This window comes from Falco cherrug, chromosome 2, assembly GCF_023634085.1.
Source record: "Falco cherrug isolate bFalChe1 chromosome 2, bFalChe1.pri, whole genome shotgun sequence".
In the NCBI taxonomy this organism is placed as follows: Eukaryota; Metazoa; Chordata; class Aves; order Falconiformes; family Falconidae; genus Falco; species Falco cherrug.
This window is the reverse complement of record NC_073698.1, coordinates 24,723,072-24,961,562: the sequence shown is the minus strand read 5'-3', so window position 1 is coordinate 24,961,562 and position 238,491 is coordinate 24,723,072. Positions and strand designations below refer to the sequence as shown.

The window sequence follows — 238,491 nt, the reverse complement described above, 5'->3', positions numbered from 1 at the left end:
TCTGTTTCTCTAACTTTCTCTAACAAGGGGCCTGTTTATAAGTTATCTAGAGGGAGCGACTAAAAGAAACAGAAGAAACAGATGGTCGACAAGGACATAAATTAGCTCAGACCGATAAGAACACTGCAAACTTGCAAGACCATCGCATACCAGGCAAAAGGTGAAAAGTACCCCATGAGGAAGACCTACAGCCTTCCTTCCAAAGACCACTGCCCACGTCCCGGAGATCCCTGCCCACAATTCTTGGAAGAATTTGCACAAGCGCGAAGGATTGATAAGCTAATTAACATACGAAGCGAGAGTATGTTAGTGATTTTTGGGAAATACTATGTTTATGCATGAATACTTAATGAATATGTATGGATAAGTTCTATATGAAGTGTATGATTTTGAAGCCTGGTGTGCATTGATCGTGAGAGGACTCACTCATGCACCCGGCCGTCAATAAAGAAGTGTCTGCTTATCTACAACACATTGGTGGTGGGAAATTTTTCATTCCGAGATTTCGGTAACAATCATACAACAGTTTTTACATGTCCCTCCTCCTTCATACAGACTTCTAATCCTGCAGGCTCTGGGAAGCTGCAGTAACTGCTCCTTCCCAAAGCACTTTCGAGGAAAACAAACTGTTGTTTTAAATGATTGCATGTAGCTTCCAATTTAATCCCCATTCCCCTCCCAATGCACCCTAACAATTTACTCCTGCTGCTGCCACACTGCAGTCCTAAATTTTAACTGTCATCTCTATACCCTGTTTTGCTTTGGGCTGATGCTGACAGTGCTTTGAAAACCCAAACATAATGTGGAGCCTTGAGCCATCTTTCGTTTAGCTATGATGGATGGACGGATGTGTGTTTCCTGAACCTTAACCTCCTTCTGTTCCATAAAAATTTTCTTACTGATTTATTTCAGGCACCTGAAAGGATGTTTCTCAAATACACTGTGGATTTTTAGAGACATCATCCCTACCAGCTCTTCTCTAGCCCCTGTCTTGTTGGCCCACTGAATTTTATAATGCAGTGCTTTTATAAAGGTGGTGAGGAGTCAGGCAAAGAGATTATTTCACATCACAGCAGGTCTAGGGATTTGGGGATTCTGCAGTCTCTGAAGACCCCTTTATACAGTTTCAATGATTTGATTATATGATTTTTAACTATATTACCTTAGAATTGAACTAAAGTGATGTAATTATGGAAGAACAACTATTAGTCTAATATGTAAGTGCTTGTAAAATCGCTAAAATTTTATTACACAAGTATTAAGCCACTTTTCCTAGTTTAACTGTTTTCCCTCCAGAGTGTTGTACAAACTGAAGTATATTCCATCTTTTCCTAAACCAATCCAGTTGATAGGAAAACCTGCATGTGGACAATCCTCAAGTAACAGAAGCAATAGGGATGCTTAGACATTTTAATACGAATAAAGACTTCTTTTCAGAGACTTAATTGCCTGCGTTCTTTGCTCAGTTGTCTGTGGGGTATCCAGTTTATCTAGGCTTTGTTAGTTTCCCAACCCCCCATTTCCTTCTTTTAAGACCATGAACAGAAGGTGTTGTGGGCAAGCAGGCCTCTCCTCACTCTGAAAGCCACCGTTGTCCCAGCTATGGCTGAATTAGATCTATTCATCTTTACAGGGTCTTGCAGAGGCGTGCTGCTTTTTGAGCACCAATTACTTCTCAGGGCTTACACAGCTCTATCAAGACTGTCACTGATTTACAGCTACATGAACTGAGGCTTTATCCATCCCTGGATTTGTTATTGGAGCTTGTAGCCCTGTGGCTGCATTTCCTACCTGAAATGGCAGGCGAAGGCCTTGATGAGCAGCGACAGTCGGCGCTTTGCACAGCTGCAGGCCAGCTCGGTGCAGGCCCTGACCTTCTGCAAAGATCTTAATGAGGGAAGGAAGGGAAATCCTGTACGTGATGGCCAGAGCAGGGGCTTCTTGCTCTTCGTGTCAGGGCTTCCTACACCTCCTGCTTGGAAACACATTAACCCCCGCCTCAGCTCAGCCCCCAGGACAAGCTCTGGGAGCAGGGCTGGGGGCAGGCCTGCCTGCAGTCCTCCCTTTGCAATCAACCCTCCAGCTGCCCCAGCTAGCCCCACTAGGCTGGGGCCAATTTCCTCATCGATTAGCAACAATTAGCAGCAGCTCTCCAGATAAGAATAAAGCAGCCTGGGGAGGCAACTGGGGCTGACTTTTCTGTAGCTGTGATCATGGAGGGCTTTGTCTATCCCCGCTTTGGCATGTACCAGAGCTTCAGGGGTAACCTCACGCCAAGCCACAGCAGGGACCTAATGGGGAAACAGCCCAACTGGAAGCAGACCAAAAGCAGTGGCATTAGCCCCTTCCTCGGGGCACCCCTCAGCCCGCTCCCCTCTGACTGCCTGGGCAGCTACCGACAGGCCCAGCTCCAGGCCCTGCTGTCACAGGTGAGCCCCGAGCTGCACCGGGCCGACACCAAGGAGGTGGGTGTGCAGGTAAACCTGCAGGCTGATGCTGCCGTGCAGTGCTCGCTGGAGCTGCACACGCTGCCCGTCAGCTGCCCCCACGGCCCCGCTGCCCTCTGCGCCCCAGGGTGCCTTGCCCTCTACTCACCCTTGCGGGACCGCTGCCTCTTCACACTGCCTGAGGCTGCCAGGCCCCAGGAGAAGGGAGAGTCATCTGAAAAGACCCCTGAGGAGCAGAAGGTGAAGGATGGTGGCAGGGAGCAGCAGGTGGGCCAAGCAGAGGCTGCTGTGCCGAGGGAGAAGGCAGCGGAGGTGCCAGGGGAGGAGGCCGTGGCCCCCAGACGACAGACTGCCTTCCAGGTGCGTGACCCTGGGGCTGGGGCCCACCCAGGGCAGGAGGGGTGGGGGGTGAACCACAAAGCCAGCCCAGGGAATATCCTTCCTGGTGTAAGGAGGGAGCTGGGCCAGGTGCTCCTGTGGTGCTGGAGGCTGCTCAGTGAACTTTCTCTCAGCAGTTTCTGGAGCAGAAGTATGGCTATTTCCACTGTAAAGACTGCAAGACCAGATGGGAGAGTGCCTACGTGTGGTGCATTTCTGGAAGCAACAAGGTAGTTGGCAAGTAATTTATTGCTCCTGAGATTAAGAATGGCACCAAATCTGCCACAAATCAAGATGTTTTGGCACAAATTTAGGTACCTGTACTGAACACCCCAAGTAAGTCTCTGTAGTAACTGAGAACTTGCTTTTTTCAGGTATACTTCAAGCAGCTCTGTCGCAGATGCCAAAAGGGCTTCAATCCCTATCGAGTGGAAGCAATCCAGTGCCAGGTAAGTTGCTTTTCTATATCCTGGTAAGACCGCTGGAGTTTGTCATATACTCTAATAGTTTACAGTTGCTGAATTCAATACTGACTTTGTGGAAGAGAACTTGCTTTCATCAAAGTACTGGGAAGTGTTATTTGGGAAAGGTGCAACAAGCTAGGATTCTCCTGCTCATGGCTCTACATGAATGGTTCTCTGTTCATGCAGTGTTATGCCTAGCTACAAGTAGTAGGGTATGGTTTTGTGCTTCTAGGTGAGAAGGCTCTTTCAGCTTAACTCCACAGGGTTTTTACCACAAAAGCTCTTTCAAGTGCATCAGCCCAAATGTGTTGCTGTGATTAAGGAAAACTAAATGTCAGTTTAACATGAAGTGTGAGCACCTTTGATCGACTACTAATAAAATGTCTTTTTTCTAAAGACCTGTTCAAAGACTCGTTGTTCCTGCCCTTGGAAGAAAAGACATGTTGATATCAAGAAGCCTCATCGCCAAGAGCTCTGTGGCCGTTGCAAAGGCAAGAGGCTGTCCTGTGGCAACACTTACAGCTTCAAATACATTGTCTGATCACTGTGCCCTCTTCTGTTCGTGCGTTGCACTCTGTCAATCTCTTGCAATGTTTTGACTTTAGGCTTTTGACCTGGCATTGGATAATGGATAAAGACTTTTGTATTATTTATAGAATATATAATGGGTAAAGACTTTTGTATTATTTATGAAGTGTATAACTTAATTGAACTTTACTCACAGCATATGTACAATAAACATTTGCACTACTTTGCTACCCCTTAGTTTCATCTTGCTGGAATGAAAGAGGGAAAATTACATCTGGAAGGAAATGGAACCAGTTTGATTTCTTAACAAAAAGAGGTTTTGGTTTCAGCTGCCTTTAGGGAATGCTAAAATTAAAACTGTGAGAGCAGGTTGTTCCTGCAGTCACTCAAACTGAACTAGTGTGGATGATGCAAATGCTCTGGAGCATAAAGTCTGGGGTAAGTGCTTCTACAAGTGTCTTTTCATACTGCCTCTGTCAAATGTATTAAAAAATCACAGCAGTTTGATAATCAAAGACTACATGCCAGAAGACTATGTCTATAAGATATGAGGGGAGAAGCATAAGCTTCACACGTCTTCTAGCTGATGAGGGGAAAAAGCCTCTTGAGCTGGGGTATCTGTGATGGAATGTAACAAATTCTCTCTCTAGACTTAGTGTCCCGAAAGAGGTAGAACAAGTTCCTATGCCCCCAATTCGAATACAGGCTTGTGCATCAGAAGCTTTCCAGTCATGTAAGCCATCTCCAGGGCTGGTGGCTTAAATGTAACTGAATGTGCTTTCCCAGGGACAAAATGCAGTCAGGGTAATCCTAATTAAAGTACTGCTATTGCAGCAGCACAGTGGGGCATTACTGCAGTTCACGTTGCCTAGACTTCAGTGAGGCCTTGTTGGGAATAAATCATCTTCTTTCTATTGTACCTGAAGTTCTGGAATGATGCTAAGAAAGCTAGATGGTTACATCATGGGTTTTATCTGTGAAGAACCGTAGAATACTTTAGGGGTGGAAGGAACCTCTAGAGGCTCATACTCTGTGGAGGTCCAATTAAATCAAGTTGCTCAGGGTAGTGGTTAATGGATTGTAATCTACCTGCAAGACAGTAACAAGTGCTGTATAGCAAGCAGGTGGCCTGTCCTGTTCAATGTCTTTACCACCACCCTGAGAGAGGTAGCAGAGTGTACTTCTGAAGTTTGCAGGTGACAGCAAATGGGGGGGGGGGGGGGGCAAGCCAATGCAGGTGAGGGCAGTGCTGCCGTTTGGAGAGATCTCTGCTGACTGGAGGATGGGCCAACAAGAGCCCTGTGATATTCAGCAGGTGCAAGAGGGAATCCCAACCCTGGATGGGGAGTACCCTTTGTAGTGACACAAACAGGGGGACTGCCTGGCTGGGGAGCAGCTCGTTGGAAAATGCCCTTGGGGTTTGGTTGGCAGTGAGCTGGTGTGCAGCCAGCAGCAAAGGGCAGCAACCACATCCTTGGCTCTACAAACAGAAGGAGAGCCAGCAGAGCAGGGGAAGCAATTATTCCTCTTTACTCAGCACTCACTAGACCACATCTAGATTACTGTATCCAGTTTCGGGCTCTCTAATGAGAAAGTTTTTTTTTTCAATGTAATGAACAGTTTCACCATAAATGATGGGGGGGAAAAAAAAGCATGTCTTTTGAGGGTTGCTGATCACAGGTACTATCTGCAACAGTATAGATTCAGACAATGCAATCTTCGCAAGCACATACACTGTTGTGATTATATATGACTTTTATATTTTAGTTAACTGGATGTACTGATCCAAATATCAACCGAAGTTACTTCACAAAAATGGTAAGTGTATTTACAGAGTGAATAAGTTACATATTTGCCAGAATAAAAGTCTCAGATGTGCAACAGATTTACATGCATACATTTAACACTGGACAGCAGTTAAATGTAAGAAAAAAACCATACAGGTATGACTTTAATATATACATTACAAATACAATAAGACATCTCCTTGAAGAAACTTAACATGAGAACTTGCATTTCACGTTAATATTTTTACTTTTTATACTCAAAATTTATATTAAATAAAAATATGCATGCATACCAGGTCAAAGGATTTTACTCTGTGATGGGACTTTCTCCTACAAAATGGCAAGTTAAATTAGATCAACCATCCTTTAATAGTATAAATATCTTCATAAAAGCAACCCTCTAGTAGAAAGCAGCCAAAGTCCTTTTTTTTTTAAAAAAAAAAAAAGGAAGAAAATCTGCCAAGACCATTCATGATGCTTGGGGGGGGCCTAAGAACAGACCTCTGCAATATGATCCAGTACCTTCAGAGACAGTAGCCTAGTAACATTAGGAAATGTACTTCATAGCAGCTCGTTGTTTTAAGATACAGTAATCATATTCAAATTACAGTGTACATTAAACTGTAGTCCATTTACAACTTGTTTCATATACACAGGCGCTCAGCTTTTGACCAACAAGTTTGCGAGATTCTGTGGCCAGCTTCATTCTGCCCATCTTTCACTCAACCAAAAAAAGAAAAATGTACAAGGTGTTTTTTTTTTAACAAAAAATATTATTTTGTGAAGGAAACATTGCACTTTTGCCAACCTAAAATTAATTTGCTATAAAGGAAGTATTGTTCACTGTAGTAGGCTTTGGTATGCAATGGAAGTCACTTCTTCAGTAGTGAGTTGCAGTTGCTCAGTGAAATGCTAACTGATTTTTGTGCAACACAGAACAAAGGATGTTGTCCCAGATGCTCTATGCTACCTTTGTCCTTACAGTATTGCTACACATTTGAAGTTCAGCCCATATCTTTTTAGAAGAGATCCTAAATGTAGCAAGAGTGAGCACAGTTTGACCAAACCTTTGCAAGGCTGAGAAGACATTGAGCCACCTCACTCCAGCAGGGCAGCACTCCCAGCTTGAAAGAGGACACAAGAGTCCTGTCAGAGACTTGTGCCGGAAATGCTGGAGTCTGGAAGAAAAGTATTGATGACCCGGTAACTCTGAGCTCTGCGAATCATGTCGCGGATCTCTATATTCAGTTCCATTAATTTGGTACAGATTTCAGTCAGGCTCTGGTTGGAGCCCACCAGTGCATAGGTGCCCGTCTGACCCAAGGTTTGGTGCCGAAAGTAAATGTTCAGTAGTGTCTGGACTTCATCATCAGAGCTACTTCCAAAGATATCATTGGGCCACAAAATCCTGCAATCAAACAGGAAAAGAATGTGTGTATCATTATGGGTTTATTAGCACAGATGGAAACTAGGTGTTAGAGATCTCTAAAAGGAGAACTGACTCACACACGCTTATAAGCCAAAAGCAACTCGCTCTCTTATGCTACTCATTTGTTACTCAGACTCTGCTATCAGGCACTGAAATCACATAAAAGCGCAACTCCTGTTACTGGGAAAAAAAGGCTAAGAAAACTCATTCAAATCAGTGAAACTGGGCTGAATGTTAGCTGATGCCAGTGACATATACCTTAAGGAATTTGCTCTATAAGAAGATTCTCAAGAGCCTCACAGAAGTACTTTCAATCTATGCAATGTAATTATCTTAATTGTTGCAAGCGTACATGTTTGTATTACTGATTTGATATCGTTATTTGTGGTACACCCCCAAAAACGTTAAGAATATCAATGCCCCCATGTACCTTGTTGAAACATACTAACTTAATTATACTGACTTGGCACATTACATTTAGTATAAAGTCAGGAAGATAATAAATGCGTATTTTTCTAATAACATCAAAGTCTAATATGAGCCATGTAGCAAAACTTGCCTGCATTCTCTTATTTGTCGGACAGCTTTAACAAGTTCATTGTTTTTCAGACACTCCAGCATGGACTGAATAGCTGCTTCTGTAGAATTGAATGTGGGCTCAGATTCTGTCGCCAGAGGTTCAGCTGCGATTGCAGCAGTAGCATCCTTAAGATTTTTCTTCAACTCACTCAGCTCTCTTGACATATTTAACAGCTGTTCCAAGGAGAAAGATGAGAGATGGGTATTTTCATTCTCCATAGGCACCAAAGGGAATAGGTATTTCAGGTCTGTTCATACTACGTTGGATGTACACATTATGGAAAAGACTCTAGTTTTACACAAGGACATTTCTTGATCTCAGTGCTCTGTACAATATAGGGAAAACACAAACTACAGATTTTTAAGCTCTGTGCTTCCTTTAACCCTATGCAAGAGCACAACAATCTCTTATTTTTCATCCCTGCTACTTTTCATATATCTTAGTTGAAAAGTTTAAGAAAGCATATACTTCTAGCAATGATGATGTTACTCATTTACAAAACACATGCAGGATCTGATATGATTAACAGATGGACAGGAATTGTATAACCCTTTGCCAGGCTGAAAAGTTAATAGGGCACAAGACTCATAAATCGCTCATAAGTGAACAGTTCATTTCTAAAGATCTACCTTTTCATGCCCATACATGCGAAAAATAACCATTTTCACATGAACTAACAATGGAAATCCCTTTGAATAATTATGGCTCCAGCAAAACATGCAAATTTCATGGTGAAACAGCTATTCCTCGTATTACTGTTCCCCAGTTTCATAGGCTGCATCATGTATAACAGTGTAACTGTAAAATACAGTTCAGAGATCAATTATCTTATAAGGAACAAAAAATATTTCTAAAATTTAGATTACTGTAAGACTAGATGCCTACTGTCCTGTCTTCTCCTGAAAGTGAACAGCCCAATCACACTACAAGCCAGCCTTCAGAACAGTTCCTAAGTATTCAAATTCTTTGTACTACTACAGCACATCTGATAAATAAAGCCTTTCCATTTACAGAGAATCTTTAAACTACTAGAATCTGTCATAAATTACATTTTATAGCTTCCAATTTTGTTTTATAGCTACAAGCAAAGTACAATAATTTCTGCCCCTCAATAGTTTAAAATATGTACACCTTATGAGGAGAAAAATAAATATGGAATGGCAAGTTAAATCTTTCCTTAAATGACGATCATCCAACTTACAGTGATCACCTCAAAGATCTTTCAAGGTATTACGTATTTAATGCAATTGCTGAAAATAAATTACACTAACAGTATTGTTCTTGAGTTCTTTAAAGTAAGATACATAGATTTATCTAACCCCAAAAAGCTATCTGGGTCAAAAGTGATAGTGTGCTGTGTCAAAAATATTTAAAGTTTGTAAAAATCACAGAATTAAAGAGGCTTATGACATTAAGGTATTTTGTTAATTATATTTTTGAAATAGATTTAATACTGTTTGGAAACATTAAACTGAGTTTAATTTGTTTATCCAGCGAACAAGATCAGGCAGTACACTTGCAGTCAAAATACAAAGTAGTTCTACTTTACACATCTTTACTTGCTCAGGTAAGACAGGACACAAAACCATTTAATAGCTGTTTGTCAAAAACTGCTGCTGATGTTTCTAGTATAATGCACACACAATGGAGACAGTTTATATGGCTGGAAATTACAATACATTAGTCCAGCAAAACCCTTAATTTTGCATCCATATTAAGATTAATTTACCAAATTATGTGGTTATTGCCATGCTAACAAGTGCTCGTGGTCTAAGCATCTCCATAAAGTTCAGATAAAATCAGTCATGATCTAGGAAAAGGCTATTTTCTGCATGTGTGAAGAAGGCTCATTGTCCCTAAAATTAAAGCCTCAAATAAAATAAAATTAAATCACTTGCAGATTGTTCATACAGTGTGAGCCTTCCCTACGTGTACAGTGTATGAGTGAAGTTAAGATTTCATATATCATACTGGTTTGTTACGTACCTCTGGCATGGAACTGACTTCATGCACTTGTCCGATGAGTTTACAGTAGGACTGAAAAAGCAACAGCAGCTGGAAGTGCAGTTTATATAATCTCTGACACAGTTCCAATTGCTAAGGGAAGATTTCCAGCAGAAAAACAATTAATACAGATCAGCGAGTTGGGATAATTTTCAATAACTAATAAAATACATTGAGATAGTTCAGTTCTCGAAAACCATTATTTTACTGAAGTACGATCATGTGCTATTTCAGAAAACAAGTAATGTTCTTTTTTCTACAGGTAAGTCACACAAAACATTGAAAATCAAAATTATAATGGCTAGCTCTCACATAGCACACGTCAGCATCAATCTCAAAGCAGTTTATACAGGTTAGCTTCACTGTCTGCAGTTTGCAGCTGGAAAGCAGAGGCAGAATATGGGGGGAATTGCTGCACAGAACATAAAACTCTTTAAAACTTCAGAAATGGTCAAAGACCTCTTCTGAGAGGGTGAAAATCCAAGATAGAAGCAATGAAGTAGTTGTCCAAGAGGGTCAAAGCTCCGGCCTGCTTCTCTGAGGAAGAGAGGCAATAAATCCAGCCAGGAGTGGGAAGGGGGAAATGCCAGCTCTGCAACTTAAACCTCAGCTCATGGATTTTCCACCACCTTAAAGAAACCATACAACAGATGGATGGAGTTCAATGTGTAAGAGGGCATCTGGCTTCTACAATTTATTCTCCCAGATTAAGCAGATACTGTTCTATGAATATTAACTGGTTTCCTCCAGCATAACGTGCAGCACCACGCAAAAGGTGTCAGACACACTGAAATAACATGCAATGGGCACATCTGCCAGAGAAGTCAAGTTAATATGCTTATAGTTCTGGTTCTTATCAGATAGTTCTTATCAGGAAGGGGAATCTCCTGGTTCCACAGCTGGATCACAGTGGGGAAGGGAGGAATATTTAATCTTTGGCAAATTACAGAAGAAATGAAAATTCTGCAAGTAGAAGTCAGGAGGCCTCCTGAACCTTTGGCAGGAAAGCCTTACAGACTTCAAACCATATTTGATTTGTTTTCTCTTACAGATACAGTGACCAAGGCTGGGCTCCATGATCTTTCCATTTGCTTGAAGGAACCAGAGCAGAGTTCCATGCCAAACATGGCAGAAAAGAAGCAGCAGCTATTAATGTCTTTGCTTCCTTACAGCACTTCATACACGCTTAGCTACCAGCACGTACTTCAGCTGTTTGCTGAACAGGGCTCTGCAAATGCCAGCACAAATACTAATAAAAAGTACTTTAAAAATATTGTAAATGTTAACTTGACTGAAGTGTTTATTTACATATGGTTCAATATTTAAGCACCAGGGTTTTTATTAATAAGCCAAAATGAGAACCATATTCTTAGTGCTCCAGTTCCCCAGATTTCTGTACCAACGGGACAAGGCTGAGGGGCCAAGGTCAAAAGAGATGTTCGTTGGCAAATTTCATCTTTGTTCGTCAGGGAAGGGTGGACACCAACTACCCATCCACCAACAGCCAGCCAAGGGCACTGCCAAAATCAGGCAGAGCCAGCCTCTCCTCCTGGAGGAGGTTTCTGGCGGAGAGCGGGAGCAGGAGGAGCTTGCCAAGGCAGCGGGTGCCAGCCTGGCCAGGCTCACCCTGCTGAAGGCCACGCAGACAGGGCTGCTTGTTCCGCCGCGGCAGCAGAGTTCAGCACTGTAAATCTGCCCGGTCTGAGCTCTCTGCTTCTAGTATCTGAGGCGGGCTGCTCAATGTTTGTTACTGGTGAGCAGGGTCAGAGTGTTCCTGCCCCAAACGGAAGGGAGGAATCCCACCAGACCTATGCCGCAGTGAAGACCCAGAGGAGCTGAAGGAAGGCCCAGCAGATCCGTGGTGGGGAAAAAACGGAGGGAACAGGTGTACGACCTGCTAGGCCAGAACTGACTTGTGGCCAAGAGAATGAAAAGGCAGGGCATGAGGGACACTGCCTGTCCAATAAACCTGCCCAGAGGCCACTCTCTGTAACTGAGGTCATGCAGCACTGCCAGGCTTGCATCTGTGTGGCTAACCCCTCTTCTCCCAGAATAAAGGGTGGCTGTTTAGATACAACCTCTTGGAAATAGCTCTGTCTTCTGTGGTCAGGCATGTCACGGGCTGGCTGGCCCCCCAGCCAGCGGAGGTGCTAACCCACCAGCCGCAGCACCAGCCAGGGGGCACACGCTTGCTCCTGGTCCAGTTTGGGTCACTGGTAGGGACACAGCTTGAGGCTCTCCAGTTGGGATCAAGTTCACTCTATTCACATTTTGGAGAACTGGCAGCACTACAGAGCAGTTACATACATGTATACTTGAAGTTCAGGGAGTTAAAAATTAATTGAAAACAAGGGCAGGGCATAACAGTTAAAAAAAATGAAAATCTCACGATAGCTTGGCACATAACACATGATTATTTTTTTTAGTCTTTGGGGAATAGTAACTCAGTTTAATTCTTCTGGCTGCTAACCTGAATGAAGACAAACTAAGGTCAAATCGAAGACTCAAGTTTGCCTCACTCAGTATTTAGCTACCACATCAAGTAACGCAATTTTTATTCTTCCTGAGTAAGTGTTAGAAACCAATAGTGGTGAAGCTATTCATCACGATATAAACAAAATCTATTTGAAACAAAACTGTCAACTATATATTGTAGTTTTTCATTAGGACAATTCAAAAATTCTGAGTTTTAAAATAACAAAACCTTTTATCTTCCACTTCAGCATATCATATACATTCAAAGGCTTGACTTCTTAAAAAAATATGTAGAAGACCATTTAAAACAGCATATGAAGGTGTCAAAATTTTTGGACAGTATTTTTAGATTTCACAAAACACAGCTTAGTAAATTATTTTAATCACTGCATGTATTCTACAGGAAAATTATAACGAAAAAGGAAAACATGCTTAGAAGTAAAACAGTAAAATTGGGGTGTATTAGTCCATCTACAGATGGACAAAGAATATGAAAGAACTTCAACTTACTGCAAGAGATTCCATTTGCTACACAGCAAGCATGGCACAGGAGAAAAGGAAAGGAAAGAAAGTATAGTGTCAGTGTAATGCATGCAATAGGAAGCACAGCCCATCTTTAACAGCATAACTTGTCAGCAGTATTAGCAATGCTTGCCTCAACCTGATAACTGGTTGGAAATACCACATACAACATGCACAGCATTCTTATTAAAATCAAGCTTTAATTCTAATGGTAAATTCCAATCTAGATATCCTCAGTTAGATTTTCAGATTTATTAGTTTTGATTTATCCCACTCAGTAGCTCAGGAACTTACAGTGAAATTATGTTAGAAAACTCTTGAAATAATACTTTTATGTAAATTTGCTTTCTTTGTTATTAAAAAGAGCTCATATTGCAAAGTACTCAAAAAAATTAGGCACAGTGTTCAAATGAGGAACAGAACTGAACTCTGTTATTTATGAATACTTCTATTTTTAGATGTAATAGATGTAATGAAATTTCTGGGTAAGCTTTTTGACTGCTGGGTTTATCACTTGGCACATTACGATGGAAACATTTTGCATGTAACTTCTAAGTTATTACTATCATAAAAAAAATAAATCCATGGAAAATACTAGTTCGGTTTCACTACATGGCAGTGCCACAAGCTGAGACAGCTTTGTATTCCTTCCTCTCACCAGTAATAATTCACTGATTCATAATTCTGGAGTTATTACAATGTCAGCGTTAAGTCCTGTTGCAACAGTAATAAAAGTTCTAATTGATCTACATTAGCATTTCAAAGTTTAGGTGACTAACTTCTCAAAAAAAATTTACCTCTGTTCTTTGCTGAGGACTGACATTTTCACGCTGTGTACGTCTAATGCAGCTTTCCTTATTTTATATATATTACATTCTCATGGTATTTTAGATGAACAGAGTCATCATGTAAATGCCATAACTAACAAACACAATGACATCTGCCCAGTTACAGCCTGATGTCTGTGCATATATGCACATGGTGTTAATAAACATTTTGAATTTTTGTTAAAGTTATTTACCTTACCATCAATACAAAAGCAGCAAACACAGATATGTGAAATAATGCTAACTTTGTATAGCCTAATGAAATATTTCCATCTGTCTTCTTTCCATGGGCCTTACTATTAAAAAATATATGAAAAGTATTGTCCCAAATCCTGAACTACTCTTCTATAAAACCATGACAATCTAAGCTTTAAGCTCTTGTGATGATTAACTTTATGCCTTTACTATTGCTTGAATAGTTTTTTTCTTTTATTTAGTACCTTGAAAAAAAACCTTTGTATCTTAGCTTCCACACAGTTCATATAAATTAAGCTTTGTAAAGCTAAATTCAAACTAAGAAGAGGACAAGAGCAGACAGATCACTGTGCTCTAGTAAACTCACAGGTGTGCTGACTTGTGTTTTTTAAATCTTGTTTGCTGCCGTCTCAAGCACCTCTGAAGTTTAGTGTGCCACTGAGTCTCATTGTGACTTTCAAAAATATTGGAATCCACACATAATTTCTAATTTGCCATGGAATTTACTTTAAAGAAGTGGTGGGGGTGGGTGGGTGGGGAGCAGCAAATAAGTGAATTCCATGGTTTTTTTTTTTTTCCAGAAAACTGTCTTTGTACTGCTTCCAAAAAAATGGGGTGGGGCAGAGGTTTCACATTACATGAAAAAACCTTCTTCATGGACATAAAATACACTGGATATAAAATCTTCCTAAACTACTGATGCTCAACTCCATATTGCTCTACAATTTCATGACTGTAACTTACCTTCCTCTTTTTCAGCATAAAATTAAATATTCCTTGGAAGTTGAAAAGACACTAATTATGGGACTAGGTGACATTTCTTTTAGTCCCCAGCAGCAAGGGCTCAGGTGGAATGATCCTAGCCTTCACTCTTCTCAATTTCTAGTTTAATTCCTATAGTAAGGGAAGTGTTGTTTTAGGTTAGTCGATAGACGCTACGCAGTTAGTGGTTTCGGCAGCTGAAAATACCAGAAGTTTAGAGTATTTGGATCACTTGCACAGTCCTTTATGCAGCTAGTAAATGCTGCACGTAAGAAGGACACTCACCCTAGCAGCAAGCAACACTCTGATTTAGTTTTTTATTGAGACAGAGAATTACTGTTCTGTACTATCAGCAGACGAGGAAGACAGCAAAGCACTGATCTTTAGATCATGGGCCTTCTTACTTCTTTCAAGGAATCATTTTTACATACTGAAAAGAGATGAGAGTTACACAATTATTTCTCAAGACATTAACACTTCACTGGCAACACAGTCTTCAGTCATTTATTGGCACAGGAGAGTCCCACTGTAAGCAAGTAACTGCTGCATGTAAGGGGTTTTAATTCTAAGTGCATTTTTTCAGGTATTCTATTTGACTTGACATGCCAGCAGACAAAAGCTTTTCCCACAATCTAAGAAAGTGTGTATACATATAAAAATTTGTATATCAGAGTGGGAAAAAAAAGAGATACAGCATATCCTGTGCATTCTTAAATACCCACTGGACTTGAAGGATAGTAGAAACTGTTCTGTCTGGAGAGAGCTAAAACACAGCTGTGTTCCTCCTTTAGAAAAGCTGCCTACCCAGGCTAATTTTACCTCATTGTCAATCCATGGATGGATTTGTCAAACAGCAGTCAGATAACTGATTACTGATTATTAAGAATTTCTGTTTTAACAATGAGACTCACTGTGCCTTGAGCTTTACTGTAACTCAACTCCAGATGACTATGGTCCCAGGAGGTGCGCACCTCCAGCCTTGTTGGTGGCCTAGAGTAATTGAACCTTTAGCCACCGGGAAGGTCATAGCAACAAGTACATTCTGGATTTTGGGGGCAAATTTTTATGGGGTGCAGCATGTTTTAAACATCCATTAACAGTCTGAGTTTGCAAAGCCCACATCCATTAGCTTGTGGTGAGCTTTGGGATGAGCAAGTTTTAAGAAAGGTGTATAGTGACTTCAGACTTAGAGAGTAAACTGAATGTCTCATTAGGCTATAAAAACTTATTTGAATCAGCAGTGCTAATTGACAAGGAAAATAGGATCTTCCACTTATCACTTTTCCAGAAAAAAAATTCAAACAAAACCAGTCTTTGACTGGACTGAAAAAATCCCTGTGTAGTAAGGTTGAAGATAGTACCGATAGCTGTACTTATCTAAGACTGTTACACCTGGACAGACAATATAGTAGTAGGTGCAGTTATCTTTTGTCTATAAATTGACTCCTATGTGCTTGAGACTCTCTTGCTCAATGTAGCATCAAAGCTTACAAACCACAGACACATCCAAACCATGTAATCTGTTGCAAGAATAACAGAGGGGTGGGAGAAGACATTCTGGGACATTAAGCTTTTACCCGATTTCAGAAAAGTTGCTAGCACTAGCAGCTGACCTAGACAACTTTTATTTCAAGCTTCTTTAATGTCAGAATAAGCAATTTTTGCTTTTGCCCATTTTCAGTAACTGTAACAATGGTCAACAAATTATGTGCAATTATTTTGAAATAAGATCTGATTAAAGAAACCAGTGCCAAGTTAGTTACCAGCATCAGCAGGCATTTGTGATGCAACTGCTTGTGCTAATGTTGAATTTGGTCTGTCTCATCTGTAGAGGGGACTATAACAGCTTTTTACCAGGTGAGGAGCCCTGAGAATCTATGATTTCTGCCTTCTGTAGAGCAAGGTCTTGTTTTTAATTCCTTACAATTATTTCGGAAAGTTTTCCAGAAGTAGCCTGGGTTTGTGCTTAGCTAAGCATTTTTTTTTAGGTCAGAAGTTTTCAGCAGAATTTCAGGCCCTAGTCTAGACCTCAATGAGTTTAGTATTTTAGGCTGGCTCCCTTGTGACTACCACTGTAAGACAGATCTTTTTACCTACAATTATTAGATTCTTTAGCCTTTCAGGTTGAGAGAGAAGAGGAGAGGAAAGATAAGAAAACAAATACTTGCCAGTCTAGGAGTAATTTTTTCTTGTCCCTTCCTAATACATTTCCTTAGTTTCCCTGGACTCTTCCTCCCATTACACTTCTGTTGAATAAACAGATTGTTCCTTTGGGAAGAGCTGCTTCAATTGACAGGTAAATGAGAAGGGGAAGAAAAGAAATATGCCTGTTGATCAAAGACCCAGCATCCTGTCAACTTCCAAGGAATAATGCATTTCAGGCTGAAGGAACAATGCTGGGGAGAAACCAGGGATTTTTGAAGGAGTGAGAAACCCTTCTTTTCAGTCTGTTTGACTGGCAGTTAAAAATACTAATCCTGGCTTCACAAAACACACATTTAATTCTGAAAGAGAGAACACCTAGTTAAAAAAACGACACAAGTGGAACATGACATTTTCTAACTATTAGATGCATTTAAGGCCAGCTATATGAGCTCAGTTCACAGTTCATTCCTTCTCAGCATTCTTTCTCTACTTTTTCAAAAAAGAAACAATGTAGATGACCTGGAAGATGTATGATCCTCCATCCCATTCTACAGGTTTCCAAAAGAAGGATGAAGAGCATTAAGTTAAGCTGTATACAGCAAAATATGTAACACTGCAGCCACAAGCCACTGTGTTGTCCATCAGTGTGAAGAGAAAGCCCATGCACGTTCCAATAGCTGCACCTCCCTACGTATACTTTATCTCCCTTCACAAGAGGTAGTAGCATGTATTCTAGGTCTCTCTTTTTTAGATTTGAGAATCAGTCACTTGTAACTTCCCTGTACACCTTTACAATTACAAAGGAGACAGCATCTTATTTAAAAGCATTGGAAGGTATCTGTAGCTTTTGTTGGTGCCAGTGCCAGATGGGGGAAGATGTAACAGGTTTCACACTGCTTTTGATTGCAGCCAGAGGACTTACTAGCAAATTAGATTTGCTAATAAGGTCAAGGAAGCCAAAAATGCAGGAATGGCAAAGGACTTGCATTTCTTGGGAAATGGCATTAAAAAATAAAAATCAAGGGAGTTCAAAGACAGGAAGACAAATACATAGAGGTTGGGAAAGAGGTTAAGATAGAAGAAAATAAAGTGAATTGGGGCAGAAGACAGACAAACTGAAACCAACATAAGAATAAAACAAGGTATTTGAAAAAAAATGTTACAACAGGCAACTGTGTGTTCTGAAAAGATCGTCATTATCTTTTATAGGTTAAAAGTACATGGAAAGAGGAGATGCCACTTTTTTCTACATGCTGCTTCCCAATTTTGGCTAATTCTTTCCACTATCCTCTTTTTTCCTTCCCTCCATTCTTTTTCCTCCAAGAGGAAAAAATCCACAAAATAACATCTCTCAGTTCATTCTATACAACTCAGATACCAGCTTTTTCCTATATTTAGTATATCAAGTAACAGGAATGCCTGCTGATGGTGCTGATTTCTGATAAGATTGTTTCTTAACTGGAATCAACACACTGAAAATATATATATTTATGTGTATGTGTGTGTGTATATATGCACATGTAAGTGTATTTCAACCAGGCAAGTCTGGCTGTTGGACAGACCCAGTCTGTAACAGCTGTAGATAAAATGGGTGTAATGTGGAAACACAGTACACCAGGAATGATTTTCAGAGACACTGTGCTGTGGGAAACTGCTGCTGCAACATCTTTGCAAGAGGAAGACTATACACAACCCAGGCAGGGTTAGCTGTGCTTCCTCGTCTAGACTAGGAAGGCAGAAGTATTTCCTCTGAATACTTCCCATTTCCTGTGGACAGGACTGAGGCAACAACAATACCTTCAAGTCTTAAGAGTGAAAACTGGGTTATGCCCAAGTCTAGCAGAGAGACAAGAAGGAAGTACAGCAGGCTCTTGTGGGTCCAAGAACAAGATATATCACGCATGTCACTTCACAGGAAAGAAGTAATACTGCTCATTCATTACCTTCTCTTCTGAGTCCCCTGGCTGGCAGGTGATAACTCCATCTCGTGAGCCCCCAGCAAACGTTGCTTTGCAGTTTGCAAGCCACTGTTTTCAGAGAGAAATTAAAAGAAGATATGAATAAGACCTATAGTTTGATTTGAAGAAAGGTAAGCAGTATTTTAGTTTCATAGCACGTAAACAAATAAAAATTTGCAATTGCACTTTTTGTTCACACAGACTGTGACAAATTGCTTTGACTGTAATTTAAAAAGTGTATTCCTGATTTGAATCAAGGCAAAATACAGTTTATTACATTCTTTACTCAAGTACAAACTTCCTTCCTTTGTAAACAAGATCAAGTATTTGAAATGCATAAACCAAGAAAATTAATTGACTACTGAAAGTTAGAAAAGAGAAGACCAGAAATATTCAAGATGCCAATGTTTTTAAAATTAAGGGATAAAACACCTACTTTTTAGTTCTGGTTCATATGTTCAGGAAGTAACATTTAATGAATCTAGTATCTGAAACATGTTTTTCTACTGAGTATTAGTTTAAACAGATCTGAGTGTATCTGCAGTCCCTTGACACAGCATAAGTGTACACATATACAAAACCAAGAACATAACATAATCCAGCATACCGAGAGCGTTGCTTCTTTCCTGTTGTTGTATGTGTCCAGGTACTCCTGCAGTTCTAAAACACTGAACTTCAGCTTTTCAAGAAGGCCACAAGAGAGCAGCTGGAGAAATGAAATCAAAAGGTCTAGTAAATGTCACTACAAAAGAATAAAAATATTCACAGAGTAGAAAGTATAGTAAAGATCTTGCAAAAGAATACTTAGCTTTACAGACACTAATACTGAAAAATATTTCTATTTATGCAAAAATACACATAAATAGAATACTATACTGAAAAGTCGAGCAAAAGTTGCACCTACAGTAATGTGGAATTGAAACAGTGTTTGTGTTTAACAGGTTTGCAGAGGACTTCCCTTAAATAAAATACTGCACAAAGTTTAACTAGTTGATCTCCACAGCTCTCTGATGATGTAAGGCACAGCTCTCCCACAGTCACAGCAGTGGGCCCAAGATCACACTTTGCAAGTTGCTACCTCTACAGTTTTGTGTGAGGCCACACCGTCCTGATGCTGTTGGATGAACATGGGGCAGAATGAAAGCAATGGGAAGGGCCATCTCATTCATTCCCTAATATATATTTTTATCATCCAGCTCATATCACAGTTGACTCAAATGAAACCATTAAATCTATTATTATCTTTCATGCTGAACTATGTAAAAAAAAGCTTTTCCGTTTGTGGAGCCAACTGCGTCTGGTAGGCACCTGTTTTATATTGGGCTTTGGTGCACAGGCTGAAAACATCAGAACCTATGATTCTGTATCACCCATCTGCCAGTACTTATCTAATAATATAATTCAGAAAATTAGTGGAAATATGGTTAACAACAAGAGATAAAAACTAGAGGTAGGAGGTGAGTACCTTTTTGACATATCTGTTCAGGACCTGCTCAAAAGTGAAACTGCCAGTAAAATAACACACTGCAATGCAGCACATGCCTTTTGAAAGGAATATACTCACTGTTTCTGCATCTACAAAAAGGGTGGGGCATTCTGAACATGATGTTAACATCTGAGAAGACCTCACAAACTTGGAGCCTATTCCTCGTAGGTTGTCTCCCAAGTAACTAGCTGCATCACAGGTTAGGAAGCAGAATCTTTTCTGAATATTCTGCAACACAAAATACAGTTTATTACCTTCTTTACTCAATTACAAGCTTCTTTCCTCTGTAAACAAATGGCATGCTTTTTTTCCTTCAGATAATAACGTGCAAAAGAGAACATCTCCCTGTGGAGAACTGAATGACAAGGATACTGAGTAATAGTTACTATGCTGGAGACAGTGTACAGCTGGGCAGCTGTGAAACTAATTATAGAATTCATAAGAATCTACTGCTGAAATACATTCTTTCTTGTAAAGATGATTCAGTCTTTATAAAGCCTTTTACCCACAGGTAGCTTTTATTCTTGGCTGTACAGAGTTAACAGAGTTGATCAGCACATTACTTTTTCTGCCCATTCCGGGCATTGTTTTGTTAGTATTCCATGTCAAGTGGCTAATCAGATAATATAATGGACATGCTAATGCCAAACAGCAGCATGGAAAAATCAGAAAAAACCTTTTGTTTTCCTCTGTGGGAAAAAACTTCTTACTAAAACTTTTCTGCTGCTTGGTAGGACTCCAGAAATACTGCATTGCATCCGGGAATTATTATTCTCAGAAGACTTTTTTGATGTTTTGAGTCCTAAACCAGCCTAGTCTTCCAGAAACATTCTAGTGTTGAAACTTTCTTTTCAGTGGCTAATACGTAAAGTGAATAATAAATAAAAATAATATATTAGTCTTTCAGGAACTGAAATAATGATATCGATAAATACACAGCAGGTTTCACTGCCAAAATATACCTCACTAAGGCCAACTGCTCAGCAGGTGGGAGTAACATGAAAATATTTTTAAAAATAAAAGTATGCAACATTTTTACATGATTGTAATAGGCATTTCTCTGAGAAACATAAGTTAGGGTGTGTATCACCGTAAGCATGCCTCACTGGAGAGAAGTGCTTCCTAAATACCAATCTGGATGACAGACATATAAATAGCCTGTTACCACTCCTACACCAGAGCACTGAAGTTAAGTACCTAAAATCAGGTATGCTGAATTCAGACTTTATTGACAATGGAATCTGCTGGATTGAATGATTTTTTTATTTAAAAGCTACATAAGCCCTCATGTTGTAGGTAGGGTATACACTACCAATAATTGATAAACTGGTTAAAGAGAAACTGCCTTTACAGACTAATCTCATAACTGCTTATTAGTGAATCTCTCTCTAAAACATCTGAGCACAGTTAAGATTGGATAGATTCATACTTGTCTTACCATACGTTTCTACCATCTTACTTCAACACAGACACAAAGCACTATGCATGTCACTCAGCACATGGTTTAGATTCTCTGCTGCACCGAGTCTGTAGCAGAGGCAAGAGGCTCTTCTTACTAACTACCACCAAAATGATTATTTTTATGAGTAACTAGCAGAATCATCTGACTCATAGGCCTTGGCGACAGTTGGGAGATTTACTGCTACGATGTCTTCTGAAAAGAAAGATACAGTCTAAGTCTTAGTGAAATTGTTGCTATAGATCTCTAGAAAGAGATCTAGATTTGACCCTAACCAACAGAAAAGAGCTAGCTGAGACTGTAAAAGTGGAAGGACATTTAGAAAGACAGATTATGGAAGAGAATCCAAGAGATGCTGGTTGAAAGGGACCTCTGGAGAACATCTGATCCAGCCTTCAACTTGAAATGGGACTATTGCCAACACTAGATCAGGCCAGCCATGGCTTTGTCTACCTGAGTCTTGAAAGCTCCAAGGTCAGAGCTTCCTCAGGCTCTGTGGGCAACCTGTTTAGGTGCTGCAGTGCCCTCCCAGGGAAAAGTAATTGAGTTTATGAAACCAAGGCAGTGGAGAGACAGATTACAGAAATAATACAACCAACTTCAGTGCATTCAGAATTTGCAGGAAGGAGCCATTAAATAACTTCACAGGGAAAGGAGATAATGAGAGGTAGCCATTCCTTTAGGAAAAAAAATTAAAAAGAGGGCAGAAGCACATGCTGCACCAAAGATAGAAAATATATCAAGACATACATCTGTCTATAATCACAAATATTAACTCAGGCAAATACTCATGCAAAAAAGAACAGAAAGTGAAACCGTGTTAAATTACTAACTTGGGTACAAAAAATAGCATGGCAATGTAAGCACAAAAATCAGAGAGGGAGATGCCAAATAAACTAGTAAGAGAAAGAGAGAATGTCAGCAAGTAAACTAGAAATAATTAAGAGAAAGGCCAAGGAATCATAATGGAGAGAAACAGCTGCTAACAGATGCTGTTGAAAAGACTGATGTGTTTAATGCCTTCTTTTGCATTATTGCTCCCAGAAAAGGCATCTGTGTACAGGTAACAATGAGACAGGTGAGAACAGATTTTTCTAGTAATGGCTTGGATATTTCTACATCTTTGCAGGTAAGAGAAATTCATGCTATGATAGTTATAATACTGGGTAAAGAGTTCTAAAAGCCATAACAAATATCTTTGAGAACTCAAAGTACACAGGGTACTGCAAAAAACTTGAGGAAAGTAATTATCTCAAAAAACCAAGAGCAAAAGAGTTAAACACAAAGTTCAGGAAGTGGGGGAACATGCAAGAGATGAATAATAGGCAATACAGATTTGGTCAGAATGAATCATATCAAACTAATTAATTTTCATGAAAGGCTAAAATTTTCTGTTAGGAGGAGAAGCAGTTGGTATATTAAATGTTAATTCATTTACTACCTTAGAAACAAGGCAGAAAAAACCCAGTCTAGAGGTAACTAGGTGTGCAAAACCATATTCTGGAGTTAATTATCAGCAGCTCACACTCCAATTGGAAAGATAAATTGAGTAGGATTCCACTGGAGACTATCTGAGGCACTAACAAAGTCATTATGAAAATACTGAGTAATGGAATATGCAACATGCTTATTAAATGCATGGACAGTTGAGCTGCAGGGTCTGGCAACTCCTTGGAAGCCAGAATTAGAATTCAGACTGATCTTGATACACTGGAAAAGCAGTGAAGGGAAAAGAAAGAAGGACAAAGTTGTACACCTAGGACGAAACAATCCACAAAGCACATTCAGGATGGAGAATAACCAGGAAGGCAGAATTTTTTAAAACAAGATCTGCATACTAGACCAGGTTACAAGTGGGAAATAATTAACTGTATTCTACCGTACAGCAGATAGCAGACGGAAGTTTTTAAACAGGAATACCTTCTGCAAAATAGGCATCATCTTATAGTCATTGCTAGTAAGAACTTATTTAGGCTGAAACACAGAACCTGCTCTTGCTTCTCAAGTAATACACAGACTAACCGAAGACAGCCCATACCAACTAGTGAGAAGTTGAGAAAACACGACTTATGAGGAAGGCTGAAAGAACTGAAGTTAAGAAAAATTTGGGGTAGGTGAAATCGTGGTAGTGGTCTTCAAATATAAGCAGCAACTGCAAAGAAGAGAAGTACCACTGCGTATAGAGCAAGAAGCCATGGACATAAAACACAGAAAGAGAAGTTTTCAAGTGATAAGGGGTAGTCCATTTCAAGCATCCAACTACCTTGCCTGGGAATGCTGCGGAGTTCCATCTGCACCTAAAGGTTAAGCACAGTCTAGAGGAAATGGTTAAGAAACATTTGACCAGAATGGAAGTTATAGTTGATCCTGTCCTGGGCAAGACAAGGAACATGAACTCTTCAGGTCCCTTCCAGCACACGTCTACTCATGTATTTTAACAGTTCTGGTTTATTTTATGAAAATAACTTTCTCAAAGCATTTCAGTCACGGCTTCATCAAAAGCTGACCAGTGTACTGTCTAGATTCAAGAAAACATTTTCTTCCTTTACTGCTTTCATTTTCAGATATTCATAAAAGCATCAATCTACAACTAAGAAGATAACAGTCTTGAAGAGTGTTTTAAAATATTAAAATGTGAAAGAATGAGAGACTGTACTTTGGTATCTATGTATAGTACTTAATTGCATATATTTATTTTGCAATTATATGGACTAGCATTTCTATAATAAGTTACTATCTCAGCTATGTCATTCTGGGTGCAGACTACAGTGTCTGAAATCTTTCAAGCAAGATCTGAATGCAGTATCTACTTTATGACATGGGACTACTGTAAATAATGCCAACTGCCAGCATATTAGAAATACATATATGCCTGTATATAGTTGCTGTGCTTTATGTCACTGTAAATAACAACAAAATAGTCTCAGAATATTTTCTTCTTAACCTCACATTTCCTGTACTGGTAAGAGGACTTTTCATAACAAAAGGGCGCAATTGTGGAAACTACTTGCTAGCTCTCAAATCTACTTCTTTTGGAACTTGCTGGCCTGCTGGAAGACATTTGATTCCATGGAATACAAAGAGGAAGCCGTAAATATAATTCAGAGACCTCTGAGCTATGACTTGTTTATATCAAAAGCACTTAAATAATTTCAGGAATTTTAAACAAGTTTAGTGTGTTGTGGGCAAACAGCCAAGAAGATACCATTAACATGATGCAGGCTGAAATGTAGGTGCCCTGGAAACTGCACTTCTTTCACTTCACCAAGTATTTAGTTGACAAGCTCCTCCAAACAAGGATTTTGTTTCACAGTTAAATATTTTGGCAGCACTTTGCATTGCAAACCTAGCACACATTGGGCTTGTTTCTGAAACTTCCTGTTGGTGAGGGTCAAATGTCTTTTAAGCTAGCGGATGAATAGCAAAGTTTGATGGTGCAACCAAAACACAATTCCAGACAAGCTGGGATCTTACAAAAAAAATCTGGGAAAATAATACTACTATGTTTCAACCCTGAAGAGAACAAAGCTATTTTTATTAACTAAAAATATGGCTGTGACTCCAGCTAGAAAATTCTGGTTTGTTGATACTATTACCATCTTTGATTTATTTTTTTTTTTCACCACTGTTATTCAAGTTTTGCTGTTACTAACATTTTTTTTGAGACCAGTATCGTATCTTTCTCCTTCAGTATCAACTGAAGAAAATGAGTAGGCTATCTTCTGAATATAGGGCAAGAACATCAGCAGAGGTAGTGTCTGCATGCCATGTTTTAGAGTTAAAAAGGTACTTTACAGGTAATGTTTAGGTATTGCGTTACACAGCATCATTGATTTAGTTTTCAGAAGTGTGACACCAGTTCCTTTTCACCTCTTCAAAGAGAACAAATAGAACAAATAGCTCTCAGAACACTTAAACAGGGCTATTAACCTCTAGGACATAACAAAAGCTGAAATACACATCATGAAGAAAAACAGGACTAATTTTCAAAACTGAACTGTCATGCACTCAAGTCAGTACCGTTTTTTTCCTTCCAAACAGTTCTTTATCAGTGTTTAAAAGAAAGTAAGGCACCCACCTTTACAGTGGTGTAAGGTTTAAAGCAAGAAACTCTGTAGCTAGAGAAGATGTGCAATTAACTCCAGTGGGGCAAACAGGATGGAGAAGAGAATCTTATTGAGTGATGCTTCTTTCTTATAAGGATAATCTTAAAGATATGAAAAGATCTTAGGATTTTATATTTATTAGTGGGGTGCCCATTGCTAATAAAAAATTGTATACCCTGAGATCATGGGTACTTAAATTCTACATGAAGTTGCCTGGCTGCTGTGTACATCGCTGCAGCATGCTAAACATCCTGCAGCTGCCTCATATAAAGCAAGAGAAACAATTAAAAAAGGCTTTAAAACTAATTACAGGTAGAAACAGTCATTCCTTAGAGCAGCTTTTACATTTGACTCCTTTTTTTTTTCCCTATCTTTTTGCAAGAGTCTTATCTTTGTGAGCATACAGTGTTAGAAATGGGAAAAGTATTTCTAGTCTTCAGACTCAGGCTGTGGAATTTATATTACATGATGGCAGCTGGATATTTCTGTTCAGATGATTAGGTACACAATATTTAATACAGTTGACATTTACATGGGCATGGTCAGATTTCAACAGTTTGAGATGAAAGAACAGATTAACAATGGTTTGAGATGAAATGGCTCTTTCCTGTCTCTTGCCGTTATTTTTTCAGGCTGTTTGTAAAGTACTGAAGAAAATACTCTTTAAAGTGGATCCATATTTTATAACATTATCCCCAAACCTTCAAGTATGAGATACATACTGGTTTTATGACAAAACTGGTCCTAGAAGACAGTTCTGCAGGAAAACCTAGTACAGTAATTCTGCAGCATGCAAAATTACAATAGTTATATACCTAGCAGTTCATTACTGGTACTACCATAAAGAACCATCCTAACAGCCGCAATCTAAACATTTTGATTTTGCATCTTAAACTTATTTCCTCACCTTAAACAGGGAAGAGAACACATGAAATGTATAAACTGCACAGGAACCATCGGAGTCGCACATGAGCTGGTTGATATGACTACGCCAGGCTTCTTCTGCATCATCACATGCTGCTGGCTGAAATGCAGCAAGGATGGCAGAAAAAAACGGTGAGGGAGGAGGGGAAGCATTTCGATCAACATCTCCAAAACTAAAGGAGAGAAAAAAATATAACAAGCCTGTGATGACAGAAGAATACCAAGAAAGTGGCGGATAAATTACTCTGTAACAGAGATATAATCACAGGACAAATTACAGCACCTTTCTAAAAATATTAATGGACTTTCAGATTACTTTTGAAGGATGGCAAAATGTTGGCTACAATGCAAACCCCCTCCAAATCAGAATCCTTATCTTCAGGCCATTAGCATCTCAGAATACTTGAATCGTTTTATCCTACGATTGTTCAGAGGAAGAAGGCTGAAACTTCACAGGAGGATGAAGGCCATGAAGAAAACCTCTTTTAGCAAAACTTGGTTTTAGTAATGTAGAGCAGAAATACTGAGAACAATCTCACCGAGTACCGACATTATATATACTGACCTGTTTGGTTTCCCCCCAAGGGAATGGATTGGAGAAGACCCATCCCTTCTCCACACTGTTCTTAGGACAGAGCATTATTCTGGCACTCCACAGTCAGTGAAACAGGCTGACTACCATTTTTAAAGGGCGCTAAGCTACTTGATCTTGTGTGTTATCCTTTGGGATGGAGAAATAACTTTCTATGGCTCCCAAGAACAGGAACTGTGGTTCTGAAACATGTGGCACACAGACAGGGAGCGAGCGTCTTTATATATCCTAATTCTTTCCATAAATATGGGCTAATTGTAGTCTACTCAGCATCCAAAATCTGCAAGAGCTCCATAAGGCATGGAAAAATCTTGATGCCTTGTTGCAACATATACTGGGGTCCAGCCACACTCGCCAGCAGCCTCAAGAGTATACAGATGGGATTTTTGACAATATTGTGACTTCCTTATGACCCGTAAGAAATCAGAAAGATTAATGCATGGCTGATCTGCTGAACAGCTAACTAAGGAGTATTTCCAATACTGTGAATCTTTAAAAATCCTTTTTTTTCTTTTTGATTAGATATATTACATCTATAATGACTAACTGCACAGATGTATATAAAAAAACATATCTTGTTCTTCCTAGAAGATCTTGGGTTTTTTTTTGAGTTGTATGATAAATATGCAGGTAATTAGGTAATTGTCTTCTCACTGCTCTAAACTTAGAAAAATTTTGTAACTCCTGTGGGCAAAACAGCCATTCCATTAACTTGTTACCACTTTGCCGTACAGTGTAAAACAATAAAAGAACTTGCATGAATAATAGCAAGTACCTAGCAAGAGCAAATTGTTCCAGCCTGTCAACTTTCTCTTCAGTCTCTGTCATATCCAGACTAAGGCTATCACTGCATTCGAACACTCCAGGGAGTTCATTTGTAGACCCCGAAAGATCATCCTCATGGACTGCTGGATCTTGTTCTTCATGTACAGTTTCAACCTAGGGGAGTGAATGATGATGTCTTAGAAAAACAGCAAATTAGTAAGTTAATTCCACTAATAAATAGAAAGCATTTAATGAAAAAATCCACCTGACAATGTTAAATTGCACAGATAAAAAGCCACAGATCATAAATTACATGCATCAAGTTATACTTCTTCAAAAATACTGTATTTGCTTAACTTATTTTCTTGGATCAGTATTATTTTTAAGGCATTTTTTCAACTTGATTTGTCTAGAGAAGAATTTCAGATTTCAATGCATTTGGCAACATAGCAAGGAGTATTTTTTCAGGAAAAACAATAGCATTCTTGTTACTGTCAGGCTGTCCTTGTCACTTATCACTTTGTAGTGTCCAAGAGTGTATTAAAGCCTCTTAAAATTGAAAACTATCACTGTCTGAAAGACTCTGTACATGTTTTGAATTGATAATTATTTTTAGCATGTAATTTACATAATAACTTCCATTCAAGAGGAATCCAAAGGATTCTACAGGCCATTAAAAGGATTATGTTTCAATTATTTCCTTCCTTTTTCATCCACTAGCACCTAAAGGTTTTGATTTCTTTTTGAAACTTTCCAGTTTCTCTTGCATTTTTAGTCTGAACAAATTTTGTTTCAGTTTTAATCTTTTAGCTTTTGTCTGTATGATCCACAGCATCCTGCAAAGCAGTTCTTGTAGGGATGACTGCAGTGGGTAGCTCAAACTCTATCTTTTTGGGGGGGGCGTATCTTGTAAGGTGTGAGTTTATGCACACAGGTACATGTGCATGTACATGTGTTGGGAGCTGCTAGGGAGGGAAATCTGTGGCAAGTGGAATTAAAAGAGAAAAGTGTCCCTCTGCAGCTCACAGACCTGCTTGGATCCTACCGATAAATTCTGTCGATTTGTACTTCTAAAACTTAAACAAGACTCATATCACAAAGGACAGCATCAGAAATTAAGTAGGAGAAAGGTTTTTTTATTTGTTGTTTCCTAGGTGAAAGGGACAGGAATATTCCTGAGTTCAGGGTGGATGAAATGAATCAGGGTAGAAACTATGTTGAAAAGAGAAAGCTATATGGTTAAATCACCAGAATAGGAATCAGAGCAGCTGACAAGAAGCATAAATGTTTCATGCTTCTTCAAGAAGTAGTTAGTATCAACTACTTTCAAATATGAACCATTATCTTGAAAGAACCATCGGTTTGTTCACTGCAATGATGGTATTTGTATAAATAAAACACATTTTGATGTGATAGGGTAAGCGAGGAAAAAGGAGGAAGCAAACACCTCCCAGTCACTGGACTACAATATGATGCCCAAAAAGAAAAAAAAAAAAGTTACCTCCAAATATTCATGCAGGATTGGAGTACACTTCCAGAAACTGTTCATTTTAGATAACTTGAAAAATATATAAAATAGCATCACCTGAATCTTAGTATCCCTCATAGCATTATCCATCACTGCCTTCGAATCCCTTATAAATACTACCTTAATTATTGTGATGACTATCTTTACCAGCCATTAACAATAATACCTGGATTTTGGCACTGAAACATTTGAGAAGAGGCTTAATCAGTCTGTTGCTCTCATTCACTGCATCTACTTAAAAGTTGAAGTGGTGTTTAGTTTGCTTATAATGTGACAACTGAACATTTTTGAACAGCCCTGAAGTAGTAACAAGAATTTTCCTCTGCATTGCTGACATATCATCAGCTGTCTGAAAATAAGAACTCAGAGGAAAAGAGAAACAGGAAAGAGTTCAGTTTTTCTATTATAAATTAAGTAAAAACCATTTAGGTATAAGTTTCAAGTTTTCTGTCTAAAAATTTGATTACTTCTTCCTTTAAGTAAATATAAACCCAGGCATTTTAACTTTGTTTCTACTGACTCAAATTTGTTTTCAGTAAAAATACAGAAGCATAAATACCAGAAGAAAATATCTTTGATGCAAAGAACACTAAGAAGGCATTCTGTATAAAGCTTATAAATTCAAACATGTCTGTAACACTTGTAAATCCCTGTCAACTTGGGTTATGTATTTCACCAATATCAATCCTGTACCAGGACTAGCTGAATTTGCCTGTCAGTCCCAAAAGAGACTGCTGTGATTTTACATTTTTTACTTATTTATTTTTTCCAAAGCTTTTATTTTTTGATGAACACTGGCACATGGGTATTGTGACATGAAAGGAATTTTCACACTAAAGATTCTAAGACCCCAGGCAAATATGAAACTTATGTACTATCATTTGCAAGTCTTCATATACATACAGACCAACAGCTGCTGCAGCTTGATGCATGAAACTAGCCACCACCTGCAAACACATCTGTTCTGACTGCAGCTTCCTGAACTGAAATTCAGCCAACTTCTGCTGCTTATGCTTGTTACGTGGTAACCTGTCTACCGACAGTTGTTTTGACAAAACATCATGAGTTTACCTTTTCCACAGCCATTATTTTGAGAGGTTCCCCTCCTTTCCTATCCTTACCAACGTTTCTGTCCTCTGGTCCCGTATTCCTCCTGGGGAAGTTTCTGACACAAAAAAGCTGTTCAATATTCAGGACAATTCCAACCTCCTTTTCTATGTCCTCTTCACTAGAAGTTTCCATTACTTCTGTTATATGCAGTGCTAGCAGTACTGTATCAATTTTTTGTATGACTGCATTCAGAGGGGACCAAGGGTAAGAACTGGCCAATGATTACACAAGACATGCTCTTCCCCTACTCCATTCTCTTACACTGCCTTTTCTGCAGAAGCTACCCGATCTAGACATGACAGAGAAAGCTTTACTGGTAAGGCAACAGGGTCATAAAACCACTAACCTCTCTCCCACACCCCAGCCCAGTTTATATTTCTGGAGAGACATTGAGAAAAGTAGGTTCATCTGATCTCCCACGAAAAAGTATTATCAAAGAGAAAATAAAGAAGCCATCCCAAAGTTGATAATAATTTACCAACCTTACTCTATGTGCATCTTCTGATACAACTGTGTGAAATCAACTGTGCTGAACATGGTTGTTGTAGCCTTGCAAATCCTGCCCCCTCCGCCACCCCAAGATGGCTTAGTATTGTGGTAATGAATTTAAAATTTCTGAGTGTCTGCCAAAATGCAAGAACTGAATCCAGTGCACACAACTGCACAATAGGTTCCCACATACAAAATATCTCAGAGAATACATGCGTACACCCACCACATGAGCTGGCATATCATTCTTTTAAATCAGCATGAAGAGCAAAAGAATATTCCCGTAGGGTTGTAACTTGTAACCAGTTCATGAATTTGTCTTCCAATCAGCTTGTAGTATCTTGGTGTATATGTAGTGCAATATACTTCAGAAACGATAAATAAAATCTTTCAATGGAGGAAGTGTAAGTAGAAAGGAAAGGGTATGAACGTGCAGGAACATATGAATATATTGTACTATGCCACTACATACAGGAAATCAGAATGTACTTTCACAGACCAAATGCTTAGTGAAAATGTAAGTAAACTAAACTTGTTGTAAAAGTGTTATGTAAAATACAGTCCAGTTGGAACAGAAAGTAAAAATGTATTCACCTTGGATCCTTCAGACACTTGGAGATTATTCACATCAGGCAAAGACACATCAAAGCTGGACGTTCCTATATTAAAATGATGAGGGTCTGCTGAGGTTGCATCACATGATGTAGAAAGCGAGTCAATATGATTTGTATCCTCAGATGGGGAAAGATTTATAATCTGTTTAAAAGACAACAAAAGCATAGAACTGAGTATATAGCTACCCTACCACACACATTTTATGAACATGCAAAGCAGACATTTTCCTAAAGGGTAGTGATGGTGGCTTTCTTAGTTTGCACATGAACATTTTTTCAATCATAATTGATTTTTCTATCATAAAAATTGCATGCAAGCATCCCAGAAGAGAACAATGAAAACCTGACTCAGTTTACCAAACTGAACTGGAGTCTTGCCCTTAAGTATTAGATACATCAGAAAGATTTACTACTGGCCAATTGTGCAAAACTGTCACCTAGTTTTTGTGTGCCACCCCCCAATTTCAGCTGGTTAGATTGCACCTGGATGAGAAGAAACTTAAAGCCCAGGTTATTTAAAAACACAATCCTATCTTTTCTTAAATAGCAAGTTTGCAACTTACTAGGTCTGAGTTCTCCAAGATTTGGCTGGTGGTCAGGTCCTCCTCCTCTGATGACTCATCGGAGTCCTCGTGGTTCATTTTGTTCAGGCTGGGTGTGCTTCCTGAGAGCTGGCTCTCTTCCAGCAGCTGCATGTCACACTTGTCCAGGCTATCCAGGGACCGTCTGCGTACTCCCCAGTTGAAGTTGTCCATGCTCTCACCCTGAAATCAGATACAGGGTCAGCTTCCTTGATTTGAAACTCATCATATACAAATAATTAGATCAAAGTTAGCTCAAAAAATGTTTTGATGTAAAAATATAATACAAACTTCATATAAGCATTATTTTGTTTGTTCACCTGGAGAAAAGAGCAGAAGCATGGAAATGACAGTTAAATGAAGATTCAGTCTTTTCAGTATTAGGTGTTTTTCATGCATTTGCTGATTTAAGAATTTGTTTTTGTAAGTCCATACAGACACACACCTAAATACTGGTAGAGCAATGACAGGCAAAAAAAAAGTTTGGAAGCAATTTTAAGGGATTCTTCCATGATGTTTAGAAGTATTAGGAGCACAGTTCATAACAATGGTTCAATTGCAAAACATATGTTAAGGATTTTAGGATCTTCGCATTATGTACATAACCATAATGATGAGTAGATTTGAATGAACCCTTCATTACACACAAAATGTAATAGCCAAAGAAGCACACTTCTTTAAACTTTTATTCTAGGCCCATATTGCTTATTTTTGTTACTTGAATTTATTTGATTTATTTTAAACTATACTTTGAGAATAACCCGATTAGCATTGCCTGAGATTTCACATTTAAAACAGAACAAAGTCAAATGGACCAAACATTTTATATTGACTTTCAGTTCTGATCCCACATGCAGTTTCATAAAGCCAAGTGCATTAAGCAAATTGTGTAACTATTTGTTAGGCTTGTGAACCGATACAAAGAGCATTTGATTTCCTCCATGTATAAAAATGACAATTAGTTTTCCACTGTTTTTCCATTTGTTTACTTTACGTATTTTCCAGTGGACTGTTTTCTCTAATTGCATTAATTCTCTTGCTCCCTTCTTCAAGTCTAGTCAGGTTCCTCTCCTGCAAATGCAGGAGTGTGTCCACAGCTGCTCCTGTAATGGAACCACAGAGGCCAAAGGGGCCTTACACAGCATCAAGGGTCTACCCAGAAGCATCCAGTTGCAGTTTTGGGTACTTTATCTAGGTGAAAGCCCTCAACCTTACATCAACAGGGGAAGGAGGTTTATAAAGAAAATGTTTCTTTTTAAGGCTCAGGGCTGACTGTTTAAAACAAGATTCTACAAGATGGCACACTTAAACAAGCAAACCAACTGCTGAAAATGCAAGTTAACAGTAATCCTTTAAATACAAATTTGACAAAAATATAGTTCTGCCTAAAAAAATCAGAATTATTATTATTATCAAATCAGTGACTGTATCTCCTGGGCTTATGCAGATTAAAATTATGTGCAATCATAGAGAAAGAATTCAGTAAGGTCCCTTAAGCAGATTTGTAATTTTAAACACTTGAGTACTCTCCATTCAAGATTACTCAGTCATTTACTGAACAGGGACCAAACTGCATAAAGTGCAATTAATTCAATGGCAATCTTACCTCCTTAACAATAAAAAAGAATTGCACAAATAGATCTTATTTTGCATTATTGCCCTTTAATGCAATGGACTGTGGAATATGATTAGAAAGAGGAAAAGTTCAGTTTTATGACACTAAGCTCAACGTTCATGAACAAATATGAGGAAAAAAGAAAAAAAATATTTTTTTAGGAAAAAGACAAGGCAAGAATTGTAATCCACAAGAACATTTAGAACTAAGCAATGCACTATATTCAACAGCAAATGAACATGACATTGCTATGAAGGTTGAGACATTATTGGAAGAACCCTGAGTTTTCATTCTGGGACTGGGATCATATGGTAGTTTTGTGCAGGAAGAGAACAGAACACATTTAAGATTTAAAAAACCAGGTCTCTCTAAATCATAACAATGACTGTTCAGTTCCCAGCTATTTATTTTAACAAATCCTTTGGCTGTCCATCTTCCCCCACAAAGGCTGGAGGACACATGCAGCAATGAGACATCCTCCACAAACACATCAGTTACTGAAGTAACAAATAACAAAATGACATAAATAAGCAAGCAAGCAAAGATGACTGTCATCACACCCTGATCCTCATGATGCCTAGTACAGCCACCAGCAAACTTTGCAGCCAGTGTCTATGGGAATATTTCTTGTTGCAGTTTCATTCTGGGATGTCTTAAAGAAAGAAGCCAGCAAGAAGAAGGAAAAAGGGACACTTCCAGGGCATGCAGGTAAAAGTGGGAGTGAATTAAAAGTGAGGGGGTAAGAGATATGAAATACTGTATAACCCAAATACCCATAGCGTTTGGGTTAACTTAAGCTTGCTACAGGGGCACCCAGAATCATACTGAATTTAAACAAGAGGTCAACACATGTCTATGAGGATGGGGTTGTTTCTATAGTCTCTTAAGCAATCTTTCTTTCACAGTTAACAAGGAGGGAAGGTGTATTCAAGAACTTGTTCATTTTTATCTACAGTGGGAGCAAAGCTATCTCCTATCTGAAAAGCCACCAGTAACAAACATCAATTCAAAAGAAAACAGTCACATATTACAAATGTGTCTGGCCAGCAGTGAGCAGGTATGGCTTCCCACAATCCCCACCCTCTGGCAAAGGAGCCAACGTGTGCTTGCAGCCACTTTAAACATTAGGACAACCCAGAGGAAGGAGAGACACAGAAAGGGCAGTAAAAAGGGAAGTAACCTTGTGTGTGGGAGAGCAGTGTAGCTCCTCCACAGAAGTGGTAAGAATCATGCAAAGCTTCTTTCACACAAGTTTTTATCCTGACTGTATTGACAAGGTATGCCAAGTTAATGGAGTCGCACAGGTATGGTAGGTATAGGCAAAGGTACTGTTGAACTGCATAGTAAGGCACTGTTTCCATGTGGTTGTATCTTTTAGACCACACACATTTTGAGACAAAGATTTTTTTGAGGCTGTGTTTGCATAATAACTGATGTACAAACTGTCAGAAACAAATATGCAAAATACTGTTGTTGCTGATTTTTGTATCACTTGTACAACTCACTATGACTCTCTATCATTTCAGTTCTCTCTATCCATCAATTATCTGCAAGTTTAGGTCCCAAACTGGCAATGACTGATGCACCTTTTCAGTTTCTTTACATAGTAAATGAGTACAGCAAATTTAGGAGTTTACAGCTGAATTACATTAAGCTGTGTGAATTAATTAATTTATTCCATTTAATTCAGGCTGGTAGGCAATGATCTAAACTTTCTGAAGAGGTGTCAGGTATCAGCTTTAGCAAGGTGCTAACAGAAGCCAATATACCACATCTGAAAGCTGGAAATTATATATAATTTTCCCATGGAAACAAATGGACCAAATTTACCATATTATAAATAATAAAGTTTTCTTTCGTTTCTATGTATTATTCATGCACAAAGATACTAAAAGCAGAAATGGCTCAATCTGAAAAAAGTTGATGCTAGAATTAAGATATTTTACAATTTGTGAAGACTGTTGCACATGTCAGAGACAAACTTAAAATGAAGCAGAATTTTTGAAAAAGACCTTAAAAATATTTCTAATACAAGACAAAAAATGAAGCACCTGTCAGAAGTGCAAGCACACACATACCCACCCACCTATGCACACACTGAAGAGGGGGAGGGCAACAAAGAAACTACAATGTTATTCTAGAATACAAATTTGCAAGAAGACATAAATGCTGGCACATCTGAGTTCAAGTAGCATTCTTACCTGAAGTTCCTGGGTAGCAGATATAACAGACAGAAAAACAAATAGAAAGAATCTATGTAAAATTACTGCATTAATAAATAATGACATCACAGACAAACATTTGCCTACAATTGTAACTAAAATTATCACAGAAACTTCAACTCTTCAGCCTATCTTTTAAGTCTAAAAATAACCATTACTTGCTTTCACATCTTCATGAAATTTCAAACAAGTACATCTTGTGGTCTGGGGATGATACAAGCATTGCTGGCCTGTTTAAACCATAAGGTTGTTTTTGAAAGACTGTGCCCTTGCGGGCTTAAATTTTCTAACATTGTTTTATTAATATTTATGAATATATCAAATTCAGACCTGATGTAAATGATACAGTTAAAACTCACTTGTTAGAGAATATAGAGTATACCTAGTCTGGTGTACTAGGTTTGAATTTGGCTAAAGTATCTATTTGTAACAGTAGTAAGTCAGTCTGGACTAAACCTTGGAATGCAATGTCTCAGATCCACAGCAATGTAAAAACTGTATTAAGTAAAAGACTACATTTTTCATTGTGCTTCACATAAAACTAGACAAACTTAGCATCTGTTCCACAACCAACTTATGACAATTAGTATATCAATTAATTTGGGCCTCAGTCTTGGCATTAGCCACATATATAAAACATATCTTTACAGGGTCACAGTACATGAAGGTAAACTCATGTTGATAGGAATTGTTCTGCACATTTATATGTAATCTGTATATGGTTTTAACTGGTGAAGAGAAAGACGAAACTCTTGAGTTTCACTGGACAGAAAAATGTCATGTGATATTTAGTCAAAACTGCAGTCCTAAGTCCTTGTAATATCTTGAAAACACTGAAGACACAAAAATTATTGCAGCTGGTATACTTTTTGACAAACAACCTGGCATTGCTGTTTAATCATTTATCAGTTTGCAAAATTAAAGCTCCTTTATAGTATCTGGCTAATGTATTTTCAACCATTGATGCAAACTGATTTTTTGTTGGTTTTTTTTTTTTTTTTTTAGCAAAGTCATGAGCAGCTGTGAGCCAAAATTACTGTATTTTGACACAGAGATTCCTGATGTGGAAAATAAGGACTCTGCAACATCTCTTTCCACTCCTTCCTTTCTCTTCATTGGAAAAAAAAAATAAAATTCAGATGTGTGTGAGTTCACACCTGAGGGGTCTGTTTACCTTAAATTATTTTATTGCTGTAATTCAACCAGGGAGAAAACTGATTATTTCTCTTTGTACACGTGTTCTCAGGGCTAAGAGTAATGCCTGAGAGAATTCATGTTAAAGTCTAGTTCAGATTATGACAAGACAATTTATTAAACTGTTAAGTTTGCTGAACATCTGAACCTTCAGTACTTCAAAAGAGCTAACAGTTTCTGAACTTTTAAATAGCAACAGAATTGTTAGACTTGTTTGGCAATGGATATTCATTTTTGGCCTTTCCCACTCAAATAGAAAGAAACACTTGATATAAGCAAGGTTAAAGGGTGTAGCCACCACAAATTCAGCAGTTCGGGAGTTTCAGCTCAAGGTGAGCTGACAGGCTTCACCTGCCAAGACCTGATCTGGGCCCTCAGGGTTCTGTTTAGCTCCTGCATGAAATTATGAAATCACAGACACCTAAGCAGAATGGAAGGTACATCTCTCTGAGCGTTAGTGATTTCATCAGCAGTCGCAGGAGTAACAACAGCATGAAGGCCTGAATTCATGTTTTGGAGGGTTACTCATGAACTAACAGACTTGCAATGATTTCATTTTATCGGTTTTCAATCAGCAAATATATATTTGTTAACAATTTAGAACTTTAAAAAATGTATTTAAAATAATTCACTGAAAAGGTACTAGAACAGAGGCTTTATCTTCCAGTAACAGTTTTGCAGAATTTCCTAAAGCAGATCCAGAAAGGAAGGGTGTGGTAGCCTCTTACTGTTATGCTACTGAAATAAACACTAAGTGAACATAATAAATAATCTGAACTCAGAGCTAAGCTTATAGTTATACAGTTAAAGTTTTAAGTTACAAGAAGAGTATGGTGTTTAGTAGAAAGAATATCAAAGTGGTTTTAATAAAAAAGCTGTTTCAGAGAAAATATACTGTACCTCCCCATCTTCCAGCTCAACATCTAGGAAATCAAAGTCCCTAAAGACTCTGAATTGTTGTTCACTGTTTGAATCATCCATGTTCTCCTGCTCCCTTGTTCCGTCTTCTGAAGACACCAAGCTCGTCTGATGCTCAATCAGATCCAAATCACCACAGGAAGAAAAAATTACCTACAATTCAAAGGATTCCTCTTGTAACAAACTGTTCCCTCTGGTTGTTTCTTCCTAAAAGCTGTAATTGGTTATTCAGAAGACTGTATTTCCAGTACACACCTAATTCCTTCACTGAGTATTTTTAGAACACTTTATTATTTATGTTGGACAGGTGCCTTCAGATTAAACTCATACAAAGAAACAACTTCATATTGCAGGAACACGTCCAAGAATATTACAGCTACCTCCTAATGGCTACAGATTGAAGTTTCCTGGATTGTTTGTATACATTTATAGGAACAAAATTCAGGGAATTTAGCAGAGAAAATGCTGTCAGGGGATGAGATAGTAAATTAATAAAAAAATTCTCTAGTTAAAAATGTTAAAAAATATGTCAAGATTAGAAATTACAACAAGCTATACTTTTTCCTTTCCTATAAAAAATAATTGTATCTGCAATTTAGTTGCAAAAATTAAATGGTCCCTGTCTTGCAGAAAAAAAAAGGACCTGTCCACCATAACACAAGTGACATACAACATATTCAAAAACATTCAGAGATTCTCCTTTCTCTATAGACAGTATTTAATAACTATTTTAAGAGCTTCCTACCCTGGATAATCTATTGCCCATTTCCTGGAACCAGATAGTATTAATTTTTAAAAAGTAACATTAGGACTATTATCTAATAGAAAAAATCAGACACCCTCAGTTTTATTTCTGTAATTTAAGTTTTTACTTTATAAAGGCTCTAGATTGGTAATGCCAGAGGTCATTACTCTCTACCCACTGAGATGGCATAAGTAAAACTTACAGTAGCTTCACAGATCTCTCACAGCAAAACCATACGTAGCTCTGTAAGTAAATTGTCTTTGAGAGGGCCATTCACTCACTGGTCTATACGCTGAGAAATGCAGCGTGGGCCAGTACAAATGACAGTGATAGTAATGTGACATGAAACTATGCAAATCAGGTCAGCAACTCTGGGAAACAAAAGTTCTTCACTTTTAAAGTTTAGGACACAATGAAACAAAGAAATGGTCAATACAAGGCTACTTACTGAAGGGTTTTTACTCAGCCCAACTTCCTGACCACATAAAGAAAGGACATGCACCAGCTTTTCCTTTGTTCTTTTCTAGAAGACAAGATGTTTCTCAAGTGAACATTTTTCTAACCACCCATTCTCCCAGTGGCTGGAAATATACATTAATAATTTTTAATCAGGAGGAACCAACCAAAGAATTAGTCATTAAGTGCCCAAAGGGTTGCTTTCAGAGCAACTACATGTACAAGGAAACATAAAAATGTTGTTAGTGATTTTGGTGCTTATTATTTTTAAATTAGCCTATTAATTCTATTAAGCATAATAAGGAAACATTGTGTTTGTGCATCACTTCAAAAGGACTATGCAGAAACTTAAAATTAAGCACATGCCTAATTATTTTTTGCAGAATTGTGCCTGAGGCACTGCTATAAAATCTGCTATATTTAAAAAAAAAAAGCAATAAATACATCTATTTTGCAGATTTTATTTTAACTGGCAGATGATCAAAATCAATAAAGGATTACTTTGATTAAACATCACTTTTAGGAAAATTGTTCCAAGGAATTCCTTTTACCTGATTTCCCATGAAATCAGCACTTAAAAGATGCAAATGCTGTCTGCTCTCCTTGCTAGTATCTGAACTCACCTGTCATTCTCAGCTAAATCTGACCTAGCCTTAGAGGTCTTAAAGAGAAGCATTTCCTGCAGGTTGAAAGAAAAACACTGGCAGGACAGAAGACAGACATAACTCAGTCCATTTCCAAGTCCAAGAAATACATTCAGCACACACAGTCAGATGCTGTGCTGCCACCACCCCAGCCAGCCAGGAGCACTGCATAGGGTACATAGGGCACAAGCATTTAAGAACCTGTGTGCATTAATTCAGCTGCTCTGTGTGCAACTTCTTAGTGAGTAGTGGGCTAATTAAAAGTTTACCTGAGAGTACTGGGGTCTCTTCCAGCTCACAGGAACAAGGACATTGGAGTTAGATCCTGATGAGGTTGAAGAAGTGCTTCGGGTGACAGCCATTGCTCTGGGTTTACCATCTCGCGCAGAAGAACTCTGCAGCTCATCATACCGTCTCCCAATGATTGGAGTCTTAAAGACAGAGAAATTCACTAGTATTATGCTCTAGGATGAACTTATACTGGGCCATATTGCTTCCGTTGCAAGAAAAGATTACTCAGGAAGAACATATACAGGGGTAAAACAAAGAGTGCATGGAATTCCACGTCACTTTGTATGTATGTTTATTTTCCACTGTGAACGTCTGAGTAACAACTGTCACACTTAGTAGCTGGTGCTTATGTTCATGAATAGCTAATACTCAAAGCAACTGTCAAACTAGTTTCTAACATAAGAATCAGCATAACCCCCAGAAAGCTTATGAAATTTATTTCAAATCCACATTTCTTGCAAATGTTTTTTAATGGGTTCTTCCTAAAAGTGCTGAACACTCTGGCCCTCTTCCAACAAACATTAAAATGCTTTCTTGGATTGATGGTAGCATGCTCAGCATTTTCTAGAACTATACCTACATGAAACAGCAAGAAGAAACCCTTTATACAAATAGTACAAGACAGCTTTTTTACGCTCATATTTCCTTCTAACCTCAAAGTCTCACTATTATCTATATCAAATAGTCTACAATGCTGCAAATAGTCCTGCAGGTTTGTAACTATAAATAGGGTTGCCCATTAAAGTCAAGAGGACCATTCAGTTCTGTAAAGGCAAAGGGTATACAGGGTTTGCAGGACAAAGACTGCTGTAAAAGAGTTCAGTCAGAAGTCAGGCAGTACTCCCTTAAAGGACACACTTCCGTGTTGAACAGTTATAGAGAACATTGGCAACCAAGTATAAAATGCTTGGAGGGGCATTCTATACATACAGTATACTTAGACATTACAGTTGGCATAACTGCAGCACAGCTTTCCCACCAGATAATTTTAAATACAACTAGTAATTCCTTCACAAAAAACCCCCAAAAACCAAAAAACCAAAACTAGTAAAAATCCAGAAAGAGCCCTCCAGCATGGGTCATAAAATATGCCACTGTGAACTGAAAAAAATTTAAGAGACTTTCAATTTGGTAATTTTCCCTTCTTTCCTAATTTTTCAGCTTTCATAAGTAGCTGCAACACATGTTTTAGGATTATCAAATAACAGAATTAAGGTGTTAATTAGCAGAATTACAAATAGTACCTCTGAAATATCAAAATGAAACTCTAAAGTCTTCCCTGGTAGCTCCTTGGAGGCACTGTTCCACACTCGATGTATTTCCATTTTTGAAAGATCGCTGTGTTGATAGGATGGTAAAACCAAACTGGCAGAACGAGAAACTACCAACTTCAGGATATTCAAGGCTTCTCTCCAGTGAATGCTCTAGAAATAGGTACATTTAATCAACAAACAAAGAGATTCACACACATTCAAGATTATTTACAGTCCTATTTTCTTGCCACATAATAAAAATGTGTAATTGGAGTATTATTATCTTTCTCTCTCTTGGCCAGTGACAATGTGCATACTTGCAGAATAATTTCAACAGCAGAGACCAAGACTTGCCTAAGATGCCATTGTCAGGAAACTGGCCTACAACCTGGGAGACCTGAGTGCAAGGCCAGCTTGGCAAACGATTTAAAATCTCCTAGGCGAATGCCTCAATCAGTATGAGCAAGTATACAGGCCATTGCAGAAACCCCATTTAGCAGCAAAGCTGACTTGACACAGGCTCTTTACAGCTGTGAACTTTTCATAGAAATAAGTATTTTCCACTTGCCAAGAATTAGGCCCAGAAGTCTCTGATGGGAAGTGCTTGTGCCACATCTCCCTCACACTAATAATTAAAAAGAGTGGACAGTCAGGCTCTGCTGGTATTAAGCTTGCTCCTGATGTAGTGTAGCTGCAGCCTAACCCTTCCCACACAGTGAGTGCACAACTAGCCGTCTCACCTGGGGCCATGCGGTCTATCAGGCACCAAGATGTTCATAAACTAGATAGCACACTGGACAGCTGCAGTCCCCCCTGCTAATCTGATCTTAAACTCTTACAAAGAAAATCAACTTACGATAGTAAATACTGAGAAGTTCCTATATTAATATAAAGAAGATATGGTATTTACCTGTACATATTTTTCAATGGTTTTTAGCACTTCCATGTTGAACTGTTTCACAGGAATAGCTGACAGATCCATGTAACTAAGAAGGCTGTAGATCATCTGTAAGAGGGACTGTTGCATACTAGGAAGGCCCTTTTCTAGTAGCTGTAAAAAAAAAAAAAAAGAAAATAAATTTCAAGACATTTCTTCTTATGGAAAAAGCTACTAGTTTCATGAATACCATTTGCACTGTCAATCTCTCTTCACTTACTGATTTTGCAATGCCATTTACAATAATTTTACAAGTGATGATGATACAAGTGTGAAATAAAAAAGAGCTTTAAGTTGAGAGCCAAATGCTAGCCTGTTTTGATAATGAAACATACATTTTATATATGCCTGCCCTAACTTATCCAGAAAACACATTCAGCAGTTGAGTCAACTGGTAGGTTAAATTTATACTGTAACTGGGGAAACACATCCAATCAAAACAGGGGAGTACCTTTTATGTCTACCTTTGCGGAAAGTCAGTGAGAAAAAAGAAAACAGAATTACTGAAGAGACAAAATTACTACTATTCAGACATCAATATATATTTATACAAGTATACTTGACTGCCAGTGCTCACAGGTTGTAACTGCCGAGGAAACATTTTCTATTAAGGAGGAGATGGAGTCCCTGGGCTCACTTACTGTAGAGGGCAATACAAAGAAGGGCTTGATCTAAATCCCAGATTTTCAGAACACCTGAGTATAGATCCCAGAATGCCACAATGAACCTTGGAAATGCAACTGTGCAAATATATATACATGAGAATTACTCAGGAGGCATACAGACAGCCATGCTATGTTTGCACATGTGTGAAATATCTCAGCTGAAAATTTCCTGAAAGGTAGCACTTTTTTCATTGGTGACAGGTACTGTCCCACCCCACAAATTTCAGAGGCAATCAAATGTTACTGCTGGAAGTCACCAGAGGCTCAAGACTACGCTCTGTCCTTCTATTCAGGCCAACAAAAAAGTTCTTCTAATGTTGGTTACTAGAGATACTAGGATACAGAAAACAATGACTTGTAAAAACTCTAGCCTGCTTCATGTCTTCCATCAGAAGAAAATTTCAGCTGTTATCCAAGTGGAGTCTTGTAATTTCTTAGATGTCCTCACTGGCCTGAATGACAAGGCTCCTCTTGTTATTGAATAAGAACACTTCACACCAGCCAAACCAGAATGATCAGGCAGGACACACACCTATCTCACCCTGCTAAGTATCTTCTGATTTCTTTCATCATTAAAAAAGAGTAGTAATTAGTGATTCATAAAACAAAGGCAAATTCCATTAACAGCAAACAGATGGAACTCACTGTGCTTTATCTATTCCTCTACAAAAAGACAGCAAGAATTTTAAATTAAAGGTACTACTTGGTAACCCGCTTCAGCCCATGTGTACCTTTACTGACAGATAAAATGCGCTTAGCAATTCTTAGAAACAGCGTTATAGACTTTTTCTTGTCTTCCATTAGGACTTTGCAATAGAAGGTTTGATTCCCTCCTTGTAAATAGTTCATATGATCAGCACATCAGCTGGCATACCATTTCAGTGTAGGAATAAAGGATTAGAAGAAACTATCTGGATGAAAGAAGTATTTTTGTTCTCTGACAGAGGCTATGCATCAGATAACCACTTTTGCGACAGGAAAAGGAATTCCTGGGAAATAATGGGAATTTTGTCTCTATTGCCGATTAGAAAGCTGTTCTAGGAACTTTATCTCTGAATGCTTCTAGTTTCCATTCTAGTTTGTATAAATATGTTGTCAACAGAATCCTTTGATTTAAACAGCTCTTGGCCATTGAACTCTAAAACATTTGTGGACTGTGCCAGTTCTCACTTGCTTAGATGAGTGTATGTGGTGGTTGATTGTCCAAGCATGTTCTTAAATACATTATGAACTTGTAACAAGAAAGAGTGTTTCATGTTGGATGGAGTTGGGGTAACATATCATTTGGATCAGAGTTTCAGCACAAAGAGTTTCCACTATATTTATAAGAAGAAATCATTACTGTTCTCCATTGTCTCTTTTTTTTTTTTTACTCTGGTCCATACAAGCCATTTTGAAGAATTGTGGTTTCCTCTCTTGTTAGCATGTGGTAACTATCTGGGTCTTATCTGGGTTTAGGGATCCACACTCTGTTAGCAACATCTGTCCCTTCCTGAAGCAGCACCTAACTAGGTGGAGAGCAGAGCCTGCTTCTTCAAGCGCTGCCTGGGGCTGGCTGCTGCTGGTTGGTGCAGCTGCTGGGGTGCTACTGTAGGAGACAGTTCCCTTTGCCCCTCCAAATCTGGCAGCAGGTGAGAAGAGATAGCTCTTAGACTATGTTGGTCAGTCAAACAAAGGCTTTCTGTGTCCACTAGGGAAAGAAATACAGCATTTCACAAGCCATTAGTGGGATAATGCATGATCTAAGACATGCTTCCTCTTGCAATACAGATGCTTTAATCTCTAGCGATTCCTTGGTTTTGAACAAGTTATGAATGCTCATCCTTTTATCACAAGCAATCCTCTATCTAACAGGGAGGAGGAGGAAACATCTGCCATGAGCATATTACTATGCACTATGTGGTTTCTTGTCCCTTCTGTCCTAATAGCATTAGCTATTTAAGTCCAAGCATCACCCTAGACTTAATGAATCACTGATATCACTTAATGAATTAAAATCACTTAATGAATCACATGAATAACATGTGACCCACGTCAGTTCAGATATACTCCTAGAATGACTGTGCTCTCATGGTACAAGGTTGATTTTTAAAAATTAATATGTGAAAATGTAACATAAAATCAAAGTAAGTTTTTCAGTAATGTGTTTGTATGCTGGGTTTGGTAGTGCAGTTCAAAGTTCTACTGCACTATTAAATAATGATTTTTTCTCATCTGGAGACTGAGTTCCCCAAGTATTTTTCTAGAAGAAATGATCATTTTTCATGGATGAAGCTGTAATATGTAAAACTGAGTAAGGAGGACTGCTTGTCACTATACGGTTTGGATAAGAACCTAGTTGTAACATCTTATCTTGTGCCAGAATCATACCCCTATGTAGAAGAATGGCTGCAGAAGCATGGCCTTAGAATCGCTGAAGATCTGCACAATCCAGGCCTGGTATTAGAATAGGCCTGTAATCAGAACTGTACTGAGGTTGCTGTGCTGAAGTTAACAAGAAAGGTAGCCTTGAGCTATTCTTGAATCCTGAGACCAAGTAATTATGTTGTGCCAACAGGCCGTGGCTGTAACAAGCTACAGCTGCTGGGAAAGCAGGTGCAGGGCCAAGAAAGATAGGGACCAGTATGGGAATATAGGGAGTAACAAACTACAAGGCTGAAGCACAGCAACACAATTAGCTACATGGATAGAATGCTTATTTTAGTCATGATAATTAGGGGTGTGAGAACCGCGCGTGTTTAGAGACTACTAGCCAATTATATTTCTGCTTTACGAATATGCATGTGTATCAGCTCTATATAAGTAGTGTTAGAAACTAACAAAGTTGAGCAAGATGCATAACTCATATTGAGCGTCTCCTTGACTCCGGCGAACCCTTCTTCCAACACCCCTAGCTGACAAGCAATTACCTGTCATCAAATAGGTTAAATGCAATTTTTTGTGTGAATGGCAATAACTGAAGCTTTTACCTTCTGCTGAGAGCATTTGTTCTCCTAGTCTTAATTTGTGGTAGAAAGTCCCCTTCCAAAGGTATGCCTGTGTGTTCGGAGGGGTCACTGTTGCAACACAGATTTCCTTTGTTATTCTTAAACACTGCATGTCTCACAATTACCCTCAGGCCCAAGCACTGGGGACTGAGCTAGGATTATTAAAACCTGAGGTTCTGTAACCAATGGCTGCAGCATTCAACTGCAGATTGCCCAGTGGTGCTGTTTGTTTAACCCGTTTGGCTTTACCTATTGACAGTATCTCCCACAGCTGGTTTATAGAAGACAGGAGCACAGTGCTTATCTTGGTCCGGGGATTAACTAAGAAGAAAGGGGGAAACATTCTGAATGCTGGAAAAATCTCTTCCATGGCCTCAGCAGGCTGAAGAACATGGTTTCTTGTCTCTTGCTCCTCCTCCAGACTGGCAGCTACCCTATGCCCATACAAATATTCCCCAGGCATGACTCAACAGAGCTACAGTCAATGTAAATTCAGAGAAAGGAAGCTGCGTTTACTACTCTGTCATCCTGTGATGATGGTGCTATGTGAGGAACATGCCTTAACTATGATCAAAAACCTGCTTGACTTGCCGTTAATATAGTAGCATTGTGCCAATCTACAGCACAGGGGGAAGTGCAAAGAAAGAGTGTCCAGATGCACATCTAAACCCATTCACGTGCAATAGCCTTCATGGAGGTGCTGCAGCACTAGTAACTACACAGAGCACCAAAGGGAAAACAGAGGGAGGGGCAAATACTTTCCAAAGGCTGGGAAAGCAAAGCAGAAAGAGTTAAACCTCAATTTCTACAGTATTTGGTTATCAGGAGAGGGCTCTGGAGGATTTAGAGTTCTTCAGAGAGGAGTTAATAGTTCTTCAGAGTCTTTGAGATTGAAAACAGACTGAAAAACCTCAAGGTCCTGTTTTAATTTCCTATAGGAGAGTCATGGCTTTCACCATCATTTAAGATCTGATATGATTGTTTACTTAGAGCCTACATGTGCAAACAAGGTGATGAATTGCAGGTTGAGGTAGCAGGGCCAAGACAAAGCAAATGTGGGAGCCTGAGCAAGTGTGAGAGCAGTCTGGCTTCTCAGGCTTTTGCAAATCTGTGGATAGCCAGTACTGGAGATGCCTACTGAGTTTTTGTAGATCTTTTGGCAGAGGGGAGAATGAATTTGCTCCAAAAAACAAAGCTGCTTTAAAGAAGCTGGTGAATTTATGCAGTGAGGTGGGTGTTGGTCTCTCTTCTGAAGCAGTGAGTGATAGGATGAGACTAAATGGCCTCAAGTTGCACCAGGGGAGGTTTAGATTGGATATTAGGAAAAATGTCTTTGCTGAAAGGGTGGTCAAGCACTGGAACAGACTGCCCAGGGAAATCGTTAAGTCACTGTCCCTGAAGTTATTTAAAAGATGTGTAGGTGCAGTACTTAGGGACATGGTTTAGTGGTGGACTTGGCAGTGTTAGGTTTACTCAATGATCTTGAAAGTCCTTTCCAACCTAAATGATTCCATGAGCACAGACCTGTCATCTCCCTGGATGAGAGGGGAGACTGACCGCATCTCACTACAGCAGGGAAACGGAGGGATAAATCTGACAACTCTGCAAGAAAATGGTGATCTGATACTGATCTGGCACAAGAGGCAGAAGATAGGTGACCTTAAGCTAAAGAGCAGAACTGAGTCTTGGATCCCCAGTAACAACACTGCATCAGCTCTATACTCCATGTGTGAGAAATGTTAGGAGTAAGCCATGGGCACAGGGGAAAACCTGGGCAGCAAGATGACCCCATTCAGTGTTAGAGGAATGCATACAAATTCGTATCAAGAACCAGATCCTTATATATATATAAATATATATATGACAATATCTTATTTATGCTGCAAAACCCATCCTGGAATTAATCCTCTTATTTTCCTGAGTGGGTTCTAAATAAATGCTGTCTAGTTTCTGTTTCACAGTGGAAAATCTAACTGGTTGACGAGTGAAGCTGCTTTAAGATGTATCCACTCTGCAGACCTTTGCTGGCTTTTGTTTTAGTGTTCAATATCGATTTCTTATAGTAGTTCCCTTCCTTTCTGCTAGTTTCTGCTTTTTATTCCTTAATGCTTATAAATAACAGCTACAGAAAGCCCCCAGTAGTCTGCAGGCAGACTTCAGTTCTTTGGGTTGTTAGGCAACAGAAGATATAAAAGAGTAAAAAGTTTTTGAAAACTTACCTCAGCCAAGTATGTAACCATACTCAAAGTAATATCAGCAAATGCTTCATGCAGGTAACGGCAAACCACATTTACCCAGGTAGCACAGTCCCTTGTATAGCTGTGTGTTTTATAAAGGGTCATGACATGTGCAAGATTTGATAGCTTGGGGTTCTTCTCCTCCAAACAAACCTAATTAAATATAAATGTCAAAACACATTAAGAACAAAGCAACTGCATTTAGAGGGTCTGAGGATGTACAAAACAGGGAAATAACTTTGATACCTGAGCAATCCTTTCAGCTATATCTTTACAAAACTGGTTTGGGCTGTCAAAATGCTGAATTAAATGGGGCAGGAGACACAACACATTCAGTGGAAATCCTAGAATGGGAAAATACAGAACAAAAGGTATATTTTGGAGAGCAAGAGCTACAATGATCTTTAAGTTGGTGTTTCATGGGATGTCATGGTTTCAATACTGTATTAGCCGTAAACTCACACAGCGTCTGTCAGGTTGGCCACACCACTGGCCATGCCACATTTGTCTTAAAGGTGCCTTAATTTGAAAATCCAGTATATCATTTAGGCAAAAGTACTGTTATAAACATGAACCTATTTCTGCAAACACTACTGCACAAACAGGCATTTACAGGATAAAATATCTCTCAAAAGTATATACTTTATTCCTGTTAGTATGCGTATCTTTTCCACTTAACTGGCTTATTGACAGTCTTAACTGGTGGCATTTTCATTACTGCTGCTAAAACATGAAAAGAAAATCAGTGAGTATTGATAAATGAACAATTGTTTTGGTCAGGCTGCCAAGCGCAGCTTCCATTTTTTTATCCTGTTCAGGTTAATAATAATAACAACAAATCAAAATTCAGATATAACTGGTCAGATGAGACTACTCATACGTGTGCTTTTGAAGCTAGGAGATGACTCCTACACCAAGTGCCAGCCACTGCCATTAGCGTTAAGGGCTACCAATCCATAGCTCAAGGTTGTTGATGAACTACAGGCAGTGACTGTAACAGGCAGCTGTAACAAAAGCTGCTCTAGTTCAGGTGGGAGCACAGAAATCAAGAAATTGTATCTGGGCACAATCTGTTTTGTGAAAAGAAAGAATCTGATCGAGGAAAGTAACTTTCTAACCATTCACCCCCTCTCATTCTACACAATTAAAGAAGTTGCCTAAATTAGGAGTGTAATTCCCTAGCCTTCCTCTATACTGAGGGAAACAAAAAGATACCTCCAGATGGTATTGTCACAGCCCATGTGTGAATTGCCCAACTAAAGTCTGGAACGCAGGCACCACACAGGTGCTTAGAGATGGGCAGGCTGTTCATGGTGTTCATCCCCTTACTCTGTGCCTAAGCTTGTTATGACTTAGTCGGGAAGCCTGCACAGTTGTCTTAATATCTGTGTTTCTGACTGCTTAATTAAGAAGTGGTCACAATCTCAGCTAAATAATTGAGAATTTCAAAATGTTACTTTATTTCCTTATAACCCAGGCCTCTCTCCTCATTCACTTATGTGCTGTTATAGTTTATCTAAAAAGTGTACCAGAGTTTTTGATATTTACATTTCTAGGGAAAATCCCATAGAGCACTAATTGTAAATCAAGTAATCTGAAATATTCTGAAAATAATTCAATGGAAAAACTGGCCAAAAGAGGTTCTAGAAAATTTGACAGTATCTCCTTAAATATGTTTACTTTGTCAGCACTCCGAAACCTTATATATTGTTAAGCCCTAGACATGAACTGTTAAATAATACATAACTGCTCACCTCCAAAACCTTACTGAACAATAGATGCACTTTTCAGAAACATGTTACGTTGCTATGAAAGTTCCAAAAAGCTCAACCCGCTCAAAGCAAAAGCATATTATGCTATATTAGAAGATAAAGTGCCATTTTCTGTTTTGTTCAAATAGCTTAATGAGGCTGTATCGATGTCAGAGCAATGGAAATGGAAAAAGAAGAAAGTACACTGGTTTTACCTATAGCTTGAGAGGAATCCACCATGGATATTCGAGACACTGGTGTCAGCAAACTGAAGAGCTGTAGCGTGAGATCAGTGGTAGTAAGGGAGGTGAATCCTTTCAGGAGTAGCTGCTGAAGCCCTGAGAAGTCTGCCCACTTCAGCTGCCCTTGCAACTTCTCTAACTTCTCCCGGTTTTCAGCTTTATCTAGTGGCAAATGAGCCAGAAGTTTACTCAGTAACCGCAATGCCATTAGATACTCAAACTCAAAATCTGATTCCATCAGAGCCACAGCAACCCAGAAGATGGTGGCCAGTAGGTTGGTTGGATTGTTAATATGGGATGGGTCAGTGAGACTGTCCTTTAGAGAAGATGAACTTCTTGTTTTAGAGGAGAGGCCTTGCTGGGTGCACGCCTGAATTCTGTCTAGCGTGGCACTGCGTGGTGGGTCTGAGGACTTGTCCACATCTCCAAACTTTTTGGGTACAGAGAAGCTCCTCTGGTGCCTGCTTCGTTCAGCCGTGGCTGTGTTACTGCTTGCAGGATTCACATTGAGCTGCCCTGTGCTCTTCCGGTTTGCAGTCAGTTTGGTGCTTGATGTTAAATCTGGCGAAGATGAACTGAAACCAAAATATATAACACACATTGCAACGTGTTAGTGCACAGCTTGAAACTTGTACATATACTGGATGCAAGTTAAGTATACATCAAACTGTAAATAAATATTTAAATAGGAAGAGTAAACCACACACTGTCCATTGCAGCCTTTTTTTTTCCAAAACTGCCCACAGACACGACTGAAGTGAGGTTCACGTGGCACTGCATCAAACCAGGACAGGATAGCCTATGGCCTAGATAGGTAAGAACAACATGGGGATACGAGATACAGAGCTGTGAAGTGACTTGTGGAAATGCCTATATAATGGGGCAGGGGTAGAACTGAAAACAATTTTGGTCTTTAAAATGCCCTCATCAGTGGAGCATACCCTGAACTTGGCATAGCTGGCAGGCAAAATGCACGATGGCTTACTAGCTCATGTGAGAACTGTGGGCAGAAAAAACAGCGTATCTTAAGCAGAACCAGAAATATACCACATTGTCCTCAAGAAACCTGTCATGTGACTGCCTAGATTCTTGCTAGTACAGGTCCTTCAGAAACCTTGTTGTGACTGCACCCTCCCCTGCCTGTATCCTAAGATCCCCTCAAGATGGTTAACAGAAAGCAGAGGCATTTCAGTTTCAGTGACTGATGCCTCCTCATGGACTATCATGGGATGATCCAGACAATCCCTATCAGTTATCTGTACAGATGAACATGCTGTGTGGATATATGCAAGGGAAGTTTGTTCTGGAGAACAGCTAATTCCTGACTCTTTGGTCCCATTCCTACCTCATATACTATAAGTCCCTACTCTCTATAATAATTTGGAGAGGATCCTATGGAATCAATAGTGTCAGGGCAAAGAATATTGCATCCTACTGCTTTCTGGAGTGTTTCTTATTTCTTGCTCCATCTTGCTCTTCCCTGAAATGTGCACTAAAGAAAGATAAACAGCTCTTAAGTTTAGAAAGTAGAAGTATTTCCCCATCTCTGCTCTGTCACAAGGCAATACCTGTTTTCTCCCATTGCAGTATAATACACAGAACTCTGCCTACTAACTTTAGAAATGATAGCCCTTGTATTTTTGTTTTGCATGCAAAGCGTAGTAACTTATGGACATTTTTCAAAATGTTCCCTTGCTATTAGGAGTCAGACATTAATCTCCCTCAGTACTGTCAACAGCTAAAGAATGTTAAAGAATGAGCCTGCAATTTCCTCCATTTACAAAGGCCTACTTTAAGGCCAAGGGTTTCACAAAGATAGTCTATGTGCCTAGCAACATCCATGGGTTATGTACACATGGGACAAAATTCTCCATAGTTTTATTGAGGAGAACAAACCATAATAATTTACTTAGGGAATACTTCATCCAAGAATGACAGGTTGTATGAAACCAGTATTACAAAAGCCATGTTTCTTCCCAGGTATGTTTTCAAGTATATGATACAAAGGTGCAAAAAATGCAGTACTTTTAAAGGATATTGAAGTAAGTTATAGCCAAGTGGCAGCAAGGCAGAATTTATAATTCATTGTAAAGCTCCATTAGTTATATGAACATTATTTCAACTATTGCAAAATTTGGCTGAGATGTGCTCTTGGTCTAGTTCTCTGAAGGTTACAAATTAGTTCAGTCTTATCAAAATTATTGTATGTTGTCAGACTGCAGAACCACACACTTAATATCATGAGACATTGAAGAAAAAATATAGTTAGGAGAACAGGCCCTTACCGTGATAACACCGTCAAGAGATCACTGTTCTTCAAACAGTCGGACAGATTATCCACAGCTGCTTCCAAAGTAAGTAGTGCCTCCATTACATACCCCTATCAATGCACAAGGTTAACCATTTCAACAAAGACATTCAATATAGAGAACATTTAAAAATCTTCAGTTCATACAAGGAATAGGCACCTACTGAAAACCTGTAATTTCTCCTGAAAAAACAACAACATCCACATCAATGCCACTGCCCTAACATTAAAATGGCACTACAACTGTGTTTTATTTTCTGTCTCTGAATGATCTATGAAGGCATGCAAGAAGGGCACATATCAGGGGATTGGTAATGGCATACAGAACCTCTGACTTGAAGATCACTGATTTGAATTCTTGCACAAGCAGTTGTGACAGAATATTACTGTCATCTTGTGGCAGTTTCATTACCTAAGTAAAATATGGAGGTGATGTCACTCTATTCCTTACTAAAAGGTAGTAGTTCTCTTTACCGAGTCTTGACTCTTGCAATAAATAGTCTTTGGTGGTAAAAACTGCAGTCTGTTTAGCTAAACTGAGTGGATATTACAGTTCACTAAGAGTGAACTGGATCAAATAAGGTCAGTGTAAATTTTGTATTGCTATGGATGGTGTAGATTTCTTTATTCCAAAAGTTGTGAACATTTGAGAAATTAGGTGTTGTCTACTTCATGTTGTCATATTACATCAGCAGATAGGATGATGGGTTCCTTAAGCACAAATTAATGGTGTGAAAAGGGAAAAAATGGTAATCGCAAATATTTCATTTTGAGTGACATTTACTAGATGTTTTCTAATTAGAGCTATACGACTGTGAAAACCTGACAAAGGCTTTGATAAGGTGCATATGGATTCAGTAAACTCGGAGATAATCTTTTCTAAGGCCACATTCTACTTTGCCTCACTTGAGTCCAGAACACCTTGTTATAATGGTAATTTTAAATTAAGTACACATTTAATCAACAGTACTAAGAAGCATTCTATACAAATGCATACCTGAATCTCATCTCCATGCTCTCCAATAACTTCCACCAATCTTGACAGGAGGTCAGACAACGCATGGGCAGAAAGGGGCTGCTTTAGGGCCCTGAATATCTGGAAAGATCGACCAGCATAATGTCTTGAAGAGCTTGAAAGAGCTGTTTGTAAAGCAACTTCACTCAGATGTTGCTCCAGATGAAAACCTAAGCAAAAGAACAGCATGTCAATTTGGGTTTTTTTTGTAATGACAGACTTTACTGTGGGTCATAAACAGGCTGAACCAACTCTGTGGGGAGGATATGCACTGTAGTGTATCCTGCAAACCCTGTGAGAAATAGATATGCAGAAATGTCTGTGTTTGGGAGAATTTCCCACTGTTTACATTCATTTCACACAGAATGTAAGAAATTAAACCGCAAAACCAAAATTCTGAGTCTGCAAATGTTAGTCAGCTAAAACCTGAAATTATTCATCATATTTCAATTTTTTTACAATTCTTGGACCAACTTTCAAGCCACCCACTATTCTTGCTGGCAGCAACACAGAAACTTGTGAACCTCCCAAACCTAACGCCAAGCTGAATTAGGAGTCTTTCTATTAGCCTCAGAAGGCTTTGGATAAGATCTTAAATATAAATACCGATACTGCATTCTGCTTTGATCTTGCAAGATATTTAATTAGTGACTGTGTTGGTTTTCAAAATACCATCAGTACATTTCCTAAGCTCTAAAAACTTCATAAATTAAAACCAAACTTCTATTGCCAGAAGAAATTTAACAAGGTACATTTACTCAGTATCTGTGATGTATTTTACCAACAGGACATAGAGGGACTTTCATCTGGTAGAATCAATCAAAAGGCTTAAAACCAACAGCTTTGAAGAAATAATTTGATTTAACATTCAGCCGCAGTCTAACCTAACATGATTTTTTAAAGCAATTCTTTCATACGTCATACATCCTTGTTAAGACATACAGTATGTCATGCTTCTGCATAAGCAGATCTACCAAGTCACAGGATAAACATTCAGTGTGACCTTGAGGGAATACTCTTTTAGTTATGAAAGGAGAAAAAAATTACTACCTGACTTGGAATCTTTAAATACAGATACAACATGACGCAGAAAATTAGTAAGCTGTTCAGCACTCTTGGTGTTCTGATTTTTGGGTGTGATATCTTCATGGCACCAAAGTGGACCAAATGCCCTTAGAGAAATACACAATAAAGCACAAAATTTCTTTGAGTTATCTGAAATCAATATAATCAGCTAAAATATATGAACTGTAAAGGCAATCAGATATTTCCAGGGCCATAGCCTGGAAAACATGCAACTGAACAGAATTTTATGAGCAAAATACAGGTAAATAAATATTCCTATGCTGTATTGTACAAAATGTCTCTTTTAAAATATGAGTTACACCATTTAGAGAGCAGATAGACAAATCCCTGGTTTTTAATTTAACATCGCACCTAGGATCTGCTGGCTGTAGTCAGTAGTTAATATTAGTTTCACCATGGCCTTCACTCTGCCACTTGCTATGTAATTTTACAATAATAAAACCATCATCTTCCATTAGTTCATTGTTGAACATAATACTATCAGTCAATTAAACATTTTACTCCCGTATGGTAAGATTTCTTCTGTTCCTAACACCGTAGTGCTTTATGTACCTACCTACTTCTGTAATTATCAACAAAATAGGAATGGGAGTCTGTAATTACCATAAAAGCTTGGTCATTTTCCTTCAAGTCTTTTAAGTTGCTACAGATAATTGCAGAGAAGACATGAAGGTATGCATGTCGAGTACAAACATATCCCCTGCTTATCTCCATTACCTGGTTGTCAGAAACTCGATTAATTTGTTTGCTTTCTCATCTGTTTCAGCAGCAGTGTCCATGTCCTCAACCTCTTGTGTAATCTGTGGGAGATTTCCACTGCTGCCTCCCAGACTGATACTGGAAGAGGTGGAGCTGGAGCTCAAGCCGGAGTCTGGCACCGGAGACGACTGGTATTCTCGCAGAAAGTCAAAGCCACCTGCCAGATGAAGGAGAGGAGATAAAGATGGAATGCACTGGTGGGCCACCTTTACAGATGAAAGTGTCTGCCAAGCAGCTCTTTTCAGAGTCAGAAGCAGAAACCTTCTACTAGGAAATACGGGGGAAACCTGCAGAACACAACAACCCTCAAATGCCAATGGGAGAGAAAATGGTACTGTGTTTCTAAAAGTGTGGAATCCAACATAAAATGAAAAAAAACAGTCTTTTTTTTTTTTTTTATTATTACTGCATGAGGGCTACAGTACTTGACAAACAAATGTTTCAGGGCATTTTACATTCAGAAGCATGACTATTTGTGAAGTGAATTTTGAAGTTGGCCAAGTCCATGCAAAGTTCATCTCACTTCTCTGGGCTAGTCTGATGAGGAGAAAGACATCTGTGGGGTGGAATTTTTAGGACAATGATGCTGTCCCAATTTTACGAATGTAATGGAAACCAAGACACAAATGTTCAAGTCTTCTGTTCAACACCTTCAGTAACACTGGACTGCTGCTACTAAATATTTTCAGCATTAAGATAAAACCTCTGAGTACGAGTTCTGCTAGACCAAAAAAGCCACACAACTTCCAAGCTGAAATTAGAAACTAAGAACTGTTTTCTTAAGGTTAGACTGCTAGTCATCTTAGCCTGTATCTACAACAGAAAAACTGGCCTTGCAAGAAGGCTGGGAGCAGGAGGGGCCTCTCTACTGACAAATCCATTGCAGGTCAGGAGACTCGTTAATTTAGTTGCCTGACATTATGTGGAATGAACCTGAGCTGAAGTATTTTCAGTTATGATTCTCTGCTATAGCTACTCACCCACACGGTCACTCTTTATATTAGCTGCACAAAAAAGAGCCCAAATACAAAGCTGTGATAACTTCCTGGACTTGAGAAGCCCAGGCACTGGGTGGCAATTATGTTTTTCAGACAGGAATGAAAACAGTTTTTCATTTTGGCAGAAAAGCTGTAATACAACTTTAATGTAAGAATTTTATTCTGCATTTAATAATTCATGGGCATGCATTGGAAAAGAGATCCGCACAAATCAAGAGAAATTCACAAGAGGTAATTTTGCACAGATGTTATTCAGAATGAAACCTCAATGACCAAACTAACTCATTAAACTGAAATACCTATGCTGCCTTCTCATTACTTTAAAAAAATGTTTTGCATCTCATAAAAAAAAAATCAGTTATCAAATAATATTGTTTATAAAGCCAAAATATGTATTATTTTTGGTTATATTCCTAAAGAACCGTGGAAATGCACCAATCTGAGAATCTTTCCTTTTAATTTCTCACTGTATGGTGAAGTTCCTCACTCTCTCCCAGACAACAAGTCCTATCTCCATAACTCTACATTGGTTCTGTGAATCCTTCAAATCGCAACAGTATGCTTGCTTTTCGTAATATTACATGACAATAGTAAAGCTAGCTAGCAGCTTTCTACAAAATGTTCCCAACCAACCCCTTAAAAGCAGGTAAACTGCACAAAGTTAATAGAACACCCATCTCAGCAGACGCCTGAAGTAAGCCTCCTACTGCAGAAACAGATTTCAGGACAGAAATGAAGTTTATCTGTGATATAAAGGAGGGTGTATATCATGTGAAATTTAATTTAATAATGGAAAATCTGAACTGCACATTCTTGCTGCTCTTCCTGTGTTGGAATTATTTATTCATTTCTTTTGAAGGCTGAAGAGTGATTGCCCTCATTTAAAGTAGTCCCAGCTCCCTGAGGGGGAAGTTAGGAAGTTATTAGCCATGTTAATGTTTAAAATTCTACATTATATATTTTGTCTTACATCAGATAGCTTTCTCACTATCATGAAAAGTTATCTAATAATAATTTGGGTGCATCTCTAGGGTAGTTCACATGGAATTAATATTAATGGGAACTATTCATATTTGCGACTTTACTACTTTATCAAAACTGTTATATTTTAGGAAAGTAACCTTGACATCCTACTTTCAAAAACTGCACAGTATAATGCTATGTTCTTTTTTCTGCTGCTTTATTACCTGTATAAAGATATTCAGGTAAGTATGCTGGTTGTACTGTCAGAGTCTTGATTTCATTCATCTCTCTGGTCTGAAGAAGCACTGATGCAATGCCTTGATAGTTGCTATTGCAAGACAATGCAATCAAAAGATGAAGCAGTAACTTTTTACTGTGTTCAAAGACCTCAGGGCGGTAATGGTCAAGACCTAAAAGAAAAGGTTACAGCAATCACTGAATATGAAGTAATAATAAACAAGTACACATTCCAGAAATACCAAAAATTCCAAGGCAGTTCATGGCAACAGTGCAAACAAACAAAATATGCAGTATATCTAGATAACAGTTACTAGTGTTTTTACTTGAAAGTAGGTGTATATTCAGTTTACAGACTGAGGTCCCATACCGGAGGTACAAAAGAATGTGTGGCAATACAACTTTATGCATTCTGTCTCACTGCAGTGTTAATTTGACAGGGCTGGAAAACCCCTAAAAGATGAGAAACTCTTGATGGTAGTTATAATTACATTGATTACCTCAGTATCTGGCTTTCTTGCACAGACATCAGTTTTACAAGTGCAAACTGTAAGAGGTCAATGCCGATTTATTAAGAAAGGAACTGAGACAAAACCCCTTGAAAAAGAACTTCAGATACCAGTGACTAGCATGAGAAATTAGCCACCAGCTCAGGGTACAGAACTGAAACCGAAGGTCTAGCACTGAAAGACTCCAATCCCATTAGCACTCCTGCTCTTACAAGATTTTAACACAGCCTGAACAGTTCATAAATTACAAATATAAAGGAAACATGTTTGTAAAATAAACTGCACTGTGTGGTAGTAATCTCAATTCTCTTTCAGTATCTTTCAAGATATTTAAAAATACTTTCTCCCATTTAGAGGCAATTTCAGTACTGAAAAATGGAATTGTTTTCTTCTTCAGCTCCTCTCTTCTCAGGACATACTCCTCTTTGAAAAGCAACTACTTTGTTACTCTAAGTGGCAGCAGCCAACAGGTCTTTCAAGTCAGGTATTTTCTAATATACTCCAGTCATGCTGGTTATTGTCTGGCCTGCAAAAATGAAACTGCTCATACTGCCACAGTCTGAACAATGTGTCTTTGGCTCCTATGGGCAGGTTTATGGATGTCCTGTGATCCTTGCTCTTGCTCATCTGCCCATAACCTCCTCCAAAAGAACCACAGCCAACGTGCCCACCTCTTTTTCAGCTTCTTCGGGTTTCTGCTCCTATTCTCCTTTCTTCATTTCCTTCCACCTGCCAGGAGATAATGAACCCATCCTACCCTGTTCTAACATACACTGAAAAGGATACGAAAAGTTCTTTTAGTTGAAAGCAAATTCTAGATTGGCAGCACTGAAATCCTGTTAAACCCCAGTGCTGTATTAAAGTACTGACATAGACTATGAAGTGAGAAGGACAGTTCAGCTTTTGTGCTTTTCCAGTGCTGGGCCCTTCTTTAACTTGGAAGAGTTCCTGAGAGGGTAAACTTCTGTGATGTGGACACATTTCCATGGGAAAGAAGTCTAGCTGCTCAACTCATTTCACACGGGTTGCAAAACAGTTTTAAAACAGCAGTGATTTTCATGCACTGCTGAGACAGGCAGGCTCACACCAGCAGTCTGCCTCTCTACTTCACAATCAGTACTACAAACCATCCAACAGCCTATTAAACACACATACATTGCAAAATTCTTTCATTTTAGTATTTTCTCACTTCCTTCCAGTAAATGGAAGAATACAGGCTCTTCAGCTAGTCACCATACCAGTTTCCAGTTTCCTTTTCGGCCAGATGCATCTGCCTGTGCACATTCCAACAGGACAGAAATACTTAATTTTTAATCACATTCATACCTTTGGCTAACACGTGTAGCATAACTTCCTTACACCATCACAACAGAGCTCTACTATAAAACATAGAAACATTTTCTACAGGAGCTACAACAGCTCTAGAGAAACTGAACTTGAAGCCTGGAAGCTGTGATCTCATTTTAGTTACCACTAAACCAATTACATTTAGTGACCAGTTACATTTAACTTTAATTTCACATTTGAGAATTGAGATTTCTTAACCAAGGGATTACTTCAAATGGTATTTATAAATTTCTATTTATTTCTTATGAAAAACTGTAATGTTGAAACATTATTGTGTGAACAAATCAGTAGGTATTTTTATAATGGATTAATATCATAACTCTGTTTCTGCATATGAATATTTGCATGGCTCCCTAATGGCTCCTTACAGCCGTCTTAACTGCAGTGGCCACGCTGCCGCATACTACTCCTGTGTTAATTTATTCATTTATTCCTGTAAGAATTTCTAACTGTAAGCACCAGTTTTCTTACGCTTGTTACAAATCATACTAGAGACGCTGCTTGATCAATTGATGGTTATTGATTTGATTCACACACTTATCCAGTTTTCTTTCAGTTTCCTCTTATACTTAGAAAGTTCCAGCAATATAAAAAAGAAGTAAAATTTGTTATGGGCAGCCACAAAATAGATTTAACTTTTAAGTGGAGGGTATATGTAAAATGTCGTATTGAAACTGACCCTGGAAGTCCCATCTGACATGGTCCTGGCTGTTATTCTTGTGTTTCATTAGAAGTCTGTGGAAATCAATATACTAATATACAAAACTTCAGTTTTTGATGAGTGTGCATTTTTCAAAAACTCCTATTTCATAAAAATATTTCAAACAGAACAGTTGGTAACAGCATAGCTGAAAAGGAGAATGAGGTATCTTCTTCAACTATATACTGAAATATATCACATATATTCTACCGGTGTGCTATAACCTCCCAATTTAATCTTTTTTGCCCACTGAACAACAGACTCTTCCAAAATTACCAGTGAATAGACTTAGTGGTAACTATGGTGGCTGAATGAGAAGTGGACTTCGATCTCCAGTCATAATAAATTTATTTCACAAGTGTGTGGCTGTATTTGTTTGTGAAAACCATTATTTATCAACCATGAAAGTTAGGGAATAGCTTTATAATGCTAAATATGCTTGTGTGCTAAAAAATCAGGCCACTCACTTTTCATAATGTTAAGTGCCAGGGTAAGGAAGGTATCACCTTCCAGCTGAACTGTGTTACAGTCAAGAACAGACACAGCAGTGGGGAAAAAGCAGTGCGTCTATGCTCAGATATATAAAGGAAGACACCGATGATAAAGTATTCCATTAGCAGTGAAATTAATGAAGCTTGCTTTCCAGTGGTTTGTGTCCTACCTTCACTATCTCTGCAGTACAGCAATCTCACCTCTTACACAATACTTTCTGCAAAGGCAAGAGACAGCACTGGTGTGTGTAGTCCAGGTCTAAGGCATGTGCTGACTGCCCAGCTGCCCATCACAAACCAGGCTGTACAAAGGCTGGGTTTCTTCTGCCTTTCTCACAGCAGGGCCTATGGTTTTTTTAGAGATATTTTAGGAAGTCAATCATCTTCAAATTTCTACCCAGATCTCAATTTTGGGTGAAATTGGCCTAAATATTCAAAAGCTTCAAAATTTTGAGACTAATTCACAGACTGTAATTGCCTAAGGCTTTTTTTTTTCTTTTTTTTTTTTTTTTGGAAATCATAATTAAGAACATGTAAGAAACACACCTCTACAGCTTCAGCAAAACTGAACTAAAAGGACAGGAGTACGTTCATACTATATTTCTTGTTCTGTTGGTCTTACCTAAAAAGAGAGCATGAAGCAATAAAGGGAGATGAAGAGCCCAATCTTCTCTCACACTGTGATCCGCTACCATCTCAGTCATGAAGATGACAGCAATATTACACCTGGAAATTAAATCACAGTATCAGTTTGAAACCTCTTGGAGGTAGGAAAACAGTAACATGATGGCTATTTCTGACGAAATAAACAATCTCTACATTTCCGGACTTGTAGCATTTCTTCTCAGTATGATTGATGCTGGAGCATCTTGGCTACAGTATTAAGCAGGTAAGTACTCATTCTGAAAAGAAAACTATTACTGTCAATACAAATCATGTAAAAGAAGAATTCCAGAACATGCACAGCCTAGTTAAAATAAAAGATCAAGAGGGGGAAAAGTGCTATGAATAACAGCCACATAGACTTGGGAAAGATAAATTTTCCTTTTCAGTTTTAGATTCTTATCAGAAAGTGATGTTCTACACTGTAAATAGGCTTTCTGGTAGAACTACATGCCTTCATTGCATGGTAATTTTAGCACTGGAAATTAGCAGAAATTGAAGCTATGACTTTCAGATGTTCTGAGTGGTGGGACAGTTGGGACTGGTGTTGGTTAACCAGTACGAGGAAGCATCTTACTGTTTGAAATGTCAGAACGAGAAACTGCTCACCTGTGAAGAGGTCCCCGTGGTGTGATGGTTTCTGGGAGGTAGTCCACAAGTGGTGCCCAGCACCCTCCATTGTAAGGCATGGGCAGGGGATGTGGTTGTTTGGTTTCAACAATGTTCAATAACCAGCTTGTATATGGAGAAACAGGATCATCTGCGTGGAAAAGCATTATAAGAGTGCATAAAAAACAAGTCTGGTTACTCATTTTTGAGAAATAATAAAAAGAGAGTTTATACTAACATATCAGCTCAGCTGCTTGGAATAATGTGGTAAGATGACATGAGGTCTGCAAATTCCTGTGTTCAATAACAAGTGATGCATTTTTAATCCTGCTTTCACGCTGCTGGAAATTAAACAGATTCCAGGCAGACAGCACTAAGTGGTAGGAGCTGCAGCTGAATCCCTGCTGTCACTTAGTAGCTTTGGATTCAGATCACAAAGCAACAAGCAACAGACTTTCTCTTCAAAAATGAGAGAGAAGTTCAGCCAACAAAGCTGCTGTCAGAAGCCATCTGTTGCAAGGAGCCGCATACCAGCGACACATTCTTGCAACTCCTCACCAGTGCCCTACAGAGCAATGCTACAAAGACAGAAGTCTAATGTCCTGAATTAAGAAGGAGGCATAAGGAATGCAAAAAACATCTTCAGGGTAATTTTCTTTCAACAGGGATGAATTATCTCTTGAATTTCTCAAAGATGTATTTAACTTTGCTTCAGTATGACAGCTGCTGTATATTAATGAGCAATAACTTTTTTCTTTCACCTGTTCATCTGCAATGATGTGGGTCATGTAAGGTATTTCCACCACTTTCTGTCTCCTCTCAGCTGCACAGCTTTGTTCATCTCTCCTGTATTCTGGTCCCTCTCATTCTTCACCATTTTCCCATTGGTCAGTTCTTACTTTCCAGGGCTGGCAGTCTGTGATGCACTGCCATGGAAAATGTCCTTTGCAGGCCTGTTCTTGACATATGCCCAAACACTGTCCTTTGTGGATTTTTAATGAGAGCATAATTATTTGCTCTGTGTTTTTTTTGTTATACTTTTGTATTTTAGGTAGGTTTGAAACTCTCAGCACTTTCCGTTTTTTAAGAGCATGTATCTGGTGCTTGTCAGGTTTGCCACAGGAAACAAAACTGTTCTGACACCTACAAAAGCAGCAGAGTTAGCTCTCCCTGATGCACATCAGTCCTCAGTTCTGACAAAAGGACTTCAGGTTTCCAGACCTTCAGGAGCCCTTCAATGGAGTAGCTGCTCCTCCAATTACTACTAAAATAATTTTAACATTCCCATTCTTCAGCATTAGTCTTCCAAGAAGCACTTTAGATTTTTATGATTTAGACCTCTACTTATTTCTCTCATCCTCTGGAGGATGATTTATTCATTACTGATAAAGAAGAATAAATCAACATAATAATGTAGCGAAGTATATTATTTTCACATATTCATCTTCTAAGGATTAACCAGATGTCTGCCAGATGCTTTCCACATAAAAAGCACTGCACAGTCACTATTTATTACTATCAATTTAAGTGTTTCACATAAAACTGCTTTTGTTTTCACAGGTTTATGTGCAGACTGAGAAAAAAAAAAGAAGCACTTTGCACCTTAACATACAATCTTTGCCTGAACAACTGAGTTTCTGTGCTGTGGATTTGTGTTCTCTATTTATATCCTCAGCAGTACATGTCCACTCAAGTAGACTGGACAGAAGAAAGAAGCCATACCACCAACTCCTTTGCAGCCTGGGCTGCCTGCCAGAGGGAGTAAGTTGCACTTTCTTAATGGAAGTTGCATTAATTATCTTGTAGAATGACAAATGGTGTAAGAACTCCTCTTTCTTTTTAGAGTTCTCTATAAATGTCAGTAGCTAAGTGTATTTCACTTCACATCTAGGTATTCATATATTTGTGGAAAGAACCCCTGTGAGAAGGAAACCTTGCATAAATATTCACAGTACTATAAGCCTTGCAGGTACAGGCAGGAAAAAACATCTGGGCACTGGCTTGAGGAGACATTCCAAAAGAGCAAATAAAATTTCAGTATTTTTTAACCTTTTATTGCTCTAAGCTCTTGTCAAAACCAGCTACTTATGAAGAATGTTCTGATAATATAAACATTGTTCTGTTTTGAAAAGATTGCTCATGAAGATCAGATTAGCACTGGTGCTCCAATTAACATCTGCTGAAGAATTTTTAGTAGCTGCAGCACTGGAAAGCCATAAGAAAAACAAGTGCACTAAAAACCACTGAGTTTAATATGTGGCACATTTTTTGTGTATTTAAATACTGCAGTATGCACATACACAATATTTTGTAAATACTGTGCTTCACAATTGTGAAAAATAGTTGTTGACATACATCAAATTATCTTATCGTATTGTATTTGACAGTGTTTCCATTTTTTGCAGGGAAGTACTGCCAAAAAAATACTTGGATAAAGAACATATAAAATCTTTACTTTTTAAGTCAAAATACTGCTCCAAAATAGTGTCCATAGCACCAAGAGAAGACATTATGGCCTCTATATTATTTGACCTGGCTTTATTAAGTGAGAGATGAAAGTAAAAAAGGTCTTGCCTTTTTTACATTTGGTTAGGGCCTAATAGAAATCTGTAAATTGGCTTCCTTACAATTCACTCCAGAAATGAAGTCAAACCATCCAACTCCTAAAATTTACAGTGTCATTCAACAGTTGACAGAAATATCTTGGTTCTCTTTGGAACCTCTGCTGAGGATCAAGTGTCCATTTATAGTCCGTTTAGCAGAAATACATAAAGAACAAGCGTGTTCTGAAGCCCTATCTCACTCTCCCGTCTAGCACAGGTTTGCACAGTGCAGCCAGAAACTGGTTTCAGACAGCAGAGAAAACCTAAAGAGGATAAGACCTCATTTTGGAAACTCCTGAATCTCCTCTTCATGCTCATATAACAGCACTTGATTTGGAGGGAAATACTGGTGAAGGGCACAATTCCAAGTACTTGCTGTAATGCTCTTGGAAGTCTTTTGCCTTGCCATGTACAAAAGGTTCAAGATGATACTCTGGAGGATTCTCCGCTGCTGCCTTCTGTGAAGTTCTCTGGCCTTTAAATAGGTTTGACTGAGCCCAGGTTAAACAAAGGAAATTAATTAAACAAGTTATGAAGGCAAAATAAAGATACTCCCTGTATGGTGATGCTACATTACTGTTTATACAGAGAGCCTCCATCAGTCATAAGAATGTTTTCCCCTCCCACCAAACCACCAAATTTTCATCAAATTGAGTAACAGAACTTACTTTTATCATCATCATAAGATCCTCCGGAGCTATTACTGTATCTTGATTCTAGTCGGGTATGTGCTCTGATTACATTACTGAACCTTCAAATACAAGAAAAATCTTCATTAAAAACACAGACTGACATTAAACATCTGGACTACGTGTTTACTCTACAAAAACAAGCATTTCCTTAAGCATGCACTTTTATGTGCGAGCAGACGGCAATGTGAATGTAATGCTGTTTCTTTCCACAAAAGAAGATTTTTACAGCCAGTTTCTGAGAAGTTCTAACAGTGTGCTCCTGTGTCACAAACTCTTAAAATTTAGCAGAGGAGAAATTCTCATGCTGGCAAATGTGTGATTTTCTCGAAGCAAGAAACTGTGCTAAGGCTGAACTGAGATATAAACTGTTCATGAAGCCAATATTAACAGACCTTCTAAGACTGACACATTGGTTTTGAAGTGCAGATGCACTTACAGCTTCTAGTGTCTTTGATAATGTAAATGCCAGCAATGAATTCAGGCAAATTTTTTTTTTTTTTCTGACGAGTCTTTCAGCAGGAATCAGAATACCAGTATCAGAACATTGTAATCTTCCTTTCATTTTTATCATACAGTCTCTGGCAGATTTGAATGCCAAAAACCTTTTTGGAGTCACATTTAAAATTCACATAAGACAAGAAACCCTGAAAACACAGTTGAAGTATAGGAGGAGATTAAGTTTGCCTAACTTACCTGCTTAACTAACTAACTTAAACAAAAATCTAACTTAAAACTATATGGCCATAAACATTTAACTAAAGAATAATAACAAGTAATCCAGAGCAGAAACAGTTTTATCTTTCTTTTAAGTATGTTTCTAGTGCATATGCTGAAAACCATCACTTTGAGTCATCTTTACTTTCAGTTTGAAATCTTAGTACTAAGATAAGTGCCATTTTTTCCTTACATTGAAATTAGCAGATAGACATAACTCACTTGACAAAATGCTACTCATGTTTGTAACAGGTAGAGGGCAAGCATTTCAAAAGGTTCTGAAGTACAGAAAAGTTTGCTCACGTAATTCTTTGGACCTCTAAGCCCTGAACATATGGAAGGTGGGTTGGACTACTGAAGTGATACTACCAACGATCAGTAACAACAGACTAATATAATAGTATTACACTTACTGATTAATGCTATTAGAAGTCATTCAAATTTCTCTTACAAAAATAAGAGGGTTTCAGCGAGAGAAGAAATATATATCTGTCTGTGCTAGAGGATCTGATGGCCCTTAAGCTTTGCATTTATTAATTCATTCATCATTTTTCAGTATGTACCATAAGTAGCAAAGGACTAAACTGAATATATGATTTCTAAGCAAAATATTTTACAGTTTTCCTCTGTAAGATACTTTATCCAGACAAAGGAGGTGTCCTTGCAATCATGGATACAAATCTGCATACTACATTTTACTCACTGTCTATGAAATCAAAAGGTCTGGTCAAACCTGATTTTTCACAAAGATTTTAGTAGTCATTATGTGGTACACACTCTTGATTTTCTTTCTCCTTTGTGGATAATGCCTACAAAACGGCAATCTACTTGGCACTATTAATTTAATGTAGGTTTAACAGATGTTTCTTTGTGATGTATTATTAAACAACAGGCAGGAACTAGAATCATGTGAACAGCTTTTTCTAAAAAAACTTTTACATACACTCATTTTAAAATGGTCTTACTGGGATAACGCCACTTAGGATCAGCCTGAACATCAGAGCTCCTCACAAAACAATGCAGAACTTTGTCCAGCATCTCACCCTTAGCCTAGGAAAACACATACATGTTGGAGAAAAAAACCCAGCAAACCACAAACCTTTCATCAGTCTCTTTCACCATTCTGTTCTCCTCTACATCAGGAAAACTGTCTTGGCCAGCCACAACAGTGTTGCTGCTGGAGGTGGTTCCTGTATATGAGATGTCAATAAGAACACCTGTTACATGCACCAGACAGTATTTGCAAAGCAATAAAAGCCTATGACTTAAATTTTTTATAGCAGCCACAGTCAAAGTGATCATCTTGGAAACACTTGTGCATATGAATGAACACTTAACTCTACAAACCAGAACCTGCTTGCAGGGCTGAATGGTGTAAAGTTTACATGCTCTGAGGGACAGATGAACATAATTATGCTCTTCCACTTCTTAAACTAAGCTCACTCTAAGGTGACACAGCCTACTGTTTTCCAAGATTTTGGCAAAACACTGACAAGGTTAAATTTGGAGTTGGTGTCTCTTAAATATCTTTGACTACTGCAGCTTGAAAATAGCATTAGGCCTTCGAAAACAGAATTGCCAGAGTTGAGGCTCTCAGTTTTCAGGAAACTCTGCTCCACTGTATTTGTGATCACAGCTTTGATGATTACTTCTTTTTCTGAGAAACTAGTGGTAGAAGAACCATCTCATATGAGTTCTGAACAGCACTAAACATTGTTAACATCCTGTTAGAATAGTTGAGAGAATTAAGCATATGTTTACGAAGCATATACAACATTAGGAACTAAAAAACCCTGTAATTTTACATACACAACAAGGCCCTGAAACTTGCACTTCATATACACACAGGTCTGAACGGGTAAAAAAGTAAGAGATGTTTTTTTCAATGACCCAAAAGAGCAGGAGAGCATAACTGAAAAGTATATTTAGGTCATACCAGAAGCTGCAGCTGAGGCTTTGTTACTGGCAGCAAAACGGTAAAATGGAGGATTATCACAATGCTGGACTATTGGGTTCACTGGGTCGGTTTGCTGAAGCTCAAAAAGAAGCTCTTCCATTGTCTGAATAGTGTTATTACGACACAGATATATTGCAACCTTTTTTATCTAAAGAAGAAAATAGCAAGTTATTAAACTCTGTCCAATGTGAATTTCCAAAGAGATCAATACATGTTACACTGCAGTACTGAAAAGGCTCAGAATGCAAATGTTACTCCTGGACAGACACCACAACCACACAACTGCATCCATCTTGTTCGTACAGAAATAAACCAGCTCACTTTGAAATCAAGGTAACTTCCCCAGCAGAGTGAGTCTGTTTTTGTTTACCAGCCAGAAATGAGCTGTTTAGGTACATATACAACACCCCCACCCCCACCCCTCACCGCCCCCAATTTGGTACCTATCTTTTAAGGATATCGGTATTAACTCTCAATCACATTCAGGGATTTATAGTTTGAGTATGTGACTTCCACTGAAGATGAACCTCACACTCTTGAATGGAACAATCTTCTCATCTAGAAAGCTAGATCCACTCAAATCTTCATGCTTGTATTTACAGATACAGTTGATGTGAAAGAGGTAGCTGCAGCCATAAAGAATAAGCCAGGCTCTGAGTAGCTACTTATGTCTGTAATCAAAGTAATAGCACATGGAAGAAAGGCAGAGCAAATGTGTATATAGAATTCATGCATCCTGATTTGAAAAATTTGAGAGTATTGTTTATAGAAATTCTGTGAATTTCTATAAATCTTTTAATAAGACCTCAAATCTCACTGTATGCACCACAGCAACGAGGACTGCTGAGACACAGATCAAATGCAACTGAATTCTTGAGGAAAAAATAATGCGATAGCTATTAAAAGCAGAGACTCTGGCTCAAAAACATTTGATTCATAAACTGCTGGAGCTAGGAGACCATATGGGGAAGCATCCCTGTGTGCTTGCCTTCTTGTTTATAAAGATGTCCCAAAATAGATGCTTAGAATGGAGCTAATACACTGGACTGAACTGCCTGTTGGCCTCACCAAGTACTGTTGTGCTTACACTCTTAAATACCTCCACTAAAATAACTTCCTGACCGCTTCTTTTCTCCTTTTCTCTCTCCTTTTCTTTGGCTTAGAGAAAATGCACATATTCAAAGTCTCTTTTACTGTGGTAAGAATTTCCCAGGGGCTTTCCAGATATAAATCCACCTCCTTTCCAAGGATCATTTCTAGTTGGGCTGACAGTGCCACTTCAGCTTCTTTCACCCCAGGAGTCATGTTCCCTACACTGTGTCTTTGCTGAAGAGGTTTCTGAACTGTAGATATTCTGAGAAGTCTTTCAGTACATATGTGAAAGAAAGGACAGCTCAGCAATTCGCACTGGGACACTGGGAAAAAATGCTTAAAGGAAATATAAGAGACAAAGCAATGAATTTAGCTGATTAAAAAAAAATAAAAAAATGTAAGTCAGACATGCTTTTGGCTTGGACCTGCACAGGCAGAACAGATGGCTGAAGGCATGAAGCAGCTGGTGACTGCCTTCGGGCACAGAGGGTTCCAAAAGGAGATGGGTAAACTGGCGATCTTGCAACTGCATGGTCTTTAGAGCCCAGGTGAGCTGGAACAGTGCTGATAAACTGTTCGACTTATCTTTATTTGGTAATGTGTGTTTGTTATTTACATGATAATGGAAGATACATGTTTATGGTATGAGCAGTCTTGTGTAGTTAGCAGAGTGAGGTATGATTTCTGTAGACTCCAGGGCATTATCAGAACACTGAGCAGATGTGTGTGATAAGCCCGAGTATTTTCCTGCTCCAGAGAAAGCTATCAGCTAAGGGGTGACTCATAAACACAGTCAGGCTTTCTACAGAAATTGAAAATGTTTTCAGATTTTGCAAAATCTGAGAATCAGACGTTTAACTTAGCATTACAAATCACAGACTAACAGGGTGGCACAAAACATAGGAACCTTGTCAGCTGCTGCCACCAGTGAAGACCTGATTGTCTTGTGAACAGCCACTGGAAGCCTGGGAGGGAGAGCAGAAAAGTCTCACATGCAAAATAAGAGCTGCTGAGCAGAGAAAGCTGGTGATGCCAAAACAGACTTCTACTTCTCTCTTTGTGGGGTAAGAGGACTGTCTTGTCCTGGAGGAGGACAGGACTATGAGAGCCAACGCTTCAAGGCAAGGGGGTTTGGAAAGGATTTGAAGAAAGAAGTGCTAAGGGGGTTTGATGTAGGCTGCTTAGAGCTGTGGGATGGCAACAGTTTTGGAAAAAAGATGTGTTGAGATCTCTGGGTTGGCAAGTATCTGTATGGGGGGATGAGGTACATGAGGGGCTCCTGAGCAAGAGGCAACAGGGTTATCAGGCATTTCCAATCAGGTTATACATATTCAGGAGTGAGACACACACTCAGCGTAGGACTACTCCTTCCTCTTAGGAAACTGCCCCTAACCCTTTATGTAAGCTGTCAAAAATACAACAACAGCCCTCACATCATCTTTTATCTCTGTGATTTCCACTTGTTCTCTGTCAAGAAAGCTCCTCCTGATGGAGGCCACCTTTGGGCTCAATCCCAAGTCTGTCATAGTCAGGTTGGAAAGAACCTGGGAGGTCTCTCATCTAACCTCCTGCTCAAAGCACGGTGAACACTGAACGGAGAGCCTCTGCCACTGTGTCACAATTGATGGAAACATCTTTATTATCCTCAACATTCTTGGGATCAACCCCTTTGCCTTCTTCTCATATAAACCTTGAGCTTGTTCTTACACCAACTCCACTTTCAAATCTCTCCTCTTTGGATTAGCTAGGCCATGATGACTTTGCATATATATGCACTGATTTGAGAACACAGAACAAGAAACCATACAAATAAAAGGAAACCAACAGGATGTCTATGGTACAGTAACAACATCTTGAAAATCTTTACAGGCTTCTATATTTCCTTTATTTTATTATGCATAGCAGTTATCATAAACACTTTAAGTGAAGTATTATTTCAGCAGCTGTAAATGAAGTATGTTTATGAGGCTTTTTAAGTAAGTTTAATCAATTAATAGTAATTTCAAATTTATTTCAGAAATCAATAGGAAGAGGGTAACTAATAAACCAGCCTATTATAATTGTGCTGGAAAATCTGCTAAATTTAGATTCTGTTTCACCCAGCAACTGAGCAATAAGGAACATGGGAATGGGACTATCATGCTTTTCTCAGACAGCCCTGATTTTATTTTAACTTGAATAATAACAATATCCTGCACAGTTTGACTTGCACATTGCAGGAACAGTTATATAATTCTTGACAGCCATGCAATGACAAAAGTTGATATGGTAAGAAGCTTATAAATGTTAGCTATCTTGTGTCTCTTGAGGTGTCCCACAGAAAGTCTTAGTCTGCTAAAGGAGAAGAGAATGTAGCACTTTCTTAAAATTACACACTTTTCTGAAGTAATGCCTAAATCTTTACAACAAAAAAACCTAGTAAGATTATAGCATGTTATGTTCCATTCATGATATAACATCCATTATTTAAAGGACTTTCCAAATTTAACTACTAGCTTTGTAAACTATTGATTACTGAGAAAAATCATAAGCATTTAATATTTTTACTTGTCTTCATTCTTCATGCAAGTTATTTAACCTCTGAACATCCATTCTGCCTTTTTAATGTTAAATACATATATAAATTGCATATTTTTATGTAATTCTGACACGAAAAAATATTTCTAATTTTTTTTCTCATCCATTCTCATGCAATTTATGGCCAGGCCCTGTTACTGGCCTCTTACACAGACATGCAACATGCAAAGCTCCTCTTTGCTTGAGAGATGCCCACCTCTTGATTGAAATGAGGTGTGCTCTGCTGGTGGAGACTGAGATTCCCACTACTCAATTCTTTTCTTGAATTTCAGTTTCTTGGCTAATTCTCACTATTTTAGTGCTGTACAGTGTGCTAGGGAATACTTTGGTACTTCTTATTTTTGAAACAGAAATTACTTTTCTGCAGGTGACAGCTGTTACCTTCATTTAAACCTGTGCAGCTAATAGTAAATAAAATAAAGTGGAAACACTTACATAAGGTAAAAGGATGGTATCACTGCTAACACCACACAAACTAATGAGAAACTGCAGTGTTATCCTAAGGTTGTTACTCCATTTTTCATTGTTGGCCAAAGCATTCCAGACATTCTCCATCTCTGGTCCAGGAATTTCATCTCCGTACTGCAAAGGATCATAGGCATACATTTCTTGAAATATGCAGATCTCCAAACTAAGGCATGCTCTTTTAAAGCATTTTCTTATGCAAAATCAACAGTAAAATGCTGTAAAAAGTGACAAAACAGTATTTTCAAAAGCTACCTCATAGCCTCCAAAGCATAAATTCTATTTAAACGTATTTAGGTTCAGATTCACAGAAGGGCTTTAAAAAAAATAAAAAGAAAGCTTCCAGGAATGTAAATTCAAAAGTTGATCCTAAATTCAAGCAGCTTATTTGGTTTCATCTTTACCATTGTTCAAGCGACTGCAGTTCTGGCTCTGCATGTCTGTACCTAAGTGCTTCAGCCTTCACAGTAGTGAACAATTTGGCAACTCTTTCCTGAGTAAATCCTAGCAGAATTAAGCATTTCGCAATGAAAATGAGCAGCTTTTGCTCCCTTTTGCAAGACATGGTTATAGGAATGACTTCCTTTTGTCCAGTCAGTTAAGTGGTTAGTGCATGCATCCAGGATGTGGGAGTGCCGAACTGAAGCTGTTCCGTTCCCTATGTAATGCTACTGGCTCCCACTTTGAGAAGAGTGTTTTAAGCACTGCACAGACTGACATTCTGCTAGGAGAGGAGTGGCAATCTGCAGGTCATGCTCTTCTGAAAATGATTTAATACATATTAGCTACATCTACACTGTCACTGGCATCTACATCTACTGTCTTCTACTTTGGCACTTCTAGGTGCCTGATGCCAGTCTCAGTATCACTCGTACAGCCTCAAAGGTAGTTCTTCAATCAATATGGTTTGAAGAAAGCATACTTGTTCACTCTGGAACAAACACTTTGTGTGGTTTTGGATGCAACTTACTCCAAGGATTGCTGCTGATAGGCAGTAAAGGTGAGTCTGCATCACATCTGTTTTCAACCCATAAAATTCCTCTAACAATATCCTAGAGACTGTACCATCAGACAATTCATGAGTCAGTATCATCCCCTGGATATACTAACAAGTATCAAAAAAACTTCCTGGTGGGCTGAACCACAGCCCCCGCATTATGTCAGACATGCTCATATGACAAAATGCGACCAAAATAATAATTGTTTTAGTTACAGGACCTCAGCATGAGGCAAGATCCAGAATCAACTGCTATATAGCATGGATACACACATTCTGCTCGAGAGAGGATTAACCCTGAGCAGGTTAGAATACGTGAGGCACCCTGTCTTGTATGACATAGGCCCCATGCATTACTTCCTGGGGTTTATGTATTTAGCAGTTGAGAGGTATGTACTGAATCTGGCAAAAGCAGTGCCAGAGCAGGCACAGCACACTGGTATAGCAGCCTGCAACTCAGCAAAGAGAAGGAAAAGATGGATTCCCAGTACCTTCTTCACCAGCTGTTTCAGGCATTTTACATGAAACAGTAACTGGAAAAAAGGAATCCCATGTCCTTTTTTAGGACCTGAGATGTAAAATAGCTTTCTTTTTACAAAAGAATGCTTTAACTAGCACCTTAGAAATTTATAGTGTTTTCCTTTTCTCTATCTTAAAGAATATTGAAGTGTTTCCTAGAAAGTACAAGAGCTTCAGTAGGACAAATTCCAGGTGCTCATTCTCACCCTCAAATAAACCTTAGACATTAACCCAGGAGGTGATACAGGAGGGAACTGAATTTAGTTCCTCTGTAAGTAATTTTTAATGCTGTAAGTATTAAGTTGTTTTTTTTTAAAAGGGTAAAACATTTTTCTTTGTCCATGTTTTGAGAGATAACAGTTTTAGCATTGTCCTTAAAAGAAAAACTGAAGGAATTCCTTCCAAAAACAAGGTTGTGTCTGACTAGAACAGACTGTTCCAGATGCAAAATTTCTGGGATCAGAGAGAAAAAACCCAAGTACCTTTTGCTTAAGAAACCTAAGTTTGAGTATTTCAGGAATTGTTTTACAGATTGTTTTGTCTGTTTTGCTTTTTTTACCTTAGCTGTCATGTACATGAGATTATTAAGAACCAGTGATGTGGCCTCAGGAGAGCCCCAGCCATTGCCTTTTAGTCCACTTGTGACCGCTATTTCCCCATCCTTGTCCTTCAGTTCATCTTCTGGAGTGGTAGGGCTTGAACCAGGGAGCAGCAGTCTGTTGTCTACAAGTTCAATGTTATGAAGCCATGGTAACAGATAGGTAAGCATGATCTGTCTTCCATTTGGATGTGTTGTTGGAAATCTCTGGCTTACCTCTAAAATAGTAAAAGTTGAAAAGGACAACATATCAGTTTATGAAAGAAACCTTAAATACATGGTTTAAATCAGATTTCTGCCATGTGTTAGACCACTTGATGGTTTTTATCTTGCAAACCACAAGCATACAAAAACATGTAGTTGAGCTTCCTGAACAGAAATGTTAATTTAAAGCTCAATAACAGCAAGCAACTGGTCAGGTCTTCTGTCTAAAACAACTAACATAGTTTGGGCTTAGAAACAGAAAGTCATCCCTTGTTACTGTGACATATTATGTATTAAGTGAAATGGATGTCCATAAAGAGGGAAAAGGATAATTCAGTTACTGGTGGTTATTCTGGAATTTCCAGAGCTTTTGGAGAATTACAATGAACACTGAAGAGTGTTCTGCAGAACTACAAGCACCCCATCAACCTCCACATTTCTAAGGTATAGTTTAAATCTTAAGGCACTTATTATACCAAGTTTACAAAAACATCTTGCATGTATTAGGAGTCTTACTTCCTGTGGGGAGGCCTGTAAAATTAATAGTCAGCTGTCAGTCCAGGAGTGCTTGTATACAGCACTTTATATAGTTTATAAAAGAAGAATTGCAAAGTAAGGGAAAGGGATTTGGAAAATCTGGGTTAAGAAATACAGTGACAGGCTTCCTGCCAAGGTGAACCACATTAGCTCTCTTTACCAGAACTATTCTGTAAAATCAATACAGTTAACATTTCCTCTCTTTCCTTGCTGCCTGGTATTTAAAAATCTTCAAGACCTACACTGTTCTCCCTCCTTATGATTCCAGATGTATAAAAAGGGACTTTGATTGGGACTCTGTATCTGAGTTCTTTTAAATGACAGAGCCACTACAGCAACATGAATAGATGGTAACAGTAATAATGAACAACATTTGGGTTTTTTAAGATAAATGAGCCATCAGAATTTTTTCTACAACAGTTATTTATGGTATCTTGGGCACTGAGAAACGGATGATGTATTGTTCCTTGACCCTTCTTCTAGCCCCTACAGATGGAATAAAAACAACAGAAAGGGATTTTAAGAGCCAGTAAGAATTCCCACGATTACAGACATTACATTCTGTTGTATAAAAACTAGAGCAATGCATTAGATAGATTAAAAGAGAGATACACCTCAAAACTTCATTGTTCCCAGGAACAGTCTCAGAGTGGGCATATTCTGAATGGTGCTCCTACAGGTCTGATTCTTCAGTATTTTTTTCAGTAACCCTGACAAAATGTACTTCTGATAAAATCGATAGTAAGGCTTGCATATGGGGCAAATAACAGAAGGTAGAGACCACTCATTCAGAGTCTTTTGAATCATTGGTAAAACCGGACAGATGCAATCTATCTTCCCAAAGTTAAAGTCATGTTTATATAAAATGAAGAATTTTATCCTCACAAGTATCATCTATTACAGTAGAGTTTGCCAATGTCACTTTAACTAATTCAGGGCCTTTGTAATTTCAAAGTTACCCTAAGATGACACAAATGGCACAGTCTCCCCAAACAGGGTTTTTAAATAGCTATTCTGTACATTGTGTAAGTACCTCTAGGAAATATATATTGCATTTCTAAATCTGATTTGACCTGAACCAGAATGAAACCGGGTCAAGCTAAATTTATAAACAGAATTGCTATTCACAGGTGGAAATGTCTTAGCAGTCTACCATTTGTATAAAAATGTAAAGCTGATAAGTCAAACAGATACAGGTACCTGAAAAAAGTGGAAGCGTAAGTTCAGGATACATCCTTGCTAGTTCATATGAAAGCAGGGCAAGTGAGACACTGTAAAGAGGTGGCAATGGACCATGTGTACCATACAAGATACTGCCTGGTCTTTGCTCAGCTACCTTTTTTGAATAAACAAAAAGCTTTGATTCAAGGATCTATAAAAGACAAAAAAAAGCCAAAAGTAATGAGACAATAAAAATGCATTAATTCAGGAAATGTCAGTGTTTCAAGTTTAGATACCAGAAAATGATCTATATGCTTCAGAGTACACTCTCCAAACTTGAAAGACACCATAGCTAATATTTTTCCATTAATTTTTCTATAAATATTCCTGTAAGAATTTATAGCCAAGATAAAACTAGTTGTTTGTTTTCAAAACAAAACTAGAAAGCAAATAAACAGTACTTTATAAGAAGTTCACATAAAACCCCCAAAGATAGGAGGACAAAAAACATAGCTGATACATGCCTGCATAAGTTGCATGGAAATTTCATAAATCTCTCTGTTGGTGTCAGATGCCTTGAACAGCACCAAGTTTAAAAGCGTCACTATATCAAAAGGATAGTTCCTAGAAGAATAAACAGTACATTTTTGTGAATGTTGGTGAGGAATGCAGATTATATTCACTCTGGTTTACTCTGTAATACGGTCTAAAGAGAATGCCATCTTTCTTTTCTCTGTTCTACCACCAGAATATGAAAGGGAGCCCTTACAAATACATGCTGCTTGATCAAAGGGCAGTCTGGTGAATGGGAAGAAAGAAAGGATTATTTCTGATTACCTTAGGCTAATGCTTAGGAATGCTCTGAGTTACCCACAGTGAGAAACGCAATACCTGTCTCTGTAACTGTCAATTCATTTTCATTTGTAACATAAACTGTTATAGAACAGGCCAACACCCATAAGAGAAGATGGGTAGCACGAAAATTTCCAGGGACAAAATAGTTCTTAAGCCAAGCTACAATTAAAACAGTCCCGTTGGAGAAAAGACACTATCTCTGACACGAACATTCCCAGATGTTAGACAGTTCTATCAAAACAGTTTTTGAGGAGTAAACATGAAGAACTACTTCAAAAAGTCCACTATCTATAAAGTCAATATTAACTGTAAGGGTAAACATATTTAAGTGTTAACTTAAAGAAAATATTGCCAGAAAAGCAATTCTCATGTCACAATATTTGGATTTTCACTAAATGAGTTTCCACTTTCCTTGATGATTTGTAAATGCACCTGATTCAATTGTGAACCATCTATTTCTTGTTATAGATGTGAGCTACTGTGTTCCTGGATAGGTGCAGAATACCTATTTGGACATCTTAGTGTTAAAAAACAGAGCAAACACAAGCACAGCATGGGACGTTCTTGGTAATTCCAAATACTAGCTGCAGTCCTTCCTCTACACCTGTCTCTTTGTCCTTCCACTAAATTTAGAAAATAATAGTAACAAAAAAAGTAAGGGAAGTAGCTTCTTTGTAGAAAGACGGACATCAGCAATGACATACATTACTCCTCATTTTACAAGCAGTTTAAGTAGTGGCCTCTCTATACATGTTGGTAGATGGTAGAGGAAAAACTGTTAACAGCTTTCAAATATGAATAAAACCCCCAAACTTGATAGAAAGTGGACTTTCACTCCAAAGTAAATCATGCAGATCATACTCTCACTTTTTACTGTAGGTATGGGAAAGATTAATTTTTAGGACACAGTGGCACAGGTAACACAATCAGCAGAAAAAAGACTGGCTGAAAGCCTGATATGTTTCTGTGTGCATTAAAAAAATCCCTTAAAATAACTGAGTTTGCAAACACAAAATTCCATTCATATTTAAAAAATCTCAGTATAATGCAGTGTATAGTCTAGTTGTTGCTGTAAGAACAAAATGTTTTTACAGATAAATTCTAAAATACTTGACCTGTTTTGATTTGCTATATCCCAAGTGTTTCTGTTGAACTATGCTGATCAGACGTCTTGCCAAATCATTTTTTGTCAAGAGTGAAATTTTCACTTTATTATAATTAGATGCAAATTATCTTCTTATTTTAAACTACCACTGAAATTCTCTATAAATTTTGTCTTGAAAAAATACCACAAAAAAAAAAAGGATAAGTTTTCATGAAGGCCTGACACAATAGCAGTATTTGTATTTGTGTCTTCATGTAGCTTGTGCTTACTTAGCACTAGCAGCAACGATGTTACCAGTCTACAGGAAAGCAACTGGTAACCAAATCAAATGAAATCCACTCAGAAAAACAACAAAATAATGACTCTCAAGCCAATAACATTTAAAACATTTTTGCTTTTATAAAGTAAATGAAAAACCATGCCAAATCTTTTGAAACTAGACTTATGACCTATGTTCAAATTAGTGTTGTGGTTGTTTTATATTTTCCTGAGTAAAACAGTATTAAAATGCCACAGATTTCAAACTCAGAGTAAGAGCATCTTCTACCAAGCACATCACTTCATTTTCAGATTCGCTTTTTTTTTATTATTTTGGAAATAAAGTGATACAGTCCCCAGGAAAGGTTTGAGAGGATATAACATAGAAGTGTGACTAACAATCCTTTACAGCACAAGCTGAACCCCCCAGTTTCCTTTACATTTGAAAGTGTTGATTAATAGGTTAATTAATACCTGCTTCCACACACAGTTGCAATGGCTTTGAAACATCCAGAGGCAAGCTGGTATGATCCAGTATAACATCGATCTATAGCCCAGTTGAAGAGATTGATTTGATCAGGATTCAGTTCTAGCAACAGGACTACAACTTCACAGCCAAGCTGGTGAACCTGAGCAAATAAATACAAGTCAAAACATGATTGGTGAGATCAGATATGTTCATTCTCTGCAATTCTTAGAGTGACATAGGCAAAACAAGGGGAGAATGGAGTATTCAAAATAAGTAAAAAGAAATCAGAAAATGTATCATAAATCTACTTCAAGGATAGCAGAGTTGAAATGTGACTCAAATTTCAATACTTCACACTTGAAAGAAAATTGTGTATGTAAAAAGATTACATAAATGAAATAAATTTTCAAAGGAGGTTTCCAAAATTAAGCACAGAAAAAAGCAGAATATTTGGAAAATCTAGGACACTTGATAGGTGTTCTTAGGCAACTTCCACTGGCAATGATTAACTTATTTGTTAAATGCTTATTCCCTACTTCATGTAAGTTTCATAAAGTGACACACTTTCATGTATCCTTCTTTTGACTAACACAGAAAGATGGCAGACAAAGAAACAGAACTTCTGCAAGCCTGGGGCCATGAAAACTTGTATATTTAATCCACCTACATCAAGCAATCTAACAACTCTCCCTACAGACCTTGTATCACTCTAATCCTGGTACCACCACTGCTACAAATACATTATAGCTAAGGCTTGGACTGTGCCTTACTGTTCCTTCAGCAAAGGATAGTACTGGAACACCAAGCACTAATGCCTATTAATATTCCGTCACTGAGTGTAGGTAACTACTTGTAAAGACTGTAAATGATACTTAATGTCAAAGGACCAGGTAGAATCCACCTCACCTAAATCTGAACTAGTTATATAGGCACTGAAATTTAGTTCCAGTCCTTCGTTACAATGATTAATCATGAATTATAGTGATTAGCTTAGGGGAAACAAATTTCACCTATCATATCCAAATTTTGCATTTCAAGGGGAAAAATTAAAAAAGGTAATTTTTGTGCCCACTTACTTTATGAGTGGTATATACCTAATGATCAATTAGGCATGGTGATATAGTATTTGTTGATAATGAAAACATATCAGGACGAGATGTATTATCTTTTCATTTCTCTTGTTCTGTCTGTTTCCTTCCCACATCCATAAGAATTTCAATTATACATATCACTTACAGCTATCTTTATAGCTCCATCCCTACCAGCATTCCAAGATCTTACGTAATTTCCAAAAGATGTTCTCTGTTGCTATCCCTTTTCTTCTACTTTGTCAAACCTTTCCTTTTGTAATCAATTATCATTTCTACAGCACGTATACTCTAGCTGTTCTACAAGTCTGTAGGATTTGCTGTCTGCATTTTTTCAGCAATCACAGTCACCTGTGCTGGTATGAGTCTTTTGTTTTTGTTTTTGGGTTTTTTTTTTTCCCCCAGGAGAACAGCAGGTCAATATGCAAGACACCATATAGGGAAAGATCACTGCTTGCTCTCTCCATCTCTCTCTCTACATCTCTTTGTGTAACCCACCAATCTACTCTTAATCAAAGAGATAGTCCAATCAGCTATAAATACAGAAATGTATTTATGACTGGGTAGTTACAAAGTCCAAACCCATCTTCACAGAAACAGAAGAGAAAGTTGCAAGAATGATCTATTATATATTTTTTAAAAAGAAAAGAAATTCTCTTTCCTCTCCTGAATCATTTATCCTATCCTCTTGACTTTAGAAGGTCTACCCACTCACTTTCACTCAGATTTGTTTCACAAGCATCTATGTTACCATGCAGGAAGGGATTACACATTTTTATTCCACAGAAATTTGAAGCAGGTGGATGGAAGTACACCAAATAGAAATAAAAATAATTTTGAGATCGTGCCATTTTTAACCTTTATCAGCAGATGAAAAGCCTAAACTTCTGTTGCAAGCAACATGGAGCCATAAGGCAATTCTTTTATCTTATTATTTACCTACAACATATTTTCAGGAATAATAATTCTTTTACTGTTTAAATTCTTTAAAATTAATTACACTTTTGTATTAGAACCTTGCATAAAGCTATTGTTTCCTGCTCAAAATAGAACGTATTCAGTCCGAGTTCTTACAGTCACATACTCTTTACTCATCCGGTACAGAGATTAAGATTATTCATATTTATTCATACATTCATATATTCATAATATTCATATTTTTGGTGAGTACTTACACGTAAATCTTGACAAGCCAGAATGTTATCAAGCCATTTGTAAAGATATCCATCAGGGGAAAGACCAACATTATCAAATACAGGTCCACAGCAGAGCACAGCTGACATGGCCTAAAAACACAAACAACTTCAGTTACACAAAAAAGTAGCATGAATTCACCTTTCAGAATGATTTGATCCCAGATCCAGGCTAACAGGACTGCCACTTTGGTTTTTCTTTTTGAGGGAACTATGGTGAAAAAAGTTAACAGCATTTTTTGCTAGAATTCAGTAATTATGTTGCTATAGATGTTACTGGATGCAAGATAATGCCCAGTTTAAGCATTCTGGAAGGATACTCTGGCCCAGCTTCCCCACTCTTCAAGTTACATTTTATTTTACCCAGTCTTCACAAATCAAGCTACAAGAACAATTAAAATACACAGATGTTTCAACAGTATCTTTCTGCAAAGATTAAAACTTCACATTAAGTAAAGCAGCTTTTTTATAAATGTATTTTTTATATATATACATACGCACACATATATATACACACACGCGCACACATCCATAAGCTATTATTTTCCCAGCTTACTTATCTGGGGGAGTTGCAACTGATTTTGTTGCAAAAGTATGTTATTATTATTGAGCATGTCTCCAGGCAAGTGTGGGAGAGAGTCCTGAGATATGCATGTGATACTGAATTGGTACTGTGCTTAATTTTAAAGCCCAAGATCCTCTCACTGAGTTCAACAACCTGTTAATGAAGAAATGTTAACAAAGAAAAGTAAAATTTTAAGATGCATTCTGGTTTTGAAAGTAATTAGCCTTGGGAAGTGTCTGCTAAGTGAAATCTGCTATTTTCAGTGGCTCATACTGTTATATTCTATGATACCACTGTACATATACATATGAGCATACAAGTTTGCATCAAGTATGCCAATTCAAACTTGGGTGAAATAAAAGGAAAGAAACCCCACAATTACTTGTATTTTGACTAGACAATTGCTATTACTGATTTTGGCAGTGGAACTTTAATACCTTTAATGCACAATACTGGTATCTTGTAATTTGATGATTTCTATCACTGTAACGGTCGAGGGGTGTGAACATAATACTGAAAGGTCCTGCCCACTGGCTGAATAAGATGAACAGGTGATGCCTCAAACTCTGCTGAGGGAAGAGAAATCTCCTGTGGTGAACTAAGTGAACAGAAATAGAAATAATTGTGATATGTTAAGTTAAACATACGTTCATGTAGCAGAGATGATGACACAAATTTCAAATTTCTACAAAAAGTGAGGTTTTCTTAAATGTTCAATATACACTTACTCTAAAGTATCTCAGCTCCTTTTAAAAATCTAACGAAGTGAGTAAGATGCCTCCTATTCCTAAGAACTTCCAGTTCTGAATTAATGTGTAGTTATACAAACATGTACATCTGACTTTAGAAACAGCATGCAAGAAACTAATTATAGAATCAGGCTTTTCAATGCTTCTTGCACTCCTTTAGTGGCAAATATTTAATTGTATTTTCCAGTCCTTTAAATGCAAGTTTAAACAATACATATGTCTTATTCTAATACAGTAATAGGTAGGGACAAGAAATGAAAGAAACTTGGTGTCTGTTTATTTATGACAAGATGTGGTGTGTTTTCTGAACAGATAAATCACCCAAGCACATGAAAATATCTTTGAATACTTAACCACGTGGAGATAAAAAGAGAAATCTTTTAAACAATAGTTTTACTTCCCCTAAGCAAAATATGATGGCAGAAGTGGTACTACATTTACTAAAGAGACCGAGAAACTGCTACTGGCCAATTATTTTTCATCTAGAAACTGTGCTGGAAGACAACAAAGTCTAACTAGACAATACTAACACAAATCAATATGAACAGTGGCTAAAGATGATAGATGCTGACATGATAAACATTTGTTTGCTAGGTTTTAAATGTTACGACTTTGTTAGTCATTGATATATTTTAAAGCTGATAGCAGAAAATACATCTATGAATAACTGAAATGCATCGGTTATTATTTGTATTCTCTCAAAACACATGACAGGGCTGTTTCATTGCAGAAAATTAATACAACACGCAGTCATTGGTCATGTGCCTTGTAGAACAGGAGAATGAATGCAGAGGAAGGCCTTTGTAAATATGCATGGCAAAGAAAATTCTGTGTTGTTAATAAGCATTATTTAGAAGAGGAATAAAGGAAAGAATTTCAGTATTTTGTTAACAGCAGCTAACAACTTGACAACACTCATTTCAAAGGGATTTTTTTACTGTCTAAAATGAGAATAGCAGGGATGCCATTTTTTCCTTGTTTTGTTCAACTATTATATAATTCTCAAGTACGTTATAGCTGAAAGCAACTATACAACTTTGACAAAACTTGCACACTGGAAACTTACACGAAAGCATTTGCACATTTTATTCCCTTATTTTACCCATTTGAGTTCCTTTGTTGCTATGACTGCTGCTGTGTCCTATCATAAATTATCTGGAGATAGCAGATTTACACAGACTGAGTAAGCTCCAGACCTTATCTTCCAGTAATTACATTGAAGCCATTAAAGCAGACTTTTATATAATTTTTTGCTAACGGAATTACTTTACATTTATGAAATGATCTTGCAATACATAAAAAGCATGAAATCAGTTGAAGAAATCTTTGCTATGCAACTGGAGTCTGGTAACATAGGATACTGTCTCAGTATCTTGGGCAGGTTTTCAACTACATTTAAAATTGTACATTTTTCTGCACCCGCCTATATTCTTCAAGGCCTGTCTGAGTTTATGAAAAGTCTAGCAATGAAGTCAAAGGGAAGAAAATGAGGCCTTATGTGAAAGAAATCTGGAGCCCCTAGAAGTCACAAACAACTTCCTTGCTGGGCTTTTAAAGAGGTGATTATTATATATGAATATCACAAGCTTCATCAAGCTTTACTTTTTTTTTATTTGATTCTTAATAGAGTTTTGAAAATATTTTTATCCATACTCCCCTCTATATTTGTAATACGATAATTCACAAGTAGTGAAGAAAAAACACAGAAAAAAAGAAAGAATTACTTTTCCAGTACATATATTAAAGGAAAATTCACAGTATGTTGAGATAATTTAGCACCATACCTGGAACACACTGAATCAAATTGGCAATCATTGCACTGAAATGTGCTCTCATGTCCTTAAGGATTTCAACTTCTTTATCATTTTCAGCCTCCAGAAGCATGCGAGTCAGATCAACGTACTCTAAGAACAAGGCTCCGAGGGCTAACGTATCTCTTTCTAAGGCTCCATTTGTACTAGCATAAAGGAAAGTTGTACATTAATGTAGAGTACCAGTGTAGTTATACTGCAGCTTTCTAAAGAAATGCATAAATCTGCATAAATAAAGAAATCCATATCTGATAGATTACGCAATTCCTCAAAGAACATAACTTCTTCAAAGAACACATAAACTCAAGTGTTGTAAACACTGAAAATTATTTCATTTGAAGATCAGTATTTATGATGAGTGATAGTCCTACCTGTCACTTATAACACCAGCATCGGCAAGTAGTTCAAAAATTCGCAGTAACTGCAGTCTCAGTAGATCTCGGCGTTCTCGACGTTTTTTGTTCTTGGAATTTAAAAAAACACATTTTTTAATATGCAGAGGCACATACATTAAAAACTAGTAACTGCAGAAATGTCAGTACAGTAACTGAGATTTAAGAATTCCAGTTCAAGCATTTTCTTCATGAAGGAACTTAACTGCTTTTGGCTATTTCGTTTATATATCAACACAGAACTAAATATGATCAAACTTTTGTCTTTGTAACTATTGCAAACAAACTGTTAGCAACTACCTAGGTCCTCACTGAAAGTATGGAAATGAAATAATGAAATACTGGATAAAAGTTAATTAATACTCAAGGTTCCTGTACCAAAAACCTGCTATCTTCAGGTAGCAGGGACATTCACGTTAGCTTAACACCATCTAGCTTGTACGCTGGAAGAACTGTAAACATAGAAGAGATATCCAGAACCCAGGAAAATATTTTAGTGATCAGCCACTCCTGAACTTGGTAATGATGCAGCTACATGATCACCCATATTGAAGTAAGCTCCTTGCAGACACCTCTCTAATACACTCTTAGATGTGTTGTACACACAGTCAACAAACTCTTCCCATAGAACAGGAGACTGCATTGTTGTTAGCTGGTTCATCGTATCTCATTGTCTTCCAGAAAGCTGTCCTTTCTGTCTTCTATCTTGCCTTGAAAGATGTGAATGCAACAAGGCCTGCTCTTTGCTGAAGGGAAGGGCTAAACTGACTTGTTTGTATCCTGCATCTCCACTAAGAAAAAAAATGTGAGAAGGACAAAAAGCTGCTATTGCACTCAAAGAAATTTGCTGCCAGAACAAGAAAAGCTCAGAGAAAGCTCAGATTTTCCTCTTTAGAATGTAAGAATGGCAATACTGCGTCAGATCAAAGGCCTATCTCTTCCAGTACAATGGCTCTGCCAATGGCCAGCAGCAGATGTGTGGGAGAAGAAAATGATACTTTCCCTGGTATTCTGACCCAGAACTGGCAGTGGGCAGCATCCTAGCAAAGGTTTTATTAAAATCATTATGGCATTTCACTTGTCCTACTCAGAGCCCTGTTTTTCTCCCTTTACACCTTAAAGGTTCCAGGAAGCACACACAGAGAAAAAAGCAGTTTTATTGTAACACAGTATTTAACAGGCACAGCTGCCTCCTGGAACAGAGTCAGAGGCGATCTGGCAAGCTCGGTGCCAGTGCCCACATGGCAGATCTTGTGTAATGTCCATTTTGGTTTATCCTTGCAGTTCTTGGCCGTGCTGGTAATTCTTTCTAGTCATAGCATATGTCAGTTCAAGTATGTTATTCCTGACGTGTTGGATACCTGCCTGCTGTCATGGAGGTCTGCCACGTTTCCTACAGCTACATGACGCGTACAGTCACTCCCGGGCTTACTGGTGGCACTGATTGCAGGAAGGTGGCCCAGCTCTTCACATCAGGAGCAATGCAGGAATTAACATTGCAGACTCTTGTTCTCATATTGCTCTACTGACATTTCCACGTGCTGAATTTGCTCTTACAGCACACTGTAAACCCCGGCATTCTCATGATTCCTTTCCTGGGGGTAGACTGGATATGTATGTCTCCAGAAAAGGCCTTTCAAGTCTAAGTTGTCTTCAGTGGTGCACAGGCAGAAATGCAGAGGCAAGTGGCTGCACTAATGAGTATTAATCCACTTCTGTCCAGTATCAAAACAAGTGACCTTCAAATCACTGACTTCATAGGGATGGAATGCACACAAGTGAATTGAGGTGTGAAGCCATACAGAGTGGAAATGGCAGAGAACGATTGTCAGACACAGAATTATTAAGAATTGTCCACATAAAACCTAACATGAACGAAGCACCCGCCAAGTGAATTATTTTTTGTTTATTTCTATATATCGGGCATAGCTGATTAATAAGCTCTGTCTGCTTATTAATGATTTACTTCCTCCTGACCACCACTCTTGGTGTGTCTTCTGCGCCAAAGACTACATGACTTGGCAGATGAGGACAGCATGCCAGGTCACCGTGATTATACTTTATTGAAATTGCTGTGGAAGACAGAGTAGTGAACACACAAGTTGAAATTGCTTGAGAACCAGGCCTGGGAAGAGGACAGTATTAACGCAACAACATTGCTTTCTATACACAGCCGCGCAGATTTCTCAGCAGAGATGCACGGACACAATGGCCAAGTCTACACTGGTAAACAGAGACAGGGACTGCTTGTGGTCAAGTAGCACAGCCTGCCTCGTATTCACACTGCTCCAGAAGACCTCAAGAAGGCTGGCTATGTCTGTGTTGCCTAATGGGACTCCTGCAATGCTTCTCTGGCCCAAGGCATAATCACCATGTGTTTCCTTATCACAAAGTGCATGCTCTAACCTGAGGGCTGTGCTGCAGCCACAGCAGGGATTTTGCAACTTCGCCTGTAGGCTGTGGCACACAGGGAGGTAGGGGATGAGGGGAAGGTATAGGAGCAAAAGCAGCTGGTGTATTTGGAGGACTGCGTCTGGTGGCTTGGTGCCTTCTGGGGCTTGCTCCTGGGAGTAAGCTACCTCCAGAGCCATCTCAGATTTCTGTCTTGGAGCCAGCTGGAACAGTCAAAAATGAGCCAGGGAGGGAAAACTGAGCAGAATGGCAAATCTCATCCGATACTGAAGCTCTCCCCACGGCTTTCCTATTAAGCTGCATAGACACATCCTGTGACTAGACTGCTTACTGAGGCTACAGAGTCTATCACCAGGGATTTTTAAGAACAGTTTAGACAGTATCTGTCAAGAATGACACATAACTAAGTTCATCCTCCCTTAGAAGATGGGAAGAATCCTTTGTTGGGATACTTTCTATTACAACAAAAGAGAGTACTATAAGGAAGGTGAAAAAAAACCACTGACGAATTTGTCAGTTAACCTGTTGTATTGAGAAAGGAAAAATGTAGTCAGGTGAAGCTGAAATAGATGACCCTGACTATGCTGCAAATAAAAAGCACATCTGAACACTGCCGCAAAATGTGCTTATAGTCCAGCTGTGTTACAAGTTAAGTTCTTCAGATATTGAAAGTGGATTTCCAATATATCTGAGTTCCATATTTGACTGCAAATTTTTCTCAGAATGGATTTCTATATTGCACATTTTGTATCACTGATAGAATTTAAATTAAACATGGTTTTAATAGAATTATTTTGTGTTATACACAATTACTAAAATTCTTGTTGCACACAGACCTTAACTCCTTACCTAGTATAAAAGAATGCCTTTGTATTTCAAAGAGACAGAATTACTACTTATAAATAAAATTTCCAATTTAAACAAACTAGTACATTTAATTTCTGCAACTAACCTCTGGTCTTCTTTCTAGGGCTTCTTTCATTAGTGGGTGAAGTTCTTCTACTAATTCCCTAAATTAAAAAAAAAATAAACTTTGTAAACAAAATCTAGTCTTCTCCAAAAAGCATAAATATTTTATTCAATACCTAACCCCCAAATGTCTAAATTGCAAATGAAAATGTGATCATATTTAAATTACAACAGAAATAATGCATTTGTATTACAGGTAAGTGATTGAAAATACCTGAAAACAAGGGAATTTGTTCTTCCAAATCCTAATACAAGTGATTCTGTTATTTCTATACTTTCAAGTCTCATCAAAGGCACTAGCTGCTTCAGTAAGACTCCCACAGATGGAGTTCCAATAGCCTAAAATATATGATGAAATTATTGACATTTAATTGTCAGAAATATCAACATTAAGTAAATACTTTTCTTTTTACAAAAAACATTGTCCAAGAATCAATCTGTATTTTCAAAATGTGCTGAAATGATTTTGGATATCAATTATGGATATCAATACCCCAGTACAACTGGATGTCTGCTATATCAAAATCGTCTCAATAAGGCCTAACAAATCAATGTATCTGAGAAATCTCTTTGCTTCCATTCAGATTATTATAATCTACTTAGTCTGATGTTCCATTAATGGAACTTCTGCTCCTCTCAAGTTGCTACTACTTGAAACTGTACTTCATGTAATATTCCTTCATGTCTGACAGATATACAACGTTTATTCAGAAATCTGCCTTACTGCTTAATAATGTCATAAATTTACAAAGTGGAGTGCTCTACAAGGCAAGGAAGGGGATGATAACTATATTTAAATTCAACACATATGTCCAGAACTTCTATATTTTGAATATACATCACCCAGAATGCGAAAAAAAAGTAATATTTGAAAATGCCATGGCTTTTGCCAAATATTTATTGAGAAATCATGTAAATAAAGATTATACAGATGTTTTAATTGTTAATCATGTGCCTTAAGCAGTTTGTGTATATCAAAACATTCCTCTAACTTTCATCAGGATGTGATTTTGCATGCCAATGCAGTTTAAAACTCTCCTAAATTAATAATTTGTTTGAATCAGGATGCATCACCTTATTATCATAGTTCACTGTTCCATCAGGAGTGGTTGCCATGATCTCTGGTGTTGAAGCACGCAAGTGTCCTGGGCTCATAATACTGGGCTTTGCTACTCCAAAACAGAGAATAAGATAGTTTCTCCACAAAGTAACATAGTTGTCTCCACTGCTTGCTGTACTTGTTTTCTTTGCATTAACAGGAATACTAGAATTCAAAATTAAATTAAAATTATTAAAATTATTTCCCAGTCTTAATTACCCACTATTTTACAATATTGTAGAAGGGAATAAAACATGCTATGTATCCACCAGCTGCAATTCGACATGACACGATACATGGGAAAAATAAAAGGTAGAAAACTAGAGTTTTCCACCTTACAAGCTGCAATTATGAAACTCAAAACTGAATGTCTGGGTAGCACCCTGCAGGACTTACAGACTGATAATGAAACATGAGACTAAAAAAAGCTTGTATTAAAATCACATAACCCCTAGAAATGAAAGTTAAATGTAGACCGCCACTTACTTTGGATCCACAAGAGGCATTATCAGCTGTAGCCTTGTGAAAGCATACGGCCAAGCATAGCTGAGAGCTGTAGGACAATGTTTTGGTAAATTCTCCTGCCTAAGAAAACTGAAGAGGCAGAGAACCCACGGATCTTTAACAGACTGTGCAAATATCCAGACATGGGAAGGACTTTTCACATCATAATGGCTATTTACTAGCACAGCATTCCACTCCACCAGCCACTGTAAATCCACGCTGTGTGTTAATGGGATTGTTGTCTACAGAGAGAAAAGACAAAAAATCAGAGTGACTATCATTTATTCCCTGCTGTGTTCCCCCTCAGTACTTGTCTTTATTTTCAAGCTCAACGGCCAACTTTTGTTGGATTTTTTAGACCAACGCTTTTATGCTTCCCATTGCATTGCCTTTTCAATCAGGAGGAGCTTTTTACAAATACTCATAAGAGCTACCTCATTATTTCCCCTCTGGTTCTTCCTTAAAGCTCATATTTGCTGTGACAGGCAAAATAAATTGCCCTTAAACTCTATGATAACTAATGATCATGCTGACCAATACAGTCTCATTGTTAATTTCTTTTCTCCTTGCTGCCTGCACCCATTCACTGTCCCTTGTATGACACTGCAGTCAGTAATAGGTATAAGCTGCCCTTATGTTCATTGTCTGAACAGCCGGACAGAGCCTTAGCATGTGATTAAGACTTCTATATGCTATGACATTATGATAAACACCAATGCTTTACTAAATATTCTTCAGAATTCAACAGGGCATTTGAATATGGGTGTAGGGAATTAAAAGCTTGAAGCAAGCACTTAAGCAGTTTTAATCCACTTTAAATCCTACTACTTTCAGTGGCAAGTAGGGTTCTCCTATCAACAAACAATTTCTCTACTGCATTTTGCCTTAAGAAAGCATTTTTGTGAAATGAAAACTTCTAAGACATCTATTTTGGCACCCTTGTTCACTTATCAGACCTCAAATGTGATGTAACAGTTATCTGCATCCTGCATCCACCGTTGCAAAAGTAATTACTATATTAACACTCCTTACTGCACTTGTCAGAAACGAGGTACATAGGCAACACATCTGCTTTGCTCTATTATAAATGCATAGAATTAAAGCACAAAAACCAAACCTTTGCCTATAGAAACTGCAACACCCAAACCTCGGTGCTGTTACCTCAGCTGAATTTCCCAATTCCTGGGTTACAGAGTCAGAATGTTTCTTTCTTGTTCAGTTTCTGATCCCTCAATGTTCCTGTTTGCACCTGCACAGTGGCCCAACTTCATCATCAGTTTGATGTCCCCTTCCTATGGCACACATGTGGCAAGGACCAACAGCTGCTTTAAACTTAACCAGGCTGAAAAGTGCCCCAAACTGACAGTTTCTGCTCTCTGGACAAGGGCACTAATCTCCAAGAGAGTGTGCAAAACAAGTTGCCCTATGTATCAGTTCGTCTGCTGATACCTTTTAGTTCAAAATGCTTACTACACCTCTGCTTCCTCTGATGGCAGTTTGACACATCAGACACATAAGAGAGTGAAAGCAAAGATTCATCCCAGCTGTGAATTTCTTGAAAGCTTAGGCTTAGGTTTGCAGACAGAGCCAATTCTGGGCACACAAGGTAGCTAAATCTTATTCCCTTTTGGAACAGGTGATAGCAGTGAGTGACTTCCTAGCACCCAAGCATTAGGCGGTGCTGACTTCCTCAACAGTTGTTTCAGATGCAGGTCACAGGTCAAGAATCTATGTAGTTTGGATTATAAATTTCGTTTTGTTTTTTTTTTTTGCTGGATGTACTATTTTCTATATTCATAGTATGATTATTCTAATGGAACAGATTGTCTGGGACATTGTATAGCCTTGGAGCTCTTGGGTAGATGGCTAGAGCCTTAAAGCTGTATGATTTCTTTGATTTCTAGCAGCTTTATGTTTAGTATTGCATGTCTGATATTTGTTATGTCCATGTGCTAGCAGTAACAGTAAAGTAATACTTACTGAATCTGAAACAGCCACATGAATAAAACTTTCAAGAATAGAAGAACTCAACTGATCCATGACATCAATCATAGGCCTGTCATCATCCTGCATAACACAGAGAACACAGGTTAACTGCTCTCCTGAGAAAATTACTTCTCTTCTTATTTTTCTGGCACATGAAACAGAACCACTCAAAATTATGACAGGAATCTAAAATGGCTAAAAAAATTTATTGGTGACAATGGGTGCATTTTATCTTTTTTATATTAATCTCAGAACCAAGCTCAGGCTGTGGTTTGAAGTGAAGTTAATTTGTGGCTACAGCTTACTGCTTACCAAACAAAAGCATATACCAGAAAATCCCAAATGACTTTAGATAGCTGGTATCAAGAGACTGAAAAATTAGCTGTTTATTGAAGCATTCCTTTGCCATGAACACACATATTTGTGTTCTTGGGCATTCAGATGGTTCACTGAGCTGTGACTGCCAACACACAACATGATTCTCCATATTTCTATATCCATAAAAAGACTTAGAGGTCTTTACTATACAAGGAAAATGTATGTGAACAATCTTAAATGTGTCTTGCGCTGTGTTTTTTTACAAAATGGTATGCTACAGGAATGAATTTCATTTCCAATACAAATTTATAATCCTGACAATACAGAAATGATTTATGCAGTAAAAAAAAGGTTTTACAGTGGCTTTTACATTCACACCATGCCAAGAGAAAATAGTAACGCGTTTTACAGGTTTCCCTTTAAATTCTATTCAGGGCACACACTACTAATGTTACAGTGTTGAGTACACAGAAAGGTTTGCAGTGTTAAAGCAAATAGAATTGGTAAGCTCAGAGTAAATGTTTTTCTATAAACTTAAGTGCGCACCTGCTACACTGTTGCAATTATGTTAAAAGCAACTGTAACAGCAATTTTGAGCTTTACCTGTGGAAAATGTTAATTCAAAGTTCCAGAAACGGAAAATCATACCTCTGCCTGGCCAAGGGCCAGGAATAAAGCACGGATCTCTCTGAGGATTAAAACAGCTAGTTTACGTGTAGCAACCTGGAAACTACACAGCAGAACCAGAGCAAATCCTTCAACTGCATGTAGTACATTAGAATACGGGCTTCTTTCAGACTGTATCCGGTGGCTGGATCCATTTGGTATCAACTGTAGAACAGTGCAAAGGGGGAAAAACGGAGTCATGGTGTCTGAAAACCAGGTTTCCAAAAAATATTCTATTTAACTAGGACATATAAAGAAACAAAATGCAAATGCCATGTAAATGCTGAGGAAGGACTGACAGTGTTCCCTCAACCAACCAAGTTTCGTTGCTTTACATTATCTTGTTTCACAAAACCAATATATGAGCGAAGTCTTTTGGCCAAACCCCTCTCTCTAATCTGCAATTCAACTACTACCTTTGTTCCATCCTCCACTAAAAGGATGAATGGCTAAGTCAGACTGTGAAGACTACACTTTTTTTGACTCCCGATAGCAGGTCCTCAGGTCTTTCTTTGATCCTATAGCAGGAAACACCTTAGGTAGGTGGCCTCTAGAGCCTGACCCCACCAGTAATGTGTAAAAATATTTACTGAAAAGTATGTGAGGATTTCTCTTTTCTACATTTTTTGTAATACTATTATTACCTATATAAAAGGTGATACAAAGCAGACATTGTGATTGCCCAAAGGAAAAAATTTCTGTTATGGCTGGGTTAGGAGATAAGAAGCCTGAAAATCATCTCTCATAATGAAAATATCTGTGGGGCAGTGCAGACGGGACAAGCAGGAGCAAAGCTGTTCAGTTCCCAGGAACGTTTGTAACACATGGAGACTGCAGGCTGTAGAAACAGTTGCGTTCTTTGATGTTTTTGAATCAACCAAATGAAATCGCTATGGGAAGGGAAGACTCACTTCACCCTTCTCAGCATTCCTACTAGCATTACTGAGCAGTTTCAGTCCTGGGAAAATGTCCTGCTGCCACATCTACATACACATATTTCACTTTATGTGCTTTTGTTGATGTGCGTATTTCAGTTTGACATGCATTCTCCTATGTTGCTCAACAATAACATCTGCTGTATTACACAAGGACATAGCTGTCCTCAAAAGACACCTGAACTAATTACCTTAAAAAATCTTACATAGTGAATTCTTCTCAGGTGAGTAAGCACAAAACACATAAACCACAGCAATACCAAGGAATTTAATTTCTGCCTTCTATTGCTATAAATGTTAGAACACAGATCTCTTGATTTCATACCTCTGCAGATCTGGTTTTTGCCTGTTCAGAAGCTTTTCCTGGAGTGTGTATTACAAGCTTCCACTGTGTAAGCAACTGCAGCAGCAACTTCAGTGAAGTATCAAGAAGGGTATGATGCATATCATTCACTTCACGTAGCAGAAAATTAGTAAAACCAAAGAGTACATCCTCCCGCCAGTCAACAAAGTCAACAAGTAGACCCTGAAGAGAATTCTGTGCAATGTGTCGAAGTTCATCATCCATATGGATAGACAGCCTGTAAGTAAAAGTAAATGTCAGGTAATACAAATCTAAGGAATGTTTATTGGGGTAAGGAGCATATGTTTGTTGGGAACTTAACACTGACAGAAAACTCCCAATGACAACATAAATTTCAATGGTACTACCATGATTTCATTGTTACTGACCACTGTTAACATCCTTAACCTGGTTTTACACTGTAATTGCTACAATAGTGCCAGAACATATTCCTGGATCCAGAAGAAGTCTTTGTTGCACTCCTAAAAAGTAGTATCTTAAAGCACGTAATTTGGCAACTTTGCCCTCTCCCTGAACCAAGTATACTTTTGATTTATTCACTTATAAAACAACTTCTATTTAGTTATGATAAAAAAGGCTTACAAGTTAAGACATAATTTCATAATTTATATATTTATTTGTTTACTTTCAATAGAAAGCTAAAAGTATCACAACACCTCAGCTGCCTAACAGTTAAAATGGATCTTTAGCCAAGAAGCTAATTATAATTATTGAAAGCAAATCTTCAAAAGAAATAAAAAGATGCACTTGATTTAAAAAAAACTGCTTTACGTTTTAAACAACTTAGGATAGGGAAATGGGAAAAACAACCTCAGGATTTCTATACTTTTAAAACACATCGGACATCCCCAAAGTCCTTCTGAATGATGGTGCAATTTTAGATCCCATGTTCAAATTTTATTTCTTCTGTATTTGCATCATGTTGAAGCTCTTTCCAACATAGAAATCCTTTATACATTTTTTTTAAACAAAAAGCATCAAACCTCTGTTGGTAGCTTGGCAGAATACTCAGATCAGTGTGTTCTGCAATTTCTGGTTTATTGCCTTTATGATGTATTTTATTTTAATTACCCATGAGACTGTAATTTTCTGTAGTGTGTTAGAACTCATTTTCAAAGTATTTTATCTACATTTAATCTACACAGTTGAAAACAGGATGCACTATAAAGAAATGGACGGGAAGCAAGGAGAAAAAAAACCAAAACAGCCAAATGGAGTGGAAGCAAATTCCATTCAGTTGGAAGTGTATGATGAGATGTGGTTCGTAACACATTCAGTTCATTATAGCTGCCTAACTGTGAGGCAGGGAACATTTAATTTAAGTCAAAGGAAAGCAACTGCCATGAAACTTCACCCCGGTGAATATGATCCCAAAAATAATTGTTACACTTCAATAACCACGTGACTTTATATATAAATTTAGAAACACAGTTTTGTTGTGCTAAGAAAGGACTATTTCTGTCTCCTCTTTGGAATCCCAAAACCAGAAAAACAAGCAAAACCCCTGAGACTATGATTAAGTCATCCATGAAATGACTTCCACAATGACAAAAAAGTAATAATGGAAAAAAGGATACAAAAGACATACATCTCTAAGTCCAAGTTACTGCATAAGGCATTATTAAATGAGATGAAATTAAAACTGAGCATAGGAATGCATCTATGTATTACCACTATATGACAGGTAGCTTGAGGAGTAACATTAAGTCAGTGTTAGTTTGCTTGTTTGCACTTGAGTCAATTAAATTTAAGACCTACTTGGGAATTTGTAATGAATGGTTTCACCGGGCAGTGAAAGGGCAAAAGGTACAGTATATACTTGACATCTGCTTTATGGCTTATAATTTGAGTACAGCTGTCCTGGAAGAAAGTCTAGCTGCTGAGTTAGACTCCTTCTGGAAACTGCCAAAAGACACATCTGTTGTGAGGATGAAAAATTCAAACCAAACCGTGAATAAAAGAACCCATTAACCCAAAGACATTATTTTATCTTTAGTGAGAAGAAAATATTTAACAGCTTTCCATCCCAAAAACACAGCCCCACACAAATCCCTGGCAGAACAGTTTATCACTTTTTTTTTTAAAGAACAGGGAGGAACAGAAACCTCAACTCTTCAACATTTTTTATCCTTGTATTGGTTTTAGTCTTTGACCCAGAAAAGACACAGTAGTGTTCTCTACAACAGCAAAGACACACCTCCTGGGACTACTTCTTCATAACTGGGAATAGTCAATCTGAACCCAAATAAATATGGGATAGTATCAAGAATGTAGAAGCAGCTCTGGTACTGGGGTAGCCTGGAGACTTACATTAAGATTAGGCCAGGTATTAATTCCTTAAGCCGTTTATTACTTTCTTCTCTGAAGCTGTATTTTTTTGGATGCTAGGACTTCTAGGTCTTCTCCATTAATAGCAGATAGCTTTTTATAAGCACACGGTTTTGTCCAAGAAACAGTTACACATTCTGTGACTCAGTTTTCTGTTCTGTTCTTGAACAGCTTACCTGGCCAGCAAGTCGATCAACTCAAGTTTTGACATTCCATCAGGAAGCAATCGAGGAATAGCAGCAACGCATGTTCTGAACAGATCAATTTTTGGTTTTCTTTCACCACTGAAAAATTAAAAATAGAATTTTGACTAAGCTTAACAAGTAACTGTTAAATGATCCACCTACAGTTCTTCAGAGAAGGGCTGGATGTAACGGAGTACCAGAGGTCTACTGAGAACATCAGGACAGAAAGCTAGACACTATAAATGAAATAAAAAGAAAGCATGAATAAAAGTTTCCATTGAATAAATCGTTTTGATTTTGACATTTTTCATGCATTGTATCTATACGGTACTGAAAAATCAATTATTACTGATTCATTTGTCTCTTTCTGAGAGGAGCTTCAGATACATCAAGATGGAGTTAAAATGTAGGAGGATTCTTCCATCAAGATCAGCATTAATGTGATGCAAGCTTCGAATGAAGCAATGAGGAAAAAGTTGGGGTATTCCCTATCACAGTGCAGCTATATTTCATCAGTTGTATAAAGCAAATAGTGGATATATAAGAAGCCCAAATAACAAGACTGAAAATCCAGACAGTTGCCCTCAATAGGGCACAGATGTGTGGAAATCACACACCACACATTCTTACACTCCAAAAGAATAATTTAGAGGTAGTTATGGCCAAAAAGCTTCTGTTGATCTGCCTGAGATAGCAGCACTTTAGCAACCATGTTCAGCTAGAACATGTTTTAGTAGCCCCAAGGCTGCTCTAATCTGTGGAATGGCTCAGGTGCTTCCTAACAGCCTGAGAACATAGTTGAGTCTAATGTTCAGCATGAACCAAAAACTAGGTTGCGAGTCCTTAAATCTTCTAAAAGTAGCCCAAGTTTCAGCTGCTGATTATTTTCACAACAGTTTCAATTGTTTTCTGATTTTTTTTCAGTACCTTTTGTACAAATGCAGATTAAAGAAGTCCTTCAGACAGACCTCACAATGTGGGGGGGTTTATTTGCTCATTTTTAACTAAATGATCTATTATTTGATGATTGAGTATAGAGGAAATAACCAAAGCATAACAGCATTCCAAACTGTATACTCTTTCCCACAGTATTATTAATTATTAGCCTGTAAAATGCTTTGGAGGGACCAAAAGAGCATGGTCCTATTTTAGGGACCCTACTATAAACATGCAGAAAAAGACTGTTCCTGCTTTAATATGCTTCTGATTGAACTAGAAAAGAAGGGGATGGGGAAGAGACACACCGAGAAGCATTGTAAGCTACTTAACGCCACAGTGAAATTCAGTGACAAAACAGAAAATGAACGTAGTTTTCCTGAACCCCAGTCCAGCGCCCTGCTTACTGCACTACTCTGCCTCTCCACCCAACGGAGGACATTGCGTTTGGATACCTTACTTTGGTGTTCAGTCACAGAGAAAGTCTGAATGCAATACCGTCTCACGAGTCTAAAATAAGATCTATAGAGTAACACTGAGCATTCACTGAAATAATGGGTACAGAAAGGCATAAACTGACATCAGGCTTATTTAATTCAAAGATTAAAGACAGTTTTGTAGTGAATACCATTCCTTCTCTTAACATCTTATATACTTACCAGCTTGGATATATATTACATTAATAAGAAGATGATTTGATTTTAATCTGCTGACTTTAATTTGTACAATGAGGGGGAAGTATTTCCATAATGAATTATCTCTCTTAGTGTATCTCTATTCTAACAGAACTTGAAAAAAGGTGTCAGTAGCTGACTTGAAAAAGAGTAAAATACAACATCTCATCTGATAATTTGATTATAAACAAATCCCTTTGAACTATTATTGCTAATGCAAACACTAGTTGGCTTAATAACCAGTGCAAAATACTATATTTTTGTAGTTGTAAACAGTAAAATGCCATTGGTAACTTTATCTGCAGGCAAGCCAATGAATATTCCTTGCTGACTTGAAATAGAAAGTGAACTTTGCAGTTTCCCCAGTGAGGGTGAAGTTTGTGCATTTAAAATGGATGCATGTAAAATAATAGTCCGAGAGGAAACTCTTCTGAAGTCAAATAAGTAATTATTTATAAATATAAAATCTGTGGGTGTTCTGTGGCTTATCAGCTGCTCAGAAGACTTGCAGGACAAGATTCAAATCTGAGGTTCAAGTTCCCAACTTATCTGAGATACCAGACACAGCATGCAAAGTGTCTGGCAAAGGGGGCCTTGCAGAATTTGCAGTCATCTCTGGCTGATTCCGTATCCAACAGGATGAGCTCTGGATGAACACACTGACAGCTGTCCTCACCTGGAAGCTTATGTTTCCATACCAGCACTATCAGATTTTAGCTAGGTATTGTCAGGAAAAATTTTTGAAGTGCTTGCAAGAGCACGTTTGTATGCTTGAAGAATGGATGCCCTATTCTGATTAGATGCTGGAAAGTAATTATAAGCAGTACTGAAATTCATATCTCAGTGGAGGATGCAAAGGATGCTCCTTAGCCGGGATTTTAGTAAGACTCTCCAGAGTGACATTTATTACTTCAACAATAAATGCTTAAAGGATCAGTCATTGAATATAGAAGCATGTCTAACACTACCAAAGCAAATTCCAGAATCTGTACACTTTAAAATGTTGTAACTGCTCATTAACTAGCTACTTCCCTCTGATTCTTATTTTGTTATTAAAAATATCATTATGATATTCAGTTTATACAATAACATTATCTATATGTAAATATGAAAAAGCCATAACTTTAACATACAGATAAATGTAGTGTGGTATCTATGTATTAAAGTCCACAAAAACTCAAAACAAATACGTAAGTCCAGTGATGCATGAAGTTCTGTGAATAAAATGGTAAGCAATTACATAAAAATAATATGATGGCTTTTCCAGTTATCATGCACAATGCAGCTTTTAATAGGACCATTTAAAATGCTGATAGTAACAGCTAATGATGTTTTTCATGAGTTCACATGATTTTAAAAGATCAACTGATAATTAAGCACCCCAGATAATTTTATTCCTTGGAAGAAGTAAAAATGTGTTCTAATGTGCTTTTCCTTTCAAGTGTATATATCAACTTACAGCTTGTCTGGAGACAAAGTGCAACACAAAAATACAGTAACTTACATGTCTAGATCTTCCACCTTAAAATCTTTATGTCTCTGACAATTTTTTTACCAAACCATAAGACTTCCTGAAATTAAAAATTCTTTTAAATCTATTTGTTCACTGACTCTAAAAATAAACAACACTTTGGTGATGCTGAGAAACCATAGAAAGGACATTTATTGCCAAGGTTGAGTACACTACTTATCTAAGCACTCAAGGTTTTACTATGCAATTATCTTTTGGGAATAAGATGTGAGTTCCAAAGCTCACTTTCCCTCTCACAAAAGCCTGGATAGCCAAAATAGTTACGAAAACTGGCTGGGAGTACTGAGCAGCGTACTGGGTAGTACTGTAAAAAAATATCAAATATTATCAGATAGTAATGTTAGCATTTAATATAAATAAAATAAGAGAATGCTAAAGACTCAAAGAGCTTACAAACTCATCTACACATCCACAGCAACAAAGAAGGGCAGAGGAATGACATTAAAACATAAAGACTGTATCAGCTGTATAAGGTAGTTCAAAAGGTAGTTCAATTTGGCCAGTCATTGCAGTCTATCTACCACTCATGGTATTTTTAGCAAGTTGTCTTTTTTTTTTTTTTTTTTTTGACAGTATATGAAAAACAATCTTGGAGAGACCAACATCCTTTTCATTACAACTTGAACTTTTTTCCAAGGGTTGTTTATTTTCTAGCATAAGTACCATGTCTACCTCTCTAACAGGAAAGACATGCAAGGTCTCTTTACAGTTGGGATCTCCACACTCCGTGCTTTGCATGTGTCAAATGATGTCTCTACTACATGTCCACCTCACTAGGACTCTCTTCAGGAAACTTCCCTCATTAATAATTTTGGGTGAGAGTGTAAAATGCTGCTGTTCGACACTGCTTGAGACACATTGGTTTGATTCTGTTCCAGTGGGGCACTGCTTAAATCCAAGACTCTTATCACAAAATGACTTAGGTTTTCACTTAAGATTTGATCTTGATTACAGGCATGAATAATAATGGGAATTTTGAAAGATTATTATTATTAGGGATTTACAGATTTTTTTGCATTAATTTTGAAGTTCAGTGATGCAAATATACCCTGAAACATGTTCTGAGCATAACCTGACAGATTTCCTACTTTGGGCTTTCAACTTCTACCATCGAAACATTCATAGGATTCACATGTGATTTTGGACACATCAAGAGCATCAGTTTAATTCCAAACACTGCAATATACAAAGAAGTTCAATCAACTTGTCATAAACAGTTTTTCAAAGTATATACTAAGCTAAGTGTTCCTGTTTCTTGCTGTTTCTCTGATGACTCATGACAGACAGAAATAGAGGAAAAGTTCTGAAATGATATCTCAATATTTTATGGGAATTACCGGTCTTTAGCACTTACGTTATCATGTCTTCTGGTTCTTTGTTAAGCATCTGTATGTTGGTTAGCATCATGCAGCGACCCACTTCCTTGTCAAGGTGTCTGAGGATGTTGTCGACGGCTTTTCTTACTTGAGAATAGTATAATGACATACCTGCAATAATATGCACTTTTGTATAATTTGGGACATATATAGATATATGTATTATGAAAAAGAAAGCTGTTCAATCATGCTGTGTTGCATGAATTAAAAAAAATGTTTCCCTCATGAGATAGCATATTCCACTAGTAATGATATCCTGATTCAGAGACAAAATATGCTGCCCTCTCCAAAAAGAATGCTATTGTATGTAAAAACAGCCCAAGTGATAGATATGTATTTTTCCTGGAGAAAAAAATGTAAGATACCTAGTCAAACTATGTCCCTACATAGTCAAATGAAGTCACACAGTTTGTCAAGTTATACAACGTATTTTGTGACTTTTCATGACAGAAGTAAAAGCTCTGAACCAGCAGCAAGTAAAAACTACAGGCAAAGAGAAAAAAGGAATATGAATGAGCTGTCCTAAAACTTAAGTTGGTATGGAAATTAATGGCATGACACTTTCAGTGAAAAACAATATTAGACATGCAGCTTTACAGCAGCTGATGAACACGGAATACTTTAAAAATACAACTTGAATTAACTTTTCTCTATATTCATCGAAGGCTAAAAATTTAATTTTCTTAATGAAGTTTTATATATTAACATTGAACAATGTATTTTTAATCACCTATTATCTATTCATTTCTTTTCCTATTTGACAAAGAGAATGTAAACTTAGAATTTCAAAATGACATCAGTTTTCATATATGCTATGATCAACATTTCAATGGCAGAGTAGAAGGCAAAAGAAAATATAGGAATTACCTAGCTTAATCGTACATGTTATACATAGAAACCAGAATATTGTATCATAAAATAGTGAAGAAATTGCTAATAGATTACAAGAATTCAATAGTGCAAACATTTATTATCAAATGCATGAGAAGTAACCAAAATGAACTGAATTAGTGATAGTACTCTAAATACTATGTTGTATATTTCAACAGCAGTGGGTCTTACACTGCTTGTTTTCTTGATATTACTGCTATGATCTAGCAACAGTACAACACAGGTCTGATACTGGTGTAGAAACAGGTAGACTTTGTTTAATTGATGTAACTTTGGGGACTTAAAGAAATGCTAAGATGAGTACCCAGCCTTTCTGTTTTGCCAGCAAGAACTTCAGGGCCTGACACAGAAGCTCTTCTACCCCACAGGATTCTCCTCTACACTGACTACAAAGATCAGTGTAGTCATTGATCTGAAGCCCAAGGTAATGGTGCTTTTAAGTCAGGGACTTCAGCTTTATTGTATATTTAAAAGTGCCTGCCATTTTGAAAGTTTCACTTAGTGTGAGATACTGCAATTAAAATGAGGATATCAAAGGAATCTTTGCACAAGCACTGTTTTTAATAAGATGACTAGCCATGAATAAACACAGCTACTCAGCACTGAAAGAAGCTAATTCTTAACTAACTGTAATTAACCCCCACCCCAGAACATAGGGTTGCTACCACTTGTAGAGCATGACTGAGGACTCTTCCTGAAATAATTTAAAAAAGCTGCATTTGTCAAACTAAACCATACATTCCATTAGAATGCACAATAAAACAAATGTTTAAAGAAATCAATTGAATACTTAATAATAGTAAATTATTCTGCTCAGGTGCTGAAGACTTTTTCACATTCATTCTCATCCAAGTTTCTATATTGTCCATTCTCTTACTGACCTATCATTTTAGCTTCCTCCTCTGTAAGAGTTTTGCTCAAATATGTCTTCTTCACTCTGAGAGTGTTTCCAGAGGGAAGGACAGCTCCAGTCACTGGCATTGGAGGTTCACCATCTTTCTGCTGCAAGCTATCAGCAATTACCAAGAAAGCTCTCAGACCAATATTCATTCTCTGTAAAGTTCAGAAGATGAATGAGTATCATAGTCATATAATCATGTTCTACTAATATTCTTTAATCACTCTGAAATTTTAAGTATGTACTTGCCAGCGTTTTTTTCTGTATCTTCGCTACATTAACTGACTAGTCTGACACATTTTACAAAAAATGCCTATGAAATAAATAGTGCTCTCCCCTCCCAAAACTTTATTTCTAAGTATTTCCATTTATACATTATCTTTTTATCTTCAGGATAAAACATGGATATGACCTGGAGTTTAGTAATGCCTCTTAACCGGACCTTCAGTTAACCACCATTGTCCTACATTGTCCATTATGAAAAAAGTTCAGTAACTGTCTCAAAAGGCCCCAGGGTTACCATACTGAGTGAAAGTCTGGAATGGTGCTCAGCACTGAAACTGCAATGTGAAAATATCAGGAAGATGAGGCTAAGTGACCTGAATGCCTTCTGGGAATTCACCAGAGGAAAACTTGCAGGCTTTGCAATGTAACAATTAGAAGACCAGAATGTTTTCTACTTCCAAGGAATGTATTCCAAAACGTCAGAGGCTGTCCCACTGACAGTTTCCCACAGCTGCGTTATACATATACATAGATTATGGGTATTTTCTTTAGAATGCTAAAGTCTATGTACATCAAAAAGTAGCCCTATTTCATTGTTTTCAGACTTCCATTGCTGTTGAGACCCAGTAATAATTCAGATGTTGATTCATCAAGAAGCCAAGGACTATGTTTATTCCCTATGAGCTCAGCTTCATGCAATGCTAATACACAAATGTCCTTAGCAGAACCCTCCTCTGTAAATCCTGCAGGTGACTGACCCAGAGCGTGGTGGGGACTGCCTGCTCATGAACGCTGTTTTGTTTTTCTTTGCTGAAGAAAGATGAAAGCTGTGCTCAAAGTAAAGCTTGCCTTTCACTTCTGCTGCTTTTGACAGCAAGAAGTTTAATCTACTTTTCCAAATTTTTTTTTGTATCAAACATAATTTTTGTAAGGTAAATAATTCTATTTTAAACAACTTAGTGAATAGATATGACTGTTTAATACTGCAAGATTAATATGGACATATTTTATAAGATGATTACAAATGTTTATTTTTAATATGTTTATTCTTATTTTCAAATGAAAATGTTTTCAAAATTATAAGCAAATATTTCCAAGATAATTTTTCATTATTTTACTACTTGTTTTTATTTTTTTTTTCTGATTCCTATGTTTTTCTTTAGGGAAAGTACTAGGAAGCTGACTCACAACATTAATGCTAGTGAAGATTTACCAGTCAGAGTGGTAAAACTTCTATTAGAGTTTTTTCTTCTTTGTTATCTTCAATTCTTCTTGCATCATGTACTCTTTTTCAGTAAAATTGTTTTGAAAAACACTGAAACTGTTACAGAAAATTTAATTTTACATTAAAATAGTTTAAAGCATTCCATATAACAACAGCAGAGGGATAAGGAAATACTGTGACCAATAGTATTATTTATCTTTTTGTTTTTGTTTATACATCTGCACAACTTCACGTTTGATAATCTTCAGTCAGGAAACATGAGCTATGCATAAACAATGTGATGTTTCACAGATCAAAGTCCACAGATGTATTTTACCAATAAATCAAGTTCAAGGTTTGGCCTGAGAACTGGACAAAGGTGAAAGCATGCTTAGAATGTAGCACAATACCACATATATTAACTCAAAAAAATGGAGATGCACATCATACCTCAGGGTTGAGACTGAAAGCCTTTGCTGGTTTTCCAACGCAAAGGAAATCAAAGATAATTTCTTTCATTGCAAAATCCAAACGTTCCTGAAATAGTAAAAATATTAAAATTATTAAGCTGCTCTCTGCTACTTATTTTCTTTAAGGCAACAGAATGTTGAAAACCAGTTTAATCAGGTTTTATTTAAAAGGATGGAAAAACAGATCTTCAGAAGTATGCAGAACATATTATCAGATGTAAGCGTTCAACACTGCTGTATGTTGACAAATTCAAAGATTTATAAGATTTATAGCATTTAAATAGAAAATGATCCATTTTGGAAATAAAGCTTTCAATTATTTCATTTAAACTCTGGTAATTATGGTACTAACATAGTATTTTACATAAAAGAAACTTGTCCACAGATGGCACAGCTCAGGGAAGATTTTCAGCATCTGTTTAATTCATTCCTATTCAGAGACTTTAAGTATGTGCTTCAGTGCTTTGCTCAGTGGGAATGTTTTCTGAGTTTAAGTAATAAAAGAGATGAAACTTCCAGCACTGAAGGTTAGTTTATTATAGCAATTCTCATTTGAACTGATGAGAACAAAATGTGTCCACTACATGCTGAACTTGGTTTTCCTCTGACTTACTGCTTTAAAAGCAGTGCAACTCCTTGTATTATAGCAGGAATGATTCAGTATCAGGAAAAAATACGGCTTACTATTTTGAACTTTACTGACAGTCAGAGCCTGCCAACAAATGCATTTTCTGACTTGCTAGCAACTCCAAAAACTGTCAAAAAATACCTTTGAGCTGAAGTGAAAACATTTTTATGCATTTTCAGTGGAATGAAGTTAATCAAAACCTATTGTTCGAAAGAAGCCTGCCCCAGCTCAATCTATAATTCTGTCATTGTCTAGATGAAAGATACTGACAGTGGGGTTGCAAAAAAATTCAAACAATAGAAGTTTACTTATTTGTTAATTTGTTATTGGGAAAACAAGTTATACATTAACTGGAAAGATATATGCATGGTTCTCCCATACCTGTGCAATAAACTGTATTATCTTCACAAAGATGTTTAGAGGCATATCTCTTGGCACAACACCACGGGACCCTTTTGGGAAAAGTGTTGTGACAATAGTAATAAGTCGACTGTAAATGAAAGAAAAAATGCATTAGACATTTCCGAACCTTGCAGACCTTCACTTACCATGAAACCTAAGTTGGAAATCCTACTCCATTTAGAAAGGCTAGAATGCATTTCCTTTGAAATGAAAATGTAATGAGATATCTTGCTCTGATCCTTTGCTACCATGTAATTATCTTATTTCACTGCTACATTAGAAGTAACAATAAACCAGTCAACGACGTGTCACTTCAAAAATACTTCGAACTTCAACCAGGCAAGGAGTGATTTTTAGTTCTTCCAAAAGCAGTAACACTTTATACAGTAACTTTAACAGGTGGGAGAATAACTAGCAGTGCCACAAAGGGAATATTCTGTTGTGTACAGTTGAGTTTTTTATTTCACAACAGGAATAGGTTCAATTCATAGGAATTCAGGAGAACTATAAAACTTCTTTACTGGCAACATCCACTCTACAAGGCTTATTGTTACAAATACAAGTATTACCTCTGGGTAGCTGTGTTGCTTTCACATTTAATTCTGATCATGTAAACCCACAGTAGTCTGTACAGAGATTCCAGTGCAACTCGAGCCATTTTTGGGTCCTTATTCTAGAGAAATATACAACAATATATAAGAATATATAAGAATAAACTTCAGGCACAAATTGAAAAGGAAGTTCTGCACTTAATGGATGTCAAGATTCAGAGTTTTCATAACGACACTACAAAAAGATACAGCCTCACATCTGCCCGGTATCCCATTCCTGTAGTTGCAGAATGCTGGTGATGCCTCTGACCTACCTCTCCTGGTATTACTTAAATTGTTGAAAACCCCAAGTATCAAGTTAGTTAAATTAGATACATGTTACAATCTAAAATCTCTATTTGAAAGCCACCTCAATTTGACTCTGAAAAGAAAACCTCATCTTCAGGTGAGTTTGTCAATTCAAAAGCTGTCACCCTATGGTGGAGAGCTGGTATGAAAAACACAGCAGATAAATAAATGTACCGCACATATTCAAAAGTGAAAATGACAAAAATCTGTGGATGCTTAGGCTGGCCTAATTAACATGGCATCTGGGATCAACTGGACGGAATGAGATTATTTGTCTGGATTGTTGTTTATTTTTGGAAACTTTTGAACTAGTACAAGATTGTCTTTGGGTCTCTGGTCATCTGCAGTGTTCTGTTTCTGTGGCAGTTTTAAGAGCCTTCCGAGTAGGTGCAAGTGTATGCAGTCCCATCAGATGGTCTCCTGTGTGTTGGGCCACCTGCTGGGTTAAACTCTGACGGAGTCCAGTACACTTTGACCTGAGGTAAGACTTGCCTGGCCTTGCAAATCTTCATGGCAAAGAGCTGATTTTTTGTCTGCAGACAAATGTGGACTCATTGATCAAAGAAACTGCAAACAATGCCATCAATAATTCTTCAGTGTGCATTGGTCTAGGTCCTATAAAATGGAAGTAAGACGATCTCCTGATAATATGGGATATGGCTCCAACTTCCAATGTGACCTCTGTCACAAGCTTAGGAATAGGAATACTGTCCCCAGGTTGCAATTTCCATTTAACTCTTTGGCAACATATTTTATACAATAAAGCTCTATATGGAACAGAAAATTGAAATTCCTTTTTTTTTATTATAGCAGCATACAACGATTGTAGCAAGATTAGAATAAGTAATAAAAGGAATGCCAAAGTTTATGTGGCCTATTAATCTTTCCAGGATTTAAAAATTGTAACGTTTGTTACAATCAATTTGTTTAATAACGTGTTAACTTTCAATCCATTTTTCATGAGGTATCATCATGTCAGTCCTTGCAAATTTCAGTCCTAAGAGTCTGATTTCTTCAACAGGTGACAGAGAACGTTTATCAAAGTTTATTCCTACCCCAAAGCTTTCAAGAAAACAGCAGACATTGTGGCTAACTGAGTTAAGGTAACGAGAGCTTGTGTGGCAGAGGAAGAAGTCATTCCTATAAGCAAAAGTTCAAATATTCCAGCGATGAGGTAGTTCAGCTGTGAGGGCAGTTGAGAAGAGATGGAGGAGAAAAAGGCTGAGACCGGTATCATTGGAGCTTTATGTAAACAGCAGACCAGTTTTCTATCAGAAACAGCAAGCTTCGTAGCAGAAGCAGGATTAAGAGGAAGATGATAAAACGCCTGAGAAACATCCAGGAAAATCATGGGCATGTCCACAGGCAAGATCTGTGCAAGTGCATGGTGGCTGGGTGCCAGTACTTTGGAAAGCACACAGCATGTCTCCCTTTGGAAAGCTGAAGGAAGCCCACCACCAGCTGAGACTCTACTATTTTGAGGATTTTGGTCAAGAAAAACCCAGCCAGTAATCCCATTAGGACAAGGAACACTTAGCCTAATATACCTGACATCATCTTCACCTTCCCAACAGGAGGTATTGGTGCTCAGTGTGGTTCCTTTCCTACTGCTGGCAGTGGCCTAATCACTTTTGGTGCTGAATAATTTGTCAAAATTGACGTGGACCTTTTGAACATGGGAGCAGGTGGCAACAGAGCTCTGCCAGGATCTGCTCTGCTTCTTGATTGATAAGTGCTGCTGGCTTTTATCTGTTGTTGTTGATCTTCTAGAATTTTCTTTTTCAAGCCTCCATCTCTTATTCTCTAATTGGTGGAGGAGCAACCAGACTGCCAAGAGTCTTTAATTCCTCCATTTCTGTTTTCCAATAATATGGCGTTAGGTCTAGCCCATTTAGGTCAATAGGGTATTACGTTGGTATCCATGAGTTAATTCCTGAGACAGACATTTTTTGACCCATTCTTTGTAAACTAAGTTCTGCACCCTTGGCTCAAATTGTACTGGAGCTTTCTTCTTGTCCCATGTGGTTTGGAGACAAGGAACTGTTGCTCTCACTGGAAAATTTTGCCTCTAAATGAAACACAGTGCTTTGACTCTCTCCTATATAGAATTCCTGCCTTGAACAGTTTCTTGCAAATAAAGTTTAGTTAACAATAAATGTTGCATTTCAAAACCAGGATACTTTTTATCTTTTACACCACTTTCAACAGGATAGTATGAAATGCCCTTTGGCCAGAATTTGACTGGGGTCAAGTATTTCCATATCCTGGCAGGAGTCTCATTTATTAATTCAAGAGAAAAGTTTGCTTCTGTAAGATCAGAGATTTGCCAGTTTATACTAAATTAGAAATCAGAATAGAAGACTTCTAGCTTTCCTAGTGTATGCTTGACTTTAATGGTTTTGGGAAGGAGACTGCTTTATGGAATGTGGAGGCTCTTGAGAAACCTGATCCAAATGGTTTTGGGAAGGACATTGTGCTTTGTGGAATGTGGAGGCTCTTGAAAAATCTGATCCGTTACATGGTTCATGGGAGCCCCCGCAACATCATGGAGTTCCATACACTGTCCTGTTGTGCACAACTCTTTCTAACAGAATGATTTCTCCCTCTTGTTGATCTAGCTCTTCTTCCAGCTGTGTGAGTTTGGTTTGGGCTTTGGGGTGGCACTCTGATTGGTGAAATGATTGCTTCAGTGGTTAGGGCATCTCTTCCTCTGTACTGAGAGGGAGTGGCCAACCACATTCTTAATTTAGCCATGTATTCAGCTACCTTACCTTCTCCCCAAACTAAAGACTGAAGTGCCACCACATTAATCTATGAGCCCTATGAATGGAAGTATACACCAATGAATTACAGGTGTCAAGGTGAATTCAAATTTGATATTCAATTGCTAAGGGAGAAGCAACTTTCATTATATTTTCTCTAATGGTTTCAAATAATTTGTCAGGATCTCCCTAATTTTCGGAATAGTTTACATTCCCAGCTGGCTCCTTAGTGATCTTACAGCTGTAGCTGCCTTTTCTAACACTTGTATAACCTCAGAAAACCTCATAAAATTAGTTGCCATAACATGTTTATTTTCTGAATCTCTTTGTAAATAAGGTCCTAATACATTTTCAGCAAAAGTAATTAATTCAGGTACAGGTGGAAACAAATCTTCAGACAGACTGTGAACATTTTGAAAAGGTATTCTAACAGCAGGATTCATATAAAGAGAATCAATATAAATTGTTTCATTAAGTCAGAGGAAAAGGAGAGCAAGAGAGCAATAGCAATAAAGAATGCAATGTATACTTTTTTGACAAGCTTGGGAATTCAGCTTTTGGAGAACAGAGATCCCCTCCACAGTTTGCCTCTGAGCTGAGAAAGAGGTTGCATGTCCTATCTGTGCTGTCCGCAGAAGCCTCCTAACCACTGGATCATCAAGCAGCAGTTCAGAGGCCCTTCATTCGAGGTAACCACTTTACTGTGCTTCTTACACTGGCCTTTTCTGGTAGGCACAGGACCATCCTTTCATATGGAACTGGTTTAAGTGCAGAATGGGATATGAGTTATTGCACAAGAAAAAGAAACATGGAGGAGTGGTAATGATAACTAGCATATGTCTATTGAACAGTATGTTCTGGTCAGGAACCACAGCAGATTGCAGTGGACTGTTAGTATTAAATTTCAAAGATCTAACAAATGGTAAAAGAATAAAAATAGATACGTGGAGGAAGCAAAATACTTAGGGCTTTTAAAATTAAACTTAACAGAGTGAAACAGGCAATGGAATCAGTGTCCTGCAACTAGTTCCATTCTGATAAAGTAATAACAAGTGCATTGTTTGAGAATGCCATTGTGAAAAAAAAGCAAGTTAATATTGGGTCAGTTTTGGCATGTTACTCAAGCTAGTAACTTTCATCAATAATCTTGCCTGTTTCACAGCTGTTTGACTCAGGCTTGGTTTGAATTTGAGAAACAGTAGAAATTCAAACAGGCCACACAAATACTTTTTTGTTATTCAAAAAAATCTGCACAGCTAAAGAATTAGTACTGTCGGGAATAAAATTATGTATGGAATCAGATAACAGCAATAATCCAGCACATTTACCTAAAATGGATTTGCAACAGATCAACAGTGTATACTAATGTTTTGATACAATATTAAACCCAGAGTATACTAACCTTGAGACTGGATATGAATTTGCAATAGATCAATAGTGCATACTGAAGTTTTAATACAACATTAAAACCAGAAGATACTAACCTTGAGATTGGATAGGCAGTTGTTGAGGAAAATATGCCATCTGTTCAAAAAGAACTGCTTCTGACTGACACAAAGCAGGCAGGTCACCAAAGGGTACAAAGCCTAAATAGGAAATGGATGTTGATACCATATTAATTACATGTCTACACAACTCAAAACTTAACAGAGCTACTGTAAACTTAACGCTTTAACTCCTCTGCTTTGCGCAATACATGTTAGCTAACATAAACACATTGTTAAATAGTACCATCTAAAAGGAACCTTTCTCTAAAGCTGTTACAGATATGTTTTATGGATGAACTAAAACCAACCAAATGGTCTACTTATAGCAGTATAATGAATCCAAAGATGGGACACAATTTTACAGGCTCACAGGGTTAAGTTCTGTCAGTTAACTGAGAAATGATAGCATGGAAACAACTACACCTTATTATAACAACAATAAGACCCACAGAGATTGCTGGAACTTGTGAAAGCTTAGATGTCTACTACTCAAAACCTTCAGGCACAATATTTACTGAGAGACATATCAAGCATGCTAAAGAATTGTCTTAAAACACAGGCAATGCCTGGATCTGCTGGTAGTTACATTTTGCAAAGTGAAAAATAAAAAGAAGCAAGGCAGAACATAGAAGTTCAGATACAGAAACCTGGTCTCTTCGTCAGCACTTACTTTGACATGCACCTTGTAAATGTAACACTAAAAAAAGGAAGCTAAAAATCACCTATTAATTTTGAAACTAACTTTGCTATTTCAGCAAGACTCCTCTGTTTCAGTCATCATGTTAATATACCCAATCAGGAATTTAAAAGTTATTAGTCAAAAATAAGGTAACTTCATCTAAAAGACCGGTTGTTCTCAAAATTAACCCTAAAATTCTAACTTCAGTCGCAGCTCAAAGTATGAATACACTGTGAACCCCAATTTCTGTTCCTGTAATTTATAACATAAATTGTCTATACCTAGGTTAGACCTAGTTACTTGATCAAATGTCAAATGTATATTAATTTTTATTTTTATAATCTTCATACACAAAATAGTTATGGGGGAGGATAACTGAAGTCTTCTCATGGAAGACTTTCTTGCCATATTAACATTATGACTACAATAGTTGAGTACTTGACAGGATGACGGAGTTTGGTAACATCCCATGAGTTACAACCCATCCCTAAGGAAGAACCCTAGGAGGGGAGATACAAATCATCTCCCAAATTTCCTCATTCTCTCTGTTCACTACCAAGAGAATCTCTACAACTAGCTCAAGCGAGATACTTTTAGATAGAAAATGAGGCAAGATGAATGCCCCGATTCTGCTGTACAGTGAGTGCACCAATTCACAAAATGCTGATTTTGGTAAGGAAGGTCCTCTTCAGACCATAAAGAGTGTGCTTTCTTCCTGGAAGCCTGGAAATATGCACTGCAGCTATTTCTGCCAGCTGTTTGCCTTTCCCCTCCTCCTCCTTCTCGCAATGTTTGCATTTCTAATCACACCCTCACAAGAATTTATTCTATTTTGTCACTTTTAACTATGTAGCCTCCGGTGTGGTATGTGTAGACAAGCAATCAAATGCAAAGCCTCAGCTGTGCAATCCCTCCCCAAGCACATAGTTATTGACTTTGGCAAGTACGGCCACCAGTTTGAGGAAGTTCTATTTAGTGTAAAAACTGTACAGCAAAGCTCTTACTCTGCTGCACTTTCAACAATGTTTCATTAACTCAGTAGAGTGGAACGGAGCCACACAAACACAAGCAGAGCAAAATCAGAAATCCATCCCAAGACTCCCCCTAATTCAAACCGGATCAGGACTGCACCCCAGGGCATGCTCTGACTCCCCCTGGGACTGGTGTAACTACAGCAGAGCGCTCAAGCACAGTCCTGCAGTCCTCCCAGCAGATTCACTAGCGCTAGTGACCAGCATTTGCTAAGAGCACTGGGAACAGGGAAGTCTTTTTGACTTTCCCATAGAATGAAGGAGGACAAATGACAACTTTCTTTACTTAAAAGGTCCAAGACTTCAAAACGGATTAGCTAATGCTGCATTGCTGACGTGCGCTGACCCATTTGGAGAGACAGACTGCTTAAGGCGGCCAGCATCAAACTGACTCAGATCCTCATTTAATTCAGATCAACTCATGTTTCTAAAAATACACTGCAGTGCCACTGTTCATCTCACAAGAAAAAAAATGAATAGGGAGCTGCACAGTAGCCAAGTTACAGATTTAAAAGGGCATGTGTTATACATTTTTTTGTTCCTACAATGTATTATTTAAGCTCCGTGACAGCACTGTTCACACATGCCTCATTTGTTCTTGCTTGACAAGAAGTGAACTCTATTCTTTCCCCTCTCCTCCTAATGTTTACACATATCAAGTATGAGAAAACCTCACCATTTGATAATCACAGAACCAGATGCTGAAAACATGTTTGATTCAGACTGATTTATATCATAATCTCAATAAAATAAATACAATTATTTTCTGCAATCACAGTAACCTTCCCTGCAAATAGAAATGTATTGGTTATAAAGCCGACATAGGAAAGAGTTTTGCAATTTCCCAAGAGTCTTGCTCAGAGATATTTCTGACCAAGAATTTTAGCCTTTGCTTCTTAGGGTTACTCACCAATGAGTGCTTCTTTCGTGAGGAAAGTTCAAGTGTTGTATCATACAGGCTTTCAACAAAGTTCCTCAGACAAGGGACATTCACTTCATTTTTAACAGCCTGAAAGAAATTTTCATGTTAATGAAACACTATTTCACAAGCTGTTTTATCTAGTTTAAAGCAATTATGTGAACAACCTGAAAAATAAACTCACAGCAGCTACGGGGACAAGAATTTCAACAAACAGTCCTGCCAGTGCATGCTTGATATCTTTGTCTTTAACTTCAAGGAAATAATGTGCACATTCCTAAAACAAAACAAAACAAGAAACATAAATTACATGTCAGCTGGAAAAAAGCCCTCTAAATGTTTGCTGAATGCACATCAAGTGTCAGTGACTATTTTTATCTTGCAAATTCCACAGAAGACATTTGTCCATTAACTTCTAAATCTGCATTTTGCAGCAAGCACAATGCAGGACACAAGTCAAGATCAAGGATCTGTTACTTTAGCCATGATAATCCACAAACTCTCCACTGATTCCAGCTGTCTTCAGTGGTGCTTTGGGGATGGAAATGGAGTTGGACTCAGGGGCTGACCTCATGCCTTCCCTGTGTATACCTTCAGAAGCAGAAGTAATACCCATCACGGACTGTTTTACACAGTGCCCTGAGAAGCCATAAAAGGAGCGTACCTCTCTGCTAAGATACTTAAGAGAAGAAACAATGCTACTAAATATTTTGGGATAAATTTCACTGCTAGGATCCATTGCAGATTAAGGGTCAAAACAGGACTGTCCTATGTGAAGGAAGAGACCTGTACTGCAAGCCACCACAATTTCCAGCCTGCAAATGGGGACTGAGAGAGAAAATAAAAATGTACTTTTGTCCTAAACATGCAGGGAACTACTATCCACACAGCTGTGCTGCTCAGGAGGTGATGTAGGGGAGATAAGCAGTCAGCCACTTGTGTGTTTCCGTACAACCTCTCTGAGGATGACAAATCATGCTGCTCCAGTTATTTCTTCCTCTCTGGGTCCAAGGCCAAAACAGGCACTGGCTTTACAAGGAAGGACCACATTGACCTTTTTTACTGCAAATACATGTATGGCAGTTTACACTTTAGACCATATATAATTTTTCCTGGCTCAGTCGGGATGCTACAGCACATGGCTTCAGTCACTCCAGCTGTTTCTGCTACACAGCTGAGGCTCCTATGCAAAGGCAGTAGCCTTCCTGAGCTGCTTGTGCACTCTGTGCTGGAGCTCGCTCCTGAGATTAGGTCACCCTTTGAAAGTGTCTCTCTCTACTAAAGCGGAGATGGTGTGACACAGCTTGTAGCTGAAGCACTGCATGTAGATACTTATATTAACAGGCAAACGACCCTAGGAATTGAACTGTATTTCACCAAAGTGAGCAAAATTAGTTTTCCTGCATACACAGTGCATCTTATAATGCACTGTAATATTTATAAGAATTAGTTTTGAGCTGAGATACTGTAGTCAAGGAAGGTAGAGATCATTTGCATCCAAATTTTCAGTTCTACTTTACAGGTGCTTTACCACCAATTTCAAAAGCAGTGAACACTGGATCCCATCATGGGATACATGCTGTGCCATAAAGTCATTCACTCTTACTAATCATGTGCCCTGAACACACACTACTTTGTATCTTGCCAGCTCTGGATAACTTACATTAAGTCGACACTTGTGTTTGTATAATGAAGTGTAAGGTAAGAAGCAAAATGAGCTGTTTCTGTGTAGTTAAAATATTTTTTAAATACGATTTAAAACACATTGCAAAACTGAAATAAAATATGTACACCTGTGTATTTGTATTCCAACGTCAAATCCTTACTTGTAGGCATGTGACATTGATTTTTCACTCCATTGACAAGTTGTTCTTTATATGGAGGTTTATATAAAACATGTGTTTTACTGGATGAGTGGCTACAAACCATGTAGCCATGAGGGTGATCCCAAGAAAAAAGAGAGGAATAAAAAGGTTAAGCTAAATAAGCTTGCTGATGGGAACAGAAGCCATTGTACAGTACCAGCAAGAATGTGGACTTTTAAAATATTTAAACATAAAATATTTTCTTTGCTTTTATAAAATTATGTCATCTATTATTTTAAAGCGTTCATGTAGCTAAACTATGCTCTGTACTAGTGGCTTTCAAACCAGATGGGTACAGAATGTGTCCTACAGGCAGGGGTGTGAAGGTGTGGTGGAAGGAGGCAACACATCCAGCTTTTGTCTCAATTCTTTGTGTTTTTCACCATCAGAATTTTGTCTCCGCTCTGGCAACTATGTCAATGGTGGAAGATTCACTTTGGACGCAGTAAGCAGCCAGGGAAACATAGCTAGGCAGGGACACAGGGCAAGGAACAGCTGCAGGACAGCAGTGTGGAAGGTCCAGGGGTCTAACAGAACAAAATCTCTTTCTGTTGGAGGATGAGATGCAGGGACTAGGGTATACAGCTGGTGAAAAGTTTGTATGGAATGATACACTCCAGAGTGCTGAGGTTCAGAACAAGCAGAAAGTAGTACATACATTTATGTGGGAAAGACACATGGAAAATCTCCTGGAGTATTACAGGAAATATAGAGGAAAGCCCATTCTAAAAGGTCTGGGAATCACAGTTACATACTTAAGAATTTTACCTGCATAAACTGAAGAGAAGCTTCAAAGTCCTCCACAGGATACATCTTAATTCGAAAGAATTTCATTCCCATTATAAGACTGATAATGCTTTGAATGACATACGGGCTTTGTTCTTTATGCCGTAACTCTTTTAACTCTGCCATAAACTTCTTCTTTACAGCAGGAAATCTGTGAATTCACATCAGTTAGTACAAAATACTACACATTAATTTTTGAAAGGTATTGTAAGGTATATAAATGCGGAAAAATGTAAAGATGACTCAACTTTGGTTATAATATACTGTTTCAGTGAGTAAATGAATGGATTTCTTTTTGTTTAGTTTTTTTCCCACTTCTGATAAATTCAGAAAAGAAAGCAAAGCATACAGCCTGATCTTAGTTCCTTTAGATAATCACATCTTTCAAATTATTTTCTTACCATGCCTCTCTTTTACATAAGAAGTAACAATATCATTAGAGTAACCCCCTTACATGTTTTTAAAAAAACAAGGTGAAAGATAGTTTTCTTGCAAGTACATGCAATGTTTTCAAAAGAAAATGCTTAAATGATAACCACGAAAATATTCAGATAGGCTGTTCCTCCCTTCAGATTTTTTTTTTTTCTCACAGCCATCACAGTAACACTTAAGCATTAACTACAAGAACCTGGGATGCAAAAGCCTGTGACAATTTTTGATCTCCCCCACAAATGTATTGCAGTTGTCTTTTGAGACACACTGTCCATAACAATAACATATAGGAAGATCATCCAACAGGACCTCCTATCCTTTTTGAGACAAAAGGAAAAGAATGTCATTTTCATGGGCAAGTGCAGCATGTAACAACCTTTTTTTATCGCCTCTGACAGAGAACACAGGAGAGTGGAAAGAAACAGGTTGGCAGGAAGAAGCCCATTAGCAGTAGTAACATCTCAGCAAGGCCCTTCAGAATTGAAGAAGAAAAGGAGGTATGGAGATAAGAAAAAATATGGAGAACAGGTATATCTTTGACAGTCAACATGAAGCTTTGGATCCAGATGTCACTTCCACTTTTGCCTTTGACCCAGCCAATTTAGAAGCCCAGGTAAGACCTTAGCTGAAGTCTGTGTAAGTTGTGTGATTTTCAGGAACTCAAATGTTTCAGCTACATCAACCTAAATTGACTGGTTTTGTAAAGCCAGACTCACCCTCAGCAACACCAAGAAGTCAGGAGACAGAGATCACTGTGTTGGGGCAGTAAATTTCACTCTCTGCTTAGTTTGTGGTGTAAGCGTATGGTAGGATGTTGTATTGGGTACGTGAGTTTCTGAATCTGTCTGCTTCCAGATTCAAAATTTCAGACCTGGTCCACAAAGTGGTTTATGTCATCTGCTCTAGGAAGTGCAGCACGAAGGACTTGGAAGCATTTGCATTAAGTTCTGAACTGAAATAATTGCAGAGAAACTTAAAAATGTTCCTGTGTTGGAGGATAGGCATTTTTTGGTTTGTCTAGCTAGAGAAAAAATACCATACAGAAAAACATTAATTAAAATACCTATCTTCAGCCCTTTGAGCTTTCCACAGATGTCACTGCTGAGATAAGTAAAACAATGCTGCTGTAGTCAAGTTGAATTTACTCAGTATCACTAGACTAGATGCAGAAAGCCTGTGACTCCCTAGAGTTCTATGCTCTAGAACACCTGGATGAATAGAGGCCAGTAAGCTAAAGCTATTTATTCCTACACTGCCTTTTAAGAAAGTGAGAAAATCAGAAAATTCACATGCTAAGTAAGTAGAACTTCTTAGATTATGTGGGAAATATGATATTCAGTTTTGCTTACTTTGCTTGAGCTAGAACACCTATTACTTCTGCATACAAATCCGCAACAATGTGCATATTTCCAGTGTTAGGACCAAGGTACCTAGCAAGAGACAAGAAAGAATTTTTGGCTGAGAAAGCATCCTGCTTAAACCACTGCTATTAAAAAATTAAGAAAGTAAATATTTTCATAGAATTTTTGTATGAAAAAGAGCCTTACCCTTCTTTGTACTTAAAGTGCTTGAAAGCCAAGTTAATAACATCATTTACCAAACTGTCTATTACAGGATGAAGTGGAATCTGGAAACACAAAATAAAACATAACAAGCACACACATATTACATTTCATGCTGTATACCTTAGTACTAGTATTACTCATCGGTATCTCCCATACAGAAATACGGTAACAGCTGAAACAGCATCTAGCTAACAAAACGGCTGAAATGAGCCAGCCATTTAAATTTTGCTTAGTATTGAAGAGAAACACTCGAGCTCCAAAGACTTGGCAAAGTCAAGTCCGTATGAGCACAGAATATTATGTATAGTAGAGGTGCAAGAAAGACAGCAATGAACACGTGTAGGATGTATCTCTTGTTTTTATGAGATTCTTAAAGATGGAAATAAGAAAGAAGAATCCTAAAATTCAGTTGTATTGGTAATTTCCATCATTTATTAGTTAATGGATAATTTAAGAACTCCATACCTGTTTCAAAACTTCTATTAATACTAAAGAAAAAATAAAATCAATAGCCAGATCTCTTCTCTCCATTAAATAGTCCCTCTGCTGTTCATCACTGCAAAATCAAACCAAGAAACACAGTATTTAGGAGATATATCATAATTTCTATTATATGCCTTCTTCAGTTACACAAATACATTTAACAGGGGATTGTGTTCTACTTTTTAAACAGCAGTCCAGCACTTCAGAAAGTAATGCACTAATATGCTCTTAAAATCTGAGATAAATAGACCTAATCTAACTTGTTACTTTCAATTTCTCTCAAATGTTTATATGTCATGCTCCGTTGCCTCCTTCTTTTTTCCAGTTTAAGATCAACACAAAACTTTTTCAAGAAAAAAACCCAAAACAAAAACAAGGAAGCTTTTGGATTCTATATTCTAACAAATGGATTTCATTTCAATTTCCTTGCTGACAGCACCATTTAGACAGTTCTCACACTTTGGAGGTGAACGTAATTAACTATTTTGTGCTATCACATTCATATTTAGACTTCTGACAGATTTTGAAAAATGACTTAAAAGTACTGATGGAGAAATCATAACTAAACTACATTCTCTTTTTAAAACTGTTTCACTGTTATTTTTTTAACTTTAGCATCAGATGTCAAACATTCAAATGTGCAGGTTGCTGAAGCTGAACCCACAGAACACTGGACTCACTACTCTTTAATCAAGATGTAGGGAAAGGTGCAGTGATGTGGGATCATCAGCTTCTCTCTCAAACATTCCGTCTTTTGAGGGAGAAACAAGGAGTGGGATAGCACTAAATATCAAAGTTTTTCAAACTCCAGGTTTGAAACCTTGTGCAGAACAACCGAGAGGAATAAATCTCTGAGGTGCATAGCCTGCAAAAAACATACAAAAAATATCCATTTGGATCACCTGATTACAGTTTCAAACTGTACTGAAAAGATAACATGAAATACATATTACTTTTTTGTAAAATTAAACGTTAGAGACAACTCTGCTGTCCATTTGAAGAAGTTACCACTGATTTCAGTGAGATTTTTGTTTGCATAAATTCAACACAATTCTTACCAACTTTAAGAACTTTAGTGATTTCAATTGTACTTATGTGCTTGTAATAAAACATGCATTTAAGAGTTCTGCTTGATCAGCAATGAAATAAATGACACACATTTTGTTTATCTTGGTTTCACATTAACTGGAGAAAGGACTGGTTCTACGTCCTTTCTGTAACTTTGTCAATTGACAGAATGGCCTTCATTCACTGCTAAGCTGACTTTCAACTAGATTTTGGGTGGAGCTCCTGAAGACATCTATTTATGAGCAGGTGGTCCTGCAACAAGTCAAGAGAAAAAGGCACTTCAAGGCAAGGATTAATCTCATCCAAAAGCAGACATCTAACTGATGAATCAGGCCTTCATATTGCCTAATTCTACTGATATAAAGAGTTTGGAAGATTCTTATTCAGGTTCATGCCTACCTTGATATTTAAACTAGCTCCTACCCTTCATTTCAGCAACTGTTGCCTTCAGTAGTTACTGGATTATAATGTAATACTAATATGAAAAATTGCCTATGCATTTCCAAACACCAGCTCTGCCTGTGCTGATTCTCCTGCTGCTTCACTGAAGTGTAAAGGTAGTACCAAAGTATTCAGAAAAAAATGTAAGCTTGAAGAAAATAATTGTACCTTACTGTCAGATCTCAATATAAAACAAGACCAATCCGTTGCCTTATTACTAAGGAACTACTGATATCATAAGAGACAAATAAATTTGTTTGGGGGACTTTATTTTTGTATGCTTGTTTGTTTCAAGATCTAAGTCAATGTTGCTAAAGCTCTTTGATTCACAAATTATTGGATTGAGGATAGGTGTATGTGAAATTTGTATGACTAAGCAGAAAGCTATATAGAAAATTCAAAGTGTCACAGAACTATTGCCTCCTCACATGGGTAAAGACAACAAACATAGCTTATACAAACCACTATTTAAATGACATTATAGCATTCAAAACAGCAGTAAGGAACTGTCTGAACTATCAGGACCATAATTCTAAAGACACAATTACTCCATCCATCTAGAAGCTGAGATAAGAGTTCCAGGAACAAGCAGAAAAATATTACAACAACTTTCAAGCAACTGTAACCTCACAAAAGCTGACTGGTGAAATCTTAATACATTCTACCTTAGAATCTGTCAATAATGTATGTATGCATGTTCAAAATCATACCTTTTTGATTTAGTGCTTGTCCTTGGTCTGTACTCATGAGATTCATCTTCTATGCCATTCTGTCTTTTATACCAATCAAACAAAGTGCGCAGGATAGAGGGCAGACAATATTCTGAAAGTGAGCTCATTGAGCTTATTACCTATGGGGAAAATACAAGTCAACAACTCAACTGGTATTCAAGTTTCCCCTCCTCTTTAAAAAAAAAAAAAAAAAAAGTACTAATTCAATGGTTACACATGTTCTTTATTGTTTTGATCTCATGTTTGAGACCCATGGTACAAGCAGTAACTTAATATTCTGCACTTCCTATTGCAACATAAGTAGAAATACAATGGGTTGTATGCTGACAGCGTCTTTCCATTGATGATACTAAAAGTGCACTAAAATTGTGTATCGCATCTCACAACATGCCAGAAAACTATCTAGTTTTTCAAGGGGTTTATTTTAATTTGTTACCACAATTTTGATCTGAGTTTGAGCACATTATAAGGAAAGAAAAAGGGATGAATCAGAGGTACTGTCTTCATGGGTTGCATCCGACTGCTGGATGCCCATCCACCCATTCTCAGAATACACTGAGAAACCCTACGAGCTCTGCAATAATCTTAATCAACTGAATGTGCAGATGCATCTATCTTACTATTAGGCTAACAAACATGGTAACTTAGATTTCTCTTTTATGTATAGGAAAATATTTGCAGTTTTCTGGGTCTTTATTCTTTAAATGTTACTGATTTAGCAGCTCTAGTGGCATACTGGAAAGGAAGACTACTGCTCAGTATAAACTGTGTCACCAATTACAGAAATGTTACTGAACATGTAACTAATTAACTGTGACTTAAACTTCCTATTACAGGAAATCATAAACCTGCAAAACATGAGAAGATAAAAGCTGCGGTGAAAAAAACTTCCATTATCTTACAAAAGGATTATATATGTATTGCAACTGAATGTTCACAGCTACAGCATTTGTGTACATTCTAAGAAAACAGAAAATGACTATTTAAAGTAGGAATAAACTACTGATCTGAAGATTTGTCACCACCTCAAGATCATGCAGGGCTTGATCCTGTGAAATGCTGAGTAGCAGGAGCGAAGTGCTGAAGTATGTAGTTCATGTCAAGTACACTGATTATGTGATTAACTCTGTCAGGATTATCCACCTGCTTAAATTTAAACCAGCACATTTCAGTGCTTGTGGAACAACAGCTGATTTTAATGTCTCATATAAGACCAAGCTTGTGTGAACTCTGTGACTAAGAGCAAAACTGCAAGACTGAGCACCATACATGCAATTCCCAAATGTTACTAAAACCTTAAATGAGAACTTTTGTGGATGACAGTTACACCAATAACTCTGATCTCTTTTCATTTTCCAGCCTCAGAATTTAATTAAGTCACAGTGATGTTGTGACTCTAAAGTTAATGAGACAATTTGGGGATAAAGTATTATTATTGTTCAGGTATTATGGCCTAAAATAAAACATGAAGCATTACAAAGCTATAACAACTGCCCCTGTAAAAATAAATTTCCATAAAAGTAGTATTTTAGGAAAGCTTTCAATCCAGTGTTTCCCATGTATTTTATTACCTGAAATACGAAACAAGTTGCTGTGGAGTATGGCATTAAGGCACTGCTTGCAGAAGTGACAGGAGGCCTTTCATGAAGAATTACTTCAGCAACCCAGGCTCAATTATACGAAAGCCTTCAAGCGTAAGACTTCAGATAAATACTTAGAAGACACGAATACCTAGTGTCAGTGCAAACTAACCACTACCAAGTCGGAATGCTTAGACATTTCAATGACTTCTCTATTGTTTTCCTACAGTTTTTCTGAAGCTGGTGCAACAATGGTTGTTAATTATGAGAAGCAGTGAGAAAGGGTTTGCTGGGCAAGGCTAGAATAGAATCACAGAATCATAGAATAGTTTGAGATGGAAGGGACCTTTAAGGGTCACCCAGTCCAACCCCCCTGCAGTGAGCAGGGACATCTTCAACTAGGTCAGGTTGCTCAGAGCCCTGTCCAACCTGACCTTGAACGTTTCCAGGGATGGGGCACCTACCACTTCTCTGGGCAACCTGTTCCAGTGTTTCACCGGCCTCAATGTAAAAAAAATTTTCTTCCTTCTATCCAGTCTGAACCTACCTTTTTTAGTTTAAAACCATTACCCTTGTCCTGACACTACAGGCCCTACTAAAATAGATCTAATTATCTTTTAAGAGATCACAATATTTAACTGCAAGTCAAAAGTTGTTTCAATCAGGTCTGCCTGCACATTTACTAACATAGTCATCAATGTTCTTCACTAAATCCCAGCTACTCAATTTCACTCACCACAAAAAGTCGAAGTGATTCCTGTTAAATGTCCTCAAGCCATACTTTCTCTGCTGAATTTACAGTGTATGTCTTTAGTGGTGATAAAAGGTCAGTATAGCTTTTTTAAAAATCTTTCTGTCATTGCACTTTTAAGACAGGAAGGAAGGGTGGACTGGGCAAAGACCTGGCTCCCAGGGAACAGGAAGGGAGGGAAGTCTAGCCAGTGTGTTGGTTACTCAACCCTTTCATTTACTGGAAGTAAGTCCAGGAGTGAGATGAATTCTAGCTCTGTGCTGCTCCTGAAAGGGAGTGCACAGATGTACAAATATGTCCTTGTTGGACAAACGATCATGTTCTCCTATCATAAATGAACTACCTACTGTATAGCTTAAGGGTAAGAAAACTGCACAAGTATGGAGCTGTTTAAAACTTGTGTTCACAGAGCATTAAATATACTTTATGTAAAGGCTTAATATTTATTTTGGACTAATATATAAGAGTAAATTTAATGAAATTCTGCTCAGATAGTTTGCTACAGTTATACACTTTCGTAAAGTCTTGCTATATTGTCAAAATGCAAATATAAGAAATGTTTTTACTGACAGCAGATAGATGCTGATTACTTTTTGTATTTCACATACGAATTTCTATGTGCTTTAACAGCAAATATATTCAAAACTGCATTCAATTTCCAACAGTATCATTAATTTCTTGGGTCTGCATTTTTTTCCTATACCATATATTTCATATGTATGCTAAATGTGCATTTTATTGCTGTTTTAATAATGCAGAATTGCAGTATTCATTTTTGCATAGGGTTGGTTTATTTTTTTTTAATCTATTATTTGCACAGTGTCTGCATATTCCGTATTCAAATTTTTCTTGTGTAGACTCCAAATAATGGACATTAGGAGTGAGATTTTATACTTTCTATCAACGCTACTGAAAGCAGAATTTGATAAATGTTGTCTATCTGTAGCCATGCAATAATGTCCTCCCTTTATTCAATGCTTTTTCCACTTAACGCATGTCTATAACAAAGCCCCATAATTACAAACAATACAGATTCAAGGAAAGTAACAGCTGCAATGAAATCCTTGGTCCATGAAATCAACAGCAAAACTGTCATGGACCTCAATAAGACCAGGATTTCATAAGCAATATATGAAATTAAGGAGATAAGGTTAACAGTTTCTGTTCCTAATACTCTAGACTGGGGCAGGGGGAAGGTGGAGAGCTGAACTGCCCCAAGCTCTAATCAAAGAAGCTACATGCTCTAATTCTGTTGGACCCTTTGAGACAAAGCATTTCTTTTCTGCTAATGACCGATTTCCAGACAAGTCAACTCTAATTGAAAAATCTGTAAAATGAAACATTAGGAGCAAGTTTTGCAGTTGCATTTGTGTAGATCTCCTTTCATCCACATCTTTGTTCTAAGCATTTTTTTGGACAGTGCTATGAAGTTAAATCTCCCTGGCAATGGTTAAAACTGGTAACTCTTAAGCTGGACTCACTAGTTTTCATTTATGACCTTGGGTTTTGTAAGGAAAAAAACTGGAGTTTTTAATACCCTAGTTTTATAAATGGGTAATTTCACCTAGCTTGCTTACAAATTAGCACTGTTTATAGCTATTTTACTACCAGGATAACAGTTTACATGAAAACCCATTTATTTCTAGTGTGCAGCAAGTTCAGTTCTGAATGTGTTATCTTTAATTTTGCCTTCAGTTTTACTTCTTTACACACTGCTTGAACGTGAACTTCTGATCAGGAGCCAAGGTTGTTCTATGACCTCATCACCACCATTTCTTATACTTCCTGTATGATGTGCCCTTCTGCTGGTGAAGGACAATGCGCAAAAAGCAGGGAAAGGGAAAACATAAAAGGGTCTAACTCCAGTGCTACTGCAATGATTATGACACTGTTATTTACTTACTACATCTAACAAATGTAATATTGGATGGGAATAATTATCAGTATGTCATTTACCACATCTAGGTTGTTATGAAAAAGGGACACTTCATCATTAGTATTTTGCTTAGTGTCTTCTTTATGTATAATTGTATTTTCCACATTTTTTATTATTTTTATTTTCCTTTTTTTACCTTGACCCATTTTTGGTTTCCATCTCCTAAAAGTATATAAAACATTAAATGTTTTAGCTTTCCAATCTGTATTCTTCAATTTAGTGCACTTCTAAGAAGAGAGTAGTATAATTAAAATTAATTATTATTATAATATAATATATATATAATATATATAATATAATATAATATAATATAATATAATATATTAATAATTAAAATAAAATTAAAATGAGCACAAATATGCTGAAACTCTGCAACAGGCACCTCATACTGACAGTTTCATATGAAAACTAAGCCATGCTGTTAAGTTTTCACTTCCATAGCTAAAACTTTTCAATCATTTTGTATTCTCATATGCAAAAATGTTTGCAGGTTCATCCAAGATTACACAGTTCCCTTCTGCCTCCAGTGTTGTCAGTTCATAGAACATTTATATACCTTGTTAAGAACAGCAGATACTTCAGTAGGGGCTGAGAAAGACTAATAAAAATGTGTCTTTGGGTGAGGATAAGCCTCTTGGATAATTATGGGTTTTTTTCACCCTAGCTTTTGATCTTTCCATGTACTGCAACTTTATGGTTTCCTGTAATAGAAAGTTAAGTCATAGTTCAGTAGTCCAATGTTTAATAACATCTCTGTAATCTGGGACACAGAGCATCCTAATGCTGGAGCAGTATTGCTCTTTGCCAACAGATAACTAGAGTTGTCTAATCAAAAACTTTTAAACATAATTTTAAACATACTATAAAGATATACAAAACCATATGAAAAAACTACATAATTTTCTGTATATATTTTCTTTATATACATGCACACCTACAAAGGAAAATACAGTCAGTTTAAGGAACCCAGTTTGTAAGGCTCATGGTGAGACATTCTGCAAGTCAGGATAAGTAAGATTACTTCATACATTGCTCAAGCCACTGTTATGATTTTCAGGAGGGTGATGCAATTGGCAGCCAGACAGAGCCCACAGGACAATACTGTCTGCCTAACAGGAGGCACTGACACTACATCCACATGGAAAGAAACTGCTCTGCCTGCGTATAGCTAGGTCCCTAGACGCTGGATCCATCACTGCCATAACAACCAGCATTCCTAAAATGTATTTGAGAATGGGCAGGGAAAAATGCAGGTTCTCAGAGAGCCAAAGGTAAAGCTATTTAGGGGAAGTAAGCAGTGCTTTCATACCTGTTTTAAATGGTTCAGGGGTGTCAATGCTAAACTTGATGCTGATTATTCTGGGTAGCTAAAGTTCCATTCTGCTCATCGTTAAGTTACTGTAAAGGGGCATTTTTTGGATGTTTTTTCCCACCTCTGAAGTTGAATTGCAAAAGACAAATTTTAAATCAGGTCATGCCTTAGTTTTGGTGCTTTTTAATTTACGGTTAGAAGATGTAGCTCAGATCTTTTAAAGTGACTAGTGACCTGGTCACTTCAGCATCACCTATCAATTTCATTCAAATTGAACAGAGATAATTTTGATAAAGTAAAAAAAAGAAAATAAGGTTCCTTTGGCAGCGTGTCACTTCTGATGCCTTAAAATTGAAAGTCAAAATTGTTAGACACCCCTTGAAAACGTTTGTTCATGGGGGTTCTCCCTGTTTTCTTCCTTGGTTTGTGTAGTAAAAATGTTAGGAATGTCATGTGTGTGCCCTTTCCTGTTTTTGCTAGATGACTTTATGTGTTTCAGGAATAAACACCAAACTTTTCCACCATACCTGAAAGGGAGAAGCAAGGGATTATCAACCTGGACTTACATTAACCCACAGACTCTTTAAATATTTGAGTTAACTTAAAGAAGAAAACTTAAATGGTTTGATTTAAAAGCACATGTCCTCTTACTTGGATTTTAGTATCATGTGGAATCATGATCTTCAGAATTTTCCAGGTAGACCACACCTTCATCTTTAATGTCAGCAAAATTATTCATACTTTCATGACAACTTTATAATACTGACATGTTATCATTTGCAAAGCAGCTTTGTAATACTGTAGATGTACTGACCTAATCTACCGAGTCAAACGTGCCAAGAAACACTTTTTGCTCTATCTTCCTGCCTCTACTGTAGCTGAGTTCTATCAAATCTCTACAGTGTATCACAAAATTTTAAATGAAAATCTAACTACAATTTAGCCAAACTAGAATTATTTTGGTAAGTATGAACTATGTTCTTGAAAACAGGCTCATTAGCCAGTTTCAGGTCCCATGTCCCAAACAAAGGCATACCACAATGCCAGGAGAATTAAACTCTCAAAATCATCATGCTGTTCAAGCAGATAACAATGTGAAACCTGGAAAGGGAAACATTCCCAACAACTAAGGCTGAGGCAGACTGATAGTCTGAACATTTCAATCTGAATAGTTCAGAAAATTTCAAGGCACTGAAAACAAGGTTTTCTGACAAGACATCTAAGGCACACTCAGCTTTATTCGTCTGTCAACTCGACACAAAGGTAGGACTTTAGTCCAGTTAGAAATACATGCAAATGTTGTGTATAGCAAAATTTGCCTTTGTTTTTTGTTTGCATCTGTTTTTTTCCTGCCAGCATTCAGAGTAAATTGCTACAGTTGTAAATACGCAGTTGCTTTACTCCAGGAAGCATTGGCTGTTCTCATTAATTTATCTTGACTTAATTGTTCGATTTTCTGTCTATTTACCAATAACTAGGAGAAGCGTTAAGTCTTCTAATTCTTCCTTGTAAAGGGCCACAATTTGCTTAACCATGAATATTTATCAAATCATGGCCACCCGTTATGTGTTTGTTTAATACACTGCAGGAACTGTATCACAAGGTTTGCATATGGGTGGCTTATTTTGTTTTTCTTTCCCATTTGTGTTTGACACCCTTCCCACAGGAAGGAAAAAAAAAATATATATAAAATTTAAGTCAGAATACCACAAAAAGTTTCATTAGGCAGGTAGGGAGTACTCATAAAGCAGTCTCCTTTAGCCTACAGTGGCTGGCTCCCCTGTGGGGTCTCTCTGCGGTCAGCAAGGCGGACAGGGATGCACAAGTCCTACCGTTCATCTCCTGCTCTGAACAGCCCTCCATGCAGGCTAGTCCTTCCCAAAAAGCAGCTACAGAACCGCCTAGAGAGCGTAACTTTGCCAAGCTAAAATTATGAAGTGAGCCTTTGTGAATGCCAGTGGGGTCTCACAAGGCATCCTTGCTTCTGGTGCAATGCCCTAGAAAGCACGATAAATGCGTTAAATTCGTGTGAGGTTCTAAAGTCCTACTATACCTACCTCCTCTCTCAAAGTTAAGTTAATCATTATGGTACTTGCAGCTTATGGCATTAGCCTCAGTTGTTTTCAGTGTTGTTGCTGTGGCTGCTGCTTCTGCCTCTCTGTCCTGTATTTCTGGCATGGTTGGCCGCACGCTGGTGTGGGCAGCCATGGAGATAGAAGCAATGGTGACAACAATGGCAGCTGAGGCAGGAATAGTGGAGCAGCAGCAAACCTTGTTGCTTATGATACACCTTCAGTTTATCCTTCCTCTGCTGGGAGTGAGTTTTGTGAGTTCTGGCATCCTTAATGCAAGTTAAACGCTTTAGCACCTATCCTTCTCTATTTCAAAATAGGTTACTTAAGTAGGAATTTTTTGTAGATTCTTTTTTTAAAGGAAGACTGTTGACAAAAACTCATTCTCTTATATCATTAAAAAGTGTGTATATTGCTGTTGGTTTTATTTTTGTACTTGTTCCATTTCCCTCACATAATAGATTTATTAATTTAATGCCAGATATAAATTCCATTTTATTAATTACATTTTTGTTGTTTTATTAAATGAAATCTAATTAATTACATAAATTCTATTTCAGTTTTTGATTCTTTTTTCCTGCCAATCATTTTTCTCTAATTATTATTTACCTTGTCATATATAGGCATTGACTCTAAACTGAATTTATGCTTAATTTTAAATACAACAGGTTGGCTTAGCCTATGTGAAGTGTAAAGCGCATGTAAATCATGCTCGGTCACAGCTACAGAGACAAAGCAGACTGATGGGACTAACAGCAATGACAATGATCCTAAAGGCCCTGATAACCATATGAGAAACCCCATAACAGAAAGATTGGGGGCTGTGCACCTGTTTCAAAACCAGATATTCTGAAAAGATACAAAGTTTGGTTCTAAATCTCCGTCAGGGAAAACAGCCAGGAAATAATATGCATTTGCCTAATACACTATAAAAAGCAAGAAATTCTATGGCAAAAAAATACTGAGCTTGAAAACACTGCAAAAATCCTCCTAATTTAAACCCAAGAATGGTTAGGCAAAGCACTCATCACTTGACTAGAGAGATATTACTTTTGAAGTATGCAATGATAAGGACACTAGATTGCCTTCTAAGTATTTGTCTTCTAGCCTGAGGAAGGGAACTAATGTAATTTCAAGTGTCTTACTTGATCAAACTGGGGGTCTTCTCCTCGTTGCAGAGATTTGGTCAGTGGCTTCTCCTAAGAGGAAATACAGTAAATATGTATTACTGAAAACCAATACTATGATATATTCTATCAACTCTACTATTATTTTTCTTGTTAGATTTTTACTCACATAATTTGCCTCCTGATCAGTTTCATGCTGGAGCTACCATTTGTTTCATATGCAAAGGAGACCTCTGCATAAATATGACCTAATACTGACATGATGTCTTTAGTGTCTTTCCAAGAAATTAAAGGATTAACCAGCTATTACACCTGAGTTACTTGGTGCTCACACTGATGATAAATTCTTTCAAAATCATAAAAAACACCTGTTATTTCCTCTACTACAAAACCAAGGAGCTCTATTTAGGTACATGATGTACTTACCTGTTGTACTACTACCCGGCAATACAAACATGCCCATAGATACAGTGCATCACGCAGTGCATACTGAAAGAAAGTGATTTTAGAAGGATCCCATACCATAGAGTTCATTTTTAAGGAACATAATTGTGGAAGAAATTATTACTGAAAATAAAAAAAAAACCCTCATTTTTGGAATGGAAGCAAATTTTCAGGACACATTCTCAGAGTACCTGCGAAGGCCAAGGAGAACTGCCCATCTCAGAAGGAGTACCCATGTGTGAACATCCATTTACCTTTATGGCTTTGGTGCCACAGGCTCAATTACTGAGGCATGTAGAAGTACATAGTTCATTGAAAAATGCAACAGTGTACAAAACCTGAATCTCCTAAACCACACTGAAAATAAACAATACATGAAGCCAGACGACAGTCTGAAAAAATATGTCACCGTCACAATTCTGTGCTGAATTGTACTGCTGTTGCTGGTGTCTGAAATGTGCCAGTGCCTTATTCATTAGTAAATCATGCATCTTCTTCTACAGCTGCAAGATCAGGGCTCTCCCACCAGCTCAGCATGAGATTTTCTGTTCAGCTTTCAGCAAACTATTACACTCATGAGCATCTGTTAATGTATCAGGCAAAACACTGTCACTGCCAGGGGATGTGAGATGCAAAACAAAGAAAACTGTAAAGCTGCTGAGATAATGGAATGGAGAGACTTGAGGCAGTCCAAAGCTTTCTATTATTTCATGTTTCTCTCTGGAGAAAGTGTTACCCAGTATAATCTGCCGACTGATTTTGAAATTAATTATGCTGATCCATTTATAATGCCAGCTGGCAAGGAGGCTGGCTGCAGGGTGACCACAGTATCCCCTGACTACCTACCAAATAGAAAAATCAACAAAATGTTTTCTACTGAGTCACTGATTTATCCAGGACAGTCGTTAATATTTTTCATTGTTATCTCTAATGTCTAAAGTGACTCCTTCAAGTGACATTAAGGCAACTATTAATTAGAACTTTATGGCAGATTATTGGTAATGAACAGACACAGTAAAACCCTTTAGCCCAGAAAGAGACAGGACACTACCCCACCTGCAGTCCTCCTCAATCAGTAACCCTGTGCTACCCCACCTAGTTGTGTCCATGGAAGACAATACTTCTTTTGTCTATTGTCCCACAGTGAAAAGGACAGCAGATGAACTTTCAAAAGCAGTGTTCGACTACTTTAGAAAGAAAAAGATTCCTTAAGTTTTCATGAGTCCTGGACAAATCAATGTACTGAGAATTAGTGCAGCTTAGAAAAAAACCCCAACAATCTTCTTTTTTTTTTTAATTAAATTTCTGATTCTGTTACAAAAGACTTGTGCTACCACAGACAAGTTTTTAAAGGTCTGTTTCAATAATGCTTTAGCATGCAGCAGTCTTGTGTTCATACCCGACGCTGCAATGTTTGGCTTTCACAGTAGTATCTAAAATCCTGCAGAAATGCATCCAGTGTTTCAGGCAGAAATAAGGTGTGAGATTCCTTGTCACATGTTTATCTGTAAGGTGGCACAATTAAATGAGACAAAACATGCTCTGGGAACCCAGGTCTGGAACTGCAAATCTGAAAGTGTCCTAATCACCTGTCCCCTATCTCTGGAAGCACAGACACACCTCACAACTACCTGAGTTTCCAATTATGATGTTCCCCAGGGGCTGTGCTTCTGAGTTAGTGAAGATCCCCCCTCCATTTTGGCAAGGCAATACCACTCATCTCTTTCCCTCTTACAGGCAACTAGACCAGGGCTTCCCTAGCGATGGTACATTCATGGGCCATGCAAGACTTTGTCATAGCAGAAGACAGCCCTGGGATGGAGACCAGCCAAGGACACCCATCAAAACCCAGGAAGGGTGCTGCCGCCATAACTTCTCAATGTCTCTAGTCTGGGGCTTTAACTTAGGCCTTTTTCTCCCCTTCATCCCATCCTGCACCTACTGTAGTTCCTGCTGTTTCCCCTCTCCTTGTACTCCTGCCAGGCAGCAGCTGCTGCTGCAGCTGTCTCAGCCTCCTCTTCATCCCCCTGTTCGGGTTGCTGCTGTTGCTGCTTTTTCCTCGACTCTTTCCAGCTACAGCGCTGCCACTGACACTGCCTGCCATGACTGCAGCGACAGCTCAGCCCAGCTGGACTCAAGCTGACCCCATGAAGCCAAGTGTCTCTGCACATACCCGCTGTTCTGGGAGCGAGCTGCCCATGTCAGAGCAACTCCTTGCACCCCTGTTGCAATGAATGGCAATAACCATGGAAAATTGTATTTGGAGCTTGGAGATTTGAGAGAAGTCAAAGTAGGAGCTATTACTATTTACTTTATTCCTAATGATGAGTACTGAATAGATAATGAGCCGAATGAAGATGAAGGGTCAGATACAAATACGGTTTTTGGCGTTTAAGAGCTTCTAATATATAAAAGGATGATTGCTTGCACAGTGAGGGTGACAAGTAACCATCTCAGGAAGATGCTGCTGAGTAAATTCAAAGACAGCTCAACTACACGCAAGTGCTTCAAGTGTTCTTTAAAAACAGCAGGTTTTTCTTTAGGCAATAGATAATTTCTTCTCATCTACTGTAAACAACTTGCCTATTCTATACCACTTCATTCTAATATCCTTACAAATCTTACCATTTCATTTAATACAGCACTTTCCACATTGTTGGTATGGCAGCTACTATATAAAACATATTTATACTCATGGTAGACATTTTCATTATATACCAAAGGTTCAGGACTGGCAAAGGCAAGGTTAAAACATATATTAAAGTGAAATTGCCTCTAAATAATAGACTCCATAACAGTCTGTTTACTCTGGAGATACATTTATTTAAAAGTTTAAAAAAAAATCTTAAAAATGTTTTCCAGCCTCAAGGCACTATTTTATTTTTATTTATTTTCTTGCCCACCCAGTTCAGAAATGGCAAAGAGGCCCTTTTACATTATGAGTTGACTGTTTGAGTCTCTGTAGCTATAATACATGCTACAGAAATGTCTTCCAAATCTTGGATGAATAGGTAGGCTGAATTTGGAGCCAAAGCCTACATCCACAAAATATGAATAAAAAAAGTTTTGATTAATCTGAAAGAGCCCGTACCTTTCTGTGCTATAAAAAACATCAGAAAATTTCAGAAGAATGGGCTCTCAATATAACATTTCCATTTTTAATCACCAAGTTAAACATCCTTATTTCTTGTTTGAAGTGCTGCCTTCAATTGTACACTCTGTATTTGTTCATGCTGGAAACTCCCATGACATGAATACACATTAGAGATAAGCAGTAAAGATCAGCAAAGACATTTTTGCAAATAATATTTGAAACTATTGTTTTTCAATAAAACTATCTAAACTTTTTGCATCACCAATGTTTACAAACCAAAATGCTCACCTAAAAATTAATTTCCTTCCTCTGCCCCACTGCTGTTTTGAAAACATTAACAGAATAGAATAGAGTAGACTATGTTGAACATGCAATGGAAAATGTATATTTTAACACATCTACACACATCAACTAAATATAATATTTATAATTTATCTAAAAAATAACAGATCCGTCAAACCGTCTATTCACATGGGCACACTAAAACATTTCTCCAAAGAATGTTAGCTACTTTTAATGGTTAATACATTAATGCTTTTTCAGGGCTGCTACACAAACATAATTGGGTAAATTTGCACAGGAATAGCTCTTCTTGACCACTTGTCACAGAACTGAGTGTTCAGGGAAACATGAAAAAAAAAGGATGTTGTGCCTATTAAGCTTCACCATGCCATGTTATAATAATATATAATGCCCCTTAGAGTTATTTCTAACCTCAGCAACTATTAGGCACATTATTCCTACTGAATTATGACAGGGTACTGTATTGACAGAGTACTGTAAACCCTATATTTTTATAAGAGCATGGAGGATAAAAGGATATTTTGATACAAAACATAAGTTTTGCAATGCATGCTAAAAAGCAGCTACACATACTCTACTGAGTAGTCTGATAGGATGGAAGAGTTCCCTAAAAGAAACAGCAGAACCGACCTTTTCACATAAAACAGAGTAGACATAGACCACATTCATACTACAGCTACAATATATATAAAATGCATGAAGTGCAGTCTTAAGAACCAAAAAATCCCCATGTGTAATTCTTTCCTGCTTACAATGAATCATCATTATGGCAACACACACACCTCCCCTCCCCCCAGCATCTTTGTCTTACATTCTTTTCAGCAGGAAAGGAAAGTGGTGTTTTATAGGAAAAGGTCTGCTCCAAAAATAGCTGGATCAAAGATACTAGATTTTTTATTTTGCCATTGGTTTTTATATATATATATATATATATATAATATATACGGGTATTGGAAAACATATCGCTGTCAATCTTGCATTGACGTGGTGCGTAGATTATTATCTGTATCATCTAGGAGAAAATGCTATGATACCTATTTGCTTGTTAAAGGCTAAGCACATGCAACTTTATTCCACAGAGGCGCATGGACCCTTCAGATGCACCTGAACTACCAACTTGTTGCCTTGTGGACAGTTTGTCTGGTCCCTGCCTCCACTTCAGCTGTGTGCTCCTACCTCCTCCCTCCCGGAACGGATCTGTGCTAATCCTGCATTGGGCAGGTTCATGCAGCTGAACTTACAAGTATTCACTTCTGTTTTGCCCTCTCAAAAACTGATAGAACAGTCTATGGTCCCATAAAAAAAGCTGTCATACTGAAAATAGCACAGGATGTCTTGGGAAATATTTTTCATCTCTTATTTACCTTTTTACTATTTGGGAATTCTCACCACCGCCCTAGGAAGCCTAGTTAATTTATATCTAAGCAATTAAGAGAGCCAAGCTTTTTGACTGAAAAGCACAATTTGTTTCCTCTGATCGTCTCCCAAATGTCTCACACCTGGAACTTCTATGAAACAGGCAATTAGTGTCCTGTCACAACCATTCTTTGCAAGTCAGCAGGTCCTCATGCATAAAAATATAAATTACCGGTTCAGTGGATGACAACAGAATCTTTCATTTTCTTGCTGCTCTGCTCAGCATCAATTAGCTGCTAGATACCTCTTTTAAGAGGCTGCGTCAGTGACCATGGTACACAGATAGTAAAATAAACAGAAAATAGGATTTCCTTTATTAAACTTTGAAATTCTAAGCATACACCAAAGGAAGTTCTAAAGGCAAACATAATAAAAAAAGATATGATAATATAGCTTCAAGAAACACCACAATTCTGCATAAGACAATATTAAAGACTGCAAAAACGTTAAACTGATGAACATCAAGTAATTTTGAAAAGTAAGTAAAAAAGCAATGCTAATTGTACAAGGTATTTCATATGGAGAAAAAAAGCATTTCAAGTGACTACGAAATGTATGTAAAAGCATTTTACGTGTCCCATAAATTTTTATTTTAGCAAACTCAGGTCAAAAACCTACTTGGCGTTACAGTTATTGCATAAAAATAATGAAAGGTGCATGTTTAGAAGACAGGCTCAGTACTACTCAGTCTATTACTTCTTCACGCAATTGCTTTTTTCTTTGTAATAGCTCTTGTTTCATTCATGTGTAAAAAGATGTGCCCAGTACTGCTGTGCTGCTGAATACAAAACTATGTATGGAAACATCAGTTCAGCTTCAAATACAGGTTTTCACTCACTGGCTCTGACTCTTGCCTCTTTGCCACCACGTCATGTACTGCTCTGACTCAGTGATAGCTTATGTCATCACATCAGGTATTACAGGCTAATTTTTGTCTGACTATCACATTGTTTTCAAAAGGCATCTTTTACCTATGCTGTCTAGCAACAAAATTAAAATGTGGGCACTCAGATATTTTGGTTATGAGAATGTTTAATCTGAAGTAACTGATGTATCAGAAAAAACAGCCAAACAAGCCAAAGAAACAACAAACATTTTCAGAATGAATACTCTACAGATGTAAATTCCAAGCAGCCTGAAGAGAGACATAAGCCCACTTAATTATAGATTGCTTTCTAAGCTATTAGATGCACAGTGCAAAAATTAGCACTGCAACTTTCCCAAAATAGCATGGAACCTGAAAAAAACCCCTTACAGAAAACAAACAAAAAAGTTCTTTCTTTCAGTTACCTTCTGCAAACAACTCAAAAACTCTGACATTCTTACCTGAACAGTAGAAAAATTTCCAGACATGACCTGAACTCAGTGTGGATAAAAAACAATCACAAACTTTAAACAAAGGTTAAACGCTGTTTACAGATAAATGGGTAACTGCCAAAAAAACCCCTCTCAAAACAAAACGCCTACTGCTCTCAGCATTTGCATCTTCTCTAATATTTTCCATTGTGACATAAAATGCTCTTCTGTAGGTAAGAATTAAAAAAAAAAAAAAGCCTTTTACTAAGATATTATAAACCCAAATAAGCTGATGGCTACCAGTTGACAAGTTCCAAAAGAAATATTTTAAATACATGCATTTGTAAAATCTGAAAGCTTGAAAAGAGTACTAAGGATGACTTTACTGAAGTCTGAGGCAGACTCTAGCACAAGTGAGAAAGGAAATTTTATTGGCTGTTTATCTTCAGGTTTGTGTTAATAGGAATTCCTTTTAAAAATTGTAACTTAATGAACACATAAAAATCCTCTGTCTAAACACATGCAAGTTGTAAGGTGGGCTATCATAATACTTTCCCTTGGGTTTCCCTGATTTTAATTACTCCAGTACTATGGTGTAGAGAAAAAGAGGTGAATTTTACAAACTGTATGTTTGATAAATTTTAAAAGAGCACCTAGAAACAAAGTGTGGATACTTAATGTTGACAACAGTTCCATCATAGACCTGTATAAGTAGACTGACAGATTCTAACTTAAAAACTTCCAATGTAAGAAGATAAAATTTTGTTAATTGGAACCCAGTTTGCTGGGGCAGGTAATATGTTAAGTTTTAGTGGCATCTGTACTTATGATGAAAATTCATGAAAGGACCATGATGTACAGCTTGAGGAAGGCCTATACAGTTAATACAATGGATGAACTAAGACAGTGCTAATTGAATTTTAGGTACAGGACTGAGTTTATTAGTAGTCCCAAGTCCAACTAATGATTTACATGGGTTAAGTTCGACACTATCAATACTCCCAACTTCTATACTGATAATCAATTATTACAGATTCAGTGATTTACACTCCTAAAGGAGTTATCAACTAAACTGATACTTGATTGTAAATTTGAATGTTCAAAAAAACTCTAAGCCATTTTAAGTCAGTCATTGCTGAACTAATAAAAATGGTATTAATGAAATGAGAAAGGTCTGTTACAGGAAGCAGCGGTAATAAAACTGTTGAGTTGGAACACAAGACGGTTATTACATTATAAAGCCTGACTACAGCAAGACACACACAAAAAAGACAGGGTTTTTTGCTTATATGATGCATTTGCTTCAAGGTGAGATATGTATGATTTACTTCTCAAACCGCATTAAGTAAATACCTATTTCTCCTTCTGTTGTTTGTGCTGAGACCCATTACAATGCATTTTCATAAAAAGGTTTCTCCATAACAGGAACACAAATGTGCTCAAAATACAGACACCCAGCCCAAGCCATACTCCCTGAAAACAGTTTTCGCCTTGCTCTCGATGTGAAGCCAGGAAAAATGCTTTCTGGAGTCATACTCTTAATAATTAATGATTCTTTGTATAAGGCTTCAGTCAAGAGCGGTGTGATGAGATGCAGTAGGAGAGTTCAATATCTTTCATCTATGAGCCTGTGAGACTGGAATAAACATGATGCTCTGAAAAAACATTTGATACAGTGATTTGTATGCAACTTATTTTTAGCATTGTAAGAACACAAGAGTATGGAGATCTTGACTTCCACATCCACGTTAAGACCTTTGCATGAAACTGCTATTCAAAGCCCTGTTCCAGCTGTTCATCAAGGTGGTTAGGCTAGGTGCTTTTCATCAGCCAATACAAGTATTTTTAAAAAATATTAATTCAGTGGTATGCCTATAATAATCACTTCTATGAAGAAAAGGTTTTTGTGACAGCAGACCTCTGTGGAATGGAAAACCTGAAAGATCCAGTGGTCAATTAAATAGATGTAGGAGATAAAGTTACTGCAGTCAAAAGTGTGTAAGTGGAACAGTACTGTTCCCTCCTTTCCGTCTCTGACACTTCTTCTGAGAGCTGGCAGAGAGTGAGAGGATGCTCTTCCCTGACCTTGATGTACCCTGGTCATTTGGTACATGTTTGTTTCCTAAGCAAAGAAGTTAACTGACGCTCCAATCCTATATGCAAAGAGTTTTACACCAACTGATTTATGAAGAGCAAAGTTATTTCTTCTGTGCAAGGCCACGGTAGAAAAATGCAGGAAGCTTTTTTTTTTCCTGCAGAGAATGGGGGATGTGTTGCTCCTCTCTTAAGCTCATCACATTCTCCGAGTTATTATGAGAGCACTGTCCTCACCTTCGGTCAAACCTCCTGCCCATGGTGGGTGCAGGGCTACAAGGATTTAGGGGATCTCTGGGTTCCAAGCAGTAGATGAGGTTCCTTCTTTTAATGCAATTGTAAGGAACTGGTAAAATGGTAAACTGGTAAAAATAAAAGCAGAGAGGCTGGGAAGGGTGGGCAAGCTTCCCACATATGCAACCCTTAGGAATGAAAATAGAGGACTGGCAACAGATCTCTGCTAAAATGTACAGCAGAGTAAAATGGAGAACGCATGTCTGGACGTCTACATCCAGGATACTCTATGACCAGGCAGGACAGATACCCCACCAACTACTGAGTACTGAGCCATGGCTGTGCCAGAAAGACTCCTGGCTTGTTTCAGGCAGGGGGGTGGCTGGGCAGGGCCGTGGGGAGCTGGAGACCAGCCCTGCTGTGATGTGGCTGTGGCTGGGATGTTCAGCCCAGGCACCTGGAATGGGGTCCTGGGCTGTGGGCAGGGGTGGGCAAGACTCGGAGGAGACCATTAAGGCTTATTAGTGCGCTCAAGGCGCTGACTGCTGGTTACCCATTCAGAGTAATCTGATCTGATTTAATCAAAACTATAGGAAGCCCTTATCAGTTGACTTGAATAAATTTAGAGTTGTAATTGCAAGGCTGCTCCAGGCACAGCTGAGAGCTGTAAACAGAAACCACTTTCTCTTAAGCCTCAGACAACCAGGGGTAATAAATGACAGCTTACTGACCCCACTAATGGTCTGCTGTCCTGCAGCCACTGCTGCTTTTAACATCAGGTAGCTACTTACTGTCATCAGCTAGGCATCTGTTTAGGTAGAATAGACTGATAGATGAGGAAAGGTATAGTTTTAAAAGTGAACTCCAGAAATTCTGATGACTGTCAACAGTCTTCTTCGAACTTCCTTTATTTTGGGCTTTCTTGGCTATGTGTTTATCTCAAAGGCTGTAACTGCACCATAACAGATGCATCCCCAGGTGAATTGATCTGAAGCCTTTTTTTCCCCAGTTACTGGTAGCGGTCTGACAGACTTCTAGATGCCAGGGTGCCCTTGCAGAGCTAACATCATTCCACTGTTCTTTTACTACAAGTATGATGGCCATAAAAGCCATAGCTTCCACCTGTACTACTTGCCCAGCTATGGAAACAACACCTCATCGGGTGGATTTCCAAACTGTGAAAGTATTTAAGTATTTCTCATATTTGTCACGCCACCAGATATGCAAGGGCAAATAATAGTGTAATTTGAGCTGCCTGATGTGTAAACTGTACCACGCCAGACTCATGCCCAGAAAAGAGCACATAAATTTAAACTTAAAAACTTAGCTCATTCCTGATGAAGCAGTACTTCACTGACTTCAAACAGGAGTCTGAAAGCATGCAAAGGATGACGCTGTTGTGAATATATGGAAAGATACCTCTTTAATTCATTGCTACTTATCTGGCAAGAATGCTACTGAAGTACATGATTTTCTTTCTGTCCTTCACTGACAGACCAGTGATAAAACTGACCTGAGATGACTGTAGTACAACTTTCATTTTCTGGATAGTGGTAATAACCAATATTCTTAAATGACACAAAAATGTGATTAGGGGCATGTGGTAGATTGTCTGCTATATTTGCAAGCATTGGTCAACACGTGATACAGAGTGACAGCATCAGTGACCTTGGATTGAATCTGCCTTCCAATGTTAAATCCTCTTAGCGATCTGTACCATCATATGTGCCATTGACTATCCTCCAACTGCATTCATGCAGCAGCAAAGCCCAGAGACAGTGGGTGTCCTGGAGAGTTTTGCCATCACATGGTATCTGAAACCTCAAACAGCATTCTACCCACATGCTCCGCTATGGAAACCCTGAAATCACTGAGGAATCTGCTGTTGACATTGCCTGGCTCTAAAGTGTATTTTTATGGACCTGTATCTAGCTGCAATTGCCAATGCCAATGGCTATGCAAAACTGTGTCCTTTTCCTTCCTTGTTGCTAAAATGGCATGAACATTTTCCCTTAGTTTTGTATGGATGCTGCTGACCCACGCTGCATCCTGTCTCCATCCTCCTGCAATCCCCACGATTACTTCTGAAACCCTACATTTGTCTCTTCCTCTCTTTTTCCAGCTGTGTCTTTCATACTCTTTCCCTCCCATGTTTCAATTCTACGACGTGTCCCCCCTGAATTACATAGATGTCTCATCTGTCACCGCTGCCTCAATCACACAAACCTTTCCAGGTCTTTCAGGAAGATAACTGTCCTGAGGTTCAAGATTAGCTACCCTACAAGGACTACTGCTCTACACTTGGCTTCTGCTACAGGTCTCAGCCTGAGATACGTGCTGAGATAACTAGATGGAGATATTACTTCTGAGGTGATGAGTGGAAGGGGAAGTGAAGGCTCTTTATGCCACTGGAGTTGCCTTGATGCTCTCCATCTTCAGTACTGAAGCTTGATTTTTCCCATGTGTTTGTGCCTTCACATCTTTTGAGTACATGAGTAGAGCATGCTTATTTCACTGATGATATCTCCCAGACTTAGCTGCCTCTCTCACTACTGGGGTAAAGAACAAGCCGATCTGGCCTAGTTTGGGCTTCACTGGCCCATGGGCAGAGCGGGGTTTTGAGTACTGGACTATACTTGGAGAGCCAGCGAAGTTCCAACGAAGGTTGATAAGTGAACGATGGAAGAATGATGACTGAGACCATTGTTCTGCTTAACTGATTTCTTGAAACAGAGGAGTTAGCTGCTGGTAAGTCTGAGTAGAAAGAAACAGAACTAAGGGGACAATCCAGGCAGAAATCAAACTTAGTCCTTAGATATGGCTAGGAGTTGAATAAAATAGTGAGGCCAACTATCAGTCTAAAAAATTGACCTGGGATCCAGTCAGCAACCTGCAGGAAAGAAACTCTGCTGAACAGACACTTCCCGGGAGCACTAGGGGATGGGCCTTCTCCTGAGGACAATGACTGTCCTTGGTCCTCCAGACTGTTCTGTGACTGACAGACATAGATCTGCCCATTCAACAAGCCATCATCTGTGCAGTGTGAAAGAACAGGTGTCCAAAGCCCCTGTGTATGTCAAACTATATATGCAGACTTCAAACATAAAAAATGTGTAATGTTAATGTGCCTTATTATAGATAACAACAAAAGAGTCATTACTCATGTGATGCAGCTAGAATTTTAGTCCATGTAAACCAGAAAATTCTACATTACAGCTGTGGGATAAAACTGCCTGGTATTGTTATGGTCTGTATACATTTTAATAGTTGCACAGCCCAGTCCTCAGAAACCAAAATACCTTCTACTTCCTTTTCTTCCAAGTCTGTCCTTCGCATATTTCTTCTCTTACCTAGATAAAGTGAAGCCCAGATTAAAGGTAATTGCATAGCAGTGCCACCCTACCTGTTGGTTGGTTGCAAAAACAAACATACATTATTCTTGCCCTTTCAGAGTCTTCCTAACCACCTGCTTGGCTGTTATCACCAGCCCAGTTTTGAAATAGATGTGTATGTTAATGTCTTTGAGCTTCTAATGAAATGGAAGTAATAAATACACTAGTATCAACCACATCACTGCTTTCAGATTTTTTTCCAACGGTGAGCTAAAACCTACCTAATAAAAATAGAAAGTTAAAGGCAGAATACACGAATATGCTTATAGTCCTAATCCTGTAATGAGTGAATTCTCTTCCTGAGTTCGGTATTCAGGGAGATCCTGAATTTAGACAAGCTCAGTAAAAGAAGATGCTTGCAGGAGAAAAGCATAATGAAAGTTTACCAACAGCTAAATTAACCATTAACCACTGTCAATGCCTGTAGCTCACTATGTTTTATCAATGCCTACAGCTGTGTGTAAGTATTGCTAAAAGCCGTATTTAAAGATTAGCCTAATCAGTATGCACAGGATGAAGTATTACCCTAAGTGGTAATCAACAGTCCTAAAAAGGAAACTATTTCCTATTTTTTTTCCTTACAGTGCTAAGATACGTCAACACATTTTATCATTTGAACTGGCAAAATATTTCCCTGGGTTCCTCATTCTAGCTTCATTTTAAGGTCACCACTGCTTGAAAAAACCTCAGCAGTAATAAAATATCAAATTGTGTTTGTAAGTGAAGCAATGTAGAGAAGTTTTACAATATAAATAGATAAAAATTAAATATGAACACAATCAGCTATGAAAAAAGGTATGCAGGAAAAATTCTTAATATTCACTATAAAGGAAAACCGTTATTTACAGAAAAACCCAGGAAATTATTAAAGGTTATCAAGAAGAAATTATTTACATTTCATTTATGTGAATTCAATTTTATAGACTGGAAAATCCCTTCCAATAAATACCTTTAATTTGGATTAATATAACTCAACCATCTGGGTACAGTAGTTTAATCATTAAAAATTAGCCACATAATTGTGAACTTAATGTAATTATTGAAATGTTTGTTATATTTCAGAGATGCTAAAAGGCAAAAAAAATTGACCTGAAATTCCAAATAAAATACTCCCCAGACAAAGTTAAAAAAATCTCTCACTTCTAGAAATAAAAGGTTTCCATTCTAATTTGTTAAAGACTCAGCAGCGGAGAGCTGATATTAGATTCATGCCTAGAAAACGTAATAACTGGGGAGAGCGCTTTTTCTGATGATCACTGCCAGATCCAGTAACCAAAATGTCAAATCATACTTGGTTGACAGCCAAGGCAGCAGGAGGAGTAGGTGACATTACCCTCTGCTTTCTCTGCCGCTGGAATCTTGCTATCCCAGCCAAGGTCTCATGAGGCTGCAGAAGGGCGGGGGTGTGTGTGTGTGTGTGTGCTATGCCCTTCACTGCTGCCCTAGAAAACAACAAAAAGTTTTGGGCCTTGCTAGCATCTGCAGCTCATGGTGGGACACAAACCTATGTTTTCACCATAGTTGTCAGAACACTGTAATTTACAGTTGGGCTCTGTGTACATCACAGAAGAAAGAAAGAAAAAATGAAAGAGAACCCAAAGAATCTGAGAGAAAAAAATCATAAAAACAACTGTCATTATAATTGGAAAGGATAAGCAGGCAAAATGTGTGTATGAAGAGAAATATCTAGGTAAAATATCTATCAGTAAGTCTTTAATCCTATAGTAACTTCAGAGCTTGAATGTGAGCTAGATGTGATAAAACAGAGGAAAAAGCAATTATATTATAAACAGATCATTTTAGCTTCTCTAAAAGATATCTTAAGTATTTATCACTCATTATAAAATTAAACTGTCATATCTTGTAATGACTTAAAAGAATTCAGACTAGAAACATCTCACTGTTAGAGCACTTTGCAAGTCTGATTTTCTTTGAAGTTCGTTTGAGTTTAATTAGAACAGAATCTTCAAAGAGCTCAACATCTGACTACCTATTGTGAAAAAAGGCCAAAGGGTGGCTCTGCACCATCAATTTATAAAATTTGTCCTGCAAATCCCTGGGACTTTCTGGTCACAGTTCTAGTCAGTAGAGTAGAAATGTGGGAACAGAGCTGCTAAAAATCCAACAGCTGCCCCACAAAAAGGGTGAACTTAAATTCTTAGCCATTGTTTCAGAATAGTTTTTGCCATTTTCCCTTGTCACTTCTTTCATTACAACCTAATTATTTCAAGATCACTTTGACTGAATGTCTACAAAATCCTGCTTACTCATTTGTCACATTCACCCTAAAACATCAGCATGCCGTGCCTTGTAAGTTCTGTTAGTATTAGTAAGATATATGTCATTTAATTATTGTTAGGGTCTCACGGTTAGGCCCCTGTAAGAAATATGTTCTGAAAATGTGGACAAAATGACATTCCAGCCTCCTGTCATTTTTTTACATTCTATGTTGAGTTTACCAAATAAAATTTCACTGAACAGCCTGTGGAATAAGACAAGATCAACATTCAGATATTCAAAGCGACAAAAATAATACATCAACACACAGCAACTCAAAATCATCTTAACACAAGGTGAAATGGGAATAGATCAGGGTCACTGGTTCGTATTTATGTCTGAAATATTACAAGAAAATGCAGAGCTTAGTGTTCAAGAGTAACAGAGGTGTCACAAGGAAATTATGTTCTCAGTCCTGCTCTTATTGACGTTTCCCTGATCTTGTCATTTTACAACATATTTTGTCTTAAAATGTTAAAAGATGTTCACTGTGTGTCACACAAAGACTGGATGGTAATAAATAGCTGCTGGCATATTTTTTTTTAAGGACCTGCACTGTGACTGTCAGTTCATTCTACTTTTTGTGATTTGGAGGGGACTCATGAAAGAAGAAAAAACTGGATTTTTGTCAAAATATTCCTTTCTGTCAGCTTTTTTTGTGTTGTTTACAAATTATGTAAAGTATTTCTGCCATCTTGCATCTACCTGACATTTCACAGGAAAACCTGGAAATCTTTACAAGCATCAGATGCTTCTGAAGCTAAATCAAGACATAAAGCTAAACAGATGCCATCAGAATCAAGATAATCTTAATTTTACTGTTCAGAACACCCAGACCTGAAAATAGGGAACTGAACTAAGTATTCTATACTGTGCTAATAAATACTGTAAGATTCCCTTACAGCTCAGAAATACAGGATCCTGGTTATTTGTACCTTGTCAGAACTAAAATACCAGTTACAGAGCTATTCTTCCATAATCAAAATAACACAAATGTATATAAAATGAATCTCAAGTTAAAATAGCAGACTCCCAGAAGTTCAGTTATGAAAAATTTGCAACAGACATACTTGTATGTTGAATTTCCCTAAAAAATAAATAACAATGGCCCTATCACTGTGCGACACCTTGTAATGTAGCTCCTTTTTCAAATACTGGATGCTTTTTCATGTATGGAAAATAAGTGCTATAGCACTTAGTTTATGAAATCTACTACTGTCCGAACTCAAATACAAACCAGCACTGCTATTCATTTTCATGTTTTACCTGAAAACCAGTAATGTTCAGAAATACTGTTTTTATCATATTTCAGCATTTTCTAATCTATTTTGACTCAAGTGACCACTCTCCCAGCCATTAAATCTATGCTGGTTGACACCCCTTCTGCCTCTCAATCACACTGACAGAAATAAAATATTCATTACTTTTCATGTCACCCCTTCGGCATATCTTGCACACCTATGTCCTCTCCCACAACCTTCTAACTGCCATAGTAGCGTATCTTACAGTTTGGGAAACACTATCACACTCCAACACAGATTACAAACAAAATATCCTTCACTGCATAGAAAGCAAAGCTGATTTAAAAATAGATTCAAAGCAAAGTACACAAATACTTAGGAGTTTCTTTTTACTCACAAGAGGTTCTGCCATGATGATGCGAATCTTGCGTTCAGCCAGAGTAGTAAAGTTAACAAACAAGCTCTTCAGGACATATTCGCCTGGTTTACTGTCTGGGTCAATGTTGATAGGCAACATGGCTGGAGGTCCTTTTTCTCTCTGTGTACCAGAAACAGGTGGGACAGGTGGCTTGATATATCCGTTACCAACTGGAGAAGCTGAAATGTAGAAAAGGCACATTTACTTTTGGGTAATTCAACACATATTAAATTTTCCAGAGCATTCCAATGGCCCACTATACTATCAAAGCAAAACTGGAGACTAGTTGATAATCAAAGAAATACACAACACATAAATATGATTTCCATAGTATATTTATAGGTAAAATATACATAATCTAGGCTGGAAGGAGAAATAAAAGATTAAATCTTATGCATTAAACCTGAGTAGTGTTAACTATGCAGTGCACACTCAATCCTCTTTTTCTACATGCTAAGACTTGCTGACACTTAAATGAGTAACATCCTAATTTCTTATCCTTTGTCTTGCAGGCCAGAGCTGTAACTCAGTTGTCAAGTAACAAATTTATTCCTTATTGCTATTCAGACTGATCTATCCTTGCAAAAGTCAGGAGTCTGGTCTTTTGACTAAGGTGATATGTAAAGGGCCTGATTTTTCCTCTCATTTACACTGAGGTCAATCAAGAATGACATTTCACCAATACAAATCTTACATGAAGAGTCAGACACAACATGGCCAAAAGATGTTCATTATGTATTAGTTTTCTGGAAAGTACCAAATCCTTCAGTCCTATTTGACATTTCTGAGATCACATCTGGAGTACTGGTGTCCAGTTTGGGGCTCCCCTATACAACAGTGAAATTGCTATTCTGGAGCAAGGCCAAGGGAGTATGGGCTGAGACTGCTGGACCGGTTCAACCTCAAGCAGAGAAGGCTAAGGGGAGATCTTACTGCAGTCTTCAGCTACCTCATGGAGTATGGCACAGATGGAGCCAGACCCTTCTTTGAGTGCAGTGACTGGACAAGAGGCAACAGTCACTAGTTGGAATGCAGGAAATTCCAGTTAGATACAGGGAAAAAAATTCCACTGTGAGGGGGCAATCAAACACTGATACAGGCTGTCCACAGACACGGTAGAAACTCCACTCTTGGGAGATACTCGAAACTTGACTGGACAAATTTCTGAGAAACCATCAATAGCTGGTGAGCAGAGGTTGGGCTAATCATGCTCCTGAGATCCCTTCCAACCTAAACAATCCCATGATTCTCCAAATTCCCCATAACCAGTACCAAGATATTATGTACTAGGCTTAGCTCTACTTACTGGTTTTCTGGAAAACTGAAGGAAAAATCAATCCGAGTACTATAAAACTAGGTCCAGTCCTGTTCAACTTACTTGTCAATGCCCTGTATGAAGGGACAGAGTGTCCCCTCAGCAAGTTTGCTGATGACACAAAACTGGGAGCAGTGATTGCTACACCAGAAGGCTGCGCTGCCATTCAGCAAGACCTGGACAGGCTGGAGAGCTGGGCAGAGAGAAACCTAATGACGTTCAATAAAGGCAAGTGTGAGGTCCTGCACCTGGGGAGGGACAACCCCATGTACCAGTACAGGCTGGGGCTGACCTGAGGGAAGGCAGGTCTGCAGAGAAGGACCTAGACCTGGGAGTTGGGGTGGACAGCAAGTTGCCCATGAGCCAGCAGTGTGCCTGTGTGACCAGGAAGGCCGGTGGGACCCTGGGGTGCATCAGGAGGAGCGTGGCCAGCAGGTGGAGGGAGGTTCTCCTGCCCCTCTGCTCTGCCCTGGTGAGGCCACATCTGGAGTGCTGTGTCCAGTACTGGACTCCCCAGTTCAAGAGAGACAGGGAACCACTCGAGAGGGTCCAGTGGAGGGTTGCAAAGATGATGAGAGGACTGGAGCATCTCCCTGATGAGGACAGGCTGAGAGAGCTGGGCCTGTTCAGCCTGGGGAATACCGAGAGGGGACCTTATCAATGTCTGCAAATATCTTAAGGGCAAGTCTCAGGAGGATGGGGCCAGGCTCTTGTCAGCGGTGCCCAGCGACAGGACAAGGGACAATGGGCACAAACTGCAACACGGGAAATTCCATTTGAATACGAGGGAGAACTTTATTTTGAGGGTGACAGAGACTGGAAGAGGCTGCCCAGAGAGGCTGTGGAGTCTCCTTCTCTGGAGACATTCAAAACCTGCCCGGATATAACTCTGTGCAATCTGCTCTAGGAGAAGCTGCTTTAGCAGGGGGTTGAACCAGTTGATCTCCAGAGGTCACTTCCAACCCTGACCATTCCATTATTCTATAATTCTGTGAAACAAAATATCACTAATTCAAATACTACCATTCTACACATAAAATTCCCAAACCAAAATACTCAGGCTTATCTCTTACTGGCAATAAAAGTCACGTCTGATCTTCAGGCACGTACTGGTAGCACCCTCTGTCTGCTTCGCCAGAGAGATCAAAAGCAGCAAATCAAGTAACACTGGGAAGACCAGTCATTACACATTCTGAATGCAATATAAATGTCGTAACACCTGTGAGCACTGTTGGTGATTGGGACAGAGGTGCTATAATGCAATACAAACTGTGGAAAATACTGTGAACTAATACCATTATAGCATTTCTTCATAGCATTGCATTTCACAGTGTTACATGGGATGCTGCATCCAAGCTGCAAAGCAAGAAAGAAGTATGAACTACAGTGATGGATGCTGCACATCTAATGACTTTAGCCTTTCCTTTTGAGGAACAGAATTGCAACTACCACTGTTGTAGCTGACAATTACGTGGGACTGTTTAAGAATGAATGAGATTTTCAAATCTTTCCTAAATACTTTAACACTTCATTGCTGCAAAAAAATGAAAAAAACTAAATCCCAAAGACTACATTATTGTTTGAGAGTATTCAATATGTGAAGAATCAGAACCAAAACTCATGCATTGAAAAATAACAAAGATGCATTGGAGAAAAGAGGACATGTTTGTTTTCCTTTAGAAAAAAACCAAAGATTAGAAGTCCACTATATGACTATAATGCAAAATAGAAATGCTTTTGTTCATGTGGCTATTATTCTGCAAGTGTTAACACATCCATAATTTACTTTGAAAAGAACTCCCCTAATTGACAAGGTATGCCACCACTCTTTAGCACAGCAGCAGCACTTCTTCCACTCCAATAGATGCTTCCTGCTAGATTTGTTTCCTGCAAAGTTTCACTTGATTTTTGAGGGCTAAAGCATAATCATGGAGTCTTGTTGGCATTGTAACATTTTGCATAAACCAAAGTGTATACAACAGTTCTACTTTTATATTATACAAAACCGTTTCTAAAAATACTTCTAAAAGTGTTGTTCTGAATAACAGTCTGCTTCAAAGTAATGAAAAAACAGATACGAGAGAAGAGTGTAAGTTCTACTGCTCTGCCATCATCACCTCAGCTCTCCTAAAGTTTAAGCATGAAGACAGTGGGACGCAAAGGATCAAATGCAAATTTATATGGACTATCAAATTTACTAGGTAATGGAAATTTCTCCAAAAATACCTTTAGGTCAGGCATTATTTTTATAATCATTAGTATATTTGCCAAATGCATGGTTTTAACTGGCTCACATCTACCCCTGAAATCAGTTTGATCACCAAGCACTCAGATAGGAAAAAGTTTTTTGTGAGCAGTGAAACCAATTTCTCTTAAGGATTTGTGTCTGTGCAGTAAAAGCCCTTTTTCTTCCCCCATCATCATCCCAAGCTTCCCCTGAGTCATTCCCAAGCTCCCTCCCAAGCTCTGTGCCCAGGGCTGGGCAAGCAGGCTCCCTGCCAGCCAGCCAGCCTCTGCCAAGGAAAACACACCCGGGCTGGACTGCCGGCTTCTCTCTGGCGAGTACAACCATCCCAGACTCCCTCTTGAAGGAATTTGTAGGAATCTAATCAAATGTAAACTTGCCTTCTGTTCCTCAGGCAATTTTTGTTTAAACTGGCTACTAAGTTTAAAATTTACTATGTAGGGAGATGCAGGAGGGATGGAAGGAAGGAAGCCAGTGTGTGAGATCAGACATGCCTCACATCCTTACAAAATGAAGTTTAAGAAACCCTCGTCACACTACCTGGGAGCTGCTGCCCTTATCTTCAATCATTGTGGCATTCATACAGGATTTTAATACTGGAATTTAAATTCACATAGTCATCATTAGTAGGAAGTCTTTTAACAACTATGCTGTTAGGTTTGTGACACAGGCTGATATAATTTTTTTTTCCAGGCATCTAACTGAAAAATCAGTTATTTGCACACTGTAATAAAGAAATGCAATTATTTGTGAGATTTGTCAGTGCACCAAAAATTTTTATTCTAGCTCATATCTGAAATATAGGACTGTACAGTCTTTCCCTCAGATAAACAAAAAGGAAAACAGGCAATTACAGCAGTTACAGAAATGACTGGCATATAACATTGATTTAGTTCAAATTTTTAAAAGAGCATTTGGTAGATGCTAGCTCCATTTAAGCATCTTTGGTGTGGAAGTTAACACTGCTGAGAGTGTGAGAGTTCTGAATTGATCTTGAGCTATTATAGACAGGTTTGGCTTTCTAATGCACCTTTTCAGTTCTCCAGCATTTGCATATGCTTGGTATTTGCATTGCAAAAATGTGGCCCAGTGACTAGAATAGTACATCTATAGTGATGATGTACAAGCTTTAGCAGAACATAGTTCCTTTTCCTAGACTGACAGCCCTAAAAAGCTTATATAAGAAATGTTGCCTCTGAGACACAAACCTGGAAATTAGGGAGTCAAAATTTAAGAAAAAGATGCATTAAAATCAGCCATGATTGGTACTTTTATGTTGACACATTATAATGAAGGCCTTAAAAACAGCAACAAAAAGGATGTGTCCATTTTTGCCATCTATGCCAGTCCAACACTATGCCAATTAAATAAAAGGTATAATTTTGGCATGAGAAATCACCACATATAGTTTGATGCAGAAGATACCTGGTGAGGGTGGGAGGAAGGGGTTATACTCAATTCTAAATATTAATTGACAAATTTATGTTTTTACTAACTGATTTCAAAATAATAATAATAATAATAATAATGTTCTACAAAGAGAAGTACCAGAATGGGCCACTGAAATATTTAGTCTAAACTCTTAACATTTTGTAGGGTACTGGTCACCACATGAATACTGCATTAAATGAAACCCTTCTCCTGCAGAAAAGTAGCTCATTCCCAAGGAGAATGAATGGTGATGAACATGAAGGAGACCACGGTAACCCTGATGACCGAGGGCCCTGCAATAGCAAGGAATCTGCAGGTCAGTTTTAGAAATCTGTATGTACATTTAAAGCTCCTATCCTAGGAAAATCTGTAAAAAAGTTTAACTGTGCTTGATCAACTATAAGATGCCTGTACCATTTTGGGGTGAAATTCAGTCTGAGGGCCACTTCTCTCAAACAACCCATTTTCTTGTTTCCAAGACTTGTTCCCTGTTTTTCTACTGTATCAGCAATAAACTATATTTCAAATGATACTTTTCCCCTACAGAATATTTTCTTTTAGTGCAGGCCATAACCATAAGATTTTCTCAATGATACGTTTTTGTAAAAACACACACACACACACACACAGACACACACGCAGTCACAGTCACTAAGCTGATAATGGGGACAAGTACAAAATTAAATTACTGTATGACAGTGTGTGCTAAGATTTACACTACAAATATTTTTCTCAAAGCTCTAAGATGAAGCAAAACAGAACAATCATAATGCACAAGCCAAGAGTCTGTGCTACCCTGGATACAACTTTAGCCAAATATAGTTACTGAATTTTCAGTATCCTTAAGCAGAAGAAACAGAGATTGCATTTTTTTTTTTTAGTTAACTGTGTCAAATTTACATTATAGCAACACTGAACAAACTAATAACATAAACCAAAACATGTATTTGCAGTATTTTCATACCTACCAAGCCCCTTTATAAAGCTGATCACACTGGATTTTCTCCAACATGCTACTGTAATATCCATGAGCCTGTGAATACCTGAAACGTTCCACTCCTACAGTCAGAAAAGTTAGAATCCTTTCTAACTAAAATCTAAAAAAGAAATCAGTTGTTTCATAATCCTGTTTCATACTTCACTATCAATCTTTCAGCATTGAGGCAGACATTTCTATTAGTTTTTTGGTTTTGTTTTCTAACAGACAAGTGCTGAAGACCTACAATGTGTGAGCAGGCCTCCGGATCAGATCAGCCTTTCCATAACCAAAGGGGTAATTTTTAGCTTCAGCGTATGATGATGACCACTCACAGAGTGGCTGCATGGCTATATTTATCCACAAGTACATACTATGCTGACAGATTAGTGAAACTACTTCAGGCACTCCAAGAACATGAGACAGGATAATGGAGTTAGACATAAACAAACCATGCATATCACACACATGTATTATCATACAATCCAAGCTGAAAGCAATTAGTATAGAAATGCAAAGCACAGAGACAGCACAGGATGGGTTTTGTTTCGTAATTAAGATCTTTGGGCCAAAAGAACATATCGTTTAAATACCTTGCGATAAAACCAGTGCAGTATCTCTTCTTTTCCCATGCCAAGAGTCAGTGAGAAACCACATATCCTTAAGTATAATTATACATCTGCTGAAATAACTCTTAAGAAAATGTGTTTTGTTTTAAAACTGCAATTATAATATTAAAAAGAAAACACATAATTAAATAAAGCATGAAGAATTTAATTTACAATGATACGGTATACATGCCAAGTTTACCAAATGGTGTCTTTTTCACCCTTTGAAGGAGAACATTGCCAATTAGTTTGAGCTTGACAGACAAAGAGAGTAAAATTCAAAGGAAAGTTTACTGAAAGAAACAAACTAGAAGTTTAGCAGATCCAATTTTGTCTTGGTGAAAGAAACTGTTAAGATTCCCAAGGAAAATGTTATTCCAGCATATTAGATGCAGTAGTAGCACTATTTGAATGTAAGCATTATTTTCATAATTCATTTGCATGTTTCAACAAAAAATAGCTATAAAGCCATAAAGTTAACCAGTAAAATATAATATTGATGTCTTGCAATATATATGCTAGGAAATAAATTTATTTAAAGTACAAGACTTTATGATGAATAATTGATGCTACTGATGTCTGATCTTTTGTGTTTATTATCCTCTCAGGATTTACAGTCAAAAGACCAGGAAGAATTCTGTGTACACCTGAGTCCCACATCAAAACTTTTTGTAAAGTAAAAGCCTACATTATGGTGGTATTGGTGTTGGCTTTACTTTTCACAAGGAGTCAATTTCATGCAATATGAGTATTTGCCTACAGGTTTTGTTTACTGCTTATTTTCCATTTTTTATTAACAGTTGATGTAGCAGGGTGTAAATATACCCTTTTTAAGACACTTCTCCCCTCTTCTCAACTGTGAGGTTACCTAAACATAATTTAAACTAATTATTAAAATAGATGTAAGAAACCTGATTGTATGGCCTATAGCAATTTCTAAGGTCCGTATAAAAGCTGCTGTACAAATGTGCCATAAGCCACAGCATTGCAGACATAGCTTTCCTTCTCTAGTGCTGGAAACCACTTACACTTCCAACTGTAGTGAGGCTGGCATGTGTTCTCCTAGGAATGGAGAGACTGGTAATAACCTTTTGCACATGTATGTCCCAGGCAGGAAGTATCATCTGTGGAGCTTTGCTGCTACGCTTAACTGAATGTACTGTTGCAAAGCTTCCTCCATTTTAATAAAAATACAAAATAAGCAGTAAACAAAATATGTAGGTAAATATTCATATTGCATGAAATTGATTCCCTGTGAAGGCTTATTTGCAGGTGAGGGAATACTTTACAGTGAAAAGTTCACTCACTGACAGCAGTATGTAGATAGAGACAGTAGATACATGCATGCACAGACAATAAAAACCTATAAGAGAGTCTATACGGCAAAAAGCTCAAACGTATTTTCCCTCTTAGTAGAACAAAGTTGTCTCCAAAGCTACACATATTAGAAATCTCAGTGAACTTGTATTTTAAAATTCCAGACTCTGAAGACTCTCTCTAAAACTGTTGTTCAAGCAACTACTGGGAGAAGACACAAGGTCTTTTTGTGCAGTTGTCTTGACACAAGCACATGACGTAAAACTATCCTAACTTACCCTGTCTTTCAAAAGCCTATTTAATCCAAATACAGGATTCTTCAGGAAGAGGTACTTTGGCTGATCCATTAGATATATGTTCTGCAATGCAACAAAGATAAAACTCAACAATCCCATGCAAAACAGAAGTCTGAGCATAGCATGTAAATCCCTGTGCCAGAGGAAATACTATCTAGTCTAGAAGATAAAATGGAAGAGGCTGTGAGATCACCGGGGAAAAATATAAAAGAAGTTCAAGATTCTGGAGCAAAATGGCTCATTCTGAAAACAAGTCTGAAGGGAATAACAGATTTGGGAGAATTTCCAAAAAGGTGGTGAGAGATGAGCTAAGCTCTTCCAAATGGAAATCCTCAAAGTACTTTATTATGTTGAAACTGTAAGGGAGAAAAGGCTAATTTAGAAATTGCAGATTCCTCCATTTCCTTAAAGAGACATGCCTTGGGATAGTCATTTAAGTAAAATGGCATGGGGAGAGAAAGGAAGGAGATATCTTCAGTGATAAAGACATTACAGGACTTGGTCACAGATGTAACTGAGACAGGACCAACATTTTAAATTAATGTCCAAAGACTTAGTGAAAAAATGCCATTGCCAGGTTTAGATATATTTATTTCACTCTTCTCAGAACACTTGCTGAACTACAGAAGACTGTTCCAAGCCCTGTTGACTTAGTTGGGCAATCCTTCTACAAACTTTCTATTCCTTTGACCACAAATGAGTGCAAGTTCTATATTAACAGAAGAAACAGCAGAGACAGAAAACAGGACACTAATTAGTGCATCCACTAAGAAGTGGCAGAGCTGCCAATAAAACGTAAGCTTTGACCAACCCAACCACTCCAGCCAAGAAAAAGGAGGCTTAAACTTTTTGTGTGTGTGCATGCATGTGCACATGCATGCCATTCTTCAACTTATTTTCAATATCTTCAGGGATGTTATAAAACAGCAGGCCTAGAACAGACCATATGGTATTCTCAGTAAGACTGAACATTTCAGGATGTAAGGCTAACTCCTTGTAGTAAAACCATTCTGCTCTCCTTCCCTGAATCCAGAGGTGGACAGTGATTTGCAGAATGGAGCCTCAGAGCAAGTTCCAGATGTGGTAATTTCTTAACAACCCGTTAAGATTCAGTCCTCTGCAGCATAGAAACAAAATGCAGCACCCATGAAAATAAGCATATGGCCACTCAGGCCTGATGGATGCTAATATATCACTTTGGGGTGGGGGATTCTCTTCTCTGCATGTCTAAAAAGAGCTCAAATGCTCATTCCACTCAGAGATGCTTATGAAGCAGCCATCTTCTGAGATGAACCCTGTTAGGAAACAACCAGTTTAATACAGACGTCTTTGCCCACACTCAGGGAAAAATTAGAACAGTCCTTACACACACTGACAGGTCTTATTTGAGGTGGATGTGGTGAAATGCCCATTAGCTTTGAAGCTAAGGATCGTTCAGCCTGGTACACTGGAAAGATTAAAACTGGTGCTTTGGCTTTAGTAGCCACTAGCAACCTTCCGGCCCTCACATCCCAGTTACCGGTATATAGGTCTTAGGCTTTGTAATCCTCAGATAAGCACTGCAATTCTGTACAAGAGAGGGGTAATTGATATGAGGGAATTGACGAGGAATTGATAGAGGAAAGCAGTGGCTGGAACACATTTTCTCCTCTTGCAAGAGACCATGTCTCCATATGCAGAGAATTCAAAAAATAATGACTGCCAAAACAAACAAACAAACAAACAAACAAACAAACAAACAGGAAATCCTGTCACATATGTCCATCCACTTTCTAAAGTCCTTTTCACTGACTTGGCAAATCTCCTAGCAACTATGATACCATAAGACGTAGATATTCCCTCTCTCTCTCCCCTAAGTCGCAGATCAGGGGTTGAGCAGCTTAACAATGTTCCCTAGGTTCTTATCTCAGACCCTTACCAGACATCTGAGTGAGGCAGGGAAGCAATTCTTCTTGCCCATTCTCTTTGCTCACCATTTATTTTTCTGCTCCTTTTCCTCTAGATCATTATTTGCTTGTTTACATATACCACCATGCTGAAGATATGTGGGAATCTAGGCATGTAACATAAAGGTGTTTATCTTTGGAGATTTCAGAATTTGCTTGGTTTCTTAAGAGACTGAAGACTGAAAAAGCTAAATGACATGGAAAATCTAGTGGACAATCTCAAAACAATTTTCAATTGCCATCTGAGTGCTCCATTTGGTGGCGACTTCTCACAAAAGGAAATTTCTGTGTTGCTTCTGATGAGATCCAAATCAAACAGAAATACTTCTCAGTTTCTGTGTTTTATATGGTAACAACATGCTGCCTCTTTGAAGGCCGACTTGAGATTAACAATATACTTTCAAAATCTGTATATCTTTTCTACATAACTTCAAAGGTTTTGTTACCTTTCCCAGTTATTCTAAAAGTAAAAACTTCAAGTAAGAGTAGAAATATATATTCAGATCATCATTTTCAGATGAGTAGAAAACTGAGTTTTTAAAAATTAAAACAAAGGTTTATTTCTGAAACTATGCCAGAAATTCTTTGGGCTTAAATAGCGCTTAAAAAGCATTGTATTTTAAATAAAGATGTTCACACTCTTCTCTCACACTTTTTATATACTAGGGGAAAAAGCTAGCCTACGCTTTGGTTTCACTGGATCAGAAAATAGCTTCCTGTTAGAGTTTTAGACAGATGTTTTGTTGGGTCTGCCTTCCTTTTCAGTGACAGGGAGATGAAGATATACCCATTCTTTTGTGGTTGATGGGTGTTAGCAGAAGAATTATTTTTAGGGAACTTGGAAAAGTGCCGAGGAAGCACAAGGCTAAAAGAGTCCAGAAGAGAAGGAATATTTACTTCCAAAAGAGGGACCAGCAAATAGGGAGGATGTGACCTGCATCTTCCTTCCCTACTTTGCTGGTTTTGGCTGGGGTAGAGTTAATTTTCTTCCTAGTAGCTGGTATGGGCTATGTTTTAGATTTGTGCTGAAAACACTGTCGATAACACTGGGATGGTTTAGTTCCCGCTGAGCAGCGCTTACACAGCACCAAGGCCTTTTCTGCCTCTCACGCTGCCCCACCAGTGAGTGGGCTGGGGGTGCACAAGAGGTTGGGAGGGGACACAACCGGTACAGCTGGCCCCGACTGACTGAAGGGATATTCCATACCATATGACATCATGCTCAGCATATAAAGCTCCGGGAAGAAGAAGGAAGGGGGGGGACATCCAGAATGATGGCATTCTGTCTTTCCCAGTAGCAATCACTTATGATGGAGCCCGGCTTTCCTGGGAATGGCTGAACACCTGCCTGCCCATGGGAAGCTGTGAATGAATCCCTTGTTTTGCTTTGCTTGCATGCATGGCTTCAGCTTTACTTATTAGACAACCTTTGTCTCAACCCACGAGTTTTCTTTCTTTTACCGTTCCCATTCTCTCCCCCATCCCACCAAGGGGAGGGGAGGGGAGTGAGCGAGTGGCTGTGTGGGGCTTAGTTGCCAGCTGGGGTTAAACCACAACACTTACACATTTTCTCTTGGAAAGAATATACTTTCCCTTTTCTCCTTAAATGTCTTACAATAAAACTATCAGAGTCCAGATAAGATGGAATTTTTAAAATATAATGAAACTGTTTATTTTTTACTATAGAGAGACATTAAATGCTTGCATCTGAGCCCTATTTCAGTTTCAATAGCTACCTCAGATGTTAGAACTGGAACCATTCCTGAATTTTTCTTCTGTTTGTCCATACTTGCTCTTCCAAACCACTGACAAATGTTGGTTCATGCTGTTATAAAATCATGCGTGTCACTGAAATGAAAATGGCATATCACTTACAGCTTCTGTGTAATGTACACATGTGAATGAAAAACTGAGCGTGTTATAATGCACTTGTGCAAACATAAGCAGCATTTTATCACTGATGAACAAAAGACACAGACTGTAGCTCATTTCCCTCTGAAACTGCATGGTCTGAACAGTCCTACTCACCTAACACTGTACAATGTCTAAGAGTTGACTTCCTGAAGAGTTCTGCTTATTTCACGCCGTAACAAATATGAAATCATGTTTAGTTATGTTCCAAAGTGTAGTACTACATTGAAGAAAAATCTTTAAAACTATAGTTGCTTCTTTGACTTCATCTTCTGCTGCATCTTATTTATGTCTGCCCTTTAGGGAAAGGTTCAAATTTAGCCACCTACAGACCCAATATTGAATTTACTCTAGCCATCTAGGCTCCAAGCAGAGTAAATGAAGAGAGACTGGCAATTCTAGGTGATTCATCATACCCTTCTTAGATATTCTTAGCTTAAAACAGAATAAATCACTTTCTGGAGGTGCTTATCACTTGTCAGTGATTACTGAAGAAGAGCTGACAACAAAGATATGCATACAAAGTTGTAAGAAATAACTCTCTTAAGTCTGTAGACTCTTCAAGAGGATCTTGTACAGACTGAACTGCATTGTGGTGCATTTCAGCGGCTGCTGGCTAGGATGTATACCCTGGCTTGTGTGGGTGGAAAATGGCACAATACCACGAATAAACCAACACGCGAACTGGCACGTTTAACTGGCAAGCTAAACCTTCACAGACCAAGAAGACTTTTACAAAATTTGGTGAAGCTTTCTGTGATGAAACCACAGGAGAGATTTCTATGAATAAAGACTACCAGGAGAATAAGTCAGACATCCATTCATTTTTCCCTCTACAGTGGAGCATACAAAGTAACATCTATACAAATAAAAATGAGAGAAAAAAGTTTGCAGCCAAAATCTGGATTAATAATTATCATTATCAATTCCCTACTCTATGTCTGATTGAGTAATTATTGTCATTACTTAATACTGGGTGCAGCAGCGCACTCACAACATTGTCTATCTTCTATATTGAATTAAATGTTATTTGGCCTCTTTATTTACAGACAACCCAAACACACAATGCATCATCTTTTATTATCCTGTGTAATGTGGTATCTAATGTTAATGTGTCCATTACAGTATCTAATCAGCCTTTATTAATATTACATTAACAACTCTTTATTTGAAAGTGGAGTTCACTTGTTTCTTAGCCACAAAACTAAATGCAAATGTAAAACTTTGTGCTTTGCTAGACTCAGACTCCAGGACGTAAAATATTTCCCGTGGTGACTGAAATATAAAACCAGCAGGGACAAGATGATGACTTTTACCATCCAGATGAGCTCAATGGAGATTTTTGAAAGTAGGGCTTGAGGACAGCAGCGTACTGAAAAACTTTCACTTGAACAGACCAATGAAGCGCATGGAATTTAGCTGCTGTCCAAGGGACCTTGTGCATGACCAGAGAGTTGCAAATACCAAACACAACATGGACAGGACATTGCTCTCATGCTGGTTAGCGGGCCATGGCAGAAAACTCCTTCCGTATATTGAAGTGTCTAAAAGACTGCCAGAAATACTTAATTAAATTTGGAGAGGAACAGGCACCTATAGAAATGAACTCTGCATCAGTTAATTTTGAAAATAAAGAAAGAATCCTAAAGTTAACATTGGATTTTCCAAATAAACAGCTTAAACACTGAGAAAACAGAGTAATTCCTTAGAAAAAACTGAAGAGCCTAGTCACAACTGAAAATAATAAAAATATTCCTTTTATGGGATAGTCAAAGGGGAATTCAGCATTCCTGTGGGCTGCAACAAAATTAATGTTCTATCAGGTCTTCTTAAAGTGTCAGCAAGGACAATCCAGGCAACCGCAACACAGTTGGCCTGATACTCATCCAGGAATGGCGGCATTTAGTTAATAAAGAATCAATGCACAGTAATACAACGCCATAAACATAGGTTTCATTAATCTAACTATCTTTTTACAAGATCATAAATTTGGTTAACAAGGTTAAAAGTGTAGTTTGTATTTGTGTCTGGCAATTGGATTGGTATCTTACCAAACTGCAAAATGAGAACCAAAAAGTCAGTGTTCACAACAAAAACAGATTAAAAGCTAGGTAACAGATACTTCTCAACTTGGGTTAAGTGAGAACCATACCCTAATGAACGTATTCCTAGTGGAGGTACAGAGACCAGTTCTTGGTCCTGTACTATTTATCCTTACTAGTAATAACATAAAGAAAAACATTTCTATGAAGTTTACAGGCAGAACACATACTACGAGGGGTAGACAGAAAAACCAGCAAAAAGGTCCTTCTCCTTTGAACAGCATTTTGAAAACTAAATGCAAGGAAAGAATATATGAGATATTAATTCTAACCTATGGAGAACTGCAAAGCCAGAGGTAAAGGACACATGCCACACAGATAGAATAAGGATTTCTATTCCTGGGAAGCACTGATTATGAAAAAAGGCCCAAAACCAGGATGACTAATGTGTCGAAAACAGGCTGCTATTCTTGTGACCTGAAGAGCTATGGAGGGCCTTTTCAAGCAGGATAAACTAAAGCAAAAGCTGGAAAACGCTACTGCTTCACTGCCAGTGTCTCTGCAACCACTGCAGGATGCTCAGTCCTTTTCTGGTATCTGCTACTTGAGAAAGATGCTGATGAACTACAGGACATTCAAGAAAGGCAACTATAATGATTGGAAAACTTGCCCTAAAGCATAGTTTAGTGTGACCATGAGAAAGTTACACAGTCATTTAATTATATGTTCTAATGGCTGGAATTTGCACCTATTGCACCTGTAACGGCACCTATTTGCAAAACATATTTACATGGAGCCACTCAACCCAAATTGCCTTTTTAGGCAACACAAGCACTCAGGCACTTCCAAGGTGTGATTCATTACCTCCTAATAAACATGTCTAAAGCAGCTCATCTGAACCATAGCCTGAAAGTACATATTTCTCTCCACTGGCTATCACGAAACCCAGTCTTGACCATGTCAGATGCAATATAAATACTGAGGATGCCTGAAAGTTAGGCGAGATGACTTCCATGCCTGCTAAGTATGAATATGAGGCACAGAAGTTGGCTAACAGATAGCTTTTAGTTCAGTAACATCCAATGTCTGGAATTTTAAATTAGATAAATGCATTCAACACAAAAGGAAGCAAATTAACTGCCAGAATACTATTAAGGCTGGTGCTGATTCTTCCATTAGGGGAAATTTTAAATTAAGATTATTTTTTTTAAGATGTGCTTTAGCTCAAACAGAAATTAATTCAGAGAAGCCATAAAGCCTGCTCTATGAGGAGAACAGATTGGATGACACAATGTTTTTTCTGGTTGTATAATTTATGACTCGTTGAATACATTAGTGGAAAACATATTGCTGAGAACAATCTTTCATTGGTAAAAGTACAATACAGATGTTCTAAGAAGGATTCTTCTATCTCTAATCTTGATAATATCAAGAAGCAGAAGTCTGAATGCCTATCAGTACTTGACTTCTCTTTGTACATCCATGTACAAATAAACATATACAAATATAACTTGTGTGAACAGAGTATCTTTGTGATATATGCAATAATTTCCTGCCACGATGGCTTGTTTGTCAACACACTTTACCAAACAGAAGCTAATTTTAAGGGTTGTTTTGCAGAATAGACCTCGGTAGAACATGAAAGTTCTTATTGGGAAGATTTCCCAATCATATTGGGATATTTTCAGGGAGTATTTTAAAGCAAAAATACAGTTGACAGAATAATTTATAAATATGTCTTATACGTAAAAGTGATAACCATAAAAAACAGTGATTTGCCTTAAGAGAATACTTGTATAGAAAAGTGAAGCTCTCTGAAGGCGCACTGATATGCTCCAGGGAACTGATATTCCACTGTCTGAGTTAATGTCTGTGGAGCACAGAAGAACCACGGCTGAAATGCTATTACTGAAAGTGTGTTCACATGCACATGAAGGTGGACTGCCCTGAGAATCCGGAAAAGGCTAAAAACACACCTTAGTGCATGTTACAGATCATCAATAAATGCCTGGTCATCTGCTACAGAACAAAGCTGAACCAATACAAAGATTTAAGGCCTGTTCCTTGTATAGTAGCAGAGTCAGAAATAAAATTCAGTTTCATACTCGGATGTATGAGAAAAGTTGTGGTAATAGTGTACACATTACAGAATTATGTATTCCAACTATGCAACATAATTTTCTTCATTCTTTTCCTGTGATGCCTAAGAAGTTCACCAAAACAGGTTAATTGCCCTGCCTCTGTCCCAAAGGGAACTTTACAACACAAAGTTGAGGTTCCAAGGGCATAGGAGAGCTCAGAAGAAAAACACATTTCTAGCATTAAGCACACAGGCTGGAATAGTTCTGTAACAAAACTCTTTGATTCTCACTGTAGAAAGAAATTTAAACCTGAACAATATCAACCTAAAACCCACATAAATGGTTTTGTAAATAGGTATGGAATCAGAAAGATAATTCAAAGAAAAGAGGGTAGGCAATGTTTGGCAATGCTGTTCCATAAACAGATCTTACCATAAATTGTATTAGTTACAAGCATCAGCTGTTGTTATGGGACATCACTTCGCATCAAACACAATGACAAGTTATATTAGCATAATGGGTTATTATTCCCAGATCCATGTGGCCAGTACTCCATGGCAACCCAGTGATAATGAATGGCTTTGTCAGTAAGAAAGGATGTAGAAACTATCTGAAGCACAAACCTCAAGTACCTGAAATGGCACACAAGGCTGTTAATAAATTAGGAATTTAAACACCATCACTGAAATTTCTTTCCATATATACATGGAAAGAGGCACTGAAATTTTCAGTACATTCTCAGCTGACCATTGCCATTGTGGGGACTTGGCACTCCTAAGACACTTTCACTCAGGGCTCAAGTCAGTTCAGAAGCTGGGTGCTTAAATTAAAAACAAATGATCGGGTGAGCCAGGCAGCAGTTCAGAACAGGATCCACAACAGCCAACCTGCGCCCAACACTGCCTTAGGTGCATCCCCACATGGACCACACTGCTGGGCCACTTCAGATGTACAAAGCAGAGCAGAGAAGCAGCTGCTGTCCTTTTCAGTTTGGCTGTAACTGCTTTTTATGTAAGAGCTTAACAGCTAAAGAACTCACCCAGAATGTGGTAGCTTTGGGTTAAATGTTTAATTAAACCTCAGGGGTTTGAACCTTCATCTCTCACCTTCTTGGAGAGCACACTCATTTTCTGGCTACTGGCCAGAATGGTAAGGATTACCCACGTTCTGCTTATTTGAAGTTTCACAAATCTGAAGAAAGAATTCAAGGTGCTTTGAATCAGAGACGAAATACAACAGCAAGCATGGCTCTAGCTCATTAGCTGCCACTTTAGTTAATCAATGAGTGACAACTACTAAAAATTATGTCATAAATCAAATTATAATTAAAAGTAACATTAAACAACAAAGGCATTTGGACAAGGGAATGCCTGCATTGGTGAATTACCTCTCGTTCCTTTTACTATGTGCTAGATATGCTTCATGAATGCCTCCAAATCAGATCCCTCAGATATTTCTACCTGTTTTCTGCCCGAGTCTGAGCCATGCTAAATAATTTCTGTCATACTCATCTTCACCCTAGGCTTCTTTCTGAATACCAGTTTATTGTCCCACAAAGCAGAGCAATGAGTAGGGCAAGAATCAGCTTCCAAAACAAGAATTGTTCCTGGTGCCCCTCTCTTCCTAGTAAAGATGTCTCTGGTTTGGCATAGTGTATCCTTGTGACATTAAATGCTTAGACACATTTATTATGAAGAAGTAAACATGCCTCCTGAAGACTCACCCTACCTCTTTGCTGCACCTTACTATTACAGCTTCAAAATTGCTTAGCGACATGGTTTACTGGTGGACTTGGCAGTCCTGGGTTAACAGTTGGACCTGATGATCTCAAAGGTTTCCAACCTAAATGATTCTATAAACGCCACTAAGTAATAGCTGCACAAAAAATATATAGGAACTTTTAAATGCTGTAAAATGGACGTTACGTTTTTTTATGTACCCAGTCCAGACCAATCAGGATCAAGCTACTGATCCAAAATAAATCAGTCTTTCACACGAGATAAAAAGATGCCAGGATAATGATCAATACAATCAATGTCCACTTACACCGACTTATTTTCTTCTACTTCATTCTAACCAACAGTAAACACTGCATTTGTAACAGTAGCATTTGTTGCATTTCATTTTCTTAACATCTTTAAGTAAAATGAATGAGTATGTGAAAGGATTACAGTTAATCAGATTATTTGAAGACCCTGGGTATGTTATATATGACCCTCACATATACTAGGCCCTTAACCAAAACCACAGAGATGGATGCTCTTTCCTGCAGCGAACTGGCCCCTACCCTCTCCTTAGGTGGAGGCACAGGGAAAACCCCGGTGCCCCGCACTTTGTGCACGGGCCCACTTGGGTGGATTTTACCTGCTGGGTAGATGAGAACTTGAGCATCAGATGTGACACACGACAGAGGATGAAACACTCTTAAGGAAGTGGAAGGACGGATGAGAAAAGTCACTGTTTAAAGAAACACAATTACCTGGTTCACTGTTTAAAGAAACACGATTACCTGGTTCATGTGTTTAGACCCATCTCAGGCATGTCTGAGAGGTACACACACTGGCTCCCAATGCTTGATTTACGTACTAAAATATGTATGCCCTTGGCCACTTAGCTACTCAGTAGACACAAGCTATTCTGAGTTACTTTGCCTTGACCGACAGAAGAGCACAGGCAGAACCAACCAGGAGAGCTAAAATTCTGCGGCAGCTGTCTTAACTCTATCATAAAGGCAACATAATTCATGAATTAATTTAAAATATATCCTTAAAGATAAAGCTGGCTAAGCATTCTGAAATGCTGAAATCTATAGGGTAATCTTTAATTCAGTGTTTCAGAAAAGATGGTAACATGCAAGTGAGTTACAATAGATGAAATTGTAAACATCAGGCATAAGGACTGATAAAAAATTGTATTATGTGTGGTCTTTTTAAAAATTTACATCATATTTTGATTTTATGATTCTGTAAAAAGAAATCAAAGGCAATTTGCTTCTCCTGAAAAAAGTATAGTCTGAAACTTTATGTGGAATATCTTAATACAGTAATTTGAAAATACAGTTTGTGGGTTTTTAAAGAACACACGTGATACCAGTCTAACTCAAATTCCACTGATGTGAACAGTTACACTCTCCTTTGCCTTCAGTGAAAAAGCCTTAGGACAACGCTCAACTTTCTGAAAATGCTGCTCAGTATATCTTACTTACTTTATTAATGCAGATATTTATCAGAATTTCATGACACTGTGCCAGTTTTTGTGTAGTTTATGGAAAACCACGGCTATAATTGGAATCCACAATGCATATGATATGTATGATTCAAAACAGAAGAAAGAGATTGAGAAAGATTGTCATTGATCACACTGGTCATTTGTGTTGTAAGTTTAATGGCTGAAGATAATTTTCTGCATTAATTATCAAGATATAATTTGTTATACATATTTACACATACACACACACATGTATAACAATAATGTATAGATTCAAACCTTCCAGCTAAATGTTTCAAACTCTGCTTCTACAAAGCAGGTAAACACATTCAACATAATAAAGGTAAACTGTATCAACTTGGAATGTCATTTCTGGATTTAATACTATACAAATGAAAACTTTATAACAAAATTCATGCCCTGAGAGTATCATCATACTATAAATGGAATCTTTAAAATGCATGACATCTCAGCCAGCCAGGCTTTAGGATAATTTACCAATAAGGCTGAAATTCAGTATGTAAATTTTTAGGCTACGTGGTAGCTGTGCAAGAGGATATGCCTACTATTATACACCCTTTTGCACTTAATAGAGAAAAATACTTGATTAAAATCAGTGGCAGCAACTTTGTAGAAGCTATCTCATTACTTTGCAGGAAGACACTCCTTTTTGTGACAAGAAAATGACTGCATAAAGTAATAATAGACTTTATGGCAAACTAGAAAGAATGGTATTAATATTAGGCAGAAAGCCATTCTATGTTTCTATTAATATCATAAGCACATGATAAATTAAAAAAAAAAATCTAACTTGCCAGTAGCGTGATGCTTCCATGTTACTCCTTGAAGGACTACTGTCTGTCCTCAAATAAATGAATAACGCTTACTTGCAGCTGCCATTCTCAGAGCTCTGCTGCAGTGAAGAGACCTCTGGGAGTCCCACTTGGGGCAAAACAGGGTTGGGAACTGGCCCAGGTGCAGCTATGCATGCCCATGGACCAACTCGCACTGCAGCTGCAGAAGACAGTTAACCCTATGTCTCTCCTTCCAGTGAACTGATGGCCCTTACACTACAGTTTAAAAACATAGTCAGTCTTGGTTCTCAAATAAATTCTCTCTCAATATATATTTACAGATTCCCATAGAATGTACATTTTCAGATTTTTTTTCTCTAAATAACCCCTTATACCATTTGAATACTCTTTTCCTCCCTCCATATTCTTCACTTGATACTTATGTACTCTAATGTAAGGATCACCACAAAAGTCATTAACGTGCTATTTACTTTCTTCCAGATCCCTAATGAAGATATAAAATAAAATAAAGCCTTGAGTCCATCCCTGCAGCACCCAACTGCTTAGCTCAATCTGACAACAAACCACCAGCAAGAATGCTTTACTTACAGTGTTTCGTGCCGGTTTTTAACACACTGCTCATAAAATTATTATCCTTGAAAGTATGCTGAGTGACACCCCAATAATCACTAATACATGAATAGAGGGTCTGTTTCTTCATTCAGCTGAGAACTCTGAGAAAAGCCCCCACCCAGATCTGTCTGACATCCTCCCTTGGGAGATCCTAGGGGAGACTAGCTTTTATTATTAGCTTACACACTACCTGCTGCATTGGAGGAGAAATGTGTTAGGAAGTTACCTCCTACTGCATTACAAGTAATAATAAATAGAATAATAATTGGTAAGAATATTTCTTTGTACATCTATGTGCTTTCCACTGTGTGCTGCATTACCTCACTGGACTCAGGCTTTCAAAAGTGAGGTGATATAGTGGATATATGATTAATCTGATGCCAAATGAACCAACTGTTGACCCAGTTACCTTAACAGCACACACAAGTCACTTGCTGCTCTCCTTACCCAGCAACATTTATCACTTTCTGTCATCTAACACAAGCACTAAGGCAAAGCAAGGCGCACCCTTTGCTGGAGGGATTTGCTATAAAGCAAGGACGAGGATGGAAGTCAGACTCTTGCACTGCATTCTGTGCTTGGGAGGGGATTTCTCTGTCTCTCACCTCCCCCACCTCCCCAGCTGCTCCCTTTTTACTCCACCTCTACAATCTGGTGTCTCATCATGACTGTGTCTTCCCCACTTCAGGCTCCCCACTCCAGTCCCAGACTCCCGTGTGCTGTTGCCCTTGCCTAGCTAAACATTGCTCATCTTGTCCTCCCAGCCTTCCTGCTCCCGTCACATCCCTCCACCTGTCCCTGCCCCTTCACCCACCTCTTTTCAGTCCCCACTTGGCCCCACCTTCTACCAGTCACTCTTCATTTCCACTCCCACTGCCCGGGAAGTATCAATTCCCCTATTTCAGGTTCCTCCCCAACAATGACTCCTCTGCCTCTTCTTCCTTCGCTCCCACTGGCTCTTTGCTGGGCTTTTATTCCAAATTCACTCTCTCCTCCACCCCACTTTCCTTGTGCAATCACCACACAGAGGCAGCTGGCTTTAAGGCGTCTGTCCCCCACCCACCCCCAAGATCCTCTTCAAGAGAATTCTTAACACGAACAAACAGTGCTTTTGCATTTTCCCATTCTCAGAAAGGGCAGAACCATTTCTGCAGAAAATTCCAAAATTCACCTTCAGGGACCTTAAGTTCAGAAGTGCTTTACCCCAAACTGTGGAGCTCAAGAAAAATCACCAGCAACAAAAAATAAGGGTTTTTACACAAAAAAGGTAGGCAGAATAATATAGACACATAATCATTAAAAAATATTCTCTTCTATTGTTTTATAAAATTGCAACCTGTCTATATTAACAATTCAGTTTTAAAAGTTCATTAAAATAGTAACTGCAATGATTCCAGTAATTTCACTTGCCGTAGAAGTCTGCAGCTCCCTATAACACCCACTTCTACCTGCCCTGCCCCTTAATGCTTGAATACATCACAGACAAATGAGTAAAAGCAATAAAAAAAATTTAATTTCCCTTTCCCTTTGAAAATATTTCCATCTCTGATTTTACGACATACATGTTAAGGATTCAACATGGACAAGCTGGGACTGCTTAATTTACGGCAAACCCTGCAGTAGACTTCTGTATTTCAAAAGCAATACTTTCCAACTTTTGATTCCCGGAGAGTTATTGCTCTTGATCAAGCACTCATCCCAGTAAAGAATATATACATTTCTCTGCCGCATTTTCCTGCCTGTGAGTAACAGAACAAAAATCAAACTAACTGCCTAGCTTTAGTTCAAATGGCACACAGGTAAAGGGTGTAGTGAGGTTAGTTGTTTCAAACATCTGCCTTCTAAGAAAAAGAATTACAGCTAAATAATTTTCTCTTCATTTAAGACATCAGTAGCCACAAAATGCACCCTGTGGAATTTAAAATAATACAATTTCCATTTTAAAATGACTACTTACTGCCAATTAAAAATCTCATTACAAATAATAACTGGTTGAGTCATGATTCACAGTGTGTCGTTTGGCTACCAAGAATGTGAAGGAAGAAAAGTTCTTCCAGTAATGGAATAGAAGACAAGGTTTCATTTCCAGCTCTAACACAGGTTTCATGTGTAATCTTGTTTCTCAGTTAATTTCTCTGTTTCAATTTGCCCAGTAATAGCAATGAAGGAATAACACTTCCATCTTTCATATTCATGTAATAATGCTGAAAGAATTTAAGTCTGTAAAGCTTTCAGATGGGAAGCACTATATGAATATTATAATAATGTAGACCATTACAAGCAAGGTATTTGCAGCAGTTTCCCTGCATCTGAAGTAATGAATGTCAATTTTCATCTTGTGAATGTATTTTAAAATAAGCAACACTATGAGTTTTGTGATCAGTCCTCAAATATGTGACTGAAGCTTGTTTCACTGCTGAAGTATTTACAAAGGCTGTCACAGCAAGGATTTTCTTATGTGTAAGAAGTCAGGAAGCTTAGGCTGCCATTTTTCATAGGTGGACTTACCTCTTTACTAACAGCCTCATTTTACAAATTCTGTAGAAACGCAGGGATCTTTATAGAATTCTACACTTCTTTGAACTGTTCTGAAATTGGTAAATACGTTCAAAAAAGGCAGGCAGGCTGAATAAGCTTCTCTTGCCTTGGAAAGCAGACTAAAAGTAATTCCAGTTACAGGGGAATAAATTGCAAAACCTGATGTCAGGTGGCTTAAGACTACTATCAACAGATGATATCTCTGTAATATGCACAGAATAAACCTAATTCTGAAAACATACAATACCTTACTGTGAGTAAATGCAGAAACCTACTCTGCGAACCTCTCAAGGAAGAACTTTGACTCAAACTCTATCCAGGTATCCTTCTGGCTAAAAAAGCCAAATTGATCCAGACGTTGAAAGACATTCATAAATAGCAATGAGAAATGCAGTAAGATAGATAATTGTGTACATTCTGTTCAACAAAAGTTGTTCAAGGGAACCAGTATCAAACCAAAGAAACTGATAAATGAACATCCTTCAAAGGTTCACTTACTACACATAAAAGTGGAGACTCTTCAAAGTTACAGAGACGGAGGAGAGCTAGATAGCTAGAGATTAGGAAAGAATGTTAGTACCATGATCACTTAATTACAGGAGAATTCCTGCAAAACAATACCTTTGGCAGACCCCTGTGCTAGGCCAGGTACTACTGGTTACTTAGGAATTCAAGGGAATATAAATGAGTCTTTCGAAGTCAAACCTTTCAAAACAAAACTAAAACCACCTGCAACTTCACAATTAAATCAAGAACAATAATAATCAAGATCTGTTATATTCTTTTGATCAGTCCTTGTCTAATGTCAATCCATCTAATATATTCACAATTCAGCCATACACAAATCATGATTTCTGACCCTCTCACTGACTAGTGAAAATCACCCTAGCCTCTCTACTTGTATGTATTAGTGCTACATTTGATGACAGCAAATTTCTGAAAGCGTAGGAAGTATTCAGGAGAAAGACTGTATAGCATGACTCTCAAAAGGGTCCAATTCTTTTAATGTGTGAAACTTCTCTGCTAAGCCTGCAATCACCTAATTTAGTTCTTTATCAGCAACATATTCCTCTGGAGACATGTTAATAAGTGTCACTACAGCGTTGCCACAGTATTTACAAAACAACACTCAGAATTCTCTTCAAACCAGTGGCCTGAAAAGCAGCCCAAAATCTCGCTTCTGGGATGTGACAGAGCTGAATCTCTCAGGCGGCTCTGTAATACCAGTTGCATCAGTCACCTTGCACAAATAGCAGTATTGTTGCTGGTCTCTCTATATTGGTGACCACTGTATTTCATGCAGAGGAGGAAGCAAGCAGCATTTGGAAACTCGGGGAAACCACTGCTACTTGGCTGAGAGCAAACTAGGAAGCCAGAGTTTCTCAGATGTGTTTTATTCAGCCACTTGTTTTAGCAAGCTCTGCTGTCTGCTCTGAATGGAAACACTTTGCTGTTCCTCATTTTTGAGTGTGACTATAATTTGAAACATATAAAAGATCCTAAGTATGTACAGATTTGCCAGGCTTCTCAGTAGTTCCTGCGAGGAAGATAGTTTGTACTCCTGAACTCGTACTTGCACAAGTTCTACCTTTCCCACTTATCAGAACTGCTGTATCAAGGGACACGCCAGCACCTGGCAGAAAGAGGCAGGAGAAACCTTGCTTGTGAAGACTGAGGGAAAGACAGTGCTTAGTATCTCAGCCCACCATCACTAATTTCCCTGCCCCATTCAGCTATGGGTCCACATTCTCCTTGTACAGCCTCGTACTGCTAAGAAAGCAAGAGAAATTCTTCTTGTTGCCTTTGATATCCCTTGCAATTCCCATCTCCAGTTGAGCTTTGGATTTCCAAGCACCATCCCTGCATGCCCAGACAATGTCTATAAATTCCTCTTTTGTAGCCAACCCCTGCTTCCACCTCTGATATACTACCTTTTTTGCATTAGAGCTTAGCCATGAGGTCTCTGATAAGCCAAGCTGGTCTCTTCGTATGTCTGCTCATTTCCCTGAGTATTGGGGTGTCCCATTCTCGTGCCTGGAAGATGCTGACCTCAAAGACCTGCCAGCTTTCATAAGGTCCTTTGCGTTTCAGAGCTGCCTCCCTTGGGATGCTACCTAACAGTTTCTGAAATCTGAAAAACTGAAATCTGCTCTCCTAAAGTCCAAGGTCTGTACTCTGTTGCCCTCTTTCCTCACTCCTCTCAGGATCTTGAACTCCAACCAGTTCTTCCTTGCTAGTGGATAGCAGACTCAGCTGCACTTCACCCCTTGTAAGTCCATGTATCAAGAGGCTACTTTCAACACCCTCAAGAAATCTTGACTGTCTTCCTATGTTGCACTTCCAGCGGACATCAGGAGGTTCAAGTCCCTCCTGTGAATGAACATCAGCAATTTATCAACTTCCTTGGGTTTTTAAAGAATGTTTTGTCCACTTCTTTACCCTGATCAGCTCACCTGTAACAGATTCCCACCGTCACCCTATAACCCTAATAGTTCTCTCTTCTGATCCCGACCCACAAACTCTCAAACACACTGTCACCTACCCATCCCATAGAGGAGTTCCATACATGTGAGGAGCTCCTTCAAAAAGAGCAAACTCCACTCTTCATCTTCCCTGCAGATCCTTCCTGAAGAGCTTGTATCCATCCATCACAACACTACCAACACCAAGCCTGCTACAGCTATGATGGCGTAGTCTTGTGACTTCACGCAGCACTTGACTTCATCCTGCATGTTTCCCAGAGTGCATGTATTTGTATAAACACACTTAAGGTGGGTGTCTCTTAATCCTTTACAGTACCTGAGGACCCTCTTGTTCCCTTTGCTTTCCACCCCTATTCACTGCTACCTTACTGAACGATGGGTCATAACATCCCTCTGCTGTCCTTCCTTGTAACAAGCTCTCAGCAGGCTGATGAGCTGGTTGGCAGATGTCTTGCCCTGTTTTGTCGTACTATTGAGCATCTTTCCATTTTCATTCTTGAAAAATACAAACAGTACAAGAACTTACAATATCTGGCTGAAAGAGCTGCTGTAAAGTTTGAACACTGTGTTTAGTATTCCTTTTGGCTGATGTAAAAGACAAAGGATTGGATGATTCAGAATAAAGTATGTTACGAGAGAAGGGATTTTCCTTCAAATCTAGTTGTAACTGCAGTGAATGAAAAACTAGCAACTTGCAAATAATTCTGCTACCTACCTCTGTGAAATTATTCTGCAGTCCATATTTATCATGGAAACAACGATAGACAACAATAGCATCACTGCTGATGCTCTGAAGCAGAGAAAAGAGGGATGCAAAAGCTAGATTGGGTCAGAGAAGGAACTGGCTCCGATATTCAGAAGCAGGCACAGTTACAGCAGTCACTATTAAGAAAGTAAATACAATTTACAATACAGTTCTACCAGCCTAATAGCAGGTATCAGACAAAACTACCTCCTGCTTCTAGTTGTGTATCCTTGTGCCCTTCCTTATGCTGACACCAGCATCTACACCATTTTAGAAAGTTTAACTGTCAGGATATTAACTCCATGGGTAATTAGGGTGGGAGAGAAGGAGTAGGAATATGGGGACAGGGGCAAGAGGCTGGGGTGGAACTACTCTTCCCAGGCACAGCCGCTGCAATGCCACATATGCCCATTGTGGGTTCAACACCCACAGGAATTCAGTCTCCAGAGCTACCAACTCATAGCAAGTGTCAGAGCACTTACTGATTGCTTAGAAACTCAGGAATGAATACAGAAAATAAAGCTGGTCAAGCCCATGCAGTTGTAATTCTGGAGGTGTGGAGCCTGCTTCCTACTGTCCACAAGTCAATATACAGAAGAGATGTTAAACTATTGATGAAATGATTGCATCAAAAGTGAATAAAATACAAAAGGGATGGTAAGTAGCAATTTGGCTTATATACTCCATTACTAAACTTGGAACATTTTCACACATTTTATACACCTAAGATAACCTATGTATTATCACTTCCCTTATACTTACATATATTCCCTTTTATATATTTATAAATTTTGTATTTATACATACATATAAAAATCAAAGATACTACAGCTTATTCAGTGGTATTTTATATACATAGAAGAAACCACAAGAACTGTTAGTTCTTTCCCTGACACTTTTGAATAGTAACTAGTTTTAATAGAAAAAAAACAAACTGCTGGTAACTTGATAAAACCAAGGATATTACAAATTATTCACTCAAAGTGGATACCAGTAGTATAAAAGAATAGTTTTGTTTTTACCACAAGTAAAATTACTGGAACCTTTATGGAATATCTACCAGTGATTATCTATGCCTAGTTTATGCCCAGTTTCCAGACTATCTTATATTTTGAGATTAGGACTGAAGTTTTACCAGAAAAATTTATGTACTAAGATTGCACTCACACTATCTGTAGATTATTACTACGGTAATTCAAACTTCTTAATGACAAGCAAACTCATTCTGTAAATAAATTGAATTTTGCAGTAGAACATTTCTGATTCTCTCATCATATTTTCCTCCCAATATGACAGAAATTTTTATGGAAGGTCCTGAACAGAGTAGCAAACATCAAAATAAACAAAAATCCTAAGAGTTCTTGGGTCCCAAAGTAATAAACCTTCCACTTTCCCTTTCTTCTTAGGAAAACCATATCAAAATGCAAGTTCTAAAATGTGTACCCCCAGAATACACACAGCCTAAACATTCTGATTTAATACCTTTCCCTACGGCTCTGTGGAGAAGAGGATCAGATCTTCAGACAAATATAAAGTTGTCCTGGGAGATAACAGTCATCACTATCAAGCAAGTCACTTTTCTGCTGACAATCACAGACTACTTAGAGCTGAAAAATATACTAAGCATCCTAATTGCAGGCTCAATGGATAGTGGAATCAATTCCCTTCAAGTAGCAAGACAGCCTGAATTAATAGCATCCTTTGCCCAAAGCAGAGTCACATGCCAAGGCCTGAGCAGATGCTAACCTTCGTCCCCAGGGCGCCCTAAAAGTGGAGGCTGTGGAAGTGCCCAGCTTTCTGCAGGTGTATTGTCATAGAACCATAGATTCATAGAATGACTTGGGTTGGAAGGGACCTTAAAGATCATCTAGTTCCAATCTCCCTGCCATGGGCAGGGACACCTTCCACTAGACCAGGTTGCTCAAAGCCCCATCCAGCCTGGCCTTGAGCACTGCCAGGGATGGGGCATCCGTAACATCCCTGGACAACTTGTTCCAATGTCTCACCACCCTCACCGTGAACAATTTCTTCCTTATATCTAACGTAAAACTACCCTTTTTCAGTTTAAAGCCATTCCCCCTTGTCCTGTCAGTACATGCCCTTGTGAAAAGCCCCTCTTCTTCCTGTAGGCTCCTTTAGGTGCTGGAAGGCTGCTCTAAGGTGTCCCTGGAGCCTTCTCTTCTCCAGGCTGAATCACCCCAACTCTCTCAGCCTGTCTTCACAGGAGAGGTGCTCCAGCCCTCTGATCATCTTGATGACCCTCCTCTAGACCCTCTCCAACAGGTCCAAGCCCCAGAGCTGAACGCAGTACTCCAGGTGGGGTCTCACAAGAGCAGAGGGTGAGTCCTCAATAGCAAGCAAGAGGAGCAGGTCCAAGCACGGTCCCAACGCAGGCTGCATTTTCCAGATCAGTGCCAGCCTGCCCTCCTGCTTACCACTGCCACAGGCACTGGGTCCCTTTCCCAGCTGCAGGCCACCCATTCACTTCAGGCAAGAACTGATCCTTTCCCTGCAAGGTGAATTTGCAGCACATCGGCTTCTTGAATCAGCTTACTTTGGGTCTGCAAGAGTATGAATGCTAGAGCAAGAGATGGCAGGGAAGGAGAGGTTCTTCTTGTTCAGTGAATGTGTTTAAGTGGCCTCTGAGAAACATGGAGACTCTTTTCTTCATCAGCATATTGCTACAGTCCCTAAGTGTGACAGCAGTGTGCTCAGTGTATTCGGCTTTAAATAGGTCTAAGTTTGCCTGCAGATAAGTGACCCCCTGCAAAACAACTGTTACCATCTTCCTGCACAATAAAATCTTACTAGAATATCAAACTACTGCACCACAGGACTTGGACATAATGCAGACTTCTACTTAAGAACTGCCCACAACCTTCCCTTTCTTTTGCTCATGGATACAAGACAAATATTCTTTGTGAAAAGGTTGAATTTTATTGCTAATTGTATTACATTCATTTAACAAAGGACTAAATGTCCTTCATTCATTTCCATTCCTGACATGGTAGAAACATATCTTCAAGAGCAGAGCAGAATATGGCTGACCACCTGGCAGCCAGCAGCCCCTCAGGCCTCACACTGGCCATTGAGAAGTTTCTCTGATGCCTGATGCTCTTCTGACAACATAACTTGTTTTGATACTAGCACTGCATCCAGCTTGGTATGTGACCAGAAAGCCGCGGAGGCACCAGAGGTCCTCCTGTGAGATGCTGCTGTGTTTGAGCAATGCAGGCAATAGCTAATGGGGGTGCCTGGTGCCCCCAGGACTAAGCTGTCTCTGATGTTACCACCACTAGTAAACACCCAGTGGCTTTTCCCAGCCACTGCTACAGGGACTCGCCGCACAGGAGCACAGACAGAGACTGGCATTTAGTAGGAGGATTGAGCAATGGGCTTTGTACAGCATGAAGATAAAGAGGATGCTGATACGAGGATTTTGATGTGGATGGTGGCTCCTGTGGAAGAAGACAAGGAAATATGGGCCACGGGAAAGAGACCTGAAGTCCTAATACCGAAAAAAGCCTTATTCTGAGTCTGAATTAATTGCAAGTCCACAGAAAAAAAACATCTTGCCAAGCAAAGGTAGATAAACAAGTGCTGTAATCCTTAAAATAAGGCCCTGAAGATAACTTCATTCTATGAGAAGTGGCAAATTAAAGTGTTCAGTATGTAACATGTGCTCTCTCATTTCATCATGCAAAAAAACCCCACCTTAAAATCTATCACTAGTAACTGGAAGACAAGGAAATGCAGTTTCTACCAGTCCACATAAGAGCTAACTTGTAAGAGCACAAGTGAGCCATCTGCCTGTGCCGTTTGGATTCTTCTATGGAATCCTTTCCTCTGATAAACTTAATAGCTGATGTGATCTAGAAACTGTTTATTATAGAACTTCCTGCAGTTTACACTGATGGCACTCCAGCATCTTGTAGTTTGATTTTTAAATTTCTATTTAGATTTTTTTTGAAACTATGAATTTGAAAAATGCACTTGGAAATTAAATTCAGAATAAATCTAATGATCTGATTGATTCAAAAAGTAAAAACAGTCTGAGGAAAGAGCACATTCAAATTCTTAACATTTGTGTTCATATGTTATTCTTTGAATAAATTACAAATAATTATTTACAAAAAGTATTTTGCATTATTTCCAGAACATATCTGAGGAAGAGACTCTTAATCATCCTACTTTTGGTGAGCCTTATTTTATTCACTGAGGTCATCTTATTGACCTCAGTGGGCCAACTGAACACTACTCGCCTTGAGTAAGCATGGCCTTTTAGCAGTGATTTCAAAAAGTAGTAATGAAAATGATTCAAATGATGCAAATATTTCAGTTGTTAACTAATGCAGCACTGACCGGAAACACTTGAATATTTTGGAAAACATCAGAACACAAACAAGATCAGGTAAAAAAAATATTTTTGTCTTATTTTCTAACCAAAGAATCCCAATTCTGATCCCATCTCCAGCACATTACAGGAATATCTTCCAGAACTGCATGACGTGCACGGTATCTTATCGACAAGTGCAGAGCAAAAGTCTGTTTTGAGAGCTGCACAAAGGAGTATTTTAGGGTCTCTCAGCTTGGTGGGATGATTGAAAGGCCAGACTGTGACTTGGCTTTTTCGTTCACCAGGAACAAGAGTGCATGCTCAATGAGAACACATTTCTGACTGTATCATCCTGACTACAACAGTTAACAGGTTCCTGGAATGAACCAACTCCAGCGCCCATAAATTATTTGCCTCCTTAGCTGGTTGATGAACATGAAAATCCAAGCAGTGTGCTAGGTGAACACCTCTGCAAGTGCTGTGTAACACAGAACTGAAATCCTGCCCAGTATGCCAAGAATGCTAGTTTGCTAGACACCTTAGCATAATCAGAGAAAACTGTCATCCCAGGTAGAATGACTAGTATGGGCTATAGGTGTGGTTGGCAATTTCTTAGAAAATGTTAATGATCTGTGTAAGCCAAAACACAAATCAATAGAAAGGACTGGTTTTGGTGGGACTACAAAGCCCAGAAAGGATAAATGCTACTTACAGCTACTGTTTTAGAGTGCCAGTTTACAGAAACATACATGGGCAGACCCTCCACACTATTACCATTTGAGCAAAACATATACTGTAGGACTCAAAGTTATTTTTCTTTTAAAACAGTATGTTAGACCAAATTCTACTAGGTAAATGCCCCAGCATAATTTATAGCTTACTTCTGCTCTTGGGTATGCAGACACAGCACCTGCCCTCTGAAAAACATGTTCCTATGCATGCATGTGCAGGCTTCCCAGCAGTTTCTCAAGCAAGGGAAGTGTTTTCCTCTGCTCCACCCATCACATAGCAGAGCTGAAGAAAGCTCTAGGTCTTTTGAACTCCCTACTGTCTTCTTATCAAATTGTTTGTTTTTCAGCTAGAAGGGATACGTACAGATTTATGAACATAGCCTTCTAGACTGAAAGGAAAAAAAAAAAAGGGGGGGGCAACAAGTCTAGGTCAACCTGGACTAATTTATTGTAATTCCTCTTACTGTTTATTCAAATAGAGTAGAAAGTGTGATTATCAGCTAAAAGAATGTCATAAATACAAATTATTTCTATACTATTCCCATTTCCTTAAAACATAATTTAATTTAAGGACTTCTAATTCCAGGCCAGAAAACAGCTTTGCTGTTTAGAAATACTTCCAATATACTTTGATATAGAGGAAAAAGAAAAAAATACTAAAAAATATATATTTAATTCCATAATGTAGTCAATTTTATATTCTTAAGTGCTAGTTTTACTTTGTCTCAAAGTTACAGTAGTCTATTACAAAAATGCCAGAACTTAACTTGATTTTTTGCACCATAAAGTGTCTCGGTTTTCTTCTGTCATAAACTGTGACTAGCTTGTTATAAAATATGTGTTGTCACAACACACACTTATGTTCTCAGTATTTGATTATATTACTCCAAACAGGTAACTAAATGACAAAATTCCCTTCCAGTCCTTGTGGGATCACTAACTTGAATGAATATGCACTAAATATTTTGGAAGGAGGGCAGATAAGCAATGCTGTCTAGGTAATAGTATTATTCCCTGGTGGCTACACACTTGGGGTAGAAAAACGATTCAAACAAGCACTACAGTGTTACTGAGGTTACAAATGACCTGGAAAAATACAGTTTCTATGGTTATCATTTAATGAAGACAAGTCTTGCATGTCACACATCTAATACAGTGCTATTTTTATTTCTTTGCAGGTATTGAGACACATGCCTTGTATTAAGTGGATTTTGCATTTTTTTATATTATAGAATTTTAAATACTAATCTTTTATGCAGAAGTTATTCAATTATAGATAGGGGGATGATCAGAACCATACTGCGCACACAGCCAAGTTGGATTTTTCCAGAGACATTGTGTTCTATCTTTTAAAAACTGTTAATTATGGAGATTTAGCACTGTTAATACAAGTTTCTATAGAAAAGGAATATACTGTTCATGTATTTTAAATTAAAAAGCAAATTTCTGGAGTTATCCCATGGCCTTACCTAATCTGAATATATTCACAAGCACTAAATTTTATTCAGAACTCTTCATTACATAATATTCTAAAAATCTGAAGAGCGATTAACTTAAACAGCAATGGAAATCTGGAACAGTAATACTGAAAAGACCAAGGAAGACTAAAATGCTATTTGTTTACATTCTGCAAAACCCAGCCTGGATTAGATAAACAGATGGATTCTTTCTGGATGGAAATATTGCATAAGATTCTGAAATTAAGCGTAGAGGGTGGGAAGTGCAACTGATGTTTTGCTTTTCATCACATTAAAATAATGACTTTCAGTCTTGAAGTATAATCATTGTATTTTTGTGCTCGGTGCACAATTAATAAAAAACAACTCTGAGCAGTGCCACACCCTTGTGATTAAACAGCATTTTCAAAAATATTTAGATAAAACCTGAACAAATCAAATAAACATGTAGGCAGGAAACACTGTTTGGAATGCACTCCCTGCAATGTACTATTAGACAGAGCCAGAAAGCAGCCTAACTTCAGAATTCAGTCAAGCAAAATCTAGTATAATCTCATTACAGCCTTTGCAGTTAATGAAACCTATTTAAATCTCTGACATTCTGATTTTTAGAGCTGATGAAAGCAAAAATTATTTGGTTTATATAACACAAACATATAGAAACGTAAGACTTTATCCTTTAGGTTATCCTAGCTATTTACCATGCAATGCATAATATGAAAAAATTACTCTTCTGCTACTCACTATTGCTCCAGGATTTCAGTAAATATTTGATACTGATTTCAAAGAAGCCTGAATCCTGCTGGCTAGCCATGTCTGCTGCATACAAAGAGACTTCTATGATTCTGAGCAGCTGAAGTGGCAGGTACTATGTATGTAGATGTGACTGTCACCAGTTAGTGATGTAAACGAGGGGTCAGAGGAGGAAATGAAGTCTCCGCAGATCCACTTCTTCCGTTCATGGTAGGTAAGCTCATTAAAAAGAAAAAAAAATATGCTCAACAACAACAAAAACACACCGTGAGATTTTTGTCCTTTGCTCTTCCTCCAGGGCTCGTACTTAACTCTATCTGCAGAGTATTTTATTCCCTCACCCCCTCAGTATGTATTTTCATTTATTCCATTCCACAACTGGGCAAATTTCTTCCGTTCGGTTAAGGCATATGCAGTACCACAGCACTTGTTCCGTAAGGACTGTTAGAGTATCTTCCCGAAGGGTGTCTGAGCTGTGCTTTCAGTAACGTGCAGTCTGCCTGTCTGAAGCTTTTTTTTCCCATCAGAAGCTGACAGCCTGAGCATACGCACCTCCTCTTGTGAACCAAGTATCAACCTGAAGCCCCACTAAAACCTTCTCTTCTGCAGCTGGAGGAATTTCACACGTACTGTTTAGCTTTAGGAAAAAAACCCAACCTCTAATGAATATCCTCTGCATGCTCTGGTCAGCTGCCCTCCTTCTGCCTGTTTCCAAGAAGAGCACGCTGAACTGTACACAACTGCATCATGCTGCGGTAAAGCAGAGCTGCACCCTTATATCTGATTGCAGTGACGTTGGGGGAAAAAAAAAAAAAAGGCTCTCCCTCAGCCCAGTTGCACAAGAGAACCACTTCCAAAGCACTAAAAACACAGCATTCAGACTGGCTGCTTCTGCTTTTCTTTCCCTGCTACAGGAAAACGTGTTGACATTTTTTTCTTGATCCGACACCCCCCCCCCCTGCTGCCCACCCCCTCCCCCCCCCCAACAAAGATGAGAGGCAGCAAGCTGAATTCATAATGGCAAATAAACCAGAGAGCTCACTGCTTGGTATTCACCTCCAAAAGAGCCATTGAAAATTCTCAGTTTGATGTCATTTTTATCTTGAATAATGTTTTTTTAAAAAAAGGAACTGAATTCACATAAGGAAGTCATGTAAGAAAATGAGGCTGAAGCAATTCACTGCTTGTTAATCTCTCTGTATTTCCTATGAAGTACTTAATTGCTAGCTACTATTCTCATATTCCTAAGGTTTTATTTCAAATAATCACAGTACATCACTATGCATATTTTAATGATAATGAAGAAAAATAAGAAGAATCAGTTTCCCCAGAATTTTTTTGTTTCACATATTCTTGGTGTCATCCTTCCAGATACTATTTCCTGGGAATAACAGTACTTCTTTTCTCATTTAGTGGAATAAATTTCCTGCAGCATCTCATAATTACAGTATCTGAACCAAAATAGAGCTTGTCTGCTGCTACTGCTTCTAAAAACTTTGTCAGCAATTCTATTTGCGCATTATTTTTAGTTTCAGTATGCAGAATATTTGATGTTTGGACGGGAGACAGAGGAACACAGGGGTCACTGAGACCAAACTCCCATGGTTCTCACTGAAAATATGCTAAATGTCTTCTGTAAACATACCTCATCTAGAGATAAGGTTTTGTGTCCTCACTAATGGAAAGCAGTTGTAGAAACTCACTTTATAAACCTTCTTTCAGTTCCTAAATGAAGTTGACTCAAAATCAGTTTACACCCTTTCATGAACATGGCCTATCAGAAATGTTCAGATTATCTCAGGTTTGATCTCACTAGCTATTAAAGAGATCTGATCAGCTCTTCCTCCCTATACTGTTAAATATTATCCCATTGTTGTCAATTTGGGCCCCCAATTTTCTTTCCTGGGGACCTGCTATCCCCCTGCCCGACAATGCCTCCTCATTGTACCACCTTCAACCAGCACACTCCAATTTTTTACAATTAAAGTTAAATTTAATACCAAATACGGCAAGTCCCAAGGACCTTGGACTGATGACTTCCTACCATCCCACTAATTGATTTTTCAGCAGATACAATGCCAGGTAGGTTTGGAAGTTTGCTGCATTAATTCCTATGTTCCAGGATTTAAGTAATAGTTTCCCCTGTGGTGCTACATCAAATGCTTTTCTGAAGATGACTGATATATAAATTATATCACAATTCTCTGGCTGAAAATAACAATATAAGGTTAATCTGCAAATAGTTGTCTTTCCTAAATCTGAATTGGATTTTATCCAATTTTCAATTAAATCCACACCTTTAAATATCATCTTCTACCAAATTCTGTTTCAAAGCCTTGAGTGTGGCTGAGGTCAAGCAGCCTCTCTGTTGGTAGAGCTCATTTTCCCCCCCTAAATTCTGTGGTTTATATTTACAAGGCAGAATCTCTCTTGTGGTAAATTCACCAAAGTTTTATTACCTGAGCTGCAACTTCATATGCCTACTCTTCTGTTATTACGAACGCAAAGTCATCTGTTTTTTGTAATGTGAGTTTGAAGATCTTTGATGGTTTTTTCCACCTCATAACTGATTTTGGGGTTTGTTTGTACTATTACACCTGCCTCTGTTCCTCTACAAGACCCCATCCTTATGGAAATAAAGGCAAGGCATACACTTAGTTAGTACTTGTATCTTATTCTTACTCTATCTCTCATCTTCACTGGATAATGGACCCTTTAAAATTGATGTTCCTGTGTCAAAATAGCAAAGGACCAAGGACCTTTAACCATTTGCTTTTAATCCCTTCACATGTTCTTACTAAGATGAACTTCTGATAGTGCTCATTTTAAACTGACACCCTCTAACCGCCAAGCCCCAACCGTCTTCGCTAACAATGCAGCTGGGGACTCTTCCACTAACTCTGCAGTCCTTTTCCATAGAATGGTGGAGCCTTCAATGAAATGACTGGGAGATCAGTTTAAAACAAACAGAAGACAGCGTTTCTTTCTTCAGGAAGTTGTGAGTTTCTGGAACTTGGTGTTACTGGAAGTCGTGGAGTTAGACTGCATTAGCAGCTCCAAAATGCTGATAATAAACACAAGTTTGGGTCTATAAAGGATGCTGAAAGGACCAGGCAGGAAAGTACTCCCCTCTAACACCCCTAATACAGCAATGCACACCCTGGGGTGTGTGAGGGTGGGCTGCAGAAAGTGGCTGTGCCCATGTGCACTGTTGCCAAATGGCATCTTCTATTGCTGCTGTCAGGAGGAGAATACCAGGTGAGATGGGTGACTGGTGGGACCCTGTGGGATGCTCCTGAGGGTCTCACATTTCTCTCCCAGGCAGAATGAAAAGTTCAAAGTTAGTTTCAGTGCTTTCTAGTCAAAAAAATTTTAGACATCCCCTGTAGGCAAGTACCTGATTTCTTCACTGTCACTAACCAGTTCCTTCTATTTCTCACAGTTTGTCTTTCAAAACTGCAGGCCTATCCTTGCTTATCTCAAATCAGCTTGTAGGGAACACGATCCAATAATGTTCCTGTCACATGTCCTGCTTGGTCTTCACCAGTTATCAAGTCTAACCAGCACAATCTCTTCTTGGCTTTGTGATCATTTGGTGAAGAAATAAATGGGCTATCACAGCCGAGGATATCTGGATTTGACTACTGCAAGTAGAGTTTGTGTCCGAGATGTTGAAGTATCACCCAATGCCTACTGGCACTTCCCTGTGAACTACCATTAAAAAGGCTATAGCTACATTCAGCTTTCTGTCTAGGAGTGCCAGATCTCCTAGGACCTTTCTTACTGACTTTTCTCCAAAATGATTTGGAGCCAAAGTAATTCCATTTCATGTATAGCAGTCTTTTTTTTTTTTTTTAACATTGCATTAATATTAACAATAATATACAGTACAGAATCTCACTGCTTTCACCTTTTAGTATTCTTTCTGAAGAACACGTTTACATATTGTGCACTTCCACTGACAATATGCTGTCGTACTAAAATATTGAAAACTTAATGGATGTCTTAAGACAAAGCATATTGAAGAAAAATGCCACCACTCTCAGATTGTTTATTTTTAGCAATGTATGCAAGAGTTCATACAGAATACAACTTTTACATTATGCTTCCTGATCTCACAGTTGTACTCAGGAGAGGTACGGACTAAGAAACTGCTTTCAGTCCACAGAGCAGTCTAATGAGCCACAAGAGGATAAACTGCCCCACTACTTCAATACAGGTGTTTGCAGCACAGTATTCAATACTATTGTTAAAATTTACTTCAGGGTTGATAGTCCTCCATTAACAGTTCTGCTTTAGAAAGTACCGCCCAGAACATAAACGCATCTGAATTTAACTTTTGCTCTGACAGCTGCTTTAAAATTAAAAGCGCAACCAGTTAAAATCTTACCAATTTCTACCATTACATAATCATAAAATATTTTTAAAAAAACTTTTAAATGCTGAACTTAATTTAAATATTTGCCAGTCTAAATTTGCTCAAATAGGACATTCCCCAAATAATATCAAGGTTTTGCTCCCATTTTGAAAACACTCCTAAACCAGGTATAACACACTGAGATGCTAGAAACAGCAGCATTCCAATCTAGTGCTCTGAACTTATTTTACAGAGGCTGACAAGACTAAGAAGTTTTGAAGTTATACAGCTTCCACTTTAATTCTTGTTGACTTTACGATACTTAGAATTTAATCATGTATTCCAGGTTGTGAAATATAGACAGGGATAATCTGTCTAAGCTTTTTGATTATGGATATTACAGTCTTACATATTTAAAAATATAGTGGGCTTCTTTTTATGATATTGCTACATGGGAGTTTATGATAAATTAATGACAATGTAACAGTTTTTTCACCATAGGAAATCACAGATCTGTAATGTAAGGCTTTTCATGTTTCTACTGTGATGAAGCATCTGCTGGTACCTATGCTAACAACAGAATTGTTTCAATTACAAACACTTAGATGTAACTCAAACTCCACATTCATGACATGTAGTACACCTTCTATTCTCTCATCTGTTTTCTGAGACCAGTGGTAGCACATACCCAAGAGTCTTGGGTACCCGGCTTATACCCTTCTCTGGCTGAACAAAGTCTGTGGAGTTTCCAAGCTCCAACTTGAAAAAACAGGTTGGGAGAAGCTGTTCGTCAGCACGGTCGGAAGTGTTCTCATGAGAACACTGCATGAACAGCTATTTTCATTGCAAAACATATGAAAAATAGACTTCCAAAACTTTCACTCAGTAAAAGAAAAAGAATAACAAAAATACAGACCGCTGGAGGTATTCACAGTATCTATCTTGAGGCATCCAGCTCAGATGCCTACACTGGGAGGTGAGTGCCTTCAGCATGACTCAAGAGTTCCCTACAGTTCCAGTACAGAGCACAACTATTTTCCAGAGCAGCCTATTTCTCTTCACTGTCTACACATGATACTTATGGTAACTACTTTTGTAAATCAGGTACTTTATTTAGATTCTTAATATTTAGTGGTATAGGTACCCATTTAGTTTACATGTTTAGTGACTACTACTTGTAACAGTCATATGGGCAGTTTAGTCATCTTATGTTCTGAGCAATGCTTGCAGGAATCCTTAAAAAAGCACATGGATATATGAATATAGCACAGTCCTGGCACAATCTTTCAGGGCTCATTTTAGCTTGGCATGAAAGGACTTACTTGGCTTTTGCAATTTGAACTCTTCACACTCTGAGGCTAAATGCAAAGAATAGCTGAAGGCCTCTAAGGGATAACAACAGTAACAAAACAAGTATAAACTATAGATTTAAATGTTGTACACATAATTTTTTTCCTAGCATTCACACACTGATTGTCTTCTAGTTGCAGAAACCAGTGGGTAGAACAGTGTGTTCCATATTCATTGCTAACAGAATGAGTCTTTTAACTTATGTAGCAGATGATTACATTTTTGATCTCTAAGGACTTTCATTCAAAGTCCATCAATAAACCACAGAGTATTTATGAGTGCATAAATACCTGCTAACAGTATAAAGTCTCTCCTTGGTCTGCAGTGATACATCTTTATAACCCAGTCTCCTACAGTACCATCCTGCAAGACAGGGGCACTTCATCTTTAATCTAGCAAAAAACTTAAGAAAAATACATTTTATTTGCCCAGCTTGTGCGTAATACCTAGCCTCTACCTTTGCTAGGTGTCAATCGTTCTGCTCCTGCCCAGCTCCCCACAGCTTCCAGGTAGTGAAGCGGACAAAGATCCCAAAAGCCAAAAGTAGCATTACTGAACTGCTGGAAATTTTAACATGGTTTTTGATTGTGTGTGGCTTCACCAAGTCATACAGCTTTTCCTCCTTAATTTGGGTCAGATGCTATGTCCTTTTTAGCTGGATAGTGCTGTATGCTTTATTATACCTGTGTCTCTGATTTCCATGGAATCTGCTTTGATTTACACTGTTATCGTTTATATTAAAGTATGCCTGGCTGGAGTTTTTCCCCCAAAGAATAAGTAAGGGCTGCTTATTAGGGTCTCTGTGGGTTGAGTATGATCTAGTCCTTTGGGGCAAAATAAAGCAACCCTACAAAGAATGATTTCCAGATCAATTTGATTCCAGCACAGAACACACCTGTTCTGCCACAGATGTAAAATAATCTATTCTTATTATCGCATCCTGGCATATATTGTATCACATTCATGATTTCACATTCCTTTCTGTAATAAAACTACTTGGAACTTCTTTATGAACTACTCTTGAAAAGACTGCGCTAGCTTTCAGATGGATACTGGCCATAGTGGAATGGTATTAAGGTGCCTAAATATGTCTACTGAGATTATAGATACCCTAGGGTATGTGAGCTATTCACAAAGACTGGCAGATATGACATCAGACCTACATTAGATCCACTTTTCTGAAGTAGCTGAAGGCTTTCTCCCAGACACCTATGTTTAGGTACCCAATTTGCTCTCTTTGGTTTCAGGAGGAAAGAAAGAAAAAATGAAAAAAATCACATGACTTTGTATTATTTGTGAAGCAACAAGGCCACGTATAAATCAGAAATTGAAAAGGAATAATATTTTTACATTTAAGCAGAAACCCCCACAGTATTTACACGTAGGAAGTTTATTTTCTTCAACGTGGCATTTGTTGAGTTGGTGCACTTCTTTCCTTATATTAAAATATTTACATTTTTTTTGCTTTTCTTATTACACCTTACATAACAGAAAAAAATTCAAGCCAAGCATTAACAAAGCAGCTTGTACACATGCTTTACTAATGCTCTCAGTTAAAAGGAGTATCAAAATTGTTATCTAAATCAACCAAACTCATGTACCTACAACGTCCCGTGATTTAGCAAGGTACAATAAACACAGCACTGCATAAAATAAGATTTCATTAAGCAAACCTCATTTATTGTGATAAACTCCGAATAAAGCAACAGAAATCCTGCTTGGTTTATGCCTCGCTAGTTTTGCCGCACCATTTTGTTTTGCCTTGTGTTTGCAACAGACTGATAAGATATTGCCACCTAGTGATGAAAGCAAAACAAGCAGAAGCAGTAAAACAGTAATCCATGGGGAATACATGTTTACGTTTTAAACTGTGACAGAATGGAAGATAGGAGAACAGAAATGAAGCACATGCCTGTATGTATTTCTGCAGAAAGGATATCAGGCAATTTGGGTACAATTATATAAAATATAATAGGCTTTCATAGAAGCCTAGTAAATGGCATTTAATAAGTAAAATATTTTAATAGATACATGATAGATTCATGTATCACCCCACTCCCATCCTCAGCTTCTTCAGTGAATTCGTAAGAGTAATTAAATAAATTGTAAGGAGTTCGTGACTTATCTGTAAATAACAAATGATAACTACCCAGGCATTCTGCAGAAGATTAGTTAATGCTGGAATTATGCCTTCAAGATTCAAAGTGCTATTACCCTTCTCTTGACTTTGCTTTGGAGATGTCAAACTGCCATGTCCTATTAGGAATCCACTGTTCACTTCTGAATTTCTCTCTAGCTCAACAGTCTCTGGAAGCATCAGCCAGCCAGGAAGAAATTTCATTTGTCCAGACCTACTGTACACATGCTAAAAATATACCATCATATAAACCACTTCAAACTCTGCGCCGCTACCACTGGGGCACGGATGCAGGCAACACTGATGCAAGAAATACTGCTGTGCAAGTAAAAATTCAGCCTGCGTCCTGCAGGCAGCAGCAGGCTTGAAGAGTAACTTGAATTGTCTTTTCTTCCCGCTCTTCAGCTTAGTTTTCTGGCACCATCCCTAAACAAGCTGTTTTCCATTACTGGAATCCTATAAACTTACTTCCTTCTCAGTTTTGTTACAAACCCTTATCTATAGTTTAGAGACAAGATTACATAGCATACTCTCTAAACGTCCCAGCATGTGTCAGAACTTCCTCACAGCAGGAAATTTCCAAACAGCCACTGACAGTGCCTCTAATTCTGGGTGCTGGTTTCAGAGACCAGATTTAGTAACTGAACCCCATCCACACACTCAAAGCATAATTTGCATTAAGTAATTTATGCCTAAGGGATTGGTACCAGGTCATGCAGAGCCTAGGACAGACGAAAGGCAGAGGTTATGGCTCTCCCTCTTTTCCTCGAGTTACGGAGTTTTGTTACACAATGCACAGACTGAACCCCCAAATATTCAAAAATGTAGGGCCACAATTAGGTTGTAATTACAACCTCTTCCACTTCCCTTCTGTGATGTAGTTACATGTCTTCTACCCTCCTCACAGCAAGCGCTGTGGGACGTCAAAGTAGAAGCCAGGAAGGGGAAGCACTGGAGCATGCCCATCTAGATATTGGAAGGACTGGAAGGGACCTTTAAAGATCATCCAGTGCAACCCCCTGCCATGGGCAGGGACACCTTTCACTAGATCAGGTTACTTAAAGCAACCTGCTTGTTTCTAGAGGGTCTCTAGGGATCACTAACAATTACTGCATGTCACTGTAGCTGAGATCATAAGACTTCTCAGCTTTTCTTCTCCTCATTCTTGTGCTCACCGTTAGCATGCATGCCCTGAGATTCAGGCACGGATTTCCCTCTCCTCTCCCAGGGCTATGGAGCGAGGGCAAATCCCTCTCCCCCCTCCCTCCCCAGGCATGAAGAAGGCAGCCAGCTGGGAACCTGCCTTGGAAAAGGAAAAGCTACTGACTCTTCAGAGGGATGCCCGAGATGTGATGGGAAGCAGACAAGGAGGGGGCTGTACCCACTGGGAGTGATGAGCTGATGCCAAAACCAAGGCGTTCCTGACCCAAACACAGACCACATCATATGCTTTAGTCTTCCTGATTTTGTCTCCCTTGTAGAATGACATGTTCAAAATAAGAATCTTCCACAAGATACTTCCCTGTAACATGCTGCATGTGTATGATGTTTCATTGACTATCTAATTAGGAGGAGGAATTTTCAGTGCAGTAGTTCCAATTTGCTCTAAAATACTAGTCCACCCCTCAGACAGTTCTTATCTCAATGTATGCACTTCTTACAGTGTGATTTTTAACACAAATGTTTTCCTGAATCTCAAATACGTTAACAGCTATATTTTCTTTCTCTTAATTCTGCCACAGCAGTTCTTAAACCTTTCCCTGACTTTAAATAAGATGCTCTGAATGATAAGCTACTTGCTTACTTGTTCTTTTTTTAAACTTTCCTTTCCATTCTCTAGTTTTGTCTTTAATTATTAACACCTCTTCCTTTCTGGCTGACCTATTTGGATACTCACACCTCAATGTTTTCATTACTCTGTGGAAAGGTATCCTTCTGCTTATGTCCCTTGGCTCCACTAGCAACATCAACTTTAGGAGTTGATTTTTTACTTCTCTAATAAAATGAGAAAAAATGTTGGAAGGGTTTCAACCACTTTCTATCTACTACAGATCAAGATGAGATGGACGTGGGATCAGACTGTACTACATTTGCTGCCTCTCACATCTTCCTATGAGATATTGCACTCTGCCCACTGTCAGAGAGAAGCTGTCGCACCAGCCAGGTATCGGGTCTGAGCTGGCACACGTGTGCCCATGCAACATAAACACCCCCACAGTTCCCTCAGATGGGTCTTATGCATACAGCATTCACTCTGAATCATTCAAAAAAAATGCTACCTCTGGCAATACCTCCATAAGAATTACCTGGCTGAAACAAGGAGACTGAGCACCATCAGGATTACCTGACCTTGGATAACTAACAACAAATTTTACCACTCTTTCACTAATGAAGTATCACATCATCACCACATCATCACCCCTGCCCAAATCACTTCCCTGGCAGGTACTGCCACATACTGTCTCAAACAAGACTGTACATCCTTCAGAGGAGGACTCAGGCCTTGCTGTAAGTAAAGTGCTTGGCATAGCTGAAGCCCTGCCTCATTATAGGACAAGGAGCTTTTTTTCTCATTTTACTCAAAAGTGCTAACAGAAAGATTCAAATTTCAGGTTCAGGTAGCTCAGACCAGCACTACCTCCAGGTAAAACAGGGACCTAATGACTCAGCTGGAAAACATCTGCAACTTTTAAAACTTCTTTTTTGTTTCAAGGTGGGAAGAAGTAAAGCTTCAAAAATCAGGATTACCTAAGAATTCATGCCAGCTGGTAGACCAAAAAAAAATATTTTCTTTCCCTGACGGCAGCTTATAAACAGGGCATGCACATGAACACACATCTTAGCTCACTTGATACCCTTAATAGCTAGGCTGTCAATCACCATGCCCTTCATCCGTTTGAAAATATTTCTGTATATCCAAAGTAAACATAAACAGCTATCAGCACAAATCTTCAAGACTCAAACCACTGGCTGTGAGAGAGTGTCAGGAAAAAATCAGGCCATATGATTTTACCGTGAAATTTCTGTTTCTCTTGGTCGTTTTTCCCTCACATTCCTTCTCATGTGCAGATGACCCTTTGGTTACAGCTCCTGCCTTAGCACTCTCCTGTTACTACTAGAAGTTATTTCCTCTGTTCTTTGAAGAACTGATGCCAGTAAACCATCTCAAGTTGCTGAAGGGAAGGTGTCTTGTTTTATGTAGTTTTGAAATCTCTTTCCATATAATCCTCCTAGGCCAGCACTGGTGAGACACAGCATACAGGGTTTGCTATGTAATACCATTACTTGCATGACAGCATGCTCCGATGCTGGCCAGATAGGAGGTAACACTTCAGTTTAAAAAACCAAAATCTCACTGGTATTACATAACAACACTTGTTCTGAATTGCAAAATCTTTTTTCTATTTTAAGGACACGTTGTTTCAGCTTTTGAAGTAAGCTGTGGCAGGAGAGATCTCAATTTTAGAGAGAAAGTTTTTCTTTGCTGTTTTTTCCCCCCTCAACATGGTACTATTTAACTGATGAGCACTTGTGCAAGGGCTCTCCCTTGCTGTGGTGAAGGTTTTGCAACAGCAACAGTTCCATCTGGGTGCAGGCAATAGATTAATAGAGCTCTAGCATCCTCCAACTTTTGCTTCTCTATAGAAGCACCTGTGTCCTCACAGAGGCGAAGTGAAACATACACGCAGTCTTTGTAATTGGGTCTTTTATATGCTTCGAAGTCCATCCCTTCCTGCTAATCTAACATCATCTTGGTTTTCTGAGAACTAAGAGGTCTAACACACCTCCTTGCTTATGCTGGAAAAAACCAAATTACCTTCTTCCTGTTTAAGAAGGTAATGTTACTCAGGGTTTCTCTCATGCTACATTTCAATGGAAATTGCAATTTAGTGAAAAAAAAGTACAAAACAAAACTTCAGAATCTGCTTTTTGTTAACTAACAGGAAAAAATGCTATCTTGGGCTTAGTAGCCAAGGAAGAAAGTACGAAAAGATCAGTAAGATTTAAAACTAAATTATTTCCTACTAAAGACAGTAGTAATTATAGTACTTTAACTACACTTAAAATGATTAATGATTTTGAGTCACCACAGTCTGCATTTTCAAAGGCATTTAGCTCCTGAAATATCTAACTGTTGCTTTGTAGATTACTAAGTGTCTAATCTGGTTAAGTATCAAACTCCAAGTACTTGTTTGCCCACTGCATTATTAAAGGCTTTGAAAATCTAATTTTTTTTGAAGTTATTAAAATGAGTAGATTTCATGCTCATCCATGTTTTTTCTTTCACCAGATCAGAAGAGAAAAACAGGTTCTTTCTTTTTCATCTTTGGATTGGCTTCTCAGCCATGAAATGAAATCTAAAATAAACGACATATAACTGAAAGCAATCCACTGACACAGAATACTTTTATTCAAGTATTTGAATATGATGCTTAGATCTGGAGAAAACCCAGTTAACTTTTATAACAACTGAATTCTTAAGGGAATGGTGGTAATAAAAAATAACAACTCCAGCAGGATTCACCTGCTTTGGAATCTTTCAGTGGAGCTGCAAGCGGTGCTGGGCTGAAGTTCTGGGTGTGGAACTTGAGCTCGTGCTCAGTCAAGATACTTGTGTTTAGTGACACCATATCCTCCCGACTCACACAGGGCACTAATGCACGAACCTTGCCTGAACTCTTCCATAGATCAAGGGAGGTCATCGCTAGGTACTGACTAATTCAGTGAACTGAAAACATAGCATCAGCACAGACAGAATCCTTCATAAAGCAGAAACTTCCCCATGAATATAAAGATACTTCTTCCACTTCTGATAATATGACAGATTTGACCCAGGGTGCGCTTTCATTTTTTACTTACACCAATTTAAGATTGTGTTCCTGTTGGAAAAGCTGTGAAGTTCTTCCATCCTCTGTCTTTCCCCCATAATTTCCATTAGGTCTCCTTATGGTGGAACTAGTTAGGAGCAGAAATTTGATTTGGGTGGGGGGTGTGTGTGTTTTTAGGAATACAGTTGGGGCTAAAGTGTCACCTTCAGCTGATGCATGAGTCTCACCACAGAAGCACATGATCACTACAGTCAACACAAAGGAGGCTGCATGAGTGTTTAGGTGGGGAAAAGCAGCAAAGGGAAATGTTTCTAAATTGAAAAAAAAAATGTTGAAAAAAAGATGTACCTTTCATAGGTATTATGTTGTTAAATAGCTTTCCCTACTGCTCACACGCATTTGCAAACACTTGTAACAGGCATTGTGTTTTACAGTAAGAGATTCTTCCAAGCCACTTCTCTGGTGGAGCTGTTAATACACTTTGGCTGTTGCAGGAACAGATACATTCTATGTCTAATTGCAAGAAGCACGGCCAGACAATGAGCTTGAAGATTTTAAAAGCCAGAATGGACAGTGATAATCAGTCTGATCTGCACAGGTCAGGCCAGAGAATGTCTTTATTTCTGGTCCATTCAGAGTAGCCAGACAAAACAGAAATACCTGCCAGAGCTATTACAGGGAACGCTAGATCCTGGTTAAACTATTTGCAGATGCTAAAACATGTCCTTATGAAGTCAGCCGTAGTCTATGAGACTACATAACATTTCACATATACTTACATATGCAACACTACACTATTAATTTTCAATAATATACAATTAGATCAAAATAATTAAGATATCTATTTATGTGGACAACAGGCTGTACACTATTATTAAAAAGCAACTACTGCAACTCATATTTGTTTCTGTGAGGTTTCATTAGCAGATTACAGTATTAAGCCAATACAGAACCTTACATTGCCTACTCTAGATATGACACAAAGAAAACCAGATTGAAAATGGCAGGAAGAGAAAAATAAAGAAATTTTATTCACTAAATACACAGAGAATCTTAAAACAAAATCCAACTCATTACAGTTCTGGGGTATGGGAATATAAATGCAAATTTACAGGGTTTGGTGCAGCTTTCTTCCCAGGAATAAACACTGGTGGCAAAACAGCCCACACAGACTTGCTCTACCAGCAGGCAGAACCCAGCTAATGAAATGTAGAGGAGATGAAGGCTAGCTCCAGAGAAAAAAGTGCACCCCTAGGCAAAAGATCCCCTGTCATCAGTTCTTCAGTATAGTTGTGCCCATGGACACAGCTGGCAATCTGTACCTAAGGTCGTAAAGTCAATCTGGACTGCTGAACAGAAGGTACAACAATAAAAAAAAAAAAAAATTAAAAAAAAAAAAAATGGAACCATGAATTAAATATCTCAGACATGTTTTACTTATCAGTATATATGTACATATATATTATTCTCTTTTAATGTGTTACTCTGGGGATATGGAAAGGAGCTTCCATGCAGCAACATTCTCCTTTCAAATTAATCTTAAATACTGAAAAATCCAAAGGTCCTTACAAAGAAGCATACTTATAATAACATGAAATAAAAGAATGTGCATTCATCACCTTTTTGATAGAAGGAAATAGTGCTGAGCGTGCTAAACAATGGTTTGTTTGCATCAAGATTATCCAAAAAAATTCTTAAAGAAATCTTATTCTGCCCTTCACAAAACAATAAAGCCTTCAAACAGCCAAAATTCTCAGCTCTTTGAAAGGTTATTCTAAACCACAATGTCTTTGTGTCTCCTGAAACTTACAGAATATCTTCACAACAGGCACATACTGTGCTGCTGTTATATATGGCATGTGTGTTACAGAGATTCACTATAGCCAAATGCAGAACACATTCTGTGACATTAATTTCTTCTAGAGCTGCTTTAAACAGGAGCAACAAATCAAAGAAGACTGTAACATCCCTTCAGTTCTGGGGGAAACTTCACTAGAAGCCAACTGATAGCGCAACTTTGCAACAGAATACTATTAGAGGTCCCATTTGTTGTTAACACACGACTGCCTGTCATTTAAGCTCTTGAGTGAACACTATGTATATAATATTTTATATTTTTACATTTTCCAGCATTCTGCTAAGCATGAATGAATGGGGATGTAAGATAAGGTATTTATTGGGGCTTTTTTTGACAACAGGGGGAAGTAGGGATGTCACACTGTGTACTTAACATGCCAGAATACCCTGAAGAAGTTACATAAAGCAGTTCAGAGCTCATAAAACAGAAAATGGGACTGGGGAAACTGGTATTAATGCTAGTGACAGTCTGTATCTTCTGCAGGTGAGGCACATCAGCATGTCACCCTGGTTGGCGATAAAGTGCAGGACAAGTTTCACAGCACTGATGGAATAACAAAAAACCTGTTGTGTATAAAGAGGCACTTATGTTCAAGGTGTTTGAAGATAAGAATCGGTAAATGCCTAAACAATTACAGTCATCTTGGAAAGTGGAGTAATACAATTGGTATGATTTTCAGTGATACAGAGTGGATTATGAACCAAAGTACTTGTAGAAGTAGTAGCGGAAATACTGAACAAAATTGTGGAAAAAATTCTAATAACTTCACTTTTCCTTTTGTTGAGCTTCATGAGATTCCTGTTAAACAGTACTGGCCTCAGTATCGACCCCTGGGCTACTCTGTTAGTGACTGACCTCCAGCTAGCCTTCGTGCTGCTAATCACAACCTGGTCAGTCTGGCAGCTCAGTTTTCAACCCACCTCACTGTCCATTCACCTAGTTTGTATTTCATTATTTTGTCTAAGCGGATGTTGCAGGACATGCTGTTGAAAGCCTTCCTAAAGTTGAGAGAAGCAGCATCCTTTGCTTTCCCATCATCCATCAATCCAGTTATCTTGTTTTAGAAGGCTGTTGAGCTGGCAAAGCATGATTTCCCCTTCATACAAACAAGCTGACTGCTCCCAGTCATCTAATTCTCTTAACCCATAAGGATTATTTGCTCCATCACTTTCCCAGGGATAATGGTGAGAGTGACTGGCCAGTAGCTCCCTGGATTCTCTTTCTTGCCCTTCTTGAAGAAAGGAGTCACATTTGCTCTCTTCCAGTCCTCAGGAACCTCCCCCAGTTGTCATGAGCTTTCAAAGACTATCGGGACTGGCCTGACAGTGACTTCAACCAGCTTCCTCAGCACTTGTTGCTGCACCCTGTCGAGTCCCATGGACATGATCGTGTATGTCCAGTTTGTTTAAAATGTTCCCTAACCTGTTATTCCTGTACCAAGGGTAAGCCTGCCTGAGCTCAGGCCTTCCTACTGGTCTCTGGGACTGGGACTCCTGAAGGCCTCCTGGAGGTAAAGACTGAGGCAAAGGCAGCGTTGACTACCTTGGCCGTTTCTACCTCCATCACCATCATTCTCCTTGCTGCTGAGTGAAGTTTACACAGTCACTGAGACCTCTTCCAGAATGGGCTTTCAAAGTTGGAGGAATCAAAATATAAACAATAGCTTATGCAGAGGTATTCTTAATCTTGAAACCAGATAAAGGACAAACAGCAACACTATTCTTACTTAAGAGTCCCATAGCACTTAGTATGACAAATCTAAACTTGAATCACCTTATTACTAGCTTCTAAGTAGAGAACTGCTGATTCTCTAGTTCCAGAATGGATTAGGAATTGGATTTATACACATGTGCTTTGTTTATCCTCAATCCACTCTGCAGAAAATTAAATACATTTCAGACCCTGAAATTCCACGTTGTGAGCTTAATTTAGTTTCTGGTATTCTGGTTTCCTTGTCATCCTTATTTTGCCCTGGCATCTCTGTGTGATAGTAAAACCTCTGCTGCAGATTAGACTTTTTACTTTGGAGTAGAGCCTCAGCATCTACTGGAAGTCTAATGCTTGAATGATTCTCCATACAGGAGTCAGAACAGGTCCTCTCAAAGTACTTTAAGGTGACTCACTGAACAAACTGGTACTGAGGTTTAATGACTTTTATAGGCATTAAAGTTATGTCTTGCTGACAGACTGGCAATTCAACTATGTTAGACCATGAATGCCATGCCTATATTAATATTTAGGCCAGGCTGGGTGGGACTTTGAGCAGCTTGGTCTAGTGGAAGGTGCCCCTGCCCATGGCAGGAGGGGTGGAACTAGATGATCCTTAAGGTCCCTTCCAATCTAAACCAGTCTATGTGTCTATGATTAGTATCCGGGGCTGTTCTCATGGCCAGATGGCATGAAGCAGCCTACAAGCATAAAGTAAAACATTATCTAAGTGCTGGTGGCAACATCCAGCTCTCTCCCAATTCCTTAGTTCTTGGCAGCTTCTGAACTGTGCCTGAGAATCGTCAGGGGAGACCACAGGCTGGTCCAGGCAAAATAGGGAAGAAGTAAAGCAGCTCTTTCTCTAACATGTATGCAAGGAAGAGGAGAGAGCAGACAGGCTGGCAAGAGATTGACTAGTTTAAAGATCCTAAACAAAGTCAGAAATACCGGACAACTGAGGTTACAATAAGGAAGACTATACTTATTGACTGCCTCTCTCCTTACCTATATGCAGACTAAACATTATGATTAAAAATTATCTTGCTAACCCTTTATAGCTGGCATCACAAATCACCCCAGAAAAGGTTTATTAGGAAGAGCAGAAAATTCACAACAAAGTGAGCATAAGGATACTTATCGCCATTACAGCCACTGTGAAATTGAACAAACAATAACTCCAAAGACACAGAGCAAAATCCCACAGAAAGTCACAGCAATACCCTCAGGCAGTTCTAAAACAAACAAATAAACAAAAACACTACATAGCCATGTCCTTGGAAGAGAAGCCACTAGATTATATCACATGCAACATACATTGCTTATCTACAGAAATTTTTTCCTGGGAACAGTAGTGTCTTCCAGTAATGGATGAGAAAGATTTCTTATTTTAAGAAATTTTAAATTTAAGTGCAACTTAATATATGATTAAAATTCATGACCAGACATTTGTTGGGTCTTCAAAGTTTTATCTGATTATAAAACAGCATTCCAACATTGTGCAGCAGCTAGACGTTGGTATATCCTGTGCAAGAATAATTTAAATTGATCTTATCTTGTAAAGCACTGTGCAATTTCAACCTCCCAGAAAACGTAAATACAATAATGTCCTGAGCTCTTCAAATCAAGTTCCTAATTTAAGATTGAATCCCTGAAATTCATAAAAATCACACTACAAATCAACAACTCTTAATTAGTAGCAATAAAGAAAGTTAATGAGATGCAGTTGATGACATTTTTTTGAAAACATAAATAGATTAACTCAGTATCTATCTGCTTATACCTAGTTTACCAGAAGTGCCATAAAGCTTTCATTTCACTATCAGGGTATCTTTCATCATGAGAAGCAGTACACAAAAGTCTTCCAGCTAACTCTAGTTGTGTTCAAAGAGTTTCATTAGTAGTAGTCTTTTGTAATTAAGACAAATTTCGTTATCTACATCCATCTTCAGGCAAAACAGTCTCTGAACCTAAACAGATTAATAAAATAATAAATTTGTAAATTCTTATTGAAATTAAGTATTTTCAGAAACTCCTAAAATTGTTGTTGTTGTTGTTTAAATCTTTTTAAACATTTCTGTGTTTCATATTTTGCTACCGTTTCTTAGGACTCCGATTTTCTATTGGAAAAACAAATATATTTTATATTAACATACTTTTTTGGAGATACCACCAGTGTTGAATATTAATTCAGTGTTCGTTCTTGAAAATTCAGTAACTGTACAAAAAAAAGTCTGTTACATTTCCCAGAAAGCAAGCGTTCAGCACAAGTTCTAAGATTTCACTCTACACTTCAATCCTCTAGGCAGGACATAGTAGAGAGCCAAAGGGTCAAACTGGCATAACATGTTACCAAACCAGATTCTTTTTCACATGTTATTTGTACAGCCGCACACACAGAAACTCGTGCTGAAATCAGGAAGCAAGTGCTGTAATTGCTTCACAAGGCCTTTCAGACAGGTAAAGTCTATAAACCCTTATCGTAAGATTTGAGGTATATTACCGTGTGTCTAATGGGTTTCATTCACTTTAATACTGGCGTCTGCTTTAAGATGGAGTCCTAACACCTGTAACAACTGATGGCGGCAATCTAAATCTAGGAGACAACTACATAGTTTTTAAAACAAACAACAAATCAGAAAAAAAAATCCAAGCAACAACAGCAGATGGAGCCTTCCCTATCTTAACCTCACCTTCCTCCCTTATCTTCCCCCTCATCTTTATGTTCAAGTCACTTTCCAGTGGACGTAGAGAGAGCTTCCTTTATGTCCCAAATATAACTGAAAGGTGAGGAAGCATCTTCATAATTTGCCTACAAGAACATAAGGAAATCAGTCTCCACAGTCCATAAAACACCAGTGAACCCAAGAAGAAAACAAGTCTGACAACATGCATATATTACACCAGACTTCAAAACGCAGAATCCAGACCTTTCCTCTGAATCACTGACCCATCCTTTCTGAAGAAAATTACACTTTATAAAAAACATTCAAGAACTAAGATACTGAAAAGTATATTAAGTAATATATGTAGAAATAAGTAAGCAAACATAAAAATACAGAAGGCCGAGACAAAAGCAAGACATTATGAATTTGATAATTTCTATTAATAAAGCAGTGGTCACTCACCCAGATCAATGGGTGGATACACACTCAATCAGCAATGTACCAATTTTATAGCATGGTGGCATATCTTAACATAAGGCTCAATAAAACACAGTAACATACGGAACTCATGCCAGCTTACAATATGAACAGCAAATAAAAAAATGCAGCACCCCTCTCACACCACATTTTCCATCAGCAGAAGGTCCTGCTAACACTATTAAGGGGAAACCAAGCACATTTTTTCAAGTCAGGAAGGGAAGAGAAGAATTTTGGGACAAGCCAGTCTTGCCTTCCCTTCTGCTGTCAGTGGATGATAGTTGCAAAATGCAGCACCAACCCAATCCATTCTACCAAACTTCAACGTGCAGGGTGACACCGTAAGTGAAATGCAATTATCCTGTGCAGATTACAAGCATATATTACACCATGCAGTACAATTTATTCAGAGGGGAGGTAGGATATTCAAACCTTCAGCAAATTAAAATACTGAATGCAGATCATTATAACTCATTTGAATCAAGACACATACTGTACCCATGATTTTAAGCATCCTTATTAAAAGTAATTAGATTTTGGCAAGTCTTTCTTAATTAACGTAGCCAGTCAAAAGGAAAAAAAAATCATACATACTGGTTGTTTTATCCCCACGTCTCATGAGAAATTAAGTAATTTATGCGTATCACTGTTGAATCATTTTAAAATGTTTTTCTTATATATAAATGCCTTCTTTTTTAAAAAAAATTATTTTCAGTATTTTAATTCACATACAAATATGGTGTCAAATCAACTTACTTATTTTAGAAAGTGACTTTGCTAGACTGTATGCTGGTCTGAACTCCAGAAATGCTTTGAGAGAGTACCTCAAGACTTCTAACTGCGACAATACTTTCACTGAAAAAAAAAGCAGTGAATCTGTTACAGAATACTAGCTATTCTGTTGTAAAATCACAGACTAACAACTTACATTCTTACTTCGAGTAGCTATACAAAGTACTGTTAACCACTGATGTTTGTTATGTTAACTCACAGCAACATCACAATGCTTTTACAAAAGTATAAATAATGTGTTGTCCCACAGAACACACAGAGCTCATTCTGGCTGTGAAGACAATGCCAGCGACGCAGGCATACAGCCATGAAATGGAGGTGTGCCCAGGCCTGGGAGAGGCAGAAAAGTCCAAAGTATTTTTCTCACCTTCTGTCCTTCAAAACTGACCCATCAGTCAACAAGCATTACTCAACAATAATACAGGCTACTTGCACGTGAAAATGAAGAAGGAGAAGAAAAAACAGCCTATGAGATACTAACGACAGTACCAGAAGTGGATTTTCAATGGTACCAACTTAAAACATCCCCACCTCACAAGACAAATGACTTCCAAGTAGAACTTAATTATTACACTTTTTTAGTATTTTGACCTTTGTAATTTATGCATTGTTTTTTCTGCTTTCTTCAGAAAATTAATACCAGCCAAAATCTCACGTCTTTGTCACTTCTAAAGAGGAAACTCAACAACAATATCAGTAGCCTTCTTCCAAAAAAGAAATAAGACTGAAAACTTACCCTACACTTCCCTAGATTAGAATTACTAAATACAGACTTATTTTCTTCAGGCTGCTTTGTTTCTGAACATGAGCAGCATAGACATCTAATGACGTTTAGCTAATCTAGTCTAAATTTATGCCCCTTCAGTTAGTTCAATTTATCTTTCCTAGGTACTTCTGTAAAGACATGGCCTCCTAAGGCCCCATTGTTGCCCATCTGTCTTTTTACAATTCTTTCTTTTCTCTTTAACAAGTCACAGGTTTATCTTCAAGTTAAGCCACTGTTCATGTTTGTATGGTCCTGCCAGGGTAAGGTTCAGTCATGGCTACAGTAGTATGCTGAGCTAAGGGCATGTCAGCAGATCTGTACAAACTCAACTAATTAAGGCGACAAACCTCTCCATTGGCAATAAATGGCCTATTAATGTTGATTATGGTCACTTGTGACTGTCATTGTTTTAAAAACAAACAAAAAAGCATAAACGTGAAATAGTAAACATGAAAATAAGGTATCAGCAGTTGATATTAACCAAGCCCTGAAGTATACAATAGCTTTAAATATGTCAAATTTAAAAACTAAGTACTTCGTTGAGAGAAGAAAAAGGTATCTCTGTGCAGCGTATCCCTGCATCATGCAATGCCATGGTTTCTCCTCGCCATCATAGTTTCTGTTCTTCCCTTGCCATATGAAATGAACGCAACCCAGTGACAGCATTGTTTGGATGGTCCTGCCCAGGCATACGTGAATGACTAACTTCACGATAACAGGACAGACAGACGTGCCTGTCTTCTCAGGTTTCAGCTTTCATTTTTAAAGAGTGAGCTTCTAGCTATCACAGTTAAGAAAAAATGTAAAACAAGCCCATTGCATGCAAGATGCTTCTCTGAGTCTGCGCCAAGTCTGGAACAAGAGTCCCAATGTATGAACCAAGCTATATCCTTGCACCTACATGTCTCAATGTGTCCCTGTTCACCGTTTCATTAGTTAAGCTTTCCAAGATAGAATAAAAGGAAAGAAAACAAGATGTACGTGACTTCAGACTAAACTGCAAGCTTGTCCTAAAGCTAAAACAGGTTCACAGTGATATAAAAGACTAAGCAGAGATATGGGGAGTAGAAGAAGGTGGAAGAGTCAAAATTATGTAATTTTAAACATTTATATTAATATTAAGAAAAAAATAGATGACTAGGCTGAAACAAGGAAGTATGAATTACCACATTCTTCAGAGGACTTTGGCACTGATTCAAAAGACTGCTGAGCAAGTATATCAATATGTACATTTATATAAATATATTTAATATCTGTCTATCTAAAGATAAGTGTTCAAGGTCAGGTTGGACGGGACTCTGAGCAACCTGATCTAGTGGAAGATGTCCACAGCAGGGGGTTTGGACTATATGATCTTTAGAGGTCCCTTCCAGCCCAAACCATTCCATGATTCCATGACACAGCTCTGTTTCCATTCTAACCTGCATTTACAGCATGAAAGACAATGGTCTAGAGGACTTCAAGCTTACTTTGTTAACCTGTTTTCAAGAGCAAACCAAGTAATGCTTCTCCCATGCATACTGCTGACCTACCAAATGAAAGACTACACCTATCTTTCCATCATGCTCCATCAATTGCTTATAGCAAGTAATTTGCATTACCTTTGAGTTAAGTGCCCTTAGTGTACAGTAACACAGCTGCAGTGGATTTCATAAGTGTAATGGCAGCACTCCAGACACACAAACTACATTAAAGTGCTCATTCTGACACAGCACAAACGATGGAGTGTTACTGCTAGTGTGGTAATTTGGGAGGATGGAAAGAGAACAGAGAGAGAAAAAAGAGCTGAATTCACTAAGATCACAGAATAAGGGAGAAATCTGAGTGGGCACAACAGAGCATGGGCGTTGGAGACCAAATGCATGGCTATTTAATATGTTTTTTCTAACAAAAATGATTATGTACAGGGGGAAAAATGTTAAAAGCTACAGGAGGAAAAAAAACCCCAACCAAATACTGAAGTAATTAAGGAGCAGAAATGGTAGCCAAAAGGCAAAAAGCAGAAACTGAGAAAGAGTAAGATACAGAGCGTCTACCCTGCCCAAAATGATGTGCTTTGACGGTCACCAACAGACCACATCACCTCAGGAAGAGCCTGTTCAGGCACTAGGAAGCACAGGAGCCTTGGGCATGTCTGAGTCACCTAAGATCCCATAAGGCTTTCTGTATTTTTTTAAGCTGGGGAAGCAGAAGAGGAAGAATGAAAAAAGCTTTATTTCCTGAGGTGTTGAAATATTTCAAATATCTTAACAAAGGTACAATGCAGGTTCTAAATCCCACACAAATGGTGCTGCCCTGTGTCATCTTTTAACATTGTATTCCCATTCCTTCAGTAGTGTTTCAGCTCATGAGAAGGTAGCCATTGTCAGTTTAGCTGTCATTAAGCAATATAATATTAATATTTAAATAATAACACTTTAAAATATACTTCATAGGTCTTCAAAGATCAAATTTAAAGATCTTCACTTTCATCTGGAAATAGAGATACCGAAACTTAAAAAACATTATCTTCTTGTTTCTATAAATGATTTAATTTCCTCTGATTGCCTCACAGAAACACATCTTTGGTTTCAGTGGGGATAAGCTGATATTATTTTCCTTCTAAAACCTTTTAAGTCCTCCCCTAGTGAAGATGACCTGATTGTTTTGCAACGAATCCTTTGTCCTTATGCTAATCTGTTGCCTATTTTTAGGTATATTTCAAATAATAATAACAAAAAAATCCCAAACAAAATAATCCAGACTTGCCACTAGCTTGACTGAAATCCACTCTTACACCTTGTTCCTACTTCTTAACAACTAGAGTTAAACTGAATTATTAACTCCAGGCATTACAGGCTCCAGTGCAAACCAGGAATTCAAAGCATGCATTTGACTATTTAGTGATGTTAATTTCTTGCTACATTAAAAAAAATAAAAATAAAAATCAGCTAGACTGCAGAAGTCTGTGTATCCCCAAACCTCTCCCCTCCAGCAAAGCAATGAGATAAAGTATTACAGAAGCTAGAGAGATACTTACACTGCACTTATTGACTGCATTGCTTATAAGTGGGGTTAAGCAAAATGCAGTTTAAAGCATCTCTACAGAAAAAACAGAAAAAACTGGTTTTCTTTAAATGTTAAGTATTAAAAGAAGAAAAAAACCACACAAGCAAGCAACATGAAATGAAAAATATTAAGAAAGTCTCTTTTTGGATCCATCTCGCTCTAATGGCTGACACAACGTAACATAAATGGTACTTGATTAAATATATCTGTGAAGACTGTCTTAGGTTTTAAAACAGAATAAATTTGGACTGGAATCAGCTACTGACTCCTTCAAGTATTACCAAAAAGGTTTAAAAGATACTGCACCAACATACTGTTAACATAGCATTTCCTACCTGAAAATATAGAAGGTCTTTTCTTAGGGCGCCTTGGATGTATAGGCTCTATATTCCTAACATTTCTTTGAAACTTCCCTTTAAAATCATTTTCTAGCACGATGTCTGGTGGTAGGCTTCTCCGTCTTGTTGATTTATAACAAGTCTGATAGGAATTCAGTTTACTCTTAGTCCTAGAGTACAAGCTGCTGTCATCAACAGCCATTATAGAGTGCTAACTGCTAAGGCCACCCCAGCACAACGCCAATCTGAACATCCAGAAGTAATGTGGACTAGTGGTTACAGACCAGGCAATCTCAGATGTTCTCATGCTCCACTGGGGCTGGCTGGGGAAGTTGAGCAAGTTGATAGGCGTGTGCTGGAACAGGTGTAGAGTTACTGCATCGCCCCTCCTTGCATCAGGGAAAGGCACAGGGAGGAGACATGCTGAAATCATTTGTTTGAAAGTTTTGAGGTAATTAGGAAGTTCAACAAACCTGAGCTCAGCAGCACAATCTGTGCAAAGGGGAAAATAAAATTTAACATGAGGCACTGTCTACAGCTAGTATGGTTTATATTATACCAACCGCACTTCTCTGATCAGTTCATTAATAGTTCATTGTAGAGGACTGAAGGCAGTGGGTTGATTAGCATTGATAATACCCAGCTGTGGCCTTGCCTCAGAGGCAGTGGGTTGATTGACATGGATGATGTGCAGCTGTAGCTCGTTCCGCTAAGCAGTTAAATAGCACGAAGTATGATGGGAAAGGGGGTCTGATGGAGGAGGAGCAGTGTGGTCTGACCTCTGGAGGAAGGAGAAACAGCACGGACCACAGAATCTGACCAAAGGTAAAAGCCTTGTTGCAGCTTGATAGCTTGTTTGTGCTGCAACAACTGGTGCCTGGTGTGAGGCCGAGTTGGATTCAGACTACAACAGTTCATTAACTTGGCAAGCTAAACAAGTATTGCTAAACCTTAAAAAAAGAAAAAGAGAGTGAGAAAGGGGAAAACACAAAAATACCCCAACAGAAACCTTAAGGGGCCTGTCTGGGAAGAGGTACAACCTGAACAGTATGTTGAGGTTTTAGACTGATAAACAGTCCAAAGCACAAAGGTGTTTCTGGCCACAGCTATCAGTTTGGAGTTTTTCCTCAAGAAGCAATAATGTCATTTCCTACTGGAGTCAGAATGAAGGCTCTGCCAGCCAGCATGCCTGATTAGTCTCTCTCTGTTACTGCTGACTAATAAAAATGAGCCATTTAAATATGTATATGCTTAAGACTGTCTGTAAACTCTCCATTTAACTACAAGCCAAAGTACTTCTCCTGGTTTGTTCCAGGTAGCCCAATGAAATCTTCTAGGCCTCTCAAGAACATGATCTTCCATTTATGAAATGTTCATAACTAAGAAAGCACAAATCCTAACATTTTCCATGAACCTGATTTTCTTACTTGAATTCTATCATAAATGAGACAAAATGAATTACTAAATTAAAACTAACAAATCTTCTAATTACATACACCTAATACAGCAGAGTGGTAATTCAAGTAAGAGTAACTAGTGTTTCAACCACAGACACCTAGGGCCAACTGATTTTTACACCTGAGCTAGAACTTGATTTCTCCAAATAATTTAAAACACTTAAACCATGAATGCTTTAATTACCTTCCTAAAGATAAGGTACGTTGTACGATTTGCGTATGATTGGTGTAATGATGCATTTGCCTACTCCAAATACAGTTTTTGTGTGACATTCAGTACAACCTTTATTATTGCTGACAAGAAATAAATGGTTCACCTACATGCTTTTAGAAGGGAAGAGGGGAAATTACATATCTTTATATATATATATATGTAGTTTTCAAAACACTTTATAGAAATGCAGAATGCAAACAGACTGCTAGATTTTGTCTTTGTCTTCTTCCTCTGGATATTAAATTGTGTCTGGCTGGAAGTTGAAATTATGAACATAACAATCTAATCTTAAATACATTGGACCCAGAAATCATACCCTGCATTCAGAAGAAACTGAATATTTAAACGAAAGTAAATTAAACCAAGTGAACACTAACTGTAGATAGCAAAGGGATTATTTCTGGTCTTACTGAGTATTCAAAGGATCATAAGCTCTGTTTATATGCAGAAATAAGCTTCTGAAAATCCCACTGGGCTCCAAAAGGGGTTAGGTGGTGGGAATTAGGTTATAACCAAAGGATATGTTAAATTGCTCAGGTCCTTTTAAAAATTTCCTCTAGACATTGGTCTTCATCATTAGAGGCCAAAATACTTCCTTCACATCCTTCAAATCTGTAGAATCTGTGGATTTCATCCTGGTTTTTCCCCAGTTAATAAAAAAGACCCAAAACAGGTCAGGGGAGCTTTCCTTGCTTCCCCTTCTCTTCCAATTCCACTTGCTTTTTCAGCTTTGACTGAACCAACAAAAACATTCAGTCCATTCCTGATAGTCCAACTAAACCAAAGTAAATCAATCAAAAGCTTTTCAAAACAACAGAAAGTGCTTAAATCTGAACAAATATAAATATATTTGAACCATGTGTGAAGACCGAGAAATGACAAATACCAAATGCAGGAATTGGCATTTGAGGAACTTTAAACAGAAATTTGACAAAAGCTTTAAATAAAATTTCAACATCTTCAGTAAGTGACCTTACCACCAGGCTACAAGGATATTCTGGAAACAGCTCTTGACTTTTCCTGCTGAAACTACTCCAACACGTATAAATAATTAAATATTCATTAGAAGAGTGATACAATTGCTGCACTATACAATCTTACCTTCTCCAGCCCAATTAATATTCATGACAAGTGGAACATTTCCAACAGGAGAAATCGCCGCTGGGATACTCAGAAGCACGATAGTGATCTCTTTCAGATGGGGGGAGACCTGTAAAGGGTGAAAGTCCCTGATCCAGCAGTGGCACGCAGAAACTTAAGAACAGTTTACCCTTGAGTGGACTTCAGGTGGAAACCCAGAAGAGGATGGATGAAAAACCCCAAACATGTCATCACTAAATTGCCTTTTGTAGAATTCACTCTAGAACACATACTTTGAAAATTCATTCAGACCTAAAAGTCAACACAGCCAAGTAATTGAAAATTGAAAAGGTAAAGGAATATACAGCAGCTGAAGAGAAGCTGAAGGTTCCTGTGGTGTCTGAAAGCTGTTGCAGTAAGGTGCCTAAGTGCCATTTGCATAGCCTTTTTTAGTGATTTAGTTTATGTATCTCCTGTTGGTGATTTTCTCATCTTTGAGCCATACGTGTAAAAACTTGACTGTCTACTCCCAAGTAAAAGCACTATAGAATAAGTTACAACACAATACTAAGAACAAAACTGGGAATGGGGGAGGAAGAGGGACTTGGAAAAGCTGATTATGATTATTAATTATAAGACCAAAGAAATAAAGTAGATGCACTGAGCATTCAAAAAAGATTTTAAGATTCAGCACAGGAAGAAAGGAAAAGAACACTCTTGGTAAAATTTGTGATTCTTCTCCACCAAGGCTGCAGTGACAATATCCCTCTCAAACCTCCTATTTTGTTAGGCACAGAAGCTTTGCACCTTTATAGATGGAAATAAAATAAAAACCCCAAACAACAAAAACAAAAAATGCAAGCATGATGTGTGGAAATAACTTATATGCAATTAATCACAAGGTTCCTATCATATACATCCAGGAATCCAGAAGGAAATCAAGAATCAAATGGTTGAAGTATTTTACAAAAAATAAGTAAATAATTGAAAATTACAATAGAGACTCGAAAATATTTCATTTATCTGAAAGTCTGATTAAAATGATATTAGAATTGAGTAAAACACCATGATCCCCAATAAAATAGGACTAATCAACATGGTTCCAAAAAAACCCTAAAAACGTGTCATTAACCTATTACAGTTGTTTGAGCACAGAAGATAAAAGAAGACTATCTACTTATCCCATCAAAGGTTTACACAAGATCCTTCAGAGGAGATTACTACAGGAATGTAATCACCATGTAACATTCAGAACTGAATCACCGAAGTGCTCAAATGATGAAAAACAAGCATGGGAATTATAATTTGCCTACATTTTCAGGCTGGCAAAGGTGTATATGGCTTCAGGCTTCTCTGGTAGGTTCTGTGTAGTTCAGTACTTTCTTGCAATTTTGCAAGTATATGTAACAATCAATATAATAATGATAATTGGGTTTATCCTATGGTTGAAGGCTAAACAAGAACATCACACCCCTTGCCTCCAGCAGACTACCCAACTGTAGTGACTGCAATTTCTATTACTAATTTTTTTGACTAAAGTTTAGTAAATAAAAGCTAAAGGAAATCGATGTTTGATAACTGATTTGTGTTTGGATGATACTCTGTATGCAGAAATACAGATTTGAGGCTACAAAACTGGTCAAGGAAAAATGGGTTGTCTCACAGGAGGAATTATCATTAGCTTTTTGTTTAATAATACGGCAGCAAATCTTACATTTCATGTGCAGTAAGCTACGTGTTATTATGACTGCATTAGAGCTGTCATTCTCATTTGCAGCTGAGGAAATATTTGTGCTTATCAACAGTAGAAATAAAAACAGGTTTCCTAAAAAGTGTTCTCAATGTGTCAGCCAGTGTAGGCTGGCTCAGAAAATCTGTATTATGAAAAAAACCCTAACACTACAATGATTTCCTGTCTGGTTTGGTAAAGTAACTTCCATATCAGTGTACACTGATTCACAGATGTCCCATCATGCTATACATACCAGAGTAGAATGGTATGTAAATACCTCCAAGGGAGAATGAGGCCTCTTAGCCATGTATGCTGGAGGAACTGCAATGGCAAGAAAGGAAAGTTTGAGCTTTAGGAAGTTTGTAATCACCACCACTCAATCACTCATTCATTCAATTAATAAAGCCTCATCCTTCTTCTTGCCTGGGGCCCACGGAGCCTCCCTCCTTGTTGCATTAGCACCTGTTTTGTGAGGCTGCCCAGCAAACCATGGCACAAACTTAGGTTACCTTTCATTTATTTATTTTCAGCCATGCTGCCACAAGGGACAAAAAGAGGAGTATGCATCTGGGACAAGGATATATGAATCGTTTCTTTTAGTGACTGTGCTAGGTTTCCCCTAGTTAAAATGTTCGCAAAACTAAGGTTACAAAGGCAATGTTTAGGCGATCTACTGCATTTTGGATGGGTTTTACAGGTGTCAGAAGTGTTTAAAGAAATAAAGTTGATAACAGCCAAGGTGAGTATTCTTGGGTACCTGCTTGCCCAGAGGAGACTGTTCAACAGTACATACCCATTTAGAAAATTTTTCTTTTTTCCCCTGTAAGCACTTACTACCTAGGTCTCATCCCCTATACACGGCAGAACAGTCACAGATAGGCAAACATATTGGTGCTATGAAGACTCTTAACCTCTTTCGGTTTGTATCTCAAATATGAAAGTTAAACAATGGAAGAAAAAGGGGGAAAAACTGAGGAAATTATACAGCTATTCAAACCCTCCAGCTGTTACTCAAAAATTATTTGTTTAATTTCCTGGAATAACCTGCTTGTCTTAATCCATACAATGTGAACATCTGATACGTTCTCTGCTTGAATTAACCCATTTCTTCCAGTCTAATGCTGTTACAGGCAAAGAACTGGGATTTTGATACTGCCTCAGCATACATAAAAACCTCCCTTTATTCAAGCATCGTTTTTCAGCAGTGGGTATAAGAGAAAAAAGTCAACAAATAACCAGTCATGGTCATACTCTCATGCCAGCAAAGAGATCATTTCAGTTTCACGTTGATTTCTACCCTTGTAGCAAACACCTCACTCAGAATAGTCCAATTAGGACTTAGTTGCCAGGCTACACCTGACCTTAGATAAATTTAAATCAGAGTATTAGATTCTAGTCATATCATGCACTACATCTACAGTTTTGATTTGCGATAGATAATTTAATATTTAATTACAGTCACATAAAAGAGAAATAAGCTTTCAGCCCAGACAATTCCTCACCTCTCTCAAACACAAACAGATAAAACAAAGAAGAGGATACAGCTTTTCCAGAGTTGCTTTCTATGCTGGTATGCTGATTTTAATAGATTAATATTGACAAGACATTTGGCTGAGTGTTTCAACTGCATTGTCTTTCAGCTGAAAGAAAATAAGCACATTTAATTTCTAGTCATACTCCTGTTTGCTAACAACAAACAAAATCTATGGTTAAAGCTGTAATCTGGTTCTAAGATAGTATTAGCCCCTTACTGTTTGATCCATAATGCAGAGTTCCCATACTAAGAGGGGATGCTGACTTATGTCACAGCATTTTATAAGCAGAGCAATTCATATACTAATTTACATTTGTAACAACTTCATGCTGATATTCCATTACATGATAGCTGTTGCAGCCGTATCTTCATGAGGACTTTAAAGCTGATCCTTCTCCAACAGAAAAGCAGTGCAAGCCCTGGAAACAGGCATTTTCTGGCTGTGTAGAGGGTAGAGGCACAGCGCAGGAACCCAGCCAGCTGATGGGGCTCCTTGCAGATGGCTTCAGAATTGTCAGAACACACGGCTTCACCCAAGGGCAGCCCAGAGGCTGGGCATCTTCCAAATATCAAAGGCTGATGGCGGAACTTGCCAGAATTTGCACGATGGTAACACTCACAATTACAAAATCGTTCTTGCTATTATTCCACTGCGATCTGTGACATTAGGCTTAAGCCCTGGGTACAGTTGTAAGACAAAGACCTAGAGGCTATGCAGGAATTTTATGTAGTAGAGTGTATTATTAGTCCTCAATAAAACATGGCAGATGTCCCCGTTTTCCCTATTGTGTTCTGTGTAGAAAGGGCAAGCAAGCTAAGAACACGAAGGTTACAGATTTCAGGGATGATTTTCTATTTAAAGCCACTTCTGAGTGTTCAGTATTTTACATAAATTAAATTTGGTTAGCACATACTGTGAGACAGTAACAAAGCATTTCAGCTTCTGTAAAAAAAGTGTTACGGTTATAGAGAAAAAAAATCAAAAATGTTTGGAACTTGAAAGTGCTTTTTAGAGAGGATCATTTTAATAGAAGTTTCCATCAGCTACGAAGAGTTTATTCTACACTTGCTGTTAAGTGAGGCCACTGTCCAAAGTGATCACAGACATTTAGGAAATCCAGTCTTCTTCCTTTCCTTATCATGAAAATTAAAGGATAATGAAAATTCTGTTTTTAATGGATGGGCAAATATATATATCTGTGGCCTATTAATAACATACAGACTTTAAAAAAATCCAATATATTAAAGTTGCATTGATCCAGTGCTGGATGAGATGATAGATCGGGCTGCCCTGTGGCAGAAATAGTCCCTTGCTCAAGACTCTGGATTGCTTATGTTACATGGAATTTTGTTAATGAAGAGGAAAAAAGAAAAGCAGCCCAAACTTATCTCACCCTTCAGCAAACCTCTCCTATGCAATGTAATGGGACAGACCTGAATTAGGTTTCACATGTCTTTCCTACATTGCAAGACACACACACACACAAAAAAAATGCAACAAAAACAACCCAACCAGGAACAGTGTTCCAGAAAATATTTTTAAATAAATACCACACTGAAAAGAAAGGAGGAGAGAAAATTCTGTCCTCTTGTGAAGATTTGATTTCTCAACTTTTCCTATGCTCCACATCTTCCTATAATGTCAGGCTCTACTTAATGCATGGTCACTTAACTTCCTCACATCCTCCCTGAATATTCATGCCTTAGGTTTTAACAGGCTCTGTGTTACAACCTGATACACGATGTGATCTCCAACCCCTGAGCTAGTACCTGCTAAGTTTTATATTGCTACCCACACAAACAAAAAGAAGGTAACAACTATCACCAGCCTTAGAATCCAGTAACAATATTTAACTCTTTTAATAGGTGTCTCCTGTTCTGAGTCTGGATAGTACTCCTACATCCACATAATGAACATTTTGTGTCATCTGTTACTAAGGGTGAGATTCAGATCATTTTACTTCCACTTCAGTTCACATCTGAGTGAAATCTATGTGCTCAAATCTTAGGGATCAAGACTGCCTTCTCTCCAGCATCATTTAAGTTCTGATTCAAAGGATGTGATCCAGACCAGGAGCTCTAACTTGCTTGTGGTTTTGGGATTAAAAAAAAAAAATATATATATCTTTTGAGCCTCCCAAGGATATGATCTTCTGTTCTCAAGGGTGGGAGAACTGGGCTGCCTCTAGTAAGAGTGGGTTCCAGAACAGCAGAAAGCACTACTGCCCCAGTTCCTATTGCTCTAAGCTTCACCTGTACCCTTGTGTTGGGGCAAACTGTCCCCTAGATCCTCAACATTGACACCTGCTCACTTTCAGAAATGTAGTAGTCCAAAAGGCCAGGTATCGTTTACATCTTAGTTTTTCATTTAAGACAAATACGTAAAGTACCTATATTTTGCCTAAGTCTCCAGACAGATGGATCTTACATGTGTACTCAGGCCTACCTAAATTCAGACGCACAAATCATACTGTTTTCAGAAATAAGGGTACTTATAACTACTATTAAAGGAATTGAAGCATAGAATTTTTTATTGTTTGGTATCAGCTCACAGTATGCTTGATTATATGCTGAGCCTGTAGCTTTCCAACTCCTCCATATTCTCCCGAAAAGCCCACTTCATTTTCATGCGTGGCATGTTGTGCTGAATAGAAAAGCCACATTTAGCTATAATTTTGGAGTTCCAGTAACAACACAATAAATATAGATGGATCCCTAACAGTAATAGAAACATAACCTAGTTTTGTTCAACTGATTCTCTAAATTAGTGCTCTCAGTGTCATCTAGTGATCATAAAGGTATCTATTAAAGCAATGTTTGGCCAAAGAAGCACACAAACTGCAAGGTGTGAGCCTATCCTTCCGGTTTCCACAGAGACAAAAGCAGTCTTTACAAAAGCATCTGAAATCTTGATCTAAGATGACAAATGCATTCCACCTCCATCAGTCAGCAAATCATCCTCCTTCCCAACTATCACACTCACAGGGGAGTCAGAACCACATGCATATTCTTGATGTCTGGCACATGGAAATAGGTTTAAATTTGTCTGGCATGCTTTCAGTGCATCCCCTTTCATTGGAAGTGTAACATACAGACTTATATACACTTTGACTTAATTTTATTCTCTATCTCATATTAGGGAAATACTCATTTTGCTCTCTATATCCTTTGGCTGTATTTCAGCTTCCTCCGGACTACTTATAAAACTGTCCCAAGTGCAAGACCAATCAATAGGAAAATGAAGGTTTTCCACCTGAGGCCAGAGCTCTAGAAACAACAGAACACAACTTTACCAGCTACTCTGAATGCCCGACTGAGGCAGAACCTCAAAGACATGAGCTTCAGCTTCTGCTACAGAAGTCGGTAGCATACAAGAACAAACATGACATTGCTACAGCACTGTAAAGCACAGATGTGTAAATTATCTTTAAAACTTCCAGATATGGACACAAATACCCCAGACCTGTTTTGTACATGTTTAATTGTACAATGTTAAATTTCTGTACTTTTATTATAAATAATCATTTTGCATTTGAACAGTATTAATAACACCCACTTGCTGCATCTAACACTGCAATACAGTAGCATACTTCTTTCATAAAATAAGCATTTTTCTGTGTACAGACTTGGAACAGAGGTCTGTCACCTCTCTTATCAACTGCACTTGAATTAGTCGAACTGGTTACTCATGCTTTGCCTGTGCTCCCGAATCTAACTCCATATTGCAAATAAACAGTTTCTCTCCCGCTCTGCGCCCATCTCTTCTCCCCCTGTCCCTCTCCCACCTGCAGTAAGCAAAGCACTGCCTGGGAGAAATGAGAACAGCTGAGGGAAAGTTTTTCTACACAAGTTCATGAATGTGGATTTAGAAGCAGACTGGAGCTCCTCTTACATTGTCATGGAAAAAAAAAAAAGACAGAAAGCAAGGAAAGGAACAGCTATCTCAACATTAAATAATATTAAATGTAATTTTTTTCCCCATACTCAGAGATAAAAGATGACAGCCAGTATACACGTAAAATAACAGGGAAAAGGAAAGAATGTGAGGAAACTCAGGGTCTAAACCACAGGAAGCAGTGGCCAACAGCAAGTAACTGACCCACAGCGCTGCCTCAAACAGCAAGCACAAGCAGGGGCTGACCCCTAAAGCAAGCTTTAAGGTAAGTGAAGAACTCCAAGTGCTTAAAGACTGAAAAGAGGGGAAAAAAACACAAAACATGAAAGGAAGAATGAGATTCTCTGCACCAACTTGCTTAAGTCAGAGGTATTTTGGGGTTCTCTTTCCTCCACCTTGTTTCCTGAAGAAGTGCAAGAACCTAACCAGTTAAAAAGCACCACCTTTTTAAACGATGATATTAAAAGCTCCCGATTTTACGGATTATTTTCCTCTGACTTGTTAAGGCATAAACTGCATGATAAGATGGCATCCAAATCCTGCCTTAATACTGTTCCTGGACAGGAATGGAAAAACATTGTACTGTTTTACACTGCTACAAACCTGACACAATTTATATAGCCTGCATACCAATGCTAGATTTAAGGGACTGTGCCTGTGCATTATATATATTTTTAAAAAAAAACAAAAATAAAATGTGGCTAATAGAACTGTACAGATGTGTATTGATTATTCAAGATCAGGATACTCAGTGGTCACGCTTATTATTAGTACAAGCAAAACAAGAATGAATTAGAAAAACATTTTAAAATTTGGACAAGATTCTTTGCAACTATGTACTGGCCAGAGTTAACTACAATTTTAGACTAATTCGACAACAGTTAATTTGCAAGAATGACAGTAGATGCATTCAAAACAGTATTGGCAGAAGAGAATAGTTCTGCCCCCTTTGCAAGTGCTGTAATACAGGCTGAATGACAAAAGACATCATGTGTTTGAAATCTGCTCCCTTTAGGGATCATGTTGCTGAAAGTGCGTCCCTGCACACAGCTGCAGTGGCCCAAGGCTCACCAGATAAATACCATGTATATATATACACACACATATTACTGTGTGCAATCAAAGTAAGGAAAGATCACTCCTGCAAAACCAGAACAGAAACACATTTACTTTTCTGAGTGTCAGCTGTGCAACTGGTAAAATTTAAACTAAGACGACACAACCTTATTCTGACTAGTAACACTTACGAAAACAACTGAGAAAAATTTAGTGTTAGTGTTAAATGAAAGTGCACAATAACCTAGTTTAAGTCAGACACTCACTGCAGCAAGTACATATTTTGGCACCTGCCTGCCCACTGACTGTGAATGTTAATCAACTCTTGTATCAGCTCCCTCAAGAAAAGGAAACACCCTTCCACTCCTTACTGTCTTCTACTGCTATCTCCATATAGGGCTTCAGAACTGAGGAATTTATTTTACACAAAGTCAATTAAGAGCTTAGTTAGAGAGAAAAAAGCTTGCCAAAGGGAGATAAATCCCGCAACGCTCCCAAAACATAGCGAGACTCCCACTGAACTCTTCTAGTAATTCATTCCAGGGTCAGGGAGGTGCATGAACACCATCGTCCACCTGCTTCTTGCAAGTTCAGCTGCAGGCTTTATAACCCCCAAACTAAGATGAGCAGCAAAATATTGAGGAGCAGTAAGTTTTTCATCTGGACTCAGGACGATAATCCTGAAATTAATCTAGATTCAAAGATACTCGAACAAAGACTGTGCAGCCCTGTTGCAGTATCCTCACACGGCTCACATAACTATCCTGACATTTCAGATTAGTTTCAAGAGGAATTTCAAGAACTGATGCCTGTGATAGCACAGAATACCATGATCTGGCTTATCTGTGGGAAGTCAAGCTGTTACCAGTCTCTAGGACAGGCAAAGATGACAAATACATTCCTGAACCCTTCTGTAATTATGCAAACGTCCAAGAAAAAGTGCTAATACTATAGAAACTAGTTATTTTCAGGAGGACTCGTATCACTAAGTACTTCAATCAATTTGCGTTAGGAATCATTACCCTTACATTTTTCATAGTTAAGCACTAACATTGTCATGTTAGCACTATAAATCTAGCTGATAAAGTGACCCTGCATCTGAGAACAACATTCACCTGTGGAAGTGAAGAAGTATGATAGCAAGGATCAGACCTACTCATGGCGCTTTACACTGCTAGTCATATCATTTCTATCTTTCTTTGGTCGAGAAAATTATTTGGGGCTATGCTTCCAAGTCTTGACTCAAAACAGTGGTGTATTAGAGAAACAGCTTTTTCAGCATAGTGTGTAAATGTAATAAATACTTTTGGGGAGGGTGGAAACTAATAGAGGGTTCCAAGGGGACCTAAATAACCTGAGATCCCCTTGGTTCCTACACAGATTGGAAGTACACAGAGAAATGGGTGAAGTTCAGATCACATTTCAGGAGTAATGGAGATTCCCACATATGCTTCTCAAGTGTAACAAGCAGGGCACATCTGCTTGCACGGGAAAGAATACAGCACAGGAGCATCAAAAGAGGTAAGTATAAACGAGGGTCATCTGGACCAACTGTATACAGAAGGATGCAGTTTTCCTGCTAGCTGAAGATAGGCTTTTGGAAAGTACTGGAGTCTTGAGGAATTAAATCACAAAGCCTAGTTTCAGCCTGGAAGCTGAGACTCCTGTACCTCTTTCACAGTCAACGGACAGAGCCATTGATTCAGGGCTAGGAATAACCTCTGCCTCTCCACTAGCTATACTGAATTATATAATACATATAATATAGCAAGGTTAAAGTTAGCTTTTGGCAGTGCCTGTCCCACTGTGATAGCAATATTCCTCCTTTCTTAGTAGAAGATGGTACAACTCATCTATTCCAATGTTAATATTTCCTTCTTGTGAGAAAATCTGAGTTTGGATGAAACTAGTTCAGCTTCACCTTCCAGGTGCCTTTATAAAGCTGAGAAATTCCAGTCTACAAGAATCTGTAGATGATGATCAATTAATCTTGCAAATTTCTGTTCTAATTTACATGACTGAAATCTTGAGGCCTCACAGTATAAAAGTTTTGTTGGGTTTTTTTTCCCTCCCAGACCTTGAAAAATTCCACAGGCCTCTTTTTCAAACTATCTCCTTTATTTATACTTCAATTGTTAAGTGGAAATAGCAAGGCGCTGGATAAAATACTTTACTAGCACAGTATTTTAGCATCACACTGACAGACAAGCTAAACAAGCTTCTTAAATTATCCCTTGGGCTTTCCTTCAAGTTACTACCCTAAAGAGTTTTGTATTTGTAACCCTACAACATGTGCTCGTATTACCTTCCATGTAGCAGCATTAAAAATATGCTTTGTTGTACCATCAGTGCTTAACCAGGCAATTCACACATGACTATCATGCTGTAATACTGATTCACCTTCATTATTTACTAATACCCCACCAACCTGGGATACCCTGTAAAGCAGTAGGAATGCAGAGGATACTTAATAAGTGAAAATTTTACATCATCCAAATGCTTAAAAAACTAGAAAAAAGCTTTGAATCTACAGAATTCTTAACTCTCACACAGAGCTAAAACCTCAAGTATCAACTATAAATGAAGATTTGAGAGCCAGATTTTTTACAAGTACTGTATACAGTCTTTCTGCTATACAATGTAATTTTTTTAAAAAAAGAAGTATCAAATCTTAGAAAAACGTACATATGACATATCCACAGGTTAGCTTAGGTAGGTCATAATACTTTCCAGAGAAATAAGAAGCTGTATGTCAGTCATAGGAAGATACAGACCTGCCATCTGTGATATTTTGAAGGCCTCATTTACACTGTCCAGCCTTTCCCAGTAAAACATCAGTACTGAAAAATCAACAAAATTCCCTACTCTAGCTGTGATATATGCAAAGAAAAGGGACTGGTTTTCTCTCACCTAGCTGCAGATGTTCAAAACTTAAGTTGCCAAAGTCTAAACTCCACCTGGGTGGTGGTGGGGGGGTGATGGTAGTGGTGGTGAAGAGAGAGATAGGTAGCTCTGCGAGGTGGAATTCATCTCCTCTGAGGACAAGGGAAATTGCCTTTTCCTTTAATTGCAGACTTTCACTGAGACTTAGACATTCTTAAACTTTGTATGCTCATACAGGTGAGATGAAAGAAATGCCACATCAAGACCTTCTGCACTACGGTCATTGTGAGTGAAGCAAAATAAACTAAAAAGGACCAGCAAGGCTGCTCTGGTGGGAAAAGCCCACGTGTCAGTGCAGTGTTGCTGGGACTAATGACTTTTTTGTGCCCTAAGCAGAGGGCAGAAGCAGGTCTTCATCTCTCATTATTTGTTCTCTCATAATTTTTTCATACAATTCCCAATTTCATTGTATCATTATTTTAATCAGGGATGGCAAACTAATGGGCTGAACATTCTTTGATGGTCAGGGTGCTGAATAAAGAGATGCTGAATAAAGAGATGCTCTATGTAAATGCTTCAAAGGGGTTTTATCTTCCAGTCTCTATGACAGTGCTGAAGAAACTGGAAAAAAAAATACAATGATGAGATTCTTACAGCAATTTTGGATTTTTCTACTTAGGTACCAAATTTATTCAAAATTGGGAACTGAAAGCTTACTGTTTCATCATGTAACTCTGAATAACAGCACCACCAGATTGTAAATGCATTCCTATCAAATCCTCTAAAGGCAGGTGTCTAGCAGCAGATCTCTGCTGCTGTTATTGTTGAAATTGCACCAAAATGGGCAATCTTGATTTGCTAGTGTACATTAACTCCCACATTAGCCAACGTGTGTGTGTATCTATCTGAAAGGATGTACAAAAATCCACTGAAAAATAAATCCAAATCTTTCTGCAACCTGAGCTAAAATTTTTCAGCTTACTTTCTGGAAACATAGAAAGTAGGTCAGCACACATCCCAAAATAGCACATAAGCACTGAGAGAAAGTCGTGTATCTGTATCTTTGGACTTTTTAGCTCATTTCTCTATGGGGGGAATGGAGAATGAAAGCCTTTCCTTTATTCTACTGTATGGAGGAACACATACAAGAAAAGGCCCCAAAATCTTTCACCTACATGGGGGTAATGTTATCTGTTTTAATCAAAGTAAAACAGCAATGAGTGGAACCATTTAAGCTTAATCTAAATATAAGCAAGGGCAAAGTCAGGAAGTTTTAAATGTGTTTAAAATGTACTGGGTATGTATCACATCCTGTTCCTTGTATCAAAACCCTATTTGGTAAAATATTTACTTTGGAAATAATAGCATACTTTCTGTGATTTTGTTGTTCATCTTATGATATTTTTTTTTAAGTATTTGCTGTTTCAATAAGAACTGCTGCCTATCTTGTGATATCTTCCATGCTATGCACACTCCTGAACAAAAAATATTTTCTTTAATACCAGATGCAGGTCTCCCACTTTTTATTTTTCTTTTTTCCCCCTTCCTCTTTTTAAGGAAGTAAAAACACAAGCAAAACCAAAATTATTTAAACACTCAGACACCTTATATCTATAAAGAGTCTGAAGAACTCTTCTGGGATTAATATTAACAAACTCCTTTCATGAACTACTATGGTACCTTAAGAAGAAAAGAAAAACAAAAACCACTCAGGCAATATTAAATGATGCTTATCAGCCCTAAAATGTTATTACTTTATTCAAGTCAATAGAAATACTGTTGGCAACAACATGATGAATGATGCTGATCTGTTTCCCAGAACAGATTTCAAGCTAGAACACTGATATTTTTAATTAGGAAAAAATGATACTGCCTCCCCCAGATTCCAAGTGTCAGTCTTCGTTTGGATCTCTGCACTAGATTAACACAAATGTCTGAAAGATACTGAGCACTGGTAGTATGACCTTTTAAGTCCAGTGATTTTTATGCAATCAGCAGGAATCTCTAAAAATAACAAAACAAATCTATTTATAGTTCTTCCTTTTCTGGTTGTTGTTGATTTTTGGTTTTGTGTGTTGGGGTTGGTGTTGTGAATTTTGTTGGGTTTGTTGTTTTGTTTTGTTTTGCTGTTTTTTTAAAAAAAACTATTGGTCTATCTATTGGTCTATCCATGCTCCATCTCAATTCTTGGGCACATGGCACTCACATATTCCCCTGCGTCAATCCAACCCATTTTAAATATCGCATCCACCAGCTTGTGAAGTACTAAGATCCACGTGTGTGTATATATATATAGAGAGAGAGAGAGAGAGAGAGAGAGAGAGAGAGAGATTAGGTAACTAGAGAATTGGACTCTTTTGCAGAGCTTAAGTCTCTCCAAAAAGGGAGATCGAAATGGAGAACAACTTACTGAACCTATAGCTACTGGCATCTGCACTTTTGTTTGACACTCAATAAACCAATGCTTGCCATCAGAACTTAAGTAAAAATCAGGACCTTCGTAGGTAACACAAGCTTCACAATGAAACAAGTGAAGAAACAATGGAGGTTCTCAAACTTCAAAACATGAAGTCAAAGCACTAAAATAAAATAAAATGGTTGAGGTTTTATGTCCTGTCAGGTCTCGACCTTGCAAAATTTTGAAACTCTAACCTAGCAACCAAAGTGCATAATTAAACACGTTTAATTGCATTCCTAGATTACTGCCAGATAGCTTGTCACATGCCTTTCTGAGTCTAAACAGTTTTAATTCATTACTTCCAAAAGCCAAATGCACAGAACTGACAAGAGTTCAATTTAGACCTGGAAAATTTATATTAAAATATCATAAGATCTAATAAATCAAAGAGCATAAGTTTATAGTGCAGCATTAAAATAAATAAAGAGGAAATAAGGCAGTTATGAGTAGCAACAGATATGACCTCCCCTAGCTTTCTCTTGCTGATGCCAGCAATGCCACCCTCCAAAACCTGAGAGAACCTATGGAAAGATTAATCAAACTTTAGTACTGCTAATTTTTCTGATGTGCTACCAGTGTAATTAAAACCCATCACTGTTCTAGCTAAATGGACCTAAATAATTTCCTCCTTGCCCTGGAATTTTTCTAAACTGTAAAAGACAAGAGATTTCACATGAGCACATCACATCAGTTGGTCTCATCTCCATTTTAGAAAATAAAAGCCCATGAATATGTTTGCATATTCATGTATTTCCAACTCTGAGTTCAAGGACATTTACAAGACACCTGCTAATATGCCAAATTTGTATTCATTGGAGTGGGAAGCCTGCTGCCATGAGATACTGTTCTCACTCAGAAGTCATTAGTTTAATCGCTGAGAGGTAGTATCTTCTTAAACCCGCTTTGTGAAGGAGAAACTTTAGTATCATCACTTGTTTCAAGGCACAGTAAAACAGGTAAACTACTCCAGAAGTGGTCAAATCTAGTATTTTCTGAGTTTGCTTAACTGGGATGTAGGAAGTCCTAGAATTAGTCGCAAGGTAGTCTAGGAAACAGTGCTCTCATTTTCCAGCTTAGAGTCTGTAATTACATATAGCTGTACTTTTCCAGACCAGAGTCACCACTCATTCCATCCTGGCTCACGTGGTGCAACGATACGTGCTCAATCTTGTATCTACAGCCCTAGTGACTGTGCGCTAGACTCCTGTGGCTGCCTTATTTTAAATGGGTTAGATGTCTCCCTTACACCCTTCAGTGACTGACACACGAATTTCAGCACGTTCCAATGGTACCCCAGGTTGAAAGTGCACACGCTGCTGTGGAGGTGTGTCCTAGAGCCATACCACAAGTCAAACCGAACTTACAGACTTAGCCATACGGAGCCTTTTTCCCATCAGCATGCATGTAACACAACCCAGCTGCACAGAACAGCTTATCTTTAGGCAATGAAAATCACCATCTTCATAATGGTCATATAAATCTAGAATATACGCCACACATTTACAGATGTCTGTGCTCTACAGCATAAATACACCATTCTATTTGTTTTGATCTGCATGGTCTTGGATATTAAAAAAAGACTACATTAAAATAAAATAGGCACTGAATAACAAATGGTATTATAATAATTGTCCCAATGTACTGAAAACCATCATACAAAAATCTAGAGAAGCTGAAACAGAAAAATCTGTATTTAAGCAAACAGCAAAACCCATAAAAATAACTACTCAGATTGAAAAGTCAGAGAAAAATCTGTAATTAAGCAATCAGTAAAGAACATAAAAATAACTACTCAGATTGAAAAGTCCGTGGTCCTGTCAAGAGCCTTTATAGTACTGCTCTTTAAAAGTAAAAGAAAATATTTCACTCTTCAGTGGAGTAGAATTGGGACATTATGGAAGCCAGTACTCCAGGAGAAATACTGCTAACAATGTAATTTGGCGTGACTTACAGCCAATTACAGGGCAAAATTAATTGCCCCAAGAATTCTTATTTTTATATAGCCAGGAGGACTAACTGCCGCTTAATACACGCATCCAACCTTTGTTAGTAGGAAAAAAAGGTTTTGTTTTGTTCAAGAGAAGGACATCGATGAATTTGTACTCATGTTGCTCTGTGTATTTCCCCAGGTCCCTTGAGATATAAAAGCATGGTAGCAATTGCAGCTATTTCAGATACTTATTTAGTACACATGGAAAATACTTATTCATCTGTTTTCAAACACATACAACCAAATATAGCCAACCGTTTTCTTTAAGGAATTTCAGTCCCAGGAAGGCTTTAGCGAAACACTTGCACTGTATCTGATTAGTTTAAACCCACAAGTTTCTTCAACTCCTGGTAATAGTTTGCCAGCTTTCACTAACATTAAGACAGAGTCCATAAATACTTGTAGTAGGGTATGTGCACATTCTTATGGCACCATATGATGGTCTTAATACAGCTTTGTAATTCATATGTAAAGTGAGGCAGTAAGAAGCCCAAACCTGTCATTGCTAAATGCTAAATTAAATTCATGCACAGAATCCTGTTCCTTAAGAACTCCATATACATGAGCTTCCAAATTCCAATACACGTTTTATATTTTTCACCTATACAAAAGACTTAACTATTTACTAAAAAACTGTAATAGTTGCCACATGTATTCAATAAAGAAATGCATTCATACATAAAATTCACTATCATTCTAACAGAAAAATTCCACCTAAATCCTTAATCACTAGATAATGAACGCAAAATCTTACCTTTCCCTGAAGCAACAGTTTCCAGTACTGATCTCTTCTAATGCTTTAATTTTGCGATATAATTTTCATTAATAGTTTTCTAGTTCAGGCAAAGATGGGTTAACTGTAAGCACCCTGGATGCTATCTTGCTTGCTTCCTGGAGATCACTGTTTTGCATTGTGAGCCATCACAACCACCTAGGGAAAATAAGAGTTGTCTTAACCTTCAGTCACCTGGACACCATGACATATTACTGCTCCTCATTTAAACAAAAGATTAAACAAAGTCCAAGTCTTAAAGCATGACCTTAAAGATTGTATTTATCTACCAAACATTTTTTAACAGATGCTGTTAAATCAATTATTGCATACTTTCTTTACACTGACAACACAAACTAGACCTTTTTTAGTTTTTATTTTTTGGTAGATTTCTAGTCAGAAACTATAAGCAACAGAGGAAACTGAGTTATGCTGTAATTCCTTAAGCAGAAGTAAAAAGAACAGCAGCGTCTCTGGAAAATAAAAATGCTGAGAGTAGGAATCTACTTTTACTATTTGGGTATAACTACAAGGTCCCCATTAGAACAGGAAACATCGTACTTTATTTGGTGCAATTACAGGCATCTGTCAGCCAATTTTGTATCTCAGTTGAAACTGCAGGCTCACAAACAAAAGTTAGTCACCCATAACCATTCTTTGAGACAGGCTATGTACCATTTGCTCTCATGCTCTATGGAAGTGGCACAAAGGTAGCATTGCAACACTCCCTCACCTAGACTGGCTGAAATCTCATCAGCCCTCAAAAATCCCAACACAGACATGGCTTTTGGATAGCAGGACTGTTCTTATTTGATATCAGGTTTATGACCTGGCTTCCCTGGTCATAAGACCAAAGGAGCATGAAATGGTCTCTGATGCTCCTCCTCTGAGCAACACACTGATCATATGATGCCATGTTACTGTCAGTGTGTCCTAGGTTTTAATGTCATTTCAAAAGGTAGTGATGGAAAAGAATCTGAGACTTTTGAGCAGATCCCAGCATGCACAAAGGTTCTGAAGCCGAAACTGCCACCTGCACCACATCCATGTTCAAAACCACTAGCAGCAGATGTGGGTACTGCCCTTCAGAGAAATAGCACTGTCTCATGATGGATATGCCTAGAGGCCCATAATGCTGAATTATCAAAACCAACTGGAATTTTGCAACTGTAAGGACAGTTTGGATGTTCTCTGTGAGCTCAAGGAGTGATGCTGCTACATAGATCTGTGACATCAGTAAGACACCTTGTTTGCTAACTTGAATATGAGATGCAGTTGCTCAGAGCCTTGTCTAACCACAGCACTGAATACCTCCAAGGACAGTCTCACAACTCATCTGGACAACAATAGCGCTGACAGAGCAGGCTTTTGAACAGCATATCTTAATCTCAATACTCCAGACTCATGGCAGCAAACCGGACAATCCAACTCCAACATTACTTGACCTGGTCAGCCCCATGAACTGTTTGATAAGGCACTTAATTAAAAGATCTACTGAGTTGATATTATCAAATTATACTCAGTTTTCTGCTATCTCATAAAATGGTGTTTTACAACCCTGTCTCCTCTGCCACCCTTTCCTTAACAACAAGAACCACCCTTAACAATACATGGTGAAGTGATGAAGGGCTCATACATTTGTATTTCTCTTTCTTTCCTTCTGGACTTCCATAAAAACCACAATTATTTTTACGAAGCACTACTGCAAATCTGGATAATTCTCTTCTTGTATATTTATGCAAGAGTTCAGGTTTCCCAAACATTAAGAGAACTATCAAACTGTCAACTGAGTCAAAACTCATTGAGACAGACAGGGCAATCATGGCTCGCATCTGCTCCTTCAAACTTTCTGCAAATTTGGGTATCTTTTTGTATGCTATACTCAAACATTTTTAAGATAAGGCCCCGTTGTTTAGATGCCTTTTGGTTTTAGAAAATGAGATGTGACAGACAGTAGAGCTAACAGGTTCCAGAAACTGCTCTAGTTCCTCATCTGCCTGCTGAGGAGACTGCTCGCGTCTGCGAGACACTGTCAGAGACTTACAAGATTTCTGGACAAAAATGAGTTATTCCAGTAACACGGAATACTTGAGGTTATCATAATCAATACAACAGAGTGGGTTGATTCCATCATACATCACATCTGTGCAGTAAGGAGGGACTGCATCTTAAAAGCAATTGCCTGGGTTTGCATATCCATGTGATGAATTGCACTTTCCAATCTCTGGTAGCCTGAAGTAATTTCCCTTCACTTCGGGGGGAGAAAAGGGGTCATGAGGAGAGAGAGTGCTTTCCATAACAGACTCTCAGGCAACATTGTAAATACTGACTTTCACGGACACCCTTTCAAAGAACCGGCACAAACGAATCAAGCAGTCTCCAGGCAAACGTTACAACCCTGCGCTGACACACCACCTTCTCAGTCCAGTATATGAAGGGCACAGTCCCCTCTACAACCACAGCACAAACCTGACCCTGACAAAAGCTCAAAAAGAGGAACCTGAAATAAAGTACAGTATGGATATCATTAGTTTAACTGTGGAGTGTCGCACCATGATTTGTTGTCTGCTATCTTTTTACTCATCCTTGAGACGTTTCTTGGTATGTTATTTCTCCGCAGGTATTATTTACACCAAACCATGACTTTCATAGATCAGAAATACGTGCCATACAACACGTGTAAGTCACACAGATCATCTGCACTTCCACTGTGCCCCACTTTTTCTCCCTAAGAAAGCAGGATTTGCGTTTCTCTTCTTAAGAGGCAAAAAAAATTAATAAACGCCCTCAGCAGGTGCACAATGGTCTTGTCGATATTACTGCCTAACGGGCAGTACTGAAATAATCTTCATAAGACGAAGCAGTAGTTACAAGCGTGACGATTGCGGCATCACACGCGGGCGCGGCACCCCCCGGCGCGGCGGCGCCCGCTCGGGATACGAAGGCCCGGCGGGGGGGCGCGGCGTGGCGCTCCGACGCCCCCTGCTGGCCCTCCAGCAGCACGGCCCGGCCCTCCCGCTCCTGTCGTCCTTCAGCTGTGACAAAGATGCCTTTACACAAAAACACACTGAAAAAGAACAAAAACAAACAAACCAAAAAAATCCCACCCCACCCACAAAAAACCACAACCAAACTACCCCACAACCCAGCCCTATAGAAACTTGAGCTGTACAGTGCAATGTAGCTCAGTATCAGTATACTCGGTGCTGCTGGACCTGCCATGCGTTATCTTTGCCGATGGTCAGAATTGATCTGTCCAATTACAAGGGCAAAATGTTCTTTACCAGCCTTCCCTGTGTCTGATACTTCTAATAGACACCAATAATAACTGGCATCCCACGCGCAGCTCCCACCAATAGGAAGGACAGCTCTAAAGAAAGAACAACTATTTTTACGGAAAGTCTTTCACCGTGGCAACTGAGACCTGACAATACAGGCATGACGTCGAGTATCATCCACTAAAGAAAGTGCTCCAACCACGTCTTGCCAAGCATGCAGATAAAGTCAGTCCAGATGCCAGATACAAGGTGATCTAAATATAAGCTCCGTATACAGCGTCCTGGTGTAAGGCCAGATGGTATAATTTCCAGAAGCAAAGCCCCTCCGCCCGGCCAGCCCAGCAGCCGCTTCACAAAGCCAGTTCGCAGCTTTGCAACAGCAGACGCGAAGCTGCAGCGGGCAGCACGGAGGAAGGAGGGGGGGCACCGGTAGGGCTGAGATGAAGGAACTTCTGAGAAAAGCCACCCAGGAGGTCATTGGGGCAGCCTTGTCCTTTCTGGCCCCTCGGCAGGTGAGGACAGCAGAAAGCAGCCTATGCCTGGCTGCGCAGCAGGAGGCAAAAACCTGTTGCCTGGCCATCTTGCCGTCCTTGAAGTACTGCTCAAGAAAAGCCACAAGAAAAGGAAAGGCAGCATCAAAGTAGGTCTTGCTGAGCTGTCTGGCTGCTTCCACCCATCAAATGGTCGAGTAACTGCCTACTTTATCTACCTACAGCTACACCCTAAAGCCAACACTCACCAGAATCCAAAGAAAGAACAACCGAGCTTTCCTCAGCTCATCTTATGTTTAACAACAGGGAAAAATTTAGTCTCGGAAATGACACTGGCTATTGCAAATCTGCTCCTAACGCTGTCTCTTAACTTTGCACCTTTAAGCTCTGTACAGCTTTGTACCTGCTTAGTTTTGTTTTCACAGAATCCTGTCTGCTCACCTGTAATTCACACCCACTATCTCACCATTGTTCCAGGCTCTGCTCTCTGCTTCTCTCCTTTCCCGCATGCAGCTTCACATGATTCCCTCCTAATATTTCTGTGTTTATTGACTTTAAGATGGTGCTAATAAGAACTGATGGTCAGATAATCTCCAGAACATGCTGAAAGGCACACAAACTTTTGCCAACCGAAATTGCAGTACTATTTGTCAGAAACCATTACTACTGTATTTGAAATATTTACACACATGCTTCTACTTTGGTAATCTATATTTACCAGGGATGGAGAAATCAGTTTGATTTGGAATGTCAAGATCCGAATTATTATAGTCAAATATTTATTGCACAGAACAAACCAGAAACTCCGTCATGAAATCTGTGCAGTTCATTTGAGGCCACCCACTAACCGGAAGGCAGATGTGGACCCAAACCAAATGCACATCCCTAAATCTCAAAACTGAAAGCAAGCCATCAAGCATTTGCAATGCATGATGTTATCACCCATTTTCAGGAATTACTATTTTGACGGCTATGTTCAGGCATTTATATACTTGCTTTGTACTACTTTCTGCTGGCAAAGATTTCTTTCGCTTTAGCTGTTTTGTTATTTTAAAACAAATTTACCACTTCCTTTTTTCCATGTTTAAAAGGTCTGGTTCCAAACAGTAAATGGCAGAAGTTATCTCCCTTAAGACTTGGCTGTTCACTAGATGGCTGGTTAGGGCTGCAGTAGCCTGTTCAGTAACAGGTTACTTACGCAATGAAGTTCCTCTGCCTAGCAACCCTAAAGGTGGGGTTCAAAACAGCAACTGCACCAGTCACATTTTGTAACTAAAAGTGAGGAGAAAAAAACCCAAAGATGCAGGAACCAAGAGTGCAAGAGGGAATAATTGCTTTTCTTCATGAGAAATGTAACTTACTAAGAAAAGAAGGTAACAAACAACATAGAAGAATGAATCAAAGGCAGCTAAAATACTTCCCTCTCAAAGTTGTAATTAATTCTGAGATCATAATATGATAATGATGATTAAGAGAAGTAATTCATGCAGAGAACATGTTGATCCCTGCAGAGGATCATGTAAATACTTTGCTATTCTGGCACTAATCTTCCCTTTCCATTGAAAACCGGAACAATCTTTGCTTATAAAAAATCCCTGTTTAAAAAAGTTAGTAGTAAAATAGCTAGATATTTTGAATACTTACAGAGAAAGGTCCATAATTAGTGTCTTTATGTTGAGAAGCTCAATTGATAAAAAAAGTGAAGTCAAACATAAAAATGCCTGTTGACTGAGTTTTAGGAATAAAATTAATGTTATTGATTTCATTTACTAAGTTTATGCTGGTTAAAAGCAGGGAAAATTACAAGATAAAATACATGATTTTTGAGATCTATAAATAAATATTCTGTGAAATAATCAAGGAAACCAGTACCTCAAACATTACTGAATAGAAAAAAACCCACAAGACAAACCAAAACTTTTTGGCTTTGTATCACTTTATTGCTCTTAAAAAACTATTTAATTTAACGATTTCCCCACCCTCCCCAATTTGGAAGTCTTTCCTTTCTTATGCTTGCCCAAAACCTGATTATCACCACCAGAATGAGCGTAGCTGGGAAAGTTATCCATTTATATTCACATAGAACTTGTATTTTTCTATTTATTTAAAGTATTTAATGGAGAGGGGAGAACCTCCCAGGCAGCAGGGATGCACTCGAGCCAGTCCATGGAGTGCAATGCCACACCTGGAACATCAGCGCTTGCTTCAGACCAGTGGTTGCTGTGCAGCACCACATAAAGCTTTTGGTTTGGGTGCTGGAGGGAGCAGAGCTCTATCAGTTGCCTGCATCTACCCAACTAACTGCACTTCTCGTTTGGTTGTTCCTGGCCAGGCCTGAGCAGTCTGCAGCTCTGAACTGGCGCAAACAGCTCAGAAAACAGCTGAGCATTTCTGCACAACCATTGCTGTACACACATCTCCAGTCCTCGTGCTTTTTCTCCTCATGCTCTGAAAGGCAACTAGTATTGGTCTTTATTTATACTTCAACTCTTACCCCAACATACTGGTCTCTTATACTGGAGCCCTTTCTGGTAACTATGTTGCTTTACACAGTAAAGAGTGTAATGAAGATGAGGAGTCTGAGATTCATCTTTCACGGTCTGAAACTGGTCGATAAACATACCAGTACTCAGAGGCACTATTCTCTGATGCGTTACTACACGATCTCTAGAGCTCAACTCAGCAAATTGTTTCTTACCAAACACACATAAGGTCACGTTTATTTTACATTTACCCAATTTGTAAGTAATGTTCACCTTACCAATTGTCTGTATACCCACACAACCTGATTACTATTAGCAAAGGCAGTTCATTAATAAACATTCTGTGGTCCTAAAAACATTCACTTAATTCACTAGAAGAAAACAAGATAAAGTGATACAAAATAAACACCTCAACTATTAAAAATTTGTAGGTGAAGGCCAGGACCAACCTTGTTTGCCGGCAGGGTGGCAGTACGTGGATTATTGCCTCTGCCTGCAGCCACTGATAGCTCCACATTGAGGAAAACTTTTAAAATTACTATCAATAAATGCCATCTCATTCTAGTTTTAAACTCTCTGGTGTCCGGCTACTTTGGAAGAGAACTTTTCAAAACACAACAGTTCTATATAAATTTAATCTCAAAACTGCCAGTCAGTCTTGAATAATTTGTATTTGTCAAAGATTTCAAAAGTGCAATGGACAGAATCATATGGTATTTTAAAAAAACCTTAACATCTGACATAGAGGATTAAAAACACCCAAACAAATGAAAGAAGAATAAAAAAAAGTGCAACCCTCCCTCTACTTCACATTAACTTTTATTGGGAAGACTTGAGCACGGCCAACACAAGAGAGCTGGCAGGACAGAGCAGGACGTAGAATGAAGGGATCTCATTTTCCAGCACTAGCACTGATTTCCTCCTCCTGAAAGTGATCACATAACTATGGCCTCATTGGGAGTCAAAGTAATAACAGGAAAACACTTTATTGTGTAAAAGGTAAGGAGCGTTCTATACATGACTAAAATGGAAAATAAACGGTGGTGTGGTGTTGCTCTTGCTACCAGCAGGACAGCGCTGCATTCCCAGAAGAGTTCTGTGGCTTGCTGTCCTACTGCAAGCATCTTTAATAGTGCACCAAGTGTTGGTTTGGTGACTACAGCAGAAGTAGAGGTCCATTTGAACAAAAATATAAAAAATAATCCTCTTATAAACAAACTTGGATCTTTAACTGGGGCCAAAAATCTAGTATTTATTTTAGTAGGCTTCTGTGATGCAGCTGGCTGCAATAGTTTTCAGATAGGAGCTGCTACTTTTGTTTTGCTAGTTTTAATTAAATTTGATCTCTGAACTGGCATTTCATTAAATAGTTTTCCTTTTTCTGATCTCCTTCCTCACTCTGTTTTGATTAATCAGATATGCAAGCAACTTCAGTGACCCAGACACAGCGACTCTCAATAAATAAACTCTGGATGAAACTCTTACACAGTCTGTACAAAGCATCATGAACAAGATTCAGACCCAAACTTTCCCAGCTTTTCTTGCAGGCACAAGCAGGAAGAACAATTTGAAAGATGGCTATCAAAAATGGTGGAACAGAAATCTCTTTCCAGGGACCCTTTTTCCTATCATTATCTGCTCCTGTTGGCACAAGTCCAGAGGAAGATGATCAGAGGGCTGAAGCACCTCTCCTGTGAGGACAGGCTGAGAGAGTTGGGGTTGTTGAGCCCGGAGAAGGGAAGGTTCTGGGGACACCTCACAGAAGCCTTCCAGCACCTAAAGGAGCCTACAGGAAAGCTGGAGGGGGAGTTTTTACAAGGGCATGTAGTGACAGGACAAAAGGGGAATGAATGGCTTTAAACTGAAAGAGGGCAGATTTAATTAGATATTAGGAAGAAATTCTTCACTGTGAGAGTGCTGAGGCACTGGCACAGGTTGCCCAGAGCAGCTGTGGCTGCCCCATCCCTGGCAGTGCTCAAGGCCAGGCTGGATGGGGCTTTGAGCAACCTGGTCTAGTGGAAGGTGCCCCTGCCCATGGCAGGAGGGGTGGAACTAGGAGAGCCTTAAGGTCCCTTCCAACCTACAACATTCTAGGATTCTATGATAATTTTTTTCCCAGCAAAGCAGCTTAAGGAAAAATATAAACAAAATACCCACTGCAGCCAGTACCTACCTTCATGTTATAAAATTAGCCATCTCTTTAATTTAATTTAAATTTCCTTTATCTAATTAATAGGCAAATTCTGTAGTACAGCATTACTTTTTTCTTTTCCCATCTCAGGTAATTCTTTATTATTTTAGATAAAAAAGAGCAGAAATTGAATAATCTAAACAACATTGAAGCAACGCCTCCCCTTGACTTACAGTTGATCTCTTTTTATACATACAGGCCTTCAGAGTGAATAATTAAGAAGAAAGACTAAAAGTAGCAGCATGTAACTTTTTTTAGTTTGGAATACCAATCAGTTTGCTGCCAACCTACTTATTAAAATATTTAATGCCAAAATAAAAGACAAAATATAAATACCAATCCCAATGTGAAGTGAAAGATTTGAACTATTAGAGCCAAGGTTTCTGAATACGAATAATCTGCTAAACCAAACTCCAGGTACCCAAACTTGATAACAATAGTGTTCTGAATAACACCTTTAGCCATTGTACTTCCTAGCTGTCACGTATATGACAATCAGAATCACAAAGACTTCCAAAACAATAGGTAAATTTTAAAAAAATAAAAAAAAAAATAAAAAGGAAAAAGCCCTTCAGTTGTAAAATTATTTAAAAGATGACTTCATTTAGGAAAACTAAGCAATTCAGAAAGTATCTGTAAGGAAGCCTTTATATTTGCAATTAGTATTGCTTTCTTTGGTTGTACAATAAACCACCGTTAATCATGCTGCCAGTGAACGGCTTCAGAATTAAGCAATGAACTCTTTATTCAAAAACTTAGGCTAACAAAACAAGATGAACATCTATCTCAACAAAACATCCTTTTCTCCAAAGTATTAATAGTGAGCAGAGCCCTCGATGCATCTTTTTTCTCCACTTGGAGGAAGATCTAGATCTGTTCATCTCTGGCTCTGAAGCCTCTGACAAACATCTATCACTATTAAAAAAAAACAGCTGGAAAAACTACATAATACAGCTGAGAATATCTGTGCTTTAGAGTACTCTCTGCTTTTCTTCAAGAAACAAATTATAAAGAAATAATCTGAGCAAATACTTAACAAATGCATGCAACTTCAATGTTAATGTTCTCCTGTATGCAAATCATAGATAGTAACATTTATGGAATTCATTTACTGATGCTTAGCAACCTGTACAGGAAATAAGGCATAGAAAAAAAAATATCTAATTTCCACAGAAATATAACAGAAAAACAACAAAAACCAGGAAGCTGACATACAGGCTTAACCCTTCACCAATCTGTTAAAACGAAGATACCCCCTTTGCCTTCACTGGAGGCATGTGCACATAAACGGACAGGCTTTGATGCTGCCATTTTTTCCATGATGTTACTTCAAAGTTTCTGAAAAGCTAATTAAGGAAAAATATTTGTGTCTGTAGTGTTTATGCAATAGCACAGCTTTCCTTCACTGCTTATAATTTTGACTGAACAACAGACCTCAAAATCCAGCCCATGTCAGCTCTACTCAGCTGAGTCTCTTCACAATATGGTGTAGGACCAGTCGCAGAAAGCGCACCTCTCCTGCCAATGCCATGCCCCCAGCTCGGTGCAGCACACAAGGAACTGCCAAGTCCAATATCCAGAGGGAAACGTTTGCAGCTCTCTAACTTTCATTTCAAAGGGATGAATCGGAAGGCAAGGACGAGCCAAGGAAGGCAAGGACAAGAGCTACCGTTCACTGAAGAGTCTCCCATTAATGAAGGGGCCATGCTAAAAGATAAGTGCTTTTCAGTTTTGAGGTTAATTACAGTTATTAGCTTTTGATCTGTATAATTTTCACTTCTATTTTAACTGCCTAACTAGAACTCCCCTCTTTCAAAAATAAACTTTGCAAATCTTTTCTCAAAGGTACATTTATCAAGTTCACATTCTCCAATCACATATATATCCAAGACCTTCAGTGTACTGGAAAATCCTGCCCTTTTTTGCAGTTATTAAGGCTGTTTTCCAATATCCAATGTAATGTTGACTGAAGAATGCAGGAAGAAATGCAACCATTCCCCCAAGCAACTACATCAAGATCTGTTTGAAAAGGACACCACAAAGCATTACTACTACATACACATGGATCTTTGCTTCAGACACAACACAAAGCTTATTTTGTGTTCAGTAGGAATCCACTGCTAAAGCATTGTGCATATAACACAACCATGAAAAACACACACGTTTTGAATATAGTTTCTCTTACACAGACCATGGTTGGTCTGTGTAAAACCATCACTGTATAAAATACCAGTGCAGGTTTTACATTTGATTCAGTTCTGGGATGCACAACAAAAATAAAGTCTGAAAACCTAATCCTTAAATATGGGAAATAGGAATATTTAGGCATACCACAAACCAGTTGGCAAAAATGCTAATCACTTTTATATCTATCCAGTACCTCTATGATTCTCTACCCCTACCATGTTTAAGAAAGACAACCCCTTTGCTTTTCCTCTCAGCTTGCATGTCTTGATTAATTTATAATCATTGGTGGCAGTTTGCCTGTTTTTAAGCAGAAAAATGCACAGGAAGCCTGTGAAGCTTTAGATGTTAATGAAGGAAATCAAGTGCCTCATCATGTAACACAAATCTGAACTTTTTGTTACATGCTGTATGATACTACCCACTTACTCTGGGCAGTAAATTAACTGAAATTGAACCTCATGCTGGTATCTGCCATCCTTCTTTAAGGCATTGTTCAATTCTATCCCTTGATATTTGCCATGACCTTTTCACAGTAACTACTGAATTAATTTTGATTCATTTTGATTGGTCCTTTTTAAAGTTCTCAATATATGGTCATAAGCTGGCTATGACTTAACTTACCCTAGAGAAGATGGAGACGTTTGCTTTAATGAGGCATTTACTATAACATGGTTTGCAAACTTGAGGCATTACAAGAATGAAAACCAATCTGAAATTGACACACAATATTTATACACAGATTACTTTTTATCGGTTCCACACACACACCCCAAATAATTTCCTTCAGCTTGCAAGCAGAAAAAACAACACCTCAGGATTGTTGTATGTGAGCCAACTGCATGTATTTTATTTATTTTAATGGGGCTAATTAATAATGAAAAATAGCTCTCGCTACTGGGATTGCTAAAAAGAAATTTGTGACAAGTAAAGTTTGCTACAGGGCAGCTGGACTGTACTTAGAATTATTGTGCATGTTCACTGATTTCCATCACACATTTATAAAAATAAATGACACCAATATTAAGCAAAACTGTTTACAAAGGCATGATGCCTGCAGTGCTTTGCTTCAGCAGATCTGCAACATTTATCCCAGTAAACAGCTTTCCATTACTTTACACAGCAATACCTTCGCAACAGTAGTGAGATTTTTATCTGTTTTGAAAAAGCGAGTCTTTAAGCTTTATCAGGACACTTGTAAAACTCTTCCTTAATTCAAGATGGCCTAGGACACCTTACTAAATTACTTTTAAACTAAAGCTTTTAAAACTAAATTAAGAGGTCTTTTATATGACTAAAACCAGAAGGAGATAAGCACACAGGCACTATGTTACAACTTGTCTTACTGAATCTTATGACATACAATCTTACTTGTTTCTGTAATATTTTTAAGAAATATAGTAATAGATGCAGCCTGGCCAAACACATCCCATGCTAAAAGCCTTCCATTTTTAAACTTCTTGGTTTATGACTGAATTCTCAATCTTAGCACTGCCAGTAACTTGTGTATTTGTGTGTTCTAGCACACATAAGCCACTGGTATTTTGCTTAAAAGTTTATGCAAAAACCTGTCACAGTCTATGCTAATGTGTTTCTCTTAAGTTTTTTGAAGTAAAAAGCATGCATGAATATCAAAAAGCACACTGTAAATGATCGTTTCTAATCTTAGACATGTATCAATTATTCACTAGCTCGTTCTCCTTGTGCTTTATTGTATAGACTTCACCATGGCAACACTATTCTTCACTTCCTAGCCTTAATCAGTGAATCTGTAAAATAATATTAGATTTAGCTGTTGGATTACTTGATGTTGTACTTATTACACCATGAACACAGACGTGTGTCTTATTACACCATAAGCCATACAGTTTCCAGGATATCATTAAACTTTCATTTGCTTAGCAATATTGAGACAGTACTTTTCTAAAAACTAACCAATTCCTCTTTTACTGCTAAGTATAAATATGTAGCTTTGAATCACAACCAGCAAAATTCAGAATGAAACTTAATGTCCAGATGCAATACCTGTCCTATGGCCTTTATAAAAATGGGGAAATTGTCCACCTTTCCAAACCCATAAATTTTAAAAATCACTATTAAGCTTTAGAATGAAATCACTTGCTTTCAGCAAGTATCTTAATTTAAGAATGTTGCATCTGATAGTCTTCTTGGTACTATACAATTTGCAGAAGATACGATTTAATTCAATGTTTTATTACCCCTTCTTCATGTTTTCTAGCATTGTTATATATATAATTTTGCATCTTATCAAAATAAATGCAACTTTTTCTAGTAGCTTTTGGACCAACTATTTATCCTTTCCAGTGAGTTTCTTCTTCCTAATTTCTCTCTTCTTTCTCTCTAATTTGCTTTTTCTACACCCCTTTTTCCTGTGTTTCTCCAATACTCTTGATCCTGTTAAATTTTCACCTTCCTTTTGCTGTTCCATTACACAATCATACTTCCTTCCGCCTCTGGTTTGTGAGGATTGTTTATGGATCTCGTTAATCCAAAAGAGACATCTTTGACACCTTATGCTGCCCTGTTCCTTCCCTCAGCTTGTAAAGCAGAACAGCAAACATTTCATGTTTCCCCCACTCTTACACTTGCTTTTTCACAAAGGTGTTCAACTTGTGGTATCTCTGCTGGGGTCTCTAGGGAGCACTGATCCAAGCTGTGCTTTTGAGCATATCATTAATTATCATCCTGGCAGCAATTCCTAAGGTTTCTTTAATATGTAAAAATCTAACTATAGTATTACCAGCACAGAAACAGTGATATATACAGAGAGCTCCTGGACCTTCCCAGTAAGTCCTTAATATTGTTCATCATTCCTTGTTAAAATGATGAACTGTATGATATTTCCTTTAAACATGAATTATCTTCACCACAGTTAAAAGGAAAAAAAAAAAAAAAAAAGCAGAATTCACTTTTCTGAAGGGGCTATCATACCACAGAAACTCCAAAAAAATCAGACATTTCAGAGTGTTGCAGTAGGATGGGTATTACCTAAAGACAAAAGCTGTTAGTGGTTTATGCTTGGATGAGACCCCCCTGTCCTTTATAGATCTGCAGGCTTTGGTGAACGTTCCCTTAAGGACTGGTATGATCATCAGGAGACTCTCACTGTGCCTCTCGAAAGTAAAAATAATCACCCTTGTACTGAGTGGGTTTAAGTCATCCCATGACAGAGCTGAGCAAGCCACAGCAGTTTCCTTGTGCTGCTATTTCCTCCAAAATTTTCACTTGCAGAGTTCCACTAGGATCCACTTTCTTCCTACCCAGATCAATATACATGAAAATAATAGGGCAAACTGTGAAACAAATTGCATCAGAAGTTTTTTAATATTTTCACAGCCTCAGATGTCAACGAATATGTCCACAAACACAAGAGAAGAAAGCACAGCTGGCTGAAGCTACCTTCTCCAGGCAAAGAGATGATACTCAAAGGTTAGCATTAAGGCCCTGTGCACTAGCTCTTCACTCCTTCCTAGGGAGTCAACTGGCTGTGCTCGAGGCTAGCTCCGCTGCGGTGATGCCAGACAGCTGTGCGAAGAGCTGTGTGGGAAAGAGCTACAAAAAGCCTTCTCGGGGGTTTCCCTCTTTTGCCTGGGAGCTACGCTGAAGCTCAGTCTTGCCCTTGGTCCCTGCCTGAGCTATGCTCCAGGTATGTCTGCACCTGGCCAGGTGCCCGGACCAGCTGACTTGACCTTGGACTTACTTCATGACTGCAGGCCTGTCTGGCAAACGGTGCGGTCTGCTGCCCCTGGATACTGTCACCAGACCGCTCCACTCTTCTTATCTGGGTAGTGTGGGATTACGCTCTTTGTTGTCACCCTCGGCTGCTGGCCGTCTCCCTCGCACAGCAACCACCTCATCCTGCTGCTCCCTGACGATAGGGCTCAAACACACAAAAATACTAAGCCCACAGTAAGGGCATCTGATGTTAATGTCCTGCCTAAGAAAGCCACAGCCTCAAATTCCACTGAAAAACTTATGCAGTTATATTTAAAATACTTTTTCCCATCAACCAGTGACATCAATATGCCTCCATATTGTATTTCGAGCCAGCACGCACTCACAATACATGCAGTTAACCATAATTCTCCATATGCAGACATAAAACAACCAACCTTCAGTACATTGCACTGCTTTCAGACAGAAGCTGCTCCACCAGCAACAGAGGGCACTGGGTTTACGCTTATAATTCGGTTCAGATGAACACACTGCAACTCCTCCTGCTTCAGTTTCTTTGCTCCTGCTCAAACACTGGCAAAGTCACTAATTTTCAGTGCTCTCCTCAGAGCTCACTGAGGAACCGCATGATCCTGACCACCTCCCACACACAAGGCAAACTTGAGCTCTTGGTTCAATTTCATCATTAATACACTAGATAGCATGCACACCAAACGACCTCAGGAGCCAATTCTTGCCTCTCAGATACAAACCACACAATTTGCTGCAGCTGTGCAGAAACAGATTACAACCCCACCAATGAAATGCAGTACTCTTAAATCACAGTACAATTTGCAATTACTTCAACGAGGGAAAAAAGAAACAGCCCTTTGCTATGACTACAATCGTTTGAAGTGATGGTATCACAGCTAGCCAAGCTCACCTGGCAAACAGATCCCCATTAAGCTAATCACTGCAACAGGGGGATACTGCAGTCTGCTCTACAGGCTACTACATTAACCCCAACGCCCTGAGGCCATGACAGTGCCCACCAGAGAGGCTTCACAAGCGATACCAGAAGAGAAAAAAACATCGTATACTAACGTGAGAATGTGTCCTGTGACACTTCCATAGAAACACTGCTGGAAGTTTATCAACAGAACTAAATTAGCACTTAGCACATGCTGTCCTCTTTGCATGAATACAATGGGCAAGCC

General features: G+C 38.3%; 2 protein-coding genes across 5 annotated transcripts; one reads left to right on the top strand and one right to left on the bottom strand.

Annotated features, from left to right (window-relative positions):
• Positions 1 to 2,185: 2,185 nt before the first annotated feature.
• On the top strand, positions 2,186 to 4,184 carry ZAR1L (zygote arrest 1 like). The gene is made up of 4 exons (XM_005446474.4): positions 2,186 to 2,807; positions 2,963 to 3,055; positions 3,200 to 3,274; positions 3,687 to 4,184. The coding sequence occupies exons 1-4, from the start codon at positions 2,214 to 2,216 to the stop codon at positions 3,828 to 3,830; spliced, it is 906 nt and encodes a 301-aa protein (XP_005446531.2). The 5' UTR covers positions 2,186 to 2,213; the 3' UTR covers positions 3,831 to 4,184.
• Positions 4,185 to 5,554: 1,370 nt separating this feature from the next.
• On the bottom strand, positions 5,555 to 223,117 carry FRY (FRY microtubule binding protein). Of its 4 annotated transcripts, none has more exons than XM_055702468.1 (62): positions 222,955 to 223,117; positions 145,714 to 145,913; positions 129,544 to 129,597; positions 120,727 to 120,866; positions 118,490 to 118,580; positions 118,007 to 118,086; positions 117,809 to 117,889; positions 116,010 to 116,178; positions 113,561 to 113,653; positions 113,368 to 113,466; positions 110,745 to 110,846; positions 106,169 to 106,272; positions 105,579 to 105,687; positions 104,550 to 104,636; positions 102,654 to 102,825; positions 100,860 to 100,992; positions 96,356 to 96,463; positions 93,813 to 94,068; positions 92,535 to 92,717; positions 91,563 to 91,649; positions 89,565 to 89,824; positions 89,054 to 89,243; positions 88,194 to 88,318; positions 87,963 to 88,020; positions 84,578 to 84,669; positions 84,180 to 84,352; positions 82,084 to 82,244; positions 81,064 to 81,174; positions 78,806 to 78,960; positions 76,638 to 76,737; positions 76,153 to 76,324; positions 74,173 to 74,429; positions 72,068 to 72,214; positions 67,943 to 68,111; positions 67,106 to 67,196; positions 65,269 to 65,351; positions 61,998 to 62,148; positions 61,348 to 61,451; positions 57,666 to 57,851; positions 55,439 to 55,637; positions 54,686 to 54,807; positions 53,618 to 53,805; positions 52,598 to 52,692; positions 50,286 to 50,887; positions 48,566 to 48,663; positions 48,302 to 48,472; positions 42,404 to 42,544; positions 41,485 to 41,664; positions 40,219 to 40,380; positions 39,298 to 39,372; positions 38,087 to 38,257; positions 32,138 to 32,338; positions 31,555 to 31,716; positions 27,844 to 28,007; positions 26,460 to 26,649; positions 20,066 to 20,215; positions 19,109 to 19,207; positions 18,487 to 18,570; positions 12,603 to 12,620; positions 9,600 to 9,710; positions 7,593 to 7,786; positions 5,555 to 7,012 (listed from the first exon to the last, which is right to left on the bottom strand). In XM_055702468.1, exons 2-62 carry the CDS (start codon positions 145,831 to 145,833, stop codon positions 6,754 to 6,756), a joined length of 8,889 nt encoding a protein of 2,962 aa, XP_055558443.1. In that variant the 5' UTR covers positions 145,834 to 145,913; positions 222,955 to 223,117; the 3' UTR covers positions 5,555 to 6,753. The 4 variants fall into 4 exon arrangements, with proteins under 4 accessions (XP_055558443.1, XP_027671413.1, XP_055558442.1 ...); XM_027815612.2 differs by lacking the exon at positions 222,955 to 223,117 and adding an exon at positions 179,571 to 180,318; XM_055702467.1 differs by lacking the exon at positions 222,955 to 223,117 and adding an exon at positions 180,237 to 180,309.
• Between the last annotated feature and the right edge of the window lie 15,374 nt (positions 223,118 to 238,491).

What these genes read in the sequence shown, in the direction of transcription:
- FRY (XM_027815612.2), bottom strand. Translation starts at nt 179,640, where the DNA reads ATGGCTAGCCAGCAGGATTCAGGCTTCTTTGAAATCAGTATCAAATAT. An exon ending in ATGCCTCTTGTGGATCCAAA is followed by an intron (nt 89,244 to 89,564) that starts GTAAGTGGCGGT and finishes TTTGAATTCTAG; the next exon opens with TATTCCTGTTAATGCAAAGA. An exon ending in AGCATGGAGATGAGATTCAG is followed by an intron (nt 52,693 to 53,617) that starts GTATGCATTTGT and finishes GTGCATTGATAG; the next exon opens with GGGTATGTAATGGAGGCACT.
- ZAR1L (XM_005446474.4), top strand. Translation starts at nt 2,214, where the DNA reads ATGGAGGGCTTTGTCTATCCCCGCTTTGGCATGTACCAGAGCTTCAGG. An exon ending in GACGACAGACTGCCTTCCAG is followed by an intron (nt 2,808 to 2,962) that starts GTGCGTGACCCT and finishes TTCTCTCAGCAG; the next exon opens with TTTCTGGAGCAGAAGTATGG. An exon ending in GCATTTCTGGAAGCAACAAG is followed by an intron (nt 3,056 to 3,199) that starts GTAGTTGGCAAG and finishes TGCTTTTTTCAG; the next exon opens with GTATACTTCAAGCAGCTCTG.